General features: G+C 37.2%; 3 protein-coding genes, 1 non-coding gene and 2 pseudogenes across 11 annotated transcripts; 4 read left to right on the top strand and 2 right to left on the bottom strand.

Moving 5' to 3' along the window:
* The first annotated feature begins 50,035 nt into the window (after window positions 1-50,035).
* Window positions 50,036-75,601, top strand: HMGCR (3-hydroxy-3-methylglutaryl-CoA reductase). Of its 3 annotated transcripts, none has more exons than XM_025892652.2 (20): window positions 50,036-50,168; window positions 55,563-55,750; window positions 56,415-56,526; window positions 56,804-56,891; window positions 57,814-57,898; window positions 58,813-58,918; window positions 61,690-61,796; window positions 61,907-62,023; window positions 62,450-62,610; window positions 62,731-62,978; window positions 63,179-63,357; window positions 64,619-64,813; window positions 65,595-65,753; window positions 65,901-66,058; window positions 67,036-67,141; window positions 72,184-72,354; window positions 72,659-72,799; window positions 72,883-73,041; window positions 73,484-73,638; window positions 73,785-75,601. In XM_025892652.2, exons 2-20 carry the CDS (start codon window positions 55,586-55,588, stop codon window positions 73,837-73,839), a joined length of 2,667 nt encoding a protein of 888 aa, XP_025748437.1. In that variant the 5' UTR covers window positions 50,036-50,168; window positions 55,563-55,585; the 3' UTR covers window positions 73,840-75,601. The 3 variants fall into 3 exon arrangements, with proteins under 3 accessions (XP_025748437.1, XP_073761428.1, XP_025748436.1); XM_073905327.1 differs by lacking the exon at window positions 50,036-50,168 and adding an exon at window positions 50,282-50,581; XM_025892651.2 differs by lacking the exon at window positions 50,036-50,168 and adding an exon at window positions 53,511-53,680.
* A 7,469-nt stretch (window positions 75,602-83,070) lies between these two features.
* CERT1 (ceramide transporter 1) lies at window positions 83,071-196,541 on the bottom strand. 2 transcript variants are annotated; one of them, XM_025892654.1, is made up of 18 exons: window positions 196,041-196,541; window positions 190,325-190,459; window positions 164,197-164,313; window positions 141,567-141,674; window positions 140,629-140,767; window positions 135,406-135,489; window positions 123,214-123,371; window positions 119,064-119,156; window positions 107,386-107,472; window positions 104,914-105,006; window positions 104,326-104,403; window positions 98,165-98,260; window positions 94,908-95,040; window positions 93,865-93,935; window positions 91,199-91,327; window positions 90,542-90,671; window positions 89,490-89,626; window positions 83,071-86,084 (listed from the first exon to the last, which is right to left on the bottom strand). In XM_025892654.1, exons 1-17 carry the CDS (start codon window positions 196,134-196,136, stop codon window positions 89,499-89,501), a joined length of 1,875 nt encoding a protein of 624 aa, XP_025748439.1. In that variant the 5' UTR covers window positions 196,137-196,541; the 3' UTR covers window positions 83,071-86,084; window positions 89,490-89,498. The 2 variants fall into 2 exon arrangements, with proteins under 2 accessions (XP_025748439.1, XP_025748438.1); XM_025892653.2 differs by lacking the exon at window positions 104,326-104,403 and having other exon boundaries at window positions 196,041-196,276.
* LOC112839651 (glucose-6-phosphate isomerase pseudogene) lies at window positions 127,801-129,541 on the top strand (annotated as a pseudogene).
* LOC112839728 (U2 spliceosomal RNA) lies at window positions 170,234-170,426 on the bottom strand. Its single transcript, XR_003212280.1, has one exon. It is a non-coding gene; the product is annotated as a U2 spliceosomal RNA (small nuclear RNA).
* POLK (DNA polymerase kappa) lies at window positions 196,447-263,521 on the top strand. Of its 5 annotated transcripts, none has more exons than XM_073905329.1 (16): window positions 196,448-197,065; window positions 203,516-203,624; window positions 217,864-218,026; window positions 224,503-224,622; window positions 232,739-232,891; window positions 235,781-235,912; window positions 239,044-239,197; window positions 243,296-243,535; window positions 244,725-244,849; window positions 246,458-246,624; window positions 249,650-249,682; window positions 256,236-256,332; window positions 258,525-258,696; window positions 260,293-261,249; window positions 262,094-262,136; window positions 262,317-263,521. In XM_073905329.1, the coding sequence occupies exons 3-16, from the start codon at window positions 217,892-217,894 to the stop codon at window positions 262,399-262,401; spliced, it is 2,613 nt and encodes an 870-aa protein (XP_073761430.1). In that variant the 5' UTR covers window positions 196,448-197,065; window positions 203,516-203,624; window positions 217,864-217,891; the 3' UTR covers window positions 262,402-263,521. The 5 variants fall into 5 exon arrangements, with proteins under 5 accessions (XP_073761432.1, XP_073761430.1, XP_025748490.1 ...); XM_025892705.2 differs by having other exon boundaries at window positions 196,448-197,172; XM_073905331.1 differs by lacking the exon at window positions 262,094-262,136 and having other exon boundaries at window positions 196,447-197,172.
* Window positions 263,173-266,739, top strand: LOC112839672 (uncharacterized protein C1orf50 pseudogene; annotated as a pseudogene).
* Window positions 266,740-269,206: the final 2,467 nt, after the last annotated feature.

Genomic DNA, 269,206 nt, shown 5'->3' with positions numbered 1-269,206 from the left:
GTGTAATGTGATGAAATTTGTTTGCAAGTATGGATTTAGAAAAAAAAAAAACTTATTATTTTGTACTTACACAATATATTTGCTTTTATAATAAAATTCTTTTCTGCCTAGCGCTTCATATCATTTACATCCTATCCAGGTTGCTTTAGATCTCAGAACTATGAAATGTGAGACTTTCATGGAAGATTTGATTTATCATAACCAAACACAACATGAATCACCAAAAGAGTAAACCCAGCAGATATTTTTCACTCAAGTAATATTATCCCCCCAAAATAAAGCTATATAAAGTGTTTCACCGAGTATTCTATAGTATTTTAAAATGCTTTTTCCAAAAGAATCTTCATTTACTCAAAGATTTAAACATTTTTTAGAAAATGGCATTCAAGCACAAATTAGAACTGTTTTATGAATGAGGGATGCCTGACAGGCTCAGTCAGTAGAGAATGCAACCTTTGATCTCAGGTTTGTAAGGTCAAGCCCCACAGTGGGCCTAGAGCTTACTTTAAAAAAAATTTTTTTAAATAAAAGAACTGTTTTGTGAATGAGATATAGACATAACCAGAAAAACCAGGATACCTGAAACCATTTCTCAAAAACTGCAAAATGTGAGAGCACACAAAGGCAAGCTTACGCAGGATTGGATGTCGGTTCAGGTTCAGTACCCTCATTGTTTTTTAGTTGTCACTATAGTTGATTCATTTGTATAGGGATATGCTGACCACAACTGTACGTATGTCCTTTCTTAGTGCAGAATTTAAGATAGAAGCTCAACTTTAAAATGGCACAAAAGAGATATGAAAACACTACAGAAGTACTATGAAATTTAAGATAGTAACCTAATAGAAAATTAATATTTTGTGATGAAAAATTTCTGGAGAATAACTAATAGCATCTGTTATTCTGATAAATGACAAAAGGTATATCATAATATTGAAGTCCATTAAATCAGCAGAGGAAACTGAGAAACCTAATGGGTAAGAAGCTATGCTTGGTTCTGATAGTAGATCACAGGGTATAATCAGTATGTGCTACCAATATTTGTTTGGGAAAACAGTGTTTCTCACAAGCTAAATAGGGGGTATGTTCAAGAGAGAACCAGCCTAGTTATATCCTGTCTGGAGGGAAAACAGTCTCAGCAGAGAAGATGGAAGTGGACTTCTGTGTTCTGCCTTCCAAGAATGGAAAAGGGATCATTAATAGGATATGTGCTCCCAGATTAAGGGAACTTCAGGAGAGAGATCACCAGTGGAGGATCAGGTCCCCCAAAACATTACAAAATCACTTATGATAGGGCGCCTGGGTGGCTCAGTTGGTTAAGCGACTGCCTTCGGCTCAGGTCATGATCCTGGAGTCCTGGGATTGAGTCCCACATCAGGCTCCCTGCTCAGCAGGGAGTCTGCTTCTCCCTCTGACCCTCCCCCCTCTCAGGTACTCTCTCTCTCTCTCTCATTCTCACTCTCTCAAAATAAATAATAAATAAATCTTTAAAAGAAACAAAAAAACAAAATCACTTATGATAGAGTCATCTTTAAACAAACAGTGGACGCAGAGAGTGCAAAGCTGCCTTAGAACAGTATCACTTAATGCTATGTTGGTAAATGTTTAACAACCGGCCCTCTGGGAGGGGAATGGGGAGTTCTGATTTGTAGAATTGGCAGATTTCTGTGGTGTAAACACTCCAAAACTTATTCTACACATTATTTCTTCTTTCCTCCTTCTCCTCCTCCTTCACTTTGTTAACCGCAGAGTCTGGCTCCATAGTAAAAGCTAACAGAATAATGAGGAACTAATGAGTTGTGGGTATTTATTGCCTTTATTTTTAAGATGATTTATTCAGTTGTAGTTTATATACTTTAATTTTTAATAGTGACTATATTCAATAACTTACAAATTCCTGAAAATTTACTTAGCTCTTACAAACTAGTAGAAGCTGGTCCAGTGCTCCTTTGACTCCACCCTTGTAAGAACTTCCCCGCCTCCTTCCCCCCTTCTCTGTCTTCCCCATACCCCAGGGCCAGAGCGGTAAGACTTAATGGTTAGCTGAGGGCAAGGGAACCAGGAAAGAAAAAGTAATGTGTAGAATAGGTTTTGGAAGTCTCAGTTCGCTGAGAGTCCTACTTGGGGGAGAGCGAATTAGCCCTGCATTCAACAATGTAGATATTACCGTAGGAAGACCATGTAAAAGGTAGAGGACTGAAGGGGGGCAGGCAAGAACGAAAACAGAGGTGAAATGATTGCTAAAGGAGAAAGGTGACAAAACATAACAACCACCACTGTATTTGGGCTTATGTTAATTGTGGTTGCATCGCTTAGACGTAATCTACCTCAGTCAATGCTTGCCAGCATGGGTTGACTGCGACTTCTTTAATTATGTAACTGGCTTGTGAAATAACGAACTAGATCTCAACTATGAATTGCCATAAAGAAATCATGTTACTTTTTTCTTTGTTAGGAAACACTACCAACTGAAAAGCCAGTTCCAACTTTATGGCATTCTGTGCCTGTGCCATGACATTTGGTCTTTCTCCCTAGAATATCCTTTCTCCCTTTCTCTTCTCAATCTTCCTTTGTCTCATTTAATGCTTTCCTTTACTGTGCCACACCTCTCCTTTTGTAATCATGGTCTACAGTGTGATATTTTAAACTAACGAATACACATTTACATTTTTTTCACAATACAGATGATAGGAGAAGAAACAAACACTATATAGTCTAATTATGCTTTACCTGCATTTCACTGGCAGTTGTCATATGTCAGGGAACATGCCATGACTGTTTTAATAATATATGGAAGTGCCAGGTCAATTAAACGAAGAAACACTAACCTTTTTAACACAAGGTGCTAGAACAACTAGATAGTAATATGGGAGAAAATAATGAAACTTGTCCCCTATGTTATTACATACACAAAAAATAATTTGGAGTAAATCATAGAACAAGTGTCCTATAATCCAGGGATTCTATTTCTAGAGAAATTTCTGCACATTGGTATCAGGACACATGGACATTACTCATAATAACCCAAAATATAAACAACCCAATTATCCTTCCATGGGAGAATAGACCTAAATGTTTATCAGGGGGAGAATGGATAAATAAATTGTGGGATATTATGTGATAGGATATCTTATGGCTGAGAAAAGAAATGAACATACCAACACTGATGAACGTTTTAGAACCCATTCTTACAAGGTTTAAAAACAAACACACATAAAAAGTATATTATTTAAACCCATTGTTATGTGATAAAACTCAAACTAAAGGGATAATTTAAAAAGAAAATTCAGGGTAGTGATCACCTCTCTGGGGAGGCAGTTGAGTGGTATGGGGAAGAGTTCACAGGAAACTCAAAAGAATTGGTAATGTCCTATGTCTTCGGTTGTGTGGTTAATCACAGTTGACTGTTATTATTATGTTTCATAGCTTCCATATGAGGTATATATAAAAAAAACAAAAATTATATATATTACAAATATAATATACATGCAATATTTTATAATAAAACACAAAAGTATATATGTATTTTTATTTAATTAAACAAAAATTACATGTGTACATATACTATACATATATATAATATTTTATAGTTAAACGAAGAAGTATAGGGGGAAAATGGAAGGGTATAAATGTGCTAAAATGCTAACAGTCACCCTGAGTAGTAGAGTTCTATGTAATTATTTTCCCCATTATAATTTTCTACATTGTCCTAATTGCTTAAATGTTATATAATACTTTTACCAAAAAAAGTAATTTTTTTGATGTCACAATGTCACGATGCTATTGCGCAAATTTCAACTATGACAACATTGCCTTTAAATATTCAGTCCTCCCTAGTCAGTCTTACTTACTTTCTATCTTTTGAAGATATACTACCTGTTTCTGTGTTTAAGTTCTATCTTTACTATTTCTGACAGCTCTATGCTTCCTTTGAGTTCTGATTCTATTACTGAAGCCTTGAATGAAAATGATGACTGCTTTTTCCCACAGCCCTTTAGCAACATCTAGTGGGTGTCTAAAGACAGGACAAGACAAACATTTTCTTACATAATTTAAAGAGCAACAGTTTTTGATGGCAAATCTGACTTAGCAAAATAAGTCTTAAGTCCTCAAGACAAAATAATCTCTCCTGGGATTAAATAACTTTAGATACATGGTGTGTATGCAAACACTTAGGGTAAAATATCACTGGCATCTCCTCATCTGGCCTGCTGTGAACTTGACATTTGTTACTACATATAATGGGCATTATCAAGAGTTACACAGTTGTGTAAAAACCTCCAAAAGCAAAAAGGAAGAACTTGTGGAGAATGGCATCTATAAGGAATAGAAGTTTCCTGGAATATAAACTTCCCCAAAGATCTTTGCCATTTTTTTTTCCCTTTGACTTGCTGCATTACCTCTCCCACCTCACTCTCACTAAAGTTCTGGACCTAGATAAGTAATGGGTAGTAGCTGATGAGTGAGAGAAAAGCAGCTCTGAATTTCAGTCTTTAGATGTAGATAAAGAAAACATGGTTGCAACCCCTCTGGTCCTTAGCAAAACGAGTCCTATCAAAGACAGCTCTCTCCCTAGAAAGCCGGTGACACATTCCTAAAAGTAATTTGCACTTTGATGTTTTCAATATATGAGGATCCTCTCTCAACATTATCCGGTAACAAGGAAGAGATGACCTGAGATCAGGCACCTTGGGCCCTTCAGCCTCTTTACTTCTTAACTCTCTTACCTTAGAAACTTTCTGTAACTTCTCTCTCTTTAATTTTCTAGCTGCAAATTAGGTAGAGATTAATCCAGGCCCTGAAATTTTTATAGACATTTCTCCATAATCAATTAATAATTATTTATGAAAATGCTTTTACTCATAGGAAAAATCCACAAAGACAAGATAATAGTATTAACATTCCCATGCACATGTATGAAACTAGTTTCTCCTTAAGGCTATCAACATGTGAGCCTGGGTTGAGTTCCAAATGAGTTCAGAAACCTAGTTCTGCAGTCTGGGACCATTTTTGTTCCAATTTGGCTTGTGGGACAGGGAAATAGAGGCATTACTGATGAATTATTGAGGCGGTATGGTGAAGAGGCAGCAAAAATGAGGCTGGGGACAGGGGGGATTTGCCCTATCAGCCATCCAAATGTATTTTAAAGCTCTATAATTAATAGAAAATAGCATGATCCACTGGAGCAGAGATAAACAAATAGCTCAGTTAAAGAAAATGGGAATCCCATAAACAGATCTATGCATGTATGAAAATGCTTGGCAATGCAGATCAATAGAGAAAAAAGGAAATATTTAAGAAATGGCATCGGTACAGTTACTTGTGTACAAAATATTAAATTTAAGCCCATACATCAAATTATACACAAAAATCACTTCCATATGTATCAATGAAAAAGCCAAGTTTCAATATGTTTAGAAGAAAATGTAGAACATCTTTATAATCTAAAGGTAGGGAAGGCTTTCATAAACAAGATACAAAAAGCAAAATTAATAAAGAAAAGGTTGATAAAATGACACAGAAATTAAGAATTGTGCTCTTTGAAAAGACAAGGAGAGAGAAAAAATGGCAGTGCACAAACTGGAAAAAGATCATTTGTAGAATATATAACCAAGAAATTATTAATAGCTAGAGTATATAAAGAAATATTCTATAGCAATAAGAAAAAATCAAGCGATGACATAGAAAAAGGTGCAAAGGTCATGAGCAGGCATTTCACACAAGAGGATACCAACTGGTGGGTAAACACATGAAAAGATGCTCAACTTCACCTGTCATTCAGTTCATATCTACCCAAGTATATTCCCTTGGAAATCTTACAAATGTGTATGAGGAGACAAGTACAGAATATTCACCAGAGCCTCATTCATAATTAGCAAAAAGTGGGGAAAGTTATTAAGAGGAGAATAGATAAATAAATTGTGAAATATTCCTATAATAACTATAGCAGCAAAAATGAATGAATACAGTTATAAGACACACATAACTCAGAAACAAAGTGTGGCCAAAGAGTAAGGTATGGTAAGAACATGCCTATTTATATAACTTACAAAGGAAAAGCCAAAACTATTCAAAATACATTGCTCAAAGATACACAGATCATATAACATTATAAAGACAATCAAGGTCAAGTGGCAGTGGCACAGTTTTTTTAATTCAAATTAATTAATTTAATCTTCCAAATTCTCACATAAGGACAGAAACTAGATGGCAAAACCAAAAACTCACAGATAACACTTACCAGTCAACAAAATGACAAGGTCTCTCCACGGACCAGAAAACACAAATGGGTGAAAATAAACACCCACAGTTGCAAGAGTTGTGTGGTAGCAGATCTGTACAGGAGAAAGCCAAGGGAAACAAGGATGTCTCACAGACCTGAGAACAGGCAAGCTCCAAAACAGCCAATGGATACTCATTGGAAAGCATGAGGGGCCCATCTCAGAACATCCATTTAAATGGAGAAGGGTGTTGTCCAATGCAAGAGGGGATATGAGTATGAGGGGCCTTGGTAAAGTCTGAAAAGGACTCAAGCAGCTAGGCCATGTGAAGTTGGAAAGACAACCAGACAAGGCTGTCAAAATTCCATACTGAGGGCAACTGCTGAAAATACAATAGAAAAGAATAGAGATGCAATGTGCATCTCATAAGAATGCTACCTATGTTTCTGTGTTTTTTATGTATACATTATGATGATGGGAAAAACGTTTTTTGTTTTGTTTTGTTTTGTTTTGTTTTTACAGTTGGTCCCAAGCAAAAAGTTTGAAAAGCATACTTCAGTTGCTTTCCAAAATCTTTGGAATTTTAATCTTTCCTACTCTGCTTCTGAATTATGTTCCTAAAACTCTCCTGTGGTCTTTTTACTTAGACCTACCTACGGACATTCAGACCTGTTTTTCTCTAAGTGAGATCCACTGATACTGTGCATCCAAATCACCTGGGGTACTTTTTTAAAAAATACAAATTACTCAGGCCCCTTCCTACACCTAGGAAATCAACATCTGGTGGGGAGGCTGAGGAGAGTGCATATTATACAACTCTCTCCTAGCATATTGTTGGGCACACTACGTGTGAGAAACTTTAAGCCTTGAAAACTTAAGTATGACCCAAATAGGCCCACACATCCACCCATGAGGGATACAGGCACTATAAGATACAGGACAAGGATATTTCTATGGCAGGTGAGTGGCGCACATAGGAAGAAGTGAGGGGGTGTTATTTTCTGGTCTCCTAAACCTAGTTTGGGGTCCTGTAGGATTAAAATGAATCTTGGCCGAGCTGAACACATTAGGAGCCTCTTTGTTTCAAGCAATAGATCCTGATGACAATGGAGACTGAGTTTCTACTTGTTCTGGCTTAGATCTACTTGGGAGACATGAAAACATATACCCCTCTATTTGACCTCTTTAGAGAGGGGTTCTGTGATAATCAAGTGCCCCAAGTCTGGACTAAATAGAGGTTTAACGAACCAATGCAGAAAGGCCAAGTAGCTTTTTGATACATCGGTCAAGAAAAGATGAAGAGAATGATGAGCCTTTCTACCCTGGGACAAAGAGGGAGAAGAGACATTCTCTTCTCTCTTTCTTCCCTTGTTAAGACCTCACATGACTGAATGGAATTTTAAGTCTTTGAGCAGAGAGTGAAGGTGGATGATGGTGTTTTTCTGGAGTCCCTTCACTGGGTTCCTGGTGCCTTGTTTTGTGCTGCTTGTATGACCTACCTCAGTTATAACACACATGTTAGTTTTTAGTAAAGCACTTCAAATGTAGAAGTTGTTTTCATATGTCAATTAGTAAGGCCTAATCACCCAGGAGAAGGGCTCAATAACTTGTATTTTTAGTAGGCATCTCCTATGACTTTGTAGGAAACTCTAAACTAAATGGAAAAGCTGTGGAAGAGAATAAGCAATATATAGCCTTTAAATTTCAACATTTATTCAGGTCAAAGTGAGATCAGGTGTCCAAGCTGCCATTGCACCATTCATTTTGTAGTTTGTGACATTTGTAAGTCAAATATATTGTGTCATAAAGGAAGGGGATCTGGCAGGCTTATTTGTGTTTATATATTTATCTGGTCCCAGCTGACAATGAAACCCACCTTCTCCAAGTGACGCCAGCACTAAATAATTTCAAACAGGAGCCCTCTGCTCAGTAGTTCCTGGTAAACTGGGTGAATGATACTCCCACATCAATCCAAATTCCTTTCAGAAATTATACAGGGAGTCACCTGGGGTGCCTCACTATTCTTTTTATTTGCCTGTACTGTTGACTGAAGGATCCTAGGCCATTACTTGACATTGCCTGCCACCATGTGGTTCTACTCCAGGTTTCTGAGGTCTTCTTAGGCTCCAGGTGTTGACTGTACAGATCCCTCAACTATAGATGTCATGTCTTCTGTCTTCGACACTTTCCCTACTTAATGTCAGGCATTCCAGAGTAGCACTGAGGTTAAAGTGGCACTGATTTTTTTTTTCCTTCTCTACTTTTCTTCAAATCCTTGGAAAAGGTAAGGTCAGTGCATATCCTGCTGACTTCAGAACTGCCCCTTCCCAAGGGGCCCTATATTTTCAGACCAAGCTCTCGTGCCCTAACTCCTTAGGTTGAGAATGAGTTTTTTCCCAGGAACTTCTGCCATTCTTACGGCCCTCTGCTCTATCATACTAAGACTTTCTCAAACCTGTAGGATAAATAGGTTATGCTCCCATTCTGGGCTTACCACTGCATGGCATATTCTGAAGAAGTTGCAGCAAAGAGTGTATATACAGTTTGTCTGCAAGCTGTCAGATGGCTAGATTGCAGAAAGTCTAGAAGATATTGTTTGGGAATGTTCTAAGATACAGTTACAGTCATCTCAATTTACTGAGTGAGAACATGCCAATTACTATACATACATTCAACCTTACAACATTTCTGCAAAGTAAATCATCTGATTTTATAGGCAAGGAAAGGGGCTTAAAGAAGTCAAGCAGCTTGCCCAAGTCACAGAGAGTAGGGGAAGGAGAGATTGAAAGGAGACTAGGTGTGCTCCCAGGTCCAATTCCACAGTCTATAGTCTTCTAAACTCAAGACTTTTTGAAGTGGAAGGGCTTTAAGAAACCAAATCAGTCGAGATCCTAGGGGATCAAGATTGTACTTCACTGTGTTGTTTAAGGAAATGCAGATATTCAAACACAAATCAGACAGGTGGATTATTCAAAAAAAATTTTAGATACAGGTATTTCCCACTGCTTAACTGCTATCAGTTCAGTGAAATCACAGGTCATGATAACACTGCAGAACTATTTGGTGGAGGCCACTTGTAGGCAAACAGACTTGCACAATGGAATGTAGAAAGGGCCATGTTGAACACCTGGCTGAATACAGATGGGCCCACCTCAAAATGTCCAGAGTCCCTAATTGGCCAATGGGCTACTTACAACTAGGTACAGTTCCCAAAAAAGGGAAGATTCCATATGTCACATACCTCCTCATCTTCCCCCTTTAAAAATGGCCCCCACCCACTGCTTCTCCTCCACTGTCCTGCTCACAGCTCCCTTGCCATGTATTCAATAAACTTCTATCTCCTTTGTTCTACCTCAGGTGAATTCTTTCACTGCTTATGCCACTGGCTTCCACCCAATCATTGCCCCACATTTGGGGGGCCCCATGTGGGCACCACAATTAAATCACCATTTTTGAAAACCCAGAATTCAGATATTTTGAGTATGAATCATTGTTTAAGTTTTTGTAACTGGAGTACAGACCTTTCCAATAAGTTTAAACTGATCTGAAACCAAATTGTGTTAAGTGAGAAGGCACAGCTTTCCTGAAATGATAAATATTAATATATAATTAGTAAAACTGTCTTAAAATTCCAGCCTCTAGCAAGCTTCACTCAAGCACAAGGTAATGTTTGGGTTCATCTAACAGTGAAAGAACATTCTCTTTTATAACTGCTAATCTAAGAGCTGGAATACACTTTTTAAAAATGTTTATAATACTGAGACTTGAGTGTATCAAAATTGAGAAGAGCTCTGAATTAATAGAATCCATGGGTTCTGATGAACCTTGAAATATCATGTGGCAAGATATTGAAAGGTAGAAAAATAGGCCACCCCCAAATATTCCACACTGCATAAGGATTATTTTGAGCCAAAGGCAAATGAGAAGAAGTAAATACAAGAAAAGCTCTCTGTTCTCCCTCATTTGTCTAAAAGCAGGACATAAATTTGTAAAGGTGTCCCCCCTCACTTCTTGAAAAGAAAAAACTCTTATGTTTCTTTTTTACTCTTACACTCTAATTTCAGAACACTCTGACACCAGATATGTGGGAGGTTTTCCCTCCAAGAAATTCTCAGATACCAGCTGGGTGTCCTACAATTTAACTCGATTCTGAAATTACCTGGAGATAGCTTCAGATCCCACAGGTTAAGGGCTTAGTCCCACAAGACTGCCCCTTCTTCAAACATTAATCACAAGTCCAGGTAACAACCAACAAGCTACACATTGAAGGTTCCCATGATCCCCTCTTCAGGTTAGATCTTTTGCTAGTATGGCTCACAGAACTCAGGAAAACAGTTTACTTGCTAGATTATCGGTTTATTATAGAAGATTGTATCTCGGGAATAACCAAGTGGAAGAGAGTCAGAGGGCAAGGTATGTGGGAAAGGGCTGAACTTTCATGCCCTGTCCAGGTGAGCCACGCTTCTAGCACCTCCATGTATTTACCAACCTGGAAGCTCTCTGAACCTCATCATTTAGGATTTTCATGGAGGCTTCATTACACAGGCATTATTGAGTAAATCATTGGCCATTGGTAATTGATTGAACCTCCATCCCCTCTCTACTCACTGTAGGTCAGGAGATGGGGCTGAAAGTCCCAACCCTCTACGCACAAGGTTGGTTTCTGTGGGCCATCAGCCCCCATCCTGTTGTTATCTAGGAACTTTCCAAAAGTCACCTTATTAATATAAATTCAGGTGTAGTTGAAGGGGCTTGTTATGAATAAGAAAAGACACTTTCACCTTAATCACTCTGGAGCTATTTGAGGACAAAAGACCAAATATTATAGCAAAAGATGTTCCCATTGCTCTAATAACTTAGGAAATTACAAGAGTTTGGGGAGCCATGAGCCAAGAATGGTGGTCAAAGACCAAACTATATGTTTCATATATCACAATTTCACTCCTCTCTTCAAGGAAGGACACAAGGTATTCATCAGAGACAACTCTAGACTCTTATCAGCCCAGAGTCTGCGCAGAAATCTACATAACAAATTTTGTGAACTGGTCCTTATCTTCCATTGGCTCCCCCCAAATTTACCTTCCCACAATTTGCCATCCTAGAAACTCAATTTTTTTTCTTTTGTCTTGTCATTTCTCTAAAAATTTACTGTTCTTTTGTTAAGATGTATGTAAACTCGAGGTCTAACCACCCCCTTTGAGTTACGCATCACTGAGTTCTCCCACATCTAGGCACAATGTCAGTGAACTTCTGTTTTCCTCTTGATAATTGGTCTCTTATAATCTAATTTGCAGAACCTCAGTTAGAGACCCTAGGGGAGTAGAGGGAAAAAATTTTGTCTCCTTCCCTACAATATTGTCAATGCAAAATGAACAAACCTTTTAGAATCTCTAAAAGAAAGAAAGAGAGTTCTAGTTGAGCCCAAGTTAGGACAACTCCCTAGGAAACATGGTCTTAACAGGGAAGTAAGTGTTCCAGAAAGTGGACAGTTTTTATGTGGTATATACTTTTTTACATCTCATAAAAGCACAAAAAATTGTAGATTAACATATAGGTAGGAATCATGAGTTTTAACATCAAGGAGCTCAGGGAATACCTTAAGGACAAGATGGTTTTCTTTAGGCTACTCATTTACAAAGCTTGGCAGGCCGTGAATGAGGCTTTTGGTTTAAACAATGTTTATGTACAGTCACGCTGATTTAGAAATAAATCCAAAATGGTTTCCCTTATATTCAGGCCTTTAGAGAGTTTTTCTCTCATCTGTATGAGTATTTAGATTGTCTTAAATATGAAAATGTGATTTTTATATCTTTCCCCTTTATGCACAAGAAAAATAAAATTCAAATCTTTATGCTTCATATCCTTCAAAGATTTGAAGATTAGGCCACCAGCCACACTTACTTTAGTTCTCAAGAAAAGAGAGATTCATTTTTCAGTTACTGATGATCAGGGTTCTAGGTTTCAGGGACTACCTAGAGAGAGACAACAGTTTGAAATACAGAACCTGAGGGAAACAAAAAGAAAAAGGGGAAAATTTCCATAAGTCTAACAAGGGAAAACAGCAAAGTGAGGTAGGAGGCTCCATGGGTATAGTTATATGGTTTTATTTACTAAGGCAACACTGGCATGCCTTGCTTAAGAACAGTCTTCATTAAAATTTGCTAAGAGGATAGATCTTATGTTAACTGTTCTTGTAAAAAAAAAAAAGTAATTAAAATAATAATAGTAATAAAGAGAACAGAAGGAAACTTAGAGGTGATGGATATGTTTAATGCATAGAGTGAAGTAATGGTTTCATGGGTATATACTTATGTTTAAACTCATCAAATTGTATACATTAAATACGTACCACTTCTTGCTTGTAAGTCATACCTCATTAAAAAAAAAAGAACAACAGTCATCATATGGTTGTGGCATACGTCTCAAATCTCATTTAGGGACTTGTTTGAATGGTCTCTGATAACACTGTAAGTAGGCAACTTCCCTGTTCCTGAACCCCAAACAACAACCCTCAACCCCCAACGTTACATTACATTACCCAGGGCATATGGAAGTCTAGGAAAGGTGTGTGGTGTGTGTGGCTAGAAACCTAGATGAGTGGAAATTCTTATATATACCTACACTTGTCAGAGAAGAATGAACTGAATGATTCTGAAATCCACTAGGATAGGGCAATATTAATAACACCACTTAAGGGACGCCTAGGTGGCTCAGTCAGTTAAGCAGCTGCCTTTTGTTCAGGTCATGATCCTGGGGTCCTGGGATCTAGGCCCACATCAGGCTCCCTGCTCAGCTGGGAACCTGCTTCTCCCTCTGTCTGCTGTTTCCCCCTACTTGTGCTTTCCCTGTCAAATAAATAGAAAAAATTAAAAAAAAATAATACCATGTAACATTAGCATTGCCATGATCTGCTCAAAATTGATCAATGACTACCACTGAGGTGGTAAATGAGGTGTTCATTGGTCACCTAAACTGATTGGATTTTCTTTCTTTTCCTCATTCCTTTGTATTATGGAGGGGGAAAAGATCCCATACACCATATTTTATCATTAAGAACATTTTATGATACATGATTGTGTAGTTCACTATTGAAATAATATGGTTAATGGAGTTTATTTTTGTTTGTTTTCTTGCAAGTTTTTTTTTTTTTTTTTTTGGTTAATGGAGTTTAAATGAGTAGGATGCAGGTTAATGGAAAGGACACAGGGATCTAGTGCTTGGAGTTGATAATATACTCAAAGGAAAGAGACAAAAGAGCTGGGCCATCATATTTTCCTCCAGGTTGTTCAACATGAGACAGCAAGATTATCAAGGAGACAGAAACCCAGAGTGAAAACACCGTCTTGGAGAAAAAAAAAAAAAAATCATTCATTTAAGGGCGCCTGGGTGGCTCAATTGTTGTGTCTGCCTTCAGGTCAGGTCATGATCCCAGGGTCCTGGCATCAAGCCCTGCATCAGGCTCCCTGCTTGGTGGGAAGCCTGCTTCTCCCTCTCCCACTCCCCCTGCTTGTGTTCCCTCTCTCGCTGTGTCTGTCTCTGTGTCAAATAAATAAATAAAATCTTTAAAAAAAAAAAAAGAAAAGATTTTTTTTTTTGGGGGCATCTGGGTGGCTCAGTAGTTAAGCGTCTGCCTTCAGCTCAGGTCATGATCCCAGGGTCCTGGGATCGAGCCCCGCGTCGGGCTCCCTGCTCAGCGGGAAGCCTGCTTCTCCCTCTCCCACTCCCCCTGCATGTGTTCCCTTTCTTGCTGTGTCTCTCTCTGTGAAATAAATAAATAAAATCTTTAAAAAAAATCATTCATTTAGCTGAAACGCATCAAAAAAGAGGAGAAAATCTCAAGACTTGCTCTAATCAAAGTAAACAACAAAAAGCAAGAGAAAGAAAGTTGTAACACAAATAAGCATGCAGTTGAAACTGCTAACGGCCACTGCTCCTTTGCTCCAAATGCAAAAAAAAAAAGAAAAAAAAATTACCTAAGAAACAAAGAACTAACAGAGTTTCTGAGACCAATTATCTCTCACTTGAAATCAGAAAGAATACTGAGCAGGTCAAGACGCAAATCACAGACCCCTGAAACAAATAATATATTATATGTCAATTAATTGAATTTAAATTGAAAAAAAAAGAGGCAAACGCTTAGGAGAGTAAAGGACTACTTGCCTCATTGCACCTGCTAGAAATGGGTGGTCTCATGGAAGACATGGGGCAGTGGATGAGACAATCATTGTTCCTTCTTCTCAGGCCACCTACTGTTTTGAAAGCTCTAGTTGACAAGAAGCTCTGATATTACTTCTCAAAGCCTCATCCTAATTTTCCCCTGATGTGACCTTGCTTTTGGCTTGAGAGATAGTCATCTCAGAGATAGCATCTGAAAGGCTATAATGTGGGCTGTTTTTGATACAACCAAAAGTCAAGAATGTGTCCAATCCTAGTATTTTTCTGTTGACTTCTTTAAAATGTTTTATTTGGTAAAGTAAGCAATAGACAATAAAAGGAGAAAAGCATAACACAAATAATCCTACTGTCAAATGGGGTACTTCCTGTCCTAGATTGTTTACTTACTCCCCCAGAGTAAGGTTCTTTAGCCTTTATTTAGGCTTATTTTGCCTCTCTGGCTACCTACTCCCACTATGGTTCTGAGGGGGAAACTGTTCTATTAAACCATGGGCTTTCCTCCTCTGGGTTTCAATTTCCTCATCTATAAATGAGGTGTGAAAATGCATCCCTGACTACCTCACAGAATGGTTGTGAGACTTAAAAGGAGCTAAATTAAACGTTGGGACTTGAGGGAGTCCAATTAAAGACATCCCTGTTTCCGCTAGTCAGGTTATGAATAATTGAGGAATAAGACAGATGAATATGTCAGATAGAAAACTACAATACCATATTTATTAGTGATAAAGCTAATACTGGAAAATTTGCTTATATCCGCAAGCAGATAGAATTCCAAACATGGAATCCAAGAATTAAAAGGATTTACCCAGGGACTGACGCTCAGTCAGTTAAGTGTCTGCCTTCAGCTCAGGTCAGGATCCTAGGGTCCTGGGATCAAGTCCCGCATCGGGCTCCCTGCTCAGCAGGGAGCCTGCTTCTCCCTCTGTCTGCTGCTCCCCCTGCTTGTGTGCTGTCTCTCTCTGTCAAATAAATAAATAAAATCTTAAAAAAAAAAAAGAAAGAAAGAAAATTGGAAGAAGGTGCTCCATCCAAGCTGGGGCAATCTTGCCTCTCATAGCATCTCTGTGTTAATTCGGAAAAGGCTCCTTTCTCTAAGCTCTTCTCACCTCTGCCCCAGTGCCAGGGTGCTCAGTTAAAAAGGAGAAGACAGACTGGATTTCAGCAGCTTGGCCCAAAGACACTCAAGCAATGAACAACTTGCACAATAGTACACTGTGCCCCTTGACACGCATGTGTCAAGAATATACATCCCTAAGAATGGACCAGAGGTATAATCATAGGTCTTTCCCTTTCAGCAGCTTGGCCCAAAGACACTCAAGCAATGAACAACTTGCACAATAGTACATTGTGCCCCTTGACACGCATGTGTCAAGAAGATACATCCCTAAGAATGGACCAGAGGTATAATCATGGGTCTTTCCCTGACTTGGTTTCCTCACACGTTTGCAGTGATAAGTACTTAGCTGGACTTGAGGGGTCTCCACTGCAGACCTCTGGCCACTCTTTTCTGTACTTCCTCCTTTCTGATACTCTGCTCACAAATTCTATCTGCCCAGGCCTTTCATGTCCCAAACTCTATTCCCCAACTCAGGGAGACCTCTGGGCTCTGCCTGGGTTTCTCTGGTCTGTATAAGCCTGGAATCTCTCTCTAACTGGTGAGTTTGGACACTCAAAAGGTTTGCCTTGCTTATTTCCTATCTCTCCCAGACAACTGTTCTTTGCTGCTTGACAACAAATATCTTCCAAATCATTTTTTCATACATTTGGTCTAAATTTTGTCTAGGTATGAAGGTAAATACAGTACTAGTTACTCCTTCTTGATCAGAAATGGAAATCTTTATATATGTATTTTTAATTTCCATTAATACTTCCATGCTGGTTGTACCAATTTCTACTCCAACTAGCAGTGACTTGTAATAGCCCATGTGTTCATGTGCCAGCCACAAGACAGAATGTTATGGGTGAAAATGGTATCTTATAGTAGTTTTAATATGGGTTTATCTTACTGTAAGTGATATTTAAGAACCATTTGCATTTCCTTTCCTATAAACTCTTTATTCATGTCCTTTGCCCATTCTTGCTAGGTTGTTGGTCTTTCCGTAATGATATATTGAGGTCCATTGCTTCAAAGGGTCATATCACGAGTTGAAGGTCACACCAAGTCAAAGGATAATGCTGTTGTTATGGTACATCTTATACCATTGGTATTTTATTTATGAAGTACCATAATATTTTAGATTTTATCTTAGTATTTCTCAAGCAGAATATAAAACTGAAAACACTTTCTAGTAGCTACATTAATGTTCTTAATACATGTCTTTTTTTTTTAAGATTATTTATTTATTTATTTATTTGAGAGAGAGAGAGAGAACGAGAGACAGAGAGCATGAGAGGGAACAGGGTCAGAGGGAGAAGCAGACTCCCTGCCAAGCAGGGAGCCCGATGCGGGACTCGATCCCGGGACTCCAGGATCATGACCTGAGCCGAAGGCAGTCGCTTAACCAACTGAGCCACCCAGGCGCCCAATACATGTCTTTTTAATTGTAACATTCTTATGGGTACAAAATGGCACCATATTGTGCATTTTTTACCCTGAAAATGTTAAAGAGAAGTAATGAAAAATGAAGTTTACACTGCCCCATCCAACGTTTAACCTGAAAAACACCCTTTAGATATGTCTTTGTTCTATCTTTTTTTTTTCTACCAATAACTAACGAGTCTCTCTTTTTCTCCTTAATTGTCATCCATCAACTCCTCCCCTAAATTTTGGCCAGAGTAATCATCAGACCATTGGCTATTTTAATGAAAGCAATTTCAGGAAAGTGGGAAGGGGCAAAATCTAGAATGTAATTGTTTGGATATTTCATGTTAAGCTGTCCTGACGTTTTCGTAAAGAAAACAATCCACTCACCACAGCAATAGTTAAAGATGTAAATTTTACTGATTACTTCATAGGAGAGATAGATGAAGGAATTTATATCACATAGCTCACAGAATTTTCTAGAAAATTCCTCATTCGACTTCTCCCTAATCTTCTTTTCCCCAACTAGCAGCCACCAGCTTTCCTTCTTATTCAACTTCTCACACTAGTCTGCATATTCCACCTGCTCATGAATACTAATACTGTCTTTAATTTGAGAAAGGTCACCATATTGAGGAGAGTAACAAGCCATAGACCATCTGCCTTCCTTTAGAAGACAATGAAGGATTATACATGTAAAAAAAATATATATGTTCTGCAACATTGATTTTCTTTCTGAATTGCTTGTGGCAGCCTGATTACTTAATACAAAAAACACTTCCTTCTACGTAACAGTAAGGTCATCAAGGAACAGTCCGCCTGTAAGATTTCATAAAAAGATCGTCCCAAAACAGATATATATTAAAACAAAATAAACAAAAACACTCTACCACCACTCTTACCATATATACAAACCTCACTGTTGTTGCCGTTAAATTGTTTGAAAATCTGCTATAACATCATGTTCTCTTGCCTCTACCCTGCACAACTATGAATTGTTGCTCTGTTGTACCATCATGGGGATGCATGGTTCTTTGGAATGCATTGTAGCTGTCCCCTCCAACATAGCGGGGAAAGTAATAACCTTTATGAATGTTTATAACAAGCTAAGTAATGACAACTTACACTATCAGCCCACCATGGAAAAAATATGCAATACCAAAGATTCTTGTAGTTTCCTCTTAAAAATCTGTAGATGAAAAAATACACCTGTGTGGAGTTTAGGATTACATAAGAAGATATGGTATTATTCCACGTAGAATAAAGGAGAGACAGATTGGATTTGGCAGAAAGCTCTCTATTATTTGGGGGTACTATTGTTTATCTTCATTTTTAAAAGCCAAAAAAAATATGTGTGTCTGTTTGTCTTAATACCTTGGTTTCAAAATTGTTACTGTTTAGACTTGTACAGCTCAAGGGAAATCTTAAGTAATCCAACCATTAACTTTTGGTTGAGTAATAAAAGCTCTCATATGGTCCTTGCTTGCAATCCTGGGCCCTCCTTCTGTAATTAATGCTACACTTCTTTTTTTTTTTTTTAAGATTTTATTTATTTATTTGTCGAGGGGGGTGTGGAGAGCACAAGCAGGGCGAGCTGCAGAGGCAGAGAGAGAAGCAGGCTCCCCACTGAGCAAGGAGTCCGATACAGGACTCGATCCCAGGACCCTAGGATCATGACCTGAGCCGAAGGCAGATGCCTAACCGACTGAGCCACCCAAGCATCCTTAACACTAAAGTTCTTGTGCATTTAATATGAACTAGACAGGGATGGTACAGATAGATAATCATTCTTGTCTCAGTTTGAGTTTGGTGATACACAAGTAAGCCAGTTATTGCAATGCAGTATGTGAAATGGGAGGCACTTCACTTAGACTGGGGTCTGGAGCCTGGGGTGGGAAGTATTAAGGAATGCTTTCAGTTTTTATGGTCCGGGAAACATTAGATAGATAGATACATAGATGGCATTAAAGTCTTAGATGATGGATTTTTTTCTGTCAATAGCTAACCCTTGCTCCTTAATCATTGACTGACCAATTCATTTCTTCTCAATTGAATTATAAGGTAGGTTGAATTACTATTATATATTATAATGGAATGGGAGTTTACTTTTTGGTTCCATTCATTTTTTGCATTCTTGTGCTGTGTCTAAACTTTTCATTATCATGGTTTTTTGATATTTTGGTATCTGGTAGGCCTAGTCTCCCTAAAGATTCTTCTTTACAAAATTTTCCTTGTCATTCTTACCAGTTCTTTCACGTGAATTGTAGGATTCTTTTGTCAAGCCCTCTCCTCCCCAAACAATTCCTGTGGCGAACTTGATAGGGGTTACATTAAATCCACATATTAATGTGGGCTGAATTGACATGTTTCTACTCTTCAGTCTTTTCACACTTTTTTTATAAGGAGCAAAGATTTATTCATATCACCTTAGAAAATTAGGGGTTTATCATAAGAAGAGGTAGTGGATACATCTATTTACATTCTGTGCATATTTCTGAAGTTTGCTGTTTTCCTCCTCATGGCACATTTATGGTTTTTTTTCCTTTAAATTTTTTATTGTTATGTTAATCACCATACATTACATCATTAGTTTTGGATGTAGTGTTCCATGATTCATTGTTTGTGCATAACACCCAGTGTTCCATGCAGAACGTGCCCTCTTTAATACCCATCACCAGGCTAACCCATCCCCCACCCTGCCTCCCCTCTAGAACCCTCAGTCTGTTCTTCAGAGTCCATCATCTCTCATGGTTCGTCTCCCCCTCAGATTTCCCCCCCTTCATTCTTCCCCTCCTGCTATCTTTTTTTTTTCTTAACATATATTGCATTATTTGTTTCAGAGGTACAGATCTGTGATTCAACAGTCTTGCACAGTTCACAGCGCTCACCATAGCACATACCCTCCCCAATGTCTATCACCCAGCCACCCCATCCCTCCCACCCCCCACCACATATTTATGTTTTTTTAAGTTATCATTGATACTTTAGATATTTTGGTTGCTATCATGAATAGGATTACTTTTGCTTTATATTTCCTTTTAAAGACTTTTTTTAATGTTTTATTTTATTCAGCTACTTTATCAAGTGCTGTTCTTTCTTTTCTTCTTTCTTTTTCTTTTCCCCCCAGAAGTTTTTCCATGGATTCTTTTTGGGCTTCCATGTAAACAAAATCATTTTCAAATAGTGACTATTTAGGCTCCTTTCATTAAGTTGTTTTCAAACCAGTCACGGCGGAGACAGCATGAAAGATGGGAAAGTGGGTTTGAAGGCATGGAGATCAGATGAGAAATTATGGTGATCAAGAACTGAAGCAGATTAATAAGGGTTGAATGGAGAGGATGGATTAAGAGAAATTCAAAAGGTAGAAAGTGCAGGACCCAGTGACTGGAGTCAAGGGAGTACGAGAATGACCCTTAGACTTCAGCTTTGACTGAGTCTGCAGAAATAGAACTAAGCAGATAATTCTTGTGGATAAGAACAGGGTTACTCAGGTTACAATTAAGGGAACTTAATTGTAGCAGTTCATGGTGTGTTCATGAGTAAAATAAGGATACGAGGATTTCTGGGCTGCAGAGTCTGGGGCCGGGTTTGGGGATAGCAAGTCAGTTAAGCCAGGTGTTCTTGTTCTTGTAGCAGCTTGATGGGCCCTTGCATTTATGGTGACAGCTTCTCTCTGTCCCTGTGTTATTTCTATCAACAATCTCACCCTCTGCCTCAGGTCTACTACTTACTCATAGTTTCTGCTTATTCATGGCTTCTGCGTACTGTGTTCTGAGTGTCTTTTGGATTCTGCTCCTGCTACCATCTACTTGGCTCTTTCCTCAGTCCTACCATTCAAATTTCCTAGGAAGAGAATTGGCATAATCAATCACTGTCCTTATTATAATTGAGCTTTCCTATCAGGGCACTTAATAGGCAGATGATCCGTTTCTGGAATGGCTGCCTTTAGGCAGGTGTTCACTCTTCATCCACTTGGCTGAGGTAACCTGTGGATAAGGGAAACACCTAAGACTTCTAGAGTCAGCAAGATTTTTGAGGGAAGGGGCTCAACATCACCAATACAGAAAGGGCCTGTGGATATGGCCACAGGCTACGGTTTATTCTCTCTGGTATTACACTACACAAGGAAGAACGGGCTTGGGAATTGGGAGCGAGGGAGAATCGCAAATTAGGTTTCCAACACATTTCATTTAAGCTGCCTGTAGTATGTCTCCCTAGATATGTCCTGGAGGCTATGGGAAATTCTGGCCTGAAATTTGGGAGGTTCTGCAACATTTTTCAGGTCTCTCTGGTAGTACCTACTATATTATAATGATTAATTAACTTGTTTCAAAACACCAGGTTGTTAGCCCCTTGAAGCCAAGAATTTGGTCTTTTTCATCTTCATATTCTCAGTGCCTGACACATAGTAAACACTTAATAAGTATTTGTTGAATGAATGAGTGGTTGTGGTTTGGAACCTGAACATTAAGAATGTTTCATAGTAAATTGATAATACGACCATAGTATCATGGTATTTTCCCTATTTTGTACTTGAAAAATACTAGAAGGAAAAGGAAACATTTTATCTTTTGACATCTTTTAGTATATATCTATGATTTATATAGTCCTGGTTCAACAAATGTATTAACTTACATCATCTTACATATTGTATTCTTTTTTCCATCTAGCATTTTTTTGTACATGGAATTCCAAATATTAAGGTATCCACATACAGATATATTTATCATCTTTCATTGTTTCAATATATCGGTCTACTCAGCCATGTCCCAGTTGTTGGAATTTGGGAAATATTACAGTGTCCATCAGCACAAGACTGGTGTATGTGTATAAATTAACTTTAATCTCACCATAGAGGTAATTAGTTAATGTTTAAAGTCCTCCAATCAAGAATACACACTCCCTAGAGAGCTACACAAGCATTCCAAATATCTTACTGAAATCTACACAAGGGTTTATTAATTAGTTAAGGAATATTAGATACAATTTTTAGACACAATGTTTGATTGAGTGGTGTTCCAGGGGCACCTGGGTGGCTCGGTCGGTGAAGCGTCTGCCTTCAGCTCAGGTCATGATCTCTGGGTCTTGGGATCGAGCCCCGCATTGGGCTTCCTGCTCAGTTGCTTCTCCCTCACCCTTTCCTTCTGTGCGTGCTTTTTTTCTCTCTCTCTCCCACTCTTGCTCGTGCTCTCTCTAAGTAAATCAAATCTTTCGAAGAAAATGAATGTGTTCAACATAGGATAGCTGACAGCCTGAATCTAGGTGTGTAGAAGTCAGATCTACCACCTGGACTTTGTAGTACTGTGAGCCAATAAATTCCCCTTTGTGGGCAAGCCAGTTCACATTGGATTTCCTGTCCCATAACAACCCAAAGAGTCCCAGCGGATACAGGCTTTATCCATTTGCTTCCACGATAATCATAGATTCTTAGCAAATCTTAGAACTTGAGCCTCAGAAAAGTTTAAGAACTTGGGAAATGGAATACTATTGGATGGTGGAGCTGGGATGACACATAAATCTTGTGAATCCATAGCTAATGTGTGCGTTCTCTCTCTTTCTGTACATTATTTGAATAGGTCACACAATCACACATGGGGAAACTCGTAATACATCAAAAGGTTAACAATGTCCCCCATCTGCCCTGTTCCTGGCACCCTACTCCCCATGGAGGGTTTCTTCTTTATCTTGTTGGAATACGTTAGTTTTACATATTCCCTTCCTTACACAAAAGAGGGGATCACACACAGTGTTCAAAACTTTTAAAAAAATTAACATAGATTGAAAATCTTGCTATATTAGTAACAATAACCAAAGAAAACACTTATACAGTGCTCTCTTTGTGCCAGGCACTGTTTCTAAATGTTTTATATAAATTAACTATTTAATCAACACAACAATTGTACTGATAGGTAATATTATCCTCATTTTAAAGACAAGAAACAGGGTGCGGAGCAAGATGGCGGAGGAGTAGGAGACCTTGATTTCGTCTGGTCTCAGGAATTCAGCTGAATAGGGATCAAACCATTCTGAACACCTACGAACTCAACAGGAGATCGAAGAAGAGAGTAGCAACAACTCTCTGAACAGAGAAGCGACCACTTACTGGAAGGTAGGACGTGCGAAGTGAATCCGAGGCGATATTTGGGAGGATAGACGGCGGGGGAGGGGCCTCCGTCGGCCGCTTCTGGCAAGTGCTAGAGCCGCGGAGCACAAAATCGGAACTTTTAGAAGTTGGCTCTGCTGAGGGACGTCGCTCCAGTGGCTAAGCGGGGGGCGGTACCCTCGCGGGACAGTGTGGTCTCAGGACCCTCGGGGTCACAGAAAGACCGGGGGTGCCTGAGTGCAGCAGAGCTCCCAGGTATCGGAGCGGGGAAGCCGGCTGCAGAGACGGAGCCGAGGCGCGGGCTCTCAGCTTGGGGTTGCCATAAACTGTGATCCACGGCCCAGTCGGGCCACTGCTCCTCCAGCAGGGACCCAACAAGCGGCAGAGCTGGGGAGACTCCCCTTCCTCCCCCGGAGGAGCGGCGCAGGAGCGCACTGCAGGGATCTGCTGGGTTTGGAGACTCCACACGGGGTCGGGTGCCAGAGATAGAAACGCTCAGTCACAGGCCTGGTGAGCACGGAGTGCGACCGCAGACCGGGGACACAGGAGTGACCGCTTTTCTCTGGGGGCACACTGAGGAGTGGGGCCCCGAGTTCTCGGCTCCTCCGGGTGGAGATTGGGAGGCCACCATTTTCACCCTGGTCCTCCAAAGCTGTACTGAGAGCTTGCAAGGGAACAAAAGCTCCTGAGAGCAAACCCGAGCAGCTTGCTTAGCCCGGACCGACAAGGGCGGGGCAATTCCGCCTCCGGCAAATACATTTGGGAACCACGGCAACAGTTCCCTCCCCCAGAAGATCAGCACGAACAGCCAGCAAGCCAAGACCAAGTTTACCCATCAAGGAGAAAGGGAGAACTCCAGCACTAGGGGAATACTGCACATAGAATTCATGGCTTTTTTACCATGATTCATTAGTTTTTCAAAGTTAATTTTTTTAACTTTTTTTTTAATTTTTCTTTTTCCCTTTTTCAACCAACATCTTATCAATCCCTTTTTAAAAAATTTTTTTTTATTTTTCATTTTTAGTCATTTTATCCCTTCATAGTAGTTACCCTTATTTTTGTCATATATATATAAGTTGTTCTCTCTTTAAAATTTTGAGATACAGTTTCTTCTAACAGATCAAAATATACCCTAAATCACTAGTGTATGGCTTTGTTCTAGTCTCCTGCCTGATCACATTCTCTCCCCCCCCTTTTTTTTGTTAAATTTTCTTCTTTCTTTTTTCAAACAACTTCTTATCGTATCAATTCCTTTTATAAAATCTTTTACAATTTCATCTTTACAGTCATCTTCCATCCCTTCATTGTATTAACCCTTATTTTGTACATATATAAGTCTTTCTTCCTTTAAAATTTTAGGAGGCACTTTTTTCTAACAGACCAAAATACGCCCAAAATCTAGTGTGTGGCACTGAACTATGCACTAGCCTGATAATATTTGATCATATTCTGTTTTTTTTGTATTGTTCTGTTTTTGTTTTTATCTTTTTTTTTCTCTCTTTCTTTTTTCTTTCTTTCCCTTTCTTTTCCCCTGGTTTCAGGTCTTTTCTGATTTGTATAGAGTATATTTGCTGGGGACGTTGTTAACCTGTTAGCATTTTGTTCTCTCATTCATCTATTCTCCTCTGGACAAAATGACAAGATGAAAAAATCACCTCAGCAAAAAGAACAAGAGGTAGTACCATCTGCTAGGGACCTACTCAATACGGACATTTGTATGATGTCAGACCTAGAGTTCAGAATCATGACTTTAAAGATATTAGCTGGGCTTGAAAAAAGCGTGGAAGTTATTAGAGAAACCCTTTCTGGAGAAATAAAAGAACTAAAATCTAACCAAGTCGAAATCAAAAAGACTATTGATGAGATGCAATCAAAAATGGGGGCACTAACTGCTAGGATAAATGAGACAGAAGACAGAATCAGCGATATAGAAGACCAAATGATGGAAAATAAAGAGGCTGAGAAAAAGAGAGAGAAACAACTACAGGATCACGAGGGCAGAATTCGAGAGATAAGCGATACGATAAGACGAAACAACATCAGAATAATTGGGATCCCAGAAGAAGAAGAAAGAGAGAGAGGGGCAGAAGGTATATTGGAGCAAATAATAGCAGAGAACTTCCCTAATGTGAGGAAGGAAACAGGCATCAAAATCCAGGAGGCACAGAGAACTCCTCTCAAAATCAATAAAAATAGGTCAACACCCCGACATCTAATAGTAAAACTTACGAGTCTCAGAGACAAAGAGAAAATCCTGAAAGCAGCTCGGGAGAAGAGATAAGTAACCTACAATGGTAGAAATATTAGATTGGCAACAGACCTATGCACAGAGACCTGGCAGGCCAGAAAGGACTGGCATGAGATCTTCAGAGCACTAAGCGAGAAAAATATGCAGCCAAGAATACTATATCCAGCTAGGCTGTCACTGAAAATAGAAGGAGAGGTAAAAAGCTTCCAGGACAAACAAAAACTAAAGGAATTTGCAAACACAAAACCAGCCCTCCAAGAAATACTGAAAGGGGTCCTCTAAGCAAAGAGGGAGCCTAAAAGCAGCATAGATCTGAAAGGAACACAGACAATATACAGTAACAGTCACCTTACAGGCAATACAATGACACTAAATTCATACCTTTCAATAGTTACCCTGAATGTAAATGGGCTCAATGCCCCAATCAAAAGACACAGGCTATCAGATTGGATTAAAAAACAAGACCCATCGATACGCTGTCTGCAAGAGACTCATTTTAGACCCAAAGACACCCCCAGATTGAAAGTGAGGGGGTGGAAAACCATTTACCATGCTAATGGACACCAAAAGAAAGCTGGGGTGGCAATCCTTATATCAGACAAATTAGATTTTAAAACAGACTGTAATAAGAGTTGAAGAAGGACACTATATCCTACTTAAAGGGTCTATCCAACAAGAAGATCTAACAATTGTAAATATCTATGCCCTGAACATGGGAGCAGCCAATTATATAAGGCAATTAATAACAAAAGCGAAGAAACACATTGACAGCAATAGAATAATAGTGGGGGACTTTAACACCCCCCTGACTGAAATGGACAGATCATCTAAGCAAAAGATCAACAAGGAAATAAAGACTTTAAATGACACACTGGACCAAATGGACTTCACAGACATATTCAGAACATTCTGTCCCAAAGCAGCTGAATACACATTCTCCTCTAATGCCCATGGAACATTCTCCAGAATTGATCACATCCTAGGTCACAAATCAGGTCTCAACCGGTACCAAAAGATTGGGATTATTCCCTGCATATTTTCAGACCACAATGCTTTGAAACTAGAACTCAATCACAAGAGGAAAGTCGGAAAGAACTCAAATACTTAGAGGCTAAAGAGCATCCTACTAAAGAATGAATGGGTCAACCAGGAAATTAAACAAGAATTAAAAAAATTCATGGAAACCAAAGAAAATGAAAACACAACTGTTCAAAATCTTTGGGATGCAGCAAAGGCAGTCCTGAGAGGAAAGTATATAGCAATACAAGCCTTTCTCAAGAAACGAGAAAGGTCTCAAATACACAACCTAACCCTACACCTAAAGGAGCTGGAGAAAGAACAGCAAATAAAGCCTAAACCCAGCAGGAGAAGAGAAATCATAAAGATCAGAGCAGAAATCAATGAACTAGAAACCAAAAGAACAGTAGAACAGATCAACGAAACTAGGAGCTGGTTCTTTGAAAGAATTGACAAGATCGATAAACCCCTGGCCAGATTTATCCAAAAGAAAAGAGAAATGACCAAATCAACAAAATCATGAATGAAAGAGGAGAGACCACAATCAACACCAAAGAAATACAAACAATTATAAGAACATATTATGAGCAACTCTATGCCAGCAAATTAGATAACCTGGAAGAAATGGGTGCATTCCTAGAGATGTATCAACTACCAAAATTGAACCAGGAAGAAATAGAAAACCTGAACAGACCTATAACCACTAAGGAAATTGAAGCAGTCATCAAAAATCTCCCAACAAACAAAAGCCCAGGGCCAGATGGCTTCCCAGGGGAATTCTCTCAGATTTTTTTTAAATTTTTTTAAATTTTTTTTAAGATTTTATTTATTTATTTGACAGAGAGAGACACAGTGAGAGAGGGAATACAAGCAGTGGGAGTGGGAGAGGGAGAAGCAGGCTTCCTGCCGAGCAGGGAGCCCGATGCGGGGCTTGATCCCAGGACCTGGAATCATGACATGAGCCGAAGGCAGACGCTTAAAGACTGAGCCACCCAGGCGCCCCTCTGTCAGGCATTTAAAGAAGAATTAATACCTATTCTCCTGAAATTGTTCCAAAAAGTAGAAATGGAAGGAAAACTTCCAAACTCATTTTGTGAGGCCACCATTACCTTGATCCCCAAACCAGCCCCATCAAAAACGAGAATTAGAGACCAATATCCTTGATGAACATGGATGCAAAAATTCTCACCAAAATACTAGCCAAAAGGATCCAACAGTACATTAAAAGGATTATTCACCATGACCAAGTGGGATTTATCCCTGGGCTGCAAGGTTGGTTCAACATCCGCAAATCAATCAACGTGATACATTAACAAAAGAAAGAACAAGAATCATATGATCCTCTCAATAGATGCAGAAAAAGCATTTGACAAAGTAAGCATCCTTTCTTGATCAAAACTCTTCAGAATATAGGGATAGAGGGTACATACCTCAATATCATAAAAGCCATCTATGAAAAACCTACAGCGAATATCATTCTCAATGGGGAAAAGCTGAGAGCTTTTCCCCTAAGGTCAGGAACACGGCAGGGACGTCCACTCTCACCACTGCAGTATTAGAAGTCCTAGCCACAACAATCAGACAACAAAAAGAAATCAAAGGCAAAGAGGAAGTCAAACTCTCACTCTTTGCAGATGATATGATACTGTATGTGGAAAACCCAAAAGACTCCACCCCAAAACTGCTAGAACTCATACAGGAATTCAGTAAAGTAGCAGGATATAAAATCAATGCACAGAAATCAGTGGCATTCCTATACACCAACAAGACAGAAGAGAGACAAATCAAGGAGTCAATCCCATTTAAAACTGCACCCAAAACCATAAGATACCTAGGAATAAATTTAACCAAAGAGGCAAAGGATCTGTACTCAGAATACTATAAAATACTTATGAAAGAAATTGAAGAAGACACAAAGAAATGGAAAAACGTTCCATGCTCATAGACCGGAAGAACAAACATTGTGAAGATGTCAATGCTACCTAGAGCAATCTACACATTCAATGCAATCCCCATCAAAATACCATCCACTTTTTTCAAAGAAATGGAACAAATAATCCTAAAATTTGTACGGAACCAGAAGAGACCTCGAATAGCCAGAGGAATATTGAAAAAGAAAAGCAAAGCTGGCAGCATCACAATTCCGGACTTCCAGCTCTACTACAAAGCTGTCATCATCAAGACAGTATGGTACTGGCACAAAAACAGACACATAGATCAATGGAACAGAATCGAGAGCCCAGAAATGGACCCTCAACTCTATGGTCAATTCATCTTTGACAAAGCAGGAAAGAATGTCCAATGGCAAAAAGACAGTCTCTTCAACAAATGGTGTTGGGAAAATTGGACAGCCACATGCAGAAGAATGAAACTGGATCATTTCCTTATACCACACACCAAAATAGACTCCAAATTGTTGAAAGACCTAAACGTAAGACAGGAGTCCATCAAAATCCTAAAGGAGAACACAGGTAGGAACCTCTTCGACCTCAGCCACAGCAACTTCTTCCTAGAAACATCGCTAAAGGCAAGGGAAGCCAGGGCAAAAATGAACTATTGGGATTTCATCAAGATAAAAAGCTTTTGCACAGCAAAAGAAACAGTCCACAAAACCAAAAGACAACTGACAGAATGGGAGAAAATATTTGCAAACGACATATCAGATAAAGGGCTAGTATCCAAAATCTATAAAGAACTTCTCAAACTCAACACCCAAAGAACAAATAATCCAATCAAGAAATGGGCAGAAGACATGAACAGACATTTTTCCAAAGAAGACATCCAAATGGCCAACAGACACATGAAAAAGTGCTCAACATCGCTCAGCATCAGGGAAATCCAAATCAAAACCTCAATGAGATACCACACCAATCAGAATGGCTAAAAATAACAAGTCAGGAAATGACAGATATTGGCGGGGATGCGGAGAAAGGGGAACCCTCCTACACTGTTGGTGGGAATGCAAGCTGGTGCATCCCCTCTGGAAAACAGTATGGAGGTTCCTCAAACAGTTGAAATTAGAGCTACCGTTCGATCCAGCAATTGCACTACTGGGTATTTACCACAAAGATACAAATGTAGGGGCCCGAAGGGGTACGTGTACCCCAATGTTTATAGCAGCAACGTCCACAATAGCCAAACTGTGGAAAGAGCCAAGATGTCCATTGACAGATGAATGGATAAAGAGGTGGTATATATACACAATGGAATATTATGCAGCCATCAAAAGGAATGAGATCTTGCCATTTGCAACGACGTGAATGGAATTGGAGGGTGTTATGCTGAGTGAAATAAGTCAATCAGAGAAAGACATGTATCATATGACCTCACTGATATGAGGAATTCTTAATCTCAGGAAACAAACTGAGTGTTGCTGGAGTGGTGGGGGGTGGGGGGGAGGGGGTGGCTGGGTGATAGACATTGAGGAGGGTATGTGCTATGGTGAGCGCTGTGAATTGTGCAAGACTGTTGAATCACAGATCTGTACTTCTGAAACAAATAATGCAACATATGTTAAGAAAAAAGAAAAAGAAGATAGCAGGAGGGGAAGAATGAAGGGGAGTAAGTCGGAAGGGGAGACGAACCATGAGAGATGATGGACTCTGAAAAACAAACTGAGGGTTCTAGAGGGGAGGGGGGTGGGGGGATGGGTTAGCCTGGTGATGGGTATTAACGAGGGCACGTTCTGCATGGAGCACTGGGTGTTATGCACAAACAATGAATCATGGAACACTACATCAAAAACTAATGATGTAATGTATGGTGATTAACATAACAATAAAAAATTTAAAAAAAAATTAAAGACAAGAAACAGTTGTGGGATTGAGCCCCGTATCAGGCTCTGTGCTTGCAGAGTCTGCTTCAGATTCTTTCTTCCCCACCCTTCCTTTCTGCCCCTCCCCACTTGCTGTCATGTGTGCTCTCTCTCTCTCTAAAATAAGTAAAAAAAAATCTTAAAAAACAGGTGACCAAATCACAGGTGTAGAGAGTTTCACAAAATGACATCTATGGAACCAACTTAAGAAATAGAACTTTAGGGGCACGTAGTTGGTTCAGCCAATTAAGCATCTGCCTTCAACTCAGGTCATGATCCTAGGGTCCGAGGATCGAGCCCCTCATTGGGCTCCCTGCTCAGTAGGGAGTCTGCTTGGGATTCTCTCTTTCCCTTTCCTTCTGCTCCTCCCCCTGACTTGTGTGCACGTGCGCGCTCTCTCTCTCTCTCAAATAAATAAAATCTTAAAAAGAAAAGAAATAGAACTTTACCAGCACCTAGAAGCCCCTTCCTGTACCCCTCCAATCCCTCTCCTGCCTACATATAATCACTGCACTGACTTATAACAGCATAGATTTGTTTTACCTGTTTCAAAACTTCATGTAAATTGAGTCACATAGCAGTTACTATTTTGTGTTGGCTTTCTCCCACAAAATTATGTTGGTGAAATTTATCCATATTGTTGCTTATAGTTTCAGCTCATTTGTTCTCATTACTATATGTACAGTATTTCACTGTGGAAATATATCACAAATTATTTGTCTATCACAGATTAGAAAACCCAGAAATGGACCCAGAACTCCATGGTCAACTAATCTTCAACAAAGCAGGAAAGAATATCTAATGGCAAAAAGACAGTCTCTTCAACAAATGGTGCTGGGGAAAATGGATGGCTACATGCAAAAGAATGAAACTGGACCACTTTCTCACACCATACACAAAAATAAATTCAAAATGGATTAAAGACCTATATGGGAGACAGGAAACCATCAAAACCCTAGAGGAGAACAGAAGCAGCAACCTCTTTGACCTAGTTGGTAGCACCTTCTTACTAGACATTTGCGGGAGGCAGGGAAACAAAAGCAAAAATGAACTAATGGGACTTCAAGATAAAAAGCTTCTGCACAGCAAAGAAAACAATCAACAGAATTAAAAGGCAACCTATGGAATGGGAGAAGATATTTGCAAATGACATATCTGATACAAAAGTGCTACAGCTCAGCAATTGCACTACTAGGTATTTATCCAAGGGATACAAAAATACATATTCAAAGGCACACATGCACCCTGATGTTTATAGCAGCATTATCAACAATAGCCAAATTATGGAAAGAGTCCAAACATCAATCAACTGACCAAAGGATAAAGAAGATGTGGTAGGTATACAATGGATAATACTTAGCTATCAAAAAGAATGAAATCTTGCCATTTGTAACTACGTGGATGGAGGAAGAGTATATTATGCTAAGGGAAATAAGTCAGTCAGAGAAAGAGAAATACCATATGATTTCACTCATATGTGGAATTTAAGAACAACACAGCTGAACATAGGAAAAGGAGACAAAATATAAGAGACTCTTAACTGTTGAGAACAAACTGAGGGTTGATGGAGGAAGGTGGGCAGGGCAGGGGTTAAATGGGTGATGGTATTAAGGAAGGCACTTGTGAAGAGCTCTGAGTGTTATATGTAAGTGATAAATCACTGAATTCTACTCCTGAATCCAATGGTGCACTAAAAGTTAACTAACTAGAATTTAAGTTAAAAAAAAATATGGGAGTAGGGGAAGCAGATATGGGTATAGATGAAATAAGATTGGCCACAAAGGAAGATGGTTGAAGGGTGCAGGAAGATTGCTTCTGTTTCCCTATCAATTTTTGTGTATGTTTGAAATTTGTTATAGCAAAGTATTTTTAATGTGTATACAAATTTGTTAAAATGATTTTCTTTTTTTGTTTTCACCAGAATAGGGAATTCCTGTCTATTGTTTGTTATGAGATTTTAATCATGGGTGAGTACTGAATTTTATAAAATATTTTTTCTGCATCCATTGAGATAATAATACAATTTTTCTCTTAGTATGGTGAATTAAAATACCTGCTTTTCAGATGTTAAACATCTATTGCATTCGTCGATTAAATCTCACTTGGATGTAGTGTATTATCCTTTTTCTATTTCATAACATTTAATTTTCAATCTTTTTGTTGGGATTTTTGCATTTATGTTCTTGAGAGAGATTGGGCTGTAATTTTCAAGTTTTGGTATTGTGGCTATGCTCATTAAAAAAAGTTGGAAAATGTTTTTCTTTTAATTCTCTTGACTATTTTACGTGAGATTGGTGTTATTTCTTCACTATGTATTTGGAAAAACTCATTGATGAAGTATTCTGGGCTTGGGGTTTTCTTTTCTTTTTTTTTTAAGATTTTATTTATTTGAGAAAGAGAGTGAGAGAGACAGAGAGAGAGAGAACAAGTTGGGGGAGGGGCAGAGGGAGAAGCAGACTCCCCACTGAGCAGGGAGCCCCATGTGGGGCTCTATCCCAGGACCCCAGAATCATGACCTGAGCCAAAGGCTGACACTTAACTGACTAACCCACCCAGATGCCCCTGAGCTTGTGATTTTCTTTGTGGGAAAGTGTTTAATGATAGACTCAATTTCCTTTATAGATATTACATTACTCAGATTTTCTATTATACTTTCATTGTGTTTCTAAAAAATTTCTCATTTATGTAAATTGTCAAATTTATTGGCATAAAGCTGTTTATGATATTATCTCATCTTTTTAATATTAACATGTTGTAATGATCCCTTTTTTCATCCTGAATATTGTTAATTTCTGTTTGTTCTCTTTTTTTTTTCTTAATCAGTCTTGTTGGCTTTATCAACTTTCTTCATCTTTTTAAACACCCAACTTTTAGCTTTGTTTCTTCATTGTAGGTTTTTTATTTTATGGATTTTTATTCTCATCTTCATTATTTCCTTCTTTCTACTTTCTTTAGGTTTAATTTGACATACTTTTCATAGCCTCTTGACAAGGAAATTTAAGTAACTGATTTTTTAGCATTTTTTTTCTCTTCTAAATATATGCATTTAAGATGACAAATTTTCCTCTATGTGCCACTTTAGCCACATTTCACAGGTTTGGATATAAATTGAATCCTTATTATCATTCAGCTCAAACAATTTTTTTAATGTGCTTTGTGATTATTTCTTTGACCCATGGATATTTGAAGTATATCATTTAATTTTTAGGTTATAGGGAATTTTTTGTGACTTCTAGCTAAATTCCTCTGTCATCAAAGAATACTCTGACTAATCAAACATGGATTGACTTCCAGCTTGCTAGGAAATATGACAAAATTATCAGTCTTATTGTACTGATTATGTATTCTTTTTGTACTCTATACCCATCACCTAATTTTTCTTAGTTACATTATTTTTATACTATTGGAGGTTATATTTATAGTTAAATGTATACTTATATAGTTATAGAATCATAATTTTTGCCAATATTAGTCTTAATTCTATATTTATCTATTTTTATTTATTTATTTTTTAAAGATTTCGTTTATTTGACAGAGAGAGAAAGCACGAGCAAGGGGAGCGGGAGAGGGAGAAGCAGGCTCCCCGCAGAGGAGGGAGCCTGATGGGGGACTTGATCGCAGGACCCTGGGATCATGACCTGAGCTGAAGGCAGATGCTTAACCATCTGAGCCACCCAGGCGCCCAGTCTTAATTCTATATTTAAATTGATATAAATTTACTAGTCTTATTACTGCATTTTCTTCATACTTGGGCTCTCTATTTTTATTTATTTCTTGGGTCACTGAATTTCTTCAACAAGTAACATATCCAAGAGCACTCATGAGTGCTGTACTCTATGAGTATCTTCATCCTGATAAAGTCTGCCTTTTATCTTTATACCTGAAGGACAACTTGCTCGGTTTCAGTAGATTTTGGTCACATATATTTTCCTTCTAACAATGTGTAAATTTTGCTCCATTTCCTTGCAGCATTAGATTGCCTTTTGTCCTCTTAATATTGATTTCCAAATGCTCTCTTCATTAGCTGGATTCATCATCTATACATTTTTTATGAATGCCTGAGTGTTACATTCCTTAAGTAATTTCATGTTTAGGAATTTCTGTCTGCTGCATTTACAATTAAGTTCAACCTGGCTGGGTGTAATATTTTTGGGTCATATATATATATATATTTTTAAGAGCTTATAGACATAACTCCATTGTCTTCTGGCATTAAATGTTGCTATAGAGAAATCTAAGATAAACATTTTTTCTCTTATGGTTTTTGTGCCTGGAATCTAAAAACTTCTCTTGGGACGCCTGGGTAGCCAGTAGGTTAGGTGTCTGCCTTCAGCTAGGGTCATGATCCCAGGGTCCTGGGATCCAGTCCTGCATCAGGCTCCTTACTTGGTGGAGAGTCTGCTTCTCCCTCTGCCTCTGCCCCTCCCCCTGCTTGTGCTCTCTCTTTCTCAAAATAAATAAATAAAATCTTTTTAAAAAAAGAAAGACTTCTTTCTTTATATGTGAAGTTTAGCAACTGAACCAGACAATGTCTTAATTACAACATTCTTTCTTTCAATTTCTTTCTGATCCATTGCATGTCCTTTCACCTGGCATGTCAATATATTGAATTCACAAATGTTTTTCTAGTATGTTTTTTGCTGCTTTAAAAAACTTTGAATTATAACATACACGAATACAGAGGAAATAGTATAATGAAATCCTATGTATCCATCATCCAGCATCATCATTTATCAACATCCCCCCATTTTGTTTCTGAATACTTGTTTTGTTTCACTTGGAGAGTTCTTTACGTCAAGGATGGCAAATTACTCTTATGTTAGCTAATTTTTTTATGCCCTACATATTTATATTTTATTATCACATTGCTTTAATTGATTTGTTTTTTCACTTTGCATTTTCTATAGCATCTCAAACCTTTCTCTTTACCAGTAATTATATATTTTAATCCTGTCTAATCAATTCACTGATATTTAAAATTTGTTAGTTCTATAATGGCCTTATTTTGGAGCTCAATTCATTTACTTAGTGCTGCAACCTCCTTTTTCAATCCATTCTGTTATTTAATCATCTAGTCTTTGAATTTCTGTTCTATTGAATTTATATTAATATACTATTCTATAATGAGAAAAAGTTGGGAGAATGTTCTTTTCCTTGAGTTGTATTTTCTTCTAGAGTGAGTTCATTGTCTATATTTTACTTGCTAGCTTACTTAATTCATTTATTGTTTTAGTATGGTATGTTTCTCTAGTTGCCATGCCATTTTTTCCCTTCTTGCTCATGTTTAAAGTAGTCTGCCATGTCTAGACTCTAGAGCAGTGGTTCTCAACTTAAGGTGATTTTGCATCCTGGAAAATGTTTAGTAATATTTGGAGACATTAACAGTTGTTACAACTGGGGCAGGAGTTGGGGGAGAAGGGTGTGGTAGTTACTATCAGCATCCAGCAGATAGAAGTTATGGGTCTGCTAAAGGGATTCTATAATGCACAGGATACCTCCTGTCCCCAACAACAAAGAATTATCTAGTCCCAAACCGTTAAATGCTCAAGTTGAGAACTCCTATTCAGAGCTATCTATTCATATGTGTATGATCTATGATATGGAGAAAACATCCTCATTACTCTTCAAAATATATGGAGGAATCCACAAACCTTTGTGCATCAGAGTCCACACTTTCTGCCCTCAAACATTCACGGCAAATAGCTGTGTACACAGTGTGTACTGATCACCAGTGAGAGCTTTGTACCTTCAAAACACTTAAGCTCACTAATAATCATTTACTGAGAATCACAGGGTGTAGGGAACCATTTGTCAATAGATACAGTCTTCCCATCAGGGATGGGAAGTGCCCTGAAGTGCCCCAGGGAAGAAGATTGAAGAGACAGATGTCTCCACACGGACAGCCAAGTAAGAGCCAAAATACCATGGCAGAAAGGAGCCACAAAAACACTATATTCTCTGTAAGTGCTGCATTTGGAACTTCTCTGCGATTTGCTAGTCTAGGTAAACACAGAACAAGCAGCCAGATATCAATATCCATTTCTCACATCCAGGAGAGGGCCAACTCTTCAATGCCATCTATACCTGCCTTGGGCTTACGGGTTTCCCTTCCACAGCTATAGTTCATGAGGGAACGTAAAACTGGTCCAGTGCAGGTGGGAGACACTCCTGGAGGTGTGGGCCAGAAGGGAGTGGAAGATAAAAAGGCAGGAAATGCATTAGTACTTTTCTCCCCAGCTGCCTCCCCAGCACTGATGATCCCAGAAGGCTGTAAAAAAATTCAAGAAATTCTGTGACTATCTCCATCTGTTTAATTTTATAGCTATATAAACTCCCATAAAATGGTGGGTAAATAATTTTGTAACTATGTGTTTCTTGGATCTCCATCAGTGGCTAACCCACTTGGCGCAGGCTGAGAAGATCTAACCAAATCAGATGGCCAGACCCCCAATAGTCCTGGAGTTAGCTCTGGTTTCTGAACGTTAGGAACCTGACAATTTTATAGACTCATTTAAGGTGTTTGACAGCTTTCAGCAAATTGGTCAATTGGTAAATTGGCTTTTGAAGAAATTCTTTTCAGGAATATGACCTGGATCCAACTTGTCTCCTTGACACTGGTCCTTTACCACTTACACCAGCCCTTAATATGTCACCCCTTCTGAGCTCTGGCACTGCCAACCTGCTCCAGCTCCTAGTCTACTTCTCAGGTCTCGGACCTCACCCCTATAATGTCTACCACAGAGCCATTGATCAACTTGCCTGCCATGCCTGAAGTCCTTCTAAACTCCTTTTTACCCATAGCTCTCATCGTTGATCTCTCTGAAGCATTGTCTCTTTTTGTGTTAAAGCTCACTGTTCTTAACTCCACCATTATCTGTCTTTTGAACTCACTATTACAGGTCAAGGGTGCTACCCTCTCTTGCGTAGGCTGGTCCTCCTGTATTATAGTGGGAGGTCTCCAGAGTGGTTCTAACTCATCCTCTACAAGCTGTTTTTACTCCTATCATTTCTGATACCAAATGTGTGATGTTTTTTCTGACAACACTTCTCCAACTCTCTGACACCAGCTGGGTAACCTACAATTCAATTCAATCCAATTCTGACACTATTTACTGGGCATTAGAGTCAGTTCTCTGCAAGTGAAGGACACAGTCTTGCAAGATTGCCCGCATTTCAGATACCAGTCACATGCGCTTCTGACCAACTCGCTCTTAATTCAGGGATTCCTATAAACCCCTTCTCAGGTTTGATAATTTACTAGAATGACTCATAGAACTTTATATTACCAGTTTTTTTTTTTTTTTTTTTTAATAAAGGATACAGTTCAGGAATAGCCAGATGGAACAGATACATGGAGCAAGGTATGGGGGAGCTTCCATGACCTCTCAGGGCACATGACTCTCTCAGCACCTTGATGTGTTCAGCACCTCAGAAGCTCTCTGAACCTCACCATTTAGGGATTTTTATGGAGATTTCATTACACAGATATGATCAATTAAATCATTAGCCATCAGTGATTAACTAAATCTCTTAGCCCTCTTCCCTCCCTGGAGGTTGGTTAGGAAGGGGGCAGGTGCTGAAAATTCTAACCTTCTAATCATGCCTTGGTCTTTCTGGTGACCAGCCTCATCCTGATGGTATCTAGAGGCCCCCAGCTACTAGTCTTCTCATTAGCATACAAAAGACTCATTGTTCCACAGGTTCTGAAGATTTTAGTAGCTGTGTGCCATGAACCAGGACCAGATCAAATATTTATTATTTTTTAAAAGATTTTTTTTAAAGATTTTATTTATTTATTGTAGAAAGAGAGAGAGAACACAAGCAAGGGGAGTGTCAGGCAGAGGGAGAAGCAGGCTCCCTGCTGAGCAAGGAGCCCGAAGCGGGGCTCGATCCCAGGACCCTGGGATCATGACCTGAGCCAAAGGCAGACGCTTAATGACTGAGCCACCCAGGCGTCCCTCTAATCTTTATTTTTTAATTATATCACAGTATCCCAAACAAAACAAAAACTAACCAATTCGACCATCAGTTGCTAAATTTCTGAAACTGGGAATCAAGATATTCCTACCTAACAGCAAAAAAATTGCCCTAAATTATTTAAAGGGCAGTTGTCGTTGCGTTTCTGGATCTGATAACATACCATCAATTATCACATATGAGCATACCACAATGTTTACATGTTTAAGTTACTTATATTTATATATACTAAAATATGCTCTCCTTCTGCCTCAGTGTTCCCAGGAATAACCCCACAGTGGTCAGGCTTGCACTCGGAGGCCTGTCCCCTGCCTGTGACCTCACCAGGAGTGGGCAGTTAACCCAAGCTGGTCCAGCTAGCCTCTTCCACATGATTTTGAATTGTGGGGTGTAGAGGCTGGGAGTTGGAAGCTGCCTGTCATCACAGTACTTCTCTATCATCTGTAGTTTTGCTTTCTGTGGTTTCAGTCCCCCCGCTGTCAACCTGGATCAGGATACCAAGGCAGATGTGCCTCCTTCTCATGAGTCACCAGATGTCAGAGTACCTATTCATTCACCTCATGGCATCTCACCATGTAGGCATTCTTCATCTCATATCATCACAAGAAGATGAAGGGTGAGTACAGGATAAGGTATTTTGAGAGAGAGAGAGAAAAGCCACATTCATGTAACTTTTACTACTGTACATCGCTGTAATTGTTCTGTTTTATTATTAGTTATCATTAATCTCTTACTGTGCCTAATTTATAAAATCAAACTTTATCATAGGTATGTATGTATAGGAAAAACCTGGCATATATAGGGTTCGGTACTATCTGCAGTTTCAGGCATCTGTTGGGGGTCTTGGAACGTATTCCCTGCAGATAAGGGGGGACTACTGTCATAGCAGAGCTTTAACCAGAAGATCCCTGAACTCATGCTGTTGAAGTTCTTACCCTCCCTGAAAGCCACTTATTTAAACTTTTTCTTATATTTTACAAGATCTGGCCTTGCATTTTCAGATTTGTACCATACCAAGCACTGCTTTCAGCAAGCAGAAAAGAGATACTTCATTGTGGCTGGCTCCACTGATTGGCTGACTTGAGTAACCATTCCTAAACCCCTCTCCCTTGCAGTTTCTCCTGATAGAGAATATAAGATAAAGAAATTTAAATATTCTTTTTCCTGCTTCTCTTGCATCTAATGGTGGCCATGTGATGGCATTCTGACCAAGAAGACATAAGCAGAAGGCTTCTGAAGAAGTTTAGGGCAAGTTTTTTTCTCATTAAAGAGATAGATGCAATTGGCATGCCCCTTCATCTTATTCTTCCTTTGAACTGTAGGAGAGGCAAAACTTTTCCTCCATTCTTTTAGGGTCTCTGCCTGGTCTCTTCAGTTGACATAAGATAGATTAAGAGGACAAAGGCATGCAAATTTTATATTTATATCTACAGGGAGACTTCATAGGAAAATGAAGTCCCAAAAAGTGGTTGGATCCGAGTGTTTTTATACTAGGTTGAATAAAGAGTAGTAATGGTGAAAAAGTAACTAAAACATATGGGAAGGCTAAAGGAAGATAAGGGTTATTTTAACAAGGTCTGTTTGTACAGATTTTCCTTGGCCTCATCTTCTCATCCCTGGTCATAAGAACGTTCTTTTCCTCCTGGCATAAGGAGAGCATCTTTCACATGGGAGTTTTATCTTCTGCTTCCAAGAAGAAAAAGGAAAGTCAGAATGCCCTTTTTTGGCCTGCTATTTTTCAAGTGTCTTTAGCTCAAAATAATTTTTCTGCCAAAGTGGCATATTTTGAGGTGGCATATTCCACTACTCTCAAGAACCTGCATCTAATACCTGGAGCTTCAGCAACCACCTTGGAACCATGTGTCAAAGGCCAACAGAATTGTAGAGGTGTTATCCCTGACACTGAGCTGGTAAAGCAATTGCTCACAACCACCTCCAAATTTCTTGATATAAAAGGGGAAAGATATGTTTAAGCCTCTATGAGTTAGGTTCTCCATTACCTGCAGCTGAAATGAACTATTCAAAAGCAGCTCCTCCATAAACAACCATGGTCTTAGTGCAGAGAAATACTTCCTGGTAGTAGGCAGTAACCAAATGTACATTTCACTAATTCTATGCTGCTTTCAATTGTTTTCTAATCACTCCACGTGTTCCTCCACCAGATGAACTACTTAAAACATGGGAACCATACCATCCTCCTTATTTACAATTCCCACAATCAGCAGGGCTGGACCATCAGAAAAGTGCTTTCCAAATACAATATTCTGTTCATGAAGCACTAGGATTCCAGATAAGGTACACCCCTAGAATCTGTAAACAGTACCAGGGAGTAGTACCCTTTGAAACCAAAGAAAAAAATGAACGTGATTCACTATTGGCAGAAGTAACTCACCCTATGAGAGAGCTTACAGAGGTGTGGCTGCAGAGAACACAGGGTTTTGTATATAAGAAAACCAGAATATAACCACTTGACAAAAGATAAAATTATATCTACACCTCACACTACACACAAGAATAGACTCCAAAGGAAGTAGAGATCTTGATGTAAAGAATAAAGCCAAATAAGTATTAAAAGAAAATGCAGATGAATTCCTTTACAACCCAGGTGTGGGAAAAGGCTTTTTACCTATAATTAAAAATCCAGATGCCATGAAAGAAAAGACTGCATTAAAAAAATTTTAAAGATCTTTTTGCATGGCAAAAAATCACTATAAGCCAAGTCAAAGGACACATGACCAACTGGAAGAAGGTATTTGCAGAACATATCACCAGTAATGGGTGAATACTGACAACAGGCACATCTCATATCTAATAGCACAGAGTGGAGTGACACAGATTAGAGCAATCCTGTGGGCAAGCAGGAACATAGTAGCATTCACCACCTACCTCCCACTCATTTTAGGATTCAATAGTTAAATCTTAAAGGCAGAAAGATTGAAAATGCTTAACTATCTTTAGGTAGACTCTCCCAATAGTCAGGGGTTTCAGACCTAGTGTGCATAAGAATTTCTGTCAAATCTGTAAAAACAAAATATGCACTATATTTTATGAAATGTAAAGAGATTTCAAGAATATTTTTGACTCTGACATTTTCCCTCCCCACGCTGTTTAAAAAAAAAAAAAGCCTGAGATTTTACTGGAATTCCATTTTTACACTGATTTTAGAGCCTACTCCCCCCCACCTCCGCCCCAGAGATAATATGCCTCCTCTGTCTGGCAAAGATGAAAATTTAGATACTGGAAACATAGTAACTCCATCTGTGCATAAATTCTCCATGAATTTCTATTTAACTACCCATCTGCTCTCTTTTCCTTTCTTTGAAATACTTACTGCAAGAAATGTTTGTTGATTTCATATGACTAGACAAATTCCTGCTTAACAGTGTTTCTAAGAGAGTTTTCCTGTTAGAATCATCAACAAATATATATTGATCACTTTCCATTTGTAAGCTAGAGTACTGGCAAGCTTACAAAGTTTGACTGGTACCAGTTACAGGGGCCAGGCCAACTCAGAGGCCAAGGATAACCAGAGTGAGAAAACAAGATACTTTTGGAACGGGATTGATGAATGGAATACTATTGCCTAGCCATGAGGAGGGAATCATAACAATTTCAGGGGAACAGTTTCAGGCCATTTCCTAAAGTACCTTAGGGATGTAATCAAAAGAGGCCCAATGAGAAAGTAAAAGAATGAGAAGACAGGTAGCTCATAATGCAGTCCTCATAGCAGATGAGGTACTTGGGGTCACATCTCTTCACCACATGCCACCTTCAGGTGCAAGTGTGGTTGACAATTCCTAGCAGGCTGAAATCTTCTCTCTTCAAGTGCCCACTGTCAGGTCTTTCAACTTTTTTGCCTCGGGGCTTTCCCAAAGCCTCAGTATCTCAGTCCTTGCACACACACAGCTGGAAGTATGCTCCAGAAGGCATTTCTCAACCAAGGAGGGACTGGGGTTGGTGAATAAATGGTCCCACCTCACCTGGCCATCCTTCAGAGGTTCATTATACAGGGCTCTTCAGAGGGTCCCCAGCAGGATTGAGCCCCACTTGCCCACAATGGTAACTAGCTGGATATTGGCCTTTCCTTCTCTTCTACACTTTGCATGCTTATTCTGACTTTCCAGGGTCATCCCCCAAAGAAGCCATTGCGCCCCAGTTTTTGACTCAGTCTTTGCCTTTGGGGAACCCAAACCAAGACGGCCCTACTCCTTTCCTATGGTAAAGGAGGAACAGGATCCACTAAAGAGGCAGGTTGAAGTTTTAGACTCAGCTGGGCCTGCTGGAGAAGAGTGGACCAGAGGGAAGTGGCTAGGTCAGGAGGAAAAGAGTAGAGAGGAATGCCTCCACCGTACCTGAGGCCTGTCAGAGTTGGGATGCCTTCCTTCTCTGTACCACACTATACTTCTCTCTTTTTCTTTTTGTTGCAGTGAGAAGGCCACCTAAAGACAGAGACCAGTCCAACTGCTTTACTCTCACTTTATTCCCTATTAAACACAATGTCACACAATGGCCACGTATTGCCATCTGTGCTTTGAGCTCTTTACCAAAACTGGGATTATCTGGTGGTCCAACCAGTCCTAGATTCCAAAAGAAATATATTTCTCTTGGTGAGGAGTAGGGTAAAGACATAGGGCTTTGTCCACAGCCTGGAGCCAAGCCTCTAGAGTTTCCAGAACAACTTTTTCAATAAAGGGCCAGGGAAGGAGAGGGGTTGCCCTGGCTGCTTTCATCACCTTTCTGAGGGTAAAATTATTAGCCCATGGTGACATCAATTATAATTTTCTTAACTTTTCTTGGTGTATATGGGTCAGATTTCTTCCTAAATTATTTATAGTGAAGTATATTTCAGAAGAAAAAGCAAGTGGTAGATCAAAAAGAGGCATTGAGCAGAATATTTGCAGATGTTTTATGTTTTCCCTTGGGGACAATGAGCAGTCTATCTTTCTGAAAGAAGCATAGAGACCCTGGCAGTGCCTTTCTTGAGACGAGTGGATACTTTGCTAACCCTATTCACTTTCTGTGAGAAGGGGAAAATTAGCTTCAGATATGCCTGGACCCAACTAGGAAGAGTTTACCAAGAACAACTCATAGCACAAATTACCCAAAGCCTAGGAAGTGCAAAATGGAAGGATAAAAGTCAGTTTTTAGAGATGAGCCAAGACTGATTTATCAGTGTTCACTGGACCTCTGAAGGAATGGCCTTTGGAAGCATCATTAACTGTAGCTTTAGTTTAGTCCAGCTGAGACATATGTGGGAAGAGCTGGAAACCTTCTCAGGGAGGCAAGATCCACAGGCAGAAGAAACTTCAGAGTGGGAACCTATTGTGGTATAGAGTTAAAATCGCATGGAGACATGCTAGGTATTTAAAATACACAGGAAAAAGCAGTGAGTCCGGATAACGAGAAAATCAAGACAATAAAACTGTTTAGAAAGTTGCTGGAGCTCATTCATTCATTCAGTGTTATAGGTGCTGAAGGCAGAGCAATGAATAGGACTATTGATGCCCACTATTTATTCTAAAAAGAGAGCCCGCTTTGCTAGTTTATCAGATTACTTCTCTACATTGGACCATTTGTAACAGTATATATTTTTGGCGGATTTAGCTAAAAGTCAAGTCTAGGTGTTAATGAGAGTTCCATTGACATTTTAAGCTCATGTTTATAAAATAATGTGTCTTTGATCTTAGGTTTATGTCCTTTCCTATGCCCCCATACTCTTGATAGTAAAATTTGTTTCCTGTTCTTGAGTTAAATTAGTCAGCAACTGTATTTGGTCCTCAATATGTGTGCTCACCTTGTATAGGGACAACATAGAAGTAAGAGAAGTGGGAGCCTTTCTTCAGCTTTGAGCTGGGCACATTGCTGCTGAAAATAAAGATCACATTCCCAGCTCCCTTGTTGCTAGGTATGACCTTGTACTCCTGGTCACTGAGATAAAAACTGTGAAAAGGGAGTGGACTCTGCTGGAAAGGGCCCTTCTTCCCCCTCTTGTTTTTATTCTGCTCCCTCCAGAGGATTGAAATGAAGGTATGAAGGCCAGAGCTCTACTTGCCATCTTGAACCTCAAGGTGACCGTGAGGATGGAAGACATGCTAAGGATGGTGGAGCAGACAGATAGAAGGGTCCTTGGAAGCATCCTGGGCTGCCCTGTTAATCCTAGACTACTTGTCTCCAATTTCCTTTACCCAAGAAAGAAAGAAATGCTTATTTTGTTTAAGCCACTTTTAGTTTAGGTTCTCTGTTACTTGTAACTAAGTTTATTGCAATTTGTAGCAGATATAGTTAGGGTCCTATACACTGCTTGGGCCACTTTTACCTATCAGCAACAGTAATTTTGTATTAAAATATTACCTACTGTGTGCAGCCTTGGGTAATTCCTCTTTGGCTTCTCTTTCAATGGGGTTGCTCAGGAAAGCTGAGGAGGGCCTCCTTGGGTCATTATCCTTTGTTTCACATTTGCCTGGTGTGATCTCTACCTCCTTCCAAGCTCTTCTCTTCTCCCCCCTTCACCGTCACAATTTTCTTCTGCTGTCTCTCAACTGGGAGCCATTCAAAGCTGGAAGGAGAAGATGGCACTGGGAGGATGAAAGTAAACAGGAGGAAGACATGGGGACATAATAAGTGAGCTGGCTACAGCCTGTGTCATAAACAGTGCACTCACCTCTTAACAACTGAGACTAGGACCCTGGTTGTTACTGAGGGAGGAAAAAATAGTGCTCATATTTGGGTCAAAATTCATTCTTCCCTCTTTCCTTTCCCCTCCTTTCTTGGTCTTCCATTGACTCCTTTGTGAACCAGTCACCTCAGCTAAGAATCCCTAAGAATCTCAGAGATAGAGGACACTCACTCCTGATTATAGATAGGCTGCTTCTACGTTGCGTGAGCATTCTTTTTTCCTGAGGCGACTAAATTTCTTTAAAAGAAAAACAAATTATTCCAAAGCACATACCTACTCCCAATTGGTTCTACAAAGCTGGGGAAAGGCCTAAAGAGTGGAATGGGGAACTGTGAGGAAGAAAACAAACAAAAACACAGTTAAACAGTGAAAGCAGGTTTGGTGGGCAGAAGACATCTTGAATCATGTGCACCCGTTCCTGTGGAGACCTTTGCTCCTAACTGCAAGAGAGGCTCCAGGTGCTGCAGTTCTAGGAAGTTTTAGGAACAAACAAGAAGCAGTTTCCCTACTGAACTAAAGCAGCAGCAGAAGAGGAGTAGCTGAGACTTTTAGCCACTGTGAGATGTCACCTTGGGTGACAGTAGAAACTTGGGATTTTCTGCTAACCTGTTCATGACTTCCCCCACCTTTTAAATCTCTCATATTCCACAGTACTTTAAGATTTCTGCTTAATTAAACTTTCCACTCTTGATCCATCTCACCACCATTCTTATTCTCACAATCTTGGCCCTATTAGCTCAGATAGCCTTTCTTCAAACCACTTCCTTATCCCAAACTCCATACCTTATCCCTTTTCTCAGTGGACCCTCTGCAGATCTCACTCAGAGCACTGACTGTGTTATCTGGAAAGGTTCTATTTGTGTCTGCTTTCTTTTCTTTTTTTTTCTTTTCTTTTCTCTTCTTTTTTCTTTTTTCTTTTTTTTAAGATTTATCCATTCACTTGAGAGAGAGAGAGAATCACAGGGGAAGGGGGACAGGTAGGGGGAGGGGATGTGGCAGAGGGAGAGGGAGAGAGAGAATCCCAAGCAGACTCCCTGTGGAGCATGGAGCCCAATGAGGCCGATCCAATAACCCCAAGATCATGACCCGAGCTGAAACCAAGAGTCAGATGCTCAACCGACTAAGCCACCCAGGCTTAGTTTTTGTTTTGCCTAGCATAGAGTAGGCCCTCAGTGAATATTTCTTGACCTTAGGCAGAGAGGCAATCAATCATAGTATCTGCCAAAAGCTAAATGGCCAATTATCACTTACAATGTACTAGTTAAAAAATTATTCCCTGAAAAAAAAAAAGGTTGTGTAAGACACACAGAGAGAAAACTGTCCAAGGTTGGAAGATACAAATTTGAGCACAGCTCGGAACTGTGAATGAGAAAGAAAGAAAGAAAGAAAGAAAGAAAGAAAGAAAGAAAGAAAGAAAACTCTTTTTGATATTATGAAAGGTCTTTTGCAATGGAGTGTCAGAAGCTTAAATAATTACATGTGTCATACAATGCAATACATATTATGTTAATGCAAAAGAGAGTAGAGTGGAGTTGTTGAGAGAATGTACTTGGGAGTCAGATTTCAAAGTTCATATTCCAGTTTGCCACTTCCAGGCTGTGTGAACTTACTTAATTTTCTGTTTCTGTAGCTTCATCATTTGTAAAATGCAGATTCTCCATGCCTTCTTCATAGAACTGTTATGAGAATTATTATAAATAATATTAATATAATAACAATTAATATAAATAAAGCACTTAGGAAAGTGGCTGATACACAGAGTTACTTAAGTATTTATTATTATTTTTGTTGTTGCTATAATTTCCTGTCTTAAATAATGACCATGACCATAAAAAGAGGGGAAAATGAAGTTTTATATATATATATATATATATAAATATACACACATACATATATAATATATATACATATATATATACATTTACATAAATAAATGCTTAATGTAATGTGGATTAAGATGGCAATATGGGCCATCCATTACTTTAAAAGAGGCTCTTAAAATTATGCTTTTGTGAAATAAGTCAATCAGAGAAAGACAAGTATATGATCTCACTGATATGAGGAATTTGAGAAACAAGACAGAGAGGAGCATAGGGGAAAGGAGGAAAAAATGAAACAAGATGAAACCAGAGAGGGAGACAAACCATAAGAGACTCTTAATCTCAGGAAACAAACTGAGGGTTGCTGGAGTAGAGTGTGGTGGGAGGGATGGGGTGGCTGGGTGATGGACATTGGGGAGGGTATGTGCTATGGTGAGCGCTGTGAATTGTGTAATACTGATGAATCACAGACCTGTACCCCTGAAACAAATAATACATTATATGTTTAAAAAAAAAAGAGAAGGTAGTAGGAAGGGAAAAATGAAGGGGGGGGAAATCAGAGGGGTAGATGAACCATGAGAGACTATGGATCTGAGAAACCAACTGAGGGTTTTAGAGGGGAGGGAGTGGGGAATGGTTTAGCCCGGTGGTGGGTATTAAAGAGGGCATGTACTGCATGGAGCACTGGGTGTTATATGCAAACAATGAATCATGGAACATTACATCAAAAACTAATGATGTAATGTATGGGGACTAACATAACATAATAAAATTAAATTAAAAAAAGATAGTAGGAAGGGAAAAATGAAGGGGGGGGAATTGTGGGGGGGAGATGAACCATGAGAGACTATGGACTCTGAAAAGCAAACTGAGGGTTCTAGAGGGGAGGGGGGTGGGAGGATGGGTCAACCCGGTGATGGGTATTAAGGAGGGCACATATTGCATGGAGCACTGGGTGTTATAGGCAAACAATGAATCATGGAACATTACATCAAAAACTAATGATGTAATGTATGGGGACTAACATAACAATAAAATAAAATAAATAAAAAACAGTTATTCAAATAGATAAACTCTAAAATTAAAAAAAATTATGCTTTTATAAACTCCTTGCTCTGCAAGTAAACCCACAAGAAGACACATAGATTCCCTTGACCCCATCCCCCTCATTCCCCTTCTATCCTGTGTCCATGCCAAATTTTGTGATTTATCATTAAGTACAAATTACTAGTTAAGTGCAATAAAGATTCTTTTGAAATACATTTTGGGACCCATATAGTTATTTTAAGTACATAAAACATAAAACCAGACAAAGTTTCTTTATTGCTAGATTTTGAACTCATATACTCATTGGAATTCTCAATTAAGCAGAATTTGGGAATAAAAGTTTCCAAATATTGGTCTAAAGCCTTTGTGGAAACACCTTCATAATCTTTATTTGGATTTACATTAGTATGTATTTGTGTAAACTATAACTTCTAATTCTGTAATATCTGGCCCTTTAGGTTTCTAGGGACATTAAAAATGTGACAAAATTTCTGGGCTGTCAGTACTTACAGATTTTTCTTCCTTCGTTCCTTCCTTCCCTCCTCTTTCTTCTTCTTCCTCTTCACTTCTTCCACTTTTTCTTATTCTTTTCTCCTTCTCCTTCCTCTTCCTTTTGATAAGACTCAGAATATTGCAATCATTGGTTAGTTAACCCTAGTCTTCTTCACTAAAAACTGTTTCCTTCCACTATAATTAATTCAACAAATATTTAATGACCATCTATTCTGGGAAGGGACATAAGGTTCATAAAGGTAGTTTCCATCATGTTTGTCGCTGTATCTCCAATGCCAACTGTGGTGCATTGGGGTGACCCAAAAGTGTTAGGTAAAGAGATGTGAATAAACGTCCTATACTGAAGCAGTGAAGTATAGAAGAATCAGCATAAGCTTTACATGTGGGCTCAAATCCAAGTTTTCCTAATTATTATTAAGTGGTCTATAACAAGTTGCTTAACTTTTTGAGGTAAATGGAGACAATATCTGTTTTATAAGGATTATGAAAATTTAGCAAGATGATAGTTTACTAAAACTCCTACTGTATAGTATGTTCCAGGGACTGTTTCAAAATATAGGGCTTTAAAAATTCAGTGGATTATAATTCCTGTTCTTTTTTTAAATTTTATTTATTTATTTATTTATTTATTTTTTATTTAGAACAAGCAGGGGGAGCGGCAGAGGGAGAGGGAGAAGCAGGCTCCCCACTGAGCAGGGGCTCTCTCCCAGGACCCTGAGATCATGACCTGCGCCAGCGGTAGATGCTTAACCAACTGAACCACCCAGGCGCCCCTATAATTCCTGTTCTTAAGAAATTTCCACATAATAATATAAATCACAGAATATTATGGAAATATGTGTTCAAAGTAGGGAGGAATGACATGTGTTTGAAGGAATCAAGAAAGGAGGTGGCCTATGAAATGGTCCTTAAAGGACAGTTAGAATTTCAACAATTAAAATGGGTAGGCATATCCAGGTTAAACAAAAGAGAACATTAGCAGAGAGGTAAAACGGTACTGAGTGTGACTGAAAAAAAGGCCAGTTACTCTTGGCTGAAATGTAGGGTTGATACAGGTAAGTAATGAGAGATACACAAGAAATGTGGGGTGGGGACATATTGGTGGTGTCAGGTTCTTTAATCAAGTAGACAATGAGCAATTCCAGGGGGCAGGCCTATGGAATAATAGGATCCTAAGGTGGAAGTGCCTTCAAAGTGGAGGGACCTGATAGGAGAGGCTATTGCACTCTTTCATCTAAGAGATAATAAAGGCCTGCAGCGAGGGTTAGGGCAGAGAGAATGCAGAAGACACAGGAGAGGCACATTTCAGAATCAGCGGTGTGTGACTAGCGAGCGCTCCACACAGAAGCACTGTGCTGAGGGGCCCCAGTGACTGGAACTATTTATACAGATGGGTAAGTCGCAGGAAGGTGTCGTTTTAGATTTTTGAATATGAGTCACCTTTGAGGTTTGGGTTGCACCTGGCTGCCACCTTCTCTTTTTTCAGCTTCACCTCTTCTCCACATCTCCCTCTCTCCACTAAGTAACTGGGCTTTCTACCCTCAACCTGACCCTGCGTTTATTGTCGCCCACTGCTTCCCACTGGTGCTTCCCATAGTACTCTCGCAGCCAGGATGGCCACAGGTCAGGTCCTGGCCTGTAGGACACTCCACCCGCCAGATCCCCTATCGCCTTCGCCTGAGCAACTTCCATGTTTGCGCCCCCATGGCCCTTGGACCAATAGGCAGGCCCTAGTTCTGAGACTCGACTGGCTATTGGTTGGCCGGGCCATGGTGAGAGATGGTGCGGTGCCCGTTCTCCGCCGCAGCAAGAGCTGTGGGAGGTTGTTAAGGCGACCGTTCGTGACGTAGCGCCGTGAGGCCGAGCAGCACCCAGGTGATTGGTTAGACGATCGGACGATCCTCTCTTATTGGTCGTAGGCTCAGCCGGCTCGGAGTGTGCGTATGTCGAAGGTTCCTTCCGCTTCGCGTCTCCGTTGACTGGAGACAGGCGGAGCGCCGGCTCCGGGATTCGGTGGCCTCTAGTGAGATCCGGAGGTGAGGCGGGCGGTGGCAGCGAAGGGGGGCCGGGGCGGCGGGGAGCGGGGCAGTGGTGGGTGGAAGCGGGGTTAGGGCCGGGTTGGTGGTGGTTCTCGGGCTCCTCCTGGCCCTGCCGGCAGCTCCTGCGGACCTGGCGGGAGCTGCAGTGGCGGCTTTGCGGGTGTGGCGGCCCGGTTCCGCGGAGACTGTAAGGAGACATCCTTGAGGCGCGGCCAGCCGAGTGGCGGCCCGCACCAATGCTGGGGGAGCCCGGCGGCCGGCCTGGGCCTGAGGGGCGGGCGGCGGGCCGGCTTCTTGGCTGCCGTCGTCACCGTCGGTGGGTCGGCGGGGCGTAGCCGCGGTCGCCCGCCCAGTCCGAAGTCGTCGGTGTAGGCTGGCAGTCACGATCATCGGGGCGGAGAGAGTGCCAGGTAGCGTGACCTCGGAAGCCCCTCGATTCGAGAAATGCTGGGAGTGCGTGTGTGTTTTGTGCTGGGCCCGCAGCTCGAGGAGAGGCCTCGACAAGGTCTATCAGGTGCAGGCGTTCACGCCCAGGCGCTGCTGTTCGTCAGCACCTTTCTTTAAAGTGATGGGGAAGATTTCCATAAATGCTCCTGACTCACACAGACCCTTGAAAAGAACCGTGGATCTGCAGAGAGGTGCCGGGTCATTTCCAGGAGAGACGAGTTGAGAGGATGCGGAGCCCAATGTAGGGACTTGCCCAAGGACTTAGTCTTCTTCTTCTTCTACTCCCCCACCCCCCTCAGTTTTCTTTTTTGTAAGTGTCTTTAGTCTCCTTAGTGCTGATGTAGTTGAGTCCAAACCTGGTAGGTTTTCCGGAATTATTTGGTTTGGGTTAGGAAAGACGTACCTTGGAGGTTCAAATATAGAACAGTCGGTTTTTGTCGTAGGAGAAGGCAGATGTATTCCATCTTAAATGGTCGTCTGAAATATTTCATAGCTTGGTTGAGGGCATGCCGCCTTAGAGTTGGCCCTGAAAAGTCATAAGAAACATTTGTTTCTGGGCTATACTAAATAATCATGCATAATTTCAGCATCTTAATTCAGAGAATGTGTTTTTTGCTCATGAATATATTTTACTCTCCATGCAATGAAAGACATTTTCTGATTTAAAGGTAATCTAGCAAAGGCCTGGAGTGTACTATGGGATCGACTGACTGGTTTTTGAGGGCCTGCTGTGTTGTGTCTTCACAGGATTTGTGATAAACTTGGTAGTAAGGACCAATGGGATTTAATAACATGAAGGTTAAAAAAATGTGCAAAGATTAATTATTAACATATGAGGCTCATGTGTGGCATGAGCCTTTCAGGATGAAGTGTGTAATGTGCTCGTGTGTGCTTTTTTAATTCTTGTATGATCTACTTTTTATACCATGGATGGACAACTACATGTATATCAATATCTATCTAGGTTGACCCATATGAAATTGCAGGTATTTGAAATTTGACTTTTTTTTTTTTTACCTACAAAAGTAGCAGTTTCATATGGTTCCACTTAATACTTGTCTTTGTCAAAGAACTTTGGAGCCCTAGCTTAGTAAGTGAATAAAGAGAGATGTGACTTACAAAAATAAAGATGTGACTTACTCACAAGGGTGTAATAGAATGGGGTGTAGAATCCAGTTTTCCTGATTTCCAGTGCAAGATTTTTTTTCCCCTTAGGATACTAGGTTGAGCAACAGAATGCAGATCCTGTTGGAACTAAAAATGATACAATGTAAGACATGGTTCTTGTCTTCAAAGAGTCAAAATTTACACAGCATTTAATTTGAGAGCTGTGTAAGGTATAATCAAATGCTAGGATGTATAGTGCAGGAGGAGTGCAGGGTAGGAGGAAGGAGATTGAGTTGGATGCCAAAGCATCCTTTTCTGCAATTGGCTATGGTAGGTGGTTTCTTAACATATTGGACTGGAGTTTGAGGATTCCATTGAATTTAAATCATCTTTTCTTTTGAAGAATCTGTGAAATGTTTGTGGCATATTTCAGTGTGTATAAGCAAGGCATTCATTGCCTATTTAGCTTGTTTTTTTTTTTTTAAGTAAAATGTTTTTACTGCAGCATAGCCTGAATAGTGTCCATTGAATTTGCATGAGCTGTCCTATAGCCTGCTAATGCCACTTGCAACTGCTGATGAAGGTGGAAGACTGGATTCTTTGGCACTTAAATACTTTGCATAATCACAGGGAAATGGGTAGGGTGCTTATGAGAAATGAGAAGGTGTACAATTATGGTTACTTTTGACACACCTTGTACGTTCTTACTGAGTTTGTATTTCCAAATAGGTGAGCTTCTCCGTGTTTGGGGCTGGTTCACAGAATCATGTGTAATTTTTTTCTGATTGTTGCAAAGAGTTCATACCTAGGAAAGAAATGTCCCAGAATTGACAATGCTACCATGAAATCTTTTAAAGGGACAACATAATGTGCCTAATATATAATTATGGGTTAATGATGCTAAACCAATTTGTGATCAAATTGGGGTGTCTTCCTGCTAGCAGCTCAGATTTTAATCGAACTGAATTAACTTTTTAATAGTGAAGAATACATTGACATAATAGGGAATAACCTAAGTTGAGAGTTTTTTTGGCGGGGAGAGAATGTTAGAAATCGTTTTGACCTAGTATTGATATGTAGTTTTAGTTGATTCGTTTTCTGGAACATTGATGCTAGTTGATCCTTTAGACCAGTTTGTAGGATTTTGTTTCTTGTTTTTGAATATAAGAAGGATGTTATGTGACAGAAAACTATCCTGAGGGGCGCCTGGGTTGCTCAGTCATTAGCGTCTGCCTTTGGCTCAGGTCATGATCCCAGGGTTCTGGGATTGAGCCCCGCATTGGGCTCCCTGCTCTGCAGGAAGCCTGCTTCTCCCTCTCCCTCTGACCCTGCTTCTCCCTCTCCCACTTCCCCTGCTTGTGTTCCCTCTCTTGCCATGTCTCTCTCTGTCAGATAATAAATAAAATCTTAAAAAAAAAAAAAAAAAAGAAAACCATCCTGAAAATCTAGGCTCTTATGAGGCTTTTGGTTATAATGAAGTGGGATTCAAATCTAAGATATGATTAATACTCTCCAAAGCTTTAAGTCCAAGTCCCTGCTCATTTAATAGAAACTAATTTTGTTATTGTTCATTTCTGGAAACAGTGTATAGACTGTAGCCTCTCTTCCCTACCCCATTCCCCTTTAATATGTTCCCTGAATGCTCTACATTCAGTCTTTAACTGGGGTGGGGAGGTGGGGGGTGTGATAGCAGGTGGGCAGTTATAGCTTTTTGGCTTAAAGTCATTTTTAGGTCTATTTCAAGATGGGTCAATAAAATACTGTAGTTTATGAGTTTATTTTTAATTAAGCAGGTATTTGTTGAGCAACTGCTGTGTGTGGGTGCCAAGGTTCTGGAGGATAAAATGAGGAACAAGACTCAGGGAGGAAGGTTGAAAAAGCATGAATAAACAGGCAGATGCATGCCACATTTATAGAACTTAGTGACTGCCAGCCTTTTAAAACTGAGACCCACAGTAAGTAATACATGTTATGTTGGAACTATACACATATATATGTGTATATATTCATACATATATATATATATATATATATATATATGAATAGTTTCATGAAACATCAGGTTTTAAGAAATAATACCTACTGGGGCACCTGGGTGGCTCAGTCGTTCAGCGTCTGCCTTCGGCTCAGGTCATGATCCCAGGGTTCTGGGATCGAGTCCCGCGTCGGGCTCCCTGCTCTGTGGGAAGCCTGCTTCTCCCTCTCCTGCTCCCCCTGCTTGTGTTCCCTCTCTCGCTGTGTCTCTGTAAATGTAAATAAATAAAATCTTTAAAAAAAAATACCTACCTATACTGTATTCTTACAGCTATTTTTTTCTATTTTATTTTATTAAACAATGTTTGTTCTTACAAAATTGATTTCATGATTGAATTGATCCAGTGAAAGGTTGTCACCTACAGTGGGCAAGGCAGCTGTCCATTTGGGGCCTGGTGCAGCTGAAATGGGGAGAACATCGTGTGACACAGTGGGGGATGATGTTCAGGAATTGCTTTGGTTCCTAAAAGCTACTCTTATTTTCTTTCCCTTAACCCTTTACATAGAGTAATTAACTTTGTTTTTCTTCATTTGTTGCCTTTTAATTTTCTGTCTTCAATAAATGAGTAATTTTCTTAGTTATTACCATAAACATGAGATTCATTTGAATTCTTGCTAGTGTCTCAATCAGTAGCCTTACTTTTTAAATCTTAATTTGAAATAGATTTTTATGGGTAGTTAAATATGCTTTATTGTAAGCATTAATTTTAGTATAAGAAGACTTACAAGTTCCTGTATTAGAGACCAGTGACTATGTCAGATTTTTTAAAAAAGCAGAATATCAAAATTATTGTAATTTAGCCAACAGACATGAGGAAGTTTAGTCATGGTAGTTACTAGATCAAAATTACCTGTATGTTCTCCAGGGGCGCCTGGGTGGCTCAGTTTGTTAAGCGTCTGACTCTTGATTTCAGGTCAGATGGTGATCTCAGGGTCTTGAGATTGAGCCCTGTGTCAGGCTCCATGCTCAGTGGGGAGTCTGCTTGGGATTCTCTCTCCCTCTCCTTCGGCCCCTCCCCCTCTGCGTGCGTGCCCTCTTTTTCTCTCTCTCTCTCTCTCTCAAATGTTCTTTAAAAAAAAAATTACCTGTATGTTCTGATGGGAATTTTTGAGTGTCATAGACATCTACTTTGGCCAGCCATCCTCTTTTTCCAGTACTGTAGTGGCATTTTATTAGCTGTAAAATTTGGAAAAGACTTTTTCTCTGGTGACAGCAAGAGTAGGAAGTTTTATTAAACATCATTTTGCTAGTAACATTATGCCATATGTTAGATGGGATGGAAAAGTGTAGTGGACCCCTACCTTTGAGGAGGACACTCAACAAGTAGATTGTGTGCTATTTGCCTTTTGTGTAACCAGAATGTGGAGAATATAGAGGGTGCTTATGGACATTTTATACAAGGGTAATTAGAAAACAAATGTGAATAGTTGTTTCTCACTTTTTCCCCCCTGCTTTATTGCTCTTCCTTGGCTCAGATAATATCGTGGGCTGAGATATTTATTTGGTTTCATCATAAATGCTTGAATTCATACAACTTGTAAGAAATAGCTAGTTTTTAAGTTGGTTGCTAGTGACTGATAGAGGATTTAAGTTTTGTGAGTAAAAAAGTAATACCAGAGTCCTCTTATTTTAGTTTTATAATTATTTTACAGAACTAATAAGGAACACTGTCAAATAGTGTTATACGTATGTATAAGACACTGTGCCTACAAAAGTAGGGCTTACAGTGCAAAATCTTAAAATCTTTTCCTAAAAATACAGTGAACTGTGTACTGAGTGTTCACACTTGATATTCCTTTCAGGATCCAAGAATTCTGTAGCTACAATGTTGTCAAGACTTTTCCGAATGCACGGCCTTTTTGTGGCCTCCCATCCGTGGGAAGTCATAGTGGGGACAGTGACACTGACCATCTGTATGATGTCCATGAACATGTTTACTGGTAACAATAAGATCTGTGGTTGGAATTATGAGTGCCCAAAGTTTGAAGAGGTTTGTGAAATTAATTTGATATTCACTAAATTTCATTTTCAGTTTCTGAAGAGCATTTCCTTTTAGTGACCATATAATCTAAAAAGTTACAAGCAGGGGCGCCTGGGTGGCTCAGTCGGGTTAAGTGGCTGCCTTCGGCTCAGGTCATGATCCCAGGGTCCTGGGATCGAGCCCCGCATCGTGCTCTCTGCTCAGCGGAGAGCCTGCTTCTCCCTCTCCCTCTGCCTGCTGCTCTGCCTGCTTGTGCGCTCTCTCTGTCAAATAAATAAATAAAATCTTAAAAAAAAAAGTTACAAGTAAAATCTTTTAGTATTCATGAACTTACCTCAAATTTCTATTTACTTACGTAGTTTGGAAATACACTTTTTGCCTTTTCTGCATAAAATGAGTGTAATTGACTTTACTTGAGAAAATAATAGCTAACAGAAAAATGATTGGCTTTAAACAGATTGTTTAAAAATTGGATTTAATTTTTGATTTGCATGTTTAATATTTTTATTTGACTTGTATTGTGCCTATATTTATATTATGGTAATATACAAACTAATGATACATACAAAATAAAAATTCTTTTAGTTGCTTATTTTATTTTATTTCTTTTTTTTATAGTTGCTTATTTTAAAAGGTAAAGCTATTGGGATTTTTTTTCTATCTCTTCCAATAGGATGTGTTAAGCAGTGACATTATAATTCTGACAATAACACGATGCATAGCAATCCTGTATATTTACTTCCAGTTCCAGAATTTACGTCAGCTTGGATCAAAATATATTTTGGGTAATCATTTTATACATTTAACTTCTTGTGCTATCAAATTTTTGATTTGCTATGGAAATACATAATTTTGTTTGTTCAAATCATGTATATGGAAATGTGTATATTGCTTAAACTGCACTGCATGCATTTAGTGATTTCCCAATTGGGAGTAAACATTTTGATATTTAAGATCTTAATCATCGAAAATAATACTTCTTTCAGAATATTGTAGGGGACTGTACGTTATTATTTTTGTAATAAAGGATGATTTTTTTCCGTTTGAATTTTGTCATTTTAGGTATCGCTGGCCTCTTCACAATTTTCTCAAGTTTTGTGTTCAGTACAGTTGTCATTCATTTCTTAGATAAAGAATTGACAGGCTTGAAGTAAGTATTTAAAACATAAATACACTTTTTTTCAAAATATATTATTAAGAACTGTTCTCCAAGTTATAAAGTATTATAATATATACATTTCAAAAAGTTTATAGGAAATATGGGGAAAATTTTCATGCTGTCATTTAGCTAATGTTAATACCTGTTAATGTTTTGGTATATATCCTTTCCTACTTCTTGTTTTTTTTTTTACATTTAAACAAAAATTCTGAGAACATATAACTTCTTTATGTCTTTATAACTTCTTTATGCCTAATAATAGTTTATCAACATCTTTGCATGTCCTTAATGCTAAACTAAATTATTTGTATTGGTTGTCTAGTATTCCCCTGGGTGAATATATTGTAGTTCATTTACTTAATCCTCTAGGATTGAATTGTTAGGTTATTTAATTTCATCTATTAATAACACTGTGATGAATGTCTCTGTGGCTAAACTTGTGTTCATATTCATTCTTAGGATATATTCCTAGGAGTGAGACAGTGGCTATGTTAAGTTTTTAGGGCTTTTGAGTGCTGTTATTGCCAACTGTCTCTCCAGAAAACTTGTTCAGTTTATGCTTCCACAAATAGTGATTAATGTTTAAAAATTGTATATATTCCACTTTCTTTCCCATGTTGATTCAAGGATATATTTTTTACTTAGGATGATATTTTGCTATAAAATTATCAAAAAGTATTTCTGTGTAAATACATTTACATTTTTAGCATTACAAATATTTTGAGCAATGCATATGTTTAGTTTTGAGGATGTCAAAGAGGAGTGAGTATAAGGTGTACCTTTTAGGCTGCAAAAAGGTATACATACTAAGGAATTGTACAGTATATGAGGCAGTTGTTTTATTTTAGAAAGCATTTTTAAGCCACATTTTTTCCTGTTAAATGTACCTGATCATCTTGATTTTTTTTTCCAGTGAAGCTTTGCCATTTTTCCTACTTTTGATTGACCTTTCCAGAGCAAGTGCTCTAGCAAAGTTTGCTCTCAGTTCCAACTCACAGGTAAGTATTATTTTTAAGACGTGAATGTTAATAGTATTCCTTTCTTTCAGTTTGTTTACATTAATAGGAAGCATTAATAGTTTCTTCATAGTTCAAGATTCAGGATTTGCCCGCAGTTTTAAGTTTACCTGTCAAGTCTTAAGACTGGTCTTCCTAGGTGCCCCAGGAACTGTCCCATTTACCTAACAACTTAATTATAATTCCATAGCTTCTGGAATTTGGAATCTTTCCCATTTTCCTATTGAAGGTTTTAGAAACTAAGGTAGTAAGACTTTTGGATAAGTAAGAGTATCTACCTACTGAAACCTATCAGAGAACAGGACAGGATGTAATGGAAGAAAGTCTCAGGATAGATTTATTTCTAAAACTTTAGCATTAACCCTAGCATTATTTTCCATCTAAAGTTTTATCTTGGTGTTCATTAGTCATTTTAAATAAACTAACATTTTTAATAATCTTGCATCAGAGTACCTTAGTATAAAATAGCATGTAATTCTGCCTTGATTATGTATTTGATGGATGTTTAGACCCCTTGAGCATGTTGACAAACATATGGTTTAGGTTTCATAGTATTAACAAGGTCTCAAAAAATTTGCAACTAAGAATGGTCAATAGTAGCCAAATATAAAATGTTATAGTATTTCATTATGTGGTATTTAAATGGCAGGATTGATGCACGCTTCAGAGGAATCTTCCCAAGTAGCATCTCACTTAGTGGAAAGGGAAAGCAGGACACTGTACATGACCTTTTTCTTAATCCTTTGCATCTGGAATGCCTGTTAGTGGTATTACATTGTCTGTTTTACTCTTTGTATGGCAGATTAGATTTTAGTAGAGGCCCTGGGATGCTCTCTAACGTTTTTGAAAGTTGTTTTGTACTTTACTCTCATTGATATGTTTGGTCTGTGTTTTAGGATGAAGTGCGGGAAAACATCGCTCGTGGAATGGCAATTTTAGGTCCCACATTCACCCTTGATGCTCTTGTAGAATGTCTGGTGATTGGAGTTGGTACCATGTCAGGTTTGTAAGCAATTTTTAATATATTTTAAAATAAGTTTGTAGATGAAGGGAAAAAGGAACATCTTAGGTTGCGTTGATTATTCTTAAATTCTGACTTTAAAAGTCTGACATTACTCTTAAAAGGTTTTAATTGAATGAGTATATGGGTTTATCTGACCTTATGTCTGTCTGCTTTAGTGAAAACTTAGTAGCAGGTTACTGATTTTTCACTAATGCCACCTTCTCTTTCTATGCTCCACTCTTTCGATGACTTTGTAGCGTTTGTGTTTTTTTTTAATTTAGTTTTTAACCAAGATTGTATTCCAAGGTTCATCTGGAAAGCACCTTCCAGTTCCAGCTGTTGCGCAGACTAGATTAGTAACTTGGTTCCTTGTGTTTTAATTGTCATGTAGGAGACAGTGAAGAGTCAGGAGTGGGCCAGATCTAAGTTAGATCCACCTAATAGGCTGGTTGGGATGATTTAATCAGATGGCATGCAGTACATCTTAGCGAGTACCTAGCATTAGTCTCAACACATGTTTCTTAATCCTTAATTGGATAGTAGAGAGTTAGATGTTAAAAATCAAACATAGGACTCCATTATATAGGACAAAAATTGTGGCCTGGCATGGAAATTTGCCAGAATGAATATATCATGCTGTTGTTAAGGATTCCTAATCATTAAGACTAGACTTTATGGTTTTCTCAGGGAGCTACCCTTCTTCTAGTCTATTCCTTGGGAGGCCTGGGTGGCTTAGTCGCTTAAGTGTCTGCCTTTGGCTCAGGTCATGATCTCAGGGTCCTGGGATCGAGTTCTGGTTCTCCCTCTGCCTGCTACTGCCCCTGCTTGTGCTCTCTCTCTCTTTCTGACAAATAGATAAATAAAAACTTCAAAAAAAAAAAAAAAGAACATTCCTTAAAATCTACTTTTGAGGTATAGTTTTGAGTTTTGACAAAGATAAAATTATTAAACCACCACCACAATCAAGAAAAATGTTTTTGGTTGGGTGAAAACATACCTATGTGATTTTATTCAAATAAAAGAATATATAGGAAGGTGAAGAAGATTAGCCAGGAACTGGCAGTAAGCCATGAAACCAAGGATTATTTATTTGAAATTGATGTGGAAAGTAGGATGATGAATTTTGGCATGCTGGGTCAGAGAAGTAGACAAAGGACATGATAAGATTTATAGTTGGAAATTAGGAGACATATACAGCTATACAGAAATGCTATAATTAGGGATTTGGCTTAGGGTAGAAAAGGACAGGTTTAACACATTAATGAGGAAGTAGCCCTTTGGAAAACCACTAAAAAAGAAAAAAGTCTTAACTTCTTGGAAATACATAGACTGGTGCTGTCTCTTCGTGTAGTAGCCGAGTGGCACGGAGAGACTGTTCCGGGATGGAGTGAGGAAGAAGGCAGAGCATATGGCAACAACAGTAGTTACTGTTGTGCATACGGAAACAGCTGATAACTAAGTTGTAAAAGCATTAGTCAAGTATTGTTTCTGCGATCTCAAATCTGAAAAGATAACATTTGGCTACTATCTAAAGTGTAGGTTGTTCGGAATGCTTTTGTTATAGCTAGCTGTTTATTCTCTTGAATTTCCACGTTTGAGAGTAATTGCTGTAGATTTTTTTTGAAGTATAGTTGACACGATTCTGTAGAATTTTAAGAACAATACAGTGTATGCTTTCGTTCTATTATTTAGTCAAATGATCTATAATAATGCAAAAATAAAATATACTGTTGAGTTTCTTGTATTCTAGTTAGCAGTTTTGTAACAGGAGGGAATAACTTTTTATTTACATTTCAAAACATTTTTATATTTAATATGAGTGACATCAGGAATATGTTTTATATTCAAGTTTATTTGTAATGTTGAGGGAATAGAATTTGGTAATCAGAGGTCTTTTTCAGCTCTAAAATTCTGTTACCTTCTATTTGAGAAGATTACCAAGTGATACCTTAAACATTTTATAGTGGAATGTTTGTTAATTTTGGATCTTGAGTTGCCTTTGCACATTATTTAATTTTTCAGATAGATTAGTGAAATTAGCCAAAATTATAAGAACATAAATAGATACAGTAGAGAGTATATTGAAATTAGGGTTCAGTAGTACACATAAAGTCTTTATTATGGTACCGTATCAGGAATGGCATAGCTGGCAGTAAGGTTTACTTTAATAAAAAGTCTTTGGTCCACAGGTGAATTGCTTTTCTGGTAAAGAGTGGAATTGGGTCCTAACTGTGGGAGGTTTGCACATTAGTATAGCCTGGCCTTGTTGTTCTTATTTCCAAAGAGTACTACCATTTCATAAAAGGGGATTATCACATGTATATTTAAGTACAGCAACTGTGCCTGGCATTGTGACGGATTTGAGCCATGGGAGAAGACAGGTTCTCCTTCCTTGAGGGAGCTATTCCCGCTGTGCTGTAAGGCTTGGCATCAAGAGGAACTCCTTCTTCCAGTAGATAGCAAAGAGCTTACTCTACTAATATTTTTTCTTAAAGATTTTATTTATTTGAGAGGGAGAGAGAGCACAAGTGGGGCGAGGGTCAGAGGGAGACGCAGACTCCCTGTTGAGCAGGGAGCCTGACCTGGGACTCGATCCCAAGACTCCAGGATCATGACCTGAGCTGAAGGCAGATGCTTAACGACTGAGCCACCCAGGCGCCCACCAATATTTTCTTGTGTTTGTCTGCTTAGAGGAAAAGTCCCTGTGATGTATGCTCTATCAAAAATACATGTACTTTACTAATTATACATTTAATTTTTCTCTAACCAGGGGTGCGTCAACTTGAAATTATGTGCTGCTTTGGCTGCATGTCAGTTCTTGCCAACTATTTTGTGTTCATGACTTTCTTCCCAGCTTGCGTTTCCTTGGTTTTAGAGGTAAGAGCAGTGCCTACGTATGGCATCAATAGAAAAGTGATGTTTCTCATCACATCCGTTCACACAGATAAAATCAGTACCTTCTAATGTAACACTGGTTTACTTCATAGCTTTCTCGGGAAAGCCGCGAGGGTCGTCCAATTTGGCAACTGAGCCATTTTGCTCGAGTTTTAGAAGAAGAAGAAAATAAACCAAATCCTGTTACTCAGAGGGTTAAGATGATTATGGTAATTACATAGTTTTCTTCTCCTTTTAGTATCTTTAGTTCCAGTGTCATATTCTGCTTTTTGACTTTTTTCTCTCCTTCCGGTTATCTTTCTACAATTGTCTCTTTCGTTGATGTTCCTCTTCCTTTTTTTTTTTCTTGTTTCTCATTTCTTTGAGGCTCCTCATCTCTCTCCCCTAAACAGATTTTTCAAGTGCCTCCATTTTATGTCTCTTTGAAAACCTGTTCTTTGCTCTTTGAAAACCTGTTGTTTGCAATGTCTCCAGTAGTTCAGTGGGCCACCGCTTTAGTCACAAGTGTGGGGCTCTCTTTTCATGCTAAGGGGGAGGCCATGGGAGATAGTATCTGGTTATCCAGATGCTAAGGATGAGAAGTTGAGGTTCCATTGATACGCAGAGGATACATAATTTGTAACATTTTATTTCAGTCTCTAGGCTTGGTTCTTGTTCACGCCCATAGTCGCTGGATAGCTGATCCTTCTCCTCAAAACAGTACGGCAGAAAATTCTAAGGTTTCTTTAGGATTGGATGAAAATGTGTCCAAGAGAATTGAGCCAAGTGTTTCCCTCTGGCAGTTTTATCTCTCTAAGTAAGTCACCTGAGACCTGCTTTGTTGGGTATTAATCATAGCACTCGTTGTTACTAAAAGTTAGTTTGTGCCTTTTTTACTTCTGAGTAATAACATTTTAATTTGCTTTCTTTTCTTTAGAATGATCAGCATGGATATTGAACAAGTTATTACCCTAAGTTTAGCTCTCCTTCTGGCTGTCAAGTACATCTTCTTTGAACAAGCTGAGACAGAATCTACACTCTCATTAAAAAACCCTATCACATCTCCTGTAGTGACTCCCAAAAAAGTCCCAGATGATTGTTGTAGACGTAAGCCTGTACTGGTCAGAAATAGCCAGAAAGTCCATGCAGCGGAGGAGGAGACAGGGATAAACAGAGAAAGAAAAGGTGATTTCTTGTTCTCTTTATTTTCTGTTCTTCCAATACTGATTGTCAAGAAGTTGGGTTCATTTTAAAACTTATGTTCACATCCTTCCCACCGTCTCCTGGGACTGGGCTCAGGGTCTCCAGGGTGCGGTGGGAGGAAAGAAAAAACAAAACAAAACGTATGTTCACAGTTATGAGATTCCTTTTGATCTCTTGAACAGTTGAGGTCATCAAACCCTTAGTGGCAGAAACTGACAGCCCAAACAGAGCTACGTTTGTGGTTGGTAACTCCTCCGTACTTGATACTTTGCTGGAACTAGAGACACAGGAACCTGAAATTGAACTTCCCACGGAGCCTCGGCCTAATGAGGAATGTCTGCAGATACTTGGGAATTCAGAGGTGAGGAAAATAAAATTAACTCAAGGTTTGTATTTTTCTTAAGAAAAGGAGGGTTTTTTTTTTTGTTTTTTTTTTTTGTTTTTTATTAGAGGAAGGAAGGAAGTCGTAGCTCCTGAGTACCTACTAAATTCTGGGCATTGTGTTGTGTGGTTTGCAGGTAGTGGCCTTGTTTATTTATTGCCCACAACCTTGTGAGATAGTTAGAATTACCTCCATTTTTCAGGGAAGAAAGAGAAAGCTGGGGCTCTGGGAGGCTTAGGTATTTCCCAAAGTAAGACATTTAGGAGATGGAAAGCTCGGACCAAGAGTCCACGGTTTCCTGACCCGAGGTCAGTGCCCTCTGTACTTCATTGGTGTTGGCCAGACAGACAAGCCCACTACTCTGTTCTCGTGAGTTTTGGGGCCTAGAAAAGGCTTAACTCAAAAATGAGCTTCGAAGACAGAAGAAAGGTTTTTTTGTTTGTTTTTTGTTTGCTTTGAAAATAAGCTTGATGCTCACGAGGAAACTTGTTTTCCTTTCTGACATGTGAATGGATGTTCTGAGTCCATTCAGGCTTTAGTGTGAATATTGTGTTCCATCCGTATCTACTTAATCTGGTTCATTCTTAATTTATGTGCCCATGAGTGAGAGTAGCATCAGGTCTGTTTTTTTTTTTCCACTTTTCCTCGTTCCTCTTAACATGCGTACCGATAATTTGAACTGTCTTGCTTATATACAGGGTTAACAAAATTTAGAGGGTGGGATTCAGAATCTTAATTGCAAATTTTTTTTCCTACGAACTTGACTTGCAAAATTTAGTGTTTTGGTTTTATATTTGTTTAGTGTCATTTTTTATTTTTTTATTTTTATTTTTTTTAAACATTTTATTTATTTGAGAGAGAGAATGAGAGACAGAGAGCACGAGAGGGAAGAGGGTCAGAGGGAGAAGCAGACTCCCCACCGAGCAGGGAGTCCGATGCGGGACTCGATCCCGGGACTCCAGGATCATGACCTGAGCCGAAGGCAGTCGCTCAACCAACTGAGCCACCCAGGCGCCCTGTTTAGTGTCATTTTTTATAAAGAATTTGCTTTCATTTTGATATTCTTATTTCCATACAAATCATCTCCTTTAGAACTCCAGAGTTCTTTGAGTTCTCCTCTACTGAGAACATTGTTTGTATTAAATGCCTTATTTGTTATGAAGAATATGAAATGCACTTCAAGTTTTTTGTCATCCCCTTCCCACCAATCCCTGCCAATTTTTTTGTTTCATTTCTTTAGAAAGGTGCAAAATTCCTTAGTGATGCTGAGATCATTCAATTAGTCAATGCTAAGCACATCCCAGCTTACAAATTAGAAACTCTGATGGAAACCCATGAACGAGGTGTATCTATTCGCCGACAGTTACTTTCCAGAAAACTTCCGGAGCCTTCTTCTCTCCAGTATCTACCGTACAGGGACTATAATTACTCTTTGGTATGTTGTTTTCTTCATTTGGGAAAGTTTGCTTTGAAGCTTTTATTCTTGTAGCTTTACTCTTTAGCTTTTTAGTGTTTTTCTCGACTAGTCTTTTATATGTACATAGCGTATAAAACATTTTTTTCAATCATTTTACTGTAACTTTGTATTCTGTTTATGATTATAGGTCCTAGAAAGGAAAAATATTTTTCCTGTTACTTATATAGTCATTACTCAGTGATCTTAGGACTTTTACCTACTTCTTTTTTTTTAAGCCCTTATTTATTTATGAGGGAGCGAGAGAGAGTGTGTGTCTGTGTGTGTGTGCGAGCACAAGCAAGGGGGAGCGGCAGGCAGAGGGAGAAGCAGGCTCCCTGCTGAGCAAGGACCCTGGGATCATGACTTGAGCTGAAGGCAGACACTTAACCGACTGAGCCACCCAGGCGTCCCAATACTTTTTAAATACTAGAGAGTAAATTAAAGGGGCGCCTGGGTGGCTCAGTCGGTTGAGCATCCCAACTCTTAGTTTCAGCTCAGGTGGTGATCTCAGCATCATGAGATCAAGCCCTACGCTGGCCTCCATGCTCAGCAGGGAGTCCGCTTGAGATTCTCCCAGCCTTTGCCGCTCCCGGCTTGCACGTGTGCCGCCCCCCAAAATGAATAAAATCTTAAAAAAAAAAAGAGTAAATGATTTTGTTGAAAAATACACTTAAGGTTTAAGTTTGAAGAAAATTATTAATGACAAGGGCTGTGTATTTGCAATACAGATTTTCACTTGGTGCCTGACTTTACCTTTTAGGTGATGGGAGCTTGCTGTGAGAATGTTATTGGCTATATGCCCATCCCTGTTGGAGTGGCAGGACCTCTGTGCTTGGATGGAAAAGAATTTCAGGTTCCAATGGCAACAACAGAAGGTTGTCTGGTGGCCAGCACTAATAGAGGCTGCAGAGCAATAGGTGTAAGTTGGCATTTATATATTTGCCTGTTTTAAGATTGGCCCTGAGGCTAGGTAATGAGAAAAGATTTGGGCACAGTCAAGGACACCTTTTGCGACGAGCCGAAGTGTTTGCAGGATTAACGGGCTTCTGTAACATCCTCTGTGTAGCTTGGTGGGGGTGCCAGCAGTCGAATCCTCGCAGATGGAATGACTCGAGGCCCTGTGGTGCGTCTTCCCCGGGCTTGTGACTCTGCGGAAGTGAAGGCCTGGCTTGAGACACCTGAAGGATTCACAGTGATAAAGGAGGCTTTTGACAGTACCAGCAGGTATGGCGGGGGCAGGGGGGGGGTTGTATATGCATTTATGTTTATTTCAGAGCCAGTGTCATCTTCTGTGATCGGTAAATGTAACTGTTAACATATATTGTCTGCTTCAGGTGACCTAACAAAATATTAACTTGAAGTCTATTTATTCAAAATGCATAATATTTATGCTTGGTTTGGGGGATGTGGGTGGGGACATAACGTTGATCCAAATGAATACCTCCATAGGAGTAAATAGAAAAAAATAGTGTGAGCTAGTCAGTTTGTGTGTTGTTTTTACAAGGTTCACTTTGATTATACTGTTACTTTGTCCTAGAAGAGCATTGATTTAGAATTGCCCTAGGGAGGAGTTGCCTGAAAAAGATTTTCCAAGCAGGATAGAAGTAAATATTTGTATAGTAGATTTACTTTGAATACAGAAAATTAAATTTATAAAGAAGCATCATCAGTATAAATGATAGCCCCGTTTTATTTTTTTATTTTATTATTTTTTTTTTTTTTAGAGAGAGCACGTGTGTATTAGTGGGGAGAGGGGCAGAGGGAGAAGGAGAGACTCAAGCAGGCTCCATAGTGCATGGAGTCTGACGTGGGGCTCCACCCCAGGACTCTGAGATCATGACCCAAGCTGAAACCAAGAGTTGAACGCTTAACCAACTGAGCCACCCAGGCGCGCCATTGATAGCTCCATTTTAGTTGAAGCTTATATGTTTGTTTAATTATTTATTTATTTTTTGACTTTTAACGTGTGTCTGTGATGATGGCTGTCTGCAGCAGCTCTCTCTTCTTGTGACATATAAGAATAAGATAGTTGAATTAGTGTTCTAATGTAATGTTTAGTTAAAGAAGAAAATACATTTAATAAGTAATCTCCGTGAGCATTCTCTTATGTATAAAATAAATCAGCTGAACTGGATTTTTTAAGATAACTTCCATCTTCTCAAAAAAATAACAAAATAAAAAATCTTTGCTTTTGTTTACAGATTTGCACGTCTACAGAAACTTCATATGAGTATGGCTGGTCGCAATCTTTATATTCGTTTCCAGTCCAGGTCAGGTGATGCCATGGGGATGAACATGATTTCAAAGGTGAGCCTGGATAGACTATATTAGAACTTGCAAGACTGATTGTCCCAGGGGAGGGGAACAGGGTGTCAGGGAGATAAGAGTGGGGAGCAGACTTGCTGTGTATGTCCTATATTTTTGAATTTTGTTTCGTGTATATATACTACTTACTCAAAGAGTTAATTGATTAAAAGATTTTTATTGAAAGCTAAATATTGATTCATATAACTCATCAGGCATTTTTTTTTTTGGGGTCTTGAAGAGGGTTTATATTTTATTTTATTTTATTTACTTATTTATTTTTATTATGTTCAATTAGCCAGCATGTAGTACATCATTAGTTTTTGATGTAGTGTTCAGCGATTCATTAGTTGTGTATAACACCCAGTGCTCATCACCACACATGCCTTCCTTAATACCCATCACCCAGTTACCCCATCCCCTCCCCCCTCCCCCCTTCTGTAACCCTCAGTTTGGTTCCCAGAGTCTCTCTTGGTTTGTCTCCCTCTCTGATTTCTTCCCATTCAGTTTTCCCTCCCTTCCCCTGTGGTCCCCTGCTATTCCTTGTGTTCCACATGAGTGAAGCCATATGATAATTGTCTTTCTCTGCTTGACTTATTTCACTTAACATAATCCCCTCCACGTCCATCCATTTCGATGCAAATGGTGGGTAGTCCTCCTTTCTGATGGTTGAGTAATAGTCCATTGTATATATGAACCACATCTTCTTTATCCATTCGTCTGTTGAAGGGCATCTCGGCTCCTTCTGCAGTTTGGCTATTGTGGACATTGCTGCTATGAACATTGGGGTGCATGTGCCCCTTCTTTTCACTACATTATCTTTGGGGTAAATACCTAGTAGTGCAATTGCTGGGTCGTAGGGTAGCTCTATTTTTAACATCTTGAGGAACGTCCATACTGTTTTCCAGAGTGGCTGCACCCAGTTTGCATTCCCACCAACAGTGTCAGAGGGGTCCCCTTTCTCCACAGCCTCACCAACACTTGTTTCCTGTCTTGTTAATTTTTGCCAGTCTAACTGGTGTGAGGTGGTATCTCATTGTGGTTTTGATTTGTATTTCCCTGATGGCTAGTGATGTTGAACATGTTTCCATGTGTCTGTTAGCCATTTGTATGTCTTCTTTGGAGAAGTGTCTGTTCATGTCTTCTGCCCATTTAACTGACTGCATTATTTATTTTTTGGGTGTTGAGTTTGAGAAGTTCCTTGCATATCTTGGATACCAGCCCTTCATCCGTAATGTCATTTGCAAATATTTTCTCCCATTCTGTGGATTGCCTCTTAGTTTTGTTGACTGTTTCCTTTGCTGTGCAAAAACTTTTTATCTTGATGAAGTCCCAATAGTTCATTTTTGCCTTTGTTTCCCTTGCCTTTGGGGACGTGTCTAGCAAGAAGTTGCTGTGGCTGAGGTCAAAGAGGTTGCTGCCTGTGTTCTTCTCAAGTATTTTGATGGATTCTTGCCTCACATTTAGGTCTTTTATCCATTTTGGGTCTATTTTTGTGTGTGGTGTAAGGAAATGGTCCAGTTTCATTCTTCTGCATGTGGCTGTCCAGTTTCCCCAGCACCATTTATTGAAGAGACTTTTTTCCATTGGATATTCTTTCCTGATTTGTTGAAGATTAGTTGACCAAAGAGTTGAGGGTCCATTTCTGGGCTCTCTATTCTGTTCCATGGATCTCTGTGTCTGTTTTTGTGCCAGTACCATGCTGTCTTGACGATCACAGCTGTGTAATAGAGCTGGAAGTCAGGCATTGTGATGCCCCCAGCTTTGCTTTTCTTTTTCAACAATCCCCTGGCGATTTGGGTTCTTTTCTGGTTCCATACAAATTTTAGGATGGTTTGTTCCAGCTCTGTGAAAAATGTCGATGGTATTTTGATAGGGATTGCATTGAAAGTGTAGATTGCTCTGGGCAGCATGGACATTTTTGCAGTGTTTATTCTTCCAATCCATGAGCATGGAATGTTTTTCCATCTCTTTGTGTCTTCCTCAATTTCCTTCATAAGTGTTCTGTAGTTTCTAGAGTACAGATTCTTTACCTTTTTGGTTAGGTTTATTCCTAGGTATCTTACGGTTTTTGGTGCTATTGTAAATAGAATCGATTCCTTAATTTCTCTTTCTTCAGTCACATTGATTAGTGTCATCAGGCATTTTTTTTTTTAAGATTTTTTATTTATTTATTTGAGAGAGAGAGAGAGAGAATGAGAGATAGCACAAGAGGGAAGAAGGTCAGAGGGAGAAGCAGACTCCCCGCTGAGCAGGGAGCCCGATGTGGGACTTGATCCCGGGACTCCAGGATCAAGACCTGAGCCGAAGGCAGTTGCTTAACCAACTGAGCCACCCAGGCGCCCTAGGCATTTCTTGAATAGTATTTGTATTTGATATGTTTAATTTAGATTTGGCATTGTATGTGTTCTGGGTCTTTTCAAAAGGGCTGGGACAAATCTTGGGGTTAGTGCTTTCTAACGTTGTCCTATAAGCCTTAAAAGCTCACCTCTTCTAGAGACCCCAAGACTTGTATGTAAGAGGCCAAGTTCATTTGTATAATCCATTTATTTTAATTATTTTCTTATTAGAAGATTGTGTATGGCTTACATTTTATTCTACTGATATTTGTTATTTACAAATATGCGCAAATGTGTTAAAGTCAATTAGGTTAGCAGAATTTATTTTGTGGTTTACCTGTATATGAGGACTGTTTGAAAAGAAAGAGGATAGTGACTAAATATATAGCTTTTAAAAGTTCTTAAAAATAAACAGTACAATGGCTCCTCAAAAAATTAAAAAGAGAATTATGATCCAGCAATTTCACTTCTGGGTATTTACCCAAAATAATTGAAAAGAGGGTTTCAGAGACTTATTTGTACAGCCATGTTCATGGCAGCATTATTCACAATAGCCTGAAGGTAGAAGCAACCTAAGTGTTCATGGACAGATGAATGGATAAATGTGGTGAGTACATAAATGGGGTATTACTAAACCCTAAAAAAATAGGAACTTATCACATATGCTAAATGAACTTTGAGGATCACTTGCTAAGTTAAATAATCTGGTTAACAAAAAAGACAAATACTATGCAAAATTACACTTATGAGGTACCCTAGAGTAGTTAAATTCATAGAGAAAGGAAGTGGAAGGGTGGTTACCAGGGGTTGAGGAGAAAGGAAATAGGGATTTGCTGTTTAATGGGTTTGGAGTTTCAGTTTTGTAAAATGAGAAGAGTTCTGGAGATGGGCTGTACCACAGTGTGGACGTACTTAACACTACTTACCTATACACTTAAAAATAGTTAAGATGGTAAGTTCTATGTCACATGTGTTTTAACCACAAGTAAAACACATTTTTTTTTAATTGCCAGTAAGTATGTTTTCGGTTATTGAGGTACGAGTTGGTAATTGAGTTAATTTCACTTAATTGGAAGTCTTGTTTACATTTTTGTAAGGTTAATCCCGATGACTTTCATTTACAATAGAATTTACTTTTATGTCTGACTTCTCTTTACTGACTTGGTAACTTGGGCTTTTGGGTAACACTTGAATAACTAGAAGAGGTAATTTATTACACATCGATCATGGGTTGAGTTACTCCCAGTGACATGATTACGAGTATTAATATTCTCACTGAGTATTTTTAAATTCATTTTTAAATTAAATTTAATTAAAAAATTTATTTAAATTCAACTTAGTTAACATATACTGTATTATTAGTTTCGGGGGTAGAATTTAGTGATTCATCAGTTGCATATAACACCCAGTGCTCATTACATTAAGCGCCCTCCTTAATGCCCATCACCCAGTTATCCCTCTCCACCCACCTCCCCTCCAGCAACCCTCAGTTGTGTTTCCTAGAGTTCAGCCTCTCTTATGGTTTGCCTCCCTCTCTGTTTTATTTTTTCCTTCCATTCCCATGTTCATCTGTTTTGTTTCTTAAATTCCACATATGAGTGAAATCATACAGTATTTGTTTTTCTCTGATGGACTTATCTTGCTTAGCATAACACCCTCTAGTTCCATCCATGTCATTGCAAATGGTAAGATTTCATTCTTTTTGATGGCTGAGTAATATTCCTGTGTGTGTGTGTGTGTGTGTGTGTGTGTGTGTGTACACACACCACATCTTTATCCATTCATCTGTTGATGGACATCTGGGCTCTTTCCATAGTTTGGCTATTATGGACATTGCTGCTATAAACACTGGGGTGCACATACCCCTTCGGATCACTACATTTGTATCTTTTGGATAAATACCTAGTAGTGCAATTGCTGGGTCATAAGGTAGCTCTATTTTTAACTTTTTGAGGAACCTCCATACTGTTTTCCAGAGTCGCTGTACCAGCTTGCATTCCCACCAACAGTGTAGGGAGGGTTCCCCTTTCTCCGCATCCTCGCCCATTTTTTTTTTTAAAGATTTTATTTATTTGAGAGAGAGAATGAGAGATAGATAGCACAGGAGGAAAGAGGGTCAGAGGGAGAAGCAGACTCCCTGCTGAGCAGGGAGCCCGATGTGGGACTCGATCCCAGGGCCCCAGGATCATGACCTGAGCCGAAGGCAGTCGTTTAACCAACTGAGTCACCCAGGCGCCCTCTCACTGAGGTTTTGATTTGTATTTCCCTGATGCCAAGTGATGTTGAACACTTTTTCATGTGTCTGTTGGCCATTTGTATGTCTTCTTTTGAGAAGTGTCCATGTCTTCTGCCCATTTCTTGACTGGCTTTTTTGTTTTTTGGGTGTCGAGTTCTTTATAGATTTTGGAGAGTAGCCTGATCTGATAAATCATTTGCAAATACTTCTCCCATTTTAATGTTCTCATTATATTCTCATGTACATCCCTGTTCATCAGTGACTACAAAGAACTTTGTTTTCATTCCTAGAAAGAAATAGTAGGAGTCTATACCTGACTGAGAACTTCATGGCTGTGATGGCTAATAAAGCTGTTTTTATTTTATGTTCACTTTCTTGTATTTAGAAATATTATAGTTATTGTACTTATTAGTATTAGCTACAAATAAAGCTTCTGATCTATGCATTTTAATTTTATGTGTTGTTGACAGGGCACAGAGAAGGCACTTTCAAAGCTTCATGAGTATTTCCCTGAAATGCAGATTCTAGCAGTTAGCGGTAACTACTGTACCGACAAGAAACCTGCTGCTATAAATTGGATAGAGGGAAGAGGAAAGTCTGTGGTTTGTGAAGCTGTCATTCCAGCCAGGGTTGTCAGAGAAGTGAGTGACTAGATGATTATTTTATTTTGTTAATCTTTAATTGGGTTAAGGATTGGGGAAAGGAATATTAACATTTTAAGGAAAGCTTAATATATGGGTGTGTTCTATGTTAAAGATGAGTGTTGTATCTTGCCCATCTGTGTGTGGTATTCACGTGAACAAACTTGACTGATACTCTTTGTTGAGGACAAGGCTTAAGTGGGGCCATATCTAAACTCTCTTGCTTTACCGAAAGATAGATCTAGGTAGTGTGCCCTGAATCTTCTGGTGGAACATGTAAAATGTCCACAACTCTGTTTGCTAGGTATTAAAGACTACGACAGAAGCTCTGATTGAGGTCAACATTAGTAAGAATCTGGTGGGCTCTGCCATGGCCGGGAGTATTGGAGGCTACAATGCGCACGCGGCGAACATTGTAACTGCTATCTACATTGCCTGCGGACAGGTGAGGGCTCAGCCTCCACTCCTCTTCTCTTTTGTACTTCTAAGGAAGAGAAGTTCTATACTTTTCCTTTTTATTTTTTTCAGGATGCAGCACAAAATGTTGGTAGTTCAAACTGTATTACTTTAATGGAAGCAAGTGGTCCCACAAATGAAGATTTATATATCAGTTGCACCATGCCATCTATAGAAATAGGAACTGTGGGTGGTGGGACCAACCTGCTCCCTCAGCAAGCCTGTTTGCAGGTATGACACCTCAGCCCCAAAGTCGGTTGACCTCAAGCCTAGTTCTGACTTCCTGGGATTCTCTATTTCTGCCTGACATCACTTCTCAATCACCTGTATTTTAGCTGGTCTTTTCATTCTTTTGCTTCTCACACCAGCCTAATCTAGTGTGTCCAAGTAAGCATGCTGAGGCATATGCTTAGTAAATTGAGAAAGTAGTTTAAGAGAGCGAGTGAATGTTCATCTACACTGAGTAAGTGCCCTGCAAACCAGGTTGTGGATGTTATGTGCACTGTGGTCTCTCTTGTCAGTACTGGCTATCAAATCTTGGAAACTGAGTATTTTTGCTGGGGTCTGGTTCTACTCTGATGCCATTGTAGTTGCCCTTATTTCAGTTGGTAGAGAAGGAAGTTGTTGCCATGACTTTAAGGGTGAGTCCTGCTGTGTCTGTCCCTGGCTGCAGATGCTTGGCGTTCAAGGAGCATGCAAAGACAATCCTGGGGAAAATGCCCGGCAGCTTGCCAGGATCGTGTGCGGTACGGTAATGGCTGGGGAACTGTCACTGATGGCAGCGTTGTCAGCCGGACATCTTGTCAAAAGTCACATGATTCACAACAGGTAAGACTTAAAGATCTATATAACTTGTTTTCCCTATACTTAAGATCTGCAGTACAAAGACCTACTATGCAGGTACAGTAGTCCTAACTTAAAATTCTGCATTCTTGGTATTTTGTATATCTCTACTTTGTCTTTTTCTGCCCTAGGTCAAAGATAAATTTACAAGACCTTCAAGGAACTTGCACTAAGAAGGCTGCTTGAATAGCCCAGCGGCTCTGAACTAAAACATGGGCGTTGGGTTCTAAAGGACTAACATAAAATCTGTGAATTAATAAGCTCAATGCGGTGTTATGTTGAGGATGAATAGACATGATCTGTGAGCCAACTGCTTGGTGTTTGGCTGTTTCAGAAAGGTCTGAGATCCTTCTTTCCATGCAGATTTCTCAGATCTAAAAATAGTATAGTACTTTACATGCTGTGCTCTGGAAGGATCTCAACATGAATACCATGCTTTACGGCATCCACAGATGGTAATCTACAGCTCACTTCTGAAAGAGAATACAGGCTGGAAAAAAGTGTTTTCTTTTGATGAAATCCATGGAGCTCGTGATGATCAGTGTGAGATTGACCCTCTCCATCCTCCCTTCCCCTCTGGTTGAAAATGGATTTTTAAATTATACTCTAGCTGACAAACTGATTTCATAGTTAATTTATTAAGTCTGGGTTATAGGACTTTAAGAGATAAGAGCTAAGTTTATTTTTTTGTAAACTAATACTTCATTTGGTGCTGGTCTATTTTGATTTTTTTTTAGGGGGGTAGCCATTGTGATTCTTCAGGAGGGGACTTCCTTTCTTCAAGGGAAGAATTACTCTTATTCCCCAACTACTGAATTATGTGCTAAGCAGTGCTAAATTGTTCTCTGTCAAGAAAACAAATCACTGCATTAATCTCTGCGGACTGTTTATTCAGAGAGGCCTTTTGTCTAAGTATAAATGTCTAGATTGCTAGAACGTATCTTCTAGCGTAAGGCTTTAAGGAACAGTTTTGCATTCTTTGTTAAAGATACAAGAGCTTTTAATATCGCCTAGACAAAGGTGACTCTCTTCCTCAAGAACGTGTAAGTCTGTGACCTCTCAGAGCTCAGAGGGTGGAAAACAGGTTTGAAAGAAAAATACCATTTCTCTAAGCCAACTTTAATTACTTAAAAGACAACTGAATTTATTTAGTGGAAAAACCTAGGTGGGTTTTTGTAAAGAACTGTATCAAATCTGTATATGTTGTAATAAAGCTGCTTCTGCTAGGAGTTTACTGAAAGTGTTAAAGAAATAAAAAAAAAATCAACTTGTATACTGATAAAACATTCTAAGCTTGGGCCAGAGAAGATAGTTTTCTTTAATGTTGTCCAGGAAACCCTGGCTTGCTCATTGAGCCCATTGAAAGGGAAATCAGCTTTCAGAGCCAGTGAAGGTGCCACGTGAATGGCCCTGGAGGAGAGTGCTTCGTTCCTGCGGCCAGGAGGTTGGAGACTGAAACATTCACACAGGGCTCTTTGATAGACCCATAAAAGCTCTTAGCTTCCTCAGGGGGGTCAGCAGAGTTGTTGAATCTTCATCTTTTTTTTTTAATGTGCAAGTTTTGTATAAATAATAAAGAACTCCTTATTTTATATTACATCTAATGCTTCAAGTGTTGGTCTTGGAGAGAGAAGATGGACTCTGAAGAACGTTCCAGGAATGCCGTGGCAGCATGGAGAGCCTCTGAGTGATTGTGTCTGCAGTACTGTTGTGGGAGGATTGACCTTTGCTGTTGTATGTAAAGTTTAAATTGCTCTGTTGTGACTTTGAGCCAGTGACTTCTTATTTATCTGAACTTTTCATGGAAGTGGCAGTGAAGTGTGAGTCTTTATTCTGGTGACTGTAACCAATATTGTCTTGCTAAATTAATGTTTTGTACAATTACTAAATTGTATACATTTTGCTATACTTTTTGCTCAGTTCCAGTAAATTATGAAAAGGAAAGTAATGCTGTTCAGTGTAAGCAGTAACCTTTTCTTTTGTTTGGATTGCCCCTTGGCCTGAGGCCCAGGAAGCTTGAAATCAAGTCTGGCCAGAGTGGTAACCTAATAACTCCTCTAAGTGTCCTGTGACCATTTATCATTTTCCATTATATGCTCCCAATTCCTACGACATTAATGGCAGGCTAGTGTTGTATGTGTATTAAAATAACTTTTTTTATACTCAAGAGAATTTGATTAGTTCAGCTTTATCTCATCTCAGCTGGACTACTTTTGGATCTGGGGGCATGAGGGTTGGTTGAGAGGAAGAGGGCATAAAGACCGGCAGCCAAAACCAAACGGCTGTTTTTTGGGCATTGAAGCTGCCTCAGCTTCCGTGGGGAGTAAATCTTAGCACAGCTGGAGCTGGCCTCTTTAAAGGCTGACTGCCCTCCGCTATATTTAGAAGTGAAAGGTGTGTGTGAACCACTTAAGAACCAAGACCCAGACACTAGAAAATCCGTTTGAATTTGTCTCCTGAAGTGACATGTGATCACGTGTGGACAGGTGACAGTGGAGAGTTTGCATGCCCTTTTCTGCTTGGGGGACACAGGTCAGGATTTTCTTCATCTTAGGAGAGGACAGAGAATTACATTGAAAGGAACGTCTCATGTGAAAGGGTCTGAGTTCAGACAAGAGGACACAGAACAGCAAAACACATCAGGACGAATCCACTGTGTGCGTAAGGTTGAAATAAGAGCGGTAAACTCATTATAGAATGGTTTTTAAATACTAATGTTTTTCCGAAAGTATCTGCTATGGATAAGACTTGAATTTATTAATTAACTTTACCCAGTTAGCAAAGATAATTAACGAATAACCTCTGCACTGGAAGCTGAGAGGATCGCAAATGATTTCGTTTACAATTCTATTTTAACAGATTACTTTTTCATCGTGATGTACATGGAACCTGCCACCCCCTTTTTCTCTTTTCCTCCCGAGCAGGTTTGAGAGCCACTGACGGAGGCACGGGCACTCTTGTGTCAGGAGCTGAGACATTTTCAAGCAGCTGCTCCGTAAGGCCAGTGTTAGAGCCTTGTGCTAACAGCTGGCCTCAGGAGGCAGAACACGAGAGTGTTTTCATCCAGTGGTTCTCCCACTTCAGTGTGCAGCACACACCTGGAGGACTTGTCACAACACAGATTGCCGGGCTCTGCCCCCAGGGTTTTCGTTCTCTTGCTCTGGGCTGGGCCAGGACGTGAGCAGTTACATTAATGTTGCCGCTGCTCTAACAGTTTCAGATCTCACTCTGAGGTGCCTGGCATTCCTGTGAATGAGGGTATTAGAAAATTGTTGATTCAGAAACACACAGTTGGAAAACACCTATGGAGGGACCAAGTACTGGTTAATAAGACTTAATTAGAATGGATCCTAGAATTAATTTCGTTAATATACCTAACCTACTAGAAGAGTGTGTTACTTGGATTTGGTGAGACATGCCCCCCCCCCCCACAATAAAGTCTCCACATCTCCAGTGTTAGCAGCCTATTTGCCTCACTGTCCTCCCCCTTGGTCCCTGCTCTCTCTTCCGAAGGGGCCAAGGGGGGGGGGGGGAAGAAAAGAAACAGGTGTGTTTTAAAAGAGGTTTGCAACTACCACTATCTACTCACTAGCCTCACCTCGCTGACCTTGTAGCCCCAAAGTTTGACTTCTTTGTAGTTTAACTTCTGAGGATTGCAGCCCTGGAGCGAGCAGGATTACTCAGCAAGAAGCTGATTTGACAGACCACTCTAATTGGTTAATTCTGAAGCCAGCTGTCAGCAAGCATAAAGGGAGAAGGGCCTTGTGCCAGGTGCCAACACAGAGTACCTCCTGTGTTTTGCTGAGGCAACTCTTAGCAAGAAAGCACAAGGAAGTAATCAAATTAGAAGGGCTGTAGTCATCTACCCTATGTTGATTATGGAATTCCTTTGCTTTCCTGTCACTTGAAATTTGAAATGGTCAACAGGGTTTAGTGGATGGGGTGGGGATAGGGGACAGTTGAGGGAGCAATTCTGAGTCTCCATTTTAAAATTATCTGGGATTGCATATGTTAGAAGCGTTGGACACAATAAAGCAAGTCTTTAAATAATGTGTGATGGAAGAACCTCCCTTCCCAGCGCTCTCCTACCCCTGAAGCTCACAAAGGCGATAAAACACAGGAACCTCTTCCTCCCTGCCCATTTCACTGCCTGGACTTGGGCTGTAGCCTCAAAGGGCTCTTAGAGTAAAACCATCAAGTTTTAATGCATTGTTTGCCTTAGTCTTTTTTTTTTTTTTTTTTTTTTAAGATTTTATGTATTTATTTGACAGACACAGCGAGAGAGGGAACACAAGCAGGGGGAGTGGGAGAGGGAGAAGCAGGCTTCCCACGGTGCAGGGAGCCCGATGCGGGGCTCGATCCCGGGACCCTGGGACCATGACCTGAGCTTAAGGCAGACGCTTAACGACTGAGCCACCCCGGTGCCCCGTGCCTTAGTCTTTTCTGATGTAGGGTATATATAACCTGTGAGAGTTCTACCTCATTCTTAAACCTTTATTGCTCGTAAGAAATAAATACACTCAGATCTGGAGCAGCCCACTCACCTCTGGCCATCTGGATGCTCTCACCCACACTACAGCCCTTGGTAAGTGGCAAAAGCTTAAAGTTGCCTTGCTGGATATTTGTAATTTTAAATGGAAAGCTCTTGGGGAAAGGCCCATCTTTTAACTTGTTTCGGACAGTGCCTACTTAGGCCAGTAGATTACACACCTTGAACACCATCAAAAAAATTCTGGACACATATCTCCAATAAATGTGTATTTCTTGATTAATTATATTAATTATGTACATTGTCAAAGGACTAAAATGATAAAAGTATATACAAATAAAAACTGGAGATCTTTTCTGTATTCCAGTGGTAAATTTTGCCCACATTTTCCTTTAGACTGAATGGAGGTCTCTTGAAGACAGGGATGGGACCATGCCTTCTCGTTCCCTTAGTGCAGTACCTTACATTTAAAGGTCCTCAATGCTGTTGAATGGCTGGCACAGTAAGTATAATCAAGACTGATCCAGAAGAGAAAATAACAGTCATTCACAGGGGAAGAGGGCGGCAGTGTGGAGGGAGATGGGAACTCAGAGACCTCCATTCCAGCCATGGCTCTGGTGCTAACTAGTTGAGAGACCTTAGGTTATTTTGCTTCATGTCTCTTCCTCTTTTTCCTATGAAGTGAGACAGTGCATTAGTGGCTTCTAAGGCCTTATGTAACTCCACATATTCTATGAAACACTGTATTTAGGCTCTTTTGTATAAACAGAATCATTCTATTACCCAGCGACAGAAACAGGAGGTATTCTGTCAGTGGCTGTGGGATGGATCTCATGTCTGTCTGGTTTAGGGGACAGCCCAGTACCTTCTACAGACCACCACAGGGGCTGTGGACAGCGGCAGCTTAGCCAGTGGCCTCCCTTTTCGTGAGATCTCAGCAGCTGCTCAGCTAGACCCCTCCGGGCTGCCACACCGGCTCTGCGAGCCCTTGCACATGGCTGCCATCCCGGGCGGGGAGAGCTGCATGGCTTCCTGAAGTTTACATCCCAGGGGAAAAGAAGACAGTGGTGTCCCTCTTCCTGCGTCTCCTCCTTTTGTATGTGACATACCCTTCTTGGCAGCTTTACCCCCTTCTCCATTTATCCCCGTTTTCAAATACATACCTTTGGTTGAAGTTAAAAACCCTCTGCCCCTCTCAGCTCCATTGACTATGTTTTACAACCTATCCATCTCTTCTTTTTCAGTAGTTATTTACTGCCTCAAACATACATTCTATTGAAACTGCTGATTTTAGGGTGGTGGTGGGGGGGCTGTGTTCTTAGGCTTATCAGCCAGTGGGGCTGTAAGCTGGAATCTAGCTTATTAGCACAGCTGCTAGACTAATACAACAATGTCTCAGTAGTTCTGGAATCCAACTCTGGAGGAAGAAAAGCAAAACAGAACTGAAGAGGGAGAGTTGAGGGGCTGGTATAATAAGGTCAGAAATTAGAACCCCGAAGTAGGTTTTGAATGTTGACTGAAGGGAGGAGAGAGAAGTTCCTTAGAAGGTAACTTGCTTCTGACTGCTGACAGACATGGAGGAAATCCACCTGACTGGGGTGATGCATTCGTAGAGGGGACCAAGGGGCGTCAGGCTGGCAAGGCAGACAAGGTGCGGCCAAAATCTTACAAGTAACTTTTGTATCAGACTGAAGTCAGGGAGAGTGGACTCTGTTCTAGAGATTAACGGCACTGGTAAAACATTTAAAAGCAAGAGGCATTATGTATTACAGGGTAATTTGATAGTGGCAGAGGAAAGAACTGATCGTAGGAGAAAGGCAAAGACATCACTGAGGAGACTCTATGCGATTCTCCAGTTTGGAACTCTTTCCCATTCAGCCGCTATTTCATAAACATGGGACTAACTGCCTGCTCCAGTTTGAAGCACAACGCTAGCACTTCCATTTCTCCAGTTTTAAAAACTCGTTATTTCCCCTCCCCATTTCTGACACTGGCACAAGAATTATTTACAAGGAAAAATGACATTAGCAATAGACTTAATTCCACATCCAAACAAAACCAGGCACCAAGCCCCATTGATTTTTCTTAGATGTGTCAAACAGTAATGCTCAAAAAAGCCGTTCAGTGCTGGTAGAATTAATCAACTCCCAACTACTTCACATAGCCTTCGAGGTTTTCCACGAACTGCCTCTGCCTCTCGTTTTCTCCCTTCCTGGACATACACCTGCACGCAAAACCATGGACAAGCCAAGTAACTTACAGTTCGGCCCTAAGCCCCCAAATGTTTGCATCTTGTCATTCAGCTCAAAAGACAATACCTAGTAAGTGTATGGTTGACTAAATAATTCCTGACATTTGCAGAGTGCTTTAAGTTCTCAAAAAGTTCTAAATACATTATCTCACTCTTCACCGAACAACCCCGTGACGTAGGTGATTTTGTATTCCTTTATAGAAAAGAAGAAATTCAGACACTGAAATGACTTGGCAAGATCAAAACTGTTTAAGTGAGAGAGCCTGAAAAACTCAATCTTCTGTCTTCTAAGCCATTCCTTTTTGGTACGTTAAGCACATGGTAACCAGAACCTGATAAGAAATTCACTTAGAAATAACAAACTCTACTGGATATTAGGAATGAAAAGTGAAAAGTCACAAACCACAAATAATGGTTTTAAATTAAAACAAATAATTAGGCAATTTACCAATTAATTTGGTGCTATCAACATGGACAGAAGTTGGTGGACTTGTTAAAACACAGCTGAGAAGAATCAAAAAAACAACAGAAACACTTTTGCATGTCTTAAATGTGGCTAAATATATCATTCAATGCACCTTACTTAAATGCTTCTGATTACAAAGCCTATTTCCTCTGTGATACATTTCTAAGAAGCTTGGTTATGACAAAAACATAGGCCAGATGTTCTGTTTACTGTTATAGCTCCACTCCTGTAACACTGTGTGGCATGTAGTAGGTGCTCAATAAACATTTGCTCTGGGAATTGCTGCTGAGTGCTGGAGAATTAATGCTACCTATATGGTCTATGCACATGGCTAATATGCCTTGGACATTGACTGTATCCTAATGTAGGTGCTGCACACAGACTCCCCTCTGCTGGACCCCGTTCCCGTTTTGGCCTTCCAATTCCAAGGAAGAGTGCTATGAAAGAACCACAGCGAACTGATGGAAGGGGATCTACAGCTTGCTTTAGTTGATACCTCAGTGGTCATTTGGCAGCAGTAGGTGGCTCACACCAACAATGATAGCTATGTTGGAGGTTGTCCTTGGATTGAAAAATTCAATAAAAAAACCTCCTTGGGCTTGTTGGTGGTTTTTGTTTTTTTAATGATATGAGTTCTCTGTCTTACCCCTCTGAGCTAGAGGACGGGAAGGCAGTTAAGGCATTTAATGATGGTCCGATTTATTCTTTAAGATAAAATTTATACATCTGGTGGGATTTTATGACACATAGGTATTTGGGATTTTTGTGAAGCCAACAGTGAAGTATGTTAAGACCCATAGCCCAAAAATGCTAGTCTTCAAGGATGTCAGTTCTTTCTAGTCTGACAAACCCTATACTCTAGATATTAAATACCTAAGGCAGTAAAAATCAGCAGAATCTAATGAAAAGACAAGACTTCGGAGTCCCTCAGTGGGCCTGGAACCCTTGGTGGCCTGGTCCCTCATGGTAGAATAGGGCTGGCCTCACCACCAACCGGCAGCAGCAGCACTGTAAGGGAAGATGTTCATTAAAAGGCAGGAATGGTGCCTGGTACAGACACTGAATGGAGACGTCCTCATTCAGCACCTCGACAATCAGAAAGCCTGGGTAAAAAAAATCCTGGCTGGACATCTTTTAGGATGTTTAAAGACTGTTAACATTTGTTCTAGTACTAAACTTGAATTCTGTGGAAGAGAGTGAAGAGGCCAAAAAGTACCTTTATATTTGTTTAAGGCTATCCAGAGTATACAGACATGGAAGGTTCAGAGAAAATTTGTTTTAATGGGTAAACAATGCAAATGCTAACAAAATGAGTCCTGTTGTAATCTAGTTCAAAACAATGGCAAAATCTAGAAGATGCCATAAAACCAACTCAATCTGAAGTAGCTAGTTAGAACTATACTTATTTGCATGTTATATTTCAGGTCAAGCCTAAGGCAAAAAGTGCAGGTACTTAAAATCACTCTTTAAAAATTACTTAAAGTGTGCCATGAGGACCACATACTATTTGTCAATAAATGTAACACATTAAAAAAAAAAGTCTAATACAACAGCCAGATTTTCTCTCCAGCACCCTACCAGATTAAGTAGTCAGCCTGTGTTTAGAGGTCACGTCCTTTTAAGATGGCATGTATCTTTGAGCACTAGGAGAGAAACATGCTCAGTGCCTTTCAATATAACCCATGGAGGAACTCACTGAGTGAATTGCAAATCCATACTTCCCATCTTGTGGTTGTTCTAGAGCATATATTTCCTAAGTGTACCAAGTGGAGTTGGCCACATTATTTAAATAAATTAATGAGATGATTTATTTATGGCTAAGTACATGTAGTTGAATTGTAAGTGTGCATGACTGGCACTGTGCTTTCATTTTAGAAATACCCAACTGCATATGGCTTTACTTTTTAGCAATTTGAAAAAACTCCGGACCAGCTTCCTTAGTAAATTCATTTCACACTGTGATCCACTACACACGTGTGTGTATATATATACATATGTATATATGTATAAAGACCCACAAAATATGAAAATATTCACGTTATGTACTTGATCTATTCCATTCTATTTTGTTTAAAAAAAATTTATGTTTTCTTGATCCCTAACTCGGTTACAATCCAGTTTAAAAACTACTGAAGTCGAGTTCCTTTAAGCTTTTAACTGCTCAGAATTATGCAGGCAGTATCTTGGGGTTAAGGAAAACAATCAAGCAAATACATTTGTCCATAATATTTTAATACTTTTCCACTTTTAAATACTGGTTTTAATTTTGTGATTGTAACATGGAAGATCCAACTTTATTATTTTTTAAAAACATCATCAGGATCATAAAGCTATTATAGAATAGTTATACTCTACACACTCCCAAGGTACTTTAAAATGATTATGTTTTGAGTTTGTAGATGAACAATGACAGTATTCCAAATACATTGTCTGTACAACTCGGACTAAATACTGGTGAAAGTGTTTAATTGGACAAACAACTGATAAGCTTAAAGATAACCAGCACAATTTCACAAGAGAACCAGCTCAGCCCAACTACAATTTTCTTAATAGCAGCTGACACTGATGTTTGTACAGGTGTACAAATTAGCCACTGAAACTGAACAAGTGGAAAACCTGTTGCTCCTTTTCCTTATTTTGTATTCTTAAGCCTCTCTCCCAGCCATCCCCTCCTTAGTCTGGTGGTCTTTGTGGCGATCCCAAACCAAGAGCTGCTGTGATCAAAATTAGGAGTCCTCATTTCCAAGTGAAACACTGTGCTCTCTTGTCCTGTACAGTGGGCACTCGGGGACAAATCCATCATTACCAATATTTTTCAAGTTTCTATCACAGTACAAAAGAGTGAGTAGAAAAGAGAGTAAAAGGGTATTTTGTTTTGTTTGGGGAAGAGAAGAAATTACTGTTTGGGAAAACATCATGTCCATTCAAACGGCTAGTACCTCTCCCAATTTTGACCTCTTTAAAACTCTTTTTGTATTCCCCAACTGATTTCTAAATCTGATCGGATGGGATTAAACTCTAGTGAAGTACCTGTACAGTTATCTAAAGGTAAACATGTCTTTTTCTTTTTTTTAATACAAGTATTTTTAGTGTAATCATTTCATTTACAGAATTGCAAAAGTGTATCATTAACATTTAGTGCAAATGCAACTAAAGGTAATTAGATTTAGACACTGCTTTGTAAGCTTTCCATACCTTTGTAAAATGAAGCTATCCAATTGAGTTATGAGTTACTTCTCCGTGTTCATGATAGTTACCAGACATGGCAAACAGAGAAACATTTATAGTGGGCATAGAGAATTTTTTTGAAGATTCCCATCAGCGGCTATGGTGAATAAACCCTCCCTCCCAACCCTCCCATATCCCATCCCAAACCCACAGCTGATTGTAAAATAAAATACACATTTGAGGTATAAACTTTTCTTTTTCAAACATCACAATATAAAATGTTAACTGGTGATGTAGTAAACTCATATGATAATTTGTCTTATTTGCCTTACTAGCATTACCACCATATAGGCACTTTTCCACACAGTCAAATTATGAACAGCGTTTTTCTGTAATAAGGCATATTCCATGCACATCATTTAGAGAAAGGTAAATTAAAAAATAGAAAAGATTTATGGAGCATGAAATCTGCGTGCATGTAATATAAGCATATGTTTTATATGTATTATTTCTCTCTGTACAGAATAATAAATACCACTATATCTGATGCAAGTAATTCTCTTCCAGGATTGTGCATATTAAGTGATCAGACTAATCCCATCATTAAATTATCACCTTGCATTCATCATTAAGACTCCATTACCATGTATGAAATATATACAGGACATGTTCCAAGTGACATGACTTTCTGCTTTACAAAATGGGTCTGATTTCTGTGTTTCTACAGAGATGAACAAGTCAGCAAAGCATCTACAAAATGCCTCTGACGTATGTAAGCACATTTGTGTATAAACACAATGAAGATTTTGAAGTGGGCAGTCATTTCTACTTCAGTGAGTCCCATTCCTTGCCTCAACTCCATGCTTCAAGGTTTTTCAGAGGCCTAAAACTAAAGAAGGTATTTTACACTTAAGTTCTTACAGCAACTAAGGGAAGAATTTCAGTTTGAATCACATGGAATCCTTTACCGCTCTGCTGAAAATTCTGAGCAAGAGGCAAAGAGGAGCACTGCTCACGTTTTCTATGCACATCTTGCAACAAAGCCTTTAAATGGACCCAAATTAGAAGAGCTAACATGCCTGTTACGAATACCAGAGACACTGAATCAAATGTCAAACCCAGACAGCCTGATTTACCTTAATGAGAAATACCGTGTATCTTCTAACAAATTTCAAGAAAACATGAGCTTGTTTTATCCTTACCATTGTACCAGAAAGTAGTTTATACCCACAAGATTTGTATGTTTCTGTTTGGAGGCAGGCAGAACCAATTGAGGAATTACCAAATTGTGTTTGTAAACAAACTGAAAAAAATCTGTAGCACACAGTACACAACTAAAAATACAACAGAAATAGAAAGATACCTGGGGGGGGGGAATAAAGCTTTTCACACTTTCTCCATCAGAACCAAGGTTCTTCATAGGAGTAAGACTATAGAAAAGGCAAAATCACAGGTTACTGACAGCCCTCAGTTATTAAGAGACACTAGGTAACAACATGAATCATTATAGAAATCAGCAGCAATGAATTCTATGATTATACAAAGCAAAAAAGTCAAAAAATTCTGAACACAGATTTAACCATAGGCCTGAAAAAAGAGCCCCATCCAGGTATTTGGTGCACAGAAAACACATGCCCCATGTGCATTCAACTTTTGTGCTTTTCTTTTGTGCACAAAACCTGATACAAATGAGGATCTCAGGCCGGACCATAGTAAATTAAAAATTCTGAAAAAGTTTCCAAAAATTAAAGCATCAATTCCTAGTTGTGATTCAAAGTTGATTTTTTTCTCTTCTAGGAGCAAGCAAATAAAAATATAGCCATATACATGTAATTTTACATGTATTTATAGTTATATGCTGAGCGAGGATATCTAACAGGAGACAGCTAGTGTTAGATGTTCACCTTTGCTATTGCAATATTTCTTCATTTTTGTACACAAGGCCAGGGTGTTGGGCCACAGACAAGGCTATAGATCCTATGTTCCAGCTTAGAGCATTCAATTTTGTTTTTTATTTTTCCTCCAACATGGAATGTCACACAGCCTTGCTTCAGTCACTGCAGGAAAGAAAATAAGTAAAATAATTAAGCAATATATTATTACTAACAGCTGCAAGACTACCCAAAGATGTCCTCCTACCCTCTGAATTCATAGAATGCATAGATCTCCATTAGAAATTGCTTTAAAGATTTCCACCTTTAAAAACATAAACTTATTAACCTTACATATTTAAAACTTATCTCATCAGCAAGGAATAGAAGGCCTAAGGAATACTTTGAAAGCTAGAAAAAAAAAGGAAATACGCCACAGATAAATAAGCAAAGAGGAAATAAGTCAGAAGTCTCTGGATTTGTACCCCCCCCAAACCAGCATTTCTTTCTTCTTAGTCTTCAATAAAAATTATGCTATACAATACCATTTATCAAGAATTTAAAGTTTTATTTAAGTTCTGGGAAAGAGTCTGTCTTATCTTAAACAAACATATTCAGACATTGTCACATAAGTTTTAGAGTTTTGACTATGAGGGGAGCCTAGATGGCTTAGTCGGTTAAGCGTCTCTCAATTTTGGCTCACGTCGTGATCTCAGGGTACTGAGATCAAGCCCCGCATCAGGCTCTGCACTGAGCATGGAGCCTGCTTAAGATTCTCTCTCCCTCTGACCCCCACCCTATGCTAAGATCCACTTCATACCTACATCTATCCAAACATTGTGAAACAAATACTACTACAGGTAAACAAAGATTTTTCACCATGTGTTAAGGTTTGAATTTGGTTCTTTGTCAGAAAGCTCAACTGGATTCAAGGCCAGAGCTAACTTTTGGCCAGTGAATCTTTTCAGGTCTCTCTTTACATACACTCACATTCACCCAAAAACAATGCTTCCTCCTTCCTCTGAGATAAATTTCAAGTCCCTCCCCTCCAGGTCCTGTGTGCATATATATGCGTGTGCACACACAGACATACACACACAGTCAATAAAACAATGCCCCAAATCCAACAGTTCTGAGGCAAATATTGTTAAGACTATTAGCATGTATTTTTCAAATGCTTAAGAAAATTATTCTTCTTTTCGAACACAGTTGAAAGCATGTTCTAGTTGTAACTGCATTTTCATTTCTTTTGCTTAATACACAGTTATATTTTCTGCCCTGCTTATCAGCAAGGCTCAGGGTAGAGGTGAAGAAGTGAGAAAGCAGATTACAGCGGCACACTTGGTCTTGATTAGAGCAAACAGCATTCTTTAGCCATCTTAAGGCTGTGGGGAGAGACATCCAGTTAAGTCAGGTGACAAGCCTGCTGCCATCACATGGCATCACGTTTCTGGTTTATTTGAGATAACAGTGCAGAGACAAAACCAGCACATTTCATGTCCAGATCTAGCCATAACAATTCTAAAGTACAAGATATTCTAAAAATTGCCAGCACATTTATGCAGTGCACTTATGCTTGAAGAAAGAGTCTCTCAAAGCTTAGGCTGTATCCCAAAACACTAAGCATTCAGATAAGACCAGAATCTGTTTAACATTTTCAGGTAAGCTTTTTCCTGGGAAAAGCTAAGTATTTGCGACATCACTGCAACAACTCTTGTGTTAGTACATGACAATAAAGTTAGCCTTTGAGGGTTTTTTTTCCTTTAAGAAAGGCATACCAAAAACAGCATCAGAAATCAGAATTAGTTAAAAATACCAGTCATTATACAATTATTGAATGTATCACTTTTATCTAAAGAAAGTGACTCAAGAATATACATTTCTCAGCCAATAACTTAATATTCAATATAGAAGAGAATGAGAGGCCATTCATATACACTTGTGACTTACGAATTATATTTTGGTAATCTCTATCAAAAATTTAAATGTTGACACATACTGAGAGTTCACAGCAACAGAATTATACAAATTGTTCTCAAACGGACCAAGAAATGTTCAAACTATTCATAATAAGAGAAATACAACAAAAACTACACTGAGAGAGTATTTTTTACCTACCAAGGTGGAACAATCCAAGTTCTATTTCATACACTGAATGAGAGGGTCCAGGGAAATAGGCACTCCAATATGCTATTGCTGGTGAGACAGTAAGTTACTACAACCTCTACAGGGGGTGATACCTAAATTATAAATGCACAAACCCCCTAGAGGTGCTGGCAGTGTTATATCTAGTAATTTATCCCACATATCAACTTGCAAGTGGATATAATTATAACACTGTTCTAGCAAAAACTGGAAACAACCTCGATGTCTAGCAGTGGTTAGATAAATTATGCACATCCGTATGCTGGGGTACTGTATAGCCACAAAAAAATAAGGAGGGAGGTCCACAGTGTTATGCAAAGACCTTTAAAGTAAAGCAAGTGCAAAAACAAGATGCAGAACAGTGTGTTTTCTTAAACAACAACAAAAAAGTATGCGTGGGAGGAATACACATGTATTTGCTTGTTCAGGCATCTCTGAAAACATACTCAAGAAACTAGTAATAGCTGTTTTGCTCTTCTGTTTGGGGCTGGAGGGAGGGCAAAACTGGGTGAGTAGGGGGCAAGGGATAAATGTCACTGTTTATCTTTTCAGACTATGAACCATGTTAACATAGCTCAGGTCATTATCCCAGGGTCTTGGGATCGAGTCCCGCATTGGGCTCCCTGCTCAGTGGGGAGTCTGCTCCTCCCTCTCCCCCTCCCCCCATGCTTGTGCATGCGCTCTCTCTCCCCCCAAATAAATAAATAAAATCTTTATTAAAAATAATAATAAACATGATCCCAGGGTCCTGGGATTGAGCCCGGCATCGGGCTCCTTGCTCCACGGGGAAACCTGCCTCTCCCTCTCCCACTCCCCCTGCTTGGGTTCCTCTCTCGCTGTTTCTCTGTCAAAAAAATAAATAAAATCTTAAAAAAATAATAATAATAAACATTCCAGCTCTTTGTGCAAAGACATTCAGTGCATATTTGGCAGTCAAAATATGGAACCGATCCAGACATTTATGTGGGACTGGCTAATATATTCTGCAGCATCCATATAACAGATTTTAAAGGAATGAGATAGTTTTATATGTCTCATATCTTTATATGAAACAACAGTCAAGATATATTGTTAGGTAGAAAAAGCAAGCTGCAAACAATAAGTATAGAATAAACACATTTTTAAAAAATAATAATATACATCACTCACAACATACATACAGAAGTATGGAAGAATAAACAACAAACCTAAAGTAATTTCTGGGAAGGGAAAAATATGGGGAATTTGTCCTTCTGGAATTCTATGGCTTCATAATGTTAAAATCTCTTAGCAGAAGCAGATACTATCTAACATAAGCAGGAAAAAAACACATTTTAAAGGCCAAAACTACTACAACTTTAGGAACATCATAAAACACAGAAACTACTTCCAACAATTAACTAAATTTTAATATCTGCAAGGTTATATTAAAGTTTTTTAAAAAGGATAATATATATCTTCCAGTACCTGTTAATACTAGAACAAAATGGGTTTTCCCGCAGTTTTTTCTTGGACGTAAGAAGTAAAACGTTTTAGAAACTTTGGATACTCTCGCTTTGCCACTGCCCTTAACACTGAGGCTGGTGCCCATCCTCCAGGGTTCACTGCAAGATAAAAGAAAACTAAACCTGTTAAGATACAATTCTCCAAATGTATGTGAAGCACTCATTTTGTTCCTTTGCTTTTAAAAAATTTCTCACGTTGGAATAGTTAAAATCTCTTAAAGTCCTGACCTGACCATTAATTCCTTCATGCTACCACCAGACAAGAACACACAGCAAATAAGAAGGCATTTATTACCTGGCTAAAATGTTTCTGGCCTAAATTATATGCAAATATTAATATAGCAACATTTTAGGTTATTAGATTTGTCAAACTCTACTATATTCAAACTGTCTCTTTAAATGTAGTAGCAGTTATGTCCCTGTATAAAAAGAAGGTTCGAGGATTTGATTGAGGGAATCTAATGACTCTTGCAGGTCGGAAATGGATGTAGTAAGAAACCTAAGCAGGCAATGATTCAGAAAAAGCCTGACAATGAGAAAAAGAATTGTTAATTTCCTTAATCATTATTGCTTATACTCCCAGTTATACATATATTTTATTAGACAAATATATAATAAGATGGTTCTTAAAGCCAAGCATATGTGAAAGTGATCTAGAGATGAAATATTAAAATTTATCTACCCAGCCCCAGTCTCAGAAATTCTGATAAGAGTAGTTCTGGGGTGAAATTCAGACATGGGTATTTTCAAGTTTCCTGATAATTTTGATACACATCTCTCCAAATTAAAAATCATTAATCTAAATGATAAAAAAACTAAAAAGACATTTAGATCATAGTAAGAAAATCCAGGGGCGCCTGGCTGGGGCTCCGTTAGAAGAGCATGTGACTCGATCTTGGGGTTGTGAGTTCGAGCCCCATGTTGGGTGTAGAGATTACTAAAAATAATAGTAAAAAAAAAAAGAAAAAGAAAATCTGTATGACCAAGTTGCAAAAAGAACCCCCAAATACATACCATTAGCTACATATGTAATCTTGCATAGGATATTGTCCCTGCTGATCTCCTGGTTCCCCTCTGGTGGGCTTACCAAGGTTTGACAAATCATAGCAATATTTATCTTGGCACGGACACATCGATTGTTCAGCTGCCAAAACAAATAACAGAAACGAAACATCAGTATAGGAGATGCCTAGTATTTTATAATCCCTATTGGTCTAATAGTACATTAGGTTATCCAAAACCACAGCTCATCACCAACCTCTCCAACCAAATCTTATAAGGACCAATAGATAACACATGCCAAGCCTCTATGACAGCAGAAATAATTTTCTCTCCTCTTAAGTAGTAGATGGACCTAACCCAAGATAGAAACCCAGAGGTTTTGCTAGCAGTTGATCATGGCTTGAGAGAGAACTGTGGAAGCAGCCTTCCACTATCCACCTCTTCAGTTCTGTGTCATCTAACCTCAGAAGGAAAGGAAAATAGGCCCTTGCCGGGTGTTCACCGCCATCACTGCTGCCCTTGGCTAACACATGGGCTATACTGTTCCAAGGAGCCAATCGGACATAAAACAAAATCTAAGAAATGTGTGTCATATGTGCTTATCACTCTTGTTCTGCACTGTTTAGCTTTATACTGTGCGACCATACACATTTATACAAGTGCACTTACAGGAGCACTGTCGTGATCCACAGAAAAATTACACACTATCCAGGTTTCAGGGTCATTTTCAGTCAAAGCTGGGATCTTTCGAATGGCAGAAAGATATAATACATCTCGCTGAGAAGCAGGCCACACTCTCTGTGGAAGAAGTAAAATATCTTTTGAAAATATAAAACACTCTTAAATTCATATGTAATATGGAACTAACAGAGAAACAAATGTAAAACCAATAAATATCTTACGCAAAGGTAAAATCTGTCAAATTTTAAATGGAAAGCATCTGAAAGTACCCAGCCAAGAATTATGAACAATGAATTAATGGCTTTGCAGAATAATAGCATCAAAGGAATAATCTATTTTTTTAAACTGTGGTTATATGTAACAAAATTTTTGCCATTTAAAGCATTTTTAAGTGTACAATTCAGTGACATTACATTCATAATATTATGTAAACATCACCACTATTTCCAAAATTTTTTATCATCCCGAATAGAAACTTTGTACTCAGTAAACAATTAATTCCCCATTACCCCCTCCCCAAGTCCCTGGTAATGTTCTGCTTCTAGGTACAGTATTAAACCTCTGTTTAAAGTGTTCAGAGACTTAAAAGCTAAGATTTCAGTGTAAGAAGACTGCTCCTTTTTATACCACAATCACATCTGAAGAATACCAAATCAATTAGACTGAATCTTTCAACTTTATGGTATGCAAGGAAACATATCATGTTGGAATGATATGGAAACAAGGTCTATGAAAAGTGAGACTATGTACTTTTAGCGAGAGAAAATATGTGCAACGCCTTTCCTAATTGTTGAGTATAATAAATAGCCAACAACAGTGTCAATACAACACAAATCATTCGGAAAGTAAAATGGTTCATGTTTTAAAGATGCTAAATTTAAAAAATAGAAGAAAGCAGGCTGAGCAAATCTATGTGAAGCCAATAATAAAGGGAAATTTGGCTGTGTTAGAAGTAATGAATGCAAATCCACGGGACGATGGTAAGATGAAAATTTAAAGAATGAGAATGACTTAAAAGTATCAGGAGAGAAGTAGCCCTCTTTAAGATCAGATTATAAAATAAGCCAAATTTAAAGGTAAAGTTGTATAGCATTACTGAATTTTGTTGAAAAAAATTATGCCAGGACAATTTGTTTGAATTATTCAAACACTTGTAACCCTAACTTAAATTTTCTTACATTTAAGTGACATTATTTTAATAGTTTTTAGCTTTATTTTTCAAAAAGTGATCGTAATACAACCTATATAAATCCTTTTTGATGGTTTTTATGAAATGAAATACTTCCAGCAGATTGTTTTCCAAGATCAATTATCTTCAGATTGTAAGATTCTTCTGACTCTAAATTTTCGGTCATTTCTATTCATTCTAAATTATAAGGCAATTAATTAGTATTTTTAACATTTATTGAATTTTAAGTTTCGCTTAGACTCCCCAAATCTGTACAGTGAAGCAGAATCTTCATTGTTACACACTTTTTTAATTGAAGCAAAGGTGACCTATAATTTATTTTTTATACATTTCTTGAGCAGCTACCATGTAAAATCAAGCCCAGTTCAAAATCATTACATACAAGATGCCTCCCATGACAAAACTGAGTTCAAGAAATACAGAACCCACAATACTGTCATATATTCAGCTCAATTAAAAAGCTTTAAATAAAGAAGAGAAAAATGAAGTACCTACTAAATTACTGTATTTCTTATATAACCTACAATATTACACCGAATGGATCTTTCCAAAATTATAGTTCCTTTTTAAAATTGAATGTTATATTAGTTTCAGGTGTACAATATATTGAATTTGACAATTTTATACATTACTCAGTGCTCACCACAGTAAGTGTAGTCACCATCTGTTACTGTAACCTTATTACAGTATTACTGACTACATTCCCTATGCTGTACTTTTCATCTCTGTGATTTATTTATTTTATAACCAGAAGTTTGTACCTCTTAATTCCCTTCATTTATTTTGCCCATCCTCCCATGTACCACCCCTGTTTATTGTTCTTTACACAATATATTATTTGGCAATTTTCAGGGAACAAAGCAGAATAAGGTAAGAGAAATACTAATTCTTCTATTTTAAATATCTAGAATAGCAGAGGAAGAGATGAAGTAAAAGTGAAATGAAAGGTGAACCAATTTAAATGACAATGTTTCTGTATTCTGATATATGACCAATTCCTTAATAGTTATGCTTAGCAATTTTCACTTGCTTTCAGATAATCCACTTAGATGACTTTCATTATCCACCAGTCTTAACATATATTAATAACATACTTTCCATTCCCCTCATTACTATGGTCACAGGAAACTATGATTCACTTTTGTATTTGGTAACAATCACTCATCTATAAATACGAGATGCTACAAAAACATTTAGCAGGGTATCAGTATTTTCTAAACTTTAAGTGCACATAACTAGCTGAAGATCTTTATCAAACACACTGTTCCTGGATATTTCTTAGGTTCTTGTCTCAGGTTCTCTTTAAAGGAGCTGATATCCTTTCAAATAGGTGACATTCATGCATCATTAAAAAAGTCTTTGGATCTTTTATGGCATTTAATTTCCTACCAAATTTTACTTAAGAGAATTTCTATGTCTCAGTTTGAACTACAGTGAAATCCTTTTGGGATGAAGAGATCTTTACCTTGTGCGTTTGATAAATGATGATTGCATTATCAGCTAATGTTTCCACCACATGAAAGTTTTCTATAGTTGCTGAAATGAAGAGAAAATATTAGTAGCCAAAAAGATATTACCTCTTCCTTGAATGTGATTAACTTCAGTTATACTGATGGACACTGTGATAACATGAGCAGGATTCTGCCCTATCTTGGCTAAGTCCAAAGGGAAGGGAGTTAATACTTCAAATTAGGGCTACAGACAGTGGCCATGAGACCTGATCACCAGGAAATCTCACTTTCTTTGGCCCAATATCTAGCTTCCACACAAGAAAGCAATTCTAATCACATTGCATTATTCAAAACACAAATTCCTATCTAATACTATGACCATTTCCTGTAATCTCTAATTTACTGAAGCTGAATAAACTGTTCTATATAGGCTTAGGTGACTATATTTGTGAAAAAAGAACGTCAAACTGTTACTGATAAACATCTTAAGATGTTCAAAACTACCTGTATTTATTAAATTTGGTGCCTAAGAGGAAACACACACACACACACACACACACACACACACACACACACACACACACACAAACGACACACACACAACACACATATGCCAAGAATAACTCTAAACAGACCACAGCAGGACTTGTCTAGGGTTTACTAAGGAAACAAACAGTCTGGGAAAGTAGATGATAAAACAGAAACCTTTAATTTTAGTCCTGGCCCTTCTACTAATTAGGCTCTGTGGCTTCTGACAAGTCACTTAACCTATCTGAATTTTACTTTTTTACCTACCTATCATGCAGGATTATTGAAGTACTGGATCAAATGCTATAATATAGTTAGAAGCATTTTGTACAGTGTTTTCACTGTACAAGCTTTATTTCACTGTAAAGCTCTATATAAATGTAAGTTAAAAAAAAAAAGTAAATGCAAGCTATTATCAGATTTTCCAGATATTTTCTACATGAACTTTATAAAACTGTAGATGAGATGCAAACACTGGGTTTATTCAAAATAATAATTATATTAGGATATATTAATAATGGCAGCTTACTTTCCCAATCATTGCGAACATCAACATTCCAGAAGTAATTGCAGACCTCATGTCCTGTAACACCTTTCACTGCATGGGTAGCTTTCAAAGGATCCAGAACAATTCCGTTTTCTTCTACTTCCCTTCTATATACCTAAAGAGGATATATTTAAAAACCTGTTTAAAAAATAAAAATCAAACTCCTAAAGTACAAACCTGAAAGCAGGATTTTAAGTTTTGCTGCTTTTTAGAATTTCATTTATGAAAATCTATTTATGGTAAATATTCTGCTAAAACAAAATCTAAAATCTCAAATTATTGATAACACATAAAAATACTTAAAACTACAAATTTGGGGTAAACTTCAACAATGAAAAACATGCATATGCAATGAACACCTAATTACCTGAGTGGTTAAATTAAGCCTGGTTAGAACATCATTTCCTTAAGGATACTGATTTAAGGCAGTTTTGTTCAATGCTATATACCCCGTATTTAGAATAGTATCTGAAACACAGCGGGCTCTCAATTATTTGTTGAATGACTCAAAGCTAAAATGACATGAAGATCTATGCTATCTTGCTTTTTAAAATTTTTTTAGAAAGAGAGAGAGAGAGAGTGTGCGCGCGCAAGCGAGCATGCAAGTGGTGGGGAGGGGCAGAAGGGAGGGAGAGGGAGAGAGAATTTTAAGCAGGCTCCACTTCTAAGGTAGAGCCCAACACAGGGCTTGATCTCACGACCCTGAGATCATGACCTTGGCCAAAATCAAGAGTTGGAGGCTTACCTGACTGAGCCTCCCATGAACCCCTATGCTATATCTTCTTTTATTTTATTTTATTACATTAATCACCATACATTACATCATTAGTTTTTGATGTAGTGTTCCATGAATCATTGTTTGCGTATAACACCCAGTGCTCCATTCAATATATCTTCTTTTAAATACTGAAGTTGTGTATCTAAAGTGCTGAGTAAAATTAATTAGCTCAAAATTATAGGTTTGTTACTTTAGGGAGTTTTAAGTTCTTTTGAGAAATGAGTAATCATGTTACTATAGGAAGAACCAGCTCTCAATTTATGGAGTGCTTTATGGGTCCAGACACTGTTAGGTTAGTTTCTCTCTTAAAATCTCTCTCACCAAACTACTTTTCCCTACATGCTTATTCATGTTATTGGGACTGCTATTTTCCCAGTCACCCAAATTGGAAACTTTAGACTTTTAACTCCTCCCCTCACACTTCACATAGCTCTTAAACTTGTCACTAAAATTCTATAAGACATCCAACAGCTTGACTTTTATACTACTGGTTACTTCTTTTAGGTAGGCTTTCATCCCCATGTACTTGATTCTCTTAAGTGGTATACTTGGTCTCTAGTTTCTTCCTTATCAGTTTAGTCTTCCTAAAATGTTACTTTGCACACAGTGGCTAACCTACTGCTACAGACAACAGACTATTCTCCTTGGTGGGCTATTTTATACTCTCCATAATCCAATCCCTCTCTCTCTAAAGTTGTGGACTGTAGGAATACTTAGTCTCTATTTCTCATTCCACATGGAGGGACTTTATCTAGACTATCACTCCTGGTTTCTCTTCATCCCTTCACTTTCTCTTCCCTAGGGGGGCAACAATGATTTATTGGAATGTTGAGTATAGAATAAGAACTGGAAGGCTTGGCTCACCCCTTTTTTTTAGAGAGAGCATGTGTCTTGGTTTTCTTCTGGGACTTACTCTTGTGGGGAAGGCCTGTGATTATCTAGCTATGTCAGAAACATTATGTTTAATTCTCAGGTAACATATTAGCAAGACCTTGTCACTGCTGCTCTGAAGTTATATTCTCCAATCAGCTTATGAGATTTACAGCTAATATTTTAGCATTTCATCTGCTTATTTCTTATTTCTTAATTAGTTCCCTATTCAGGAGGAAAATAAATTCCAACATCTGATATTGTATCTCTACTGCTAGAATAATTCTGGTCAACACAGTCTATGCAAAACTCCTGAAAGAAGATCGCTTTCAAATTTTTGCTTGTGTTTACATTTTTTATCTAAAATATCCTTGCCTCACCTTTGTCACTATCTTGCTTCCATTTCCAGACATAGTTCAAATGCTTCTCCTAGTATAAAACAATCTGTTTCAAATCATAGAGATCTTTCTTTTCCAATTATCTCCACTACTTATCTGTGCTCTTCGTTGAAACATTATCAGAGAGAAACAAATAATGTCAATATCCTCCTTCCCCAACAAAAGTTTCAGCTTGGAGAAAGTCTTATTAAAAATCTCTTTGTCTGGGGGCGCCTGGGTGGCTCAGTCGTTAAGCGTCTGCCTTCAGCTCAAGTCATGATCCCAGGGTCCTGGGATCGAGCCCTGCATCGGGCTCCCTGCTCAGCAGGAAGCCTGCTTCTCCCTCTCCCACTCCCCCTGCTTGTGTTCCTGCTCTCGTTCTCTCTCTCTGTGAAATAAATAAATAAAATCTTAAAAAAAAAAAAATCTCTTTATCTTTAGCATAGTGCCTTGGGCATAAGGTATTCCAAAATTCAATGCAGCTGCTGTTTTGAATCCATCTCTAAATCTTATTCCTTGCTCTTATTCTCTGTCTCGTGTTTAAGGATGTGAACAAGATTAGCAGACTCATCTCCAAATATTGAAAGAGGATGCAATGAGAGAAAGGACAAGAAGTGAGGGACAGATGAAAAAGGGGAACAAAGTGACATCTGGGTACAATATTTAGTATACTAAAAAATAAAGAGAAATACCCAAATGGAGAGCCATCAACTAATTATGACTTATTCATACTTAAACCCCAAATTTTATTTTCTCCATGGCCCAGGCAAAACAGAATGGTTTGTACATAGATTTTTACTGTGATCATAAAGAAACTGTGTAAAGGGGCGCCTGGGTGGCTCAGTTGTTAAGCGTCTGCCTTCGGCTCGGGTCATCATCCTGGGGTCCTGGGATCAAGCCCTGAGTTGGGCTCTCTGCTCAGCGGGAAGCCTGCTTTTCCCTCTCCCACTCCCCCTGCTTGTGTTCCCTCTCTCACTGTCTCTATCAAATAAATAAATACAATCTTTTAAAAAATAAAAATTAAAAAAAATAAACTCTATAAAAACCAAAGCACATTTTACTTCTTAATATCTGGTGTTTCTTTGATCATATGTAGTAATTTGTTTAAAAGGAATTTTAAAAATGCTACCCTCATTCACATCAATGGTTAGTAATGATAGTATGACTGTAACAGAGCTGCAGTTAGCAACCTATAAAATTTTACTGGGAATTACCTTCATTTCTCCTTCTTCTACAACCAACTGCCAATTAGCATCTCCACCCACATCCTGTAACGAGTAAGTCATGTGGTTTTGCACCATCTCTTCAACCTTGGAAAGAAAAATAAAGCCCTAAGAATCCATATCCAATGAATAGCCATGACGTAATCTCTAAAACAGAATGGTATTCAGTTTGTTTCAGTTCAGAAATGTTCTGAGAAAGCTGAGCAACCAAATGCACAAAGGTTAGTAGATTTTATATAGAGTTGAAGAGTTTAGTCCACATTCCAGATATCATATCCAGGTTAATGACAGGGGGGAGAAACGGAGAGAAAGAAGATGCTTCACTCAAATAACATACATTGGCCTAATGTGCATAAAGTGAGCAAAATAAGCATTTTCTGGAAAAAAAAATTCCTTCACCATAAAATGCTTCCTTACAGAGATAATGTCTTAAAACAGAAAATCACGTGACCCTAAGGGTAAAAGGGACACGAAGAGATGATCTAGTCCAGTGTCTACGTTTAAGACTACAAAGATAATAGAAAGTTTGTTATATGGCAAGACTTCCCTACGAAAAGATAACTTTCATTACTTTGCTGATAAATTTCACTTCTACCATGAATATAAGCCACATTAAAAAATAACCAATCCCCCATCCTTTTGACTCCAATTTCACTGTTTCACATTCTTTTAGGGAAAATGCAAATATTCATATATGCAAACATTTACAAATAATCACCTTTTAGTGTCTTCCTTTAAATTATTAGTCTTTTTACTGAAATTTAAATAAAACCTGTGCTTTTAACTGTCACAAATTACTCCTACACATTTTATATAAGCAAATAAAACTGAGTATTTCACACTCCTAGAATCCACAATCACATTCGCTAGTAAGATTTCATGTGAGTGCTATTTGCAAACTCTCCTAGTTTGAAACGTGTTTTTAAACAGAAGTGATAAAAAGATGGCTTCTGAAGGACTTGCTACTTTAATCATGTATGCAGAGACACTTTTTCTAAGCTCCATTTTCTAACCTTTACATCATAATTTTGTTTTATATAATAAGTACATTAAGAGAAGGCAGGAAAGAGTTGGAAATGTGTATAATATACTTCCACTTAATTAATTCCTAAGTTTAACTACTTATTTTACATAAAATCTACTGCATTCGTTAGGGATACAGAATAAGAACCAGGTTTACACATATTTTGAAATAAATACAGTAATGGTTTGAGGGCAAAAATTGCTAAAATTATTAACTCTGGGGGTATAATTTTTCTACACAAAAGGATGTTATCAATATGTTACAGTGACATGTATGCCTACATAAAGTTTTCTAGATTTCAGAATGCATTTTTGCTTGAGGTATGACTTTAAGAATCTCCCTAATTGGTAATAATCATAAAAAAGTTTTTGATAAAAATTTTATACTGAGGTTCTACAATCTATTTTTGTATTAAATAAAGCACTAACGTAACATTTTATACCTTTATTCATCATCCTCAAAACACTGTGAATGGTGTTGGGCTACTGACTTGAAAGAAATTTCAAAATGTGACAAACAGTACATTCTATAATTTAAAAACTTAAAAAAAATTTTTTTACACTGTTTATGTATTTAAGTAATCTCTACACCCAATGGAGAGCTCGAACTCATGACCCCCAGATCAAGAGGTGCATGCCAGCCAGGCGCTCCATATTCAATAATTGTATAAAGGCTTCATTAGAAAATATAACTCCAGGGGCTGCCTGGAAAAATCTGTGTGCCTAATTTTGAAATCTGCTCTGAGAGAATGAGGACTAATGCAGGATTTCCAAGTTATGAAGACATACAAAACGTACCTGATTTCCCAAAGAGGAAGGAACAAAGAGAGTTCCAGTTAGTACGCATCGATTGAACAACTGCTGTAGCACTGGCTTGCCTCATTTGTCTGTGTCACACTGTGATTGGGAAAAACTTTTACCCTTTTTAGATCCAAAGATCTTAAAAATTTTAAGATATGAATATGTACTTTGTAGGTGGGATACTAGGAGTTGAGAACACCAACATTTATTATGAGATTAGAAGCAGAAAGAAATGCTTCCCAGAAAAAGACCTACTTTAAGTAGACCACTTGTGAAAGAAGAATGTAAAGGATTCTACTCTGTTAAAAAAGAGTTCTGTTTTAAAAAAAATTTAGTGCCAGTTTCAGCTCTTTTGTCAGAAACTATGTAGGTAATTGTATTTTTGTTGGGGAGATGATTCCTGCTAACTTATTTCAAATGTTTGAATAATGAGAAGATATTTTTGTGTTTTGATCCCAAAGAAACTAGATTCCACAAATATAAAGTGAAAGCTATTTACATAGGTTAAAAGAATGTACAGTAAGCACATTTAACATCGTCTTTTTAGACAGATGAAAAATTATATTACTACTGTGTTACCACCGCACCTACAGAGAAGTGTTCATTCAGCCTTTTGTTCTTACGTACTTCCCTGACTTAAGAGGGCTTGAAAAAGTTCAACAAAGAAATAAACAAGATGAATTTAGTGCTGTGCTTCTAGAAAATTAAAGAAATTGAAGTACCCAATTACTGTAGTAACCATCTCTGCAAAGCTTTCATCATGGTATCTTTATCCATTATGGCATCTTCCTTGAGGTAATATCACTGAGATTAAGAAGAGAGGTGATACAGGTAAAATCTCACTATAATGAATTTCACGTTCACTGCAATAAAATCTGAAGTAGTAAGTGTTACTATTGGGGCAGTGACTCGGGCATTCGTGACCACACTGACAATTTGAATCTACCCTAATGATCTGCTCTGTTTATTGTTTTCAGTTATGACTACATATCAAAAATAATTGGGAAACAAGGGGCCATTAAGTTGAATGACAAGAATAAACACAAGCCAAATTTACCATTTTAGTAGGCTCAAAATTTGATACACTAGGAAATATTATTACTAGTAACATCTGCTGTCACTTTAAAAAACAAAAGACTGGATCAAAATTACTAAGGCAGGTTTCATCTGCTTTAATAGTGTTCACTAGTTTTAATTAGACTAAAATAATTTCAGGAATCATGCCCTTGATTTTTTTGGACCTAGAGTTGAAAATAAGCTGACATCACAGCATCTTAGCAAATGAACTATGAAAAATGGAGATAAAGCACATTTAAAATAAGAGATGATGGCACACCAATTCTAGTCTTTTCTTCCACCTCCCATTTGAGTCACTCAGTATGCCAAATGGAGGCTAACTGGATCTTTCTAACATTATCAATACAAAAATTTTTATTGATGATAAAATAAAAATGTAATGAACAAAATTCTAATGAACAAGAGTCCAGAAGGATTCAAAGACTGCTCAGACCTCTTTTCTCTTACTCATGTGAAAGGAATACAACTATGCTTATTACAGAGTCAGAGGGATTTGTTGGATAGAATAACTTATTAATAACAAATTAAGAGTGTACTGTTAACCCAAAAGAAAAATGGACAGGACATGAATAGTCAATTCACCGAAGAAATGCAAAAGGCCAAGAAGCAAAAATACTACTTTTAGTCTATCAGACTGGCAAAAATTGGCTGAATTATATATAATATTCAGTGTCAATATAACAAAAGAAACTGAACTGGGAGTGTAGCTGGTTCAACTTTTTAAATGAACAGTGGCATTAAGAATAAAAAAACCTCAGAAGTGTGTATGGCTTTTGTCTTAACAATTCTACTTCTAGGAACGTATTCTAAGGAAACAACTGTACAAAGTGTACAAAGATATATATACACACACACACAGATGGTCTATATATCAGGATGCTCCTGTAACACTATTATAATATTTATTTATAATAGAGACAAACTGAAAATAAATGTTCAATATTAGGTGAGTAGGTAAGTCCTGTATGCACATCCATATTAACAAACAAGGAGATTAGGACCCATGTTTACCGATGGAAAATGGGCTTAATTATAGACAAAAAACCAAAAAACAAAACAAAAAAAAGCTGGTTACAAAATAGTATATATGAAATTGCCTACTTTGGTAGAAAAAGACAATTACTAAAGTGTGTGTGTTTATCAGTATGTGATTTTATTTACTCTACTTTCTAGTTCTGCTAAATTAGAATGTATTATTGTATAATAAACAGGGGAGGGGTTAAATAAATAATTACCACAATAATAAAGTGTCACTACGGACATAAAGGGGGGAAAGAGCTTAACTGCCAGAGCCCAAGTCTGCTAATGACAACAAATACTTTAGCAAGGACAATAAATACTTAAAGAGCTCAATGTCATTTTTTCTGCAATTTTGCCTCTTTTGGCATATAAAGCAGTACAATAATTAAAAGCTAAAAACAGAATCTGAATTATCATGAGCATCATATATTAAAAAAATTTAACCAGAAAGATCTTTTTCAAATTATACACGAGTCACACAAAATATTAAAAAGTACGCTACAATTTGGCAAAGTCTTGTAAAAATCTGGGCTCCTGTGTCTCTAAAATATTCTACTTTATTATTTTAATGCCAGGTGGAGTGTAGCAGAATAAACCAAAGTATCCCAATATTATCTAGTTTTGTCACTGATTTATTGCGAATATGAGATGCTTTTAAAAAGCTTTCATAAATGAACAAAATTAAGAAATACTGGAATAAGTTTGGTTCTGGGCGATTTCTGATGCAGAACTGATACATCTCTTTCTCAAAAAAGTTCAAGGAGAAAAAAAGCAGCAAAAGTAATACACTTTGGGTCTTAACCTTCATTTTCTTCTTTACTGCATAGTTAAAAAACAAATGTAAATTTTATTCATAAGTGTAAACTAAGAAATCTGTTCTAAATTATGACTTTAAAAAACAATTACAGAATACAGTTGACCCTTGAACAATACAAATTTGAACTGCACAGGTCCACTTATATGTGGGTTTGTTTTAATAAATATAGAGCAGTACTGTAAATTTATTTTCTCTTCTTTACAATTAATAAAATTTTTCTTTCTCTAAGTTACCTTATTGTAAGAATACAGTATATGATACTTGTTAATCAACTGTTTATATTATTATAAACTATTATGAACTATTTGTAGTTAAGTTTTTGGGGAAGCAAAAGTTGTATGTGGATTTTTGACTGGGGGGGGGTCAGTGCTCCAAGCCCCCCCATTTTTCAAGGGTCAAGTATACTCTGATAGAGAAAAAATAATGCAGAAAATTTTGGTTATTCAAAGAAATTATTATAATAATAGCTAATAGCTATATAATAGCTAATAAAAGCTCACACTTATCTAGCTTTTACAAAATGCCAGGCTTTAGCCAGATCACAGTCCTAGCTAAATCACAGAAGTGAAGCACAGAAGAGTTAAAAAAGTTGTCCATGATCACACAACTAACCAGGATTTAAACTCAGTCATTCTGACTAGAGAGCTCAGCTTCTTAACATAAGCTAACATAATGTAAAATACAATCACTATAAAGATACAAAGCTGAATGGCAAAGATATAAGGATTGAAAAACTTTAAAAACTAATGCTGATACTAAAAAAATTCCTTCGATAATACTTTGACTTTATTATGAAGGCAGGGACTGTAATCATCTAGCTTCCTGTCTTAAATTCCTAAATACTTAATAATGCATCTGAACAAGAATATTAATTTATAACATCCAAGGGTAATTTGCATAACAAAAATAAAATCAGTTCAATGGAGCTTAGTATGACAAGAGTAATGAGGCAAATATTTTAAAAAGAAACTTCCTGTTGAATTATCAGATACTTTAAATTAGATTAGAAGTGGGGCTGCTTAAACCTGCTTTTATGCTGTAACGTATCCTGTAAACCATGCTCATCAAAGTTGCTGAATCCTGTCTGAATAAACAGATACTACATGATATTTAAAAACCAGGTATCTTCTACTTGTTTCAATTCAATTTGAAATCTTTCAGGAGTACCTCCTATATGGCAAAATTCCAAGCTATTCACAGCAGAGGATACAAAGGGCACATGCAAGCCTGACAGAGGAACTATTTAGTAGATAAGGAAGGCCTTTTTTTTTTTTTTGCCTTTTTAATGCTTATTGTTACTATTTAACTCAAAACCAAAACAAGTGGCCTAACCAAAAGATATCTAGGAACTGTGAAAGCAGGCCGAAATATAGCACAGACAGACTCAAGTCCACTCTATACAGTCATACAGTACCTGGGAGCTGAATCTGTGAACATCGTCAGAGGCACTGACTAGATCAATGGAAGACATGGAGGAAGAGCGACTATAGGGCTACCAGAGACAGACAAAGAAAAAACCAAGTAATCAGAACAAAGGCACAACAGAGCATTCAGTACCAACTTCCAAACACAAGATAAAGAAAGAGAGAACAAAGCACTATATGAAACAAGCTTAGCAGCAAGTGCTGACTTCATGCACCTATTATGGTTTATGCTCCAAAATCTTTCTAAAAAGAATGCAGTGCTTCCAATAATACAAAATAATATCACTTAACCCCAAAGAAAAAGTGATTTAACATAACTGGTTCCACTTCTGGCTAACTATTTTGGACTAGCCATTCCCTATACCCCCCAACCCCCTTTCCCCTTAAACAAAAAAGAAAGAACATTATATTCAGAAGAAAATTTCTAACTGTTTTGGAAGATGTATATGGAAGAAAGTATACAATACCAAAAAAATCTCATTCCTAGATTCAAGAAAAGGGAAAACTTATACAACAAGATAGTTCCATCAACAGTGAAGAACAATATATATTTTCAGTAAACTCTGACATTAGCTTACCTTTTGGACAAATCTATGAGTCCCCACAGAAGAAAAGGCATCTCCAGATGGCATGGATGTAGTCCAGTGTAATCTGACCTTTTCACTCTGTGACTAAGAAAACATATAACATTAGGTGGGAGGGTTTTAAGGTGTACTTTGCAGCTAAGAATGAATACTATAACCCGAAACTACCAACATTTAATGACTGAACACTTTAGTACTTATAAATATTTGAATTACAAAAATACTCTGAAGGTTCAAGCCTTGCCATGTCCTGACACTTACTTCATGTATTCTAATTCAATCTCTTCTTTCAGACTCCATACATACCACTTTGAGTAGGGATTGGTTCTTTGAATTTGCCAGACTCTCCAATACCAGTATGGCATTATTTACCACGAATCCGTACTAACACTGCTGTTGAAGTAATTTCTTATATCTAAACTCTGGCCAAATTATTCTAATCATTCCACTTCATCAGGGTTGTGCAGGGCCATACCATCTGAACCACTGTCATTGTTTGCTTCAGCTGTGTTACAAAGAACGTAGCACGGATATCTTTATCTCCTTTCCATGGACGTGTTCGGCCTTCAACCCACTGTGTCACTCCTGTTAAGCTGCCACTTAACTTCCTTCCTCCTCCTGAACTCGCCCAGTTTCTTCTCACTTATTCAGTATCTACTAAAGTACCAGAAGCGGTGCTGTGCTGTGCGTGTGCTCATCTTCTAACTATGCACAAGACAAGGGGTAATTTCTATTCAACACTATCTGAACAGAACTGCTAAGATCTCATTTCTCACTCACCACTTCACTGAAAATTTCTTTCCTTATGCTGGTAAATAACATAGAACAATGTAAACTCAAAAATGTGTCACTGAAGAATACCTTAGTAGTGGCTGTGCTGTTGGGGAGTTGTGTGCAAAATCTACGGTATACAACGAGGGAAATGATCTGAATCTTTGGAACTAATTTCATGGATTACTGACGCTTACTATTCTAGAGCATCACCACACTATAATTACCCTTGTGATATCAACATGCCCATGAGGCAAGGAAAATCATGGTCTGTTTAATGACCCATTTTGTAGAATATCTACCACAGTGTCAAGAACAGACTAAAATCAAATAGACCCATGAATATTTTTTTTTCTAAAGTTTACAAAAGTTTTCATCGATCCTCTTAAACTCCAACTCAACCACCCTATTTGGTAGAGTAGCATTTTAGAGCCAGAAGCAATGATTTGACCCATCTTGTGTAACTCCTTGTTTTACATATTAGAAAACCAAGGCCCAGAGAATTTAGGCAGTAAGTTTACAGCCACATAGTCACTGGCAAGACTAAGATTGAAGTTGTCTTGACCTACTCTCCCCAAAATACCACAACTTAGATTAAAACAAAAACAAAACAAAAAAACATCAAAGTGAAGAAGAAGAAGAAGGAGAAAAAACATTTAAAAAGCCAACACAAAGATACTTCTTCAGGTAATACTTTAGGCATCTAAAAATGGAGCTCATTTAGGAACTGAAAGCTTCCATTCTTACTGAATGCTGCATAGCATCTTTTTTTGGCATAAAAAATGACTAATAAGCTTTATAAATGAATGTAACAAAAACTTTTTATCACTGATTTAGAAAAGAAATAATGAAAGATAAACATGAAAAGCAAAAGTCACTACTGCAGGTGACTTACCCTCAGGGAGACAGACCAGTGAATGGGCATAATGGCCATGACTACCTTAGCAATGACAGGAATGAAAAAGCCAACTTTTCTATGCAAGTTCATTTGTAGTATAACCAATACACTTACGAATTTATTTGCAAGATGCTTAAAGCCCTGGGAAGAGTAACTAAAATTCACCCTTAAGTACCATCTAGTGGTGATATATGGTAACTGCATTGTTACAGAATTAAAAGGATGCAAAGGATCAAATTGATCCTGAGACTAGAGTTGAAGGATTTAAGAAATGTTTTCCTTCAATTTCCACAGAAATAGCTGGGTATAACTGCTGTGAATTTGATAATGATAAAATACTGAACAAAGTTAAAAGTGAGGAAGATATCGAAGGTGAAGGTAGTGAAAGCAATAAAGGAGTTAAATTCTTGGTCATCTTCCTTGTGAATTCCTATGGTTGGTAATTGTGATACAGAGAAATTCAGACTGTTTCACTCAGATTAAACATATGCTTGTTCTTAACAGACAATACAGTTGGATACTTCAAAGGGAAGAGGCAGAATATTTCCATTTAGGTTCATGTTAATTATGCATCATTCCTTTAAGTGATCAGTGGTCTCCTTTCTACTGCTCAAAAATTTATCAATGAAGGAACTGACCTGTAAAGATTCTTCTACATTTGTGACTCCGTGTAGACACAGTTCATTTTCTAGGTTCACAGTTCATTTCTATTAGGTTCACAGTTTTCAAATTCCATTTATATAAAATAACGTACATCAAGGAATGCCTAGTGTTAGAATTTTTAATAAAAGATATACCTGTTCCTCTATTTTATCTTGTCTGTCAAGAGCAGCTTCCACAGCATCAAAGAACTCTTCTTCATTAATCAGACTGTTTGGACCTTCCTATTCAAACACATGGGAGAAAAAAATCACTTAAAGAAAACAGAAAAAATTTCCCTTATTGAAAAGCAACTTAAAAAAAGACCCTTTTATCTCATCATGCTTACCAAGCAAAAGAGCTATTCATTACTAAATCTACAGGGCACACCAATCTTTATGCTTACTTGCCCCATTAGCAGCATTTATGTGAATGACTCTCTTCGAAGAGTTCTCTCCCCGCTTGGATCCTAATTTCCCAGTTCCTCTCTGCCCAAGCCTCTTCTTTGGAATTAAATGTGGGTGTTCCTCAGGGTTCCACACTTGCTCTCCCCTCAGCACTTACTCATTTCTAAGGCTTTGGTCATCATGAGGTGATTCCCAAATTCATAGCTTATCCATCTCTCTCCTGTTAGACCTTTGCATCCAATAACACTTAAGACCTCCTCAGGTTAATGATGCAGTTCACATGCAACATGTCTAAAACCTGTTTCCTCCCCTACCTCTACACCAATCTAAGGCCGACTGCTGGGCCTGTCCTGGATTCCTCCCGCTCCCTTCATTCATTCACCACACCCTTTAATCTTACTTTCTAGATATCTAAGTTTATCAGTGTCTATTCCTACTGCTCTATGTTAATTTAGGCTATTTTTAATTCTAACCTGTAAGACTGAAAAAGTTGGGAAGCCCCCAGTTCACAACTGTCAACTTCAATCCATTCTCCTCACTGCAGGGAGCAAGAATGATTTTTCTAGACTCTAAATCTGAAAACTTCATTTGCTTAAAATCCATTGCCTGAGGCTCTGTAAGGATTCTTCCATAACTTGCTAGCCAGTCTAACCACTCCCTCCTCTCCATCGGCTCCGCCCTCCAAAGATAAGGCCTTTCAGTTTCCCCGGGGCAAAATGCTTTTTTTTTTTTTTTTTTTTTTTTTGCTTCTGGCTTCCAAATGTTTTCCTTCTTCTCAGCCCCTACAAGCAAACACTCTAGGCTACTCACCTGGTTAATAGCTACTCAGCCTACTCATTCTCACGGTTTTACTTAAGATGTTGTTTTCTCTGGGAGGCCATCATCTCAGACTCAAAAACCTCTTAGTGCTAACAGTGCTTCATAACTGCCTGTTAACTAGCCTGTTTTCCCATTACATAGGTAGGGCCCTCAGGCAGGATCATGTATATCCCCATGCCTAGTACAGTGTCTTACATATATAGTAAACCTTAAGGAATGAATTTAAGATTAAAAAGTAATTTCTGAAGCTACAGATGACAGAAACATTTAGGTTTTGTTCAATAATTAGAACATCATAAATGTTTGATAAGAACCAAAATAAGGTCATAATCTGAATCAGTGTCTAAAATCCATGCAAACGTAGTACTCACACAAGAATATAGAATAATTTAGAATATAGGGGTGCCTGGGTGGCTCAGTCATTAAGCGTCTGCCTTTGGCTCAGGTTGTGATCCCAGGGTCCTGGGATGGAGCTCCACATCTGCATCTCGGACTCCCTGCTCAGCAGGAAACCTGCTTCCTCCTCTCCCACTCCCCCTGCTTGTGTTCCCTCTCTCGCTATATCTCTGTCACATAAATAAATTAAAAAAAAAATCTAAAAAAAAAAAGAATATAGAAGGCTCAAAATATCAAAAGGAAGGGGAAAAAAAGTATAAAAACAGAGGCCCTAAAGGCCCTAGTTCACTTAAGAACTGGATATTTAACTTGATACCACAGGGGGTCAGTGAGAAAAAAACTGAAGTACCCTTAACCATTTTCTTCTTTAAAAAAGAAAGAGGGAAGTACATGTCAGATGGATGGAAAAATGATCGTTTATTCAACAAATGCCACTAAAATAAAATACAGATTCCTACATTATACCATAATCCTAAAAAATCCAGATGTACTAACAATATATTTAGAAGAGACCATTAAAAACCCAGTAAACATAATTATTTAAAGTAGGGAATGTTTTGGGCGCCTGGGTGGCTCAGATGGTTGAGCGTCTGCCTTCGGCTCAGGTCCTGATCCCAGGGTCTTGGGATCGAGTCCCGCATCGGGCTCCCTGCTCCTTGGGAGCCTGCCTCTCCCTCTGCCTCTCTCTCTCTCTCTCTGTCTCTCATGAATGGATAAATAAAATCTTAAAAAAAAAAAATAAAGTAGGGAATGTTTTTTTAAGCATGATACCAAATATAGAAATAAGTATATCAAAAGACTGAGGGATTAATTACATGAAAGTATAAAACTTTTATATGACAAAACCAACAATCAAAAGTTTAAAAAACTAAAAAAGGAAAAAAATAATTGAAAAATGAAAAGCTAATCCTCCACATCTTCTAAATCAACAAAGGAAAAAAAACCCAAAACCAGGTAAAAGTATTAAGGGGCATGGATAAATGAGTCATTAAAGAAGAAATGCAAATGACCAGTAAACTTTTTTTTTAAGAAAGTCTACCTAATCACATCAATAAATAATTTAAAAAAATCTGAAACTAGTTAACAAATGTACTTATTAGCACAACGTACCTCTGATGAGGGAACAGAAGGCAAGCTGAAGACAAAGCACAAGCTGACACCCTGCAACCTCCCCCCACCCCCTATTCCTGGGTGGGACACGTGTGACATCCTTCCAGGAATCTCCCAACTATCTTAATGTTAATGCCTTGCTAGAGGAGAAAACAACTTTGACAATGGCAAGGCCTCCAGTATCCTGTGAGTCTTCTTTAACACATGAAAATCCTTTTGAAACTTCCCTTTTTCCTAACCTCCCCGACCCCATAGTGTATAATCAGCCACCCCTCACAACCCCAGGGGCAGCAGCTCTTTCTGCCCATGGGTCCTGCCCCTGTGCTTTAATAAAACCACCATTCTGCACCGGAGACGGTCTCAAGAATTCTTTCTTGACTCCAGACCTCCTCTCACCAAACTTCACCTATATTCCAAAACCACATCATATGGTGCCCAACGTGGGGCTTTTGAGTCTTTGGAACTGAACTCTGAGCTTCAGTACAAACTTGGTGAGTACTTTCTCTTTTCCTTTACTTTCAATTTCTGTTGCTCTTCAAGGAGTATGGTCTTACTGGAACATTTTCATGTCAATTGCTCAGGCTGCAATCCTCTAGCCCATGGCTACTCTATGGGGAGGAGAAAGCCTGCCTTTTGGCTGGAAGTTAGTACCCTGTCCGGGATGGTAATAAGACCCAGAAACTTGATGCCCACTCTCTATTCCTGTCCTATATACAAAGTTGTCTGTCTTGGGGACACCTAAGTCACCAGGATGGCTGCCAACCTTAAGACTCCCATGTGAAGTTTCCTCCTGACTGATCTAATGTGATCCCCTCCACATCCCTGGTCTAGCTGTTTCTGGCCGTGGGACCTCCACTGGGAGCCAGCTGAAACCAGTACCAGATGGTTAAAACCCAACTGGGGACCATTTCCTAGGGAAGTTGACTATAAAGACCACATGTGTTGGAATGTCACTTAGACCGTGATGGATTTCCATTTTTACTATTTCCCATCAAGATCCTCTACTACTTAAAGCTACAAAATCTAGTAATTTCCCCCTTGTAAAACTTTTCCAGTATTTTCCATGGGTTAGAAATGGCAGAGCAGTATGCAACCATCAGGGCACAGGACAGCACAGCATGTTTTTCAGTCCATTCACCAGGCACCCATAGGCAGCCTAGGATGTGATGTGGGGGGAAGGGACGCCGGCATCCCTTCAGGGCCTTTTATGGCAGGAATGCCTTCACAGGAAGGCAGGATGGTGATCAACAGTGATTTTTGTTTGAGGGACATCTCTTTTGACACACGAAACCTCTGACATAACCTGCGTGGGACGCCACCTGGGAGCCAGGGGGGATTTGGTAATGGACCTTCTTTACTTTTCTGGGAGCACGGCCTCAGTAGGCTTCTTCTTTGGTTCCCAAGGACTCTCCCTTGGGGTGCCTTTTAACCTACTGGAAACAATTCAGATTGCAAAATTTAGGAAAGGACTGAGCTCCTGTAACACTGCATGGCCTCAGGATCTGTCAGTTAGATCTCTTCTGCAGGAAACAGGGCAAATGGACCTACGGTACCTTCACTGCTTGTATATAGGCCTTCGCTGCTCTACACCAGGACCCCGACCTGGGGGGCCTCTTGCAGAATGTGTATGCCCGAATGTGTTGGCTTGTAACCCGCCCCCACAACATACTGGATGATAATTATCTAAACAGGCCCCTCCAAGTAAACCCAGGTTTGCTGGAAGAAACACAGGCCATCCCAAAGGGGACTCTGACTCTCTCTCACTGTTCTTCCTAATAGATGTAGGGGCTTCTTCCTCAATTCCCGGGTTAATGGCTATAACTGGAGCCATCTGTGATTAGTCTACCTCAGGACAAGGACCTTAAGGAATATTCCCAAGCAGCTGCTGAAACTCCCTTTGTTTTGGGGAAATTCCCTGTCTTCTCTTGGCTGACATGGACTGCTTATTCCCCCCTTGTTGGCGGGGGAAACATGGCGTCTGCTCCTCTGTTGGAGCTGGTAAGTTCTAGAACCGGGAACCCTCTCTCTGCCTTCTGGCAGCACTTTGCCTCTTTTTTTTTTTAAAGATTTTATTTATTTGACAGAGACTCAGCGAGAGAGGTAACACAAGCAGGGGGAGGGGGAGAGGGAGAAGCAGGCTTCCTGTGCAGCAGGGAGCCCAATGTGGGGCTCCATCCCAGGAACCTGGGATCATGACCTGAGCTGAAGGCAGAAGCTTAACGACTGAGCCAGCCAGGCGCCCCAGCACTTTGCCTCTTCTGTCTCCCCCTCCCCCTTCTCCTGATTTTGCACCACCTTGGGTGCGACCTGCATAACTGGCTTCTAGACCATCCTCAGTACCTCAGGCATCATGGTTCCTTCTCCCTTCACTGTCAAGGAGCAAGAAGAGCACCCCCTGGACTTAATACCACCAGATTTCCCCACTAGTGTCTCAGGTAAAAACTGACAATGAGGAGGATCCAGGTGGAACATAATTCAATATTTAAACTAATTTAAGGTTGTTGGTTTAATTAAGATAGACATGTCTTTTAAGTTATCAGCAGTAAACGTGAAACTTTAATTCTATCCAGGTTTGCTGAAGGTCAAATAAGCTCGTATTATCTCTTTGCAAATTGTTTAGCAAAAAGATGACTAAAATGATGATTGTCTCAAAGTTTTCATGGGTAATTGTTAACATAGCTTTCAAAGTCTCTGGTAACCTGAAACTTTAAAGTTTTGCTTGGATGATAAATGGGATTAAATTTGTTGGACATCTAGGTCTCTTCCAAATAGGATAAAAGGGCTAAATCATTGATTACTGGATGTAAGTTTGTGCTTTTGACTTCTTACTGCAAAGGAACTAAGGATGTTTAAATCTGTTGGTAAGCATATTTTGTGCTTAACTGATTGATAAATTTGCCATCTAAAGAATTCTGGTGTAACAGGCCACAATTGGTTACTACTTAGTCTTCACTGGAGACTAAGGTTTCTAAGAGTGCAAAATTCTGCTAAATGTAATTAAGACTGATGGAAATAAGGGAAACAACTCTGTATATAGAAAGTAGAAGATATGTAAGGAAGAAATAAGGAATGGGAATGAAGGTAAAAGAAGGTAATTTTGTCCTAAATAAGATGGTTGTTTGAAGAGATGGCTTGGGACAAAATCTGAATGCAAAAGAAAGTTGTAGAAGGTTTGTGATGGGACAACTTTGGAACGGAATTTTAGGTGTGGTCAGGATGGACCTTAAGATTGAAATGAGTGGATTTTCAAGTACATTGGTATAAGCTTGAAAGTCTGCTTTCTCTCTGTTCAAAAAGACAAGTTTTCTTGAACTGTTGTCTGCTCTTGATAAGAAAATGTAAACAAAGGTTTTTTTCTCTTTTGTCTGCTCAGAAAACCAGTTTATGTTTTGCCTTTATCAGGTCTTTATCATCCTAATCCTATTTAGGTATGTGCTTTAAAACTTTCTAAGGTTTTAACAAACTTGCCCAAGATTTAAATCATGAACTAAGTCTCGTTGACTAATTAGGCTTGTTTGTTTGGTATGTTACCTTCTGGTAAAAGGTCATCATCACTCCATTTTGATTATTAAAGTGTTATGTGTCACAGAAATAACCAGATTTCCTTGCCAGCTACATTGTAACCTCTCATCAGATGTTTAACCATGTCCATTTTTTAGTCTTGTCATTTATAGCTATTCTCTTGTAAAATGTTACATCTTCAAGGAGAACTAAGGCTGCATTCAAACTAAACAAGAATTAGTAACATGGGACTAAAAGAACTAAAAGATTATAGTGTTGTGACTCTCGTTTGAAAAACCGCTGGCTCTTTACTATTTGCTCTTCCAGACTAAGACTTTCTCTCAAGACATCAGTAATATACAGAAATAACAATAAAGCAAATTAAAGCATTTAACTTTTCTCTCTACCTGAACCCTCTCATTCAAAAGGTCTCAGTGAGTATTCGTTCATCCATGGCAATCATAATCATTTGCATAAGTTCAGTAAGAATCTTCTCCTTGTAACAGGACACCATTGGAAATGTTGGTTATTTTACCAAGGCTTTGACTGGAATGTCATATTTGAGAGACATGCATAGACTCAGATATGACCAAACACCTTTTTTAAGATTTTATTTATTTATTTGACAGAGAGCGAGCGAGCGAGAGAGCAGGAACACAAGCAAGGGGGAGTGGGAGAAGGAGAAGCAGGCTTCCCGACGAGCAGCGAGCCCGATGTGGGGCTCGATCCCAGGACCCTGGGATGACCTGAGCCAAAGGCAGACGCTTAACGACTGAGCCACCCAGGCGCCCCTGACCAAACACCTTTAAGGAACTAAGACTGACTTTATGAAACCTGGAGCCATAAAGCCCCTTGGAAATGTTGGCCTGATACCTTGCTTACAGAGTTACCAGCAGCCTCACCAGGTGAGTAAAGAATGTCACTTCCTGGCAGGTGCAGGAAGCTCAGGCTACTTTGGGGACCTTCTGAAGAGAAATTCGCTCAAATCTACAGGTATTGCAGGCATGTCTGATGGCAAGTACTTGGCTTGGCTTCTGGCCTGGAGAGGCTACTAAAAGTTCAACCTAGAGATTCCTCATAAAGGTTCCAGCAGAGCAGATTCTAAAAGATGTATATGATCATTATTCTTGCTGAGCTTATGTAAATAATTATGCCAGGTTTGTTAAAATTGGACTTGTTTTACAAAAGAAGTAGTCTTGATTTGGCTATCTCTGGAAATGAGGGTTATTTAAAGAGAAAAATTATGTTTCAATAACACACCTTTAGTTTTGATTGTCCTTAGATGTTGTTTGCTTAAGCTAGATAACTTGAGGTAAACTTCACAGAAATAGCTTTTCTGTTTCTACACAATAGCTCCTGTATAGATAATCTTATTGCATGTTATTCTGTGGGGATAATAACAGGACCCCATGGGCATATGATTATTTAGGATTAATTTCCCAACAATTATATAACTCAACTAGCACCTTGACCAGTTCTGTGTGGCTGAGATGACAAAATCCTTCCCTAAAAGCCAGAGCACACCCCACTCCATAGGGTTAACTATGGACCTGTGGAGATAATGGATGGCCCTACTTTCTTTATGACTGGATTGGATGATGTACTTGGATGCCCTTATCTCTTGATAAGTCTTCTCTCATTTGCCAGTAATTCCTTGTAATTAGGATATTAATGCCTTACCTCAAACAGATGGAATTATCCCTTAGTCATATTTATCCTAGAAGCCACCTCTATTGAGGTACAAATGCAAATAGAGGCTCTAGCCAGCATATAACAGTCTTTTTGGTAGGAGCCTCAAAGCTTACTTTGGGACAATGACCAACTGTAATGACCTCACATCAGGTCCAGAGACCAAAAGCCACCAAGAGATTATGGGAAACGACTTACTAAACACTAGGCAATGCTTATAGATATGCCTGAAATATATTTAAAACCTGTCAAACTTTAAACCCAGCTACCCTTAGGCCTGGACCTGACCATCATACTTCTGTAGTATAGAACATAACTGTTCAGAGGTTATTGATCTTGTTTATTCTAGCCGACCAGATTTAAGATGCCCCTATTAAAAATGCAGGTGACAGTTGGTTTACCAATGGCAGTAGCTTCATGGAAAAGAGGGGTAAGAAGAACCGGGTATGCTATAGTCAGTCTTAACTCAGACTGCTGAAGCCAAAGCCCTGTCAGCAAATACACCTCCCCAAAGCAGAATTAACAGCGCCCACCTGTGCTTTACAATTGGCAGAAGTCTTAAAAATTAATATCTACAGTGACTCCAAATATGCCTTCCTAGTACTATATGCCGTATGGAGCAACTTAAAGGTCAGGGGATTATTGTCAAGACATAACTCCCCAATCAAATATGGGCTTGAAATTATTACACAAATTTAAAGGATGGCCTTCCAAAACCGAGTAGCCCTTGAAATCCCGACTACACTTCAAAGAGGCCCAGTATTATATGACTGGCTCCTTGCTGGGACCCAATGGCTACGCGACTCTAACTTGTCCATAGCTTCCCCCAGGCTGGATAGGTCACTGTACTCTGGGTTTTGCCTGGAGGCATAGACACATTATTAAAACAATTACCAACCCAGCTAACCTTCCAAATTTAAAACAATGGTGGACATGTTTTGTGTGACATTGGTATGACCACACCTAGCAACCATCTTTGTTCCCTCTTTGAGACTGGAGATTGTTTGGCACATGAAAACTCTTAAGTACATGGTCAAAGCCCTAAATGACACTCAAAATAGCATTTCTCTATTAAATACGAAAGTAATACAAATGCGTGAAGTAGTTTTACAAAACTTGCGCTATCATAAAAACAATGCTGTGTATACATTCTAGACTACCACAAAAATATTTCTGGGTTTCTAACTGACATGAATACTCAAGTTGGCACTTTTTTTTTTTTAAAGGTTTTATTTATTTGAGAGAGAGAATGAGATAGAGAGAGCATAAGAGGGGGGAGGGTCAGAGGGAGAAGCAGACTCCCCGCTGAGCAGGGAGCCCATGTGGGACTCGATCCCGGGACTCCAGGATCATGACCTGAGCCAAAGGCAGTCGCTTAACCAACTGAGCCACCCAGGCGCCCTCAAGTTGGCACTTTAAATGATCTCCTTCCTGTAGTGATTGCTTAAAACTCCTAAACTGGAGGAAAATTATCAAAGGTCAACTATCCAAGGTCTTTTATTCAGACCAATATTAACCTTATTTTGTCATTTCCGGTGTCTCCCTTCCTAGTGTGAAGACTTCTCCAATGTCATAACTTCCAGCTAACAGATCCTTTCTACTCAAGGAGGTTCATCTATGTTGATCTCGTTGGATTCAGCTGCCTCCCATTTCATAACTCCCCTATATGTTCCCCCAACTGACCAATACTGACCCATATGTAGGGACATCTCTATGCCCTATTCAGCAGGAAGACGTTACAGAAGATGAGATCTTCCACCTTCAACAACCTTGAAGATTTAAGGGTCAAAATTGTTCAGGGGGTAAATGATGAGGGAACAGAAGGCAAGCTGAAGACAAAGCACAAGCTGACACCCTGCAACCTCCCCCCACCCCCTATTCCTGGGTGGGACACGTGTGACATCCTTCCAGGAATCTCCCAACTATCTTAATGTTAATGCCTTGCTAGAGGGAAAAACAACCTTAACTTGACAATGGCAAGGCCTCCAGTATCCTGTGAGTCTTCTTTAACATATGAAAATCCTTTTGAAACTTCCCTTTTTCCTAACCTCCCCCAACCCCATAGTGTATAATCAGCCACCCCTCACAACCCCAGGGGCAGCAGCTCTTCCTGCCCATGGGTCCTGTCCCCTGTGCTTTAATAAAACCACCATTCTGCACCGGAGAATTCTTTCCTGGCTGTTGGCTCCAGACCTCCCCCCACCAAACTTCATCTATATTCCAAAACCACATCACCTCCTTTTTCCATCTTGCTTTTTCCCCACAAAACCCTTGTTGACAGAAGTAAAGATAAACAAGCATACAATTACACTTATATATGGCTGGTAGGAGATACCATATATTGTTAAACACATGGGCTTTTTGTATTTTCTATAATCTTCCTACATGAACATCTGGTTTTACTTATAATATGAAAAAAATTAGGTAATTTAAAAGAGTTGACAGTTCACCCCCAAAATAAACCAAAAATAGCAAAAACAATGTGCTTAGCTTCAGAATAAAAATAAAATTGTAATAGCTTATATTCCAGTAACCTTGTTTTTTAAAACCCCGAGGGTAGCTAATTATACGATTTTTACACATTCTAGAAGGAATAATTGACAGCTCAATAACTGTGACGTATCACAGCTCAAGTCTCATCATTATGAATTTCCACACCTGGAAATCAATTCCAACATAAAACATACTCAGTCAATAGCAACTCTTATTTTTTTCCTTTCTAAAAACAGCGAGAAATTTTTCTTCAATTTTTTTTTTTTAAAGATTTATCCATTTATTTGCGAGAGAGAGAGTGAGTGCAAAAGAGTGGGGGGGTGGCAGGAGAGAATCTTCAAGCAGAATTCCTGTTGAGCACAGAGCCCAACTTGGGGCTTTGATCTTAAGATCCATGAGATCCTGACCTGAGCTGAAACCAAGAGTTTTGCTAGCTGACTGAGCCACTCAGGAGCCCCTCTTCCCTATTTTTTAAAATATAAACTAACCATAATTTTTTTTTTAAATATTTTATTTATTTGAGAGAGAGAGCGCTCGCGCGCGTGCACATGCACACGCGGGGGGTGGGTGGGTGGGGGGGAGGAGCAGAGGGAGAAGCAGACTCCCTGCTGAGCAGGGACCTAGAAGTGGGGCTGGATCCCAGGTCCTTGGGATCACAACTCAAGCCAAAGGCAGATGCCCAATTGACTGAGCCACTGAGGTGCCCCTAAACATAATTTTTAACATTCTACTTCTATCTCAATGATACCCTTTACCACTCCATTTTTAAAATGCATTTCAGGAATATCAACAATATTAGTGACTATTACCAAATATATTTCTTATACCTTTTTCCCTCTAAAGAAATATAGTGGAAAAACAGCTTATAAAATATTAATATCTGTGTGTGTGTAGAGAGAGGGAGAATTTATTAATCGTTCAACAAAGAAACAAAAGAGGAAAAGAAGTTGGTTTCAGGTATTTTCAAACAACAAGGACAAGGCAATGAGGACAGTTCGAGCTCTGCTATGGACAGGACCTCACAGTATATACAGCACACACTAAAATTTTTTTGTCTGTATAGTACTCAGGGTTTTCCTCCCTAAGTCGCGTTTATTAAAAAAAGAAAAACAAGAATTAGAAGACAACATTAAAAATTACCGTCCTCCACAGGAAAGATAAAAACTTGTCCTATAATGCAGACAGGCCTAATAAATGAGTCTTTGAAAAGCCTACACTAAATTCTGAAGTCAATTAAAAAAAAATCTATTTCAGAATAAGCCTTTATATATTATGAAATATATATTTAATTAAACACTGAAGAACATACTACATATCTAGAATATTTAAAGGCTGTAAAAGTATTATTTAAAAATTAATCACTTTTGAGACAGATATGGCCTATATTTTCCTCCTTCTAAAATAAAAATATAACTTCATACCTCATAATCCGGCCCTCCAAAGTGGGATTTTTTCTTCAGTTCTGTCATGGCATTTTTGTATGCTTCCTCTATTCTTCTTCTCTTCTCAATTTCCTGTTTTGTTTTAAAAAGAAGCAATTGAAAAATTATCATTTAGGGTGGGGATTTTCTCTGCATTTCACTGAAATTTTATAATTTGGCCAAACAACAATAACAAAAACCCCACTCTATTCCTGTGAAAAATGAGCTTGATTCGGCCCTAGAAAACAGTTTTTCTCTGAGCTATACATTACACACAAGATACCATTTAAATCACTACTAAGATCCATCTTATAGGTAGGTTATGGATTTATTTTTTTTTAAACATTTTATTTATTTGACAAGAAAGACACACAGTGAGAGAGGGAACACAAGCAGGGGGAGCGGGAGAGGGAGAAGCAGGCTTCCTTGCTGAGCAGGGAGCCCGATGCGGGGCTCGATCCCAGCACCCTGGGATCATGACTAACCAACTGAGCCACCCAGGAGTCCTAGGTTATGGATTTAGATGGATTAAGTATCTATACTTAAAAAAAAAAAACAAAAACAAAGAAAAAAATAAATTAACACCACAGAAATGCCTACAAGGTATTCATGTGTTTGCTTCCCCCCCTCCCCCCCAGTAAAAACTGTATCTATTTTGCTTTCAAGAAAAAAAGCAATGGATACCAGGAAGAAAATAACTCAATTAACAAGTGAAATCAATGAATGTTAAAATATATTCTAAGAAAGATAAATTTCTGGTACTTTCCCACTGCTGGTTAAAACTATTTCAGGGATGAAAAAGAGCTCAGATTTCTACTTTAACCCTCTCCTTCAATCTGTAGTTCTAAGTGGTTAAAAGACCCAAGGTCAACTTAGAAAGGTTGGCTCTGACACCAATCTCAAACTTATTTCTACAACAATGGATTGCACTGGTCAAATCTGATAACTGAAGTCTAACAAGCTTGTAAGGAACCTAATGCCTTTATTCTCTTACCTCAAATACTTAAGGGCTAAATTAAAGTCCACATGAACTCACACAAAGCTAACTACTTCCAAATACCTATCTGAATTAAAGTTCATGCAAATCAGTGAATTAGTTCATTAAAACCAAAGGGTAATTTCTGCATACTCAAGAGAAAGCGGGTCTATAGACCCACCAGAATAGCTAAAATTACAAAACAAAACAAAGAAATACCCACAAAAACCTGACAATACCAAGTGTTGCCAAGGGTGAAGAGCAAATGAATTCTCATCTATTGCTGGTAGAAGTATAAACTGATATAACCACTTTGGAAAATTGTTTGCCAATATCCACTGCAGCTAGCATATACCCCATGAACCAACAATTCTACTGCTAGGTATGTACCTATATCCACCAAAAGCTAGGTACAGGAATGCTCACTGCAGCTTTATTCATAATAGCCAAAATATAAAAAAACCTAAGTGTCTATCAACAGGAAAAACTGATAAACAAATTGAAGGCTTACAATGAAATATAATGAAAAAGAATAAAATGTAACAACACAAACGAGTCTCACAGTCAATGTTGAGGGGGGAAAAAAAGTCAAACACAAGTGTATACATATGGTCACGTCTTGAGATGGTGGTATGGTATGGACCAGGGAGGCATGAAGGAACCTTCTAGGTGCTATAAAAATTCCTTATCTAATCTGAGTTGTGGTTAAAGGGGTGTATACATAGCACAAAAATCAGCAAGCAGTACACTTGGTGCATCTCATCGTATTTATGCTCTACCTTAATTTTCAAAACTGAACACAACAAAAACATATAGCACAGCATAATATTCAAAGGGAAAATGAAAAAGCATGTGAAATTACACACACGAGAGCCTATTAATGCAAGCAAACATCTTCGACGAATAGATTTTCTCTTGCTAACATTGTTACTAAAATTGTTTAATCTCACAATTTTTGGTCTTCTTGGACGTGACTAGCTAACAATTAAGTATACTTCTATAACAGAAGGGATTATCATTACAGGTAACCAAGAAAAATCATCACCACTAGATATTACTTTTCTATTATTCAGCTGAAAGAATAATGGAACTGACATTAGAAATCAAAGTATAAACAATTCTGCTATCAAACAGCTGTTATTATATCACCTATTACCTATTTAATTGCTCTCCTTAGATTAAGCTCCTTGAGGGACAATTTCCTGTTTATTGCTGTTTCCCCATTTCTAGCTTAGAGCTTAGCACAGTATAAGCATATAAATACTTTTTGAATGAAACAGAAATTTCAATTAAACAATATTAAATCATCACTGTGCTTTCCTTCCCAAATATATCAATTACTTCAAAATTTGTTGATAAACACTCTCCATTCAAGAACTTTCTATTCCTTAAGTGTGTATACACACACACACGTATACATGTATGTACACCACACATATACATATATACATAGGTATACACACACACATACATACTGCGTATCAAATATACCCACACTCTTACATTTCATATAAAACGTAACTGGGATCCTATTTCAACTTAGAGAAAAAATTATAGCGAGCAAGATTTGACATCAGACCTGTAAAAGACTGTAAAATGCAGTAGTTTCTCAATTTCAATTAATATTGCCATCTTTTGTGGCTTTTCTTTGCTTAGATGTTGCATAGAAAAGCAACAAAATCATTTTTTCACAGATCCTTTATTGCTCCTCAATGAAGAAAAAGAATAGATAAATAAGACTGACAACAATGAAGTTAAGCAAAAGTTCACCTCCCTTTGCAGCGCTGCAAGTAAGAAACTTGATTGCTGAAAGGATGGGAAAGCCAGGTTTCATTTTTAATGAGTATTTTTTAGGTATTGTGATTAGAATATATGAATGAAGATGATTATTCCTTAGTGAAGGATGAAAAGACGAGAGACTGAAACCTTAAGAGAAAAGTGCCACAAAGTTTAAAATAAGCTAGTCTGGACAAGTTGAACGATTCTCTTGAGCTATGTCTAATGGAGTTAAGGGGTTGTCCTGTTTTCTCAACACATTATTTTTGTGTGTACATGGAATCTTCTAAAAAATAAATTTGATTCACATTGTTAAAGAGTTGAAATCTCTGAAGATAAAATAGTTTGACTCCAGAATAATGAAATGTCTGTACCTTAAATATACATTTTCACTGCTTGTTTTTAAAGAATATCTATTACCAGTCAATATGGTTTACTGTCACCTACACTTGAGAATTCTTTTCTTCTACACAGAGGGACTTCCTTAAATACATAGTACTAATCAAACCCCTGGCCATCCTGCCATTACATCAGTGGTAACATTGCTTTACCTAGTTTCCTGCTCAAATTGATAAGACCTTCAAACACTAAAAGCAATTTGACTCATTCATTAAGGCCGGATTCTGACTAGTGTCTGGCCTAGTATTCAGAGCTGAAATATAAAACAGAGTAAAATTCTTCCAACTGCTACTTAGCATCTCTGGACCAGTCTCTGGGCCTCTCAGTTCCTTCTATAAAATGATGGCATTAGACCAGAACTAAATCTTCTAAGATATGTTATAGTTCTAACATTTTATTATTTTCCTGATGTTGAATTCTAAATAGAAGTTTTCCTACCAAACAAATTTACTGAGCCATAGCTGACGCTAGGAACTAAAGACTCATATTGTAATGTTACTGTCAGTGCTCAAGCTTAAACAAAGGTGGAAGCAGGTGAACATGAGGCAAATGTTCCATGAACAACATATGTTAAATAATAGCACAATGACCCTGGAAAGTATATATGGCTACAAATGCAGTAAGTTAATGTTTAACTTGATAAATTGGTGTTTCAGTTCATATAACTTAAATGTAGCTTCACATATTTCATAATAAAGCTAGGTAATGTGAAGTGGTTCATCATTTCTATTCCAAGGCATTACTATTACTACTACAAAAATTTCTGTATTAAAATCCTACCATAAATTTGTGTTGTATAGTAACTGAATACATAACTGGTAAATCTCACTAGGAAAATGAGTTTAAGATGCCTACAAACTTTCAGAGGAGTAGTACCCCCTGCTACTTCTATCAATCCCAATAGATTTTTCCCTAAGAAGTTAGTTTAAATGTTCAATCAATATATAAAGCTGAAATAAAATCAGATCATTCTTTAAAAGGAAGAAAAATGAGACTTACCTTATCCAGTCTCTTTTGCCAGCTGTCCTCACGTTTTACCATTAGCTCGATACAATGAGAAAGTGTAGCAAGGATTCCCGCAGTAGTTGCTTTAAAAGTTATCGCCTCCCCTTTAAAGTCTATGCCATTAATTCCTCTTGGTGTAACATGTGGAAATACTGGGGGGAAAAAAGTTACTCAATGAAAGTCTTTCTAATGAAGAAATAACTCTTCATCAAAACTTAAAACTAGAAAATGTTTGAAAGCCAGCAAGTCAGAGCAGACTTTTGGATTATAATTTCCCTCTTGTTGGCCAACATATAAAAATTTCCATTCCATACTTCATAAGCAAAGAAGCTTGCGGCAGCAGATGTACTTTCATATCTTTTTTCTGGGTTCTGTTTCCTAAAATCTATTTGCTGTACTGCACCTAGTGAACAAAGTGGTAGGAGGAATAATACTTTAACAATAACACCGTGCCGGCCTAAAGCGGGACCAAATTAAAGCAAGAACTACCGTACATTCTGAGAGACCTAAAATTTAAAAAATATCTAACAATAAACTGTAGAACCGAATAAGCTCATGTAAAACTTTTAAATAAATATCCACAATTAAGTCTGAGACCAATGCACACATTAAATGGCTCTTATGTTTACATTTTATAATTTTAACTCAGAGTTCGCCTTTGAATTAATGAAAAATCTTACAACTCAACAAGATGGAAGCAAGACAGCATAGTATCTTATACTCTTACCTAATAAGAAATCATTCCAATAGAATACTTATAAGTGAAATAATGATACTTTCAACTTTAAAAACTCATGTAGATATGACAGCAAGGGTATAATTCACAAAAGAACAAATTGATAAAGTGAACTTCATCAAAATTCAAAATTTCTGCTCTTAGAAGTATTGTTAAAAGAATGAAGGTTATGTAGAATGAATAAGTCTACAGGTCTAATGTATGGCACTATCACTATAATTAATAATACTGTGCTGAATACTAGAAATCTGCTGAGACAGATTTCAGGTACTCTCATTACAAACAAAAATGGTAACTATGTGAGATGATATGTTAAATAGCTTGACTGCAGGAATCATTTCACTATGAATATCAAATCATGTTATATATCTTAAATACATATAATTTCCACTTAAAAAACGTACAAAAAGAGAAGAGACAAGCCACAGACTATAAGAAAATCTTTGCACAGCATATATCTAATAAAGGATTTGTATCCTTTATCGTTACATATAACATATATTAATATAGAATATTGACACATTCTATACTTCAATACAGAATATACATTGTCATCTCAAAACTTAACGATAAGAAAATATATAACCCAACTAAAAAACTGGATAAAAGATTTGAACACACTTCAATACAGAGATATGGACAGCAAATAAGCACATGAAAAGATGCTCAATACCATTAGTTACTAGGGAAATACAAATAAAAACCATACAAGACACCACTACATACCTATTATAAGACTAAAATTTGATCTATGTTTTTAAAGATTTATTTATTTGAGAGAGAGAGAGAGAGAGAGAGAGAGAGAGCGCACAGGCATGTGAGCAGGGGAGGGGCAGAGGGAGAGGGAGAATCCCTGAGAAGACTGCCTTCTGAGCATGGAGTCCCACACAGGGCTCAATCCCAGGACCCTGAGACCATCATCTGAGTGGAAACCAAGAGTTGGCCACTTAACCACTGAGCCACCTAGGCATCCCAAGACTAAAATTTAAAAAGACTGACCATGCCAAGTATTGGTGGGGATTTGGAGGAACCAGGACTACCCTATATAGCTGGCAAAATGAACCTTGGTGGTTTTTTTTTTTTAATATTTTATTTATTTATTTGAGAGAGAGTGAGAGAGAGCATGAGAGGGGAGAGGGTCAGAGGGAGAAGCAGACTCCCTGCTGAGCTGGGAGCCTGATGCAGAACTTGATCCTGGGACTCTGGGATCATGACTTGAGCCAAAGGCAGCCACTTAAATAACTGAGCCACCCAGGTGCCCCCCTTGGTGGTTTTTTAAAAAAGTTAAATATACACCTACCATATGATTCAGCCATTCCACTACTGAGTATTGACCTCAAATAAAACGTATGTCCATAAAAACACTGCACATGAATGCTCATAGCAGCATTATTTGTAACAGCCAAAAACTATAAAACAACCCAAATGTCCATGAAGAGATGAATGGATAAGCAAACTGTGTTGTATCAATACAAGGGAATACTACTTAGCAATGAAAAGAAATCAAATACTAATACAAACAGTAGCACGATGAATCTCTAAGAAAGAAACCAGGCCAAAACCCTCCCACATACTGCATAAGTCCATTTATATTAAACCTGAGAATATGCAAACTAACCTATAGTGACAAATAAAGAGATCAGAGTGGTTGTTTGGGAATAGGGAGAGGAGGGATGACAAAGAGATGGAGAAAACTTCAGAGGGTGATAGATATGATAATGATCTTGATTATAATATCTTCAGGATAACATAAAAACTGACCAAATCATGTACTTTAAATAATGTGCAGTTTACTATAGGTTAATTATATCTCAATAAAGCTGTTAAAAAACATATTTTTTCTTATATTTTCTGAAAAGCCTTTCTATCATTGTAACTTCTATATTTTCTATCACTCTTACCAAAACTGCAGTTTCATTATAAACTATTTTTATTAATGCAATGAAATCAAAGGTCATCTGTGTTCTGCATAAAAGAATGTGTACAACTAAAATAATGTGTCCTCTTCTGCTGAATGCTAATTTATATATTTAATATATATATAAACTATATATAGAAGATGAAAGAGTGACATGAAATGTTTTTGAAACAACTCTAGAAATACAGAAATGTACATCTTCAGCTGTACTTACTACTTTCAGAAGCAGCCACCTAAAATCCTTTCCAGAATGATATAGGGATTATGTCACAGACTAAGGTTTCAAACAGTTGATATTTTCAACACTTTATTTTAGTGTCTCACACACAGTAATGTCTCTGAAATAAATCTCTCATGTTACATCTGTTAGTAAATGAAAGTCATGATGACAAAACCTCACCTTAATCTGTTATCCACTGGGCTCCTCTAAGTACTGGTTACTTTGATATTTGCTCCAAGTTTCTTATACCTTATACTGTAGAACTATATCAATCTTGATGGGAAAACTTAAGCAGAACTCTGAAGTACTTGGTAATTTTAGATAAGCATACTCATCTAAATATCTCAGCTAAAAACAGGAAGTGACTATTTTTTTTTTCTTTTTTAGAGAAGGGGAGAGAGAAAGGAAGGGGTGGGGGGAGGCGGAGAGGGAGAGAGAGAATCTTAAGCAGGCTCCATGCCCAGCCCAGAGCCTGATGCAGGGCTTGATCTCACACCTTGAGATCATAACCTGAGCCGAAATCAGGAGTCGAACGCTTAACTGACTGAGCCACCCAGGTGCCCCGTCCCCCCTTTACTTTCTTTCTTTTCTCCTCTTCTTCCTTCCCTTTTTTTTTTAAGAGAGGGAAGTGGGGGGGAACTTTTAAAAGAGACAAAGTGACACGCCATAGTTTCCTCTGGCAAAATGATACACTGGAATATAAGGAAATCAAATATATGTGACTGTAACCACGTCAATGAAAGGCAGAAATAGAAGAAATTAGAAAATGACCTGTAAATCTAGATTTGTAAGTATTAGGCTCCAAAGATTACCATTCAGATTTATAGTTCTTTCAGTTGAACTCTTAACCTTATATACTTTAAAACTCTTTTAAAGGTATGAGCACTCAGAAAATTAAGGAACCTATAAATTCATATCAACATGTCAAAAATAAAAACAAATGCTGAGAGAAGCTGAGCTATTTGAAATCCTTTCATTTCATTAAGACTCTCAAACACTATTTTTGAATAGCAGGCAACATAAGGGGGAATCCCCAGTTTCTGTAGTGAGTTTTTTTTCATTTCCTTACATCAAAAAGATTGTATATGTGTCTGTATGTGTGTGTGTATGGTACACAGACACACAGGAACAGAAAAATATTGGCAGGTAAGTCCTTCTGAACATACAGGATGGTAATTTGTTTAAATCTCTCACCTGTCTACTATGATAAAGAAGAAACATGGTTGAAGACTATGACACTGATATCAATCACACTAGGGTCAATAATCAGTTCTGGACTACTGGGCTATTGTAGATGTGCTTTCTCTTAAGATACAGTTGGCTAAAAAACTGAATTTAAAATATTTTCACATGAAAAAAGTCTCCGAGCTAAATGGGGATGAAAGTGACTGGTGGTACAAATTTTCTGTTTGGACAGTTAATGCACAGGCACACAGATTAGGTTGAAAGAAAGAACAGGGTATTATTGCTCATGTTTCCTAGAGTAATGCATGTTTCATTAACACTTTTCCTCTTCGTGAATTTCATCAAGAGTATACCTTGATTTGATTGATCAGTTATAGTCATTCTTTTATATAGTTGATGACATGACAAAATGCTCTTGTATATTATTTACAAAATACAAAGAGATGTAAGTTAGAAAACTGGTCAGAAAATACAGCTAAATGGTAACAACTGGAAAATATAAAAGACACAAAAAAGTCTCTTCCTCCTCCAAGCTCGTCCGAGCCCGTGTACCCCGCTGCTGTCGCCATGGCCGCGCTCACCCAGAGTCCGCAGTTCCAGAAGCTGCAGAAATGGTACCGCAAGCACGGCTCTGACCTCAACTTGCGTCGCCTTTTCGTGGGGGACAAGGAACGCTTCAGCCACTTCAGCTTGAACCTGAACACCAACCATGGGCATATTCTGGTGGATTACTCAAAGAACCTTGTAACCGAAACTGTGATGCAGATGCTGGTGGACCTGGCCAAGTCCAGGGGTGTGGAGGCTGCCCGGGAGCACATGTTCAGCGGCGAGAAGATCAACTTCACAGAGGATCGGGCGGTGCTGCACGTGGCCTTGCGGAACCGGGCAAACACACCCATTCTGGTAGATGGCAAGGATGTGATGCCAGAGGTCAACAGGGTCCTGGAGAAGATGAAGTCTTTCTGCCAGCGAGTCCGGAGTGGTGACTGGAAGGGGTACTCAGGCAAGCCCATCACGGACGTCATTAACATCGGCATTGGCGGCTCTGACCTGGGACCCCTCATGGTGACTGAAGCCCTTAAGCCGTACTCCTGGGAGGAGGTCCCCAGGTCTGGTTTGTTTCCAACATCGACGGGACCCACATGTCCAAAACCCTGGCCACTCTGAACCCTGAGTCGTCCCTGTTCATCATTGCCTCCAAGACCTTTACCACCCAGGAGACCATTACGAATGTGGAGACGGCAAAGGAGTGGTTTCTCCTGTCGGCCAAGGAACCTTCTGCAGTTGCGAAGCACTTTGTTGCCCTGTCTACCAACACGACCAAAGTGAAGGAGTTTGGGATTGACCCTCAAAACATGTTCGAGTTCTGGGATTGGGTAGGAGGACGCTACTCGCTGTGGTCAGCCATTGGACTCTCCATTGCACTGCATGTGGGATTTGACAACTTCGAGCAGCTGCTCTCAGGGGCCCACTGGATGGAACAGCACTTCCGTACGACGCCCCTGGAGAAGAATGCCCCCGTCCTGCTGGCTCTGCTGGGTGTCTGGTACATCAACTGCTTCGGGTGTGAGACGCAGGCCATGCTGCCCTATGACCAGTATCTACACCGCTTTGCGGCCTACTTCCAGCAGGGTGACATGGAGTCCAACGGGAAGTACATCACCAAGTCCAGCGCTCGTGTGGACCACCAGACGGGCCCCATTGTGTGGGGGGAGCCAGGGACCAATGGCCAGCATGCCTTCTACCAGCTCATCCACCAAGGCACCAAGATGATACCTTGTGACTTCCTCATCCCAGTCCAGACCCAGCACCCGATAAGGAAGGGTTTGCATCACAAGATCCTCCTGGCCAACTTTTTGGCCCAGACTGAGGCCCTGATAAAGGGGAAGTCAACAGAGGAGGCCCGGAAGGAGCTGCAGGCCGCAGGGAAGAGTCCAGGGGCCTTGGAGAAGCTGTTGCCACACAAGGTCTTTGAAGGAAATCGGCCAACCAACTCTATTGTGTTCACCAAGCTCACGCCATTCATTCTGGGAGCCTTGATTGCCATGTACGAGCATAAGATCTTCATTCAGGGTATCATCTGGGACATCAACAACTTTGACCAGTGGGGGGTGGAGCTGGGAAAGCAGCTGGCCAAGAAAATCGAGCCTGAGCTTGACGGCAGTAGCCCAGTGACCTCTCACGACTCTTCCACCAATGGGCTCATCAACTTCATCAAGCAGGAGCGTGAGGCCAGAAGCCAATAAACTCATGCCCGGCTGCAGTCCCTGTTGTGACTGGTCCTTCTTGTCGCTCCTCCCCAGAGATGCACTGCACAGTCCTGCCCAGAGCAGCCTCTGGTTGCGGGCTTGGAGCATAAGCCCTTTGGGGGAAGCTAGTCTGGAATTGCCACCCCGCCCTTCCACGTCCACGTGCCCTCTGTTTTACAACCGGCTGAAGTGTTTCGGTGCAGCTGATTTTTCTGACCATGTTCACTTTGTTCATGTACCACATAGAAAAATAAAGATGCCACAAAGGAGAAAAAAAAAAAAGACACAAAAAATCCACATACGTGGCCGTCTTCAACATTTAATACAATTTAATCATAAAAAATGAGGGTTTAGGTAGGGAATTTTTCATTTTAGATTGCTTTAATCTAAACTAAAGGCCAAAAAATCTAAGCATATTAAGTCAGCTAGTCTATTTTTTTAATAACAGTTTTATTGAGATATAATTCACATACCACAAAATGGACTCAACATGTACAATGAAACAGTTTTTAGTATATTCATAGGTTTGTACAAGCATCACAACAATCAAGTTCAGGACATTTTCACAAACCACCCTGAAAAATCCCATACACATTAGCAGTCACTTCTGAGTCCTACACCTACCCACCAATTTACAGTCTTCAGAGTATAAGGTTTTTGCTTCTTTTGTTAAGTTTATTCCCAAGCATTTAATTCTTTTTATAAACTGCCATAAAGATACTACTATAAATGAAACCATTACCTTAATCTTCACATTGTTCATTGCTAGTGTATAAATACAATTTTTTTTTAAGTAAGCTCCATATCCAATGTGGGCTTGAATTCATGACTCCAAGATCAAGAGTCACATACTCCACTAAATGAGCCAGCCAAGCACCCCACAATTGATTTTTTATATATTGATCTTATTCCCTGCAATCTTGCTGAACTCATGTAAGTTCTAATAGTTTTTTTAGTGGATTTCTTATGCTTTTTTTCTATACAAGATAATGTCATCTTTAAATAGAAATAGTCTTAATTCTTCCTTCTGAATTGGGATGCCTTTTATTTATTTTTCTTGTCCAGTTGTCCTAGCTAGAATCTTTAATGCAGTGCTAAACAGAAGTGTCAAGAATGGACATGTTCCTGATATCAGGGGAAAAGCATTCAGTCTTTCACCATTAAATGTGATGTTCATTGCGGGTTTTTCACAGATACTCTGGGTAGTCATTCCTAGTTTTTTGAGTGTTTTTATCATGAAAGAGTATTAGATTTTGTCAAATGTTTTTTCAACATATACTGAGATGACCACCAGTTTTGGCTTTTATTCTACTGATATGATTATTGTATCAACTGATTTTCCCATGTTAAGCTAATGCATCCCATGCATTCTGGGATAAATCCCTTCTGGTAATGGTATATAATCCTTTTTAGATGTTGCTGGATTTGGTTTGCCAGTACTTTATTGAGTATTTGTATCTATATTCATAAGAGATATTGGTCTATAGTTTTGCAATATCTTTGTCTTGTTTTGGTATCAAGGTAAAACTGGCCTCAACAAACAATTTAAGAAGTATTCCTCCTAAAGTTTGGAAGAATTTGTGAAGAAATAGCATTAATTCTTCTTTAAATGTTTAGAAAATTCAGCAGTGAGGCCATCTGAGCCTGGGCTTTTCTTTGTGGGAAGTTTATTGCTAATTATATCTCTTTATTTATTATTGGTCTATTTGCATTTTCTATGTCTACTTGAGTAAAGTTCAGTCATTTGTGCCTTTCTAAGACTTCTGTCCATTTCATCTAAGTTATCAAATTTGTCGGCATACATTTATTTATTGCCTTCCCCTTTAATCCTATTTCTAAAAGGTCAGTAGTAATAACCTTCCTTTCATTTCTGATTTTAGTAATTTGAATCTTCTTTTTTTATTTTGATCAGTTTAGCTAATAATTTTAATATCTTTTTGGGGTGCATGGGCAGCTCAGTGGGTTAAGCGTCTGCCTTCGGCTCTGGTCATGATTCTGGGATGGAGCCCCACATTGGGCTCCCTGCTCAGTGGGGAGTCTGCTTCTCCCTCTGCTCCCCCCACCCCTACTCATGTTCTCTCTCAAGTAAATAAATAAAATTTTTAAAAAAAAAATTTGGTATCTTTTTAAAGAACAAAGTTATAGTTTGTGTTTTTTTATTAATTCATCAAAATTTAATTTTGATATCTTTAATTCTGTTAATTTGGTATCTTTTCAAAGAACCAATTTATAGTTTGTGTTGTTTTTTGAGTCTCTTTTTTTTTTAAGATTTTATTTATTCATTTAAGAGAGAGTGAAACAGAAAGAATAAGTGGGGGGAGGGGCAGAGGGAGAGGGAGAAGCAGACTCCCCACTGAGCAGGTAGCCCGATGAGGGGCTTGATCCCGGGGACAACCTGAACCCATGGTAGATGCTTAACCATGTGAGCCACCCAGGCGACCTTCTTTCTTCTTTTATCATAAAGGTGTTTCTGCTATAAACTTCCCTCTAAGCACGGCTTTAGCTGCAGCCCATCTGTTTTGGTATCTTGTATTTTTGCTTTCATTCATCTCACAGTATTTTCTAATTTCCTTGTGATTTTTGTCTTTAATTCACTGGTTATGCAGGAGTGTGTTAATTTCTATGTACTTATGAATTTTCTAAATTTCTGTCATTGATCTCAAATTCTATTCCTTTGTGGTTAAATAACATACTTTGTATGATTTTAATCCTTTTAAATTAGTTGAAGCTTGTTTTATGGCCAAGAATAAGCTCTCTCCTGAAAAATGTTACATGTACTACTGAGAAGAACATATATTCTCCTATTGTTAAGTGGAGTATTCTGTACATGTCTACCAGGTCTGATTGTTTATAAGCATTTTATTTCTTTATTGGTCTTCTTCCTACTTTTTCTATCAATTGCTGAAAGCTAGATATTTAAGTCTCAAACTATTATTACCGAATTGTCTTTTTTTTTTTCCTCTTCAATTTGGTCAGGTTTTGGTCCATGTATTTTGGGGTTCTGTTATTACATGCAACTACATGTTACAATTGTTATATATTTCTGATGAATTGAAATTGTTATCATAAAGTCTCCCCTTTTGACCCTAGAAATATAAATTAAAAAAAGATAACACAGCATGTAACAGAAGAAAATTTACATTAGAGGTAAATAAGAAGTTTATTCACAAAAGACTGAGCCAACAGTCCTTCTACCATGATCTAAACTCCTGAGGTCTTTAACTAAGGAAGGTGTTTTTGTAACCCAAAATTCCTCCTCTGGTCTAAAATTCAAATTACTTTAATTGCCTTTCTTATCTTAGAACCTGTGGATGTTTTACTCTACTCTTCAAAACCCACCCCTAAACCTATTCTTGAAATACATACAACTTACTATCAGGTTGGTGTACTAGAAAAACTTAACATATTCACTATCACAATATGTGATCTAAACCAAATCTTTAATGATGGCTATAATGGTGAGTATCATTATAATGACCACTCTCAAGAATGAAGTATCATTTCTCCTTTTTCTGATGCTTGCTGGATCTAGTGAAAGACCCTGTCTTTATTTGAGAGATGACTGACACCCTAATCCCAGGCTATGATTAAGTAGTACCAGGTTTTTAAAGACTTCATGTTTTGTTCACTTTACCAGATTATATACAAAGCTTCCAACTTATTTCTAGAGGTTAACCACAGAAAGATACTTTCCATCTATGGTGATTAACAAGAGTTAATTTTCATCAACACTAAGAAAGGAATTACTTTAAGCAGTGAATTCCAGAAGTGTACTTAAAACATGACTCATGATTTAAAAAATTATGCAAACATCTTGTAGGATATTTCTCTAAATGACTTTAATAACCCTGTCTTCTGTTGCTTGGTTTCAAGACTCTTTTCAAAAAAAAGAGACTGGAGGCTTTCCTCAAATGTCTGGATATCTGGCTATCTGTTCATATTTAAGAGTAAATTACTGGAAGCTCTGTAAGCATTAGCAGGGTTTTTTAATTAGTGGACTTAATCAAATGGTGATCTGGTAGTGAGACAGCTTTTTCATGGTAGACATAGAAAATCTCTATTAATAAGTCCTTTCTTTGTGGTCATTCAGCATCTACAGAGTTATGATCTAATTTTGTATCAGAAAATACATGTTTGGTTGATGCGTATTCTGGAAACACAACAGAAGAAAGGAGCTGCAGTAAGTAGACTTTCATTTAGTGCCCGGCTTAGGGTTCTTAGAGATAAACAGAACAATGAGGCTGTTAAATTTCAACAATCAGTATATAAATTTCCACATAATCCCTTTAATGAAAGCCCTATCCTTTACTATGCCAGGTATTCCTGAATCTAGAACCCTCCAGTTTAATTTCTACAGAAAGTAAGTTTCCTTTCAATTCTGGGGAATGTAGGCAGGGGAGCTGACCAGGACAGAAGATTGGACCTGAAAGTTTTACAATTTTTTCAATAATTTTTTCAATGTCCAAACAAAATATTTTTTCTATTAAAGCAGATTATACATTGTGAAGTTAAAATGTAACTTGAAAGAATCTTTCCAAAATAATCCTCTAATTTCACAAAGGCAAATCTAGATGACTCAGTAAGGTTCAATATTTTAGTCCCAATTTGGAAGGACCAGTTTGTAGTAAGAAGCTAGTATTTTGCAAGACTGGGAGGGGGCAGGTCATAAGGAGGAAGAGAGCCATGATGAAAATAAGAAACAGGAAGAGGGAAAGAAAGATAAAATGGGGAGAAAGAAGCATCAGACTTTAGTATCAATAATGGAATATTCCACTGTGATCTCTGAAACAGAAAATTAATGCCATGAATACAACAATTTGAAAAATTATTTAAAAATAGGTATAAATTATACTTCACATTCTTTCATAACTTTAGCAAAAATAAGCACAATTAGATTAACTTATTTGTTTTCACAAAGCCTTATTTTTGTAATTAAAAAAATATTTTGCAAACCTACTCATTTTTTCTTAGGATATGTCAAAAGAAGAGTACTGATTAGGAATCACAGGTTTCTGGTTTTGTTTGTTTAAGATTCCTCATGTAAGTGATACCATGCAGTATTTGTCTTTGGTTTATTTCTTTTACTACAAGGCCCTTGAGGTTCATCCATGTTGTCACAAATCACAGGTTTCTTTCCTTTTTTTTTCACAGATGCCATTTATTTGTCAGAGAGAGAGAGGAAGAGACAAAGGGAGCGCAAGCAGGGGGAGGGGCAGGAAGAGGGAGAAGCAGGCTCCCCGCTGAGCAAGGAGCCCCTATGCAGGGACTCACAAATCACAGGTTTCAAATGAACAATTCAGAATTCCATCTAATAAGTTAGCCGTTATAAACAGAGCAACAATAAATGAGTATATGAAATAAGCCACCTTGCTCCTGGGTCTGTAAACAACTGCGCTATGAAATCAGATCTATTTTTAATAATTTTCCTTTAATAACACTGAATATGTACTTTTCTTTTCTTTTTTTTTTTTTTTTTAATATGTACTTTTCAATACCAGTTTATTGAGTGGAGACAGAAAAGAATGTTGAACAAAGAAGTATACCCTAAATAAACATTCAACTCCATTATAATGCTTCTTCCCCCAAGAAATAAACTTTCAGTACTAGAAACTGATTTTACCAAATACTGCTGAAATAAATAAGTGGGACAATGTCTGGAATTCAGAATGAGTGTTGTTAGATAATGAGTGGCCATTATTATTTAATGTCAGAATGTATATTTTACTTACATGTCTTTTCCTAGAAGGAACTTTCATTTTCCAGTAGTTAAACTGCTTTTAAAAATTGCTCAATTAGATAATTATTCTTGTTATATACTTAGTTATAACTTTAGAAAAAACACTTTATGTAGCTGAGAGGAAAAAAATGTACTACTTACACTTTTCCTTATTGCCATTAGTGTTATGCAAGAAGTCTCCATCAGAACGTGTTGTAGGAAAGTCATCTTCATCATCTTCTACAACTAAATAAAATATATTTAAGGATATTAGGGTGAAAGGAAATAGGAATTAACCAGTTTATTCTTATGTTTGAATGAGTCAATATATTCTGGATTCTGTGAGTACAAGACCTTATTTACCTTTGTATTTTCAGTGGTTGTCAAGGTATGCCTAATAAACATGCTGTGGAATGTCTTTAAATACAATACATTATTATAAAAACTGCACCCATTCTCATTTGTGTAAGGGATAATACTGAGATATGAATTATTTTGTCCTTTAACCTTCCTATCCCTTCCTACCTAGCTTGGGCAATTTCATAATTCTACCAGAGGCCTGCAAGGGCTGAAAAGGAATGTAAAAGAATAACTTGCATGCAGAAGATGCCTTAACCTGCCTCTGGGAGTTCTTAAATTTACTATTTCTGGATATACAGGGAAAACAGAATGACTTACAGGTGTGATATCAGTTTTCATTCATCCTAATGTGTCTGTACCTGGACATCCCTTTTAACTTACCCAATTCCAGAAAAAAACAGAATCCCCCATGTTTTCCTTCTGCATACCTTTTTTTCTATGTACTATCCCTTTTTCTACTACCTAACATACTTTAATCCTCTGTATTATGTATTCCACTTTTAATGCAAATTTATAAACCTCAGCCCCCAACCTTATTCTCTGCTTTCTATCACACTTAATGGCTTCTTCTTTTTTTTTTTTTTTTATTTATTTGACAGAGAGAGACACAGCGAGAGGGAACACAAGCAGGGAGAGTGGGAGAGGGAGAAGCAGGCTTCCCGCGGAGCAGGGAGCCCAACGCAGGGCTCGATCCCAGGACCCTGGGATCATGACCTGAGCCGAAGGCAGACGCTTAACGACTGAGTCACCCAGGTGCCCTGGCTTCTTTCTTTCTTTCTTTCTTAGGTACTCCCTAAACATTAAGAAGTCCTCATTCTAAATTAATGTCTTACTTCTTGCCTGTATCTCTACATCAAGAGTAATTTTGCTCTACAACAAACATTTCAGCTACTTTAGCTCGTGCTCTCTCTCTCCGATAGATGCAGAGCCCTCTCCTGTTCCTTAATCCTCCCCTAAATGGTAGCAATCACCATGGAAAATACTTTTGTTCTGTGCTGCCATTTTCTAGTTACTGGGCTATTTCATTTTTTCATCACTTAAAAATTTTGCTACTCATCTACAACAACTTCTTCAAATCATAAACTATTATCTACTAACACCTACTATTCATTTCTATGAATGAACAGACAATTCATATGGTCAGTTCTAAGAAATTCACAGCATACTGCTCTGCTTTTAAATCAGTACTTACCACCAGACAAGATCCTGACCTTGATTCAATACTATTCGGATGAACTGTTCTTAAATATTACTGAAAGGTTTGTGCCTCACTTATCTCATTAATATCTACTCTGGGTTTCGTATCTCTAACCATCTAATAGCCTAGTACCACCAAACAGGGAATTTTCAACTTTCTTTTTCTAGCCCAACACTTAATATATAAAATTGATGAAAACAAGAGCTGTTCTGGCTAAAAGAGTAGACTTCCCCTTTCCTTCCCAACCAAGTACTCCTTGTCCATCCCTGAGGCACCTTTAAGGGATATCTGACATGGTTTGAAACTACTGCCCTAATACAAATCCTCCAACCCAATCATTCCTGCTTTCCTTATCCTTGCAGTAATCCAAATGAACCACATTAAAAATAGCAGCTATTATTTACTGAAGTTTTGCTGTTGGGCACAGTGCTAATCTATATATTCTCACTTAATTCTCACAGTCATATGTGCGGGATATAATATCCACTTTATAGTTGAGAAAAGAAATGTGGAAAAATGTTAAGTAATCTATTTCAAGTCATCAAACTAAAATGAACAAAAGAACAAGATTAATAGAAACTTTCCTTTAATGTGATACATGTCTTCCTTTAAAATTAAACAGTAAGTTTAGGTTAGAGATAATGTCTTCTATTTCTGTAAATCCATATATCTAAGATTTTAAGGGTTAATTAAATCCTACTGAAGCATGTGTGGGAATGGTAGGGAGGAAGTTGGACTGAAAGTGCCTTACTAACAGTTCTGATAAAACATTTTATATAAAAACACTGAACACCTGAAATAAAATGAGAATTTGCTATTATTATTTCAATGACACACTTAACAAAAAACAGCGATTCTTAAAATTCTTTAAGCCATAAAAAAAGACTTCAAACCAAAAACATTCAACCCAGGAAAGTTATCATTCAGAACTGATGGAGAGACAGTCTTCCACACAAGCAAAAGCTAAAGGAGTTCATCACCACTAAATCAGCCTTACAGGAAATGTTAAAGGGACTTCCGTAGGCTGAACAGAAAGTGCTCTCATTATCAACAACAAAAAAAAATATGAAAGAATAAATCTCACTGGAAAGGTAAATACAGAGTAAAGGTAGTGGATTAATCACTTATCAAGTTAGCATGAAGGCTAAACAAACAAAAGTAGATGAATTCACCACCCATAATCCACTGCTGTCATAGACTTAGTATTGATAATTTAATGAAAGATCCTTAGACTCAGTTCATCAACTCTGATCTACAAAGTAGGAAACTATGGTCCATGTCCTTATTTCATCTTTACCTAATATGTATTCTTAAAAGCATCAGTTTTTCTTAAGATAGCATTTACAGGGACATCAGTTGTTATGGGTTGAACTGTGTAGCTGCAACATTCATATGTTGAAGTCCTAACCTTCCATACCTCCGAATGTGACTCTATCTGGATACAGCATCTTTACCGAGGTCATTAGGGTGGGTCCTAATCCAATATGGCCAGTGTCCTTGTAAGAGAATGAAACTTAAACGCAGGCACTTACAGGAGGAAGATGATATGAAGACAAAGGGAGAAGACAGCCGAGGAGAGAGACCTAAACAAGATCCTTCCCTCATGGCCCTCAGAAGAAACCAACCTTGGTTACAACTCATCTCAGACTTCAAGCCTCCAGAACTGTGAGAAAATAAATTTCTGTTGTTTAAGCCACCTAGTCTGTAGTACTTTGTGATATATGTTAGTCTACCACTGATGCTATTTATTCAAACATGAAGAGTTTAAAATTATTTTTCAAAACTTCTATACAACCTGGTTATCACTGCATCCCAACTTCTACTCCTTCCACTATCACTTTTGCCCTTGACACGTTATATACTATTGATATGATCACTTAAAAATAAATCAATTCCGTATATATCCTGTTTTTGTTTAAAAGGCTATCTACAAGCAAATGAAAAATGATGTGTAGTGTTTAATTTGATTAAAAAGGAATACACACATTTTTCTTAATGAAGGAGAAAGAAGTTCAACTGCCTTTATTTTTAGAGAAATAAATATCAAATGTTAAAGAGCCTAAAACTTAAAGCATATCAAATATAAAGAACTTCAAGGCTACTTAATTTAGACAAAATTAAGTACTTTAAGAGGAATATGGGCTTCTGCTTCTGACCAAGGTAAAATAAATAGGTTTACCCTCTAAGCATGAAACTAAAAAACTGGAGAAACTACACAAAACAGTGGTTTTCAAGATATTGGATATTAGGCAACAAAGGACAGTGATTCCTGAGAGTCAGAAAACAAATAACATGAGCCCTATGATTGCTCCAGGTTACTGTCTCGGGAGAATTTCCAAGTGGTAGAATAAGGAGGAAAGCAGAAGGAGTCTGGCAGACTCTCTAAGGTGAGGAGTAGATGACAGTACAGAAAGACAAAGGCAAATGGAGGTCAGACAGAGGACTACAGACGAGAGACCTGTACAGAGAAAGAATTCCAGAGAAAACAGAAGGTCCCCTTGAGAATTCAGTAGAGTACTGTTAGCACATACAAGTGAAGAAACTATAGAGGTCAGGGAAAGAACCATATGAAAAAATTCCAGGGACAGTATCCAAAACTACATGGTACAGGGAAAAGTTCCTGTTTCCACAACACAGACTGGAAAACCTCGTAATTCATAGGCTACTGGTTAGAGAACACTGAAGACTCTTGCCTCAGTAGTGGGGAAAAATTAAAACACATAATTGTAAGGTTCTTATACTATGTTGGAAGTGGTATGTTACCTGAAGGCAGACTATGTGTAGTTAAATGTACATACTATAACCCTACAGTAGCCACTAAAATAACAAAGAGTTATAACTAAAAAGCCAACAAAGGACATAACAAATAAAAATTATTTTAAAAATACTCAATCCAAAAGAAGGCAAAAGGAGGAAAAAGAAGAGAGAAGACCAAAGAATCTGAACTCAGATCAAACATATTTAATAAAACCAAGAAATGAAACCATGTCAAGTAACCTAGTTATACTTAGTGCTATTTAGTAATACTGCTATGAGTAATTCATTTTTGCCTTCACGGCAAATAAAAGGAAAAATGAAGAACAGATGTTAACAGTAATATCTTTAGCAGTAACAACAAAAATATAACTTAAAAACTCACATTATGAGTAAGTTAAAAGAAGATCATCTTGCTTAAATAAAAAGTTCACTAAATATTATTTTTAAATCTCTATGTAGCTCCATTATTGGTTTCTTCTTCTATGAGAAAAAGGCCAGAGGAAGGGATGGGGAGAGAAATGTGAAGAGAAAAATAAAGGGAGAAGAAGAGAAGGAAGAGTGGAAAAAAGAGATGGATTGATTTCAGACTTGGAGGATTTAACATAAACATGCTTCTCTCTAAGACTCATGATGGGGTACAATCTTTTTTTTTTTTTTTTTTTTTTAAATAAGCTCTAGGCCCAATGTGGGGCTTGAATTCATGACCCTGAGATCAGGAGTCATATGCTCTACTGAATGAGCCAGCCAGGTGCCCCATGGGGTAAATTTATTAGACATGATCATGTGAAATGTCCCATGTTACCAAGATGATAGATATATTTTTTAATGGAATAAAGAGTTTAAAAATCACTTAAAAAATTTCAGTTGTATCTGGTATGGGGGGATCAGATTACTTAGGATGCATTATTAAAGTATATAAGTTATATGGACACCAAAATCTGTTACATTGGGAGTTTTCAGCAAAAGTGACTATAATTACCTTTATCAGTTAAAGACATTACCCTTTAAGATCAAGAGGCTTTAAATCCATTCATTCTCCAAGTAAAAATAGTGGTAATAGCCTAATTAACCTTTATCCCTTTGAAGTTCATCCTTGGAGACAGCATCAGCACAGGCATCAAAGTACTTCTGTAAAGTATCAACTTGTCTACATAGGATATCTCTAAAGGTTTCCATTTCAGCCAATTTTTCACGTAAACTGTGGCCTTTCTGTAAAACACATAAAAGGGGGCATGAAATCCAAGTTAATAAAACTGGAAATGATTTACTCCTATGATATTTCATCACCTTTTAAGGTGTACATCTTATTATTGAGAGAATGGGGTAAGGAGAGCTGTCAGGTTCAATATAATACTTCCAGGAATAGACTTGAACATGACTAATTAGTGGCTTGACAGTGATAAGCTTGAAGGAAATAAGGCAGCAGTAAGTCTGACAATTTGCTAATATAACATTTAATATTTTCAAATTAAACACCGCGAGAAAAAATTGTGTAAGACTTTGGGCAAATATGTTACTGGGTGACCTTCCAAAGGAATGGTGAGTGTCATCTACACAACTCTTAAGAGGGTGTTGTTTGGTCAAACAGAATCTTTGATTTCGTTGCAATGGAGCTACTTTACAACTCTTTAAGTAGTAGAAGACTGAGAGTAACGTAAATGATTCGATTCCATATAGGTACAAATGAACTTTGTCCAGTGGATATACTTAGTTACTAATCTCTGAATACTGACCAGCTTTGCATATATTAGCAAAATCCTTTCAATATTCCTTATATTCTCCCTTGAACCAATTTTTCTTTATATCTTAACTCATTAAGGAAAGAAATAAAATCTGATATGTTCATTTTATATTTCTAAGAATCATGATTTTGCCCCTTAAAAACTATTCCATAACATAAAATAAATTACACTGTAGAAAATTTCTTTCAAAAAACTATCACATAAGTTCTTTTCACAACATTCAGTATTAAACTCTATGCTGCCTTAAAGCATACATAACCACAAACCTTGAATGAAGAGGTGGATGTTGCAGAATAACCACTTGCTCCAGACACCAGTGACACCATAGAGCCATGTCGACGTAAGCTGGATTCAGACCCATACCCAGATTCAGTCTAAAAATGAAAGTAAACTAGGTGAAAAAAAATTAAGCAGAAAGTACTTAATCATCACAAGAAGAAAAGTTGTAACTATGTGAGGTGTTGGATGTTAACTAAAATTATCATGGTAATCATTTCACAATATATACATATATCAAATTATTATGTTGTATACTTTAATACAATGTTATATGTCAATTATATATCAATAAAACTGGAAAAAAAACAGGAAAAAACGAAAGTTTTCCTACAAATCAATAGGGTTATTAATAACAATAATTAGCAGTTTTGAGTCCATTCAAGAAATATTACCAAGCCACTGGCGTTAGTAATGCCTTTCCATTCCTAACTGCCAGTTAATTTAGAAATTTACTGAATAACAACATGTTGGGCTAGTGGGCTGAGAGTGTTTAATAACAGGAAAACTACCTAGAGTAGGCAAATTCATAAGGATGAAGTAGGACAGTAGTTACTAGGGACTAGAGGGAGGGGGAAATGAGAAGGAATTTAACAGGCACAGGGTTTTTGTTGGAGAAGATGAAAAAGTTCTGGAGATGGATGGTGATGTTCAACATAAGTGAACTTCATGTCACAGAATTGTACACTTAAACATGGCTAAAATGAACAAATTGTTATGTATATTTTACCACAATAAAAAAAACTGGACAGAATAAGGCTAAAAAGATAATAAAAAAACTTTCAGTACTATTTCTTTATAGGTTAATCACTTAACCTGACACAGCTCAAATATACTGTCTCAGTGAAGCCTTTTTTAAAATTTTTTTTAGATTTTATTTATTTATTTGACAGAAAGAGACAGCAAGAGAGGGAACACAAGTAGGGGGAGTGGGGGAGGGAGAAGCAGGCTTCCCGCTGAGCAGGGAGCCCATGAACCCTGGGATCATGACTCAAGGTAGACGCTTTACGAGGTGCCACCCAGGCACCCTGAAACCTTTCTTTTTATACCAGGCAGTTTGTCTCCATATTCTCAACCATTCTATATCATGATACGGCATTTACCACTCGACTATTATAGCTTACATTTTGTAATTACAATCAGAGTTGGATCTTCTAGAAGACTGTATCTTTTAAAAATTTTTGTAGTCACTTCAACAGTTCATGGCAGAAAGAAAGTTTCCAATTTCGGGGTGCCTGGGTGGTTCAGTCAGTTAAGTGTCTGATTTCGGCTCCAGTCGTGATCTCAGGGTCCTGGAATTGATCCCCATGTCCCTGTGTCAATCTCTGCATGGGGCTACTTATCCCTCTCCCTCTGCCCCTCCCCCCCACCTTGTGCACCTGCTCTATCTCTCAAATAAATAAAATCTTTTTTTTTTAAGATTTTATTTATTTGTTTGACAGAGAGAGATACAGCGAGAGAGGGAACACAAGCAGAGGGAGTGGGAGAGGGAGAAGCAGGCTCCCCGCTGAGCAGGGAGCCTGATGCGGGGCTTGATCCCAGGACCCTGGGACCATGACCTGAGCTGAAGGCAGACGCCAAATGACTGAGCCACCCCGGTGCCCCAATAAATAAAATCTTTAAAAAATAAAAAAAAAGAAAGTTGTCAATTTTGTCAGTCTGTTAAGTAATCACACCATGGAAGATAGTTAATTGAACTCCTGGATATTGGGGTACAGTTAAACTCCACACTGTTATAATACTTGGGGTTGGCATTCTTCGGAGCACCAATTTTATAGCCCACCTTTGTTAAGACAAAAGCAGTACTAATGATATAGACGAAAGAACTGAACATTTGAAAAAAGTAACTTCCAAGTACCTGAAAAACCTGCTCAAGTATTCTGGATCTTTGCTTACTTTCTACAGTTACTTTTAAAAACAACTATGAATAACTTTAGTTCTAGTCACTAAACTCAAGAGGTAAAATAATATCTAATCATTTTCGGTATCACACCCAGTAGCAACAATTAGAAGTTTTTTTTTAGCTTATCTGATTTTCAAGATTAAGATTAGGAATCATTAAAATTAAGTACAATATATTATAGAAACTATTTCCACTGATATTTTACATACTCTGTGTTCTAGTTCCTGAAAATCCATTACATTTCCTATACAGCTATTGGTTTACCCAAGACATCATTCTTTTTTTTCCCTTTTCAAATTTTTAATTTAAACTCTAGTTAGTTAACATATGGTGCAATACTGGTTTCAGGAGTAGAATGCAGTGATTCAAAACTTACATAAAACAGCCAGTGCTCATCACAAGTGCCCTCCTTAACACCCATCACCCATCTAGCCCATCCCCCATCCCCCTCCTTCCATCAACCCTCAGTTTGTTCTCTACTGGTAAGAGTCTCTTATGGTTTGTTTCCCTCTCTTTTTAACCCCCTCCCATATGTTCATCTGTTTTGTTCCTTAAATTCCACATTATGAGGTGAAACCATATGGTATGTCTTTCTCTGACAATTATTTTGCTTAGCATAATACACTCTAGCTCCATCCCCATCACTGCAAACGGAAAGATTCCATTCTTTCTGATGGCTGAGTAATATTCCATTGTGTGTGTCTTCTTTATCCATTCATCAGCCCAAGACATCATTCTAACTGAAAAACATTCTTTTAGGTATAAGAACATTAAATTTTTATACCGATTTAATAAATAAAATGTTCGTGCTCTCATTTTTATGTAAATGATATTAATACTAGTTCAGAATATTTTTCCAGTTCAGTAACACTTCATTTAACTTAAGTTTATTATTCCAGGAAGAAGAAGGAAAAGGAGGGAGGAAGAGTGAGAAAGGAGGAAGAGGAATCCACAACCAAAAGAGCACACAACAGCTCATGGAAAAGAAATAAGTACCTTAGGCAAAGAGACTAGAAATTTACCCATGTGAAAACCAGTAGTCTCCTAAAATTCAAACTTCCAGGATATAATGTTTGCCAAACATTCAAAGTGAAATTGTCATACTTCAATAATGCTTGTTTATATAAAAACTCTATGAATTATAGTGCAATACATTTTTAACTATCAATTTACTAACAAATTACATATAAACTTAAGACTGCCTGGAATCAAAGCTCTTCTCCAAGACTTACCACTCCTCATCTCAAAGCAAAGCAATGTTTTAGTGATGAAGCAAAATAAGTATTTTTTGCCAGAAAAAATTAATGAAAGGGTAAAGCATGCACTTTATTTTAGTGCATTTAAGAAATTTGATTTTAGCGCAATTTAAGAAAATTGATTTTGTTTTTTTAGAAGAAGATAAAACTAATCTATGACAAAAGAAGTAGGCCAGGGAGCAATGGGGGCAATGGTTACAAAGAGGCACAAGAAAATTTGGGGGTACAGATTACAACTGTCCAAACTCAACTGTCCAATTAAAATGGATACATTTTAAGAATGTAAATTGTACTTCAATAAAATAAAGGGAAAAAGGTAAGCGTGTTTCCATATAATAGAATCCCACCAAAAGAGAATTCTAATTACACCAATCATATAGCTCACAAAAAGTAAGACTTTTGAAATACTGTGTCCTAAGCTACTAGGTTCTTTACCTAAAATGGCTCTAGTTTCTTCTCCTCTCTTTTGACAATAACACTAACTAAGTGTAGTCTTTCTACACTTTAATCGTATTGGTTTGGTAAAGTTTCTCATTAGATTTAAATACTGAAGACTGGAGTTAAAAATAAGAAGAATCTACCAGTAACAGAATAATAACATAAGGTACTTCTCAGTTGTTTAGATACCTATGTGTCATTCATTTCTAAACAGAAATTAATCTGAATTTCCTATTTAAATACAGAACCATCCTCTAATTTACAATCGAAATTTTATAGTATTAAAATAGATTTTGGATTATTTATTTGCAAAATATTCAAAACCATACAATTTGAAATTTAAATCCAAATAAATCTACACTCTCCATCTAGTTGCTTTTTGTCAATGAGTCTTAGAGGAAGTAAAAACTACTTATTTTTTAAAGATCTTTTCTTTTAAGATCTTGAAACAAAACAGAAATACCACGTTTTTCTAAAGGTTTGTTCACCATAAAACATACTTATCTCCTCGTCTATTTTTTCAGGTTACACTATTTCAAAACAAGTAATATTTCCTCACAACTAAGACATGATAGAAAAAAGACTCTAACAGCAATAACTGATAGTGTTGTACATTTTAAGTAATGGCTAATAACTGTTAGTGTAATTGTATTTCTACCTTTAATAAAGTTTCACTTAAATAAATTCCATTATGAAGCATAAAAAATCATTCCAAGGAAAAAGAAATAAACTATAAGCAATTGTGCTATTATCCAATTTCAATAACGGATATTCATTTGTCACACTATTTCAGTCAACAACTGCACAAAGGTAACTTAAATACAAATAAATGTTAAATATACATATATTCACACAGACGTATCCTCACTGTTTAAAATCTACTCATTCTAGGAATGTCTATAATTGTGCCAATGATACTGACATTGCAGAAAACATTCCTGACAGTATTACCACAACATTTAGAGTAATTTTATGACATAGCCACAAAATGGATCAAATCATTTTTGAGAGTCACAAAATAAAAATTAAAGAATACTCTCATTACTGGGGCGCCTGGGTGGCTCAGTCGTTAAGCGGCTGCCTTCGGCTCAGGTCATGATCCCAGGGTCCTGGAATCGACAGACAGAGACACAGCGAGAGAGGGAACACAAGCAGGGGGAGTGGGAGAGGGAGAAGCAGGCTTCCCGCCGAGCAGGGAGCCTGATGTGGGGCTCCATCCCAGGACCCTGGCTGGGAAGCCTGCTTCTCCCTCTCCTACTACCCCCCGGCCTGTGTTCCCTCTCTCACTGTGTCTCTGTCAAATAACTAAATAAAATCTTAAAAAAAAAAAAAAAAAGAATACTCTCATTACTTTAAAGAAATATCTTCAAACTGCATAGTTAAGCTTGACTGCCTTTCTTATTCACATAATGTGGCTCTCATTTAGTTTTAGATTTCTCTAAAAAAATCTAATCTATCATCAAAGATATCAATATTTTAAAAATATTTGGTCATAGGTGCTAAAAATATTTCTAAAAAAGTTATAAAACTATTCTGAAAAGGGGCAATGTTTCTGACATCTCCTTTGGCTTTCCAAGATGTTCACTCTGAAGGCAACAATACTCATCCTGAATTTATAAGGTATGCTTTTTGAAGGCAAAGTGGGGTGAGGGAAACAAGGATGGAAATGGGAAAAAATTACTTTACTGCCACAATTGATATTCTGTTAAATGTTCTTAAAAATTGTACCATGCTTTCAAAACCTCATTGGTATGATTTTGGGACTAATACTTCAAAGGTATGCTGGCTTTTTCTTAATCCCACTCACTGTTCCACAAGAAAAAAGAAGTTGAGCTTACTTAAAACCACTAATTACCAATATATAATATTTTGAAAACACAAAATTCTATCTAAAATTAATAATGTGGAATTCAAATAGTTACTTTGCAAAAATATCCTTCTTTCCCAATTTGTGTGTTTATAAGCCAGATTCCTGAACATGTTTTGCATAAACAAAGAATGCTATTTTTGTTCAGAGAAACACTTAATTATACACGTCCTATATAGAACAAGGTTTATTGCTTTTAAATACTACAATGAGACCACATCTTTATTATAATATTCCTTTTTATTAAAACCAAAAAAACCCTCACAACAAAAAAACCCGCAATCTTTTGGCCACTAGAGGGGATCAGTAGCATTTTCCAAGTAGCAGTATACTTGGAAAACGGATACAAAGGTTACTACTGGTCAAAGTACAATAGTAACCTCTAGATTAATTCCTTTATGTGTTACCTTTACCCTCTGTATCTTGACTTTTTGAGAAAAATTAAAGGCAATAAATTAAATCATGGTTCAAAGTTATGAATTTAATAAAACAACAGAAATACCTAAGAACTGCTTTAAAAAGAAAACTTCCTCAAAGTCACAATTAAATTTTGTATTTTGGCTTAATCATATGAGAGAGAAAACTTATGTTATAATTTTATACAATCTGTTCATCATCCCATCTAGACTCCAAAGGCAGTGGTTAAAAAATATAGCAAAAAGGCTGACTTATTTTAACAGCATCCACCTTTTGAAAAGCTTATCCTTTTTCCTAATAATACTCTCCAGCAAGAAACAAAGCAAAGAAATTGAGACAGAAATGAAGTAACTTCCTTATGGTGTCAAAAATCATCTAGTTATTAGTGGCATAGTTCCCTCTGCCCCCAACTATGCTGTCTCCTTCCATTTTAACTATGGAAAGAGAGAATATACAAGATTAAATGCTAATATAAAAACAATGGAGCATTTTCCAGAAATTAAAATTCTGAAACCCATAATATAACCAAATAAGCTTGCTAAGCTGTGAGCATCCATACACCTTACATTCAGTATTATTTTAAAGCAAACCACATGAGAAGCAAGACACTTTTTTTTTTTAAGATTTTATAACTTTAAAATATCATGTAAGCTGCAGTGGCAACAATTCTATTTTTGTCTAAGTAAACATAAACATATTATTTGAGATAAGAAAATTTGGCATAACAATTTCATGCCCGTAAACATTAAAATCTCATCTACTTAGCCTTTTAAATACTTATGGACACCACCACCCCCACCGCCCCACAGAGCAGCTGCCTCCGAAGTTGCAAGAACCCAAGGATAAAAGAGAAGGTTCTAGTATCACTATAACCACTAAAAACTCTACAAGTCAGTCACTATCTTCTTGGGCTTAATTTTCTTATCTTTAAAATAATATGAGTAGCTTTTCGCAACGGGTTTGCCGCCAGAACACAGGTGTCGTGGAAACCACCGCTCAACCTAAACCAAAATGGGAAAGGAAAAGACTCACGTCAACATCGTCGTCACTGGACACGTAGATTCGGGCAAGTCTACCACTACTGGTCATCTGATCTACAAGTGTGGTGGGATCGACAAAAGAACTATCGAAAAATTTGAGAAGGAGGCTGCTGAGATGGGAAAGGGCTCCTTCAAGTATGCCTGGGTCTTGGATAAACTGAAAGCTGAACGTGAACGTGGTATCACCACTGATATCTCCCTGTGGAAGTTCGAGACCAGCAAGTATTACGTGACCATCATTGATGCCCCAGGACACAGAGACTTTATCAAAAACATGATTACAGGCACATCTCAGGCTGACTGTGCTGTCCTGATTGTTGCTGCTGGTGTTGGTGAATGTGAAGCCGGTATCTCCAAGAATGGGCAGACCTGTGAGCATGCCCTTCTGGCTTACACACTGGGTGTAAAACAACTAATTGTTGGTGTTAACAAGATGGATTCCACTGAGCCACCCTACAGCCAGAAGAGATACGAGGAAATCGTTAAGGAAGTCAGCACCTACATTAAGAAAATTGGCTACAATCCCGACACAGTAGCATTTGTGCCAATTTCTGGTTGGAACGGTGACAACATGCTGGAGCCAAGTGCTAACATGCCTTGGTTCAAGGGATGGAAAGTCACCCGTAAAGATGGGAATGCCAGTGGAACCATACTGCTTGAAGCTCTGGATTGCATCCTGCCACCAACTCGTCCAACTGACAAGCCCTTGCGTCTGCCTCTCCAGGACGTCTACAAAATTGGTGGTATTGGTACTGTCCCTGTGGGCCGAGTCGAGACTGGTGTTCTTAAATCTGGGATGGTGGTCACCTTTGCTCCAGTCAATGTTACAACTGAAGTAAAGTCTGTTGAAACTCACCATGAAGCTTTGAGTGAGGCTCTTCCTGGGGACAATGTGGGCTTCAATGTCAACGTATCTGTCAAAGATGTTCGTCGTGGCAATGTGGCTGGTGACAGCAAAAATGACCCACCAATGGAAGCAGCTGGCTTCACGGCTCAGGTGATTATCCTGAACCATCCAGGCCAAATCAGTGCTGGATATGCACCTGTGCTGGATTGTCACACGGCTCACATTGCTTGCAAGTTTGCTGAGCTGAAGGAGAAAATAGATCGTCGATCTGGAAAAAAGCTGGAAGATGGTCCCAAGTTCTTGAAATCTGGTGATGCTGCCATTGTTGATATGGTTCCTGGCAAACCTATGTGTGTTGAGAGCTTCTCTGACTATCCTCCTCTGGGCCGTTTTGCTGTTCGTGACATGAGACAGACGGTTGCTGTGGGTGTCATCAAAGCAGTGGACAAGAAGGCAGCTGGAGCTGGCAAGGTCACCAAGTCTGCCCAGAAAGCTCAGAAGGCTAAATGAATATTATCCCCAATACCTGCCACCCCAGTCTTAATCAGTGGTGGAAGAACGGTCTCAGAACTGTTTGTGTCAATTGGCCAAGTTTAATAGTAAAAGACTGGTTAATGATAACAATGCATCGTAAAACCTTCAGAAGGAAAGGAGAATGTTTTGTGGACCATGTTTTTTGTGTGTGTGTGTGGCAGTTTTAAGTTATTAGTTTTTAAAATCAGTACTTTTTAATGGAAACAACTTGACCAAAAATCTGTCACAGAATTTTGAGACCCATTAAAACAAAAGTTTAATGAGGAAAAAAATGATATGAGTAGTCTAGGACTGTAATTCTCTGTATTAAACCTGAATACCTAAACATAGGCTGAAAATGCACATACGCAGTGAAGGCCAAATGTAAGGCAGTCCTTTGTTGAACCAGATGGAAAGATAAAACACAACTCACTGATATAATGTACCATATGAGGAGAAGGTCAACTCAGAATAATTCCCAGGAATTACATCACCTTATGAATCAAAGAAAATTTAAAATATATTTAAGAAGATGGTAGTAGAGAGGATTTTATCATATTCTAAACTGCCTAAATCCCAGCAGCACTCCACTAAGTAGAATATTTGCTTACTCTCAAGATATTTTTTTCAAATAATACTGGAAAATAGAACATTTGCTCAGATTAGTCCCAGAAAGATTCTTTTCTTTTCAGATCCCATTCTTGTATCATAATTTAAAAGCCAGTATCACACAGATCATTTGAAGGTCGTTTATGGAACTTGATTATTTATTTTGCATTTTCTTCTACTGGAACACGAGATGAGCTTTCCTTTACAGAAATATCTAAACAGGCCAAGTGTTGTAGTGAGATGAAACTGGAGGTGTTAAACAGGGCCTTGTCACACACCCTAGTTAAGTGTTCAAATAATGTTAAATAAGGAAATTAGACACTGCCTATTACAATCCAAAGTACTACAAAAATGCCCAAATACAATATGGTACCACAGAAGTAGAGAGTAACAACAGCTACCCCCACTCTTTTCTTGACTTCAGAACTCCCTTTCTTGCACTTACAATTTGGGGCTTTGGATTCCATAATGCATCCTTATAGCTAAAGGGGAAATTAGTAAGCTACCAAGTACTTCCTTTGTACTAAAAGCTGTTTGTCACAATCGGTGACACAAAAGATAATCACTATTCTAAAGAATTTTGACACTCTGAAATTCAGACTTATCTTTTAAAAAAATTCCTCCTTTAAGGGAGTCTGGAGGTCCAACTGTCTTTTTTCTGTGACATTAAAATAGAGGTAAGAAATAACTAGATAACTATCAAATTAAGTGGTATAAAGACAGTCTGTTAAACAATTTTTTCCACCCTAGTTTTAGAAAACAAATACTAAGGGATAGGGAGATCTTTTCTGTTTTGCTCTGAGAGGAGAGCTGATGAGGGTTGAGTAACTTTCTAAAAAAAAAGTTTTAGATATTAATTCCAGAAAGCCACCTTGAATGCATTTTAACAACAGTAAAAGCTAAACTTGGGGTATTTACTTTGTCTCAGGCACGATGCCAACACTTTAAGTACATTATCTCATTTAATTCTTATAATAGCCTATGTGAAATGGGTACTATTACTATATCCATTTTACAGGTGATTTTATTTAATGTCTTCAGAGTCACACAACAGGTAAGTAAGGGAGCCAGGATTTAATTCCAGATTCAAGTGCCCATGATGTTAATCATTATGCTACATTGTCTCAATATCCAGAGACTTTGCTTCTATTTCTTTCAAATCTCTTTTTAAAACCAATCCTGAAAATAGTTCTACTGATTAGATTTTATTGCCCCACTCCCACTCTAGTTTTTAAAAGTAGTACCTGCCTGTTATAAGGAAAAAAGTACAAAACTACCTTCAATCTTTTTAATTGAGAGGGTTATTCTTCACTGTGGTGTATTTCCTTATTCTCTGTACATTTCCCCCTCAAAATCTTATTGAGATAAAGTTTCTTTTCTTTTTTTTTTTTTTTAAAGATTTTATTTATTTAACAGAGAGAGACACAGCGAGAGAGGGAACACAAGCAGAGGGAGCAGCAGAGAGGGAGAAGCAGACTCCCTGCCGAGCAGGGAGCCTGATCCCAGGACTCCGGGATCATGACCTGAGCTGAAGGCAGACACAACTGACTGAGCCATCCAGGAGCCCCTGAGATAAAGTTTATATCCTGTTTTCCTTTCCATCTAATATAATTTTCTCCTTATAATATAGCTTTGTTAGTGTTTTATTGTACTATAATTTTGGAATTTATTAGGCCAATTATTAGGCCTGTAGATTTTTTTGGTCTTTGCATTTAGTATTTATTGCCTTCCTACATAAAGCATTTTTCTGCAGGTGAGTTGTGTTTTTATGATAGTTTCTCAGAAGTAGAATTGCTAGATTTAAGGGTATGAGCACTTTTGATACCTCCTGTCATGTACTTTCCAAAAAGAGTGCACTGATGTACATTCCATGGGCAGAATATGCAGGTCGTCATTTCACTATAACTTTACCAGTACTATTAGTTTTTATGACCCTTTTTAAGTGAGGTAGATTAAAAATGTGTTCCATTGCTTTTTTATTTTTGTAGAGGTGATATATGTTTACTGTAAATATTTCAAACAATATAGACAATACTGAAAACTACAAAAAAGAAAATTTAGGCCATTTAGAAATGACCAATGTTCCTTCTTCCAGATACTTCTTTGCATGTACAGCCTCACATTTGTACATAAATGATACTATACTGTTTTGTAGCTTTTCTTCCACTCAGTAATAAGTTATAGGTATTTTTTCATGTTTGATAGAGATCTCAATTTCTCCCCTACTCCCTAAAAAGGAATACATGCCTTTTTTGGAAATTTTAGGTTTGGGGCCAAAGTCCCAGAATAAAAAAGAATGTTCATCTGCTGACCATTTTATGTGCATGTATTTCTTTCAGGATCTTTGCGGAGAAGAATTTAGGATTCTAAGAATTCCAGTTTCCTTGGCTAATTATAATCTTACATTTCAATAAACCTGCAAATACTTCTTAAACATTTGTAAAACCTGGTTTTTCTCTTACTGGGACGTTTAAGGGAGCTTCAAAAAGCAACAATAACTGTTTTGCCACTATCCCCTCTTTGCAATTAGATAAAAAGAATAGAATTATGCCTTTTTTATCCCATGCCTGCGGAATTTCCTTCTGAAAGAAAATATGCATTGGCCCGTTTTTTGGGGGGCAAACCATAAAATAAGAAAGTTAAAAGAGTACTACTGATACTTTGTTACGTCTGCTGCTAGCTTTTTAAAAATTTATTTTCCCCTCTTAAGTGTTCCTAGAGTAGCAATATAAAGGAAAATCCTGCCTGTGTTGGGGGTGAAGGGGGAATACAGTAGCTTACATTTATCAAGCACTTATGATATAAATACTACAAAGTATTGCTAAAGATTTCTTCACTGTGAGGCACATGTCTTATTTCCTTGTCTATTTCTTCAAGTTCCACTATTTCAAAACAGGTAATACCTCCTTACAACAGAGATATGCTAGAACAAAAGACTCCCATTACAGCAATCCTGATGTAACACATTTTAAATAATGGATAGTAAATGAATATGGATGCTGATAGGAGTTTGGTGTAATTCTACTTCTCCCTCTAACAGTGCCTTATAAGCATAGTATGGACTTGATCTTATGGGAAATAGGAAGCCAAACAGGATTTAAAATCAGAAGTAAAGAATCAGATATCTATTTTTAAAGAATTACTCTGGCTATACTAGATAGGATTTTAAGAGGAACAAGACTTAAAAGCAGTTAGAAAGCTGGAGAATTTATCCAAACGAGTCACTGAGAGACCAGAACTAAAGAATGGCAATGGGAAAACACAGAAAGGGAATTAAATGATGACAATACCTAATTACTCCTCTATCCCTCTACAGACCAAAGGGATGTTTCTGAAAAGAAAAAGGGGCTGGAAAATGAACAGTGATAGAATTCCTATCAACCATATTATCTTGTCTGTCAAGGTCATGGGCTTTCCATGACTGAAAAATGACAAGAATTGTTTTCAGCTAGGATAACATTTTAACCTATAGGATACTTATTTATTTTGCTACCTATTCTTACTGTTTCTAACCCAAAGCTATCTTTCATCCTGCAATTCCAAACCAACCCAGAATATTTACCAGACAATAAAGACCATGTGAGCAAAATCTTTTTTTAGGCTATTAGCTAAAAAGATTTGATGAAGAAGAGCTGTTTTGTGTTCTTTGATTTTTCTAGGAAATATTTTCTCCCAGATAATGGCCAATAAACCCAGCAAGTAAAATTACAGAATAGTTTCCACTGATGTCAAATGCGTAAGCCATGCCACCCACCATTACTTTTCTACCATCAACCAGAAAAAACAGAATCCCATCTGTCTTGGTGACTGTCAGAAATATTCCCTCCTGATTAAATAAAAATTCAAATACAAAAACTGTAAAAAAATGACTTTTGTAGCATAAAGCCTCATTTTAATAATTTCTACAGTAATAATATAGGACAGTTATTGAACTCTAGATTATCTTTTAAAAATCTCTCTTATCTAAAGAAACATTTTGTAAGCTAATTATAGACTAATAAAGAATAGAGTAATATTCATCTAAATTGTCAGTGGCAAGTGATGTAGAAAATGGGGTTCGGAGCCAACAGCCAAGAGAGAATTCTTGAGATGTCTCTGGTGCAAAAAAGTAGTTTTATTAAAGCACAGGGACAGGACCTGGTGGGCAGCAAGACCTGCACTGGGGTTGTGATGTGTGACTGACGCCCTCCCTGGGTTCCCTCTCTGTGTTTCTCTCTGTCAAATGAATAAATAAAATCTTTAAAAAAAAATACTTTGCTAAAGGCAAAAGGTAATTTTAGCTTAACATTATCATGATCCTACAGGATCCTGTAAGTCTCCCTTAACGTATAAAAATTCCATTGGAAACTTCCTTTTTCTCTACCCTCTAAGATACATGTTGGTAATCATCCTCCAAGCATATGTTCCATTGATGTACTTTTTTTTTCTTTTAAGATTTTATTTATTTATTTGACAGCAAGAGAGGGAACACAAGCAGGGGGCTGGGAGAGGGAGAAGCAGGCTTCCCGCGGAGCAGGGAGCCCGATATGAGGCTCGATCCCAGGACCCTGGGACCATGACCCGAGCCGAAGGCAGACGCTCAACGACTGAGCCACCCAGGCGCCCCTACCCCTAGGAAAGTATTAACATTGAGGCAGCCAAGTTTCTAGAGAAATGTCACTCTGCCTGTTTTAAGGACTTGTCAATGGGCTATAGGCAGTAAGGAAATTTAATTTTTTTCTTTTGCCTTTGTTTCCCACATCAGCAAATATGTGGTATTATAAAAACTTGCAAATTTGGTAAATGCTATACAAAATTATACATTACATTTTCAGAACATTATTATTTGTATAACTGCCAATCCCACCTTACCTTTTAAGCACAAGTAAATATGCAATTAATTATAAATGGACCAAGAGTGGCCAATTCATAGTAACCTGGAGTGATAGGGCAATCAGATTTTCTTAAGACATTCACTTTGAAAAATGCCAAGAGATTCGAGCAGTGAGGAGTAGGAGCTGAAGCTGAAAAGAAACCAAACAGGAAAAGGTCATGACAAACCAAGAAAAAAGAAACTAAGAGGACGGGAGAGCAAAAGTTATTGTTAAACAGGAACTATGAAAGAGGAAAACAGAATGAAACTAAGCTATAACTGTAGGTGGGAGAGGTGGGTGACAGAGTAACTGAGTTTTGTTAACAATAACAACACTCAGAGTTAAGTATACAGATCCAGTTTTCTTTGCAGGTAGCGCACTACAATTTTTCTTGGTTCATGGCAATATTCCCATTTCTCAAGGTTAACATGGATTGGCCTGTATTCCCTGTAACCTAAAAAGCTTAATTAAAATAAATGGACCTATGACATCAATACCTGTGTGATCTTCTCAAATTTTCAATATTCATCTGATCTGGACAACTATGTTCAGCATTAGCAGATATTGCAAAAGTGTTTCCCAAAGCATTTGCACCATTTTACACCTGTTGCTCCACATCCTCACCAACAGGTGGTATTAAGTCCTTTTTTTCTTTTTATTTCTTCTTCTTATTTTTTAAAGTTACACTGCCTGGTGGATGGTGGTACCTCACTGTGGCTTAAATTTGCATTTTCCTGATGACTAACAGCATAGAGTACCTTTTCATATGTTTACTATCCATCTGAATATCCTGTTTTGTGAAGTGCCAGTTCAAGTCTTTTGGCTATTTTTGTTTTTATTTGAGCTGTGTAAACTTTTCTTACTGATCTATAGGGCTCTCCCTGTCTTTCTGACATAAAATGTTGTCAAGCTATATTTCAACTGGTTACAAAGTTAGCTACCTAAATATCTTTGTTTTTTCACCAATGTATAATCCTTGGATTCCTCTTTTACCATCTGGGTAAAAGGTAAACACCTTCCAAAGATAAAAGAGCATGGCTGATATAAATTAATGACATTCCCTCTTTTCTATATGATATACTTTACCGAGTATTTAGGCACCATATGGAAGTACAAAATGCAGATGTCAGCTCAGGTGAATTCAGCTTTCAAAAATTCCAGGTTAACAAAAACTTACAAAGTTATTTTAAAAGCCCTTGACAGTTAAATTATTTTTATTCCAGAACACTAAGAATATTAAAGTAGGCTGGTATTTTGTTTTGTTGATTTCACCTCAAACCTCAAAAGTGCTGGCTGGTAGTGTGCAGGATCTACACTTAGGTGTTAAAAAAAAATTTACTAACCATGTATAGATTACTACTGTAAACAATTTAGTAACTAACTCCCACTGGTAAGAACTGACCAAATTCTTGAGCTTAATGAGAGAAACATCCAGAAACATAAGGAAGTTTTTTTGCTAGTTAATGTAGTCCAGTTGTGATCCCAACTTGGTTTTTCTACAACTTCTATGAGAAAATGACAGACCCTTGACTACTCTGGCAGCTGCTAGACTTGCACTTCTCTCAAAAATGAGAACTTGTGAATGTAAAGGAAAAGTAAAATTTGATTCCATCTTCTTCCCTCTATCACCATGATATGATGCAAACAGGTAAACAGAGAACTGGTTGTAGTCCACCAGTCACATGGAATTACTTATACAAACAATAATACACTAGGGGCACCTGGCTGGCTCAATCAGAGGAGCATGTAACTCTTGATCTCGGGGGCATGAGTTCAAGCTCCATGTTGGGGGTAGAGATTAAATAAATGAAAACAAAACTAAACTAAAAATAGTGGTTAAAAATTTATATCTGCATTCTTAAGGCTTTGCCAAGTAAATCAGACTCAAAATGCAAAGCTAAGTTTATACGATAATCATTTATAAAGCAGACAAGTATAGAAAGAATTTCTAGTATCTGTTAAGAACATTTTCCAGTATTACAGTTGATTAAATATGGCAGAGATAATATGACTTTACATGACTTTGATATTTAAGAAGTGCTAAGAACAAGTATATTCTGCCATCTAGCTATTCTAAAATAGTTTCCTAATAAGCTTATGTCAAATTTAAGACAAAAGAAATTAAAGTGTCAAATAAGCAGAAACTGCTCTTAAAAACAGAGAAAAAGCACGAAAATCAAGTTGACTCTGAGATAGCATGGGAAAAATTATTTCATTATGGCAAAGAACAACACAGTTTTTAAGAGGTCTTTAAAGTGAGTTTTGGGCATCATTTAGGCGGCTCAACCATGAGAGTATTTTGGTAAGAAATTTTTTTCATACTCCATCTCATTTCAAGCAAAATATGTATCTTCTCTTCCAAAAATTGTTTTCCACTTCATTTCCTCAGAAATCCCTAAACTTCTCAGGCTGAGAATTAACCTTTCTTCTGAAAGTATTCAACAGAGCTTCAGATATGAATGTGGGCCTTCACAAAGGGATATGAATAAATTTATAAACATTAAATTACAAAACAACTGCCTGCAGATTCCCATTACAGAAAATAAACACTAATAATAATTACCATTTGGATTCTTCCTCCCTAACTGTGTATCTTCCTATGATTCCTCAATCCTTGGATAATTTCCAAACTGTGGGGAAAGTCTGCGTGGCCCATGATCACCAAAATTTCAGATCTACTAAGGTTCTCCCTTATGGAAATAAAGGAATGTCATGATTACCACAAACAAATTGTTGGAGCCAAACAGCATAACTTTCTCAACATGATTCTTTTTTTTTTTTTTTAAGATTTTATTTATTTATTTGACAGAGAGAGACACAGCGAGAGAGGGAACACAAGCAGGGAGAGCGGGAGAGGAAGAAGCAGGCTTCCCGTGGAGCAGGGAGCCCGATGCGGGGCTCGATTCCAGGACCCCGGGATCACGACCTGAGCTGAAGGCAGACGCCCAACGACTGAGCCACCCAGGCGCCCCTCTCAACATGATTCTTAAATCCGCTAGTACCAGGAGAACCTTGCTGCTAGTTTTTTTGAGGGGTGGCAGAGTATATTTCTTTCATGGTAAGAAGAAACTATGTTTAGTCAAAATCACATTTATTGCAATTAAAGATCCTAGGAATAATCTTATGATTCTTTTAAATAATAGCATCAATAGCTTATCACATTTCTTTGATAAGCTAATCATGCAAAAAATGTTCACAGAGGCCCTTTGATAATACACAGACACATCTAGTAGAAAAGTATGTTTCCCAAATAACCCAAATAAAACCCAAATAAAATAACCAATAAAAACAACATCTTAATCTTTACATTCAGACAGCTTTTAGTTTTCAAATAATTTTCACAAACACCATCTCATTTGACCTCAAGACAACATGAGAGATGGCCAAGAGATTAAAAAAACAGCAACAAAAACCTTATTTTTTAAAAATCATTTATTTAGGGGTGCCTGCGTGGTTCAGTTAGTTAAGTGTCTGACTCTTGATTTCACCTCAGGTCATGATCTCGGGATCTGGGATGGAGCCCACTGGGCATGGAGCCTCCTGAGGTTCTCTATAGCTCTCTCCCTTTGTCCCTCCCCCTGCTGGCTCTCTCTCTCTCTCTAAAAATAAAATAAAAATCGTTTACTTAGTAGTGTCTCCAATCTTAAGGAGAAATGCAGAATACAAATGCACTCCACACAATAAAGCGAGCACACTATATCAAAATAAAATTACTGGTCTGGTATACATATATCACTTGGTATATTTTAAGTCGAAATAGAATCTTTGAATTTAAGAATGACCTCAGGAATATCTTTCACAGGGGCTACTGTCTAATGTCACAATGAATTATGCAACTTCCAATATAATGCCAACATTTAAATCAAAGAATCATCTTTTTAAAACTTTTTTCTAGTGAGCAAGTTATTTTGGAATGAATACCAAGGAGAAAAAACAGCAGCAGACAGAGAATATAGAACCTGCTGTATTTCTGTCAGAAATCATTCTAACAGCAAACATGAAGATTAAAGGAAAAACAAAAACTTCAAAAATCATAAATTTCTTCCATAAAGTCTGTTTTACAAAATACTGTAAATTATTTCAACTGGAAAATTTATGTGTCCAATGCTTTGCTTATTCCTACAAAGTTGTGTATCTGAGTCTTTAAGGAGCTTATGGTCTAAAATAAATACTAGAGATACGAAGAACATATAAAAACTATGGGAATATTGTGATTCAAGAAGTCTGACGGTTTACGTCAACAAACTATTTCACATAAATTTCACATAAATACATACTTATAGGATGGCAGAAGTGCTTGTTGGCCAAAAGCTCTGGTTCTCAAGTCAGACAGACCTGGGTCTGAATGCTGGCTCCTTTAACTAATTAGCAATTTGACCTTGGACAAATTACTTAACTTCTGTCTCAATTTCTTCATCTATAAATATAGGATAATAATGTTAACCTTATAAGACTGTGAGAGCAAATGGAGATAAAGTATGTTTATCACCATATCTGACATACATTAATCCTCAAAAATGTTAGCCATCATCACCACCACATTATTATTATTAAAGAAGTCCTGTAAGATAACACTTTTGGTATAAAAAGAGTGTGTGTTAAACAGATTGATACACAGTTATTAGAATGAGTAAAAGGGGCCACCTGGGAAGGAAAGAACAGAGACCTCCAACTTCTTCCAGATACTAAAAATTACTAAAACCTGTCAGGGAAGCCCTAACAAAGGCTTAAGAACAAGAAAAGGAATGAAGGCCCACCTGATGACATCAGAAGAGAAACTGTTCCAAGTGTCTTGTGTCACTGTAATGAGGAAGTAAGTGTAAATAGAACTGTATGAGCTGGAAGCATGGGAACTCATCAATTTTGAAGTACAACAAATTTGGATGAGTTACTTTGTTTGCTTTGTTTTTGTTCTGTTTTTGTGGGGGTGGTGAGGGTGGTGTGAGGGGGAAGGCACACAAACAGCATACTGTTGTCTTTCCTCCTCTAAGTAACTTAACAAGGTCACCCAGCTATTAAGTAGTATAAGCAATAGTGCCAGGATTCATTCCCATATTTATCAGACCTCAGAATCCACCACTCCAACACTAATCGAAACAATATAATGCTCTTTTTGACAGTCCATGGGCAGAAAGATGAGTTCCTATTTGTCTTTCACATATATGGCAGAACTCAAATGATAAAATCTAAAGGAGGTAAGCTTATGGGAACTATTTCCAAATAGTCACTTGTCTTTTTTTTTTTTTAAGTACGCTCCACATCCAGCATGGAGCCCAACGCAGGGTTTGAACTCATGATCCTGAGATCAAGACCTGAGCTGAAATAGAGTTAGTTGGATGCTTAACTGAATGAACCACCGAGTTGCCCCTCCAAATATTCAGAGTCTACCAGTGGAACTGATAGAAAGCAGAATCAACATAAAATTGAATCCAAAGAATCCATGAACTAAAAGGTAGTAGAATCTCAGGCAAGTTACTTAAATTTAATCTAAACCTCGTTTCCTCTACTATAAAACTATAAAACAGCACTTCCCTCACCTCTCAGGAGAGTAGGGAGAAAATAAACACATGAAGTACATAATGCAATGATTAGTACTTGGGTGATCCTCAGTAAGTAGGAGCTGTTATCGTCGTCGTTATCATCAATATCATCATCATGCTTTAACAATTTGGTATTAATTCTGAATTATCAATATAACAATGCATGCATAAATAGTAAAATTACTAAATTTAGGTTCCACATTCAATATTCTTTAGTGATACTGAAGAATGAATTAGGAAACATTTCCTCACTATCTCCCTTCCTGGTCTATGGGGAAAAAAACTGTTGAATATGTGTAGTGATTGCATTTGAATTTTCTCCCTTCTAAGAATTAGTTTAGTAACTCAGGCAATTTATTTTTGGAATTCATATCAATTTAAATATTCGCTGATATGTTGCTTAGTTGGCACATATCACATAATTTATATTACAATTAAATAACTTAATAACAATTAACATGATAGCTCCTTCACTATTAATCAACTATTTTTAGAAATCAGAAAGGAAAAGTCTGTACAATGTATCTGAAATCCTGCTGTTGAATCTTTTTTTTTTTTTTGAGCCTTTTTCTAAGAACTTAAATTCACCCAAAATCTGTTATCTCAGTTTAAGTCACACTGCTCTGGACCCAAAGATTATTACTATTATTATTATTTTTTAAAGATTTATTTATCTGAGAGAGGGAGGGAGTGCGCATGTGCATGGGGGGAGAGGGAGAGACAAAATTCTCAAGCAGACTTCTCACTGAACAGGGCTTGATCCCAGGACCCTGAGATCATGACCTAAGCCGAAAACAAAAGTTAGCCGCTTAACTGACTAAGCCACCCAGATGCCCCTGAGACCCAAAGATTAAACCTATCCATTGTTCAAAGATGCAAAGAAATCAATGACAGGGAAGAAATATATGCTTTATGCATCCTTCTTCACTCAAGGAGAAAATACAAAACGGGAACTTGCAGAGAATTCAGGTTTGGCTTTAATAAGCAAAACAAGCAAAATAAAATATGCTTAATTAAAACAGAAAAACCAGCTATGTAATCTATATTAGCTGATTAAGCCTTTAAGTCATAAGTTAAAAATATAAAAATTAGTTCTACTTAATAACATCTTTAATCATTTGTAAGAGGGCTGGCCCTGATTAAATACACAATACTGTCTCTTTACGTGCACATTTAGTAACTCACTGAATGCAGAATTCCTCATCCAAAAACAACAGGTATAATTTAGTAAATTTAATTGTCACTCCAAAGCCTTTTATACTTTACTGTCATAAATGAGAAAATATATCAGCCACTCTGGTAAGTAACTTTACATCTATTACCTCATGTATTCCTTATACACACTAAGAAGAGGTAAATTATCATACACCCAAAGTCGCATATGGTACATAGCAGAGGATGTAGGTTCTGAATTAAGGTCAGCCTAGATCCAAAGCATTAAGAATCTGAAATTCTAGCTCATCTCTTTTACATAAAAGAAAACTGTTTCCCATTTTTAGACTCTTTTCTGAAGTAATAAAGATAACATTCACAAAATTTTAAGATCTTATTTTAAGTAATTTCTACACCCAACATGGGGCTTGAACTCACAACCTTGAAATCAAGAGTCGCATATTCTTGTGACCGAGCCAGCCAGGTGCCCCAACATTAACAGAATTTTAAATCAGTAAAATATTAAAGCTAAAACAGAGGGGAAAAAATGGGCATCACAGCCAGTTTTCTTTATGCCAGGAAAAATTCATTATCAATAATCAAGAAATAAAAGCTAATGCATGATCAATATCAAAAAGAATATACCTGCGATACCTCAAACAAGACAGGTTTTTCTTGTTTTAGTGTGTGTATGTTGTGTGGGTACATGTTTTGCACCTGTTAAATGACCAAAACAGGTGTTTCAACTACAACTCTGTGAAACCCAAACAAACAAGTACAGACAAGCATATGAATAAGTACAAAGTTCTTTTAAGTCACACTCAGGAATGGCATCATGAATTTACACCCTTCCCTATTCCTTGTTTTATCATAATAAACTAAAATAGCTAATAATGCAGATTTGATATCACACGTTTCTTTAGTCTACATACGACTTATTCACTTTTTTTGTTAAACATTTATTCTTTTGAGAGAGGTAGAGAGAGAGAGAGAAAGAGAGAGCATGGCGGAGGGGGGCAGAGGGAAAGGGAGAAGCAGACTCCTCGCTGAGCAGGGAAGGAGCCCATACAGGGCTCCATCCCAGGACTTGAGTTGAGATCATGACCTGAGCGGAAGGCAGACGCTTAACTGACTGAGACACCCAGGTGCCCCTTATTCACACTTTAAATAACAAGAATGTGGCTTACACATTTACATAGGGAATACTTTCTAAAGGTTTATTATTAAACAGCTCCTTATTTGAAAAAATTAAATGATTTACACGTCTACACTATGAAATTACCCAAATAGCTATAGATGACTACAAAAATGAACACTGAAGCTTATAAATATTAGGGTTATACATCCAATATTATTTCAAAACCTTTTATCCAGATCATACAAAAGGCATTCACTATGAACCAAATCCTAAGTATAAAAATCAAGATTTGTTTTATTAAAAAAAGGGTATATTTTGTTTTAATTAACAATGAAGAACATTTGTTGGTGTGCCTCTCAACTTGCTAGATGGAGTGCCACCGAACTCATGAATTGTTTAATAAAGCCAATTAGATCTTCAAAAAAAAACCCAAAACATTTGTCATAACAAATTCCCTTAGAGCAACTGAAGTGTTAGAAAAAAATTATTTCAAAAATTTATATCTGGACTGCTTTTAATCTTTACCACCCAAATAATGTTCAACTTTTTTTTTTTTTATTTATTTGACAGAGACAGAGACAAAGCACAGTAGACAGAGCAGCAGGCAGAGGGAAAGGGAGAAGCAGGCTCTCTGCTGAGCAGGGAGTCCGATGTGGGGCTCGATCCCAGGACCCTGGGATCATGACCTGAGCTGAAGGCAGACGCTTAACCGACTGAGCCACCCAGGCGCCCCTAATGTTCAACTTTTTAATAACACATATTACATCTCAAAACTTTTTTAAGTTTTTTTATTTATTTGAGAGAGAGAGAGATAGCAAGAGCAGGAACACAAGCAGGGGGAGTGGGAGAGGGAGAAGCAGGCTTCCGGTTGAGCAGGGAGCCCGATGCGGGGCTCAATCCCAGGACCCTGGGATCATGACCTGAACCGAAGGCAGATGCTTAACGACTGAGCCTCCCAGGTGCCCCTACATCTCAAAACTTTTTAAAGGAGTCACTATCAATCTCTTGCCTAACCCTCCATGGACAGGTAGACATTGGAGCCCCTACCTTGTGCTGTTCGATGGCATCTATCCACTGTTGTCTGTGATCTGGATCCTGAGCACGAAGATACCAAACGCTATCATTTACACTAATATCAAATCGGCACTCATCAAAATCATGAGGCTGTGGAGAAAAAAATAGAAAATGAAAAGCAAAGCTAATTATATTCTTAGAAGTGTTATACCAAAGAGCAAAAACATGAACATATCCATTCTGGCTGGTGGGAGACTCCTGTTATTTTTTTTATTTTTCTACTCAAATAACTTTTTGAAGATGTCTCAGATAAAGAGCACAACAAGAGCTCCAAAAACTAAATTTCATTCAACTATTCCTACAAACAAGTTGATACATAAATTTATTTCAAAAACAGAGCTAACATTTTCATCAAATGCTTTGAGTTAGCTTAACTAGTGGGAACGTCACCATAAGCACAAAAAAACCCACCAAAATAAGTTTTAGGGAAGGTGTTTACTACTTTTTTCCCTGCCTCCATTATTCAAAAGTAAATTCTCATAATGAATAGTTGTATTTCATTAAATGTGAGAAACAAAATATTTTTACATTCTATCACAAAATAATGTTAACATTTCCTCAGAGTATCTCAAATTAACTTCTAACTTTTTAAATGTCTTTGATAATAACAGCCAGGAGAGCTTCCAATGAAAAGCAAAAATAAAATAAACATTACATTAGACCTACGTTAGATAGAAGAAACTGCCTGCATCAAAAAGTAAACATTTAGTGAAAATATCAATTATTTGGTTCAGTCTTTTACATTCTTCGTAAGAATATATAAAATGAATATTTTACATCCTTGATTTTTGCTCAGTAAATGAATTCAAATATGATGGGATCACATCACATATACCACCTCTTCTTCTACCAGAGAGAGTATACAGAGAGTCAATTTCTTCTCCTGTGAATAATCTTATTCTTAGAGGGCAGAAAGTCCTCTCTGGTCAAAGTAATAATAAACTTATTTGATGAATTGAATCTACATATTGCATTTCCAGGATTTATTCTTTATTCTTTCCTCCTTTTAACAGCATCAATCTTTTATCTCTTATGTTTAGCAAAAACACTGTAACTTCACAATGTTCTTTTGATTACGAAACAGTTTCTCTTTTAAGATTAAAACAACAAATCATAGTTCTGACTGGCTAAAGATGTAAGTTAAGCATTTTCTGAATCACAATGTGCTCAACATCATAGTTCGGATTATGGTGGGAGGTAGAATATAATAGAAAGAAGAAAAAGGAAAAAACAAGACTGCATACCCTGCTTCAGTAATTATGAATAAAGAAACACATAATAGACAACATTTAAATGCTCATCAATAATGACTATAAATTTAATGAAATGCCAAATATTCAAGCCTTAAGAATGGAATCCAGCTACTGAAAGAGGTTCCTTGGAGGGAGCAAAGAACAACCAAGTAAATAATTTTAACTGATCAGTCTACTGTTCTAAATAGCCCAGAAGTTTTTAAACTTTCACTTCATAATCATTCTCATTATATTTCTAGCTACCATTCCTGAAAATGTTTTACAGTTTGTATTGTTTAGTAAACTCATTAAAGCTTTAGAAAGTAAAATACATATTAGTTCAAAATTTACTAGTTTTTCTAGCAAACACTTTTTCCTCCTTGACATCTCAAAACCTCCTCACCATCTTCCAGTGAGTACAGTGCCACATTTAAAATATTCCTGAAAACAGAAACCTACCACTAGGCTTCCTCTGGATATGTGTGACTTAATAAAATCTAAAATCAGTATGTAAAATTTGCCAAATTTCTAAATCTACCAAATATACCAATTATGATTTCTTCTCGTTTCAAAGTTTAGAAATGTGGAAAATTCAAGCTTTTGATAGACAGAGTTGCATAGAGATAGAATAAAATGACAGTCTAGAAAGCTGGAATTAAGAATTTGAAAACTTCAATTGAATGTCACCCATTACTATGAGATGCAGTATCTCCACACCTATATACAGAGATGGTGGTTGACAGAAAATGTACCAAAAAAAAGGTAGCGAGTTCTACCATCAACAATCTGACAGGTTGGTGGCATAAAAGAGGGATGCACCAATTGTCAGGGGATACAGAGTTTGTAAACACAGAAGCCTTGAGTTCCCAAAATGTGTAAAAGCGAGGCAAGCTAAGTCTACAGGGCAAAGAAAATGACAGACTTCTTAACAGGACGTGTTTCAGAGAATATTGAAGTCTAGACAACCAAGCTCACAATATGTGTCAGTGCACACACAACACCTCCCAACATATAACAGATAATTGCTTGATTCAAACACAAATGCAATGAACACAAGTCAGATTACTTTACTCTCCCAAAAACCAAGTTGTGTACCCACTGAGAATGCATGCTATAGAAGAAAGCCAACAACAGAAAGGAAAATATCAAGGAAAATGTAGGTGGGCCTCATACTTTACCCTGTCAAAATTCACTGTTAGGGACAAAAAAATTTATCAAAAGGTGAAATGGCACTTATATCTACTGTCTTGGTTTGTCTTAGTTCTTTGGGCTTCTGTAACAAAAATACAACTAGGTAGCTTAAACAGAAATTTCTCACAGTTCTGGAGGCTACAAGTCCAGATCTTATTGTCAGCATGGTAGGGTGTTTGTGAGGGCCCTCTTTCTGATTTGCAGATGGCTGCTTTCTAGCTGTGTCCTCATATAAAAGAGAGAGCTCTCTGGTCTCCTCATCCCCTCAGAAGGGTGCCAATTTCATCATGTGGGCTTCACTCTCATGATCTTACCTAAACCCAATTACCTCCTAAAGGTCTCACCTCTGAATACTACCACAATGAGAAATTAAAGCCTAACATAAATTTTGGGAGGACACATTCAGTCCAAAGCTTCCACTATCAATCAAAATAACCTTACAGGAACAAGATGCATAAATCCACAGAGAAAAATAAACAAAAATTTCTGACAATATTTATTATTGTATTTATTTATTAGAGAGAGAGAGCACGCGTAGAAGTGGAAAGAGGGGCAGAGAGAGGGGGAGACGGACAAGCAGACTCCCGACGAGCAGGGAGCCTGATGCTGGGCTCCATCCCAGTACCATGAGATCATAACCTGAGTCAAAGTCAGACGCTTAACCAACTGAGCTACCCAGGCGCCTCTTGACAAGATTTAAAAGTGGAATGTGGTAACTGAGTTAGCAGGCTTGAGAAAGCTAAAAATTAAACAACTACAAGAAAAAGAAATCAAGCCAATTTGTATGCAATGATGGAAAAGCAAGGGAACTGGAGGCATCAGGTAGCCATAAAGGTAAAGGTAAGGGTGTAGCTGAAAACAAAATTGATCAAGAGTCATTAAAAGATGCAACTAAATCCCTGTAATCCCAAGCATTGGTGACTACTCACCTACCGCTCTACCAGTGTGCAATATTAGAGGCCCCACTCTTACCTCTCAGAGAGATGATATCAGACAGGTTTAAGAAGTAAGGACAGTCCTACAGAGTAGTGGGTGTGGGGAAAGGAAAAAAAAAAAAAGCAGATACGGAAGTACTCATATTAAGGAAGTATTCATATTCATTTCTTCCCCCTATTTGACTCCCAGAGAGCTAGCAGCCACACTTGTTCCTTCTCTCCCATTCTGCCTGCACGAAGACTCTTCTATGAGAAAATTAAGTAGTCCAAGAAAAAAGTGTATAGTAATGATATTTAAGGGTTTTACACCCAGGCACTTAATCAGTATGATAGTTCTAAACCATGAAGATAAATAAAAATTTACCTTTCAAATCTGGTAGATATGTGTAACCAAAATGAGAGAGTAACCAAGAGAATTAAGAAGCATCTGAGATCCAGGAAAAGAAGCAGAAAGGGACTTCCCAGGAAGACAACAAGGAAAATGCCAGAACCAGAGTTATGGAGAAGACGCAAAAGCCAACACTAGAAAAGCATGACAGGGTGCTTTAGAAGAAATTTCTGTGGTGGAGGCAAGAGTAGAATGAAAAGACTATCTAAAAGGTTAAATTCAGCGGAAAGAATGTAAGAAGACTTAGAAATTCAAAGAAAGTCAACCAAATTTTTAATGAACTTTTATCATTAATATATAGTAAACTTTATCCATTTTAATCACTGCCACAATCAAGATGGAAAGGTTTTCATTTACATGAGCCCTTGTGAAGATTCCTCATCCTCTCTATGTAAAATCCCTCCCTCTGACAATATACCTTCCAGAAACCAGGGATCTGCTTTCATCTGCTATTTTATTAGTTTGCGTTTTTAAATAAATTTATGTAAATGAAATCAGTTTGTACTCTTGTCCTTCAGTGGTTTTACTCAGTCTATTTTGATATTATATATATATATCCATTTTGTTATATCTTACCAGTAATTGATTTTTATTGCTCAGTAGAATTATAATGAATATAGCATATTTTGCTTATTCACCTGTTGATGAAAAATTTTTTTCCACTTTTTTGTTATTTTGAAAACATTTGTTGTGAAGATTCATATCTTTGTATGAATATGTACTTTCACTTCTGACCCAGGAGTAGGATGCCTAACTCATAAAGTAGTATACATTTAAGGAACTGCCAAAAATAGTTGTAAATTCTCACCAGCAGTCTATCAAAATCCAGTTACTCCACATCCTTGTTTGGGCTTACTTTTGGACTCTATTCTGTTCCATCTGATTTAAATGTCTATTCTTGGGGCACCTGGTTGGCTCAGTCAGGAGAGCATGCAACTCTTGTGATCTGGAGTCAGACGCGCTACTGTTGCGCCATGAGGTCCCTTAGCATGCAACTCTTGATCTGCGGGTTGTAAGTTCAAGTCCCACGTTGGGTGTAGAGATTACTTAAAAATAAAAGCTTTTTTTTTAAAGATTTTATTTATTTATTTATTTATTTGAGAGAGAGAGAGAACGAGAGATAGAAAGCACGAGAGGGAAGAGGGTCAGAGGGAGAAGCAGACTCCCTGCTGAGCAGGAAGCCCGATGTGGGACTCGATCCCGGGACTCCAGGATCATGACCTGAGCCGAAGGCAGTCGCTTAACCAACTGAGCCACCCAGGCGCCCCAAAAATAAAAGCTTTTTAAAAAAATGTGTATTCTTACTCCAAAAATGCTAAATTATTGCTGACTAATAGTCCTGAAATCATGTAGTGTTAAATCCTCAAACTTTACTCCCCTTTAAAAAACTGCTTTGGCTAATCTAGGTAGTTTGCATTTACATATATATTTCCAGACACATTTAGTACCGGGCTGTAGTAATTCGATAGGTTTTCTACAGTGTATTATGGGACGGTGTGATCTCTTAACAATATTGACCCTTCCAATCCATGGACATTTCTCCAGTTTTTCATGTCTTCTTTATCTCTGCAATCTCATTTAGCCTTATTGTACAGGTACAATGCACGATGATAGACTGATTCCTGAGTATTGTGTTTTTTATGTTACTGTACATGGAATTGTTTTTAAAATTTCACTGTTTATAGTATATAATACATCTCATAATTGTTTATTAACCTTATGTTCCATGACTGTGCAAAATTCACTTATTACTTCTACCAGCTGTTTAAATAATACACCTAAGGAATCTATAAAACATTGATGCCATCTGCAAATAGTTTTCCTTCTGCCTTTCTGATCTTTATGCCTTCTTATATTTTCCTTGCCATATTGAAATGACTAGGATGTTCAAAACAAGGTTAACGTTTAAGTGGTAAAGGCAGACATCCTTGCCCTGACATTAATCTTAGGCGATAAGCATAAAATATTTCACTATTAAGTATGATGTTAAATTAAGTGTTTTTGTAGATGCCCTCCATTAGGCTGATTTTCCTTTCTACTTCTAGTTCCCTAAGAATTTTTTTTTTCAATTTAAATGTTCAATTTTGTCAAAAGATTCTTTTTTTTGCTCTGCATCTACTGAAATTTGTTATGAATTTTTGTCTTTAGTTTGTTAAAATGGCAAATTACAATGACTGATTTACAACATTAAATTAACCTTGAATTCCTGAGATAAAGTCCGTTTGGTCATGACATATGATCTCCCCTCCTTTCTTTTTGTCCCAAGGGGATGTACCATTCCTGGAGATACTACAATACAAGGTTGACGCATGAAGTGGAGATGGAGCAAGCTCCTATTCCACCTCTCTGTTCCCAAAATCCATTTACTATATTGTCCTTGGATAGAGTATATATCAGATATTAAAATGGCAAGAATAGATACTACACATTATCATAGCCAAAAACCTGAGAAGTGATACATAAACCTTTTTACATACTATTGATCTGCTAATATTTTGTAAAGGAATATGGTATTTATGTCCACCACAGAGCTGTAATTAATTTTCTTGTGATGTCTTTATTAGGTTTAGGTTTCACAGTTATGCTGGCAACATAACAAGCGTTGGAAAGACTTTGCATGATATTGGGACTATTTCTCTGAATGTATTAAAGAACACACCAGTGAAGTCATGCGGGCACGTTTTCTTGGTGGAGGAGTTGTTAGCAACTTCAGTTTTGTTAGACCTTGGCTTATGCAGATTTTCTGTATCTTAAAAGTATTAAAAGGGAAAAAATAATCCTATAATTACCGATATACATTCACTTTTTCTGATACTCTTCATTAGTTCCTAAAGATCTGTTTGCCTCTGGGGGTTATTTCCCTTCAGCCTGCAAAAGTTCTCTTAGCATTTCTTAATGACATACTGGTCTGCCCACAAGTTGTCTTAGTTTTCCTTTATTTAAACGTATCTTTATTTAACTTCATTTTTGAAGAATATCTTCACTGAATACAGAATTCTGTAAGGATAATGTTTTTTTATTTCATTCCATTATAAGATGTCTTCTGGCCTCCATGATCTTACCAACCAGTGTACGGTCCTTTGAATCCCCCCACTTATGTGCCATTTTCTCTAGCTATGTTCAAGATTTTTTATCTTTGGTTTTCAGCAGTTTGACTATATGTTAAGTTTCTATTTGTCTTGTTTGTTGAGCTTCTTGAATCTGTAAATTTATATTTTTCACCAGATTTTGAAAGTTTTACTATAATTTCTTCAAATATTTTTTCACTTCCTTTTCTTTCAAGACTCCTAAAAACCCATTTAATTCTGCTCATTTAAAACAAAAACAAAAAAACCCCCAAATTGGATTAAGAATGACTTTTTGATCTATATTCAAAATCCTGATGATTTTCTCTGTCATCTTTATCTACTGTAAGTCCCAGAGAATGAATGGTTTTTATTTCGGGTATCGCTCTTTGCATTTCTAAAATTCCCATTGGTTCTTTTTGTATATTTTCTTTTTCTTTGCTGAAATGGCCTATCTTCTCATTCATTACAAGACTATTTTCTTTTACCTCACATAATTATAAAACCTTATTTAAAATCCTTGTCAGATTATTCTAACATCTTGTTCATCTTGAATTTGGCATTTATGTCTTTTCCCTTGAGAATGTGTTATTTCCTGGCTCTTTGTATGCTGAGTAATTCTGAGTTGACCCTGAATATTGTGAATGTTAGGTTGTGAACTCTGGATTCTGTTATATTGTTCTGAAAAATACTGTTTTTGTTTCAGCAGGCAATTAACATGCTCAGACCCAAATTGCTAATTCTGTCATGTGTTTAATGGGCAGCAGTTAGGATCTCAGTTCAGAGTACTTTCACTCTGGCTTGCAACACACACAAATGAGGGGTCAGGTACAAACTTGGGCAGAGTTTTATATTCAGAATTTGGGGTTCCCTTTCTCTAGCTCCTTTTTTCTGGATTATCTACTCACTAACTGCATTCCTTCTACTGGTACCTACAGCTAAAAAAAAAAAAAAAAATGGCAGGTGTTCTTTAAAGGAGTTATAGCTCCCCCACATCTCTGATCTCTGCCAAGGTGGCAAGTTATTCCGATCACTTTTCAGACTACTTTTCATCTGCCTCACATCCAGAGATTTGGGTAGAGTTTTTACACAATTTTGAATTCCCCTTTTCTGGCTTCTCCTTTGTGGATTCCCTCCTCGTTTTCCATCAGCCCTGGTTGTACCAGAACCTTTCTCAGGTTCTGCTGGTCAAAAAGATGCCTGTCTGGTTTTTCTGTTAAAGTTTTAGCCACCCAGTACCACCACAATGGAGACTTCATCCTTATTCTACTCATTGCCAAATATCCTGTCCAGAGCTCATGGAAGTCAAAGACTTAAAATGACCTAAGCCAAACATCTTTTTTTTTTTTTTTTACAAATAAACACAAAATATTAAAACTTCCTTGTTCAACCAATTCAATGACTTTATCAAGGAATTAAATAAACCCTATCAGATTTGAATAAAATACATCAAACAGGTGCTCTAAATTACAAGAAGAGAAGCTGATTCTTGCTCACTGGGGTTGATTTTGAAGGTATCAGGCAGTTCATATTGCTAAGAAATATAAATAAACAAGATCAAAAAAGGGAAAGGAGCCAGGGGAGACTAAGTAAGAGAACTCTGAGACTACACCACAAGTGTCATCGGTGTGGATAAGGGCCTCTTCCTCTTCTGGACCTTGGAAGCCACTACTGGCACTGCTGCTACTAGAAACTGGATGCTGCAGTTGCCAATATTGTCTTGAGAAAAATTCCCTGTCTGCTTTTCTTTATGATCCTGCTTCACAATCAAGGTAGGGCTGGGGGAGACAAGGGGCAGTAGATGTGGGGAGGGTAGCATAACAGCAGCCTGATAATCTAGGCCTAATTCATATGCCCATATACTAATTAAGGGGAGTTGATGGGCTGGAGGGATGCTGGGGTTGAGAGGAGAAAATGAGAATCTGGCTTTTGCAGATTGATTTGGAAGACCTTCTACTCAGACCCACAGTAGGGAATTCTTTAAAAGCTCATTTGATAATGAGCATGCCACTTATTTATCATATTGTCTCCCTTAAATCCACCCTTTTATATTGCTTTATGCTATCGCGACTGGGATGCTACAAACTACATTTTCCTCCACTAGTCTCCTTTGTTAGGTTCTGCCAATAGGGACAACATGCTAGAAGGAGACGAAGTCAGGAGGAAGGTAGAAAAAAAACCTTGTGGTTTTGATAGCATACTGTTTCCATCAACATCTGCCCAGCAAAGGTCCTTTGTCCCGGCAGGGGCAACTAGTTCGAGTCTCCAGCCTCTTTTAGAACTCTGTGAACCAGACTCACCTAGCCACCTCAGATGTATGAGCATCAACTGTGCAAGGGCCACTTATTAGATATTTGAAGTAGAGCGCTACAACGTCCCCCTTCAAACTACTGAGATATTAGTGCCAACTATGCTGGGTATACTTTTCCTTCTAGATGTCTGAGACTCAGCTGCAGAGTGCATTTCCTTCTGAGATAGCAGATAAACAGTGAGCCCCTCTCCAGATGTCTGAGCCTCAGCTTCGGAAAGTACTCCCTAATCAGGCAGTCCTTTCAACTCAGGTTTAAGCCTTAGTCCCAAAAGGCTCCTGTGATACTGGTACCAGCACCAGTGGGCAACCCATTCTCTTCAGAGATCCAACTCCCAACTCTACAGGGCTCTCTCTCCAACTTACAGGTTCTGATAACCCCAACTTCATCCCTTCACTCCTCTGGCCCTAGGATTTGTAAAAGCTGGTCTCTGCAGTTACTACCTACGCACTACCCACAATGTTTTTCTTTTGTTCTTTGAGTTCTGAACACTTACTGCTGAAATGCCTGCAGTGGTTTCTGGTTCCCTGAGTGGACCTCTGGATGATGCAATAAGCAGTCCAAAAATAGCAAATGTTCATTTCATAATAGAGTATTAGATACCATTCAAAAACAGTATTTCCAAAGGTTGGAAATTTGACATCTTAATATGTGGGAAGAAAATAAAGAGGTTACAAAAGCACATGTACAATGCGATCCTAATCATGCCTGTTGCCTTAAGAGCACTTTAAAGTATCTATACAACCATTTGTGATTAAAGACTGTGTACAACAGAGGCCCTGTTTGGCACACCAGTATAATTCGGGTCCTAGGACAGTGACCTACACTGAAAAAACATTTATTTATCGAATGTGGAGACTGAAATTCAGAAAACTACCGTCCGCATAAAAACATGCGCACCAATGTTCATAACAGCTTTATTTGTAACAGACCCCAAAAGGGGGCAACCTAGATGTTCTTCAACCGGTGAATGGTACATAAACTGTTATACATACACTACTCAGCAATAAAAAGGAACAAATTATCAATATACTCAATAGCCTAGGGGATCTTAAGGAAATCACGCTGAGGAAAAAAGCCAATCTCAAAAGGTAACACTGTATGATTCCATTTATGTAAAATTTTCAAAATGAGTAAGTTATAGAAATGATGGAAAGATTACTGGTTGCACGGGTTAGGGATGAGAGAGTAGGCTGGAGGGAGAGAAGAGAGAGAGCAGTGACTACAAAGGGGTAGAATGCGGGTTCTTTCTGCTGGTGGAACAGTTTTGTAATTTATTGTATTGGTGGTGACAAGTTATAAAATTGCACAGAATTACACACACACACCTGTATGCATGCACATGTGCACACACACAAATGAGTACACGTGAAACTGCTAAAATGTGAATAAGGTCTGTGGGTTGTACCAATATCAACTTCCGGGTTTTGAACTGTATACTACAGCTACGTAAGATTTTACCATGCACAGAAACTGGATGAAGGATAAATAAAACCCCTGTGCTCTATTTTTGCAAATTTCTGTGAAAGCACAGTTATTTCAAAATTAAAAGTTTTTTTTAATAAAAAGATATTCAACAAAACGTTCAAAGTGGACTATATGAGATTATCATCACTTGTGCAGGCTGATGACAGAGGCATTAAAGGAGGCTGACTGGCTATATTCCGAATCTAACATACATGGTGTGATCTTGGGAAAGTCCCCCCAGTCTAGGGAATGAAAACATTACTATATAAATGTAGAAACTAGATCCTGTCAGCACCCTAAGACATTGACACATGTATCAGTGAACATATCATATAATTTACAGGGAGGAATAAAATGCTCTGGGAAGCAGACATTTCAGTTTTCTGGTAAATGCATTCCTTATAAGAATTCCACCCGGAAATATGATAACGATAATCTGAAAGTTTCAGCACAGAATCAAAATAAGGACAATTAGTTGGAAGATTTTTAGTGGCAAGTAGCATACCAAACTTAATCCAGCGTTTTTTCCAATTTTCCTTTTAAGTCATAGAACCCTTGTTCTCCTCCACACCCTCCAAGTCTTAACGATAACATTTATATATTAAAAATAAAAAGCTGATAGGCTAGGGGTTGGAGGGAAAGAAGAGCAGAGACATCTGTGCCTCTGATGTGATAGCCTGAGAAGGACGTCACATCATTTTAGTGTATTCTGCCAAGGATGCATAACCCAAATCAAATCACAAAGAAACATCAAACCCCAAATAAAAAACATTCTAGAAAATAACTGGCCTTTAGTTTTCAAAAATAGCAATGTTACACTAGACAAAGAAAGGTTAAGGAACTAATTGTTCTAGATTAAAAGAAACTAAAGAGACATGACAACTAAATACAATACATGCTCTAGACTAAACTTTGTACTGAAGGGGAAAAATATACTATACAGGACACTGCTGGAACAATGGATGAAACTGGAATACAGACTATAAGTTAGAAAAAGGATTACTATATGAAATTTCCTGAATTTGCCAGCTATAGTATGGTTAAAACCTACTAAGAGAGTATCTTTGTTCTTGGAAATTATACACTGAAGTACTAAGATAAATCAAGTATGATATATGGAACCTACTCTCAAATGACACAGGGAAAAATATAAGGCATGTGTGCGTGTGTATCTAGAGAATGATAAAAGAAATGTTAAAATATTGCTGAATCTAGGTGTCAAAGAAGTTATCACATTACTCTTGCAACTCTTTGTATATAATTATTCCAAAATAAAAAGTTAAAAATGATTTATAAAAAGAGCTGTCTCTTTCCTTACAAGAGTCCCCTGAAAGCGAGCTGCTTAATCTCTCTTTATATCCCACTATCAAAGGGAGACAATGTCATCAAACAGTTGACAAAATCACTAATATTAAAATCAAAGATTAAACACACAGGAGAAAAAAAAGGAATTCTGAAGAAACAGTCAATGACTTGAGGATCAAAAGATAAACTTACACAGACACATACCATGTGACACACGTACATTCATGTGCACACAAATGTACACAATTTATAATTTCAACCAGGCCTCTTCCTCCAACCTCCAAACTTTTACCTAATTGCCTCTTCTATATCTTCTCCCGAATGCTTAAGAGGAATCTCAACACATCCAAACATGGCCATCTGATTTGCTTCACCAAACTTCTCTTGTAGGCTTCTATATTTCTGTAAATGGTAACTACCAATTGCTTAGACCTGAATCATCTGACCCTTCATTTTTCTCACATGATATGAGGCATCCATCAGCAAATCTGCAAACCTTGTCAGCTATACATTCCAAATAAATCTGGAATCCAATCATTTCTCATAATCTCCACCAATACTACTCTGATCCAAACCACTGCTATCTCTCCTCTGGATTATTTGCATAGCCACCTAGGGCTGCCTAATTCTGGCTTCCTGCTTCCATCCTTGCCTTCTACAATCTATTCTTAACAAAGCAGCCAAAAGTGATCCTGTTACTAGGATTAAATCACTCTACTGCTCAAGCTTCCAATAATTTCCCTTCTCACTCAGCACAAAAAGTCAAAGTCCTTACAATGATCCACAAGGCTCTAGACAACCAGGAGCACCACCTCTGTGACTACTTTTCCTACTGCTTTCCCCTTGCCTATAAACCATACAGGCCTCCAGCCAGACAGACCTCCTTATAGTTCAACTAGCCCTGGAGGAACTTAACAACTGCTACTCCTTACCAGGGCTCCATTCACATTAATTTTTCTCTTTGAGATTTCTACTCAAATACCTCATTTTGCCCATTATAGAACTCCCCGCCATACACACAAATTTTAGGCTGTCGTCTTACAAATGGTATCAACTAGAATTGGCAATGTGACATACAAAATAACAGTGCATCTTAAAGTTGATGGTCAGACTCATTAAAATACAAGTAATACTTCGCCAGAGAAACCTTCCAAGACTCACCCTACAATAAAAGATGCTAAAATAACAAGAGCCACTTAATAAAAATGTTACCTACTTTAAGAGAGCAGAACCTAAGATTCCCAGACAAGGTTAGTTTGCATAATCTCACTGTCCTCAGTTGCATAACATCTTTCCTAAGATTTTGTTTTCCTTTTCTGTTTGTAAACCTAACACACAAATATTGAGGGAAATGTATAGGAAAGCAAATTATAAGTATTCAGTATTCATTTCAATTTTTTTCATTTAACATATTGCCTTGATGTATCCTCTGGGTATTTTGTCTCCTATTTTTACCTCAATTTTGGGAATTTCTGAATAAACAAAAGTCTGCTTTTAATATTTACCCTGAAGTAAAGGCTGGACCATGATGCAGGCAGCCCTGAATGTATTTTCAACATGCTCTGACATCTAAACCTGTGCTGTCCAATATAGTAGTCATTAGCCATGTGTGGCTAGTTTGAACTAAGATGAGCTATAAGTGTAGAATACACACTGGATTTTGAAGACTTGGCAGAAAACAAAGAATGTAAAATATCTTAGTAGTAATTTTTTTTTTTTTTTTAAGTAGGCTCCATGCCCAGGGGCACAACATGAGGCTTGAACTCACAACCCTGAAATCAAAACCTGAACTGAGATCAAGAGTCAGATGCTTGAGGCGCCTGGGTGGCTCAGTCGTTAAGCGTCTGCCTTTGGCTCAGGTCATGATCCCAGGATCCTGGGATTGAGCCCAACATTGGGCTCCCTGTTCTGCAGGAAGCCTGCTTCTCCCTCTCCCACTCCCCCACTTGTGTTCCCTCTCTTGCTGTGTATCTGTCAAATAAATAAATAAAATCTTTAAAAAAACCAGATGCTTAACTGAGCCACCCAGGCGCCCCAATAATAATTTCTTATGACTATATATTAGGATGACAATATTTTGGATATATTAAGTTAAATAAAATATAATAAATTAATCTCATTTATTTCTCCTTTTTTGATGTGGCTACTAGAAAATTTTCAATTACATATGTGACTTGTATTTGTGACTCACATACTTCCATTGGACAACCATGATTTAAAACTTTCATTCATTTATTTATCTATGTAACCAGCCAATCAATGAAATATTTATGAACATCTATGATTTACCAAGTACCATTTGAGGCACTGAGGATACAATGGTAAGAATGAACAGGTCCTTAACTTTGTGGAGCTCACATTAACCAAATCATCACACAAGAAATGTAAAACTTCAACTGGTAACAATCCATAAACAAGAAAGGTGCATCATGTTAAGAAAGCCTATAATAAAGGAAGTAATCTAGTCAGGTAGGCCAGGGACGGTTTCCAAGGAAGTAATACCTGAGCCAAGAGAAGGATGAAATGGAATGAACAGAGGAAGAAAGAAAGAACATTCCAAAGAGCAAGAAAAGCACATATAAAGATCCATGGCAGGAAAGAGCAAGCCTAGATAAAACCCTGAAAGTATAGCATGACTGAAATGACACTAGGAGAGGAGGAAGTCTGGCAAGAAATGAAGTTTAAGAAGACGGCAGATCATGCAAAACCTTATAACCCAAGAGAGCCTGAAGCCCAGCAGAGAAAGGATAGTATAATGCATTTTCTTTTTTTCACTGAGCCTGAAATACTTCATTTCACTTGAGAAATTTAGATATTAATTCTTTCATCTTAAATTACTTGAAGACATCAATTAATAGACACAAGGAGATTATTAGGATGACTAAAGGAGGTAACATATGAAATACCTAACAATGCTTAGCACATAACAGTTGCTTAGTCCATGTTTCTTAAGAATCTTATAGTTAAGACAAAAAGATGAGGAATGGTTTGTTGAAAAGTTGTGGCTTGGTTTGGACCCAGAGAAAAGACAGGGTTTTGATAGTGGAGGAGGGAAAAGACATTCTGGATAATGGAAAATTCAATGAACATTGTTAGCAGAGAATGTCAAGGTGCCAGTTAGACCAGCAGTCAGGTTGATTTGGAGGATGTTCATCTGTTCGACTCATAACTACTCCGTTTCTGAGACAATCACTTGACTTAACAATTTACCAAAGTCTGAACCTTTAATATCCATTGTCCATTCGACCGCTAGCACCAACACAACTAATAGCAATTCCTCTGCCTTTATGTATAATGACTCCATTCACTTAAATGTCAGATCAAATATCAAAGTCCAGAGAATAAGCGCAGTTAAGATAATGAGATACCCATTTTTTACTTGAGCATAGCTATTTTTCTTGTTTTAGGAGAGCAAGAAACTTCAGCATGCATCAGAATCCCTAGAAGACAGAAAGCTGAAGCTCATAGCGAGTTTCTGATTCATTGGTCTGAGATTGGGCCCGAGAATTTGCATTTCTGTCAAGTTCACAGCTGATTTTAATGCTAATGGCCTGGAGATCACACTTTGAGAACAATGTTCTCTGCCATAGCTCCCTCTTTGTTATTTAATACTTCCTTGTTTTGATAGGGCACATTTTCTAAAAAGAAAGCTTTGTAGAATGTGTATTTGCGTGTTTTTTACTTTTTATTACGGGGAATTTTCAAACATATGCAAAACAAAGAATGGGGTAACAAACCCCCTTTTACCCCCCACCAGTTCAAGCCCTTCCAGATGGATTATTTTGAAGCAACTTCTAAACATATCATTTCATCTGTAGATACGTGAGTATGTATCTCTAAAATAAGACATTTTAAAAGCCACAAGAAGTAAATTTTTTGAGACATCTTAAAATGCTTTTATCTACCCTTATAGTGCCTTAATGGTTTGGCTGGATATAGAATTTAGTGTCGAAAATAATTCTTCAGAAGCATGAACGCATGGCCCATTGCGTTTTAGCTTCTAGTGTTTTGAGAAGTCCATAGTCATTTTGAAACCTTATCCTTTGTTGTGATTTGTTCTCCCTCTCTGGAAGCATGCAGGATCTTCGTTCTTCCCAGTGGTCTGACTCAGTACAAGGACGTGTCTTTAATAATGAGTCTTTTTTCATCTAATATGCTGGGCCTTCCTTGACCCTTTTAAAGTGAAAACTCATATCCTTTTTTTTTTTTTTTAAGATTTATTTATTTTAGAAAAAGAGAGGGAAGGGGCAGAGGGAGAGAGCAACCCAAGCAGACACTGTCCTGAGCGCAGAGCCCCATGAGGCTTGACCCCAGGACCCTGAGATTACGACCCTAGTGCAAACCAAGAGTTGGACACTCAACCGACTGCACCACGCAGGCACCCCAAAATTCATGTCCTTTATTTCTATGAATTTTTCTTGTATTCTTTTATTTTTTGTTTTCTATAAAATGTTTTCTTACATTCATCTCAGTAAACTCATGTTTCTGAAATCAAGATTTTTATACTCTTGTATTTATTGATGCTACCTTTCTTCTCTCTTCCTCAAGTTTCTACTGCTCAACTATTAAAATTCTTGGATCATTCCTTAATTTTATCTTTTCTCTCTTTCACTATCCGAGCTGAAGGCAGATGCTTAATGATTGAGCCACCCAGGCGCCCCTCTCTTTCACTATCTTTTTTATCTTCTTCTCGATTTTCTGGGAAATGGTTAGAATTCTATCTTCTAACCCTTCTGATTTTTTTCATCACTGCTACCGTATTTATAATTTCTGACAATTCTTTTTAATCCTTTCTCTTTTATAGTATACATTTTTGTTTCATGATTCCAAATTCTCTGAGAATACAGAGAAACCAAATTTTCTTTTTGTGGGATATTTGAAAATTTGTTGCCTCATTTTGTATTTATTCTCTTGATCTTTTTCATACTGGAAACCTCATATGCCTGGTGGTCCTTGACTGTTCACTTCTAAGAGCTGGGGATCCACAAAGCTGACCGGAACCTGAAAAGTTATGTATGGGCAGTTTATCAAAGATGAACTTCACTGCTGGCTAATCCAGTTGGGCTACTTCGTTGAAGAAGTTCTGATGTTATCTTTAGGTCTTTCCTGTTGGGCTGGTCAGATTCTCTAGACAAGTCTCCAGCAATCTCCTGCCCTCAGTATGAAAGTTTGTCACTTAGAGCTTGCTGAACCACGTAAGTGAATAGGGTGAAGTTAAGGTGTCCGTATTCAGTGCACACTTCCCCTAACCACCTCTATTTTAGTATCATTCCTTGTTTTCAATTGTTTCTAACTGTATATCTGCACTCTCCAGCCCAGAGACCACTATTTTATTATCCCTATAGAATAAACCTCCTATCTTTACCAGGTTAGTGCAGGGGTAGGTCAAACACCCAACTGCACCGAATTGGGAGAGAAAAATCTGCGGATCTGACTGCTTCTTAAACTGATACTCTGTATCCTTATTTTTTACAACTTTCACATCCAAAATCTTATTAAAGTGTTATATTATTGCAATGTAAATCTAGTTCTCAGATTTCCCAACTGATAATTTAGGATTTGGTTTCCAGGACCTATTAACTCACTTTGCACTTGTCCATCTGTTTTCCAGCTTCTAAAATGCTCTCTTCTATTGTCTTATCTCTGGTTCTCCCTTTTCGGTTTAACCCACTGACTTTGGGCAAGGAGATCAAGTATATGCATCTTTACTGAGATGAATTTCCTAATTTTTTAAAAGTCAAATGAAACCACTTAACAACTTTAACAACAGGAGAAAACTTCACTGCGTGAAACTGGGTTTATATACAAGTTTCAAGAATCATTACCCAGGGGCGCCTGGGTGGCTCAGTTGGTTAAGCGACTGCCTTCGGCTTGGGTCATGGTCCCGGAGTCCTGGGATCGAGTCCCATATAGGGCTCCCAACTCAGCGGGGAGCCTGCTTCTCCCTCTGACCCTCTCCCCTCTCATGCTGTTTCTCTCTCAAATAAATAAAATATATTAAAAAAAAAAAAAAGAATCATTACCCAACCCTGTCTCCTTGCCCTCAATACATTATCATTTTAGAGACCACCTTAATTTCTGGATGAGCCTCAACTAATCACGGCTTTTTGGTCTCTTAGTACCTTATGATCAATTTATAAGTGATCTTTTTCCTTTTTAAGTTATAAATTCTCACTAGTGGGTACATATACTTTTAAAGAAATAATTGTTGGATAATATATATTCTCTAACTTGGGGACGAAGAGAATATATCATTCTTTGTCAGCCATGGTTTTCTTGTTTCAGTGACGAAACAACAAAGGTCAAGCACACATAGCACTTACTCCAAAGAAGCTCAACAGCAATACCAGTGAATTGACTACATGATGAATTGTAAGCAGGTAATTTTAAATCTAAAGCTCTGTCACTTAGTGTCACTGTATGCCCAAATTAAAAAATAAAAATTTAAAGAATGTGAGAAATGCTAGCTCTCTATAAATAACCTATTTAAAAACCTAATAATAGTGCTGGTATCTGTAAACTATACTGGGAAATAAATAGCCTTCAAAGGCTCCTAAGAATTCGAGCACAAAGTCTGCAAAATATACATTTAAATGTGTTTTAAATGTAACTGATTTTCTGATGATAGTGACAAAAACCAGCCTTTTAGGTTAGGAGAAAATATTTGCCAAATATGTGTCTGATTAAAAAAAAAACAACAACCCATGTCTGATAAAAGTTACAGTATCCAGAATATCCAAAGAACTTTCATAACTCAATATTAAGAAGACAAACAGAAACAAAAGATTTGAACTGACATATCACCAAAGAGATACAAATAACAAGCAGATGAAAAATTATAAAACATTATTAGTCATTATGAAAATGCGAGTTGAAACAACGAGATATTACTACACAGCTACTAGACTAGTTAAAATAAAAAACAAAAAACAAGCAATGACAAAATGTTGAGCAACCAGAATTCTCATGCATTGTTGGTAGGAAAATAAAATGGTACTGCCACTTTGGAAAAGAGTTTGGCAGTTTCTTATAAAGCTGAACACGCATTTACTGTACGACCCAGAAATCCCATTCCTAGTTGTCTACTCAAGAGAAATAAAAGCGAAGGTTTACACAAACAGCTGCACATGAATATTTACAGCAGCCTTACTTATGGTAGCCTAAACCTGGATATGAACACATATCCCTCAACGGTGAAGGATACACAAGTGTGTACGTCTATCCAGTGGAATGGTACTCAGTAACAGAAAGGAACAAGTTAGGGATAAATGCAACAACATGGATGACTCTCAATAGCATTATGCTAAATGAAAAGCCAAACAAAAAAAGCTTCATTACTGTATGATTCCATTTATATAACATTTTGGGAAAGGCAAAACTACAAGAACAGTGGTTTCCAGAGGTTGGGGATAGGGAGGTAACTGACTACAAAGAGGCAGGAGAGAACCTTCTGGGGGTGATGGAAATTGTCTATATCCTTCTGAGGTGATGGAAAATGTGGTAGTGATTACATGATTGTACATTTATGAAACCTGTAACTGTACACTTAGAAGGGGTGAATTTTACTGGATGTAAATTATACTTCAATAAATCTGAGTTTTAAGAAGGCATGACATGACTTAAAAAAACAATAAAAAATAGAACAAGGAAAAAATTTGTCAGGAACACGCAGAAAGCATATAAAAACTGTTTATATACATATATGTACACACACACATATATATGTAAAGAGAGAATGAGAGAAACAGAACAACTTGGTGGAAGAAAAGTGGTCAAAGGAAATGAATGAGAATCTGTTCAAATAGGAAATGGAACATATCCTGGCTCTAATAAGTTATCTGCCATCTTTGTCACCCTTTAATAAAAGCCTCTGCCAGCTTCCCCTTTTCTTTATTTTTAAACTGTAGGCTTTATTTCTAATACAAACATTAAAATAAACTTAAAGAAATCTGAGTGCCTATTATATACTAAGAACTGTACAAGTGCTTCTATGTTATTCTGTTGAATACACATAAGCATCCCATACTTAGATCTTATATCCTCCCCATCCTTAACCAGTTAAGGTGAAACTCAGAGAAAGGTACTTTTGGTCATAAGAAGAGACAAGATGAAACCCACGTCTGACTTCAGAGCCCACGAATGAAATGTTAAGCACTTTGGAAATTAAAAGATATAATGCTAAATAAAAATACTAAACATAAAAAACTGGTATATGCGAAGCTTAAAAGACCTTCAAGAAAACTAAGAAAATAAGCCTCCTTCTAACTGTTTAAGCAGGCAAATCTAGAAAATTATGTATATTCCTTGCTTTATGGAAACATCAATGCTAAAATATAGACTATATTTATCATAGAGATTTAACAGAAGGCATTAATAGTAGATCACAAATTTTAAAGAGCTGCTTTATAAATATTTAACAGGCATGTTCTTGCAAATCTTACACAAAATAAAATGCATCATATATATACATTTTTTCCCATGCTCAGTGACATGTGATAAAATAACACCAGATGGGAATCAGGAGACTTGGGTTGCAGTCTTAACTCAAGTATTTAGTGTCATGGGTTGAATCGCATGCTCAAAATGTATATGTTGAAGCCCTAACCCTGCATAACTCAGAATGTGACTTTATTTGGAAACAGGGTAATAGAGATGTATTAGTCAGGATGAGGTCACATTGGAGTAGGTCCCTAATTCAATATGACTGGTGTCCTTACAAAAAGGGGAAATGTGGACATGAATATGTCCATAGAGAGAACACTATGTGAACATGAATGCAAACATGGGACTAATGCATCCATAAGCACCAGAATGCCAGATGGCCAGGAAACCACTAAAAGCAACAGAAGGAACCAACCCTGATTACACCTTGATCTGACTTCTAATCTCCAGATCTGGGAGACAATAAATTTGTTGTTTAAGCCACCCAGTTTGTGGTACTTTGTTAGGGCAAACCTAGCAAGCTAATTACATTCTGTAATTACATAATTTTGGGCAAATTATTTCAATATTCTGGGTCCTACATTTCAACAAGTATCCTTTTTTATATTTTTCCACTTACAAAACCTTTTACCAGGGGCGCCTGGGTGGCTCAGTCGGTTAAGCATTTGCCTTGGGTTCAGGTTATGATACCAGGGTCCTGGGATCGAGCCCCAAGTCGGGCTCTCTGCTCAGCGGGAAGTCTGCTTCTCCCTCTCCCTCTGCTGCTGCTCTGCCTACTTGTGATCTCTCTATCAAATAAATAAATAAAATCTTAAAAAACAAAACAAAACAAAAGCCTTTACCAAATATTTTAATTATTTGAATTATTTGAATTACATTATTAGAGGCACATTCAAGCTATCTAAACACAGAAGATATTTCCAAATGAACTGAACAGATATTATTAGTTTTTCAAGGCATAAATCTTAGTTTAAGATTCTAATTTCTTTAGAAATTCATAGGCAAATGCTCCTCAAATAAGAATTACCAACTAATATCTTATCTAGTACTTTTACTTGTTGTATATACCTTACTCTTTCTACCAGTTCAATATAGCAAAATTACATACTTCATAAAAGGCCAACTTCTTAAATTTCTCACTAATCTAGAGATCCTTGTGCAACGATTATTTATGGCACATTACTCATCTTTGGTGATATCCAATTTGCTAAACATTATTCTGTATCATAATTTCTTACTTTATAATTCCACCTTCAAAAACCTTTTGGACCTGATTAGTCTTTATTTGGCACTTTAAAACTTCTTTGTTTAGTTTTATCGTTTTCTTCAATTTGAATACCTCCTTCCCTTGCTTTTACATCTCTATTAGCTTCTTTAATTTTGCCAAGATCTTTCAACTTCTCCTTCAACCCCTACTTACCAAAGAACTACTTGGCTTTAAATTTTTAAAATCCAGCAATGAACATTTTCACTACCTTGCAGTTTTCCCTCTGAAAATATTAAACCATGAAATTGTGGATATATTTCCCTATAGCCAACCTACAAGAGTAATAGGAATTCCATTCATTTGGTAATTAAAGAAGTTGTACAAAGTTTCAGGTATACAAAGTCAGATATCTAGGGTGAGTTGGGACTACAGACCCTAGGCAAACCAATTCTAAAGACATTACTATTTTCATTATACCAATATCTCTACCTACCTAATTCCCAAAACATCTTATCTCAGTAAATGCAAAGAAATCACTTCTTTTATCTTCATGAAAGAATCATGAAATGCTGGTTGATGAAATATTAGTAATATAATTTTAAACATGCTACAAAGAGAAGGAATACACAAACCAAGTGAACAGAAGAGAGAGCAGAAACAACCTCAAGTACACACACAGGAATGTAATATATAATGAAGGTGGCATTTCAAACCAGTAGAGAAAAGCTGAATTATTCAACTAATGGCATTAGAATATACAGTCATTTGGAAAACAATAAAAAGCTAAATTCCCACATCACTCCTTAGACTAAAATAACTCTCGTAGGAATAAAATTGAAATGTAAATTTCAGATGAAAATATAGCTATATATTATATTGTAGTCTTTTAAGCGGTAAATACTATCTAAACATAACTAAATGCAGAAGTCATAAAGGAAAAGGTCAATAAGAGTATGTAAAAATTTTAATTTCTGTAAGGCTATAAAGGACTATAAAACAAGGAAAGAATACACAAATGACAAATTGTGGAAAGTATTTGCAACAAATATGACAAATGGCCAATTACCATGTTATCAGGAGCTTCTATAAATCAATAAGGAAAGAAAAGAAAGAACAAGAAATGACTATATGGAAGAGGAAAAAGAAATATAAACGGTCTATAAACATATGAAGTTATTCTCATAAATAGAAAATGCAATTTAAAATATTAAGATATTATTTTTATCTAGCAGTTTGACAAATATTTTAACATTTGCCAAAACCCAACTTCCTCAATACTTGAGGGTATGGGAAAAGAGACACTCATACATTACTGGTAAGACTGAAAAGTGGTACTCTTTTGAATAAGTCATTTGACAGTAACTATTAACAAATTTTAAAATAAATGTTTGTTCCCACAACATCTGCAATAAAAAAAATAGATATGATCTAAATGTCCAAAAAGAGGGAGGGGGCAAATAAACAAGATAGGGTACATCCATACAATTCAACAGAATATAGTAGTTAACACCCAAGTAATGCTAAAAGAAAACAAGGTAGAGAACAACAGATTTAATATGATGCTATTTGTGTAAATAAAAATGAAGGATATAAACAAATAAATGCTTGTAAAGGCATTCAAATTATTTGGAAGAACAAAACAGAAATTTAACTTTTTATTTCTTGAATGCAGGACTAAGAGCAAAGAGAAGCATTTACTTTTTAAACCTTTTCATGCCATGGATCACATTTTTTTACCACGAGTATTTTATTTAAAAATAGAATTTAAAAAATAAAAAACAGTTTAAATACTACAAAAACACTACTTTTGACTGAAAAAATACAACTAACATATATTGAACATCTACTATTTGGCAAGTTTTGTAGCATGGACTAGGTCTTAAGCAAATAACAAACTATAATAATTCAGAAATTCAATACTCTTTATACCTTTACTCTACATACAGATAGCTTATTTTTCATAAAATGAAAAAGTAGTTTTTTTCTCACTCACTCACTTACAATCCCTTTACATTAAGAATTATTTCCAAATAATAAATCCTCCCAGGAAATACTTTATTCTTTGAAAATATTTCACCCAATTTATCATCACATAGCCAAAGAACGTGATTAAAATAAATTAAGAATGACTTAATTGTTAAACTAAAGTTAAGAGTGAATTTAACAATGAATTAGGTTCTATCAGAAAAGGTGGGCTCAGACAACAGGTTCACCAACAAGTAATATGTTAATGGTTACAATTCTTCAAGTCCAGATTTCTTCACATATGAATACTGTCAATTTTATAAGGGTGCCATGTGGGCAAATTCAACATTGACATTTACTTTTTGTCTTCCGAGATGAAGTGATACATATAATAGCCCATACTTAAGAAAAGCGAAAGAAACCTATTTAACAGAGAAAATTAGCATTACATTTTTGTAATTTAACTCAAGTGCATGTTCTATTTGTAAACCACTGTGAGAAGTTCACTGAATTCAGTTATATTTTGTAATTTCCTTGACATATGTAACAGTGAACCTTTGAACCCACAGAGCAAGGAAGAGATTGAAAGTTGAAGGGTTTCAGGAATATAAATGTTTGTGTTTCTCCCTACAACCTGTTTTACTGTATGGAGGGCTACCACTCAGAATCTGCTGCCTCATTCATATTTTTACCTTCTCTATCACTACTTAGCTTACCGAATACCACTACGTCCCTTCCTCATCTCCTTTCAAATTTTATCACTCTCCTACCCATTTCTTTGACCATGTACCACAATAAAAGTTCTGCATGCAAATATAGGTATAACAACAACAACAACAAAAAACTACAAAGAAATAACAAGTTGTTTTTTTCTGAGCAGATGCAATATAATTGTTTATTAAAATTTTTTCTTTTCCTTAAATAAGCCATGCACTATTACCACAGTTCATAACTCAAAACAGGGTAACTATATTTAACTCTACAGAAACCAACATAGTACTCTAGAATACTAATATTTAGTAAACAATAAAGATAAAATTTCATTCCTCCCATTTTCACATCAACCAACAATGTATTTTCAAAGAATCAAGTGTAATAACTAACAAGCATCTGACAATATGCAAAAGGAAGGAGAGGAAGAATCAAGGAAAGACACTTCAAAATTAAAAACATGTTTGCATCCATTATTCTGTCCTCTAGGATAATGATCTATCTCAGGGGAAATAAAACCCCAAAATACAAAACTATATACAACTTCAAAATACACCATATAATGTACAACATACATACAAGTCAATACTGAGCTTTTATGTTCAAAGTTTCTTTAAAATTTCTTTAAATTTAAATTTCTTTAAAATTGTTCCCAAGAATGGAGAGTAGTAGTTTCATTCTTAACACAAACAATTCCTCTGCAAGTTTTTCCAACTCAATATCCAACTAAGTTTGTTTTCAAACTGAATATACATGAGGGGTAGAATGTATGAAAAATAAGAGCAAAATACTGTAAGATTTTCCTCAAATGTGTAACATAAACATATGTAGGTCAGATTTAGAAGTCAACAGACTCAAAGTATACTTTTCACTTTTATAAGCAATATAATTTCTATCCTGCAAATTCTCTTTGAATGTATCAGTAAAATCTATGATTAGGTTTTAACATACCCGTTTCTAGATTTTCAGTATAATACCACCCTTAACCGACCTCCACTTAACTGACCTGCTTTAGCCAACACCTTTTTTTGTTCTTTTAATAAATATGCCATGGCACACTGACTATTCTCAACTTATATGCTATTTTTAGCATATTTAACCACTTCTGATCCCACAGGTTGAGTTATGTTTAACAAATCAGTTGGTTGTTCCCAAACCTGTTTATGCCAGTTTACCTGATGTGGTCCTTACACAATTAATATTACATAAGTCTATGGAATACGAATGCAAAGAGAGTTGTTTCTATGTAAACTAAGTTGAATGCAGACTAAGTAGAATGACTCAATAAAGGTGAGTCATTCTTTAAAAAGGTACTGAATTAGACAAAGATGAGACATCTGTAAAATATTAAGGAAACCATAAAAAATCAGAAGAACATATACTTTGGGTTTTTCAAAACTATCTTTAAGGTTTTATTCCACTTTAGAAAAATCAAAACTGGAAATTGCAAATCATGCATTATGGATATAGTTTACAAGAACAACTTCTCTCAATTCCACATTCAAAGAGATGGTGTTAACATTACATCAAAAAGCTGGCAAATGAATATAGACATAAGTATTTTAAGTTAAAATTTTTAAGTGTTGATACATTTTTTTTTGTTTTCTGCTTTAACTTCTTCAATAACCTGCCACATAACTGTCCTAATCTCATCAGATATGAAGTCTTCAAATAAATTTTTTTCTGAATCTCTTAAGGGCTTGCTATAACAACTAGAAAAATAGTACCTGTCTTTATAACTTTATGGAAAGAAGTATTAGACTCTATGCTCCCCAAAGGCAAAGATCTTTCTCTTATTCACAGATATATCCAAGCAGCTAGAACAATTCCTAGGGTACAGCTGATGCTCAATAAATACTTGTTGAATGAAGAAGAGGAACTTACTGTGATGACAGCCTTGCTAAGACAGATGGATCCTCTGCAGCCATACTCTGTCTCGTCTTCAGATTTGTAGTAACTCAGAGTATTATTTTTTAAAACTACCCAACGATCCTGCCACCCATGAATGTAGTTTGTCCACTGGAGGTAAGGGGGTGTGGGGGCGGGAGGGAAAAGGAAAACAAAATATAAAAGTCAGTATTTTAGAAATCCAAACTTTCTGAAACAGCTATCAATCTAATTTTAGAACCAAAATGTGAGGAGTTCTAGCTTAATTATAAAGAGAATAAATGATTATAAAAAGTGAGAAGCTGAGATTTTCTAGATTGTATGATTTTCAGTAATTTTTACAAAATTTTAAATATTATATTTTCTTCTTTTTAATATTTGAGGAATAAAACTGACACAGATTTCAGTTAAAAACTCTGCTTTTGGGGCGCCTGGGTGGCTCAGTTGTTAAGCATCTGCCTTTGGCTCAGGTTGTGATCCCAGGGTCCTGGGATCGAGTCTCACATGGGGCTCCCTGCTGAGCAGGGAGCCTGCTTCTCTGTCTCCCACTCCTCCTACTTGTGTTCCCTCTCTCACTGTGTCTCTGTCAAATAAATAAATAAATCTTTAAAAAAAAAATCTGCTTTTTTTGTGTGTCTTCATCCTCCCCTCCTCACCAACTCCATGATACTTAAGATTGTTTTGGTCTCTACCATAATTAACATATTCAATAGAAAAGTAAGTTTGGTTTATAGCCTCTCATTCTCCTACTCCAAGTACTGCATGAAGCTTTCAAATCAACAGAAGTATGAAGCTAATCATAGCCTAATTCTACTTTTGTTTAAGTTGTTCTTATATGAACATGTATATTTATAACTACATCCAAGCAAAAATACTAGATATTAATCTTTAAGTCTATATCAACTTTACTTTTTCGTCCATAGAACTCAATACTACATATTAAAAACAGTTAATTCATTTTCCAAGTTTCTCTGAAGATCTATTTTTTAAATCCAAGAGTAATAATACAACTATTAAAAAAAACTGGTTTTCAAAAACACTTGAATTGTATCAGTTTCCAGTGCCTATAAATGGTTTCTGTGTTGCTAAAGTCTTGCTGCACACTGCAGATCACAATCAATAAACTTGCAAAGCCAGAAATGCAACCTCTATGGGAATTCTTGATTTTGTAAATTTTTATGCTCTGGGGGTTTTATGTATGTATAGATAATTCTAAAAACTATCTAATTCCAACACTATCTGCCAAAAACTAATTAAAAATGGACTGTCAAAAATATAGCGCATTGGCTCAGGCTCTCTACCCACTGAGAAATCTTTACTTTTCTATTCCCTACTCAGCATGTTTGAGACAGTTCAGCTCTTAAATCTTCTAAGGCCCACCCTTACGACCCTTCACTGAGAGTTCATCCATGCTGGCAATTTAACACATTCTTTCCTATGAGCTCCCTAATCACCATTTCCTTATTTCTAAATCCCTATGAATTACCACCACTTATACACTGACTTGAAACAATGATGGTTACATACAAAACCGAATTCATCTCCTCCAATAAGGTGCACTTTCTTCCCTATGTTCCTATTTCCTTTGCAATACTGGTATTTCTGCAGTCAATTCAGATTCAAACCTGGCTGAGTGTTCCTGTATTGTATGGACAGAGTAGTGCATATAAAATCAGATAGACTCTATTAGTTACGTAAGGAGTTTCGACAAGTTATTTTACTTTTCTGAGCTTTACTTTCTTTGCTTGTTATTTGAATGGCTGAAAAAAAATCATGAATACCCCTACTATATTCATAAGAGATAATGTTTCTTGTCCATCTTTATAGCCTATCAACTCCTATTCATCTTTCCTTCATATTAACCCCTTAAATTTGGCTCTTCTCTATTTTCAATTAGTCCAATCAAATTATCAGGTTACTAGACTCCTGAGAAGGTTTAACAACCTTACCTGTAGCATCTTTTGTATTTTCTTTCATAACTTACACAATCTTATTTACTTATTAAGCACATTGGCTTACTTATCTTACATTAGTCTCACTGAACCATTAGCTCCAAAACTTACATGGACAACTCCCCATTGCCTATAATACAGATTGTTTAGAGTGGTATACCTTAATCCTACCTCATTTCCAACTACTGCCCCTCAGAAGGCTGGTAACTGTGTGACTGTGGTCAAGTTACTTATCCTCTGTTTCTTTGTCAAACTCTCTCTCTTAAAGTTGTCAAGATTAAACAAGAATAGACTTACAACACTGCCAGGGACACAGTATTTTCTCAGTTGGAGATAGAGTTGTGCAGAACTAATGAAGCTTAACCTTCAGTGCAGTTCACTAGAACAGACCTCTTGCAAAGTGACAGAATGGGTTCCAGCAATTGTGTCCATTTTTTAAGTTTTTTTCTATAGAGGACCCAATAAATTAGATAAGCTTCAAGACCCTTTACTTAGTAAATGTTAGCTTCTCCCAGAAGGCAGATTTTTGCCTTTCTCATAACATTCCCTCACTCTTCCCCATCTAACAGAGACAAGGCAATATGCTATACACAGAAGCAGAATCAAAGATTTCTGTTCCCAATAGTCCAGTAAGCATAATTTCAAGAGGAAAACAATACATTTAGAGGAAGAGTCAGAACAAGTTACAAATAAAATACTATGGGAGCTCAAGGGAAGGAGATCTAAAATGGTTGGCAAAATAAGAAAAGGCTTCATGCTAAGAATAGAGTTTGAGATAAACTCTAAAGATGGGGGCTCCTGGGTGGCTCAGTTGGTTAAGCAGCTGCCTATGGCTCAGGTCACGACCCCAGGGTCCTGGGATAGAGCCCCCGCACTGGGCTCCCTGCTCAGCGGGGAGTCTGCTTCTCCCTCTCCCTCTGCCCCTCCCCCTGCTCATGCTCCCTCTCTCTCTCTCAAACAAATAAATAAAATCTTTTAAAAAACCAAACCTCTAAAGATGGATAGAATTTCAGTCACAGCTAGGTATGTGGAGAAATAGAAGATAAGGTAAACCTTGAAGGATGGAGAGAATTCACAAGAAGCTTGACGACATTTATTTTATCCAGGCTTAGTTTCTCTCAAGTCCCACTAAGGCATGAATCTTTTCCCATCAATATCCATCCCGATATTTGTTATAACCAACTAGAATTACTGTCTCTCCAGTGTTCGTGGAAACTACATGCTTAAGAAGTGATTCCATAGGGGCGCCTGGGTAGCTCAGTCAGTTAGGCATCTGCCTTCAGCTCAGGTCATGATCCCAGGGTCCTGGGATTGAGCCCCACATCAGGCCCCCTGCTCAAGGGGGAGTCTGCTTCTCCTTCTCCCTCTGCCCCTCCCCCATGCTCATTCTCTCTCTCTCCCTCAAATAAATAAAATCTTAAAAAAAAAGAAGTGATTCCACAGAAAATATGCTTCATAGATATTTCCATGTATTTTAAATTACCATACAGAAAAAAAAACTCTGGAGTGGTATATTTCTAATATAAGTTTATCCCCTCCCCCCACTCCAAATTCATTCCATTTGGGAGGGGAAGAAACAAAACACGTTAGTATTGAGACTTATCTACATTACTCAATTGAAGGAAAAGAACAGTGGCTGAGTTCTAACTCTTGTATAAATTACCAGGTGAATACAAACGGATCAAAATATATACGTACTTTAAGTTTTAAACCTGTTTTCAATATAAAATATTCTTTTTTAAAAAAAAGAATTCATTTGACAGAGAGAGAGAGAACACATGCGCACAAGCAAGGGGAGCAGCAGGTAGAGGGAGAGGGAGAAGCAGACTCCCCACTGAACAAGGAGCCCAACTGAGGGATTGATCCCAGGACTCTGGGATCACGACCTGAACCGAATGCAGACGCTTAACCGACTGAGCCACCCAGGCATCCTCAATATAAAATATTCTTGATTAAAAAGCTTCCAGAAATCATTATATATAACCATACACTGTTAAATTTCACAAAAATTTCCTTCATAGCTGTTAACAAAAATACCAAAAACTATATTCCTGTTGATTCTACATATGCAGCAATATCAAAGTTATTTACCTACCACAGAAGTGATCAGAAAGTACACTTCTCGACATTTAAATATCAAGGAGACAGTTTTCCATTTTTTGTCATACGGTATACCAACTATACTGCTCTGCAAACAGTGAATACTCAGAGCTTTGGGGACTCTTTCCACCCGTCACCCCTCAGCCCCCCAAAATGGTAGTATCAAATAGGTCAAAAGTTCAGCCTCTTTTATAAAATACTTACCACCACCAGAGTACTAGTTTGGAAGTCAGCTTTCATTTAATGAGAAAAGTGAGGAATCTACCAGAATTGAGAAGCAAAGAACACACCTGAAATTCCATCTGAAAACGTATAGCTCCTACAGAATGTGTTCAGTAGATTCTAAACTACATCCTACATTCAATCTAAAGAAACCCTAGGGAGCTTCACTTTACTGAAAGGCTTTCACTGCAATTCCAATGATCACAATCAAGACACATCTTGATTTTTCTGCTATGTAAATTAAAGTTAACACTTGCAAGTCTTAATTCTGACATTCATGTCTTACCTAACCCCTTTTTCACCACTTTCTAAAGATAACAGAAAAACCTAATATGAAACAATTCTACAATAAATGTCCAAATGCTTAGCCAAAATATGTATACTGGAAGCAGGGTGGTTTCTTAATAGTCAGTGGCTGCACATGATCTTGTATCTTATGACCAGCTTGCTGAGGGACTGGCCATTTCTAAAACTTTAATAGGAAGAGAGAAGGAAGTAAAAAAGGCAATGCGGATCTTCTCATAGCAAAAACTTTAAATGAACGAACAAGCCCCAAACCATGTACTATCAAAAGAAGAAATCATCCATCTTCTCTCCTAAAAAGGGCCTCATCCACTTTAACTAATTAGCCTTACAGTCCTACTACTATTCTGCTTTGCTAAAATTTTGAAAAAGCGTTTTTTAAATTTTCAGCAAAGGTAAGATGTGTTTTCCTTACTCTGGCCCTTTGCAAGAATATTTTATTATTAATAGTTCTCTTCTTCCTGGGCTAAAGGTCAGCCTCTATTCTGACATGTTCCAAGTTACTCTATTTCTTGTACCTATCACGTGTCGATTCACTAGCTCTTTTCTGAACTGGGGAAAAGGATGAGGGGAAAAAGTACAAAAGTCCTCCTCACTGAGACCTCTTACTATATAAAACTTGGCGTAGTTTACCATCTCAGATTTCCGCACCATGCCCAGTTGCTCCGGCTACTGTCTATACCGCCCCATCCACAGAATCTTCCAAACCTGCTCTGCATCTCCGGACTAACCTCGTTTGAAAAGGTCCGATATGTACTGCTCCCATACCCGGTCGTTCGCACACCGCTGTTGCCCAACCCGGATTCCTACACCCGGGACAGATGTCGCCGAGTCCCAGGTCACGGTGCGCATCCTACTCCCAAACCGAATCCGGGGTTGGGACACGTCTTCTCCAGTCTTCGGCCGCCACCCCCGGGCCCAGGGCAAGTGAACAGGACAGTCCCCTTCTCCCCCCACCCCCACCCCAACCCTGGCACTCCTGCGGCAGTACTCAGCCCCGCACCCCGGCACATTCCGCAGCCCCCGCCCCGGGACAGTCCGTGACTCCCGCCCAACCCCACCCCATCCCCTCAGCGGCTCGCCTCGCGGCAGGTGGAGTCTGAAGAGGGGGCCCCTCGGACCCGCGGGTTGCTCACCTTGCTGAGGACTCCGCAGCGCTCCACAGGCGGCCCGGACTCCGTCTCCGGATCCTCCTCTGAGCCCGACGAGTTCCAGCTCTGGTTATCCGACATGGAGGCGCGACAGCCGAGCAGGAGACCGGCCCCCGCTCCCTGAGCTGCGCCGGAGGAAGCGCCCAGTACCCGGGGTGAAGGGTTGGAGAATGGCGAAGGGAAGAGTGGCCGCTCCGGCGCGGGGGGGAACTGGAGGAGGGACGAAGTCCGACCGCTGCGCCCCCGCCGCCGCCGCCGCGCCTGACACCGAGCGGACCGGGGAAGGACGACAAGCCTGCCTTTCCAGCCGTCAGCCGCCGCCGTTGCCGTGACCCCTGCGCTGCGCCCGGCGCCACCACCCGAACTCAGCCCCTTCGATGCCAATCTCAAACAGAGAAGGAAAAGGAAAGAAGGGAAGAGAAAATCCAGCTGCAGAAACCCAGGATCACTCACACCTCCGCTACCGCCGCCATCTTCCTGCCTGGCCCACTATTTACCCTCCCCTCCCCTTTCCCCTCCCCTTCGTCCTCCCATTCTCCCCCTGCTCCCCGCCCCGTCCCCCTCCCAACGTCTGACGAAGCACGCCGAGGGCTGGAGGTCCCCCCCCCCGCACCCTACCTCCGGTTCTCCCGGGTGACGCAGGGTGGACAGGTGGGAGGAGCAGAGAAAGGAGGAGGGATGGAGTCCCCGTTCTGTTGCATTCTGGGAAGGACGCTGCTCCGTCAGTCGCGCAGCTTCCTGGGAGTTGTAGTCGGAATCCTGAGGCAACCGGTGAGTGTTCCGCGCCCGGAAGGCTGTCGCCTTAGGGACCGGTCAAGTGGTGGGTGGGCTTCGTTGGACAGTCGTGTGATCCGTCCCCTCGGCCACCCTTCTATCTCTGCCTAGTGTGTTTATGACGAACCTGCGGAGCTTGCGGGCCCGGACGTGAGATAACTCTCTGCTGAGGATGCCGGGCCTGCCTTCCACGGCTGTTTCCTGAAAGCCCGGGAGCATCTTGCCACTTTTCCGGGGTGGGAGTGTACCGGGCGCTTCTGCCTTTACCCCGGGCCAGTGGTTTGCGACCTCTCTAGTGAAAACGGGGTTTCTTTCCGCCAAATTCCCTCTGCAAATGTTGAAGGTCTTTTTATCTCGCTCTTTAGAAGTTAAACTTCACAAACTTGATGTTTCCCGCGTTTGGAGGAAGAATTCTCAGTCCCTTCTTACCAGAGCAAGCATTTCATATTGTTGATTGTTACAGAGTGTTCATTTTGCTGGTAGAAATTTTGAAGATGTCAGAGAATAAATGAAGTTTGAAGAATTTTTAAAGTAAAATGGGAATGTAAAATGATAGACTGGAGTTTATTCTAAGTTGTAGATGAATACCTTACTGAAAGCCAGATTAACCATATCTACGGACCTATCTCTCTCAGAGATAGGAAAGGTTGTAGAGTAGAAACTTCATTGTATAAGAAAAACCAAAATACAATAGTCTTACTGAATAATAGATTATGCAATAGGAGTCTGGCTTTAAGACTAGAATTGAATTAGTACAAAGAAAGACCAATAGAAGATCTAACGGATCTTTGTCTATTTTTGCATAAATTATAGGGACAGTTTTTATTGTGAGATCTTTAATTTGTAGCTTCTGTTCTTTCTCCTCTGGTTTCCTACTTTTACATCATGTCAATTTCCTAATAATTGCCAACAACAAAATTCGTTATTAAACGTTAGAAAGAGTACCTGTGTACTGCAGTGGCTGGAGAATAGTGAAATTTTGAGTCTAAGGGAAAAGGCACAGTGGCCGGAAATAACTCTGGTGGCGGTAGAGGCCAACTTAACTGGGATCTTCAGGAAGAAACAATGATGGGAAGTGTCTCTGAGAAGTACCTATGATACCTTTTCGTTCCCCTAGATTGATGCTTATACATGCTGAATCTGTTGTAAATAAGTTACAGATCGTTTTTCCATTGTGAAATCAAGTAGTAATTCATAATTGAAAGCCATACAGATGAATAAAACCTTGAGATAATGCTTTTGAAAATACTTTGACAACATGCTAATTAACATAATCCCAAGGTTGTCATTCAAAAAAGAAGAAACCCACTTAGCGTGTTTTCCTCTTTATTGAATTACTAAAATATATCTTTAGAATTTTGAATACTGTAACAATTAAGTTTTACTTTCCCTTTGGTTACCTAATATGGTTAGATGTAACGTTTGATTCTTTTTTTTTAAAGATTTTATTTATTTATTTATTTGAGAGAGAGAATGAAATAGAGAGAGAGAGCATGGGGGGGGATCCGAGGGAGAAGCCGACTTCCTGCTCAGCAGGGAGCCCGATGCAGGACTCGATCCCAGGACTCCAGGATCATGACCTGAGCCGAAGGCAGTCGCTTAACCAACTGAGCCACCCAGGCGCCCATGTTTGATTCTTTTGAGCTCTAGGTTTTAAAAGGACATTAGTCTTAAGGAAATGATTGTGAATTATTGAGAAATCCACTTCATAGTGTGATTTAGAATCATGGGAGCATAGTATATATTTATATTGAAATTGAACTTTCTGTTGTCTTTTGTGCATTTCTAAGTTGTGTGTGGTTGCAACCACCAGCACTTACATCTCGGAGGTTCCCACTTAGTAGGAAATTGCTTCACTGTAGTAGTCTGTTTCTAGCTATAGGGCTGAGGGAGGGGGCATTTTGAGAAAAAAATCATTTAACATACATTAAAATCCCATGATAAATGTTTAAATGGATGTATTAGACTGCATATATTATTTTGTTCTCTAGAATGTGAGTTCCATGGAGGCAAGAATTTTAAATTTTTTTCATCCATTTTTTTCATAACTTTTTTCTATCCTTAGTCCCTAGAATAGTACTCAGCGCATAGAAGGCATTCAATATAATTGGTATTATATTCTAACTTTCAGTTAATAATTTAACAAACATACAACATCCAGGATATTATGCTGAAGACTGGGTGATTTTAAGATACTAAAAAGTTAAAAAGGGGGCGGGGGGGGGCAGGGCTCGGCCTTCCAGGAGATTATAACAGAAAACAATGTAAGAAAAGTACAAATGTAACTTTAACAGCTGAACTAGTGTTTGAAAGAAGGTAAACTTTTTTCCTACCACTTGACAGTAACAAACCCTGTTTTCTAACCCTGTTATCTAATCCTTCTCCTGGATCTTTGTAGGCCCCTTGCCCCAGGTCTTTTTAGTTAAAAACAACGGCTATTTGGAATTCTAAAGAAAAAGGGATTGTCCATATTTGGGGATCTCTTTCCACCAAGTTATCATGTAAACTATTCAAAATAATATAAATTGATCTTTTTTAATAACTTGTTACTGTGTTTATGACATTCAGAGTGTCCCCTAAATGAAGTTCAATGTAAAAGCTACTCTTCAAGCCTCTCTGCCTTTTCAATTTAACCAGAACTACTTGACCCTTTAAATGCATTGTTCCCCGTGTTTTGAATACTAATCAATCATATTAGCTTCTCTTCCATGTTCCTGTGAGGCCTGTTCAAGAACTGCCACTATGGTGATTCATGTGAGTTCAGAGTGAGCAAGCAGATAGTCCCTGGGTATAAAAACTATCTGGCTTCATCCTTAATAATCATATGAATTTGGATGTGTATTTAATAAATACTAACTTAACAAATAGCATTATTAGTTTAACCAGTCGCTTTTTATCATATATATCCCAACTGTTGTGCTGTTAAATGCATTTGTGAATGAATATTTGCATAAGTATATCAAAATGGATATTCATTTGTGTGGTGGTGAATGCATCTATGTCCATGTCTGAACATGTAAACACTAGTTTCAGAAATGTAAAGGACTACAAGAAACTTGCATGTTTTCATCTTTTGTGATCTTATACAGAATTATTGTAAAATACCCTTACAAGTGTATTCACAAAACTGGGTACACTGTGTAAAGTGAATACAGGAATATTGAGGTGATTGCTTCCTATAGTATCTTAATCTTTTGTGTTGATGCAAAAAAAGATTGTATTTCACCTATCTATGATTAACATCTGGCATGCTTATCTTCCAAATTCATGGTTTTCAGTTAAACTTAGATCTTAACAGGTATATTCATATCTAGTGTAGGCACCCCAAGTTTACACAAGTGTCTATGAATGAACTTTAAAGGATCGTCAACTTTCTGAGGTAAGCAATTCAGCCAGCAAAATCAAGTGTATTCAAGAATAGCAGAGGAATTGCAATTTTGGACAGGCAGACCATGGTGAACCATAGGCACATCTAGAGAACAGAGAAGAGCTTCACTTTATAGAGGAGGAAGTTGGGAGGGGTTATTTTGAACAAAAGTTCTTTGGAGGAAAATGAGTTGGAAGTGGTAGTGGCTTCTCATTGGCTGCAGGCAAGGGCAGAAAGAAGAGAATATACGGGTCTGATCCTGTCGTCTTGGGGAAGCTGTCTACTTCAGTGTCCTATGCTTCATTTCCTGGAAATCTTTAATTTGAGGTCAGTAGTTGATTTGCAGGTCCAGTCAGGGTTTGGAGCTTTCTTTAGATGAGACGCATGAATCTGGGAGTCAACTCTTGGAGTTTAGTGGCCCAAGGTTGGTCCATACACTTGATAAGGGCCTTTCCAATGTGGTTGAAGAGAATCTTTTTGGAGATGTCTTTTCCAAGAAATGAAATCCCCAGGTTGCAGTTTGTGGTGTTGGAGGGCTTCATCTTCCGGGAGTGTGCTGTGAAAAGATTGCCCTATTAGAGCATAATTATTTTGGGGGGATGTAATTCGGCCTTTGCAATACTGAAATATATCTCCTTTTATTAGGTGCAGGTCAAAAGAGGTGGAAGCTAGAGGTATAGAGCACTCAGTAATTATTCCAAAGGGTGAAAGTTTATGAGTTCTAAAGAATAGTGAGATTTAGGACCATCAGCGATACTTTTGGCCAAGGGAGTTGGAGGGTTGCCACAAATTTTGCCAGTTGAGTTTTGATGATGCTTTTGGTTGGTTTGACTAGTTCTAAACACTGAGTATGGTAGCAGTGAAAATGCTGTAGAACTGGTCAAACAGCACAGACTTGCTGTAATATTTGACCAGCAAAATGGGTTCCCCAGTCACTGTGGAGCTCAGGAGGGGTTCCCCAGATGGGGATGATTTTTTCCAGTAGGATTTTAGTTACCAAAGAAGCAGTAGCTTGTCTATGTGGAAAGGCTTCAAACCAGTGGGAAAACATGCAAATCATTACCGAAACATATTTGTATTCATGAGATGGAGGTAGCTGAATAGAGACCATTTAGGAAACCTCAAATAGTCCTTTGGGCAATTTAAAGTGCCCAGGAGCAGTGTGAACAGATTTCTTGAATTGTTTTTTGGTGAGGGCAGCTTGCTATTGCTAGACAAAGGGAAAATCTTTCTTCCAGCTGGATTATGCAAGCTTTGACAAGTGGTATGTGCATGATAGTCTCCCTTCATGGCTTCCTGAACACATTTTCACAGGATCTATCAGATTTTTTGAGTAATAGAACAAACTTTTGCACTTGGTGAAAAAAAAAAAAAGACCAAAAGCTAGTCATAAAATCTGGTTGAATAAAAACCTGTTGTTAATCTGACCAGATTATGTGCGTTCTTTACATATGAATGGTCCCCATAGCCAGACAGCTGCGGAAATTTCTCTTTCCTTCCTGCATATGCTTTACTAGTTTCTTTCTCCTCATTTCTCCTCTTCTCCTGCATTACTATTGTTTATATGTATTGTGTATTACTATTGTCTGTTAATATTTTCCCTCTTGTATTCCTTGTCTACCATAGCAGTCATTGGCAGCAGTGATGGGACAAGCAGAAGAAGGAGTAGATGAGAAATAGTGAGAAGCTGGGAGAAAAGTAATCTGTAATGGAATCTTCCATCCTGTTTTAATTGACTCATAGGAATAGAGAAGGGAAGCTTATGTTATTGCTATTCTTAATTCTTACTTCAATCCTGTTTCCTGCCTCAGTATCCCAGGAGCCCCTAATCCTTTCACATTTTTTCAGGCTCTGTGATTGCTCTTTGTTTCCTGGTCTCAAATCTAGGCTTGATATCTTCTTCCTACATGTTAATCTCATATTTTTGTTTTCCTCCAAGGGGAATAATTATGATTCTAAATGATGAGTAGCATTAAGTTAGGTTATTCCTGTTATGGAGATGAATATTTAAGTAGGCACTGCCAATAGTTACTTTCCTTGCTTTCTTTTTTCTTCCTTCTGTTTTCTAACCACCCATACTCCATTTGGATCAAAACACTTTTGTTTTATTAACATCAATTACTATTATATTATGCTGATACTGCTAGGTTTTATTCTGTTACTCTCATTCCTAAGGTGACTTTGCATATATATCTTGGATTCCCTTGTGTATTGATTTATTTTATTTTATTTTATTATGTTATTCACCATACATTACATCATTAGTTTTTGATGTAGTGTTCCATGATTCATCGTTTGCATGTAACACCCAGTGCTCCATTCAATACATGCCCTCTTTAATACCTATCACTGGGCTAACCCATCCCCCCAACACCCCTCACCTCTAGAACCCTCAGTTTGTTTCTCAGAGTCCATAGTCTCTCATGGTTCGTCTCCCCCTCCGATTTCCCCCCTTCATTTTTCCCTTCCTACTATCTTTTTTTTTTTTAACATATAATGTATTATTTGTTTCAGAGGTACAGGTCTGTAATTCAACAGTCTTATACAATTCACAGCGCTCACCATAGCACATACCCTCCCCCATGTCTATCACCCAGCCGCCCCATCCCTCCCAGCCCCCCCACCACTCCAGCAACCCCCTTGTATATTGATTTTTAACATCTTTAACTCAAGGACAACTGTATGGGGTGGAGGGGGCTACTCATCGATACCTTAATGCACTGCATGTAGCTACTTAGGAAAATGTCACATCCCATAGAAAGTTCTAACATTTGGCAGTAAGACAGTGATTTCAGAAACAGAATTTCAAAGGGCATATAGGGCTACCCTTTTATCATGTTTCCTGTTGTATAGAGGAGAGCCAAGCCAGGCATGTTCCAAGCAGAAATATTCTTTCTTACTATTGAATAAAATTGAAATTATATTCCATTATCTTTTATTTATATCTGTTTGGTTTTGTGGGATAAAAACTTGTCAGGGGTGGTTGGTATTTCATAGATTTCACTATAACAGTAAAAAATCCTTTAGTCTAAAAAGTACATAGTACACATCTATAATAGATGAACAGTGCTATTAATACCCATTCTCTGCATGTACACTCTTTCTGTTTTTAACCCTCAACCTTTTCAGTCTCTAAATTTTAATCTCTTTAACTTATATTGAGAAATTCACTTGTTAATATGTTAAAGTCCTACTATATAAGCAGTATGGTATTTTTAAATATTGATAGGATCCTCATAATGGTTATTTTGTAAATGTGGTTTTGCTTCCTGTTTTTCTCCCCAGCCCTTTCATTGTTTCACTTTTACTGTAATTTCAGATCCTCTTCTCCTTAGTCAAGTAAGCTGAAAAATACTGTGGTAGAACTATACATGTTGTTATGGTGATAGAGCTTATGAATATACAGTTTACCTTCATCCTCATTTAAGGTATTTATTAAGACTTGCTATGTAATTGTCCTGATTGGGGTGCTATAAAAATCGGAGATATATACCACATATTTCATAGATTCGTTGCTATCTAGCATTTTACTGTCTAGGAATACAGGCAATAATTAAGTGTAAAAAGATATTGATATGTTTTTAACAGTGACAGCATTATTAAAGGACAAGTAAAGATTTAAATTGTCTGTCACACAGTAAGTGTTCAGTAAGTATTTAAGGATGAATGGAGTAAGTTTATGTGGTTGATGATTAAAGGGAAGCTGTAGGAACTACAATTAACGAGGCTCAGGAAAAAAATCACTAACAGGTTAAAATTAATGAGAGACTAAAGAACCAAATTCCAGCATGGCTTTTTGTAAGGAATAAGTATCATTTGTTAAGAACCTACTCAATGTTAAACATTGTTTTAGGTTTATTATATTTAGTATTCACTCTTCACAAAAATCCTGCAAAATAGACATCCTTATTTTACATACAAAGAAATTAAAGTTCAAAGAAGTTAAATGAATTGCCCAAAGTCATAGCTAATTAATAGTCTAGTTAAGACTTTGAAACTCGGAGACTTATAATATGTACTTTCAATATATATAAAATTGATTTTAGACTCAAAAAACAAAAACAAAGACAACTATTATCCTGAAATGATTAAACATTTGAGAATCTGTTAGAGCCTGATTACATTCTGGGTATGTTGCATAGTTTTTCTTTAGTTTGAAATTTTTCTTTTGAAGAAAATTCATCCACATACATTTTTAGGCTGCAGTAGTATATTATTTAGGCAGTTTACAGTGTATTTCTATGATAACTAAAGGGATGTGCTACCAAGTCTATGTTTTAATTATCTATAGATAATTTAAGTGATTTCTTTTGCAATTATTCTTTTATCTAATGTTGATAAAGGAATTATGTATCGATTTAACTCTTGATATAAGAGTATTTCTCAGGAAAAAATGTCATTGGTATCTATCAGCATTTTATTTTTTATATTTTTGAGTAATTTTATGAATAACCTTGAGAAGTAACAAACAAGGGATGGTGAACAATAACTTTATTAGGAATTGCAATAAAAATTAAAACTTAGTAAACAAATTTTTATTCTATGTTTTCCTGAAATGAGTAATGAATGTCCTTTGAAAGCAAGTAGCTGCTCATCAACTTTTATGCATGATCCTGGATGTTTCCATCCTATAAATAAAGATTCCAGGTATAATATGCCTCTTTAATAAATTCTAGCTTATCATTATGTCTGGTTCTTTATCTTGCACTTGTAACATCAAAATGCTGTAACATTGAAAACCTTGACATCTCATAATCTTGTTAAAGAGAAGACATCCATTTTTTTCCTCCATAATTGTAAAATATTTTCATTTTTATATTTACAAACACCACTTAGAAGTACAAGTCTAATAAGGTTTTCATTTCTACATCATCTGTTTCCTTCCTTTCCCCTTTATATACACATCTGCCTTAGACATTTGTTGACTTACAAACTATATTAAGTAACTTTTAGTGCATAAATATCATAAAAGATGAAAGGACACTGTCATATGTCCTTGGGATGTTCCAAGTTCTTGTTGCAAAATACTCTGTGATGAAGTCCTTCCTGTTGAGTGACTAACTGGATGGGGATGCCATATTAGCTTTTCTTAAAAATTCGTTGTTTACTCATTGATTCTTAAGTTTGAGAAGATATCTATTTGAATCATCTGAAAATTCATACTCTGAGATTTTGCTTGTAAGATCAATTTCACCATCATTATAGTCAAGAGTGCTGTTAGTTTCTTTACATTCATCTTCCTATTTGTCTAATAATTGTGAAACTTTTCTGTCAGTTTTCTTCTCTTTGCCAGTATGGGCAGAAAATGAAAAATTCAGAACTTTCAACTATGGTTAGCTTTCATTAAAAGCTTTTATCAGTGAAAGCTACCAAAACCCACCCCCCTGCAAAAATGGTGTCTCTATACTTCTCTTATACTTTCCTTCAAAGATGTACTACTGTGGGCAACACAATTAGAAAACTGAAGGGTGATATAATAATGATGATTTATTTCACTACCAGGTCATCTTTCTGGTGATTCCATTATTCACTTTCTTATGATTTTATCTTTTAGCATAAATGATGAATAATGATTAATAATTCCTAGGATAATGAAATAGCAAAATATTCAAGATACAGGAAAGTAAGATCCCTAAGATACCATAATGTATCTTTCATTTATAAAGGGATCACTATAATGTATCTTCAATTTATAAAAGAGTCAAATCCATATAGAAGTTGCAAGATAGAGTGAATTTTATTCTGTTAAAAATTTAATATTTTGTTCTTTGGAAGATTTCTAAGAAAAAATACGATATGAAATATCTGTGCCTACAGTAAAGTTGCTCAAAGAAGAAACTAAAACTGGATCTAATAGATCCTTTTATACCAAAGGTTAATTTAACTATGTTCCTTAATCTTTTTTTATAACCAAACACAAACTAGTTTGGATTTCCTTCTATCTCAAGTAAAAGGGTTAGCCATTGTAATTCCAAAATAATAATAATTTGAACAAATAAGGCATTCGTCTTAAAGATCAAAGTACAGGGCGCCTGGGTGGCTCAGTTGGCTAAGCGACTGCCTTCGGCTCAGGTCATGATCCTGGAGTCCCAGGATCGAGTCCCGCATCGGGCTCCCTGCTCAGCAGGGAGCCTGCTTCTCCCTCTGACCCTCTTCCCTCTCGTGCTTTCTATCTCTCATTCTCTCTCTCAAATAAATAAATAAAATCTTAAAAAAAAAAAAGATCAAAGTACATATTGATATACTACTAGTTCATTTATCTTTACCCAATCCAGTGAAATTTTTGCTTTAAAAAATAGATGTATAAAAGTAGATATATAAAAAATCTTTTATAAAGTATATAATGTTTGCCCATTGAGAATAGTTAGCAATACCTAAAATATTAACAGAATTTTTTAGTTTTTTACATAAGAAAAGCATGGCTATCATAGGATCCCACAATAGCAAGCATTTCACAGTAGAACCACACTTTATAAGTCATGATCTGAGAGAATTATCAAAAACCAAAGTGAAGTCAAGGGGATCAGTGCCCTACATGTAGAAATATTTTCTTTTGCCCGCAAGCAGACATGTGAAAATCTAGGAAAAAATGCTAATAAATTCCAGAGACGAAGGCCTTTTCTAAAAAGACCTTTGCTTCTTTCTAGTGATTATTGCTAGTTTTTTATGGGATGAAACCCAAACTATTTTGTGATTAAGATTAGTATATGATACTGCAGATAGAGGTTAAACAGGTACATAATTTAAACAGATTTTGTTAGTCCACCTTCTTGACAAAAGGGTCGGGATATTTTTAAGTCTCGGGAAGCGTTTTTTTCTCTTCTTCCCTGGGGGTAATTTTAGGGAAAAAATGTAAATATATGCAATATGGGATGGGAGAGGATGAGGAAGGCACTGCTGCTCTATGTCAAGGGACAGAGAAAACCTTCAGATTTTTAAAAGGACAGATGAAGAGGAAGCAGGAGTAAGGGAAAGTGTTCATGCAAAATACAGGAACCTGGAGTAGCTCTGTCTTTTGAAGGGGGGGGATGGTGCCTGGGCACATCATAGCCAAACTGATGAAAACCAAAAATGAAGAGAAAACTTGAAAGCAGTCAGAAAGAAATGACACATCACATACAGGGAACAACAGTATGAACTATCATGATCTTAACAAGTAATGGAGGCTAGAAAACAGTGGAGCAACATCTTTAAAGTAATGAAAGAAAAAGACCTGTGAACTTTATATCTGATGAAAATATCTTTCAAGAATAAAAAAGTAAAATAAACCTGCTGTCATCTTAGTTAAATATTTAGCATACTGATTAAGAATGTGGGCTCCGGAGACAGAATTTTGGATTTGAATTTCAGCTTGGACACCTCTGGTGATCAAGGGTGAATTACACAAATTCTCTAAGGTTCAATTCCCTTATGTATTTTACCAGTATATACTTTAGTGAGATAATATCTAAATTAGTGAGTAATCATGAGAAACAAATGAGAGAATGCTTTTTAAACACTTAGTACCTGCTTAGCATATGGTAAGTTGTTTGAAAATATTATCATTTATTCATATGTATTTTTAGCAAGTATGGCCAACCTTTATGGAATTTCATGCTTTTTATTTTCATCTTTTCGCAACCTTTATGGAATTTGATGCTTTTTATTTTCATCTTTTCGCCCCCCCAGCTTTAGAGAGGTTGGATATATCTTGAAAAAGGAAGAAACCACTGACAATATTGTAAACAAGAAATCACTTCTGCTGCTACTTTGACTTGTACAGAGACCAGATTTCGGAAACTCTCATTTTCAGAGAAAATTCGTTCTTTTTATGAATAATGTTTTCCCTTTATTTTGTGTTGCTTTAGGCAGAAATGTAGGGCTTTTTTAGATAATTGATTTTTACTGGTATTATTACATAAGGCAGTCCCGGGTAGAAGAGAACTGTTTGTTTTAGATGCCATGATTATTGAATATATTACCCTTTGGATCACTAGAAAGGTCTGTAGTTGATTCCTAAATATATTTTAGTAAAGTCTGAATGGAACATCATATCTTAATAATTTTATTTTAGTTTCTTTGTCATTATTTCATATTCTTCATTTAGAGACTTCTTAGGCTTTTAGAGAGTTTTTAAAATCATGATGTCATCTAAAAGTAAGTTTAGGCCATAAATTTTGTTTTATATTACAGTTATAAATGATTTTATCTATCATTTATACCCCTTTCACATTCCATGTGAAAAAAAACCACTGTTCCTTTTTGAAAAGATGTCGATAATTTTCTGTTTTACCTTCTTTGTGTTTATCATGTAATGGCTAAACATGAGGGTTTTGAAGCTAGGCCTGAAATACAATCTCAAATCCACCAATTGTTAACTTATCTAAGATACATCTAAGTCTTCACACCTTAGTTTCCTCATCTCTTAGGAAAATGAAATAGAAATATACATGTAATATACATGTAAGATCCAAATATTGCTTTTTTATAGTTAGTGCATTTAAAAAAACTTCACTGAGGTGTTACCATTAATTGTATTATGTTCTGTATATTAATCTGCCCATCATTCATTCATTCAACATTTATTAAGGAACAAGCTCAGTGGCCTAGCACTGTACCAGGTTTTGCCCTCTTGAAATTTATATTTCAGTTGTATTAGATACTACAAAAAAACACTTGCCTTATTTTTTTCTTACACAAATTCTAGCAGGAAAAGGCATTTGACATAAGTTATTCAGGTTGATTATTAGTATATTTAAAATTTTCACCTTTATTCAAATGAAGACATTAATAATCTTTAGGATACAACTGTTTTATAGCAGTGTTACTCAAACTTTGGTCTGTGTACAGTGCTGATCCATAATGAGATAATTACAGAATTTGAAAGTAAGCTATACATTTATTATCTAACAGTTTGGGTGGATCAAGGATCCCAGCATGGCTTAACTGAGTGTCTCTGGATCATGACGTTGCAGTCAAGGTGTTATCTAGGACTGCAGTCTTATCTGAAGACTGGACTGGAAGAAGATCTGCTTCCAAACTCACTCGCATGGACCTTCTGTCAGGGCTGCCTCACATGGCAGCTGGTTTCCCCAGAGTGAGTAATTCATGAGAATGAGAACATCTGAGATGGAAGTCACATTCTTTTATAACTCATTTTCATGTGTGACATCCCATCACTCCTGCTTCTGCTTCTTCTATTTGTAAGAAGTGATCACTTAATTATATATTATGATATTCATTTGTTGTAACTTTTTCTTCATTTTCCTACCATCTATGAAGTACTTTTAAAGGTAATTATCTTAGTAGTAGTAAGAAATGCATATTTCATTTGTATGGGGCACCTGGGTGGCTCAGTCAGTTAAGTGTCTGCCTTCAGCTCAGGTCATGATCCCAGGGTCCTGGGATAGAGCTCTGCATTGGGCTCCCTGCTCAGTGGGGAGCCTGCTTCTCCCTCTGCCTCTGCCGCTCCCCCTGCTTGTGTTCTCTCTCTTGCTCACTCTCTCAAATAAATAAATAAAATCTGTTTTAAAAAAAGAAATGCATAGGGGTGCCTGGGTGGCTCAGTTGTTAGGCGTCTGCCTTTGGCTCAGGTCATGATCCAAGGGTCCTGGGATTGAGCCCCGCATTGGGCTCCCTGCTCCGCGGGAAGTCTGCTTCTCCCTCTCCCACTCCCCCTGCTTGAGTTCCTTCTCTCGCTTTGTCTCTCTCTGTCAAATAAAATCTTAAAAAAAAAAAAAAAATGCGTATTTCATTTGTAGATTAAATTTTGTTTCTTAGTATATTTGGCAGTATAGAAATGAATAATTCTTTTTTAAAAAAGATTTTATTTTTTGAGAGAGAGAGAGATAGCGAGAGAGAGCACAAACGGAGAGGAGAGGGAGAAGCAGGCTCCCTGCTGAGCAGGGAGCCCCAAAGGGACTTGATCCCAGGACCGCAGGATCATGACCTGAGCTGAAGGTAGATGCTTAACCGTCTGAGCCACCCAGGCACCCCAGAAATGAGTAATTCTTACGCTGGAAGCTACTGTCAACATTTGACCAGTTTCATAATGCTATACTATGTGCAGATTAAATAAGAGGGTCAGAATGAACTGTAATAATTTATTGGCGTTAGGTAAGTGGTTTTGGCAAAAATATGAACTTAGGAGGTTTTGCAAATATGCTAAAGCCATTATGGTTTAAAATTCTGAAATCTGAGAAATTGAAGCTGTTAACTTTAATAATTATGAATATTTTATTTTAACCTTTTAAAAATTATAGTTGTATGGTGAGAAGCCAGACTTTAAATCCCAAAACTAGGTTGCTATTATTCTTAGCTTCAAGACTTGAGTAAAGGAGGTAACAAGCTATGTGGTTCTAATCTCTGCTGAAATAAGTGGATTTCAGTGTCTACTTTGACTCTTCACCCTTTGAGGCCTGGTCAGGAAGAGAAAAACATTTCCAACAATTACTAGATTAGAAAAAAAAAATTCCAGAAGGAAACCACGGCATGGAATTCATTTTCCTTTTTTAAATAAAATTATGGTGTCCTCCAAAGGCCGAGATGCATCTTGCTTACCTGTTAAGATTATATAATACAAGTGCGTTTTTAGATTAAGGGTTAAAATTATCTGTTAATATAAACATTTAGCATATATTTACTTTTTAAAAATATACATGTCCTAAAGTAGAATTCTATAGATTATTTTGGGAATATTTTGGATATAATTTAAAATCTTACTCTGAGGAACACCCGGGTGGCTCTGTCAGTTGAGCATCCGACTCTTGGTTTCAGCTCAGGTCATGATCTCAGGGTCCTGGGATAGAGGCCTACTTTGGGCTCCATGCTCTGCTTGAGGCTTCTCTCCCTCTCCGTCTGCCCCTCCTCCTGCCTACGTGCGTGCCCTTTCTGTCTCTCAAATGAATAAATAAATCTTTAAAAATAAATAAATAAATAAACTCCTGTAGTAGACTAATTAGAGCTCAAACCTAAGAAATCAGCAGCACTGGATCAAGAAATAATATCATGAACAGTATCAAGGACACACTAGAACAATGTAGCAGAGGGGATAATTGAAAGGATCATTTTTCCAGGATAGGAAAATAAAATAATATCATGTACAACTTTGTTATTAAATACTATCCTTCCAATAATGTAGGATGTAGTATAGTAATAAATAGTATAATAGCTCAATTTCTTATTAGTAGTGTAACCCCACCTATTATCCTGACTTCATTTGCAATTTTATATTGAAAGTAACACTAGAGCTTGTAGAACTTAAAAAATCCATTACAGTACCAAAAAAGGTACTACAAGAGGACCCTTTTCTCCTTTTCTAAGAACATACGTTTTCAACTGTCCCTTAAAATTTATGCATTTTACTGTGTACTAGTCTGTACAGTATCAGTTCTATGTAAGTAAATATTTTTGCTGACTTGATCTAATACCCAAAGAGAGAACCTCTTGGTATACTTCCTTCGTGTTAATGAATCAATGTCCTCAGAAACAGTCAACTTCTATAAGATATAAAGTTAATTTTTCACAGTTGTTAAAGGTCCTGAGTGCCCTTATTTCTGAGTGTAAACAAAGTCTTCATTGTTAGAGATTCTGGAAGACTTTACCAAATATGCAACTCATCATCAAAATAGGAACTTATACACTGAGCTTTGGAGAATTTACCATTGAATTGACACTTTAGTGAATGTGTTTTGTATCAGGATATTTTTCATTCTGTACTAAAGAAGCAGATAATTCAATTATTTATTATATAAAAGTGAATTTTATATGTCTATAGAATTAGATAGAGTGTAGGCTTTTTAACAGCCTTCTGTCCCATTCTTCTTCATTGGAATAAATTAAATGGTTAGAAAGCTCAGGAAGGAAAAAGGCAATCGAAGAGAGTATATGCATAGTTCTCTCAAACACTTTATGTCCTCGGTGAAAACTTGTGTTTTCTTTTAGCATACATCCCCATGGTTTGGGATCTGTGGAGTTACATTCTTTCTTTCTTTTTTTTTTAAGATTTTGTTTATTTATTTGACATAGAGAGACACAGCGAGAGAGGGAACACGAGCAGGGGGAGTGGGAGAGGGAGAAGCAGGCTTCCCACGGAGCAGGGAGTCCGACGTGGGGCTCGATCTCAGGACCCTGGGATCATGACCTGAGCTGAAGGTAGATGCTTAACGACTGAGCCACCCAGGTGCCACCGAGTTACATTATTTCTATTATTTCTCTTGGTGATACATATACATTTAAAATCTTTCAAATCATTCTGAAATAATTTTGAATTTTTTGTTTGTCTTATTTTGCAAAAATATTAAAAATTAAAGCCAGAAATACAAAGTTGCATCCATGCCTTCATTCCCATCATATAAAAATTGTGTGCATGTAGTTTGAGTACGTGTGTTCACATAGGTGTGTGTAAAATAATTGGAGAGGAACATAGAAAATAATCTGTTAAAATTTGGGGGTTGTGATTTTTATTTTCTTGAAAATTTTAAAAATATTTTTACAATAAATGAAAATGAAAAAGGAATTTTTTAGTCAGGCATTAAGTGGGAAATTACTTTAAAACTAGGGTAATATTCTTAATTCATAGTATTTAAATGTAGATAGTAAAAACATTTAATTACAGCCTGAAGTTTTGTTTAATCTGTTTAATCTGTTCAAACAAACCTGTTAAATATTTGAACATTTAGAGGATTAAAAATAATATTTGTTCTTAAGAAATATACAGGTTTTTCTGGAAGAATTTTTGGGTTTGGTTATTTATGTGTGTTAGAAATAGGAAGCAAGCTCCACCTAGGAACTCAATGTAGTTTAGTTTTCTATCTTTGTTCTCGATCTCTGCCCCCCCCCCCCCCCCCCCGGCTCTCTCTATCTTCTCTCCTTTATCTCTCTCACTATCCTTAGTATGTTTTGCACATTTTCTGGTAGATTTATTCTAGGTGACTTTGGTCAATGTGCTAATCACTTGTGATATTGTTTACATAGTTTTGTGAGCTTTTTATAGGTAGGAGAAATCCTACCACTCCAAAACTTGTTCCTCACAACTCCTGCTTAAAAATCTAATTTTCCATCCTTACTACCACCAAAAACAAAGGTTGGCCTTATATTTTTTTAAGTGGTAACCTGAATAGTTAGTGGTAGAATCAGACTGGGAAGAACTTGAATATTTTCAGAGAAAATGTACTTTTAAACCAATATACTAAACCACAAGAACCCAAGTTCTTTCCTTTGCATTGTGTATAACCATTTCTGCTTCTGAGTTGAAGTGAAACAGACTGTCTTTGTAGTATCAAGCTATAAAAATGTTTTATTTTCTTTTTCATAATCATAGGACAAATAGTTTTTTTGGGAGCAAGACAAAATTTCATCTATGTGATCCGTGAACTTTGGCTTTTTCTTGAGGTTGCTTACAGTGAACCTTTTTTCCTTCCACAGTCTCTGTATCTTGAAGAGAGAGAAGTAAGGAAAGTCAGACTAGTGATTATCACAGCCCTGGAAATTTGGCTTAACTTTAATAATAACTATTGATTGAGAGTTTATTATATCCCAGATGCCACTAGACACTTATATACTTCCCTCACAAAGCCATTTAAAGTAGTATTAAATCTCACTTCCTTTAGAAAAATATGGAAAATACTTTGTGATAATCTTTTGTGCATCTTTTGTGAATATTATGTGATCATCTCTGCTGGGAGCTAGCTCTCCCTTTCAATTTATGAATGTCTAAAGAAATTCAGTCAGAACTAATGGGGAGAATAGACATAACCAGGACTAATGAGAGATTCTAGAAATTTGAAAATAACAGAAACACTAACCAATAAAAACAAAAGCAGGTTCACCACAGGGACATAAATGATAGTACTAAAAGGAACTCATAGGAATTCAAGTATAGTAAAACTTAGTATGTTTTATTAACTTTGTCCAATAATTTTTTGTAGATTTAGATATAATTGGAACATATTTAATCAAAGAAATTAAACAAGGCAATTTAATTTCCCAAAGAATAAATATAAGCTAGAATCCTTTGAACATTAATGGAACCTAGCAAGCATTCTAACTGAAAATCAAAATATGTCCCAAAAGCTTTAATCATTTTAACTATCAAATATCCTAGGAAAATAAGGTTTATAAAATCAAAGGTAGTTTAGTTCATATATCTGTCCTTACATATTTAATGTTGAAATGAGGAAAAACTACAAGTATTTTAAAATTATTAACTTCAGAAAAGTAGTTTTTGTCACAATCTTTTAACATAGCTGTGTAACCTTGCTATGTGAATAAAAGAATGAAAAAATGTTATAAACTGAGTTTAGTCATCCAACAAATGATTTATTGAGCACCTACTTTGTGCCAAGTACTGTTTGAGGCTTTTGGGATACATCAGTTAAAACAAACAAAAAGCAAAGTTCCCTGCCCTCTTGGAGCTTCCATATTCACAGGAGAGATAGACAATGAGCATAGTAAGTAAACCTATATTTATTGCTATGTTAGGAAATGATAAGGGCTATGAAAAAAATGGGTCATTGGGAAGAGGGGGGTATTTAATCAGGCTGAAATTTAAATAAGGATGTCAGGGTAAATCCTCATTGAGAAGGTAACATTTAAGCAAAGACTTGAAGGGAGTTTAGTCAAGAGAATAGCTAGCTGAAGAACCCTAAAGGAGAGAGTTCAAGGTTAGAACGTGCTTACCAGATTTGAGGAACAGCAAAGAGACCAGTGTGCCTGGAGAGTAGTGAGCAGGGGGGAGAGTATTAAGTAAGAGGGTAGACAGGTAACAGGTAATTGGAATCCAGATTCTGTTGGGACTTTGGCTTTTATTCTGGAGTAAGATTGGGGTGCTGTTGTAGTTTTCAGCAGAAGGGTGATATGACCTCATTTGTGATTTAGAAGAATCAGGCTGGGCTATTGTGTGGATAATTGCCTACATGGAGGGCAGAAATAGACCATTTAAGAGTCTGTTGCATTAATCCAGGCAAGAGATAATGGTGGTTCAGACTAGAGTGAAAGCAATGACAATACACAATAGGTTAAATTCAGGGTACATTTTGAAAGCAGAGTCCATAGGATTTGCTGACCATCTGGATGGTCATACAAATTGATGGTCATAACTATTGATTGAGATCTCATACACTCATGGGGTGTATGAGAAAGAGGGAGCTCAAGAATGACGACAAGGTTATTTACATGAGCAACTGGAAGGGAATGGAGTTGCCATCAACTGAGATGAGGCTCAAGGCTGCATCCAAGTGGAACTGGTTTGAGGGATGGAAGCAGATGACAAGATCAGTTTTGGATATGTTAAATTTAGGATGCCAGATGGGCATTTGGACTGTAGCTATAAACTTGGAAGTCATTAACATGTAGAGAATAGTAAACGTATCATGAAACTAGACATAAATGGTCTGGTAATTGGGCATCAACATGACAGAAGATAGCTGAAAACTAACTTTACCTGCCACAGCTTTGCCTGGTGCCAGCATTGCTGGTAATAACCGAGTTCTTCTGACCCAATTAGGGACCAAAAGTAATTCTTCTCAGAGTTTTTGGGCTAACTAAAATATTCTTTATGCAATAGTAGGCATTCAATAAATGTTTCTTTTCCTTTCATGCATTTCATCACTTAAAGGACAAGGCAGCTTGGGGCGCCTAGGTGGCACAGTCGGTTGAGCGTCTGTCTGACTCTTGGTTTCAACTTAGGTCATGATCTCAGGGTCTCAGAGCCCTGAGATGGACTCTGGTGCTGAGCACAGAGTCTGCCTGAGATTATCTCTCCCTCTCCCTCTGCCCCTCCCGCTCGTGCTCTCTCAAGCAAATAACTTTTTAAAAAAAATAAAGGACAAGGCAACTTAAATATAGTATGTCTGCATTCAGCATCTTCACTCTTCAGTGGTGTTGGTTTGGGGAAAATATGAATGAATTACATTCACCAGTTTTATTAGAAAATGGTAAGTAATTGGGCTACTAAAGCATAACAAAATAAAGGATGATATTAGGCTGAATGCGATAGTTGAAGAGAAAAGTCATATGATAAAAAGAGAAAACTAGCTTATATTCTCTTGGGCACTGGGAAACTATAGTACCAAGTGGTTCCTATATTTTGGGCACATTAGAATAACCTGAGCATGCCTTAAAAAATACTGATATCTGGTTCCTACTCCCAGTCCTTCTGATTTATTTGTCTCATAAGTAGAATCAAACAACAACAACCTGAACTCATAGGTGCAGAGAACAGATTGCTAGAGGTGGGGTTGGGGTAGGTAAAGTGGGTAAAGGTAGTCAAAAGGTACAAACTTCCAGCTATAAAATAAATAAATCATAGGGGTATAATTATAGGATGGTGACTATAGTTAATGCTGTATCATATATTTGAAAGTTGCTAAGATTAGATCTTAAAAGTTCTCACCACAAGAAAAGAAATTGTATAACTGTGTGGTGATGGATGTCAACCAAAAAAAAAAAAAAAAAAAAGGAAAAGAAAAGGTCCTTAAGGCAGCATAGAATAAATAGAATAAATGAGCCCTCCCTAAATCTTGCAAATAAGAAATCCCTGGCATAATTTGTTGTTAGATGCATGGCAGCTGTGCACCTGGTCATTTCTTTAGAGCATAAGTGAACTCAAATTGGAAGCAGCTGTGATGTTATGGCGGCTGTATTAACTTGAAGTAAGACTTGGATTCACACCAGTTCTTTGGCTCTTTGGCTGACTTAGGATGGCCAATTCCCTTAACCTTCCTGAAACTCCAATTTCTATCTCCCTAGCATGAGAATAACCAAATCTGTCTTGCATGGTTACTATAAATATTTTAAAAAGCTAATATATGTGAAAGTAAACAATAAAGAACTATTTAAAGATAGTAAAGAATTATTATTTAAAAGGATTTTTCTTAACTTTAGAAGTGACATAACATCATAAAATGTAATAATTTTCTAGAAGTGAACAGATTATTATTTTTTCTATATTTTTTCCACTGCTTTAAAAAATGGAACTCTGGGGTGCCTGGGTGTCTCAGTTATTAAGCGTCTGCCTTCGGCTCAGGTCATGATCCCAGGTCCTGGGATCAAGCCCCGCATCGGGCTTCCTGCTCAGCAGGAAGTCTGCTTCTCCCTCTCCCACTCCCCCTGCTTGTGTTTCCTCTCTCGCTGTGTCTCTCTCTGTCAAATAAATAAATAAAATCTTAAAAAAAAAAAAAAGGAACTCTGTATACAGTAGGTAATGAATGCTGTTGAACTTATGTTTAGTAGAGGAAGTGTTATTTTGTATTTATTTCCTATACAGTGTGTTAATATGTGAAAAACATGAACTTTGGACTCAGGCCTGGGTTTCAACACAGATATTGTCGCTTATTAGCAAGTTTGTGTCAGTAGACATGTTCTAAGACTCAGCTTTCTTTTCTCTTTATATTGGGGATAATAACATTTACCTTTCAGGGCAGGGTTGCTGTGTGAGGTTCAAGTGTAAAGTGCCAAACATAGTAGCTGGCACAAAACCTGCAGGAAATGTTAATTCCTTTCTTCCCTCTGAAAGTACAATAATCTAGGGATAGTAATTTAAAAATCTGAGTAATAATTTCTCAATGACTAAAAATTCTTAAATGTTTTACTTGTTTGGCTGATTCTATATCATTTTAACTTTTAAGTGCCTACCTCCTCACCATGAATGCTTTAAAAAGCACTGTTTATTTTTTGTGTTTTTTTCAGATAATAAAAAAAGCTTTAAGTTTACACCATGGATAGCACCAAGGAGAAGAATGGCAATCACAAAGATGATTTTCTGCTTAGGGTGGGACTTAATGATAATAAAGCTGGAATGGAAGGATTAGATAAAGAGAAGATTAACAAAATTATAATGGAAGCCACAAAAGTATGTTTCTTGTTAATTTTGCTATCACTAATTTAGTAACTTTTTAACTTTCTGTTTAAAATAAAATCAGTAAGTTTTAAATATCTTTTTTATTGTATTTTTTAATATTTTAATGTATCTTATTAAAACAAATAGGTATGGAATAATCTCCCTTCTGTTCTTTTACTCTTGTTCTGGCCATCCAGTTTTCTGCCTCATATACACATAGTATGCATGTAAAAGTAAAATAACATACGTGTTCTTTTCTCACCCTTTTTCTTAATAGAATACTGTAATTGTTGTGTTTTTTGTTTTTGTTTCAATTACTGTAACTTGGAGGTCTTTCTATATAAGTAAAGATCTTCATTTTTATGCCTGCAGTGTGAATATAACAAAATTTATTGAACCAGTCAGAATGTTTATTTATGAACATATAAGTCATTTCTAGTCTTTTGTTTTTAGCAACAGTACTACAAAAAATAACCTTGTATTTTATAACATTACACATGTAAGAGAGATTCTAGAAGTGGAATTATCCTACCAAATACAGATAGCAAAAAAGGATAATGCATGTGCAATTTTTATGAATTGGCCAGTTGCCCTCCATAGTGGATGTATCAATTTAAATTTTCACTGCCAGTACATGAGAGTGTATTACCATGGCGCAACTGTGCCAGTACAGTGTGTAACTAAGCTTTTGGATTTGTCAGTCTACAGTAATATAGTGTAGCATTAATTTGCATTTCTTTTATGAAAAGTGAGATAGTGCATCTTTTCATAGGTTTAAAAAGTCACTTGTATTTTCCTTTTTTTGCAAACTGTCTCTTCTTGTCCTTTGCACAATTTTCCACTAAAATTATTGTATATCTTTTGACTTTGCTTATGGTACTTTTTCCTGTGCAGAAGTTTTTTTTGTTTGCTTTTTTATATGTACTTGAATTATTCAACTACATATGCTTTTCTCCAAAGTCCTAAATGTTTTCTTCTAACATTTTTTGTTTCATTTGTGTATTATGAAATATCCATGTAGAAAGGTGTAAAATTTAAGAAAATATCCTTATTCTTAAGAAATGCATACCAGTATCCACAGCAACTCACTTTTAAATGGTTTAGCCAAAAAGAGGAAGAGGAGCATTTGTGTGTGTTCGTGTGTATGCATGTTTGTGCAAGTGCACATATAGGAGTTGGAGTGTGTTTGTGTGCATATACATAGGAGTTGTGGGAGAAACTAAACGTAATAGGAATCTAGGTGAGGACATATGGATGTTTATTGTACTATCCCAACTGTTAGAAAATTTGGAAATTCCAAAATAAAAAGTTGAGCAAAAATTATTTTAAGTGGGTTTAATGTAGAGATACCATTTTAAAAGTAAAAGAATTGAGATGAAGTAAGCAAACAAAATATATGGATCCTGATTGGATCTTGGTTTGAACAAATATTTTTGGAACATTTAAGGGAATTTGAATACGGTGAGTGTACTAGATAGTATTAAGGAATTATTGTTAATTGTATTAGCTGTGAAAATGCTATTATGATTATGTAGGAAAATGGCCTTATTTTTATTTTTTTTAATTAAAAAAATTGGGGGGGAGAGAAAGAGCACGTGCGAACAGTGGGGAGGGGCAGAAGGAAGGGAAAGAGAGAGAATCTCTAAGCTGGCTCCACACCTGGCTTGGAGCCCCACATGGGGCTTGATCTAAGGACCCTGAGATTATGACCCGGGCTGTAATCAAGAGATGGATGCTTAACCAACTGAGCCACCCAGGTGCCCCACAATGACCTTATTTTTAAAGATGCATAATAAAATACTGTATGGAATAGTTAAATGTCATTATATCTGTAATTTACTTTAAAACAGTTCAGTTAAAAAAAAATCAATGAAGGGGGTGCCTGGGTGGCTCAGTCGGTTAAGCGTCTGCCTTCAGCTCAGGTCATGATCCCAGGACGCTGGGATCAAGCTCCATGTCCGGCTCCCTGCTCGGCGGGGAGCCTGCTTCTCCCTTTCCCTTTGCCTCTCCCCATACTTGTGCTCTCTCTCACTATCTCTGTCACTATCTGTCTCTATCAAATATCTTTTAAAAAATTTTTTTTAAATCAATGAAGGAAATAAGGCAAAATGTTTGTTGTTAAATCTCAGTGATAGTTTTATATATTTGTTTATTGTACTACTCTGTTTCTCTGAGAGTTTTGTGAATTTTTAACCATAAAACTTAAAAATAGGAATAAAACCTATGCCCCTAGTTTTCAGGTTAAGAAATAGAATATTTAAGCCATCCTGGATTTCCCTATCTTTCTTCTCTTTTCTCTGTGTCCCGGGAACACTTATTAAATAGTTCATCCTTCTCTTACTGATCTGCAGTGCTTTCTTCTATTCCACTGGATTATTTGTTGTTGTATCTTTACGACATGATCTTAATTACAGTACTTTATAATAAGTCTTGATAACAGCTAGGACAAGTTATTTTTTTGCTCTTTGTTCTTTTTCAAGGGTATCTTAGGTATTCTCAAAACTTTGCTCTACCACATAAACCACTGAACAATGTGGGGGTTAGGATCACTGAACCCCTCCCCACACACACACCGTTGAAAACCCATGTACAACTTTTGAATCCTCCAAAATTAACTGCTAATAGCCTACTGTTGACTGGAAGCTTTACCAGCTTTTCCAGCTTTACTGGAAGCTTTACCACAGAAGATCTTAACCAACACAGTTGGTTAACACAAAATTTGTATATTATGTGTATTATATATTACAATAAAGTAAACTAGAAAAAAGAAAATATTATTAAGAAATCTTAAGGGAGAGAAAATACATTTATAGTACTGTACTATATTTATTGAAAAAACTCCATGTATAAGTGGACCTGTGCAGTTCAAACCCATGATGATGTTCAAGGTTCAACTGTATAGACATATCAATCATAGAATGATAGATACATATCATCTGATTGACATGTATGAATCATATACATATATGTATACATATATGATTTATATTTTATATGCCTTACATATATTTATATATTAATATATTAACATATTTATATATTTTATATCTTATTTCTCTAGTGTGGGTGGATGGGAAGTTCATCATAAATATCTTTTTTAAATTGAAATTTTCTAGTTGTTACTGCTTCACAGCAATGCAGTTTACTTCTTTAAAAGTTTTATCAGAAAATTTTAAACATACACAAAATTAGAATACTAAAGTGAATTCCTGGGTAATCCTCACCCACCATCAATAGTTACCAACATTTTTGAAAATGTTGTTTCATCTATGTTACCCTCCCTACTGAATTTTGGAGATGGAGATTGGAGTATTTTAAAACAAATCCCAATAACTTGGACAAATTTCAAGAAATTTACAATTTTTGCAAAACTGACTCAAGAAAATATGGAAAATCTAAATAGATCTTTAACAAGGAAATAATTTAGTAATTAAAAATCTTCCCTGTACCCCTCCCCCCCAGCAAAAAAAAACAGGTCACAATGGCTTCAGTGGTGAATTTTTTTTTTTTTAAGATTTTTTATTTATTTGTCAGAGAGAGAGAGAGGGAGAGAGCACAAGCAAGGGGAGAGCAGGCAGAGGGAGAAGCAGGATCCCTGCTGAGCAGGGAGCCCAATGCAGGGCTTGATCCCAGGACCCTGGGATCACGACCTGAGCCAAAGGCAGATGCTTAACTGACTGAACCACCCAGGCCTCCCTTCAGTGATGAATTTTATCTGACATTTAAAGAAGAAATAATACCAGTATTCCATAAGTCCTTTCAGACAATATAGAAGGATATAACCCTTACAAACTCATTCTATGAGACCAGTATCACCTTGACATCATAGCCAGACAAGCAGAAGATTATAGATCATTGTAAATAGAAAAGTCTTCAACAAAACGTTAGCAAACTAAATCCAACAATATAAAAGAAAGGTTATATACCATGACAATGCACTTTTCTCCTAAAATCAGGGACAAGGCAAGGATGCCCCCTCTCATGCCGTCTATGCAACATAGTCCTAAAGTTCTAGTGTAGTCAGGCAATGAAAAGAAATAAAAGGCATTTGGATTGGAAAGGAAAAACTAAAACTATCTTTTCACAAATAACATGATGTTACATGTAGAAGCTCTTAAGGAATTTCAAAAGGAATGCCACAGTTTTACCATGAAAATTACAAAAATTAATTGAGGGCAGGTAGAGATTTAAAAAATGGAGAGACGGGGCTCAGTCGGTTAAGCATCTGCCTTTGGCTCAGGTCATGATCTCAGGGTCCTGGGATCAAGCCCTGCATCGGGCTCCCTGCTCTGCAGGAAGCCTGCTTCTCCCTCTCCCACTCCCCCTGCTTATGTTCCCTCTCTTGCTGTATCTCTCTCTGTGTCAAATAAATAAAAATCTTAAAAAAATAAATAAATGGAAAGACATTACATGTTCAAGAATGAGAAGACTTAATATTGTTAAAAGGATAGTTCTCCCCAAATTGATCTGCAGATTCAATGTAATTCCCCATCCAAATTACAGAGGCTTTTTTTTTTCTGCAGAAATTGATTAACAGACCCTAAAATTTATGTGGAAATGCAAAAACATCTAAAATACCCAAAACCAGAGTGCCTGGGTGGCTCAGTTGGTTAGGTGTCTGCCTTCGGCTGGGGTCATGGTCCTGGGGTCCTGGGATCAAGCCCCACATCAGGCTCCCTGCTCAGTGGGGAGCCTGCTTCTCCCTCTCCTTCAGCTGCTCCCCCTACTTATGCTCTCTCCCTTCCTCTCTTTCTCTCTCAAGTAAATAAGTAAAATCTTTAAAAATAAAATAAAATAGCCAAAACAGTTTTGAAAAGGAAAAACATGGAAGTCTTTGACTTTCCTGTTTTAGAACTTACTATAAAGCTACAGTTATCAAGACTGTGTGGTACTGTCATAAGGTTAGACGTATTGAACAATGGAGCAGAATTAAGAGTCCAGAAGTAAATTTTTGTATTGATACTTTATTGATTTTTTGCTAAAAGTACCAAGGCAGAGGATAGTCTGTTCAGCAAATAATCCTGGGACAACTGGATATCCAAATGCTAAAAAGATGAACTGAGACCCTCAATTCATACCATACACAAGTTGAACTCAAAACTGAGTGAAATGTAAGAGCTAACGCAGTAAAAACTTCTGGAAGATAGGAGAAAATCTTTGAGACATTTGGTTAGACAAGCATTTATTAGGTACGACACCAGAAGTGCAGTCAATAAAAGAAAAAGTCGACAAGTCAGACCTTATCAGATTTCAAAACTTTTGCACTTCAAAGACACAATTAAAAAAGAAAATGATAAGCAACATACTAGTATAAAATATTTGCAAAATATTTATCTGATAAAGGATTTACATCCAGAATATAGAGAGAATTCTTACAAATTATTAATAAGACAACCTAATAAAAAATGGGCAAAAGATATAAATAAGACATTTCACTAAAGGTATAAGAATAGCTCATAAGCACATGAAAAGATGTTCAACATCATTAGTCATCAGAGAAATGCAAATTAAAACCACATGAGGTGCCATTCACACTATTATAGCCTAGAATGGCTATGAGATAGACAATAACAAATATTGGTAAGGATATGGAAAAATTGGAACCTCATACATTGCTGGTGGGATTATAAAATGGTTCAGCCACTTGGGAAAACGGTCTGGCAGTTCCTCAAAAGCTTTAGCATGGAGTTAGCATATGACACAGAGATTCCACTTCTGGGTACCTCAGGAAAGTGAAAACATATGTCCATGCAAAAATGTATATACAAATGTTCATTACAGCATTTTTCATAAAAGTCATAAAGTAAACAATCTAAATTTCCATCAACTTGATGAGTGGATAGATGTAGATGTTATGTTTAGTGATGGGATGATAGGTAATTTTCTAAAAGTGATTTTCTACATTTTCTTTAATGGCTAACATTAAAATTTTTTAAATACTTTATTTTTATATTTTTTATTATTTTTTTAGAAAAGGTGGGGTGGGGAAGAAAGTCTTATGCAGGCTCTATGCCCAGCATGGAACCCGACACAGGGCTCAACGTCACAACCCTGATATCATGACCTGAGCCGAAATCAAGAGTCAGATGCTTAACTGACTAAGCCACCCAGGCGCCCCTTAAGTGCTTTTTAAGTAAAAGTGAAGGAGGTGACTGATGACCCAAATGACTAAGGCCTTGGATATGCCCCGTGGGTCCTGTCTAGGACACATTGTTACTTTCTAAGTAACATATTGTACTCATCTCAAAGAGTTTGTACTGTGTAAATACTGCCCCCAAAATTCTAGGTAACTATAAATTCATTTTACAGGCAAGGAAATTGAGACATAGAAAAATTAAGTAGTTTTAGGGTTCCTAGCTAGTAAGTAGTGGAGCTAAGTTTTGAATTCAGTTATTCTGATTGTAGTCTATACTGTTAGCCACCATGGTTATACTACTGATGCTTTCCTTCTGACACTTTTCTTATGCTTTGTTTGTTTTCTTACGTAGGGGTCCAGATTTTATGGAAATGAGCTCAAGAAAGAAAAGCAAGTCAACCAACGAATTGAAAATATGATGCAACAAAAAGCTCAAATTACCAGCCAACAGCTAAGGGAAGCACAATTACAGGTATTAATTTAATTGTTAAATAAAGTGGAAGCTAGTAGAATAGTAATTGATAGTTAAAATGCATCATGGTCAAGTCATAACTGAAAACAAGGTAATATGTAAATGTTCATTATATTGTAAGGAATAAAGTTTGACAGAGGTGCATACTTTGTTAAATATTACTCTATTCTTTTATATCAAGACCCCATACCTAGGCATTGTCACCTCCATTATACAGAAGAGTAAATGGAGCCTTAGTTGGGGTAAATAACTTGGCTAGCTTCAGAGCTAGGATTTAATCCAAAGCCTATGTTCTTTTTATTATATACATATTTTGTAGCTAGAAAAAGGCCATAAGATAAATGGTTTCTTCAATGCCGATTTTACAAAAATGATTTGGGGGAACATGTTAACTAATTAAATTAGAAATTTAACACATAATTGTGTTGTACTAAAACTAGGGTAGAATGCCAAACGTGCATGAATTTTTAAGATAAAACACCAGACTGGAGGCTTTTGGCTTCTCCACCATCTTTGGGGAATAAATACTCAAGAGTTTCCTCCAGTATTTAAAACTATTTCAGGAGGAAGGTTTGAGTAGAGCAAAGCTGCAGGGCATTGTGTTCTCAATAGTTCTCATAGATCGAGAACTCAAAGTAGTCAAGCTTCTGCTAGTAAAACTGAAGTTTACTTTTATTATTTTCCAATCATATGTTATTTATTTCCAATCATAAATAACAATAAACTCCTAATTATATGTATATTACTCTCACAATAGACTTCCTTTCTAATTGTATCTGTCACGTAATATTACATGGTGTAAAGTTTACTTTTAAAGACAGTTTTTACCCTCTATCAAAATCTGATTCAGTTTAACAAAGCACTTTAGGCCATTAATAATGATAAAATTATGTTAATCTTCTATGCTACAAAATTATTCTCCTGATAGAGTTCAGAAATGATAAATTTTATTCTTCTTTATCAAACTATACTGTGTCATTTTTTTCATTTATGCTTTCCTAGAGCACAAGCTAATTTTTTATCTTATGTGTTAAATGGTCTGCTATCATGACAAAAGATCATTTGCCTTTGTCTTTCAAACCATCATTTTTAGTCTTCATAGTGTTCTACTATATGGAGGTACCAGAATTTATTTACCCAATCCCACCAGGGTTTCAGTTTTTTGTTTTGTATAATCTTGTGATGATCATTCTTATCTATATATGTTTGCACTCTTGTCCTGTTATTTTCACCAAACATGGTACAGTTTTACATTTTCAACACAAGAATGCTAGTTTCCTCACATACTTGTTTAAAACTAGATTTTATTAATTTTATCAGTCTTTTAGCTTTTGCTGGTAATGTCCAAATATTATTTCATGGTTATTTTAATTTGTCCTTCTTAGATAATAAGAGGGAAAGAATATGTTCTCTCATATTAGCCGTTAATATTTCATTCCTATGGGCATTTCCTTCCTTTTTTATTCTGTTAGTATATAGGCTAAGTAGCTGGCACAAGAGACCCCAAAATACAATGGTTCAAATCAGATAAGAGTTTATTTCTTTCTCACATAATAGTAAGTAGTCTCAACTGATTGGGTGGTTCTGCTCACCATAGTAATTTAGGGACCTCGGTTCTACATCGGATTGTTCTATCATCCCCTAAGTGTTATCCTTACCTGGACTGACAAAATGGGATTATCTGTAGTCTATATTTCAGCCCCCAGTAAGGAGGAAAGAATGAGGGAAAAAAAATGAAAGGTGAGTAATTTGCTATTCAGCAAGTAAAAGAGAAGTTGCTCATATTACGTCAGCTCACATTCTTTTGACAAGAATTTAAGTTTCATGGCCACACCTAACTGCAGGAGAAGCTGTACAGAATATTTTCCAGCTGGGTGGCCATATGCCCAGATAAAAATCTATTACTATGAAAGGAAGAGAGAATGGATTTGGGGGTTCAACTAGCAGTCCAAAACAGTATCCTCTGCCTACATTTCTAGAGGAGTTTATGTGTTTTTCTCTTGATTAATACATCTTATCATAAGTTAAAGATTTTTTCCTCTGCCATTTGTTGTAAATATTTTCCCAATATGTTGTTTGTCTTTTAATCATGCAGGTTTTTTTTTCTATACTGTTTTAAATGTTTATGTAATCAAAAATGGCAGTATTGAAAAACATTTTTTTCTTGGCTTTTGTATTGAAAGCATAGAAAGTTATTCCTTACGACCAAGCCTATATGTTCTTCTAGTATCTTTATAGATTTTGTTTATCTCTCGTCCATTTGGAATTTGTTTTTGTTTTTGTTCTAGAGGGTGAGAGAGGGAGTGGGGAGGGGGAAAGGATAGAGGGGGAAAGAGAGAGAGAACCTTAAGCAGGCTTCCTGCCTAGCGCAGAGCCTGAGACATGGGGCTCTGTCTCATGCCCCTGAGATCATGACCTGGACCGAAATTAAGAGTCGGAGGCTTAACTGACGGAGCCACCCAGGTGCTCCTGGCATTTGTTTTAATGTGAGATGTTAAGTATTTTTTTCTTAAATGGAGAGTATTACATTTTCACTAATAGTATTATTCTTTCTAAATGGTGATTCATTTGTCCCAACACCATTTATTGAATCATGAGTCCTTTCTCCACTGAACTGAAATGAGGCACTTCCATATACTAAGTTCTCATTGTACTCATTGATTTGTTTCTGGATTCTCTCTCTTACTCGATTGAATCTTTTCCTGTATCAGTACCATGCACTTTTAGTTATTCAATGATAATAACACTTTAATATCCTACCTCGCTACTATTCTTTAAAATATTTTTCTCATACGTTGTTTCTTTCAAATAAATTTGAGCATCATTTCAACAAGTTAAAATTCCATTCTGTCTGTAATAACATTGTTTTTAAATTGATATTAATCCTTGGCAATTTATTTTCAGAACTTCTTTCTGGTAAGTTTTATTGATCTATACAAATATCTCTAATAAAATTTTAAAGATAAAATGCATATGAATCATGCAATAAAATAACTTTTTGCTGTTTCCTCTTTTTAAAGCTCCTATCCTTAAATATGCTAATAATTTGAAGGATTAGAAAATACTTTACATTGTATAACAGAGCTTCACATTTTGTTACAGTTTTAGTTGACTATTTCTTGGGAGACTCTGACATCTTTTGCAAGGGAAGTGGCAGGAAATATGTTTTATGTTAATTGTTAAATTGTTTCATTTGTTGAACTTCCTTTAAAAGAAATTGTATAAATGGGAGGAGATTAAGGAAATCCTAAAGAATCTAAAAGATCTGAGAGAAAGAGAGGTTTTCATGGGAAATGCATTTCTATTCTAGAGTCATACAATTTCCAAATAATAGATTTTATTATGTGTACTACGATGGTAGGAACTATTATTGCTAGTCAAGCTGTGGTAACTAACCTCTGTTGGCATGAACTCCCACAGTTTAATCAGAACCTAAGCATTCTCTCCATCCTACCCTCATTAGACTTGTTAAAGATGCAATCATTTTTGTAGCTGCCAGAACATCTTGTTATAACATGGATTCATAAATTGAATAGACAGCCATTCATGGTGTATTAAATGGCAACTACACAGCAAATCAGTGCATTTTGACTATTTTAACAATTGATTTTATGAACTCAGTTTTCCTGAACAATTTTTAGGGTAATTATAAGTTAAGAAAATGAAAAACAATATTTCTGAAATAGTCTCCTGAATGTAATCAAAAAAGGGGATTTTTTTAATGCAAATAAAACATAATATTGATATAAAACACTATTGGAGCTTGGTTTGAAGTTATTTCAGTGTTAAAGACATTTTAAGATCCCTTTTAGGGAAACATCATAAAATAATGGAAAGAGTACAGCCTTTGGAGTAACTTGATTTACAGGTCCACTGCTAACATTTTCCAGCTGTGTGACTTAGGGCAGATTACTGCATCTTACTGAGGTTTAGTTTTCTCTTCTCTAAAATGAGAATAATTATCATCTCAGAATTATTTTGATCATTAAATGAGTTAACATAAGAAGTACTTAGCATGTTATATAACACATTTGATATACTCAATAAGTGTCACTTTTATTTCTAAAATTATAGGTTATATCATTAAGCCCTTTCCATATCCCTGGATAAGTACATTACACGAGTACCTCTTTAAACCTTTGGGGGTTGGTTTAGTCCCAGTTTACAAATAAAATGAGAATGAGGGTTAACTTGCCCATTTTCAGGTAACTAATAAGTGGCAGAGCTGAAACCCACAAGAAGCTCTTATTCTTAAACATGGTTCTTAACTGGGGCAAAAGGGATAACATACATACATGTGAGAGGCTCAGATCAGAACTTGGGAGTCATTTGGAAGGAAAAATCATGAAAACATCAACGAAGATTTCAGTAGAAGAAATTTGAAAAAAGCAGGGTGGTGTGCATTTGGTAGATGCAGAGAAAAAAATGTTGAGAGAAGGGTGACTAATGAGAGTAGAGGAAAATGGAATGTGTGAGTCACTCAGTGGGGAGGTTTCCTTTTGGCAACTGCACTTGTGCTTTAAGCACAGAAAAGATAATAGATTGCTGAAGAAGCTGTCATAGAATTATTGTATGAGGCTAAGGGGAACTTTTTTCCATTTGGTTTGCTTTCTATTTATTATCTTTTCCCTTTCCAATATTTCTGGGTTAACATACTTCAAATGCTGCTCCCTTATTCTCAGTCGACTCGTATCTTAGGTATATTTTCTGGATTAACATATAGTAGTTTTTAATCCACCCTTATTTTCATTAGTCTCCATGATTTGTTTACATCTTTTTTTCTTTTTAACGTCAGGATGCTCTTCTCTAATTTACAGTTTAGGTACTGGAAGAAGTTGTTTTAAATCTGGATGATAGATTGGAGTAATGTTGAAAAGTTCCATTGATTAGGGTGGTGTCTCACTGCATGAGATCAGCCTTCTCTAAAATTTTTCTACACATACTACCCTCTCTTTTTTAAGCAGAAATGTATATATGTATATATGCTATGAGGCTCACCTCTTTCTGTCTGATAAGGAAAGAATTTGAAGGCAAATAAGGTCCTTTTCCTGGTGGAACTCATAATTTAGTATCTAATACAGTAAGTGCATAGTACAGCAGGAAAACAACTAAGGGAACACTGAATTCTGTGGCATGAAGGACAGAGATCTAATTAAGCTACAGAGAGATATCTGAGCTGACCCTTCAAGGCTTTATGACAGAACTCGGAAGGACATACTAGACAGAGAAACAGCCTGAAGAAGGCACAGAGCACCCCAGGTCGTTCAATGAGTTGCAGCCTAAACAGAAGCAGACCCTATAGAGGCTCACTGTGGCTACTGGAGACAAATAGGATTCAGGGTGATTATTTCTTTTTCTTTTTTTTTTAAATTTTATTATGTTATGTTAATCACCATACATTACATCATTAGTTTTTGATGTAGTGTTCCATGATTCATTGTTTGTGTATAACACCCAGTGCTCCATTCAGTATGTGCCCTCTTTAATACCCATCACCAGGCTAACCCATCCCCCCACCCCTCTCCCCTCTAGAACCCTCAGTTTGTTTCTCAGAGTCCATAGTCTCTCATGGTTCCTTTCCCCCTCTGATTTCCCCCCTTCATTTTTCCCTTCCTACTGTCTTCTTTTTTTTTTTTTTAACATATAATGTATTATTTGTTTCAGAGGTACAGGTCTGTGATTCATCAGTCTTACATAATTCACAATGCTCACCATAGCACATACCCTCCCCTATGTCTGTCACCAAGGCACCCCATCCCTCCCACCTCCACCACTCCAGCAACCCTCAGTTAGTGTCCTGAGATTAAGAATTCCTCATATCAGTGAGATCATATGATACGTGTCTTTCTCTGAGTTATTTCGCTTAGCCTAATACCCTCTAGTTCTGTCCACGTCGTTGCAAATGGCAAGATTCTGTTGTTTCTTTTTGATGGCTGCATAATATTCCATTGTATATATACACACCACATCTTCTTTATCCGTTCGTCTGTTGATGGACATCTAGGCTCTTTCCATAGTTTGGCTATTGTGGACATTGCTGCTATATAAACATTAGGGTGCATGTACCCCTTTGGATCACTACATTTGTATCTTTGGGGTAAATACCCAGTAGTGCAATTGCTGGGTCATATGGTAGCTCTATTTTCAACTTTTTGAGGAACCTCCATACTGTTTTCCAGAGTGGTTGCACCGGCTTGCATTCCCACCAACAGTGTAGGAGGGTTCCCCTTTCTCCACATCCCCGCCAACATCTGTCGTTTCCTGACTTGTTAATTTTAGCCATTCTGACTGGTGTGAGGTGGTATCTCATTGAGGTTTTAATTTGGATTTCCCTGATGCTGAGCAATGTTGAGCACTTTTTCATGTGTCTGTTGGCCATTTGGATGTCTTCTTTGGAAAAATGTCTGTTCATGTCTTCTGCCCATTTCTTGATTGGATTATTTGTTCTTTGGGTGTTGAGTTTGATAAGTTCTTTATAAATGTTGGATACTAACCCTTTATCTGATATGTCATTTGCAAATTTCTTCTCTCATTCTGTCGGTTGTCTTTTGGTTTTGTTGACTGTTTCCTTTGCTGTGCAAAAGCTTTTTATCTTGATGAAGTCAGGGTGATTATTTCTAAAAGAGAAGTGTAGGCTTAACCTGCAGCTAGTGGGAAGCTAGTATCACTAAAATGCTAAGAAGGAAGGCCATGAAAAAAAATTTTGCAGAATGGAAGCAAGGTTGAAGTCCAACAAGGAGAAAAAGGCAAATTATACCCCTGTAACTTTCCACTTTTGAAAAAACCTGCTATAGGGATCGCCACATGATGGAAATTGCTTTCATTCCAGAGCCCACCCAGCTCACTTGCTTATATCTGGCTATTTTCCCCTCAGTTTTTTCTTTTTCTTTTTTTTTTTTTTTAGATTTTATTTATTTATTTGACACAGAGACAGACACAGCGAGAGCAGGAACACAAGCAGGGGGAGTGGGAGAGGGAGAAGCAGGCTTCCCGCCGAGCAGGGAGCCCGATGCGGGGCTCAATCCCAGGACCCTGGGATCATGACCTGAGCTGAGGGCAGACACTTAACGACTGAGCCACCCAGGCGCCCCTTCCCCTCAGTTTTTGATTGTTTTGCTATGCAGCTATCCATTGATCCTTTAGTCATAGATTACATTCATTAAACTTGTACCATGTGCCAGCCACTCTTCCATGCTCTTTCTGTATTCCAGCTTATTCAAAGTGATCATAGATCAAAATGGTCACACAGCCAGCCACCCTTGGCTGCAGGGAAAGCAGGGAAGCATATTTAGCTTCTTCAGCCTCTATAGTAGAGGCTACAAAAAAGGAACACTTGGAAATGTGTTACATAAACCCTTTTCTTACTGCCCTACTTTGGTTATTTTTACTTCCTTTCATTTCCCTTTCTTCTTTCTTATCAATCCAATGCTTTCTCACTAGAGAAATAAAAAGAGCTTTAAAGATTAAGGTTCTTCACTGTTATATTTGACATACATATTGAAGTTTCATGACAGAATAAATTATAGCTTAAATTTTCAATTTTGATTTGTATTGACTAACAGTTACCAAATTTTAGCTTTATAAAGGCATTTCTACAGAGGGAATGTTTACATTATGGTTGGTATATTCACTTGTACAATACTATTCAGCATAAACATAATATGCCAAAGAAGTATATAATCATTCATTGTACATTTCCTTTGTTTCTGTCTTAAGACATTAATGTTAATGAGTCAAATGAGAGATGTTTATTTTACCTAACCTGAAGCTTTTTTTTGTACAGTAAGTTGGTCCTCAGATTTATAAAGCAGAAGAATCATTTGATACAATCAGTTGGAATAGTTCATTTATTCAGTAAATATTTATTACCTATCATGTGGTTGTAGTTATTGAGAGATTAAAGTGTTGGTAGGGCATGATATTTGAGGTTTAACTGCCTGTCTTCATGAAAATAGATGCAATTACCAGCGTTAATAAACAACAATCAAGTATGTATAGATAGGCGGGTGGATGGACAGGCAGAGAGAGATGCCTACCAAAAGTGAGATTAATGTGATGACTGGTGCTGTTTCAATAGCATGTTGACTCAAAATATGTTAACTTTTTAAAAATTAAGGTTGACAGATTTGCAATGGAATTAGAACAGAGCCGGGATCTGAACAATACTATAGTGCACATTGACATGGATGCTTTCTATGCAGCTGTAGAAATGAGAGACAATCCAGAATTGAAGGATAAACCTATTGCTGTAGGATCAATGACTATGTTGGTAAGTAGGTAAAGATCAAAGACAAAAAGGAAATTTCATAACATATTCGAGTAAGCCTTACTGGTTCATGAAGGGAGAAGCCTTTAGTAAGCTCTGCCAGTTTGCTGGGCATTTTCCTGTGTGCTTTATATGTGTTCAATTACTGAATCCTTTCAACATCTCTCGCGGTACAAATTTTTATTTCCATTTGACAGACAAAAAACAAACTCAGAGAGGTGTTTAAAATCTTCCCCAAAGTTACAAACCTGGTGGATGGTAGAGTGGCATTGTATCTTTCTGTTGCAAGCTGTATTTTTCTTAAGTAACTGTTCCGGTAAAAGGGAATTGGAGAAGAAAGAAAAGGAAGTGTTACTCCAGAGCAGGTTTGCAAGCAGGCCAAATCTAGTCTTTTTTTGTAAATAAAATGTTATTGGAACAATCACACCCATTCATCTGTTGTTGTATTAAAAGAGCAGAGTTGAGTAGCTTGCAAGAGAGACCATATGATCTGCAAAGCCCAAAGTAACTACTATCTGGACCGTTACAGGAAAGGTTTGCCAACCTTAGGTCTAGGGTAATATATTTTATTATAGTACTACTGTAATTAGTTTTTCTCATGACTTGGAACCTTTGCTTTTCTGATTACCATGTTGCTCTACCTTATCACCACCCTAACCATAGAAGGTAAAGATGACCAGGATTGCTATATGTGGCTAAAAGTGTGTGGGGAATTAATAATGGCCCCTGGAATAGATGGATTTGGGTATGAAAAAACATGTAAGAGAAACAAGGAGAGTTCTTCCCTGTTCCTAACTCCTTCAAATGCTTTAGATAGCTATAAACCTAATTCCTACTGAGTTACTATTTTATTATAATCTCTTTGTTTATCATCTCTGCTCCCATAAGTATGCAGGCTACTAACAATTCAGGTTCCAAAACAATGTTTACCGAAAGACTATTTCCCTTTCCTACAAATCATCAGCTGATTTTTGAAAAAAATGTATTTAATTTTATTGAGAATATATATCACCATATATTTATATGGAATTATCTATGTGTGCATATGTATATATATTTTAAAGCTAAACCCACTGCTAGATCTGCAAAATATTTTCCTTCCTATAAATTATATCCTCCTAAAAATTATTTCCAAATTCAAAATGATTATTTGCCATATTTAAACAAAGATTACTCCTTTTGTATTCTCAACTAATAGACTTCATTTCTAATGAGATTTGAAGTAGAATTGCTTTTGTTCTATTAAATTCATAAAAGTGTTTTTACAAATTAATGGTAGTGATGGTGCATATATGATTATTTCAGTCTATTACAGTTAGAATTCTTTTTTGAATAATTTGATGGATCTTCAAAATGTTCTAAGTTAGCACTCATAGTTGGAACATAGACCCTTAGCAGTTATTTATTGCTGCATAACAAACCCCTTTAAGTACTTAGTGGTTAACCATTTATTTGCTCATGATTCTGTAATTTGAGCAGAGTACAAAGGGGATAATTTTACTCTATCTGGGGTTGGCTACAGTTATTTAGCTGGGGCTGCAGGATCCAAAATGGCTTTATTAACACCCTTGGCCTTTCAGCCAAGGTGGCTGGAATGGCTTCCAGCCATTGAGCTTTCCCCTCTCCACATGGTACATCATCATTTAGCAATTTAACCCAAGACCTTTACATAGTTGCTGGATCCCCAAGGAAGCAAAGGCGACTTCATAATGCCTAGGCTTCAAGACTCACTTAATGTCACTCCCTCACATTCTTCTAGTCAAAACAAGTCATAGTGCAAGTCACTTGGCATGAGGGACTAGAACCTACCCTTGGATAGGAGGAACTATAAAGTATTGTGGCTGTGATTTACAATCTACCACAAATCTAGAAGATAAAGGAAGTCGTATCATAAATTTTGTTCCAGATTTACTACAGATCTAGCTTTCATATCCATTCTGTTAGACTTATCTATGTTTAAAACACTGATTTGTCTTTCTAATGCCATCTGCATTTTCTCTTCCAGAATACTGATCAAAGATTAACATAGTTTTGAGTACTATCAAGATTTTTTTAAATGCCATTTGAAAGCCACTTATGGCAAATTGATACTATTCTGAAATAATCCCTTCATGTGATAGATTCTGTTTTACATTTCTTTGAATTTTCACTAGAGATTTCATTTGTGATAAAAAAAACTTTTTTATAAATGGTACTGTGGTATAATCATCAACAGGATTTAAAAGTAATGTTCTCCTTCTTACTTTCATAAATTTTTAGTTCCATCTCCTACTAAAAATGTTTTCACCAAAAAGGATATTCAAGCCTTAAGAAATAAAATGTAATTTTAAAAGCTCTTTTAAGCTTTCATCACTTCATTTTTTGAAATTTAATTTGGCTGACTATATAATAGAACCTTTGACTTTTGTTCTAAATGAAAAATATCAAAACCTCAAATACTGCAAATTCCAAATCTGTACTATTATACCATGCTGTTACTTTCTATACTGTTACTTTCATTTAACATCCATACTGTTTGTACTATAACATTACTTTATAACTATTATTTTCATGTAGTATCACCCACTTATCATCCAAACTTTGATATATACTATGTTACAGGTATGCCTTAGAACCAATCAAGTTTAGTTATTGGAAATGTAAGAGAACCTTTTTATTAGTCTTGTTTATTACCTGGTATCACATAAATATGGAGACAGTAGTGAGAGAGAGGGTCATGGTATCACAATACCATGATAGGATAAAGTAAAAGCTTGATTCAAAACTGTGGCCTATAAAACAAATGTCCTTGACTTGAAAATGCCCATCAGTAATGTCTTTCTTATGAATGCATTGATCGGTATGTCCATTTAGGTTTGTATATTTTTTCCCATGTGGTCCGTTTTCTTTCAGTCTACTTCGAATTATTATGCAAGGAGATTTGGTGTTCGCGCAGCCATGCCAGGATTTATTGCTAAAAGACTCTGCCCACAACTTATTATTGTGCCTCCAAACTTTGACAAATACCGAGCTGTGAGTACAGAGGTAAGTCTGATGAAGCACTCTTACTTACGGCCTTTCACTGATTTCCTGTCACCTACAGAGTCAAGTCCAAATGGCCTTAGCACATCAGAATTCAGCCTTAATTTATCCCTTTAAGTCTTACCTCCTACCACTTTTGATAACTGAGCTGAGTATACGGAATACACCCTTCTATTTCCCAGATCTTTGCTCTTCCACATATTTTTTCATCTGTTTAGAAACTCTTATCTACCTGGAAAACTTTGAATTGTCTTAATTATAATCTATATTAACCTTAGTTGTTTTTTTCTTAATGTGCAATATACATTTTTTTCTAGAATCACCTTATATTTATAATTTACATAATCTATTCATGTCATTAATTTCAACCTCTTTTGTGAATAAATTTTTTATCAAATGTTCTTAAACAGTAATGAAATTCCTTTATTTTGATTAACTCTTTTCCTTGCTCCACAGTCTAGTGAAGATGCTTATGAGCCTTTAATGTTCGAGAGACTGATAATCAAGGAAAAAAGGGAATCATCTTGCTTTGAAAAGGATCTCTGAAATATAAAGATTTGATTACTTAGTAAAATTGTCTGAACTGTCATATATGAAAAATTGCCATTTTCTCTATTTTTGATAACTCGTTTAGATAGTGCTAAAACTTAAATCATAAATTAAAATTTTAGAATACTACATCAAACAGTTTCAGACTACTGTAGTAAAATGTATTGTGTTAAAGACTGCTGTCTGAATTGAAACCCTTAAAAAACTATGGCTTAAGCACTTACTACCATTTAGTCATGTAGATGATCTTTATATTCGCTCCTCTTATTTGTATTCCACCTCATGTACTCTAGAAATGAAACCTCCCCAAATTGGAATGGTACACCACCCCAAATTTTTAAAAAATTCTGTTTTTCATTCTTTCAAAAACAGTCTGTGGCAGCAAGTGCTTTTGCCTATCTCTGAAAAGGTGGTGGAGAAGGGGGAAGCACGTTTATGTGTGGTTACTGCTTGTCTTTTTTACCATATTCCTGATGAGAAAGAGATAAAATGCTAACCATAAGTATTACGGGCTTTCATTAAGTTTGAAAATCCTTCAGAGACCTTCTAAGAAAGAATTTTTTTGAGCCCTGCTTTACCTCAGTAAAACTTATGACAATATGATAATGAGAGCTAAATTGTTTTTAGTTCTTTTCTGTCTAGTTACTTACAGAAATTGGAGAAATCTTTCTCAAATTTGAGCAGGATGTAACTAGTTTATTTCCAGATAGCAAATGGGTTCTTTTTTTTTAATATTTATTTATTTGAGAGAGAGAATGAGATAGAGCATGAGAGGGGGGAGGGTCAGAAAGAGAAGCAGACTCCCTGCTCAGCAGGGAGCCTGATGCGGGACTCAATCCTGGGACTCCAGGATCATGACCTGAGCCAAAGGCAGTTGCTTAACCAGCTGAGCCACCCAGGCACCCGCAAATGGGTTCTTATGTGTGAACGAACTACAGCACAAATTCACTGACTCTAACTATATTAGTATGTATGACTTGGTTTAAAAGTTTAAGGAAAGCCATTTTTATTTTATCCAAAAGAATGGAACAGCTTTAACTGTTGGAAGCCTAAGTGCTTGAATTTTACTGGAACATGTCTATTTTTGTTCTTCAAGCAGTATCCTATGAAAAGGAAGTTAGTGAGTACTCCATGTCTCTAGGGAGTACTTCTCATTCAGAATAATCTTAGTTGGCTGCCAACTCCCGACTTTCCAGAGTTTCATTTTCACTAGAAAGATTCCATTTGAGTACATTATAAAACTGGTTTCTTCCAGAAGAACAAAGCTAATTAAGGTACTCTCTGAGTAAAGCTTGGCCAAGTTTTATATCACCATTTTCTAAAATTACCTTTGACTCAGCTGTTCATAATTAAATTAAGCTAAAAAGCTTTATTTTATAAAACTTCAAAAAAGGTTTCCTCATGATACAGCAGACAGATTTTAAATACTAGATGGAAGGATAACGTAATTCAACAAATACATTTTTCACAAATATGTATATATTATTTTGGCAACCATTTCCTCCAATTTCAGTTAATACTTCAGTGGTTAAAAAAATTTATAGTTCCATGTAATAAAACTATCTTTCATAAATGGCATCTCTGGAACCATGGAAATTCTGATCTCTTTATTTATCTCAAGATGCAGCTCCAGACTTTTCCCATTTAATATAGTCACAAACTTCCACTGTAGATTTTGTCATCTTTTTCATTCCAAATCTCGATAATTGAGCTTTGTTTTCTGAATGGATACATGCATTAGTGTGTTTTGAGTGGAGTTTTATGTGCATATTATAATTAATTAAAATAAAACTACTTTCTAAAGCAACATAGTACTATTATATAAGATTATTCCTTCTTAGGGGCACCTAGGTGGCTCAGTTGATTAAGCATCAAATTCTTGATTTCGGCTCAAGTCTTGATCTTAGGGTTATGAGTTCAAGCACTGCTTTGGGCTGCATGCTGGGTGTGGAGACTACTTAAAAAAAAAAGGATTATTCCTTTTTAAAATAAACAAAAAAGGTGAGGGGGAGCAGGATCCTATTGTTCCCACTTCTACTTTTGACCAGTTACTTAAAATTATGTTACTTAACCAGAATGATGTCTGAGATTTATTTGAATCATTCATTATATCTAGATAAAGGTGGCTGAATAGAGATTGTACCAAATGAAGCTCTTTCATGGTCTTCTGCCTTCATGATCTATTTTATTTTTTATTTTTTTAAAAGATTTTATTTATTTATTTGACAGAGAAAGACACAGCGAGAGAGGGAACACAAGCAGGGGGAGTGAGAGAGGGAGAAGCAGGCTTCCCGCGGAGCAGGGAGCCTGATGTGGGGCTCCATCCCAGGACCCTGGGACCATGACCCGAGCCGAAGGCAGACGCTTAACGACTGAGCCACCCAGGCGCCCTCATGATCTATTTTAATGCAAAAGAGAATTTGGACAAACTTGTGCTAGCAATAAATTATTTATTCCCTAAATCCATGAGCTATTGATTGCAGGATTTTTACTATAGTTGCAAAGTAAGAATATTAATGTTTCTTATCAGCTGTTATATTACAGGCTATGGCAGCAAAATTGAAACCATTTTGTTTCTTTTGAAGGTTAAGGAAATACTTGCTGATTATGATCCCAATTTTATGGCCATGAGTCTTGATGAAGCCTACTTGAATATAACAAAGCACTTACAGGAAAGACAAAATTGGCCTGAGGACAAAAGGAAGTATTTAATCAAAACAGGGAACTCTCTAGAAAATGGTAAGCAATTTATTAGAATGATCAAACTAAAAAACAAACAAAAAGCCCTTTGAATTAACTCATTTAACTTATCAGCATGCATAGGTGGTAGAACTAGATATACCTTTATTATGAAAAAGTATTAAAAATGAGAAATCAGAAACTTACAGTATACCAGTGGAATTTCTAAGTTAAATTTGTAACTTTTAAACAAAAGAGATTGGTTTAAATCATTTTTAAACCAAATGAGATTGTTAAATCTCTAGAGTTTAAGAATGTGCAGAGCCCCTGAACAAAGTAATTTCATAGCAGTTCTTTTCCGAAGATCTAATAAGAAAGGATTGAATCGTGTTGAATCTGAGGAGGTATCTATCTAAGGTGGCCTTTTGTTGTAGTTGTTAAAAGAAATTAAATTTTTTAAAAATTAGCCTCAAACATATCAAAACATTGGGTGGGGTTTTTTCCCGTTTTCAAAATTATCTGTAATCTGGTTATACAGTGATTATGACTGTTTTCAACCTTGCCAAAATTAATGACTCCTAACTCTCTTCTTTGCCTTAGAACTTATTGTGATTCTTTCGTATACACTGATATAGAAGTTTCATCACCCTGAGGTTTTTTCCAATGATCCCTTTGTTACTAATCCAAAATAGTGTCAAAGAACATGTAGCTATTACACATACTGCTTTCAACCCTCTGTCAGAGGTATGATTACTTCAAATAGCTGTTCTGGACCCCTGAGCAAAGTTCACCTGGATGAAAAGGTAGAAACAGAGGGTTTACTCACAGCCCACAGCTGTATTTCATGTGCACAACTCATTGACTTCTTCAGGTGGGGACAGCCAGTAGTAGGGAAACCTGTTTGTAACCTTCCCTGAGGCAAAAATGGTGGATCTTCGATGGCATAACATTCTAACTCTCATAATTGTTTGGGGCTCACATCTTTGGAGCAAGTTTAGTGTGGACATCAAATCACAACTTCACTATCTTATTTAGAACTCTAAGGAACAAGTCTCTCGCTTTAATAGAAACATTAAATAATAAACAAGCATCATCATTCCTGAACACAGAAGCTTAGAGCAAAAGATTTTCTGAAGTAAATCTTTATTGTTTGGTGGAAGAGGCACACAAAGCCTGATGTCAGTTTGCTTTACATACCCATTTATTTCCTTACTTTTCACAAGAGAAGGTGGGGAAACCATTATATGGTTATATCAGAGCATCTCCCTGAGGACCTCCTATAACAATTATGTTCACAATATGTTAAAAAAAATTACACTGGGACTAAGGTAAATATTTTTATTCTCTATTAATGTTCTTTTCATTTATTACACTGTGTGCAAACTTTCTTGGAGGATGTGAACTTTCAATTACTTATGTACTTTACTCTTCCTGTATTTCATATTTTTGAGCAATTTAAGTAGTTATAACTTTTTTTTCTCATATATAAATCCCTGTGGGCTGGACTTTTCAGCATATCTGATTTCACATTATGCCATGGGAAGCTGTCAACAGTGAGTTGGCACCATGGCAGCTGATTGATATATCTTCCTCCGAAGTCCAAGACATTTTTCTGCTGTTTGCCCCTTTTCTGAAAGGTGCAGTCTTTGGAAAAGTATTGCTAAATACTTTGTCTATAAACAAATAAAATAATTATTATTATTTTATGTTTATTCTGCCATATAAATCTGCATGGTAAGCGGGAGGCAATATAAGAAACCGAAATACCATATACTTTTAGCACTCGCCGTCCATATAGTCCACATAAAGATGGGATGCTTTCATCCTAGTGTTTCAGATGATAGGAAACCTTAGTTTTGTACTCTGATCACCTCAGTTATGGGGATTATAAAGGCTTTTTTTTTTTTCAGAAAGCAAATAAGAAACTACTTGAGCATTAGTCATATAGCCAGGCCGCACAGAGAAGTAGACAGATTGAATAATAGGTAACTGGGCCATTCAGTAGCTGCTCTAACAAGGACAGAACCTGAAGGCAGCATGCTTTGCTTCCTACTCTAGTGTTCCATCAGTGACCCACCTAAGGGTACTGTGATGGACACATGAGGTACAAAACACGGGATAACTCTGCAGAAGGGGCTTATGAATGTCACAGGTACCTTACTTGGTTTGTAATTTTTGTGCAGCTGTCTTTACCTTGACTTTTACCCATCCAGATGGGGCAAAGGGGGCCAGGTAGACACCACTTCAACTGTGCCGCAGCCATAATGCTTTCTGAAATGCTCTGCATTTTATTGTTTCTTTAAAGATTTTATGTATTTATTTGACAGAGAGAGACACAGCAAGAGAGGGAACACAAGCAGGGGGAGTGGGAGAGGGAGAAGCAGGCTTCCCACGGAGCAGGGAGCCCAATGTGGGGCTCGATCCCAGGACCCTGGGATCATGACTTGAACCGAAGGCAGATGCTTAATGACTGAGCCACCCAGGTGCCCTGATGCTCTGCATTTTAAAACCAGACTATGGAAAATGAAAGTAACTGAAGGACCTAAATAATAGCTAATATTAAGTTTGAAAATAAGGCTTATTTTGTATATGGCCTGGGAATTCAGATTTGGAAAACATTTGTCTGTAACTGAATTCATATTATGTGCTTTATAATTTAAAACTAATCTGGTGTTTGTCATATTGTTTATATTATCTTTAGAAAACCTTCCTTAAAAGGCCTAGTTCATTTTTAAAATAATATGCATTTATATGTGTCTTGAAACTAGAAATTTAATTTTTGGCTCTGCATTTACCTCAATTTGGAAAACATTTATATGTAATAAAATTATGAAATGAGATCAGAAAGCTCTGTTGTTAATCTTAATTTTTATAAATACATTAAATTGTATTTCTCTTCCATTAAGCCCAGAAAGTAATCGTTAATGGATTTGTTCATGAGGACATTTTTAATATTGGTATAGATTTAAATATATTTTACAGTCCATTTGTGAAAAATGGCAAATAAAATGAGGTAAAAACCAGATTACTATTTTTACTTTACTTTTTAATAGTAATATTAGGTTGTAGCCTACTGATAATATTATAGCTAATCTGATTAGACTTTAAGAATTTGTATATTTAGGGGCACCTGGGTGGCTCAGATGGTTGAGTGTCTGCCTTCAGCTCAGGTTCTGATCCCAGGATCCTGGGATCGAGCCCCACATTGGGCTCCTGGCTCAGCGGGGAGCCTGCTTCTCCCTCTCTCTCTGCCTCTCCCCCGGCCATGCTCTCTGTCTCTCTCTATCTCTGTATCTCAAATGAATAAATAAAATCTTAAAAAAAAAAGAATTTGTATGTTCGAAGAAGTGTAACTTCCAGAAGTAATTACTGTTTATTTCAAAAGTGCCCTCAGTAAAAGTGATACTTTATACATAAGCAAGTCAAAATCAAAAAAGCATTTTTTTAAAAGATTTTTTATTTATTAGAGAGAGAGACACAGTGAGAGAGGGAACACAAGCAGGGGGAGTGGGAGAGAGAGAAGCAGGCTTCCCGCTGAGCAGGGAGCCCGATGCGGGACTCGAACCCAGGACCCTGGGATCATGACCTGAGCTGAAGGCAGACGCTTAATGAGTCACCCAGGCGCCCCTAAAAAAGCATTTTTAAAAGAAGAAAAGTGAAAGTATTTTAATATCTGAGAAGTCTCTTCCATGAATGAAGAAAATTTAAGGTTTTTTCCCTCTAAAAACAAAACTTATTTCTCAGGCATAATTATTCTTAATTGCTTAATTCCTTTTTCTCATTCCTAAATTCTAATTTAATGGGTAAAGGAAAAAAAAGCTTTCTTTCTTTTTTTTTAAAGAAAAAAGTAATGTGACTCTGGGCCCAATTCTAGGTTTCAATTAGTTTAGGTAAGATAACACAAATTCATGATTTTTACATAAGATGTTTTCTCTTCAAATGTATACTATGGAAGTAGATAATATTCTTTTTAAGAAAAACTTAGAATCAGTATTTTCTTTGGTAAACAAAGAAATATAAATAACATTTCTGATCTTGGCTCTTAGAAACAAAACTAAAGTAGATTTGTTTTGTCTTTAGAAGGAATGTAGGAAAACCTCATTTATGAAGTATGTACTTCTTAAAATGAAGATAATTACTGTTCTGTTTATAATTTAGAGAAACCAGGAAAAGAAGCTAATAAACTGAATGAGCATGAGCGATCCATCTCTCCACTACTTTTTGATGATAGTCCTCCTGATTTGCAGCCACAAGGAAATCCTTTGCAAGTGAACTCCGAAGAACAGAATAATCCTCAAATACTCCAAAATTCAATTGTTTTTGGAACATCAGCTGAGGAAGTGGTAAAGGAAATTCGTTTCAGAATCGAGCAGAAAACAACACTGACAGCCAGTGCAGGTACTTAAGAGAGATTTGGTGGCTACCATAGTTAAAATTTTCAGACTGGCTCATTCAAGGGTGATATTAGTATTTTCTCATTATGAAGCATATAGTAATGTTTTACTTATCCTTTTTGATTCAACCTCTAATGACTTTATGTAGTCAGAATACTGTGAACCTACAGGTAAATTGGAATTAAGCAGAAAAGCCTATGAGCCAAAAGAAAAAATCTATCCTAAATCTCACGTAGCTATCCTTTTTAAAGCATACAATATATTTTAACTGGTTTAGTACATAATACTTTATTAGTTTTCCTTTTGAAGTCTTCAGCCCTGTCCAGGATTACTGTGCAGGAGAGGTCCCAGGTGACCACAGAGTAGAAAATAGAAGAAGCCCTAACTAGCAACATAGCAATCTGGGGCCAGCTGGTGAAAGGAAAAAGAGTTTTACAAATGTCAGTAACCCATGAGGGTACCACTGTGTCTTAGCATAGAAACTGATATTCATCATGAGGACCCTAAATTATCATTATGATTAGGTTAATCTTTTTTTTTTCTGTACCAAAGTGTGAGAATAAGTAACAAATTTTAGTAGGATGTGTATAAAAATTGAATTGAATCATTTAATGATTATATTTGAATATACCTATTTCAAGTTATCTTAATCATTGAATCTCCTAGAAATTTTAAAACACCTTTCTGATAAATTCTAATTTGCTTTGTGAATAACATAAAAAGAGCGCATATATTTTATTATCATTGTTTTAAATATAATACAACCCAGAATCTTTGTTGTTTTTTTTTTTTCTTTATGTGGATAATCTATACAAAAGACCTTTTCAAAGAGTGAACATCCATCCTAAATTATATTCTGGATCTTTTCTATAAGTCCACCCTGTATTGCAACTAAAGATAGTCTGTAAACTAATAATAATATCACTTAAATAAACGCAGAAATTACTCTTAGACTTTAAAATACCATGGAGATTTAAATATTCCTCATTTCTGTTTCCACAATAAGTAATACAGTTCCTTTTCCTAAAATTGCATTGAGCCCTGGGGAGATAGGTAGTTATCAGATGTTATTTTTAAAGTACCATTCCACATCATTTCAGACTTTTTGCATTCACCATTTCTGTATTGTCGTCTCATATTTTAAAATGATACATGTCAACTTTTTTGAGTCATCAGAGTGTTCTTCTTTTAAGGCATTGCCCCAAATACAATGTTAGCAAAAGTATGCAGTGATAAGAATAAACCAAATGGACAATACCAAATTCTCCCCAGCAGACAAGCTGTGATGGACTTCATCAAGGACTTACCCATTAGAAAGGTAAGATTTTGTATAAAATTTCTAGAAGTTTTATTTATATAAAATATAATGTTATTCATATTTAAATATAAACTACATTTATAAACACATACATATATATTCTGAAGAGATGCTACTTAGGATGGTGGTAATCATTCTTTGCTGAAAAGTTTTAGAACAGTAGGTAACAAGCAAAAAGTATAATGGATGATTGAATTTGGATTTGAAGAAATCTTTCTATGAAACCCTAAAATTGAGGTTTAGGAAGTTTGTTTGCCAAAAAGTTTTAAGAAAGTAACAGATGAAAGACTTTTAAGTGTACCTCTGCCAAGAACAGAAATTAAGAAGAATACTTCTAAGGGTCCTTTCAGCTGAAACAATATACTATCTTGGTTCTAAAGTCTAAATTGCCATCAGATTAATAGGTATGATACTTCAAAGAGATTTAGAAATTTATTGTTTTTGCCCCCCCAAAAAAAACAAAAAAAACCCAAAATACATTTCTATCTTTAAAATGGTAAAACGATCCCTTAGGGGTTATAGAAAGGGCATGTTTTATTATTTTTTACAGCTTGTAGATTTCTCTGCATATATGCTTTTTTTTAAAACAATAATTGCACTACACTCTATTTGATGCTCTGGGGCTTGATTTTCTCACATCACATACAGGAGTGAATTTATTTTTTTATTTTTTTTTAGAGATTTTATTTATTTATTTGAGAGAGAGAGAATGAGAGATAGAGAGCACGAGAGGGAAGAGGGTCAGAGGGAGAAGCAGACTCCCTGCTGAGCAGGGAGCCCGATGTGGGACTCGATCCCGGGACTCCAGGATCATGACCTGAGCCAAAGGCAGTCGCTTAACCAACTGAGCCACCGAGGCGCCCACAGGAGTGAATTTAAATAAACATTTTTCAATGCCCAGAAGAAAGGCTGTATCAGAGAATATAATGTATGATCACTGAATAGAATATGTAAGGTGTAGCTATAAAGCAGTGTTTTCCATTGTGTTTTTCAAGATATGAATAGCTATTCCATTAAAAAAGTTTCTGGGGTCAGAGAACTTTGGAACATATCAGCCTTAGTGGGTAACAACAGATAATATTATATTAAAGATTAATAAGTTTTGCAGTAACAAGTTTATTTTAGATTTGCTTATTCCACCATTTACCAAGTTTCTATGACCATAGAACTCTTTTTTTTTTTTTTTGCCTTTTAAAAAAAGATTTTATTTATTTATTTGAGAGAGAGAGAGAGAGAGAGCATGAGTGGGGGAGAGGGGCAAAGGGAGAGGGAGAAGCAGGCTCGCTGCTGGCTGGGAGCCTGATGTGGGACTTGATCCCAGGACCCTGAGATCATGACCTTGCCTGAAGGCAGACTTTTAACCGACCAAGCCACCTAAGCGCCTCTTTAATGCTTTTTTTAAAGTTTCGTGAAATTTTAAATTTTAAATTTCCATGCAACACTAGTTTAGGAGATGTGCCTAGAAATAAAGTAGTTTTCTTGTATGACTTGTGAAGATGGTCACATTATTTATACCTTTTATTGGTTATAAAAGGTATAATGAGATTAAATATCTGTTCTTGCCTTAATGTAAAACTGTATTAATGATAAATATTGACTCTTTTCTAGGTTTCTGGAATAGGAAAAGTTACAGAGAAAATGTTAAAGGCACTTGGAATTATTACTTGTACAGAGCTCTACCAACAGAGGACATTGCTTTCTCTTCTTTTCTCTGAAACATCTTGGCATCATTTCCTTCATATTTCCCTGGGTCTAGGTTCAACACACCTGGCAAGGTATCTGTATGTATAGTCATTCTGTTTTTTCCTTATCATTTGCTGAAATAACAATTTTAACCATTGACATGGAGGCTATAGGATAACATGTTTTTTTCTTTGTTTTTAAAGATTTATTTATTTATTCCAGAGAGAGAGAGAGAGAGAGAGAGCAGGAGGGGCAGAGGGAGAGAGAGAATCTCAAGCAGACCCCGCAAGAGCACAGAGCCTAACGCAGGGCTTGCTCCCAGGACCCCGAGATCACGACCTGAGCTGAAACCAAGAGTCAGATGCTCAACTGACTGTGCCACCCAGGCGCCCCTATAGGATAACATGTTTTAAAATTTTTTTAGGCTAGTTCATTCTGGAATATAATTTTTGAATTAGAGTCAAAAGATTGCAGGTGGGAGGAAAGGAAAAGAGGAACAAAGAATCACTCTTTGGCTGTTGGCTACAGCAATTGGTTAGATAGACAAGAAGAATGATGAGTACTTTCTTTTTTGTACCTACCTTGTTTTTTGTTCAGAACACGAGACTAATGGTGGTCTGATTGTTGAGGAAAGAAAGGTGGCTTATATTCCAGAATTTACCCCATAAGTGAGGAGATTTAATGATTCTTTGAAAGCCTTCATGAACAACTATATTTCTTTTCTTTTTCCAGACGTGTGAATGATTGGCTGATTCATTTAGCACTGAGTACTTACTTCATTAGTTACTGTTCTAGGCACTGGGAAGAACAGTAGAAAATAAGACAAAATCTTGCCTTCATGGAGTTTGCAGAATAGTGTGGCAAGTAGGAAGTAACCAAATAAACAAATGAAGAGAGTAAGGCAGAGGAAGGGACTAGAAAATGACTTGGGGAGTAAGAGTGGGTGTTGGCAGCCATGATCCAGAGGCAGGGACCTGAAGGGGCCAGCCATGCAAAGATGTAGGAGAAGAGGAAATGGCTGAAAGAGAGGTCCTGTGATTCTTCCCTGCCACTCTTTCATCTCAGTCTTTTTTTTTTAAGATTTTATTTATTTATTTGACAGAGAGAGACACATGAGAGAAGGAACACAAGCAGGGGGAGTGGGAGAGGGAGAAGCAGGCTTCCCGTGGAGCAGGGAGCCCGATGCGAGGCTCGATCCCAGGACCCTGGGATCATGACCTGAGCCGAAGGCAGACGCTTAATGACTGAGCCACCCAGGCGCCCCTCGTCTCAGTCTTAAAAAGAAATATCCTAGAGCTAGAAGGGTACACTGTTGAGAGTGGGTGAAAAGAAGGGAATTTTTAAAAAGAATGGGAATTAACATGGGGCACTATTTTTATAATTTTGTCATCATCCTGTCAGCCTGCCCCCAAAATAATTCCTTTATATACCTAAACTAAAAGAAAGCAAGATTACTGAGGAGGCATATGAAATAAGTTTGATAAAATAATTAAGCCTGCTAAATCTTACAGAGATTGCAGGTACTGCTTTACTCATCTGTCCGCGCTCATTCTTTTTTTGTTGTTTTGTTTTTTATTTTTAAAGATTTTATTTATTAGAGAGAGAGAGTGTGTGCACGAAAGAGCACAAGCAGGGGGAGTGGGAGAGGGAGAAGCAGGCTTCCCGCTGAGCAGAAAGTCCCATGTGGGACACTATCCCAGGACCCCAGGATCATGACCTGAGCCAAAGGCAGACACTTAGCCAACTGAGCCACCCAGGCGTCCCCCTGTTCCTCATTCTTTAGCTCATAGTTAGCTGACTTTGATCTTCAGTGGATATAATGAAAAGATCAGAGAAGGAAATCACACCACTATAAATAATCTAGCATTTAAGGTAATGGGAAATAAAACTTTTTTCTTTAACCCAAGAATTATCCTCTTTTTTATTTCCATAGGGCTTGAAAACAATGTAGTTCTTGATATAACATAGCATATATTAATCTGTGGTATTTAAAGATGCAGGTAATGCTTTGAAGTGAAATTCATAGGTGATTTATAATAATGTAAAATAGCAAACCTCCTTTCCCTTCTATGTACATTCTCTATTCCCCTATTCTGTTTTATTTTTTAATCCTTAATACTTCTTACCTTCTGACATACTCCAGATTTACTTCTATATTTGTTTATTTGTCTCCCTCCAGTAAGATATAAGTTTCTTAAGGATAAGAACTTGGTCTGTTTTGGTCATAACTGTATACCCAATGCCTAGAACAGTACTTCATTCCTAATAGGTTCTTTGAATATATGGAAAATGAATAATCTACATGTCATTTCAGCTTTTTAGTTTCAACTACTTCTATCAGAACAGCTAGAATTCAACCAAACTAGATGGTTCAGATTCCGAATCACCATCCTATTGCTGTGTCCAAATTCTAACTGAAGTTCTATAGAGTGGTATAAATGAAAAATAAATAGCTATAGGAGAACACAGTTATATACTAGGCCAAAAACTAGGTAATTGATATTTAATCATATCATATAACTGTAAGCCATTACGCTACTAACTCTTACTGGTTTTTATAAGTCATGGTTTTTATATTCACACTTCAGTAGAAGCAGTTTATAATATCAACCTATTTTCAAATTTGTTCTTTTTGATAGATATAGACTTGATCCATTATACATATAATCATATTAGCATCTATCTGTATTTTTTGTTGGTAGTTTTATTTTGAGATTTTAAAAACTCGCTGTTCTTGGGGCGCCTGGGTGGCTCTGTCGTTGGGTGTCTGCCTTCAGCTTGGATCATGATCCCGGGGTCCTGGGATCGAGCCCCACATGGGGCTCCCTGCTCCGCGGGAAGACTGCTTCTCCCTCTCCCACTCACCGCCCCCCCCCCCCGCCCCGGCTTGTGTTCCCTCTCTTGCTGTGTCTCTCTTTGTCAAATAAATAAATAAAATCTTAAAAAAAAAAACACACAAAACCTCCCTGTTCTTCATGGTGTATAAATTTTAACCAAAAACATTAAAGAGATCTTTAAATGGTAATTGATATGTTAAATCCTTTTGGTTGACTAAAAAGAACTGAGTCTCCTTTGAAAAAGCAAAGAAAACTTTTTTTTTCTTTTTTTCATTTCAAGGGATGGAGAAAGGAAAAGCATGAGCGTTGAGAGGTAATGTTGTTATTTTTAATTGTTCATAATTCATGTTATTTTTAACTTTTAATCTTTAGTAAAATATCACTGAAATAGAAAAATCTGTGTGTAAACCAAATGACATTTTTCAGTAGTTGACATTACTAAAGTAAATATTCCAGTACAGTGCTTTATTATCTTTGCTTGCTATGCTCTCTGTGGGAAAAAATTTAACTACAGTTATTTTTTTTAATGTTGGTTTCCTCCTATTCAACGAAAACCAGTCATCTTATGGATTCTAAATCTTAATTTCTAGCATTGTTTATAAGAAAAATTACTGAGTAGTTATTTGGGAAATTTAAGAAGGGACCATGGAAATTCTTCCGGAAACTCTTCAAATGTTAGTGAAAGGGTCAAATAGTAAGATACTGATGAAAGAGAGGTTACAGGGGACATAGTCCAGTGGTTTACAATCTTGTTTGGAAGACAAATGAAATCTTGATGAGACTTTATTGTTTTCAGAAATATGTCACTGTTTGAAAGTCCCTGAATTATCTCCTCCAAACACCAAAGTTCCACTGAGATGTTTAAGAACCACTGAATTAGTACAAGGTTGTGTTCCTTTTTCACATATATGTTTTTTTCAAGTGTATTTATTTATTTTTTTAGTAACCTCTACACCCAGCGTGGGGCTCGAACTCATGACCCTGAGATCAAGAGTCCATGCTCTTCCAGTTGAGCCAGCCAGGAACCTCCCATATATGTTATTTTTTATCAGAAAGGCTGAATGACTTTTATAAGACAACATACTCAGTAAATGACTTTGATAAACATTGCTGTTTTAGGCTGTGATTTACATAAAAACACTCAAAGGAAAAGAGGGGGAAAAGATTCCAAAAGTGAGATGGTACTGTCTTATTTAATGAATTTTTTCTTCCATTTAGTTATACTATACTGTCTTCTCTCTTTTTGTTATACTAATACACTTAGTATACAAGTATATTAACATTAGTTAATTTAAGAAAGGGCCAACGGAACGGGAAAAGATATTTGCAAATGACATATCCAATAAAGGGTTAGTATCCAAAATATATAAAGAACTGATACAACTCAACACCCAAAAAATGAATAATCTAATTTTAAAAATGGGCAGAAGATAGTATTTTTCCAAAGCAGATATACACATGGCCAACAGACACATGAAAAGTTGATCAACATCACTTGGCATCAGGGAAATACAAATCAGAACCACAATGAGACACCACCTCACAACTGTCAGAATGGCTAAAATCAACAATACAAGAAACAACAGATGTTGGTGAGGATGCGGAGAAAGGAGAACCCTCTTACACTGTTGGTGGGAATGCAAACAGATGCAGCCATTGTGGAAAATAGTATGGAGGTTCCTCAGAAAGTTTAAACTAAAAAAAAAAAAAAAAAAGTTTAAACTAGAGCTATCCTACTATTCAGCAATTGCACTACTAGTTATTTATCTAAGGAATACAAAAATACTAATTCAAAGGGATACATGCACCCCAATGTTTATAGAATCATTATCTACAGTAGCCAAATTATGGAAACACTCCAAATGTCCATTGACTGAAAATGGATAGAGAAGAGGTGGTATGTACATATATATACCTATACATACAGTGGAATATTACTCAGCCATCAAAAAATGAAATCTTGACATTTGCAATGATGGGGATGGATCTAGACAGTATTGTGCTAAGTGAAATAAGTCAGGCAGAAAAAGACAAATACCATATGATTTCACTCATGTGGAGTTTAAGAAACAAAAACAAGCATAGGGAAAAGAAGAGAGGTGCAAACCAAGAAACAGACTCTTAACTACAGAGAACAAACTAATGGTTACCAGAGGGGAGGTGGGTGAGGGGTTGGGTAAACAGGTGATGGGGATTAAGGAGGACACTTGTGATGAGCATCAGGTGTTGTATGGAAGGAATGGACCACTATATTGTACACCTGAAACTAATATTACACTGTATGTTAATTGGAATTTAAATAAAAACTTAAAAAAACGAAACAAAAAGGAAACTATACTGGGGGTTGGTGGGGAGAAAGGGCCAGCAAACCAATAGATCTAATTAGTTAACAAAGAAGGAAGTACAAATGCCTCTTGAAACATTGAAAATATTCCCAGTCTTTTTTATAATTTAAGAAATACAGGTTGAAGGTTCTCAAGATAGCCTTTTTCACTAATGGGTTGGCAAAGATACTCTATTGGCCAGACTATGGAAGTGTAATAGCTATAAACTCTGGAGGGAGTATACTAGTTTTTTATTGGTCCTGTAACATATAACTACAGATTTAGTGGCTTAAAACAATACAAATTTATTCTCTTACAGTTCTGAATCAGGAGTCCTAAAATTAAGGTGTTGAAAGGTTGCAAGCCTTCTGAAGTCTCCAGGAGCGGATCCATTTGCTTACCAGAAACTTTTAGAGGCTGCTTATGTTCTTTAACTGATGGCCCCATCCTCCATTTCAAACCTAGCATTTCGTCTTTCTATGATTCTCACCCTCCTGTCTTCTTATAAGGACCCTTGGGATTACAATGGACCCACCTGGACAATTCAGGATAATCTCTCCATCTTAATTTAATCATATCTGCAAAGTCACTTTTATCATGTAATGTACTGGGTTCCGAGATACTAGGATTTGGACATCTTTGGGGGCCATTATTTTACCTACCGCAGGGGGCAAGCATTTTGGCAATGTCTGTTAAACTCACAGATATACATGCATTTTGATCCCACAGTTTTTTTTCTAGGAATTCATTCCACACATGTAATCATATGTCATCTTATAAGTATATCAGGTTATTTGTTATTTTTTTATGATAACAAAAGATAGAAAGTAACTTAAATATCTAAAAATAGAGGATTGGTTAAATGATCTTACATCTTTAAATTAGAATATTAGGCTGTTGTATAAAAATGAGGGAATTATTTATTCATAAGGAACTCTCACCAGGATGAATTGAGAAAAGAAGGTGCTAAACAATGTGTCTAATATTCTTTTTTTTTAAGATTTTATTTATTTATTTGACAGAGAGAGACACAGCGAGAGAGGGAACACAAGCAGGGGGAGAGGGAGAGGGAGAAGCAGGCCTCCCGCTGAGCAGGGAGCCCGATGCGGGGCTCCATCCCAGGACTCTGGGATCGTGACCTGAGCCGAAGGCAGAGGCCTAACTGCTGAGCCACCTAGGCGCCCCTGTGTCTAATATTCTGTTTATGTAAAAAATGCAGGGGAAATGTTTGCTTGTTTGCTTATACAAAGAATATTCTGGAGAAATTTAAATGAATAGGAAGCTGGAAACATTGGTTGGAGGGGAACTGGGTAGCTGGGGTTAGAGTTAGAAGGGAGACTCTTCACTGAATAGTCATCTGCTCAGGGTTTGAGCTCTCTTTAGCATCTTCCTCTTTTATGTTAATATGACCTCTTGCCTTCTTTCAATACTCTTGTGCAGATGAATTCAAATTTCTACTTTTAATCTTACCAGCCCTCCATTTCCAGTTGTCTATTAGACAACTCTACGTAGGTGCCAGGAACCATCCCCTTACATCTACTTGAAGATACTTCTATTCCAAAAAATATATGTACAATAATTAGAATAATGTTCTCCTGTATACTTTCTTAAGATAACCCTCTGTAGCAGTCTATATACATATATACCATAATGTATTATAAGTTCTGAGGGCATTATCATTATCTGTTGGTGACTTTAATCAACTTTAAAAAAAAATTCCAGTGTAGTTAATGTACAGTTTTATGTTAGTTTCAGGTATACAATATAGTGATTCAGCAGTTCCACATATTACTCAGTGCTCTTCAAGATAAGTGCATTCTTAACCCCCATCACCTATTCACCTGTTTCCCCTACCCACCTCCCCTCTGGTAACCATCTGTTTGTTCTCTGTAGTTAAGAGTGTATTTTTTTTGTTGTCTCTTTTTTTTCCCCTTTGTTTTGTTTCTTAAATTCCACATATGAGTGAAATCATGTGGCATTTGGCTTTCTCTGACTGACTTATTTTGCTTAGCATTATGCTCTCAAGATCCCTCCGTGCCTTTGCAAATGGCAAGATTTCATTCTTTTTTTATGTTTTATGGCTGAATAAAATATATATATATATATGTGTGTATATATATATATATATATATATATATATATATATATAGTTATATACACACTACATCTTTATCCATTCATCAATTGATGCACTTGGGCTGCTTCCATAATTTGACTATTGCAAATAATGCTGCAATAAACATAAGGGTGCATATGTCCCTTCAAATTAGTGTTTTCAAATTCTTTGGGTAAATACCCAGTAATGTGATTACTGGATCGTAGGATAGTTCTATTTTTAATTTTTTGAGGAACCTCCATACTGTTTTCCAGAGTGGCTGCCCCAGTTTGCATTCCCACCAACACTGTAAGAGGCGTCCTTTTTCTCCACATCCTTGCCAACAGTTGTTTCTTGGGTCTTTGATTTTAGCCATTCTGACAGGTATGAGGTGATACCTCATAGATATCTCATTATTTGCATTTCCCCGATGAGTGATGTTGAGCATCTTTTCATGTGTCTGTTGGCCATCTGTAAGTCTTTTTTGGAGAAATGTCTGTCCATGTCTTCTGCCTATTTTTTAATTGGATTATTTGTTTTTTGGGTGTTGAGTTGTCTCATTCTTTATATATTTTGGACATTAGCCCTTTATTGGACATGTCATTTGCAAATATCTTCTCCTATTCCATAGGGTGTCTTTTGGTTTTGTTGGTTGTTTCCTTTGCTGTGCAGAGGCTTTTTATTTTGATGTAGTCCCAGTAGTTTATTTTTGCTTTTGTTTCCCTTGCCTTGGGAGACATATCTAGAAAGATGTTGTCAGTGATGTCAGAGAAATTACTGCCTGTGCTCTCTTCTAGGATTTTTATGGTTTCAGGTCTCACATTAGGTCCTTAATCCATTTTGAGTTTATTTTTGTCTATGGTATAACAACACAGTCCAGTTTCATTCTTTTGCATGTAGCTGTCCAGTTTTCCCAACACCGTTTGTTGAAGAGACTGTCTTTTCCCCATTGCATAATCTTGCCTCCTTTGTTGAAGATTAATTGGCCATATAATTGTGGGTTTGTTTCTGGCCTTTCTATTCTGTTGCATTGATCTGTGTGTTTATTTTTGTGCCACTACCATACTGTTTTGATTACTATAGCTTTATAGTGTAACTTGAAATCTGGAATTGTGATACCTCTAGCTTTGCTTTGCTTTTTGAAGATTGCTTTGGCTATTTGGAGCCTTTTGTGGTTCCATACAAATTTTAGGTTTGTTTGTTCTGGTTCTGTGAAAAATGCTCTTGGTATTTTTTTTTTTTTTGAGATTTTATTTAAATTCAAGTTAGCTAACATATAGTGTATTATTAGTTTCAGGGGTAGTATTTAATGATTCATCAGCTGCATATAACACCCAGTGCTCATTACATCAGTGTCCCCCTTAATGTCCATTATCCAATTACCCTCCTCACCCCCCAACCCCCTCTAGCAAACCTCAGTTTGTTCCCTATAGTTAAGAGTGCTGTTGGTATTTTGATAGAGATTGCATTTAATCTGTAGATTGCTTTGAGTAGTGTAGACATTTTAACAATATTTGTTCTTCCAGCCATGAGCATGGAATGTCTTTCCATTTGTGTCCTCTTAATTTCTTTAATCAATGTTGTATAGTTTTGAGAGTACAGGTCTTTCACTTCTTTGGTTAAGTTTATTCCTAGGTATTTTACTGTTTTTGGTGCAATTGCAAATGGGGATCGTTTTCTTAATTTCTCTTTCTGCTGTTTCATAATTAGTGTACGGAAATGCAATGGATTTCTGTACATTGATTTTGTATCCTGTAACCTTGCTGAATTCATTTATCAGTTCTAGTAGTTTTTTGGTGGAATCTTGAGTTTTCTATATACAGTATCATGTCAAATAGGGAAAGTTTTACTTCTTCCTTACCACTTTGGATGCCTTTAATTTCTTTATGTTGTCTAATTGCCGTGGCGAGGACTTCCAGTACTATATTGAATAAAAGTGGTGAGAGTGGACGTCCTTGTCTTGTTTCTGACCTTAAAGGAAAGGTTCTCAGTTTTTCCCCATTGAGAATGATGTTAACTGTGGGTTTTTCGTATAAAGCCTTTATTATGTTGAGATATGTTTCCTCTAAACCTACTTTGTTAGGGGTTTTTATCATGAATGGATGTTATACCTTGTGAAATGCTTTTTCTGCATCTATTGAAATGATCATATGGTTTTTATACTTTCTCTTATTGATGTGATATATCAGACTTTAATCAACTTTTTAAAAAATATTATAAATAAAGCAAATGTACCTTTGGTAATCAGTTTAACTACAAATGATCTTCCATTATTTAGGTAGATTTTAGATGTTTTTACTTAATTATATCTTACTTCATCTGAAAATTTTATTTTGTACTGCAGAAAATATAACTTGATGCTAGGCTATTTAAACATACTATATCACTCCTATATTATCCTGAATTATAGTTTACTCTGTGCACCAAAATGATTTTTGTCTTTCTAGGACATTCAGTGAGATAAGTAAAGCAGAAGAACAATATAGCTTGTGCCAGGAGCTTTGCAGTGAACTTGCTCAAGATCTGCAGAAAGAAGGACTAAAGGTACTTTATTTTGATGTGGTGTTCTTAGTTTAAAAAATTTTTTTAAAGATTTTATTTATTCATTTGAGACAGAGAGATACAGAAAGAGAGAGAGAGAGAGAGCATGAGGGGGGAGAGGCAGAGGGAGAAGCAGACTCCCCACTGAGCCGGGAGCCCAACGTGGGGCTCAATCCCAGGACCCAGAGATCGTGACCTGAGGTGAAGGCAGGCATTTAACCATCTGAACCACCCAGGTGCCCCTAGTTTAAAAAATTTTTAATAATAAAATGCTACCTTAAAGGAAGAGTTAGGTTTTGTATTTGAGTACAAATTAAGAAACTTTAGAAAGGATTATTCCCCATTCCCAATAGAGACAAATTCTATTTTGACCTGTAATTCAGGCCTATGATAAGATGATTAGATGAAGAAGCAACTTACAAGGGTGGGCTGGCTCCAGTATAATTCCAGAATTTATACTACTTCAGGAGTACACTTGAGTAAGTTCAAAATCAGAGTTATATTGACATTTGAGAATAAGGCAAAGGTAAGGATTTCTGTAGAACTATACTTATTATAAATATCTTTCCAACCATCCTTTAATGTTTTTCTCAGGTAGACAATGCTTTTCTAGAATAAGCATTTTGTTTCAAGGCCCTTGTTCCAGGTTGTTTCACACATTGAGAACAAAACCCGGAAGGTTTTAAATTTCTGCTTTATAATCTCCACTCACAACAATCCATATTTAGTATTTTCCAAACTCTGAAACCAGAGGTGGAGTTATTACAAAGTATAATACAAACGTATTCAAAGGTTATTACAAAAAAACAGAAAACAAAGTTTATTACAAAAAATGGGATATCTATATAAGTATATTTCTTTTTTTTCCTAGTGCCCTCCCCTATATATTTCTTATTATCCTTCTCTATGACACCTTGAGTATAAAGAGAGTTGATTTAAAAATTTTTTAATAAACCTGTGATTTTAGAATCATTTCATATATACAGAAAAGTAGTATAGATAATATAGAGAGTTCTGATATACCCAGTTTTCCTCATTATTAACATCTTATATTATTTTAGCCATGTTGTCATAGTACATTTGTCAAGCCAAGAAACTGACATTAGCACATTGCTATTAACTAAACTCCAGACATTATTTGGATTTTACCTGTTTTTCCATTAATGTCCTCTTCCTGTTCGAAGATTCAGTCCAGGGAACCACATTGCATTTTGTTGTCTTGTCTCCTTATCTCCCCTAATCTGTAACAGTTTCTCAGTACTTCCTTGTTTTTCATGACTTTGATGTCTTAAGGAGTATTGGCCAGGTATTCTGCATGGTGTCTTTCCTTCTAGGTTTGCCTGATGTTTTTCTTATGATTAGACCAGGGTTATGGATTTTTAGAAAGAATACCAGAGGTGAAATGTCCTCATTACATCCTTTCAAGGTATAGGATAGCCACAAGATATCACGAGTGATAGTAACCTTTGTCACTTGATTAAGTTAGTGTTCGCTAGGCTTCTCCACTATGAAGTTACTATTTTCCCTTCCCATACTCTATTCTTTGGAAGTGAGTCAGTAAGTCAGCCTACTCTCAGAACTTCCAGGAGGTAGTAAAATATATGTAACACAGAATTTACCATTTTAACTATTCTTAAGTTACATTTCTGTGGCATTAAGTTCATTCATATGGTGCAACCATCACCACTATTAATCTCCAGAACTTTTTCCTTATCCCAAACTGAAATTCTGTACCCATTAAACAATAACTGCAAAGGGAGTTCTTACATGTAAATGGGTTAGCATAGTATCTGGCATATAGTAGGCACACAATAAGTGTGAGCTGTCTACAAGACCCTTTCAATGGAGACCCCTTTAAGAAGCCTTTTTCCTCTCTTTTTAGGTACTGAATTCTAAAACAGATTTAGTAAAAATAAAAGTGATCAGTTAATGTTGCCTTTTATATAAAAAGTTCTTTTATAAAAATCCATTTGGGTAGGGGAGTAATAATTATTCGCTAAAATGCGATTTTTAGATTACTCATATATTTCAGTTATTCTTTTTGACAGATTTCATTACCACGTTTCATAAATAATTGATTATACTTCTGTATTATGTGTATGTAAGAGATGTTTTTGAATTTTTTCTAACCTACAAAATAACTTTTTTCTAGAAGTTAGAAAACTGTATATAACAATGTATTTTGTTGGTTATAGGGTAGAACTATTACCATTAAACTGAAGAATGTAAATTTTGAAGTAAAAACTCGTGCATCTACGGTTTCATCTGTTGTTTCTACTGCAGAAGAAATATTTGCTATTGCTAGAGAATTGCTAAGAACAGAAATTGATGCCGATTTTCCACATCCCTTGAGATTAAGACTTATGGGTATGCCTTTTCTTGTTTTTCCTTAAATCTGCTAGGTTTTCCCAAAGAAATCAACTTGGGAAATATTCTCTCCTTCACTTTATTTCTTAAACCTGTTTAGGAGTTTGTACCTATGCTGACATTTTTCTTAATTCTTAAAACCTGATGTATGTGAAACCATACTCATTAATTTAATTCCTGTAAGAACCAATTACAGTTGTTCTTTTCCTTCCTACTTACTGAAATCCTTGGGGCTAGGTATGTTTCAAAATTTAAAACCTTTCAGATTTTAGGAAACAAATATCGTACATATTGAGTATATTATATAATACTTCTTTGGTATCTGAGGCAGCACCTCATGATAAACACATTAATATTTTTGTAGCAAAACAAGAAAATATTCACACTAGGTTGGAAAGAGTCTAAATAGCCTCACATCAATTCAGTCATCAATTACCATTTGTTGCTTACAATTTTCAGAGCTATTTAGATTTCAGAATTACAGATAAGGGTTTGTGACAATATAAAACCATATCTGCAGCCATGGCATGGTGAACAAACAAATTAACAAACCAAGTTTCTAAAGTGAATTGGGTGAGAGGATGTCCATGGATAAGCTCTCCAGATGCCAGCTTTACTGCCAAGAGTGGATCATTAGCCATACTTTCATATATGAAACATTGCACACACTTGAAATCGATTGACTAAAGTATGTTGATTGAGAGAGCTAAAGAGCGGATGTTTATAACAGCTTCATTCATAATTGCCAAAGTTCGGAAACAACCAAAATGTCCTTCAGTAGTAGGTAAATGGAAACTGGGACAGACAATGAATATCATTCAGTGCGTAAAAGAAATGAGCTATCAAGCCATGAAAAGACATGGAGGAACCTTAAATATATTTTATTAAGTGAGAGAAGCCAATTTGAAAAGGTTAAATACTGTGTGACATTCTGAAAAAGACAAAACTGTGGAGACAGTGAAAAGATCAGTGGATGTCAAGGATAGGTAGCACAGAGGATTTTTAGAGCAGTAAAAACTATTCTGTATGATGCTATAGTGGTGGATACATATCATTAAATACGTCAAAATCCATAAGATGTTCAACACCAAGAATAAACCCTAATAAAAACTGTGGACTTTGAGTTTTAATGTTGTGTCAACATAGGTTCATCAGTTGTAACAAACATACCACTCTGGTGCAGGATGTTGATTGGAGGAGGCTATATACTGGGCAGAGGATATGTAGGAACTTTATACTTTTTGCTCATTTTTGCTGTGAACCTAAAATTGCTCTAAAAAACAAAGGCTACTGGGAAAAAAGAGCTAGAGTTGGTATTTAATAGTATCTTGTATCAGATATTAATTGAAAGACATATAATCATGCCAACTCCAACAGATACTATTTAGTGATATCCAGTTTTATAAAGGAAGGTAAATTTCGTACAAAGTACCCATTTTGAAAAAGTATACTTTAATTCAGAAAATATGCAGTATTGCTTATTTTTCTCTAAACATCCTTTTGTATATATGTCACAACAATTTTACGCAAAACATTGTTATGCATTATGAGTGAATTGGCTTTGTTAAGAAATTAATTGCGGTTGGTTTAATTTAGGTGTACGGTTATCCAGTTTTCCCAATGAAGAAGACAAGAAACACCAACAAAGGAGCATTATTGGCTTCTTACAGGCTGGAAACCAAACTCTGTCAGGCACTGGGTATATACTAGAGAAAACAAACAAAGATCAGTTTCTAAAACCTCTAGAAATGTCTCATAAGAAGAGTTTCTTCGATAAAAAGCGATCAGAAAGGAAATGGAGCCACCAAGACACACTTAAATGTGAGGCTGTGGATAAACAAAGTTTACAGACATCACATTCATTTCAAGTTTTAAAGAAGAAGATGAATGAGAATTTAGAAACATCGGAGAATTCAAATAACTCTCAGATATTTACCTGTCCAATTTGCTTTAGGGAACAAAGAAGCGTCAGTCTGGAAGCCTTTAATAAACATGTAGATGCATGTCTTGATGGACCTTCGATCAGTGAAAATTCCAATGTGTTCTCATGTTCACATGCTTCCTCTACAGAAGTTAACAAGAAAGAAAATGTACATCCTTCTTTCTCACTCCATGAGAAGCAGGATTGTGAAACCCATCAGAAGAATTCAGAAATCAATTCAGTAGATTGTATAGAGCTAGTAGAGACTGAAGATAACCCACGTAAAGCAGAAAGTGTAGACGGTTTAAGTGATAAGCACAGCAAAGAGGAATGTGCTAGTCTTCCAAGCAAATCATTTAATATTGAGGAATGTTGTCACAATTCTTCCTCTACTGTTTCACTGGAAGATACTGGGTCATTAAGTCGGCAAGAATCCTCCCAGCCTCATTTACATGAAGTGATAACAGGCCAAGCTCTAGTTTGTCCTGTTTGTAACCTAAAACAAAAGACTTCAGATCTTACCCTGTTCAATGTGCATGTGGATGTATGCTTAAATAAAGGCATTATCCAGGAACTGAGAAAGGATAAAGTTAATCTAGCTAACCAACCCAGAGAAAGCACCAAAAGTACTGGTGAGTTTGCAGTCATTTTAAAGAACTCGATTTTCTAGGAATGTTTTATTAAAATTAAGATTGTTGTTAAATCTAAAGCACATACTATTAAAGGGATAGTTTGTGTATCCTGCCATTTAGGGAAATGTTAGTTACCTTAGCATAGGTTAGAATTAACTGAAGCCATTAGATTTTAAATTTTGGCAAAACTGTTCTGGGCTTGATTTAGCACAGAACGAACTCGAAAGCTTGGGAGCTGAGTAATCTAATCAAAGTCAGAATTCCCATGAAATGATAAGACAGGGATAAAAGGTACAGCTTAGGGAATATAGTCAATGGTATTGTAATAGTGCTGTATGGTGACAGATGGGAGCTCCATTTGTGGTGAGCACAGCATAGAGTATAAATTTGTTCTATTACTATGTTGTGTATAAACTTGTTCTATTACTACGTTGTGTATAAACTTGTTCTATTACTATGTTGTGCACTTGAAACTAATATAACATTGTGTGTCAACTATACTTCAATTTAAAAAAAAGAGAAAGAAAGAAATTCCTTTTGCTAAGGCACAGTGGTAAATTAACATAATCACACAGCCAGAAAGCCTCTTTAAGTTGTTTTTTGGTAGTCTGACTCTAGCCCAACTTCAAAAATAAAATTAAGTCTTAGTAATACCATAAAATAAGTAAATTACAAAGAAGTTATGCAATAAAGTTAGTTTTTGATGTGTCTAAATATGAACTATGTAGTACTAAAGAAGTTTTTATTATCTCTAATCAGTCAGCTTTAACTTTTTAGATTTTTATAGAGCTTTTTAATTATTTCATGTTCATTATGGCATTTCTTGACTTTTCTTCCACCAAAGATAACTCAGGCCGAGTTCAGAAGACTGCAACAAAACCAAAAAGGTATGGCTAATTTGAGTTTTAACAGAGCTGGCTATAAAATTGGTATATTTTGAGGTTTAATTTTTAGGTGTTGTTAAAATTTGCTCTTATAAATCAAGTAAAATTTAAAAAATCAATGATTCGTAAAACATTTTTCAAATATCTTCCTGCATTTTAACTGTGTGTTCTTTTCTATTCCAGGCCAGGATTGATGACAAAGTACTCAGCATCAAAGAAAACAAAACCAAATAATCCCAGACACACTCTTGATGTATTTTTTAAATGAACATTGAACATTTTATCATTGAACATTTTATTCTTAATAGAGAAACTTTTTATTTTATAATCAATGAATCTTTTCTTCTTCATTAAGTTTATAGATTGATGTAGTGAAAGGCAAGTGCAATAATTCTTCCCCAAATGACATTTCTTTTATATGAATTTGGAATATGTTCTAATTAACTTTTGTAAACACCTTTTGGATAGCCATGAGAATTGCACTTCTATTATACATCAATCAGACAGTCAGTCCTGTTAGAGATAATTTTAAAATGAGAAATTAGGAATGGAATCAGAAAGTGATTTGTTTCCTTATCATGTTTTATAGTGAATGTAAAAGCATATTTATAAGGGCTCGCAGAGGTGCACACAAACCTAGGTTAGCATAAGAATTTTCAGTACTGGGGCACCTGTGTGGCCTAGTCAATTAAGGTTAAGCATCTGACTCATGATTTCCACTCAGGTTATGATCTCAGGTCCTGAGATCAAGCCCTGAGTGGGGCTCCACACTCAGTGGGGAGTCTGCTTAAGAATTCTCTCATTCTCTCTTTGCCCCTCCTCCTGCTCATGTTCTCTCTTTCTAAAATAAGTAAATCTTAAAAAAAAATTTTTTTTTCAGCACTTAACCACTTTGTGGGTACTGGACTGCTATATTTATTTTAGTAACTTCTACAACTTTGTATATTCATATTTTAGATCCTACTGTCTTCAGATACCTCATGAGCATTCATAATTAAAATTTATTGGGGCGGGTGGTAGGGAGGTTTCAGGTGTTTACATGGTGGATGCTGCAAAGCTGGGGCAGACGGAGGAGGTCCCGGAAAACCAGAGAGTTCAGCCGGCGACAGATTGGGGAGGAGCCCTCCTGGGGTGCACCTTGACCCCCAGTGGCCTGGCCCTGGTGAGCCCCTACCACACCCACTGGGCCAGGGACCCCTTAGACCTTGTGGCACTTGCAGAGCAGGTGCAGAAGGCTGATGAATTAACCTGAGCAAATGCCACCAACAAACTGACAGTCATAGATGAGCAAATCCAACATTTACTAGAATAAGCCAGGAAGGTTTTGGAAGATGCTTACAAAGATGCTGACTTGCACCACATAGCTTGTAACATGGTAAAAACAAAAAGCAAAAAACCTGGCAACATTTACTACCCTTATAAAGGGGAGAGTGGTCAGCAGTATTTTTCTATTATTTCTCCAAAAGAATGGGGGACAGGTTGTCCACATGACTTCCTTGGTACTTACAAGCTACAGCATGACTTGTCCTGGACTCTGTATGAGGATATCAAGAAGCACGATGCTAAAATCAACGTAGTGGACAAGTTGCTAAGCCAGCCAGCGGCCCTGCCTCTAAACATTGAACCCACCTTCCAGGGATGGACTCACTGAGAGTGGACTCCGATAAATAGTTCTCACGGCAAGGACCGGTCATCTCCTTGTTGCCCTCATTCTCTGCCTTGATGGGAGGTGTCATGAGAATTGAGGTATTGTGGGTGTATCATGAACTTCTTGAAAAGAGACCCTGTGTGGGGCACCTGGATGGCTCAGTCAGTTAAGCAGTTAAGTGTCTGCCTTTGGCTCAGGTTATGATTCTGGGGTCCTGGGATCAAGCCCTAAGTGGTAGTGAGGCCCCCTGCTCAGCCAGGAGTCTGCTTCTCCCTCCGCCCCTCCCCCCACTCATGGGCTCTTGAGAGCTCTCTCTCTCTCTTACCTCTCCTCTCTCTCTCTCAAATAAATAAAATCTTTAAAAAAATTATAAGTTCTATGAAGAATATGAGCTTGGCAGAACAGGGATGGAAGTTTTGTTACCTTCAGGAAAATAGTATCACAGTATTATTTTCTGTATTGAAAGAATTATTTAAAATAGGATTATCCATTTGATTTTTTTTTTTTACTTAGAATTCCTTTATCTTATGAATAAGCACATGGTTCACTTTACAAAATATTTAGTCTAAAATTCAAGGTAATTAAATTTCTTTGTAGGACTTTAAAATGGTGGTATTTCATTTCTTGAGAGTTATGTTTATACTTTACACAGATCTATAAAAAAGGATAAATTGTACTCTTTATTTTTATTATAACCCTTCAGAGAAAAGTGTGCAATACAAAAGATTAGTGTGTATTAATATCTCATTTATCTTAACTATATTTCTATCACATTTTATTAATATTCGTGAAAGAAGATAGCTTAATACTAATTAGCTTAAGTAATTAATCCAAATACTTTTGTGCTATTAATACAATATTTTTCCAAAAAACAATTATTTAACGGAAACATGAAGATGGGACCATTTTTCTGTTATTTTTTAAGGAACTGAAATTTTTGTTTCTTATATTTTTGTTTTTTCTTTTCATATTTTATAACTCATTATCTAAATTTATGAAGACATAATATTTTAGAAATAGGTTAAAATAGGATCTTACACAGGCTTTGGCCAAAGTGGTAACTTGACTTGAAATAGATTGTTTAAAGTTAGATTTAGGGGCGCCTGGGTGGCTCAGTCGTTAAGCGTCTGCCTTCAGCTCAGGTCATGATCCCAGGGTCCTGGGATCGAGCCCCGCATTGGGCTCCTTGCCCAGCGGGAAGGGAAGCCTGCTTCTCCCTCTCCCACTCCCCCTACTTGTATTCCCTCTCTCGCTGTCTCTCTCTCTGTCAAATAAATAAATAAAATCTTTAAAAAAAAATAAAGTTAGATTTAATATTTATTAGCATGCCAGTTTTAGGCCTTATATTATCATGTGCTATAGCAAATTCAGAATTGTAGAGCTGTGGGTCTTGATTGTGTGATTTACATATCTAAATTCTTTACAAAATTAAGTTCAGTGAAGTGCTGATTTCATGTATTGAAAAGTTAATAGCATCATATTTAATTGTTCCTATCTTGCCTCAGATTTATTTTTATTGTGTTATTTTCATTTCAATGATTCATTTAATTGAATGTTATCATTTAGTAATATTTAATAATAATTTAAAATAAAATTGCAAGTGTTGAATTGATCTTTTAGCCAATAAAAATGGTTTCCTTACTTTTCTACTCTTTTCCCACCTCTGATTCTTTCTCTTTTATTCTCTTTCCCCAGAATTCTCTCCACATTCTTTTCTATCTGTTTTATCTAATGTACCCAACTCATCTACTTTTTATTATGATTTTGCTTTGGGGTATTTTTAGGAAATAAAGCAAAACTGCAAAGGACAAGCACCTATGATCTTACCTACTTAGAGCATCAAAATACAGGGAACCACCTGGGAGAACATATTTGTGACACATGGAAGTGGCCAAAAACTAGATCCAGAATATGTAATCCAGAAGATATAAATGACTCCTATGTATTAGTAAGAAAAAGACAAATAGCTAGTAGAAATTTGACCAGATGACTTTAAATGTCACTTTACATAAAAGGAAATCCAAATGACCAGCAAACATGCACACATTCTCAGCCATTTTAGTAATAGGGAAATGAAAAAACCACAAAGAGGTATCATTACATCCCTACCAGATTAACAAAAATGAAAAGATCCAATGTTATTAAATTTTGGTGATGATGTGGAGCAATGTGAACTCTTCTTTGAAGACAATCACTTTGGAAAACAGTTTGCTTTTCTTCGGTAAATTTGAAGATGTGTACATTTAGCAACCCAGCAATTGCACTCCTAAATAAACACCTTTGCTGGTTATCTTCCATTTGCTCTCCAGATTTACTCTTGACCCTTGACCCTGCTTTATGTCCAGTAAGGGGCTATGGCAATGGGGGAACCACTACAGATTTCAGGGAGAAAAGATGAAGTTGGGTATTTATTCCCACATGTACCTTATTATATGATCATCTAGAGCTGGTTAGGTCCCTTGACCAAAGGTCACAAGTTTTTTATACTGTGTCCTCTCCTGTCTCTTCAGTTGTTTTTTTTTTTAAGCTTTATTTATTTAATCTCTGTACCCAATGTCGGGCTCCAACTCATGACCCTAAGATCAGGAGTCACACACTCTTCCAACTGAGCCAGCCAGGTGCCCCTCTCTTCAGGTTCTGATGATCCTTTCCTTCCCTCACCCCTTCAGCCTCGGGGTGGCAACAGAGCCTTGCTGTTATTAGTTTTGGGGTGCTGCAGCATCTTTTGTGTTTCCCCACACCTTTGTAAATGGTCCTTTTTTAAAACTCATCTCAAAATATTTTTTTTCCTTCCAAAGCCCTGATATAATGTCTTGGGAAAACTACTGAACATGTTCCTTAAGAAGTATGTACAACAATGCTCTTAGCAGCACTGTAATAGCAAAAAAGGGGAAAATAAATATTAATTTAATTCTACCATTGTATATTCATGTATATTCAAGCAAGAGAATTCTACACAGTGGTGGGGCGCCTGGGTGGCTCAGTTGGTTAAGCGACTGCCTTCGGCTCAGGTCATGGTCCTGGAGTTCTGGGATCGGGTCCCGCGTCGGGCTCCCTGCTCAGTGGGGAGTCTGCTTTTCCCTCTGACCCTCCCTCCTCTCATGTGCTCTCTCTCTCTCTCTCTCTCTCTCAAATAAATAAATAAAATATTTTAAAAAAAAAGAATTCTACACAGTGGTAAAAAGGTAGGAAATAGTTAATCAGAAAGTAGTGGGAAACTCGACTGCATAATTTGTGGTAGTGGGGGACTGCATTTGCGCTTTCCCCTGGGGAAAAAAAAGAGAAAGTAGAGGAATATCTACTAGTTAGTTCAGTGGGTTAAGCGTCTGGCTTCAGCTCAGGTCATGATCTCAGGGTCCTGGGATGGAGCCCCACATCTTGCTCCCTGCTCAGCATCTTGCTCCCTGCTCAGTGGGGAGTCTGCTTGTCCTCCCCACCCCCCATGCACTCTCCCGCACGCGCACTCTCTCTCAAATAAAATCTTTAAAAAAAAGGAAAGTAGACGAATATCACGAACAATCTGGAGTAAAGTAAGTCATAGATAGCAAGTCGGCATGCCATCAGCATGAATACATTTATATAAAGTTCAAAACAGTTAAAACTATTGTTTTAAGGATTTATCCGTATGAAATAAGATTATTAAGAAAAGCAAATATGTTATCGTCCTGAAAGAATAATGATTTCCTCCGTGGGGAGATAGGGAAATGTGATTGGGGAATGTACATAGAGCTGCTGGGATGCTGACAGTGTTCTGTTTCTTGGGTGGTTGACTGCATAAAGGTTTACCATAAAACTATTCTTTAAACTGTACATATATATTTTATATACTCTTGTACATATGTGACCAAAATCATAATAAAAAGCCAGTAGACAAAATTCCTGAAAATTTAACAATCTGCTCTTGCAAGCCAATACAAGCCAGCGCCCACATATCATGATTGGCATTCAAGGCCAATCAAGTCACACTGCATAGCTTATAGTTTCCTGAATAGACCAAGCTATTTCTTCCTTCTGGTATGGTGCTTGGTTGCTCCCCTGTCCAGAATGTGCTTCCTGGACATACACTCTCTTTTCCCACCATACACAACTATTCATCTTTCAACTCAGCCCAGGGGCCACCTTCAGGAGAGGGTCCCTGCCCTCTGGAAAAACTGATCAGTCACTCCTTTGTGCTCCTATTTCTCTATGAGGACAATGAAACATTGCATTATAAAGGTTTTATTACTATGGCCTTTTGGGGTGGCTTGGAAGTATTTGGAAGAAGGCTCCAAAACATACTATTTCACCTAAGGCTAAAAAAATGCTTTTTGAGGAAATATTCCATTTTGAAAACTGTACTTGGTGCCTAATGCTGATTTTCTTTTAAGTAATATTCCATTTTGGAAAAGTAGTGCCAAATTTGAACATACCTGGTGCTGGTAAGATTTTAGTGAACTTCACAGAACAATGGTGTTTATTTCCCAGAGCAAAAACTGTCCTTTTGTTGTATAATTAAGGGATAATCACTTTTGCTTTGTAATACAAAGCAAAACAGTTGGATTAACAGTTGTTCAAGAAAAAAAATGTTATTATGGTAAGTATTGGAAACATAATTCTATTTATTAAGCAAACCATAATATTGAACTGTTCTCCTTACAAATGTGAGGTAATTTATGACAGTCTTTTCTTCTTTTCTGTTAATAACAGTCTTATTTCCTCAATATTGCTCAGAGAGACAGAAGTAAATTCAGAGGCAAATAGTGTTAACTCTTTACTTCTAACGCCAGTTTCTTAAGTTTATTATGATTTCAAACTCAGAATACATTCATATACATAGAAATACATACATTACATGTGTGTGTGTACACACACAACCTATGCCAAACCCTTGTCTATTATTGAATTCTGTCTACCCTTGTAGGACCTCTTGAAAATGCCCACTTCTGGGCGCCCGGGGGGCTCAGATGGTTAAGCGTCTGCCTTCGGCTCAGGTCATGATCCCAGTGTCCTGGGATCAAGTCCCGCATCAGGCTCCCTGCTCAGCGGGGCACCTGCTTCTCCCTCTGCCTCTCTCTCTCTGTCTCTTATGAATAAATAAAATCTTAAAAAAAAAAAGAAAATGCCCACTTCTTTTCATTCCTTTTGTCAAGTCCTCATCAGTTGCCTAATCTCATCCAACACATTTCTCAGCTTTCATTAGTTTCTCTTTAAACCATCTTGTGCATTTTTATAGACAATGCTCTCCTAATATTCTTAGGCGTGTGTGTGTGTGTGTGTGTGTATAAAAGGGTGAGTCAGTTCTGGGGTCAAATCTAGTTCCGTTTTATGAGGACTTAATTTTTTTTTCCACTCCTAGAATGTGCTAAACTTCTTCTTTGACCTCTGAAACCATCCACAGGTGTGAGATGTGCCATGGTTTTACTTTGTTTTATAATGCATCAAACCC

This window comes from Callorhinus ursinus, unplaced genomic scaffold (genome assembly GCF_003265705.2).
Source record: "Callorhinus ursinus isolate GAN/ISIS: 27379988/994484 unplaced genomic scaffold, GSC_fseal_2.0 scaffold23, whole genome shotgun sequence".
NCBI classification, from domain to species: domain Eukaryota; kingdom Metazoa; phylum Chordata; class Mammalia; order Carnivora; family Otariidae; genus Callorhinus; species Callorhinus ursinus.
Note: the sequence above shows the minus strand (reverse complement) of the source record. Positions and strands in the feature narration are given on the sequence as shown.

Coding starts and splice junctions, on each gene's coding strand:
- CERT1 (XM_025892654.1), bottom strand. CDS start 196,136: ATGTCGGATAACCAGAGCTGGAACTCGTCGGGCTCAGAGGAGGATCCG. Junction 140,768..141,566: donor CATCCACCTCTTCATTCAAG/GTTTGTGGTTAT, acceptor TGTGTTTTACAG/AAAGGCCACAGTTTACGTGA. Junction 89,627..90,541: donor GATTACATATGTAGCTAATG/GTATGTATTTGG, acceptor TTTATCTTGCAG/TGAACCCTGGAGGATGGGCA.
- POLK (XM_073905328.1), top strand. CDS start 217,892: ATGGATAGCACCAAGGAGAAGAATGGCAATCACAAAGATGATTTTCTG. Junction 224,623..232,738: donor TAAGGGAAGCACAATTACAG/GTATTAATTTAA, acceptor TTAAAAATTAAG/GTTGACAGATTTGCAATGGA. Junction 256,333..258,524: donor TGCAGAAAGAAGGACTAAAG/GTACTTTATTTT, acceptor TGTTGGTTATAG/GGTAGAACTATTACCATTAA.
- HMGCR (XM_025892651.2), top strand. CDS start 53,623: ATGCATGCCACATTTATAGAACTTAGTGACTGCCAGCCTTTTAAAACT. Junction 62,024..62,449: donor AGAGGGTTAAGATGATTATG/GTAATTACATAG, acceptor ATTTTATTTCAG/TCTCTAGGCTTGGTTCTTGT. Junction 62,611..62,730: donor TGGCAGTTTTATCTCTCTAA/GTAAGTCACCTG, acceptor TCTTTTCTTTAG/AATGATCAGCATGGATATTG.